Raw genomic sequence first — 273,925 nt, 5'->3', positions numbered from 1 at the left:
CTTGTGGGAGGAAGAAGGGGAAGTGAGAGAAGTCAGAGTCTCTGACAGGTGGTAAATAAGATGGTCAGTTCTGGAGCCTTTTCCTTAAACGGAAATTTTGGAATTCATGGTTTCACCTTCTAATCAGGTGCAAAAGGTACTTGATGAAGGTGTGAGGAAGTGGCTAATTTGATCTTATAGACTAGTGAGTTTTCCCAATGTTAATGTGGATATAGTGAATAATTGAGAGAAGACCCAAAGACCCTAAGAAGACCCAAATGCAGCCAGGTACAAAATGAACCATTGTAAAAGGAATTGACTTGTTTGCTATTTTTGAAGTAGAGGTAAATGAGGAATAATGAGGTTGAGTGATGTAGTGCCAAAAGTATAAGTTACAGCATACAAGTCCATCTACTCAAAAAAGTCTTTTCTTTCTGAATAGTTATCATGAACTTAATCTTCAAGACTGTTTAAGCATGCTTTTAAAGAATTTTTGACATAGGAATAACCACTTATCAACACTGCTGATCTCTTTGTAGTCATAGTCTTGTGTTTGAATATACTCTTTACAAAGGTATTGTAAATATTATACTAGTTCTGCTTTCCTTCGCTCTTTCAAGCTCACTACGATAAACATTATTTATTAAGCCCTTATTGGGTGTCAGATACTGTGCTAGATGCTAGTGATATAGTGATAAAAATGCAACAGTGACTGTTCTCTAGGAGTTGCTTCTTCCATTGGGGGAAACAACAGATAAGTAGATTCAAAACATGTAAGCAATGATGCCACTCCCACAGCTTCTAGAGGTTCCCAAAGTGGGCGATGCTGCCCCCTGGGGGGCAATGGAACAATAGGGGTGGTAGTAGCCTTGGGTGCAATTTGGGGGCATTGAATAAAAATAAGGGGACCAAGGAAGCATAAAGAAAGAAGAGAAGAGAGTTTTGAAAAGCCATTCATACATGTTTCATCTGTTGTGTAACAGAGTTAAAGTTGTAGTGATTATATTATTTTCCAAATAAATACACAAAATACAAGTTATAACTAGTCAGTGGTCAAGTCCACCAACAGGTCTTAACAAGTAAGTGTTGGCAGGCAAGCTTGGTCCCTGTATTGTGGGAAGTTCAGCATGCATTGGCAGGAATATGTGGTGTGTAATGGCTTCTTTACGATATGATACTATATGGTTATGTAATGCAATATTGTATCATCAAAATTTCAATACAGGAAAACCCCACAAATTTATAATAAATTATTAAATTTAAGACGTATCATTAAAAAATATATATTAAATTTTTTGAAATGATGCAAGTAAAAAAAAACCTGTTAAAGGGTTAAACAAAGTAGATTGCCAGGGGGACACTAAGTAATTATTTTTAAAAGAGGCCAAATTTTAAAAGTAGGCCAAATAAGTTTGGGAACCTCTGGTTTAAATATTCACTTATGTCTGCATTACCAAATCTATGTCCGTAGTCTGTTCTGTTTTTTAGAGTATTTAATTGATGCTTTTAAAAACTGCTGTCATTTTCCAGTAACATCCCTAAAGTAGAACCCTCTCTTTTAACAGTTAAGCAAAACAATACATTGATCTGATGCAATATGATGGTATATTTATCATTCTACATAGTCTACCACCTCTCCACAGTGAGGTATGTATCTCATCATCATCGTACTTCTGTAGACAATCTTGGTCAGTGTACTGATTGCAGTTCTGATTTTTTTGGGGGGGAGGAGTTATTATTTTCCTTTACCTATCGTGGTCATTGTGTATCTTGTGCTCTTGGCTTTGTCTTACTTAGTTCTCCAGCAATTCTTACGTATCTTCTCAAGTTTCCCTGAATACTAAAGATTTACATTGTTTCATATAGTGCAATAATATATTAACACATCCATATACCACAATTTGTTCAGCCATTTCCAGTCAATGGGAATCTAGCTTTTTTTTTCTTCCAATTTCTTGATACTGCAAAAAGTGCTATTATAAATACTTTGGCAAATATGGGACCTTTCCCTGTCTTTGACACCCTTGTTTTCCAAAATGGTTGTACAACTTTATGGTTTGAACAGCAGTGTATTATTGAATCCACTTTCTGAAAGCTTCTTCAACATTGATAATTTCTGGATTTTATTATATTTTCCAATTTGAAAAAGTCCTGATCTTTCTTTTGAGATTCATACTCACTTTTGAGTACATAGAAGACAATTCTACCTGGATGTCTAGCCAGCACTTCAAGTTCAAGTCTAAATGTGAACACACCACATTTGTTCATCTTTTTTACTTGCTTTTCAATTGCATCACCATTCCTTCATTCACTCATGTTTATAGGCTCAGAGCTGGGTGTGCTCTGTATATTACTGTCCACCTTATAGGTACTCAGCAAATATTTAGTCTTCATCATCTTGGAAAAGCCTTGACTTAACCCTGCTATCCCTTCTCTCCTTCACTGCAGTTCTATTTTTTCCTTTCAAAAATGTATTCTCCCAAAGAGCAACTAATATAACTGCCTTTATTCCCTTATCAGCTTCTTGCAATTAGACTTCTGAGGGCTCCAATATTTTCTTAGTCCATCTCAGTGGTCTTTTCTCATTCCTCGTTCTTTTTCTTTTATTTGCTATACCTCAATCACTTCCATTAATAAAAAATACAAAACACAAAAAGATCTATCACAAAAAGATAGATCTAAATAATTGGAGAAATGTTAGTTGCTCATGAGCAGGCTGAGCCTATATAATAAAAATGACAATACTACCAAAATTAATTTACTTATTCAGTTGCCATGACAATCAAACTACCAAAGAATTAATTTATAGAGCTAGAGAAAATAATGCAATTCATCTGGAAGGACAAAAGGTTAAGAACGTGAAGAGAATCAATGGGAAGGAAGAGAGCCTAGCAGTACCAGATTTCAAACTATGCTACAAAGCCATAATCATCAAAACAATTTGTAAGTGGGTAAGAAATAGAGAAGTTGATGAGTGGGACAGATTAGGTATATAAAATACAGAAGTAAATGAGCACAGTAACCTAGTATTTGATAAATTTCCCCCCTTCCCCTGCCCCCCAGCAACTGGGGCAAGAACTCACTATTTGATGAAAACTTTTGGGAAAACTGGAAAATGATCTGACAGAAACTAGGCATAGACCAACACCATATACCAAGATGAGTTTGAAATGGGTACCTGATTAAACATAAAGGGTGATATAAAGGCAAATTAGTGGAGCAGAGAAGAATCACCTGTCAGATCTATGGATGGTGAAGAGTTTATGACTGAACAAGAAATAGAGAGGTTCACTGGAGATAAAATGGATAATTTTGATTATATAAAATTAAAAAGTTTTTGCGCGAACAAAACTAATGAGCCTAAGATTAGAAGAAAAGCAGAGAATTGAGGAAAATTTTTGTTGCAAGTTTCTCTGATAAAAGTCTCATTTCTAAAATATATAGGCAACTGAGTTTAAACTATTAAAAAAAAGCCCTCCCCAAAGTAATAAATGGTCAAAGAATATGAAGAAACAGCAGAAGAAATCAAAGCTATCAAGGGCCATATGAGAAAATTCTCAAAACCACTATAATTAGAAAAATGCAAATTAAAACAACTGAGTACTAGCTTACATTCATCATTTGGATTAAGGTGACAAAAAAAAGGAAAAAAAAGAGGAAAACAGGTACACCAATACAATACTGGCAGAGTTGTGAATTAGTCCAACCACTCTGGAAAGCAATTTGGAACTACTCCCAAAAAGCTATTAAATTGTACATTGACCCAGCAGTGGGGACCCACCTCCAGTTGTCCTGATCTATATCTTCCCACTGGACCCAGATGGCTCCTGAGGAGAAAGTGAAGCTAGTGACCTTGTCCAGCCTTCCTTCACTTAAATCTAATTCACTTGCAAGTCATGACATCATCTTCCTGATGTCATGGTCCTCTTAGAGAATGAAGGACAAACAATAACAATGACCCTGCAGTACCACTATACTAGGTCTATATTTCAAAGAGATCAAAGAAAGAAGAAAAGGACCTATATATACAAAGATATTTATAGTTCTTTTTGTGGTGACAAAGAATTGGAAATTGACACAATAATTGGGGAATCAATTGGGTAATAGCTGATCAAGTTATGGTATATGAATGTGATCAAATACTAATATGTTAAGAAATGATGAAGAGGATGATTTCAGAAAAACTCGGGAAGATCTGAATTAACTGATGCAAAATAAAGTGAGCAGAACCAGGTTAATGACCAGAACAAGAGATAACAACAGAAATATCATAAAGATAATCAACTTTGAAAGACTTAGTGATTCAGATTAGTACAGTGACTCACTACAATGCCAAAGGATTCATGATGAAACATGCTATCTACTTGTAGAGAGAGAACTGATGGATTTAGCCTATAGATTGAAATATCTTGAAAATTAATCTATCACTGTCATTATTTTTTTTCACACAGACATTGAACATACTTAACCCCCCCAATAAAGCTTACATATGTAGCTGTAATCATCTAGCCAAACAAGTGTCCACATTATACATGTCTGAAAATTTAAGTATCTTTCTCTATTTTAAGTTTATCATTTCTCTGTTAGGAGGTGAGCAATGCTTTTCATCTTCATTCTTTTGGACTTGTGTCTTATGTTGTATCGGTCAACACTTTTAAGTCTTTGAAAGTTGTTTTCTCTATAATGTTGTCATTGTATAAATTGTTCTATTTCTGCTCACTTCACTCTGCATCAGTTCATAGAGGACTTACCATTTTATTCTGAAATTATCCATTTAATTATTTCTGATGACACAATAATATGCTATTACATTAATGTACCACAATTTATTTAGCCATTCTCCAATAAGAGGATGTTCTCTTGGTTCGCAATTTTTGGCTATTACAAAAAGATATATTATAAATATTTTTGTACATATAGATCCTTTTCCTCTTTCTGTATAAGACTAATAGCAGTATAACTGGATCAAAGTATGAACAGTTTGGCAGCTTTCTGATCATATCTCCAAATTTATTTCCAGATTGGCTAGGCCAATTCATGGTTCCACCAATACAACACTAATGGATCTGTTTTTCCATAATCTCTCTAGAATTTGTCATTTTCCTCTTTTGTTATCTTTGCCAATCTAATAGTTGTAAAGTAAAATATCAAAGTTTGCATTTTTCTGATTATTAATGATTCAGAGTATTATTTCATGATTGCTGATAGCTCAGATTTCATCCTTTGAAAACTGCATTTTCATATTCTTTGACCATTTATCAATAGGATAATGGCTCTTAGTTTTAGAAATCTGATTCAGTTTCATATAGATCTTAGATATGTGATCTTTACTAGAGCAATTTTTTGCCAAAATTTTCTCCCCCAGTGAACTATTTCCTTTCTAATTTTTATTATATTGTTGGCAAAAATTTTAAGTTTATATAATCAGAATTGTCCTTTTATTTCTTCTGTGATCCTCTCTGTCACATGTTTAATTACAAACTCCTTCCCTATCTACATATCTAAAAGGTAATTTCTTTGTTGCTCCTTTAATTTGTTTATGAGATGAATGATCTTTTACATCTAGGTCATGTATCCCTTTGAAACTTGCTTTGGTACAGTGTGAGGTGTTGCTCTAAACCTAATCTCTGTCAGGCTGCTGTCCAGGTTTTTACAGAAGTTTCTGTTAAATAGTGAGTCCTTCCTCCAGTAAAAAGGATTTGGGAGTTTATCAAACACTGTGCTGCTGTTTGTTTGCTTTTATATGTTATATATTTAATCTGTTCTACTGATTGACATCTCTCTCTTTTAAATCAGTACCAAATCATTTTAATTATTTCTGTTTATTGTGTGACTTAATATCTAGTACTGACAGACTGCCCCCTCCTTCCCACCTTTTTTTTATTATTACCCTTGAGATTGTTGACCTTTTGTTCCTCCTTATGAGAAATACATATTTTTCTCCAGCTCTATAAAATGTTCTTTGGAGAGTTTGGTGTAGCACTGAAGAAATAAATTAGTTTAAGTAATATTATCATTTTTATTATATTGGCTCATCCTACCCATGAACAGTTAATGTTTTTCCAATGGTTTAGGTCTGTATTTCTGCAAAGAGTTTTATTATTAAATTCATACAGTCTCTGGGTGAATCTTGTTATATATATATTGCCATATATTGTGGTTGAGGGAACAAGATCCTGGAAGAGGAAGAAAAGGACTTAGGTAGAAGATAATTATCCTGGAAATGAGGAGGCAAGCAGAAACAATAATATAGGTAGTAGTGTGTTATGAGAGAACTAGTCAGTATAATGAATTTCTGAATTAGTTTATACTTTTGTTTATAAAACTGTTTACTTTATCAAGTAATATCTTTGTTTATATTCTTAATTATAACTGAGTAATAATTTTGAGGGCCTTTTGGATAAACTTCAAACATCAATTCTCTTGTGTATTTAGGAAAGCTGATTGGGTAAAAGATTCCAGGACAAATATCTATTAAAAAAACTATAGCCTCAGAATGTTTGAGATTGTCTCCATATCTGACCTTTCATGCTAGGATTTTCTTGACATAATAACGTAATTGTGGTATAGAATTTATTTTGCTAGATTTATTGTAGCAGTAATAGTATGCAATAAGTTGGTATGAAATCATCCCTTTGCCCCTGTAGCATGTATACTCTGACTTTAATCTTTCAGGGTATATTTTGCTTAGTTCTCTCAAATTCTTGGAAGGGTTAGGGGTTGTCTTTTTTTTTGTTATTAGCCTAACACACCTGCCCCTCAAGCCATTGTGTTGCCATCATTTTTAGGGGTCCTGTAACTAGCATCCTAATTCCACCTAAACAACTAGCACTGGGTAGCTTTTACAAAGGAATATTTACTTCAAAGATATAGCAGTAATAGATATGTGAACATTTTCCCTAACACCTCTCCCTGATCTGCCTTAGTCTAGAGGTATAGATTTAAAATTTAGCCTACTTTCTACATAGTATGAATTACACCGTGTTCACATACAGATGTGGCATACTGCTGGATGAACCTGTACCTCTGTTATCACTCGGCTGGAGTCCCAAAGGTCACTTCCTTGTTCCTTGGGGCATTGATGCTACATTGGCTGTAAAACCCATCTGGGACCTTGACTCCCAGATTCTTGTGGCTCACTTTACTAACCTTTTGAAACTTCTAAGGATGGGATGGTCTCTTGTAGGATACTCTGAGCTAAGAAGTCACCAAATGAAGCAAAAAAAAATGAGGCAAAGGAAGATATAGCTGAAACTTCCAGGCCTTTTTTGAAAGCTTCCACAAACAAATCAAAGAGCTCCTCCTCAGTACATGGTTAGTTACCCAGAACTAGTTATATAATGTCCATCAATGCTCCACGATTGCGCTAAGCTACTTCTCGTCATGATTATTCCAGAAGCCGGTTTCACAGGTTCACCATGTGGAGAAACACTGTCCCAGGTGTCTCTGAGCATGTGTCAGATATACATTAAACTTTAATGAATTTGTGCATCCTACATTGTGAAGAATATAGAATTTTCTATATTCACAGAATCACAATGTTTTAAAGTTAGATTGGGACCTTAATATTCATCTAGCCTAGCCCTTAACCAAAAATGAATCCCTACTATGATATAACTGACACGTCAGTCATCTAGTATCTGTTTGAAGACCTCCTGTGAAATTCACAATTTCCTGAGGCAGCACATCCCACTTTCGTATAACTCTAATTGTTAGGAAGTTGCTTTATTTTACTTCCTGACGTGAAACCTAAATTTACCTTTTTTGCACCTTTTACTCATTGCCCTTAGTCATATACTCTAGGGCTGAATAGAAAGTTTAATGCCTCTTCCATATGACTGCCCTTTAAATATTTGAAGACTACGTCCTTGAAAGTAGAGATTGTTTTTTACTCTAAACTTGTATACCCAAGCCTAGTACATAGTGCCTGGTACATAGTAGGTAATTGATTGGTAAATTTATTAGCTTCTATATGTATTATTATTATCATCAAAATATTATTATTCCATGGGTTTAACTCTATGCAAATGATTCCCAGATTTACATATTCAACCTTATCCTCTCTCTTGAGCTTCAGTCCTGCATTACCAACCACTTTTTGGAAACTTTGAATGGGATGTCTCTTAGACATTGCATACTAACATATATCAAAAAGAGAACTTATTATCTTTCCCCCCAAACCCTCCCCTTTTCTGAACTTCCTTACTATTTTTTTTTGTAAATAGTATTTTATTTTTTCCAATTACATGTAAAGATAGTTTTCAATATTCATTTTTTGTAAGATTTTGAGTTCCAAATTTTTCTCCTTCTCCCTCCTTCCCCTCACCACTCCCCAAGATGGCAAGCAATCTGATATAGGTTATACATGTGTAATAATGTTAAACATATTGCCACATTAGTCATGTTGTAAAAGAAGAGTAATAACAAAAAGGAAAAACCATGAGAAAGAAAAACAAACAAAAAGTTAAAATAATATGCTTCGATCTGCATTCAGACTCCATAGCTCTTGCTCTGGATATGGATAGCATTTTCCATCATGAGTCTTTTAGAATTGTCTTGAATCATTGTATTGCTGAGAAGAGCTAAGTCATTTGTAGTTGATCATTGCATAATGTTACTGTTACTGTGTGCAATGTTCTCCTGGTTTTGCTCACTTCGTTAACATCAGTTCATGTAAGTCTTTCCAGGTTTTTTTGAACTCTGCCTGCTCATCATTTCTTTCTTTGTTTTCTTTTTTTTGCCAGTTATCAAGTAACTTAATCAGTTTCAGAGTGAAGAAGGTACTTTTAGCTGAAGTAAAAGCACAGGTTATATACTTTTTAAAATAATTAATTTTTAGTTTTCGACGTTCGCTTCCATAAGATTTTGAACTTTAAATTTTCTCCTCCTCCTACTCCTCCCTCTCCAAGATGGCATGCAATCTGATATAGGTTTTACTTATATGTTCATATTAAACATATTTTCACATTAGACATGATGTAAAGAAGAATTAGAACTAATGGGAGGAACCATGAGAAAGAAGAAAGAAAACAAAATAACAAAAGAAAAGGAGAGCATGCTTCTGTCTGCATTCAGACTCCAAAGTTCTTCCTCTGGATGTGGATAGCATTTTCTATTGTAAGTCTTGGAGTTGTCTTAGATCCTTGCATGGCTGAGAAGAGCTAAGTCAGTCATCGCACAATGTGGCTGTTACTGGGTACAATGTTCTCCTGGTTCTGCTCATTTCACTCACCATCAGTTTATATGTCTTTCCAGGTTTTTCTGAAGCCCACCTGCTCATCATTTCTTATAGCACAATAGTATTCCATTACATTCCTATACCACAATTTGTTCAGCCATTCCCCAGTTCATGAACATCTCCTCAATTTCTAATTCTTTGCCACCACAAAAAGAGCTGCTGTAAAAATTTTTGTACATGCAGGTCCTTTTCTCTTTTTAATGATCTCTTTGGGATACATACCTGGTAGTGGTATTGGATCAAAGGGTATGCACAGTTTGATTGCCCTTTGGGCGTAGTTCCAAATTGCTCTCCAAAATGGTTGGATCAGTTCACAACTCCAACAACGATGCATTAGTGTCCCAATTTTCGCACATCTTCTCCAACAGTTATTATTTTCCTTTTCTATCACATTAGCCAATCTGATAGGTATGAGGTGGTACCTCAGTTATTTTAATTTGCATTTCTCTAATCAATAGTGATTTAGAGCATTTTTTCATATGACTATAGATAGCTTTAATTTCTTCATCTGAAAACTGCCTGTTCATATCCTTTGATCATTTATCAATTGGGGAATGACTTATATTCTTATGAATTTTACCCAGTTCTCTATATATTTGAGAAATAAGGCCTTTATCAGAAATACTGGCTGTAAAGATTGTTTCCCAGCTTTCTGCTTTCATACTAATCTCAGTTGCATTGGTTTTATTGGTGCAAACCCTTTTTAATTTAATGTAATCAAAAGTATCCATTTTGCATTTCATAATGTTCTGTATCTCTTGTTTGATCCTTATTACTGTTGAAGGCACGACCTTCCAATCTCCCAAGTCTGCAACCTCAGTTTCATTCCCAACTTATCACTCACCCTTGGCTTACACCTGGCTGTCACCAGTCTTCTTGACTTTTGTCTTGCCACTGGACTTCCATGCCATTTAGAGTGAGGCTGATAATTTGCACAATTCCACCTCAGTTAAATTGAATTCATGCACAAGTCAAGACATCACTTATATGTCCTTGAATGAAGGACAAACAGTAAACAATATATAGTCAGGAAGTTGCCTTATCTTTTCGTTCTACCTTTACAACATTTCTCCAATGTGTCACTTTCTCTTCACTCACACAGGTACCACCATAATTCAGTCCCTCATCATCTCTCAATTGGATTATTATGATAGCCTTCTCTCCTCTCATTCCAATCCATTCTCCACAGAGTTGCCAAAATGATTTTTTCTAATATAATGACAGCATTACCCTCCCACACCCCCACACCTTCTCAATATTACTTCTAGGAGCAAATATAAACTCTGTTTGGCATTTAAAATCCTTCATAACCTGAGCCCAAACTACCTTTCCTGGCTTGTTACATGCAGTTCTCCCTTTCCCTAACCCATTCCACAGTACAGTTAATCTGTCCTTCTTACTGTTCTTCATATACAGCACATCCTTTCCTATTTCCACACCTTTGTACTGGTCATGTCTCATTCCTGGAATGCCGTTTTTTTCTACCTTTTCCTCTTGGAGCTCCAAGTTTCTTTCAAGACTCAACACAAGCATCACCTTATACATAAAGCCTCCCCAGCTGCTAGCACCTTCCCTCCCGCAATCATCTTCTATCTATTTTGTGCATACCTACAGAAATACACATTGTTGATCCTATCCCCTCCAGGCAAACTCCATGAGGGCAGTGGCTGTATCCCTTTGATCCTTGCAGTTTTAGTTCCTAGAACAGTTCCTGACACATACTGCTTAATAAACGTTTATTGTTTGAGTCATATTGACAAATATTTTATCAATTTTCTATTTTGGGGGATGAGGTTCAGTTTATTGACAAACCTTAATCATGTGGTTTGGGTTCAATTCTTCCTGTAAGTTCATAGAAATAGCCTTCCCAAGATTCAAAATAGTCCCTAAAATGGCTACTTCAGAATAAAACTGAGCCTTAAAAAATCCAACATGCAAAAATTAAAATGAATATCAACAATAAATTAGGGATTGGTTGTGATTATTGAAACTATTTGCTTTTTTAAAAAGGAAGTTTTCTTTAATGCATTTAAAATAGAATTTTATTTAAACGCCATGCTCCACAAACACCTGTTGCATAAATTAAGAAGATGTCACTTGCATTATAAACTAAAAGCGTTATTTCATAGTGCTTTTCTGCCCTCCAGTGGTTATTTAAAAAAAAAAACCTATGGCAATATATAATCCATGGAATAGGTTCGTGTTCTTTTTTGGTATTCTCATATCAAAGCGATAGCACTTTATATTGAGAATAGAAATATTTGAGGAATTCAAACTAATTCGTAAACATATAATTAGCCACAAATAATAAATATCATCCTTATAAGAGGCCTAAAGAACATAGCAAGAAACGCTCAGAGAGAGCCTTGTCATCACATGTTGTAGGACGAACTTTACAGGTCTTTGAGAAACCAGTAGGTGGAGTGATTTCCAAAGTTAAGAACTCTACAAAAACAATCCCCAAAGTAGAAACAAGGCCTTAGATGTGGAAGGGTAGAAGTCATCTATTCCAATCTCCCATTCATAAAACATTACCAGTAAATCATTGACAGATGGTCGGCCAGTTCTGATTGAATACCTCCAGGGATGGGAACTTATTGCTTTATGAGCCAGCTTATTCCATAGTTGGAAAGTTCCTATATTTAACTGAAATCTGCCATTCTGTAACCTATTGGTATTAGTTCTATCTTCTAAAATAATGTAGAATAAGTCAACCTACTCTTCCACATAACAGCAGAACCTTCAAGGATGTGAAAAGATTTGACAAGCCATCATCTCTTCCCTTTGTTTTCCCTTCCTAAAGTTGAATATACATAGTTTCTTTAATAATTCTGCATATGATATACATACCCCTCACCATTCTTGTCACTCCTATTTGTGCATGCTTCAGTTTATCAGTGTCCCTCTCAAATTGTCCCAGAAGAATATATGACATTCTAGATATAGTCTGGCCAGACTGGAATATAGTGCGGACTATTGCTATTCATGATTTGGACCATTTCTATATTAAGACTTTTTTATTTTTTGGAAAGGGGACAGAGTCAAGGGAGAAAATTCAATAAAGGGGGATGGGTTGGGAAGGAGCAAAATATAGTTAGTCTTTCACAACATGAGTATTGTGGAAGGGTTATACATAACGATACACATGTGGCCTATGTTGAATTGCTTGACTTCGTAGGGAGGGTGGGTGGGAAGGGAAGAGGGGAGAGAATTTGGAACTCAAAGTTTTAAAAACAGATGTTCAAAAACAAAAAAAAAAGTTTTTGCATGCAACTAGAAAATAAGATACACAGGCAATGGGGCGTAGAAATTTATCTTGCCCTACAAGAAAGGAAGGGAAAAGGGGATGGGAGGGGAGTGGGGTAACAGAAGGGAGGGGTGACTGGGGAACAGGGCAACCAGAATATATATCATCTTGGAGTTGGGGGGAGGGTAGAAATGGGGAGAAAATTTGTAATTCAAACTCTTGTGAAAATCAATGCTGAAAACTAAATATGTTAAATAAATAAATTTTTAAAAAAGCTAAAATAAAAAGCAACCTAATTTTGAATTAATAGTCATTTCATACAGTTAGCTCAAATTGTATTTGTGGTCAACTAAAAGCTTAGAGTCTTCGTAGGGACCATTGGTAAATCAGGTCTCCCTTGTTTTGTAGTTATGCAGTTGTTTGTTCTTGTTGGTTATGGTGGTAGCTTATTTTTTAAAAGCCTATTTGAAGAACTTTGCATTTATCTCTAGCAAATTATCAAGTTTCATGTTTTTTTTGTTTCAGCCTACATTCCGGCCTTATAAGATTATGTTGATGTTTGATTCTAACATGCGGTGTATTCATTCATTATCCATCCCAGCTTTCAATCAACTACAGACTAGACAGGCATGACTTCCATGTCCTTACTGAATTCACTGACAAAAATTTTGAACAGGACAGAGGTAAAGAAAATGTACCATGGCTTAGCTCAAAAGTATCTCTCTGCTAACTAGACCATTATTCAATTCTCTTTTAGGTATCATCACTTAGCCACCTAAAAATCTACCTGTGTCTTATAATTCGACTTGCATTTGTCTATCTCATCTGTAAGGATATCTTTTCTCCATATTTTTATTATTTATTTAATATTTTTAGTTTTCAACATTGATTTCCACAAGATTTTGAGTTACAAATTTCCTCCCCATTTCTACTCCCCCCACCACTCCAAGATGGTATATATGCTGATTGCCCCTTTCCCCAGTCTGCCTCCCTTCTGTCACCCCCTCCCTTTATTCCCTTTCCCCTTACTTGCCTGTAGGGCAAGAGATTTCTATACCCCATTACCTGTATATCTTATTTCCCAATTGCATGTAAAAAACAACTTTTTTATTTGAGCATTTGTTTTTAGAACTTTGAGTTCCAAATTCTCTCCCTTCTTCCCTCCCCACCCACCCTCCTTGAGAAGGTAAGCAATTTAACATAGGCCACACATGTATCATTATGTAAAACACTTCCATAATAGTCATGTTATGAAAGACTAACTATATTTCCCTCCATCCTATCCTGTCCCCCTTTATTCACTTTTCACTATCTCCTCCCCCAATCTGCCTTCCCTTCTAACATTCCCCCTATCTTGTCCCCTTCCCCCCTACTTTCCTGTAGGGTAAGATACCCAATTGAATGTGTATGTTATTCCCTCCTTAGGTCAAATCTGATGAGAGCAAGATTCACTCATTCCCTTTCACCTGTCCCTTCTTCCCTTCTATTATAACTGCTTTTTCTTGCCACTTTTATTTGAGATAATTTACCCCATTCTATCTCTCCCTTTCTCCTTCTCCCAATATATTCCTCTCTTACACCTTTATTTTATTTTATTTTTTTTAAGTATCATCCCTTCATATTCAACTCACCCTATGCCCTCTGTCTATATATATGTATATTCCCCTCAACTACCCTAATACAGAGAAAGGTCTTGTGAGTTACAAATATCATCTTTCCATGTAGGAATGTAAACAAAACAGTTCAACTTTAGTAAGTCCCTTATGATTTCTCTTTCCTGTTTACCTTTTCATGCTTCTCTTGGTTCTTGTATTTGAAAGTTGGATTTTCTATTCAGCTCTGCTCTTTTCATCAAAAATGCTTGAAAATCCTCTATTTTATTGAAAATCCATATTTTACCTTGGAATATTATACTCAGTTTTGCTGGGTAGTTGATTCTTGGTTTTAATCCTAGCTCCTTTGACCTCTGGAACATCATATTCCAAGCCCTTTGATCCCTTATTGTAGAAGCTGCTAGATCTTGTATTATCCTAACTGTGTTTCTACAATACTTGAATTCTTTCTATCTGGATGCTTGCAATATTTTCTCCTTTACCTGGAAACTCTGGAATTTGGCTATAATATTCCTAGGAGGTCTTGGAACATTATATTTCAAAGAGCAAAATAGCTGAGGTTGTATCCCAGAATAACTTACATAGATAACAAAGTTGAGTATAATCCTGAATGAAAAAAATGTATTTAATGAACTGAAAGACTTTCAGGTATTTGTAACAAAAAGACCAGAACTCAATGAAAAATTCAATTTAAAAGATCCAGAAGAAATATGAAGAAAACATTAAAGACTAGTTATAAGGTACTCATTAAGGTCAAACTGTTTACTTGTATATGTGAAAATATTATCGTTATTCTTAAAACTTAAATTCTCATAAGAGTAAGGTTCCAGCACCACCAGCCCTCCACTTCCACTTGCTTCTTTTGTATCTATTCTTCCTTTGATGCCTCATTTGTATGAGATAATTGGTCCTTTTTACCTCTTCCTACCCAGCACTCTTTACCACCTTGGAACTGTGACTAGACTCTCCACTCCTTTGCGGCCACAAGCTCTGGCGTGTCAGTGCTCCTCCTTGCCCTGACCCTGAGACCCAGGACTGCAACACAGATCCAAGCATGGGCAATGCAACAGAGTTTTGCCCCCGGTGCCAGCAAAGGGACCCCTGTAATCTCCTTCTGACCAGTTGTCTGACCCCCCTTACTATCTGTGGGCTGGGAAGTCTGGAACCACCACTGTTGCCACTGATTCAGCCACCAGCAGCAGCCTGTGTTGGACTTCTCTCCACTCTCACTGTGGTGCAACAGACCTTTCCTGCTGACCTTCTAAATTGTATTTGACTGGAAAATTGTTTCACTCCATCCTTTTATGGGTTCTGTCACTCTAGAATTTGTCTTGAGGCATTATTTAAACATATTTGGAAGGGCTTGGGGGAGAGCTCATGCAAGTCCCTGCCTTTACTTGGTTATCTTGGCTCCACTTGCAGAATAAAAAACTACCCTTCCCTCTCTGAATCACTGTTCCTTTCTTTTGTGTGATTTGACGGAATATATATTTGCTGCTTCTTGTGCATCTGGCAAGGATGGGAGGGTAGTAGTGGTGGTGGTGGTGGTGGCAGCGGCGTTTCAAGCTGGGCTGTTGCTGTGGACTGAATGAGTAGGTATTTCTGTTGCTGAACCCCGATTACAAGGCTGCAGATTTGTTTGTGTTTATTGAGCAAATAGCATGGAGTGGGTTGGCCATAGGGACCCTGAATGGGAACTCCAAGTGCTAAAATTCTGTTATATCATGAAACTTTTACTTTGTGCATGGATTCTGTTTTGTTTTGCTTTTAATCTTGGGTATTCAGCAGTAATTACTTTTTAGCATAATTCCTTTTTATGAGGTTTTGAGGTTGCTGAGGTTTGGGGAAAGTAACCATATCTTGCCAGTTACATAGTGAAATTCTTTCAAAAGGTTGAACTCCAAAAGGTTTATCCCATGCTTATGTCAAAATCGTACAAAATTCCTTGCGCGATATAATGACACGAATACCTTTTTATGATCCTCAGATTAATAAGAATAAGCAAGGCATAAAATAGAGAGAACTATGTCACTATCATGGAAGATTATGCCCACCATAGATACTAAATAGAAGAGGAATTCTCTGTAGGTGGTAACATCTTCCAGATGTTGCTGTTTTAAAATTATGTTTTGCCACATCTGTGTTCTGGCCACGTATCTTCACTATGTGTGTATCCCTTCATGGGTATACTATAGCTACATGTTCACTGTGCTAACAAATGTTTCACACACAGGTCCAATCAAGGTGTGTGTGTATATTTGTGAGAAGGCATGCTCCATTTTTTATGGGGGAAAACATTTCATTGCTACTCTCCTTACCATTCTATTTCGTTGTAAAGTACTGTTTCTTTAAGGTACAGACCTTGCATGTAGAGGTTTAATGATGAAAGAGGAAGAGAAAAGTATTTTTGTGTAAAGAAAAGAATCAAATTAACTGTCAAACTATATAAAATATTGTACCATTCATGGACAAACAATTTGATGTCTTAAAGGAGTAGGAAAAGAATAGATTTAATAAAAACTGTTAAAAGTATGTCTGTAAAAATTAGTTTTAAGATGGAATTTGAGCAATTTGGGACAGAAAATGAATTGAGGTACACACACACACACACACATATATATGTATATATATATGTATATATATGTATATATATGTATATATATGTATATATATATATGTATAGGCTTAAATCACCTATTCACTGCCTCATTTACCATGATTCTAATTCAATGAAATCTCAACATCTCTTCAAATACAGCAAAACAGATGCCGCAACTGTATGTGAATAGTTTAATGGCTTGGATAGGCTGTGAAATTATTTTCATTTATTAAAAATGATGAAATGTGATTATGAAAAAACAATTTCAAGATCAAGGACTGAAATGGAAGAATGTTTTGAGAACTGAAAGCTGTTGGGCTTTATGATCTTTCTGCTCATTTGCATACAACTGTTTTAAGACTTCACAAGGTAAAACTCAAAAAATCATAACTATTTTGAAAGTAAAAAAGGTTAAATAAAGACTTAATTTCCATGGAATAAATTTAGTGAGTTTTTATTTCATAAGCAAACAATGAGCACTGAGTACCGGGTGCTCTGATTTAAGCTACTGAGGAGTATTGGAGGCTGAGGCTGGTGTGGTAAAGAATGGGCCAGAGAGGAAAACTCAGTAGGGGGTTAAAAAAGCAGCTTTTGGGGGGCTTTCTGGGAAGGGGGGAAAGCAGCAAGAGAAGTCAGCTGATAAGAAGGTTTCAGCTGCTAGTTCCTGACTGACTTAATAAAGATTTATGCTCATTAGAAGCTAGCTACTAATTGCTATTGCCCTCCAGAGCCCCATAGACCTAGACCTTATAGGATGTGTGTCTGTTGCCCTTTGCTCCTCTCTGTGGCTTGATGGGAAAAAGCAGTAAGGGAGAAAGAGGTTTTGTGGCTATGTTTCTGTATTTGAAGAGATGCTGAGATTTAATTGGATGAAGCAGAATCATGGTGAATGAAGAAGTGGATAGGTTTGCTTGCTTTTCTCAAAGAGTTAACCTGGTCCTGTTGCTATGAATGCTGTTTGCTGCATTTAATTGGATGATTCAACATTCTGTTGAGTGAATAGATGTCTGGGCTTCTAGTGCCCAGAAATAGCCAGTTTGATGAGCTTTTCATTTCTAAAGGCAACTGTTCACCAGATGAAGAGGTACCATTTTTCTGATGCCCCTTTAAGGGTAATTTTAAATTGAAAGAACATGTAAATGCCATATTGACTTGAGAATGGAAGATTTGCCAAGCTGGAGAGCATTGAGGACTGCAGATGCTTAATTAGTGGAGAAGTGACTTTGTATGGTGCAGATGTTCCTGAAAGGATCAATGACATCAAAGTCTGAAGTTCAAATTTGTGAGTTGCCTGATGCATTTGGGTTTTTCTCCTTCACATACTTTCCTGCCAGCTTTCCAATGTGCCTAATCTCCCATGCAATTACTGAGGGCACTTTTGGGAGAATGGGACCCAGGCTGATATGTGGAATATGTTTGTTATCCCTACATTTACTTTGATATATGAGTACATGTTACGTTATTATTTCTTTTGCCTATTGCTAAGTCAAGTTTAAGATTTTAAAAGTGTCATGTTTGTCTATGGCTACTTTGTGTAAATGGAAGTATATTAGTGAGAGTTTAAGAGCTATAGTAATTAGTGGGGGAGTATATTCTCCCCCAACAAGGTTACTCTTAGGACGGTGAGAAAATGTGAATGTAATTGCTTAGTGATGATCCTTCTTGGGCAACCTAGAGCTCCTAGTGTGAGGGCAGGTTGGAGTGAGCTAGTCAATGGTGAGGGGTGGAGGAGAAGGAGAGGGAGAGGGAGAGGGAGAAGGAGAAGGAGAAGGGGAGGGGGAGAGACACAGAGACAGAGAGAGAAGAGGGAGTTTACATGGCCATTTGAGAGGCAGTAGGGAGGGGTGCAGATATCCCATATACCTATGACATCATTAAACGTATTTCATTTGAATTAAAGATATCCTCTCTCTGACTAGTAAAAGTAAATATACTACTAGGGACTTGTAAGTTGTGGTTTTGAGTGGATGGAGACCCACAGAATACCTTGAACTTGAAATAGTCTCATCTAGCAGAGCCTCAGTGAATGTCAATTAGTGACTTCAGTTTCTCTCTACATAATGAAACCAGTTTAGGAAAAATTTTAAAGTCATTAAACCATATAGTTGATTAACCTAACACCTCAAGGTAAATAGACTTTGTTAGCTTATAGCAAAATCCAGTTTATTTTTAAGATTAGTTGTTATTTGGCTTTTTGTTTCATCTTAGAGCACTTATGAAATATAGGAAAAAAGACCATGTTAGTATTAATTAGTGATGTCTTGTTTGGCAATATATTCAAATCATCTAATTGAGTCATAGGATAAAAATTTAAGTTCCTTAGCCTGGAATTTGACACCCTACACATGACTCCCATTTACCTTTTCAGCCTTATTTTGTTTTACATTCTTTGTTGAATCCTACTTTTAGCATCCAACTAGTTTACTAGCTCTTCCCTGATCTGTACCCATATTCTCTTGACTTTCCTACATTTGTTCAGGTATGGAACATCTTCCTTCTACATCTCTACCTACTGAAATAATTTTTTTTGTCAAGACTCAGTTGCTACCACAAGGCTTTTAAAAAAACTGCATCAGCTTAAAATGACCACTTACATTTCAAATTTTCTCATAGTACTTTATCTGAATCAATTTCTTGCTCTTTCACTCTACAGTATGGAGTGGAAAGAGTGCTGGATTTGAAGCCAAGAAATGTAAGTTTGAGTCCCACCTTAGACTTTTACTAACTATGTGACCCCAAACATATCATTTAATCTCTAAGTTTCCTTATCTGTAAAATAGGGATGATAGTTTATGTAATACCTAACTTCACAAGGTTGTTATGGGTAAATCTTAAAGCTCTACCCAAATGTGAGCTGCTAATGCCTTATAAGAGGAGGTCTGGCACAGTGCATTGGAATCAGGAAAGCTGGCTTAAAGTACTGCCATTGCCTCATGCTGTGTGGCACTGGACACTTACACCCTCAGTGCCCACAATAATTGTTTAAAGTTGCAGAGAAGGGGACTAGAGACATTGGTAGAAATTCCTCACTGGAAGCTTTCTATACCAATGAAGTCACATGTTCGAAAAAAAAAATACAAAACCCCCACCAACAACAAACCTTTATGTCACACTGATTTGTGTACATTCATAACCGCCTTATTATACTTGAAGATCCTTGAAGGCTTTTCTACATTTGTATGGCAAACATCCTTCAACAGGCCTTGCAGATTCTTTAATGGATCTGTGATCTCATCATATGGACACTCCCTCCCAGGTGCAGCTTGCAGGAGGCTTTTAATATATGTTGAATTAAGTCATCAATCCTGGCTACTTGTTATGTCATTTGGAGAGAAACTTTCTAATTCTAAGCTTTAAATGGCACTTATCAAGTCACCCTGGCTGTTAATTTTTTGAGTCTGTGGCCAGAGATTCTTTTCCTGTGCTTTTGTCTGACAGGGCAGAACACTTTGTACCTCCTGCATGCATAAACTCTTGTCTGCACTTTCTTTTATCAAAGAGTAGCATTGCTTAGCTTACTTTTATTCAAAGAATAAAGTTGTACTTCTGTTAATTTAATCTTCTTGCTGGGCAGCTGGGTGGCACAGTGTATAAAGTGCTGGGCCTAGAGTCAGGAAGAACTGAGTTCGAATTTGACCTCAGACACTTAATAGCTATGTGACCTCTGTTTGCCTCCAGTTTCCTCTTCCCCATAAAATGGGGATAATAACAGCACTTGCTTCCCAGGGTTGTTGTGGGGTTCAAATCAAATAATTGTAAAGCACTTAGCACAGTGCCTGGCACATCATAAGAGCTAAATAAATGTTAATTATTATTAGCTATTCTAATCAATAAATGAAGTCCAAGAATCATAGTTGTAAAAGTTGGAAGGACTATCAGAAGCCACCCCATATGTGAATAAGAAGCCCTTCAACATAACTGACAAGTGGACTGTAAGTTTCTGCTAAAAAAATAAAAACCTTCAAAGAAGTAAGCCCATTCCATTTGGGTTAGTTCTAATTATTAGAAAGTTTTTCCTAATGTAGAGTCTAAATTTGCCTCTTATAACTTATGGCCATTGCTCCTCATTCAGTCTTCTGGATGAAGGAGAACAGGTCTAATTTCCCTTTTCCTCTCTTCAAATGATTGAAGATAGTTATCTTGTCCCATCCTGCTCCCATCCCATGGATCTTCCCTTCCCCAGGATAAACACATCCAAGTTGGATTGTATTGCGTGACTTTGAGAGCCTTCACAATCCTGCTTATCTTTCTCTGCCTTCTGGCTTATCACTGCCCTTCCTAAAATGTGGCCCCCAGACCCATACATAAGACTCCACATGTGGTATAACCAGGTATAAATACAACAGGACAATTATTTTCCTAGACATTTTGCCTCTCTTAATGTAGCCTATGATTCAATTAACTTCTTTGGCTGCCATATCACATTCTTTACTCACATGGAGTTTACAGTACAGTAACACCCCCAGATCTTTTTCAGGCAAAGTATTTTTTTTAATTTATTTTATTTTCAATTCATGGAACAAAACAGGTCTTTCCACAGCACAGTACAATAAAAAAGATGATTGCACATGAAACTGCAAATCTACCATGTACAACTTCCTATTCCCTCCAATTTCTTTTTTTTCCCATCTTTTTCTTCCATCCCATCCTTCACCCTAGAGATGGTTATCATTAGACACCAATAGGTGTATACACACATATGTATATGTATATATCTATATATGTTCACATGTATATATGTAAAAGTATCCTATACATGCTTCTATTTATCAGTTCTTTCTCTGGATGTATATAGTGTCTTTCTTCATATGTCCTTTATTTTTAATTTGTGTATTTGTAATAATCAAAATGACTTAATTGGACAAGAGGAATCAGGCAAAGTGTTATCTAACCATTCCTTTCCTTTCTTTTATTTGTGAAAGTTTATATTTTTGATCCAACTGTAATATTAAATTTATCTTTATTGAATTTTTTTTCTCTTTGGTCTAATGTTCTAGCTTGGGGCCAGCAAACTACAGAACTCTCTGAAAACAGCCTATTCATGTCCTTTGACGCTGTATCAATTGGGGAATGCCTCTTTTTCTTATATATTTGATTCAGTTCCCTACATATGTCAGAAACGAGACCTTTATCAGAGAAACTTGGTACAAAGATTCCCCTCCCCATTTCCTGTCTCAATTTATTTTAAAATTTATCATTTTTATTTAATATTTTAGTTTTCAACATTGATTTCCACAAAATTTTGAGTTACAAATTTTATCCCCATTTCTAGCCTCCCCCCATTCCAAGATGGCATATATTCTGATTGCCTCATTCCCCAGTCAGCCCTCCCTTCTTTCACCCCACTCCCCCCCCATCCCCTTTCCCCTTACTTTCTTGTAGGCAGGATAGATTTCTATGCCCCATTCCCTATATATCTTGTTATCCAGCTGCATGCAAAAAAGAACTTTTTTTTGTAAGCATCGGCTTTTAAAACTTTGAGTTCCCAATTCTCTCCCCTCTTCCCTTCCCACCCACCCTCCTTGAGAAGGCAAGCAATTCAACATAGATCACACATGTATCATTAGGCAAAACACCTCCACAATGCTCATGTTATGAAAGGCTAACTATATTTCCTTCCATCCTATCCTGTCCCCCTTTATTCAATTTTCTCCTTTGACCCTGTCCCTTTCCAAAGTGTTTACTTTTGACTGCTTCCTCCCCCAATCTGCCCTCCCTTCTAACATTCCCCCCTCTCTCATCTCATCTCCTTTCCCCCTACTTTCCTGTAGGGTAAGATACCCAATTGAATGTGTATGTTATTCTCTCCTTAAGTCAAATCCGATGAGAGCAAGATTCACTCATTCCCTTTCACCTGCCCCCTCTTCCCTTTCATTATAACTGCTTTTTCTTGCCACTTTTATGTGAGATAATTTACCCCATTCTATCTCTCCCTTTCTCCCTCTCTCAATATATTCCTCTCTCACCCCTTAAATTTATTTCATTTTTTAGATATCATTCCTTCATATTCAACTCATCCTGTGCCCTCTGTCTATATTCCCTTCAACTCCCCTAATACTGAGAAAGGTCTTGTGAATTAATATTTCCATGTAAGAATGTAAACATAACAGTTCAACTTTAGTAAGTCCCTTATGAATTCTCTTTCTTGTTTACCTTTTCATACTTCTCTTGATTCTTGTGTTTGAAAGTAAAATTTTCTATTCAGCGCTGGTCTTTTCATTGAGAAAGCTTGAAAGTCCTCTATTTCATTGAAAATCCATATTTTGCCTTGGAGCATTATGCTCAGTTTTGCTGGGTAGGTGAATCTTGGTTTTAATCCTAGCTCCTTTGACCTCTGGAATATCATATTCCAAGCCCTTTCATCCCTTAATGTAGAAGCTGCCAGATTTTGGGTTATTCTGATTGTGTTTCCACAATATTCAAATTGTTTCTTTCTGGCTGCTTGCAGTATTTTCTCCTTGATCTGGAACCTCTGGAATTTGGTGACAATATTCCTCAGAGTTTTCTTTTTGGGATCTTTTTCAAGAGGTGATTGGTGGATTCTTTCAATTTCTGTTTTACCCTCTGGTTCCAGAATATCAGGGCAGTTTTCCTTGATAATTTCTTGAAAGATGATGTCTAGGCTCTTTTTTTGATCATGTCTTTCATGTAGTCCAATAATTTTTAAATTATCTCTCCTGGATCTGTTCTCTAGGTCAGTGGTTTTTCCAATGAGATATTTCACATTGTCTTCCATTTCTTCATTCCTTTGGTTCTGTTTTATAATTTCTTGATTTCTCCTAAAGTCACTAGCTTCCACTTGCTCCAATCTAATTTTTTAGGTGGTACTTTCTTCAGTGGTCTTTTGGACCTCCTTTTCCATTTGGCTAATTCTGCCTTTCAAGGCATTTTTTCTCCTCATTGGCTTTTTGGAGCTCTTTTGCCATTTGGGTTAGTCTATTTTTAAGGTGTTATTTTCTGCAGTATTTTTTTGGGTCTCCTTTAGCAAGTCATTGACTTGTTTTTCGTGGTTTTCTCGCATCACTCTCATTTCTCTTCCCAATTTTTCCTCTACTTATCTTACTTGCTTTTGCAAATCCTTTTTGAGCTCTTCCATGGCCTGAGGCCAATTCATATTTTTCTTGGAGGCTTTTGATGTAGGCTCTTTGACTTTGTTGACTTCTTCTGGCTCTATGTTGTGCTCTTCTTTGTCACCAGAAAAGGAATCTAGAGTTTGAGTTTGAGTCTGAGTTTGTTTTTGCTGCTTGTTCATGTTCCCAGCCAGCTACTTGACCCTGGAGCTTTTTATCAGGATATTACTGCTTGTAGAGTAGAGAGTGGTTTGTCCCAAGCTTTAGGGTCCAAACACTGCTGTTTTCAGAGCTACTTCTACTCCACTGTCACCCCAGGCTCTGTCATGGTAGTGCTCCTCTTCCCCCAAGAACCACCAACCAGAACTGCAATACAGATCCAAGCAGGGTACAGCAAGACAATCTGCCTTTGTGCCCACAAAGTGCTCCTTGCACTCCCACTCTAATCCGCTGCTAGATTCCTCCCACTGTGTGAGCCAGGGACTCAGGAAGCAGCTGCCGCTGGAGCTCTGGAGGCAGCCTCAGGAGCTTCCTGCTGCTGCCACTGCCACTGCAGCACCACCTCCACCACCCCCAGGGCTGGTGACTGGCCTGCTCTGAACTCAATCCTGTGGTTTCCCACTAACCTGCTCTTTGACGTTTGTGGGTTGAGAAGTCTGGTAACTACCACAGCTCACTGATTCATGTCCCCAAGGCCTGTTCTGGCTGCCTGACTCAGGGTCTGGTCTGTCCTGGGCTGCGCTCTGCTCCCAGAACCATGCAATAGACCCTTTCCGGTGACCATCCAGGCTCTCCTGGGCTGGAGACCTGTTTCCCTCTGCTATTTCATGTGTTCCCCAGCTCTAGAATTTGTTCAGGGTCATTTTTTACAGGTGTTTGGACAGATTTGGGGAAGAGCTTAAGCAAGTCCCTGCATTCCAGCCGCCATCTTGGCTCCACCTTCCCTCCTCTTTTAATTTTAGCTGCATTACTTTTGTTTGTGAAAAATACTTTTAATTTTATTTAATGAAAATTGTCCATTTTACCTTCTTTGGACTCCTATATTACTTGTTTGTTCATGAAATCTTTCCCTATCCACAGATCTGACAGGTAATTTCTTCCATGTTCTACTAATTTATTTATGATGTCACCCCTTATGTCTAAATCAGGAACACATTTGGAGCTTGCAGTGTGAGATGTTTGTGTGTAGCTAGTTTTGCTAGACTGCTTTCTATTTTTTTTCATCTACAGTAAGTTCTTGCCCAAAATAGCTAGAATCTTTGAGACTATCAAATACTAGACTAATGCGCCTGTTTACGTACTTAATATATCCCACAGAATAACCTTTCTGTTTCTTACCCAGTGCCAGATAGTTTTGGTCAATAAATCTTTATAGGACAGTTTGAGATCTGGTATTGTTAGGACCCCTTCTTCCCCCCCTTTTCATTAATTGCCTTGATGTTTTTTGCTTTTTTGTTCCTTGAGATGAACTTTGTTATAATTTTTCTAGTTTTATAATGTAATCCTTTGGTATGGTACTGAATGAGTGAACATGTTGTGGGATATAAATTAAACCCACATAAATCATTGGCATTTCTTTTTTTTTTTTTTAAAGGTGTTTTATTTATTTTTAGTTTACCACACACGGTTCTACATAGTTTTGAGTTCCAGTTTTTTCTCCCCTCCCTCCCCCCTCCCTCCCCAAGACAGCATGAAGTCTCATATAACTGTCATGTATAACTTCGCATTGAATTAATGTATGCTCTAGTCAAGTCGTGGAGAAGAATTTTGACCAATGGAATGAATCATGAGAAAGAAGAAACAGAACCAAAAAAAAAAAAACAAAACAAACAAGAAAAAAAAAACCCCAAAAACAAAAACAAAAGAGAAGCAGAAAAGGCGAGCATGTAGTGTGCCTCAGTCTGTATTCAAACTTCGCAGTTCTTTCTCTGAATGAAGATAGCATTCTCCATCGTGAGTCCCCTGGAATTGTCCTTGCCCCTTTAGGTTGCTGAAAGAAGCGCAGTATGTCAGGGTTGGTCCTCACGGAATCCACATATCTGTGGCTGTGCACAGCGTTCTCCTGGCTCTGCTCCGCTCACTCAGCATTATGTCGTGTAGGTTTTTCCAGGTTGTTATGAAGTCTGCATCATCCCCATTTCTTATGGCACAATAGTATTCCATCACCTTCATATACCACAGCTTGTTCAGCCATTCCCCAATTGATGGGCATCCCTTTGCTTTCCAATTCTTGGCTACCACAAAGAGAGCTGCTATAAATATTCTTGTACATATGGGTCCTTTTCCCGCTTGCATGATTTCTTTGGGATACAACCCTAGAAGTGGTATTACTGGGTCAAAGGGTATGAACATTTCTATAGCCCTTTGGGCATAGTTCCACACCGCCCTCCAAAATGGCTGGATCAGCTCACAACTCCACCAGCAATGCAACAATGTTCCAATTTCCCCACATCCTTTCCAGCATTATCATTCTCCTGATTTGTTATTTTAGCCAATCTGACAGGAGAGATGTGGTATCTAAGAGTTGTTTTGATTTGCATTTCTCTAATCAGCAGCGATCCAGAGCATTTTTTCATATGCCTGTAGATAGCTTTAATTTCTTCCTCTGAAAACTGCCTGTTCATATCCTTTGACCATTTCTCAATTGGGGAATGGCTTGTATTCCTATATATTTGGCTTAGCTCCCTGTATATTTTAGAGATGAGGCCTTTATCAGAGATACTAGTTGCAAAGATTTTCTCCCAATTTTCTGCTTCCCTCCTAATTCTTGTTGCATTGGCTTTTTTTGTACAAAAACATTTCAATTTGACATAATCAAAATTATCCATTTTGCATTTTGTAATGCTCTCTATCTCTTGTTGGGTCATGAATTCTTTACTTTTCCACAAATCTGATAAGTAAACTATTCCTTGCTTTCCCAAATTATTTAGAGTATCAACTTTTACTCCTAAATCATGAACCCATTTTGGTATATGGTGTAAGATATTGGTCTATGCCCAGTTTTTGCCCTACCATTTTCCAATTTTCCCAACAGTTTTTGTGAAATAGTGAATTATTAGCCCAGAAACTGGCTTCTTTGGGTTTATCAAAGAGTAGATTGCTAAACTTGTTGATTTCACCTACTTGTGTACCTATCCTATTCCACTGATCCACACCCCTGTTTCTTAACCAGTACCAGGCAGTTTTGATGACTGCTGCTGTGTAGTACAGTTTAATATCTGGTGTGGCTAAACCACCATCTCTAGCATGTCTTTTCATTAATATCCTAGATACTCTAGACCTCTTGTTTTTCCAAATGAATTTTGTTATTATTTTGTCCAGCTCGGTAAAAAAATTTTTTGGTAGTTCGATTGGTATGGCACTGAATAGATAGATTAATTTAGGTAGAATTGTCATTTTTATTATATTAGCTCGGCCTAACCATGAGCAACTGATATTTCTCCATTTATTTAGATCTGATTTTATTCGCGTGAAAAGTGTTTCATAGTTATGTTCATATAGGCCCTGGGTTTGTCTTGGCAAATAGACTCCCAAATATTTTATAGTGCCTTCAGTAACTTTGAATGGAATTTCTCTTTCTATCTCTTGCTGTTGGGCTTTGTCAGTAATGTATAGGAATGCTGAGGATTTATGTGGGTTTATTTTATATCCTGCAACTTTGCTAAAGTTGTTTATTATTTCAAGTAGTTTTTTACTTGATTCTCTAGGATTCTCTAGATAAATCATCATATCATCTGCAAACAGTGATAATTTAGTTTCTTCTTTTCCTATTCTAATTCCTTCAATTTCTTTTTCTTCTCTTATTGCTACAGCTAATGTTTCTAGAACCAAATTGAATAATAGGGGTGATAATGGACATCCTTGTTTCACCCCTGATCTTATTGGGAATGCATCTAGTTTATCCCCATTACAAATAATGCTTGTTGATGGTTTTAGGTAGATGCTATTTATAATTTTGAGGAAGGTTCCCCTTATTCCTATGCTTTCTAGTGTTTTTAATAGGAATGGGTGTTGTACTTTGTCAAAGGCTTTTTCTGCGTCTATTGAGATGATCATATGGTTTCTGCTAGTTTTGTTGTTGATATGGTCAATTATGCTAATAGTTTTCCTAATATTGAACCAGCCTTGCATTCCTGGAATAAATCCTACCTGGTCATGGTGTATTATTCTCGTAATGAGTTGCTGCAATCTTTTTGCTAATATTTTATTTAAAATTTTTGCATCAATATTCATTAGAGAAATTGGTCTATAATTTTCTTTCTCTGTTTTAACTCTACCTGGTTTGGGTATTAGTACCATATTTGTGTCATAAAAAGAATTTGGTAGGACTCCTTCTTCACCTATTTTCCCAAATAGTCTACAAAGTATTGGAATTAGTTGTTCTTTAAATGTTTGATAGAATTCACATGTAAAACCATCTGGCCCTGGAGATTTTTTCCTAGGGAGTTCGTTGATGGCCTGCTCAATTTCTTTTTCTGATATGGGGTCATTAAGAAATTTCACTTCCTTCTCTGTTAGTCTGGGCAGTTTATGTTTTTGTAGATATTCATCCATATCTCTAAGGTTGTCAAATTTATGGGCATACAGTTGGGCAAAATAATTCCTAATTATTGTTTTGATTTCCTCTTCATTAGAGGTGACCTCACCCTTTTCATTTTTGATACTGGTAATTTGATTTTCTTCTTTCTTTTTTTTAATCAAATTGGCCAAAGGTTTGTCAATTTTATTGGTTTTTTCATAAAACCAGCTCTTTGTTTTATTTATTAATTCAATAGTTTTCTTGGTTTCAATTTTATTAATCTCTCCTTTGATTTTCAGTATTTCTAATTTGTTATTTAATTGGGGGTTTTCAATTTGCTCTTTTTCTAGCTTTTTCAGCTGTCTGCCCAGATCATTGATCTCCTCTTTCGCTATTTTATTCATGTAGGCATTTAGAGATATAAAACTTCCCCTAAGAACTGCTTTTGCTGCATCCCATAAGTTTTGGTATGTTGTTTCATTATTGTCATTCTCTTGAATGAAATTATTAATTGTTTCTCTGATTTGATCTTTGGCCCACTCACTCTTTAGAATTAAATTATTTAGTTTCCAATTAGTTTTTAGCTTATTTTTCCATGGTACTTTATTAAAAATGATTCTTATTGCATCATGATCTGAAAAGGATGCATTGACTACTTCTGCTTTTCTGCACTGGATTGTGAGGTTTTTATGCCCTAGTACATGGTCAATTTTTGAGTATGTGCCATGTACTTTTGAGAAGAAAGTATATTCCTTTTTATCCCCGTTCAGTTTTCTCCAGAGGTCTATCATATGTGCCTTTTCTAAAATTCTGTTTACCTCCTTAACTTTTTTCTTATTTATTTTGAGGTTAGATTTATCAAGTTCAGAAAGGGGGAGGTTGAGGTCTCCCAATATTATAGTTTTGCTGTCTATTTCTTCCTGTAACTCCCTTAACCTCTCCTCTAAGAATTTGTATGCCTTACCACTTGGTGCATATATGTTAAGCAATGATATTGCTTCATTGTTTATGGTGCCTTTTAGCAGGATATAATGTCCTTCCTTATCTCTTTTAATTAGATCTATCTTTACTTTTGCTTTGTCTGAGATTAGGATTGCTACACCTGCTTTTTTTACTTTAGCTGAGGCACAATATATTTTACTCCAGCCTTTTACCTTAACCCTATGTGTATCCCCCTGTTTCAGATGCGTTTCTTGTAAACAGCATATTGTAGGATTATGGTTTTTAATCCATTCTGCTATGTGCTTCTGTTTTGTGAGAATGTTCATCCCCTGCACGTTCAGGGTTATGATTTCTATCTGTGTCTTTTTCTCCATCCTAATTCCCCCTGTTTATGCTTTTATTTCTCCCTTTCTCCTTCTCCTCCCCAACAAAGTTTTGCTTTTGACCGCCGCTTTCCTCAGTTAACCCTCCCTCTTTATTCCCTTCCCTTATCTTACCGTTACCCACTTGCTACTTCTCCTCTTCCTTCTGCCCTCCCCCCTCCCTTTTTCCCCCCTTTCCCTCCCACTTCCCGTAGGACAAGTTAGATTTCTAAACTTATTAGAGTATGTTATTCCCTTCTTGAACTAGATCAGATGACAGTAAAGCTCAAATACTGCTCTTCTCCCTCCCTTCTTTCCCTCTACTATAATATGTTTTTTTGCCACTTCCTTTGGTGTAATTTACCCTTTTCTACAACCTCCTTACCACTTCCCTCATAGCCCTCCCTTTATATCTCTTATTTATATTTTATATCTTTACATCAGTTAATTTATACAGGCATTCACAACCTATGTATATCCCTTTCATTTGTCACAATAGTTGTACCATTCACAAGAATGACTTATATATGTATATGTATATATATACATATATATATATATATACATAAAAAACATACATAAGATGATATAATCCCACATAAAGATGTAAACAACCTAAGCTTATTGGTTAATGAAGTTTGTGGGGTTTTTCCCCCTGGTTACCTTTTTATGTCTCTCTTGAGGTTTGTATTTGGAGATCAAATTTTCCATTGAGTTCTGGCCTTTTCATCAGGAAGGTCTGGAATTCCCCTATTTCATTGAATGTCCATCGCCTTGCCTGGAAAATTATGCTTAGTTTTGCTGGGTAGTTGATCCTTGGTTGTAGTCCCAGCTCCTTTGCCCTTCGGAATATCATATTCCAATTTCTCCTGTCTTTTAATGTGGAAGCTGAGAGATCCTGCGTGATCCTGACTGTAGTTCCACGATATTTGAATTGCTTCTTTTTGGCTGCTTGCAGTATTTTCTCCTTGAGTTTATAGCTCCGAAATTTGGCTATAATGTTTCTTGGTGTTTTCAGTTTGGGATCTCTTTCAGGGGGTGATCGGTGAATTCTTTCAATGACTATTTTGCCCTCTGGTTCTAGGACCTCTGGGCAGTTGTCTTCGATAATTTCTTCGAAGATACTGTCAAGGCTCCTTTTTTCATCGTGGATTTCCGGTAGACTAATAACTCTCAAATTGTCTCTCCTGGATCTATTCTCCAGGTCAGTAGTTTTGCCAATCAGATATTTCACATTTTTTTCTATTTTTTCATTCTTTACGTTTTGTTTTATTACTTCTTGATGCCTCATAGATTCATTAGCTTCTACTTGCTCAAGTCTAATTTTAAATGAGTTAGTGTTTACATTTTGCTTTTGAGCCTCCATTTTCAATTGGTTGATTTCACCTCTCAGGGTGTCCTTTTCTCTCTCTAGATTCTGAATCTCCATAGCCATTTCGCCAATCTTATTCTTTAGGGACTTTTCCATTTTTTCCATGTTTTCTTTTACCTCCCTAATTTGGTTTTTAAAATCCTCTTTTAGCTCTTCCAGCAGTGCTTTTTGGGCTGGAGACCAGATCATATTAGCTTTTGAGGTATCTGATGTATCTACCGTGTCATTGCTATCTTCTTCTATGTCGATATTTTGATCCTGCCTGTCTCCATAAAAAGAATCTATTGTCCTCGGTTTTTTTGTGTTCTTCTTCATGTTGGTTTGCCTTTTGCTGGCTTTACAACGAATTTCTATCTCTGGATCTCAGGGCTTTCTGTCCCAGCTTTCTTATTCTGGGGGTTGTGAGTCTAGAATTATAACCTTCAGTTTCCTGAGGTGTGGGGGAGGGGTCTGGCTCCCTGGCGTCTCACTCCCTGTGGGTGCTCTCCAGCACTTGCTTTTCAGCAATGGTCTCAGCTGTTTGTTGTTTGAGCTGATGACTGGTGCTTCCCCTGGGGGAGCAAGGTTACGTCTGGGCTCCTGGCTTGGCCCCCTGCCGACTCTTCCCCTCTGGGACTAATGAGCTTCTAGTATTTGTCCTGTGAAGCCCCGCTACTCTCTCCTCTGTTTCAGTTCTCTTTTTTTTTTTCCCGAGGAATTCTCTGGGTGAGGGGGGGGAGGGGTTAGAGCCGGTTACCTGGCCATTGAGTCTTCCGGAAGTTCAAGAAGCCGAGTTCCTGGGTTTTGCAAGCGTCAGGGCTGGGTGTTTTCGCGGCTGGTGGCATTGCGCTGCCTCTCGTCGCTCCCAGATACTGCCGTCCTGTGTTGGGAGTCCTGGGGATCTCTGCCGGTTCCGGGCGCCCAGCTTTCTCCCAGCCCATCTCCCACGTGGATTTCCCGGCCAGCCGCTTCCGCCTTGGTCTGGAGCAGCTCCGCACCGGGCACTCTCTGAGCCTGCAGGTTCGTTCCTCCGGCCTTTCAAACTCTCCCGGCTCGGAAATTTGCCCCACGCAGACTGCTCGCGGTTTCTGACTCTCTCAAATCTGCTCAAATTCACCTTTTTATGGGAATCTGACAGACCTTGTGAGAGAGCTCCGGTAAGAGGCTGCCTTCATGCGGCCATCTTGGCTCCGCCCCCAATCATTGGCATTTCTGGATATTACTAACAAAAGCCAGAAGGAAGAGATTGAAAAGAGAAAATCCATTTAATATAACTACAGACTATATAAAATACTTGGGAATCTACCTTCCAGCACACATACAAGAACTATATGAAGGCAATTACAAAACACTTCAGCAAGTAAAGACATCTAAATAATTGGAGAAATATTAATTGCTTATGGGTAGGCCATTTTCCCCCCACTGCAGCTGAAGCATAATAGATTCTGCTCCAGTTCCTTATTTTTATCTCTGTGCATTTTCTGATTCAAGTAGGTTTATTATAAACAACATATTGTTGGATTCTTGTTTCTAATCCATTCTTCTATCCTTGGATTAGGGAGGAACTTGACCCACTAGCAGATGAATGCAATAATCTAAGCCTGAGGTGATGAGAGCCTGTGGTACAGAGGTCGCTGCTCCAGAGGAGAGAAGGAGGCGTATTTGAGGGATGTTGCCAAGGTAAAATTGACAAACCTTGGCAACAGATTGGAATTTTTATTTGTATATGTTTTGGGGTTGTTCTCTTCTGGGTTTGTGCGTTTAGGCTCTTTATGGTGGTTTTCTTTTTCTTTTTTTTTTCCTTTCTCTGCCCATTATTCCAAACTATTCCCTGACTTTAGACTTTATGTTAAGGCCACACTCTGTGCATGGGGGGTGGGGGAGGAGGGTGGAATGTCTATCATAAGCTTTTGTTTTCTTGGGTTCTTCTGCTGCTTTCTGGGGTATTGAGTGCTATTCTTGACAGGATTCAAAGATCTTGGATAGTTCAGGCTGGGATCTTATTGTTCCCAAAATAGATGAGATCTCATTGCCCTTTTAGTCTGAACTCAGCAAGTTCTTGTCTCAGTTTTAGGTTGGAGCAACACACCTGGGGCTTTTTCCTGGTTGGAAGTTCCAGTAGAGTGCTTCTGGACTCTGGTGCTATCAGCCAGCAGGAAACTCTGCAAGTTCAGAGTAACAGGGACTACTCCCCTTTGGTCTTGGATTCCTGCCTGTTCATTCAACTGCAGATTTCAGACTGGGCTGGAGGCTAGATCTGAGTCCCCATTCTGCTTTTATGGGTGAAGCCACATAGCTACTGTTTGCTTTTGAACCTCCTCCTCACTAGGTACGTAGCCTTGGGCCCAAGACTCTTGTTCTTTGACATTCCAAGGTGCAGGAATCTAAAAGAAATTGTAAAGGATTCTATGGAAGAGAAAGATTCACCCGAATTTCAAGGCATTGCTTCAATGGCAACACCATATTTAATTCCCTTCTAAGGGAGCTGATGAGCTAGCTGACTGCTTTATGTATATTTATGTATATGGGCTATGGTGAGACCTTTGCATCTTATATATTTTCTGTGGGGTGAAAATGAAAGAAAAGCTGTCCTATAGATTATTTGCATTTGACACATTGAATGTTTATATAGGAACTGGGGACTCTATTACCCACATTTGGGAAAAATTCAACATGAACTTTACCATGAGTATAATTGGAGATGTTCCTGGAACAACTCCAGGTGGAGTGGGTGATAATATAAAGACAATAAATTGTGTAGGTCAGCCCAAAAGGTCCTACTTCATTTATGTGAATCCAGTCTTCGGGGGCCCTGGGCCACAGATCACAGTTATTTCTGAATGTATTTTATCCTCTCATTAGAATGTAAGTTTACTGACAGCAGTGACACTTTTCTCATGTATTTATGTCCTAAGCATCTAGTATGATACATTTTCAGGGAGGAAGGATTCAGAAGACATGGGTTCAGATCTCACCTACCCAGCAAGCCAATTACTTAGTTTCTTTATCTGTAAAATAAGGAAGGGGAGGTTATGGATTGATGACCTCTGAAGTCTCTTCCAACTCTAAATCTCTGATCTTGTTCTGAATAAATTCTTTTTGACTGATTTTTTATCAATCATTCTGAGCCAGGTTTATAATCTATTTCCCCAAACTTCTTGTCTCTTTACTTTTATTTCCAGGTGGTCAGTAATATGCATCTTCAAATCATAGAATCTTGTTAGCTTGCACTTCATCCTCTCTTGTGTCAACCCTCCAACACAACTGCTCCCTCTTCTTCCCTCTCAACTGCTAGGGACAATATGCCTGAAATACTAGAACAGATTTTTATTTCCAGTTTATCCCTACACTACTATCAGGTGCTGTTTGTAATTACAATGCATTTAAAAATAATCCATTTTATTTTAGTTTGGTGGCATCAGGCTATTTCTTTCATTTGGCTATTTCACTCCATTTAAAAAAAATAAGTTCTTATTCATATCACTTGCTTTTTTACATCTCTATAATTTCTATGGTATCCCTCCTCCCATTCTCAGAGAGCCATCTCATATAGCAAATAATATTTTTTAAAAGGAGGAAAAAAATCATCATAACTGATCAATGCTTTTTAAAAGTCTGAAAATATGTCCAATATATTATACTTGTGGATCTCTCACCTATGGAAAGGAGTGGGGTAGGGTGCCTTATCATATTTCTTCTTTTGAGTCATATTTCCCTTACTTTTAAATCAGAGTTCAAAATATTTCACAAGGTAAGTTGTAATTAAAATCCAAGAAAACTGGGTAAAAATATTTTGTGAACCAAAGTAATCAAGTTAACTATGTTTTTAATACAGAAAATATGTGTCGGGGGAGGGTGGCAGGGCTCTTCTCTCACATTATCCTTCACCTCTCCTCCCCACCTCTCCTTTCCCAAGTCTATAATTTCTAGAATCCTTTAGAAAATTCAAAACCAATTTTTTTTTCAAGAACTGAATATTGGGGGCAGGGTGGAGCCAAGATGGCAGCTTGAAAACAGGGGATCTCCCCAAATCCCTCCAAACACCTGTAAAAAATGTCTCTAAACAAATTCTAGAGCTACAAAACCCATGAAATTACAGAGGGAAACAAGTCTCCAGTCCAAGACAGCCTGAATAGTTGCTGGGAAGGGTCTATCTCACCGTGTTGGAAGCACAGTGCAGCCCAGCATGGGCTGTGCCAGGACAGACCAAGCACAGAGCAGACCAGGTGAAGCAGGCCTCAGGGTCCTGAATCATTGAACTGTGGCAGTTACCAGACTTTTCAACCCACAAACGCCAAAGTCAATGGAGCAGGGCAGTGGAAAACTGCTAGTTCTGGGTGAGGGAAGTGCAGGGTTTGGCAACAGCCCCAGGGTGCTGTGGAGGTAGCTGTAGCTATGGCAGTAGCAGCAGCAGCAACAGCAGATGCAGAGGGCATAGGGTAAGTTGAATATTAAGGGATGATACCTTAAAAAAATAAAATTAAGGTATAAGAGAGGAATACATGGGGAGGAGAAAGGGAGAGATAGAATGGGGTAAATTATCTCAAATAAAAGTGGCAGGAAAAAGCAGTTGTAATGGAAGGGAAGAGGGGGCAGATGAAAGGGAATGAGTGAATCTTACTCTCATCAGATTTGACCTATGGAGGGAATAACATACACACTCAATTGGGTATCTTACCTACAGGATAGTGGGGGGAAGGGGGCAAGAGACGGGAATGTTAGAAGGGAGGGCAGATTGGGGGAGGAGGTAATCAAAACAAACACTTTTGGAAAGGGACAGGTTCAAGGGAGAAAAGCGAATAAAGAGGGACAGGATAGGATGAAGGGAAATATAGTTAGTCTTTCACAACATGACTATTATGGAAGTATTTTGCATGACAACACATGTGTGATCTATGTTGAACTGCTTGCCTTCTCAAGGAGGGTGGGTGGGGAGGGAAGAAGGGAGAGAATTTGGAACTCCCAGTTCTAAAAGCAAATGTTTTAAAAAAAGTTTTTACATGCAACTGGGAAATAAGATATGCAAGCAAAGGGCTATAGAAATCTATCTTGCCATACAAGAAAGTAAGGGGAAAGGGAACAAAGGGTTGGGGACGGAGTGGGATGACAGAAGGGAAGGCAGACTGGGGAAAGGGGCAATCAGAATTTATGCCATCTTAGGGTGTGGGGGAGGGTAGAAATGGGGAGAAAATTTGTAACTCAAAATCTTATTTTTATTTGTTTTGGAGGAGGGAAGGCAGGGCAATTGGGGTTAAGTGACTTGCCCAAGGTCACACAGCTAGTAAATGTGTCAAGTGTCTGAGGCCAGATTTGAACTCAGGTCCTCCTGACTGCAGGGCTGGTGCTCTACTCACTGTGCCACCTAGCTGCCCCTGTAACTCAAAATCTTGGGGAAATCAATGTTGAAAACTAAAAATATTAAATAGAACTGAATATTGACATTGGGTCTCTGCAGCACAAAAGACCTGTTAGTAATCACTATTCCTACTCGTATGTAGTTTTCACCCTCCTCAACATGTTTCAGTCTTTATTAGGAATGCATTTTCTATAGATGCTTCCCACCTCTCCTGAGTCAAGCAACTTCTGCTATTAAGTGATTTTTATGAGTCCCAAATCCTCCCTCTGCTTTTCTTTTGCCAACATCTAGTCACATTACCTGTTCAGTCTCTTTAGGGCAGTCTATTTAGCTCTACATTTAATTATTATTATGATTATTATTATTTTTGCAGGAGGGAAGGCAGGGCAATTGGGGTTAAGTGACTTGCCCAAGGTCACACAGCTAGTGTGTCAAGTGTTTGAGGCCGGATTTGAACTCAGGTCCTCCTGACTTCAGAGTCAGTGCCCTACTCACTGTGCTACCTAACTGCCCCTTCTACATTTAATTATTGAAAAATACATTCAAGGAAAACTTGAACAGAGCTTTAAAAATTGAATGAAAAAGTTAGTAACTAGTGCAGCTTCCAAGGCTATGTCCACATAAAATATGTGATTGTCACCGATTTGCCGGGTATCAGAAGACTTTTCTCTCTCTTCTCTTTCTTAGCTATTCCCTTAGCTTACACTCCAATTTCCTCATCTATAAAATGGGGATAATTAGAGTTCCTAACTCTTAGCGTTATTGTGAAGATAAAATGAGACACTAACTCTGAAAAACTTTGCAAATCTTGAAGTATCATATAAAGGCTATTATTATTATTATAATTATTGTTATTTTTATTGTTAGCCTGCAGAAACATACGGAGGCAGGAGGGGCATAGTATCAAATTTGAGAAGAAAGAGCTAGATTTAATTAGCAGGAGAGAATTCTGCTGATACCTGGCAAATAAATGACTGTCACATATGTCCATGACCACATATTAATAAACAAGGGTGGTTTTAAAATTTTAATATGATTTCTGAAGCTCTGTTCAAATTTCCTCCTCTGATTGCATTTTTTACATTCTAAGTATAGAGATTTTTCATGTGTATTTTTTGATGCTACTGAGATTAAGGCCATTGGCTCAGCAATCTGTAATCTGTAGTGAGAGACAGAATCTGTGGATGAGATAGGTTTGGCTTATTTTTAAAAAATTCTTTTAAAGCATTCATGTCCCCAATATATGATAAGGTATTGTAGATAGATTTCTGATTGACTTGCTCAAGGTCACACGGGTACTCATTCTGGTAGGATTCTTTCCACTGTAACACATTGCCTCTTCATTTATTTGATTAGATTAACCCAGCCTTGAAAAACATTTTGTGGAAAAATTATCTTTACAGTTTAAGAAGAACTATAATTTGATGGTTATCTTAGTTGGTATGAAGACAGTATTAGTCAAGTCAAGGTCATGGGTTTTCTTATTGTGTGAACAGGTCAAGCTTTGCTTTCATCTGTGTCCATAAATTATATCCCTAAATCCTGCCACCTGTTTACGTATTTGTGTGGTCACAAGGGGACCTGGGTAAGAGTTGGTACATATAATGGTGCTAATCTATCATCATAACCAGAAGACGTGAAAGTGCATGACTTATTAATGATCAGTTGGTATTGCTATATTTGCACATGTAAGAAACACATAGAATTTAAGAGTTGGAGGGTCCTTAGAGACAATCTAGTCCAATTCTTATGTTTGTTGGTGAAGAAGTTGAACCCCAGAGAGAGCCAGTAAGTTGCCCAAGGTCATATGGCTAATTACATAGGATTAGAACACGGGGCTTTTGGCTCATAGGACAGTGTTCTTTCTATGACTTCGTAATATCTTCAATAAATTCTATAAAATTTAATTTATTAATAGGCTTTCACTTCAGGGTTTAAAGGTTTGATTTCTTCTTCACCACTACATGATGAACTCTCTAGAAATTAACTCTACCCTCATACAAAGTCTTTGACTTTTTGAGAGAGAATTCTTCTTGTAGAATATTTGGTATATTCTTTTTAGCCCAAGGGTAGTTGGCTTGCCATTTGGCAGAAGCAGCCTGGCAAATGTAGGCCAGATTATTGATGTAATTATCCCAAATTTTAACAGATGATGGAATATTGTGCTATTTCTATGTATACTCACTTTAGATTGTTAAAGGGAACACCACTTACTGAACATCCACAGACTATCTTTCCATTAAAATGTTTCCTTTTCTTTTTTCAAATCAGATAACTGGCCATTAGATTTGTCTATGAAGTCAAGGTAAAATGATAATTGAAAAATTATTTGGTGAATTTGGCCAGTGTACTTTGGCTCATTTTGGTACCCAGAGCCCATTTCCCCCCTCAGTATCATTTTTTTTGGCACAGGAGGGCAAGTTATCAAGGTAATAGCTGCAGTCCTTCACTTGTCTGTCTAGAGATCACACAATTTTGGGATTTTCAACATTGTTTCATTTTCCTCTTTGTATCCTCCAGTGCCTAGCACACAGTAGGAACTTAAAAAGAACTTATTAATTGATACATTGAGAAAAAACCCTCCTGTACAATGAGCATACTTTAGTATTTCAGGATGTAGATGAGTATGGGTGGCTATAAAGTAAAGAAAGTAAAGAAATTCCTTTAACAAGCCATATGCTGGTTTTGCTGCTTTACAATTACAACTAATGACAATAAAATATGCTTATACAATACTCTGAAAAGTTCTTTCTTTGTAACAACCATGTGGAATAGGTTGTACAAGCATCTGAGGGGTTAAGTGATTTGTCGATTTTGGAATAGCAAGGCAGGATTTGAATCTGGGTTTTCTGACTACAAGTCAGGCACTCTAGCCATTTCCCCATGCTGCCACACATGAAGTACATTAGTAGCTAATATACTTTCACAGGTTCATAAGACACCATAAAGTTTCAGTATGCTTTCTCACAGCTAGAAGACCATCTAGCCTCTGGTTCTAAAACTTTTCTACACGGCTTTAAAACTGCAGCAAAACTCTTGGAGCTGGAGATGATACAAAGCAGCTCCACATGGGTTAGACTTCCAGAATATTCACAAGCAGTATTTATGGTTCATTATTTGTGATCTGTGATGGTCTTTGTATAATTAGCATTTGGTAGAAAGGGAATCAAGCCTTCAGATATAGCTTGGGGCATGCCCCAGTTAGGGGCTATAGAGACCATTTCCCCTAGAATAGAAATATTTGGGGAGGGTACAGATATAAATTGTAGCCCAGTGTCCTGTCTCACAGAAGAACAGAGTGGGCTAAAGTTGTAACCCCAACTTATGTCTCCTTTTCCCATGCAGAGGGGTGCACAAGAGTTCAGAATATTTAGTTGGCCCCCCATCCCACCCCCTTCAAGCTGCCTTTTGAAAAACTCATGTGGACATACACATAATGTGACATGGACAAAATACATACCTATACACATTTGCACACACTTTACAATACAAATTAGAATATTGACAGAAATCCAGATGTAGTCATCAGTTCACTAGTTCATTAGTTCTGGTTACCTTTCCACTTGTAGCATGAATGCATATACCATAATAGGCAAAAATAGGAAAATGGAGAATTAAAAGACAAATGGTCAATCAAGTTGTTTTACCAGATGTCATCCATTCATACTGGCAAGCAAAGAATTATAAGTGTCAGCGCTTTAAAAATCTTTCATAATAAACATGCTTGGTGAAAAATACTTATGGATTTGTGAAGTAATTATTCTCTCAATGTCTAAAACAGTGCTGTAGGATGTTAGTGCAGTACTAAATTAAAAATGTTACCCAAATCTGTTATTTTATTTGAAACATGCTTCTGTCTTATATGTATATTTGTTATAAATGTTTAAAAAGACACCTGACAGGTGTCTACACCTGCTGTCAGTCCTGTATACTCCTTAATAAATCAATCCACAAAATATTTGAGTGCCTGCTATGTACATAGCACTGGGTCAGGCATTGTTTGAGTGTGTGGAGGACAGGAGAGCAAGGTAAGGTGCTGCTGGAGACATAGAGAAGAGTAAGATATGACCACTGTCTTCCAGGAGTCCATGATATCACTGGGAGAGATCATAGCACTTGCCCAAAGATACATATTCAGTGTTTGACTAAATGTCACATATGTGGCCCTAAGACAGTAAATTTTTTAGCAGGGAAAAATTGCTTGGAGTTCATTGGGAAAGGGTTCATGGAGGAAGTAGGAAATGAGTTGGAACTAGGATAATTTAGAATTGAATCTGATGCAGAGGAAGTGGGGCATTCGAAGTGAAAGGATTATGGGTTTAGGTCTGGAAAGGACCTTAATATATCTTAGTTCAACACCCTTATTTCAAAGATGAATCTGAAGCTCAAGGAGGATGAACAACTTGTCCACAGTAACTAGTGGAGCCAGAATTTAAACTGGAATCCTGACTTCAAATACACTACATTTTCCACTCACCATACCTTTTGGTCTCCAATATGACCAAAAGCACAGAATTATGTGCCTCACTGGAACAAGGGTTTGAGGTGGGCAGTAGTGAAAAATAAAATTGGAAAGGTAGTTTCATTCAGCTTCTGGAGGGCTTTGAATTCCAGGCTTAGGAATTTGGACTTTGTTGTGTAGGTAATGAGGATCCACTGATGATCCTCATCATTAGAAGAGTAACATGATTAAGGCAGTATTTAAGGGATATGAGTCTTTGAAAAAATTATTTATCTTTATTTTTAGTTTTCAACACTCCCTTTTATAAGACTTTGAGTTCTAAATTTTCCTCTCTCCCTCTCTTCACCTCGCCTCAAGATAGTATGGAATCTGATATAGGCTATACATGTATGATCACATTAAACATATTTTAAGGGATGTTAATCTTGCAGCAGCATCAAGGACAGGGCATGGGAGAGAGATTAGAGATAGGAAGAGGAATTAGGAAGTTGTTATAATAAACAAGAAATAAAGATTGGATGGAATGGGAGAGTGTGAAAGATATTATGAAGAAAGTATTGATAGGACTTGGTGACTAGCTTAGTATAGGAGACAAAGGAGATATATAGATTAAAGCAAATTCTTGAACACTTTGAAGAATGATGGTGCTATTTACAGAATCAAATAAGTTAAAGGAGATCTGATTAGTTGGGGAGCGGAGAAAAGATGAGTTCAGTTTTTGACATATTGAATGTAAGATGAAGGTGAGACATCCAGGTAGAAGTGTCTTATGGGTAACTTAGTGGAAGTCCTGGGGGTGGTAGTTGAAGCTCTGAGAGAGGATGAGTTCTCATATCGAGGAAAAAGGCCAGGTTTGGAATAGGGGTAGAGAAGAAAGAGGTGCCAGAGAATAAGCCAGAGAGGGAGGAAGAGAACCAGCATAATGTAATGTCACTGCTGGCCAATGCAGTTTTAAGTACAAGGGAATGGTTTTATTGAAGAAATGATATCCCCGGAATCTTGAAAGTCAAAGAAGTACACCTTTACTTTTAGTTTCAGAATGTGTTATATTTAGGATTATGTTTATTTGGCCATTTAAACTATTTGAGATAATTTACTATATTGTAGCAATAGTAATACATGATTTAGGAAGAAAGGAAGAAGGGTTACCAAATCTGTAACATTTCCCTGTGGCACCTGCTTCATTTTACAACATATGGCTAAAATGTTTCTAATGACCCTGTTTGGAAGTTAAATACCATATAGTAAAAAAAGAACCCCCCAAAATAACCCAACCCTAAAAAGTAGCTGAAGACACATAGGCTTAGTATAATGGTTATGGTGACATATTCCAAATGACCTGTGCATATGATCTTGGAAGGAAAGACCTCAGGAAAGTTAAAACCAGTTCTGAAGTTTATGATGCATTTCAAATAGACTGTTCACCAATTTAAAGTTATTTCTTTGTGGAGCATGTCCATTTTTAGAATATTTTGGGCTCATGTCAGGCCAGTTATTTCTACCTGCATGGTCTTTCTCCCATCTGGTTCCTCTTTCTCACTCCCATTAAACTCAGGGTCTCATCTTTTCTCAAATAGACCATTGTAACACCTTCCTAACTGTTTTTTCATATCTCCAGGCTATTTATTTTCTTTAAAAAGATATTCAACATTCTTTTAAAAAAAATTTGAGTTGCAAATTATCTCCCTACTTCCATCCCCTCCCCTACACATTGAGAGAAGGAAAGCTATATGCTTTCAATTATATATATGAAGTCATACAAAACATTTTCATATCAGCCATGTTGCCAAAAAAAGCAAGAAAAATAAAATAAGTGAAAAATGTATGCTTTCATCTGCAGAGTTCAAGAATTCACTCTCTGGAGGTGGGGAATATTTTTTCTTGCGAGTCCTTTGGAATTCTCTTGGATCATTGTATTGATTAGTGTAGCTAAGTCTTTCACAGTTGATCATTACAATATTGCTGTCACTGTGTACAATATTCTGTTTCTGCTCACTTAACTTTGCATCAGTTCATAGTCTTCCTAGATTTTTCTGAAACTATCTTGCTTGTCATTTCTTAAAGTACAATAGTATTCCATCACAATCATATAGTAGGACTTGTTCAGCCATTCCCTAATTGATGGGCATCCCCATAATTTCCAATTCTTTGCACCAAGAAAAAGGAGCTACTATAAATATTTTTGTACATATAGATCCTTTTCTTTTTTTCTTTGATCTCTTTGGCAGAGGGTATGCACAGTTTTATAGACCTTTCAGCATAGTTCCAAATTGTTCTCCAGAATGGTTGGACCAGTTGACAACTCTACCAACAGTGCACCTATTTTGCCACATCCCCTCTAGGATTTGTCATTTTCTCTGTCATGTTAGCCAATATGACAGGTATGAGGTGGTACCACAGAGTTATTTTAATCTGCATTTCTCTAATCTCCAATCCCCTGATTTAGAGCATTTTTCATATGATTATTGATAGCTTTGATTTCTTCCAAAAACTACCTGTTCATATCCTTTAACCTTTTGTCAGTTGGGAAATGGCTCTGAAATTTGATTTGTTTGATTATATAATTGAGAAATGAGGCCTTTATCAGAGAAACTTGCTGTAACAACACCCCCCCCCCCATTTCCTGCTTTCCTTCTAATTTTGGCTACATTGATTTTATTTGTGCAAAATCTTTTTAATTTCAAGATGGCTCAGTGGAGCGAGCACTGGCCCTAGAGTCAGGAAGACCTAAATTTAAATCTAGGCTCAGCCATGCACTACCTGTGTGACCTTGGGCAAGTCATTTAACTTCTGTTTGCCTTAATTCACTGAAGAAGGAAATGGCAAACTATTCCAGTAACATTGCCAAGAAAACATCACACAGGGTCACAAAGAGTTGTGCACATTTGAACAACAATAAAACAAAATATCCATTTTACTTCCCATGATCCTATCTCTTATTTGATCATAAACTCTTCCCTTATCCACAGATCTGACAGGTAAATTTTTTCGTGATCTCCTAATTTGCTTATGTCATCCTTTATGTCAAAATCATGCAACCATTTTGACTTTACCTTGGTATACAGTGGGAGATATTGGTCTACACCTACTTTCTGTCAAACTTCTTGTCAGTTTTCCCAGCAATTTTTGTCAAATAGCGAATTCTTACCCCACATGCCTAAATCTTTGAGTTTATCAAATACTAAATTACTATGGTCATTTACTATTATATACTGTGTACTTAATCTAGTCCACTGATTTTGTACACTCTATTTCTTAGCCAGTACTGATTTGTCAGTCTATCCGCCATGCTGTGGCCTAAGCAATCCTCCCAATATGCTTCTATGATTAGGTGACTCTACTTAAAAATCTTCAATGATTCCCTATTGCCTACTGAATTAAATGCAAAATCCTTACTCTGACATTCAAGGCCCTTCACCAACTTGTTCAAACCTACTTATTTCTTCTGTGCTTGTAATAGATGCCTCACCTATCTGTCTTTGACTTCCATATGAAATTTACCTCTCTTTTCAAATTTCTTGCATCACTTTGCCTGAATGATTCTTCTGAATCGTTCCAACTCCCTCTTGTATATTTGTGTGTTTTTTTTATGTATTTGTGTTTTTGACCTGCATTTCCTCCTTTTGCTTGAAAGCTCCTTGAAATCAGGGCCTATAGCTATCTTTCTATGTAGCACTAGACAGTCTTAATATTTCTTAATACTGAACTGTACTGAATTTTGGGCAGATATTTTTGGTATTTTGGGTTGTTATTATTTTATATGCTGTAGCATATGTATTTTACCATTATTGCTGTTATGATGATTAATGGGCCCTGAGTTCAAGTCCTAACTCCATTATTTACTAGTTGTGCGATCTTTGGTGAATTTCTTACATTCTCTGTGCCTAAGTGTCTTCATTTGTAAAATGGGGGTTATACAGTTATCCCTTCCACACTGTGGTGTTTAGGGGTGTGGTACCCCTGCGATCTGGAAAATCTGTGTAAACATTTTTGGCCTTCCCTTCATATCACGGAATAAGTCTGATTTTTTTCTTTTTCTTTTACAGGGTGTTTATAGCTCTCTCTATATGGATATATTATGCATTTCTGAGTTTCTAAACTTTTTCTGTGTTGTCTGCTGGCCTTCGCATGTCATCTGTGGCATCTGCAAAACTCCCCCAAAATTCTCATTTAATTTCTTATGCTGACCCCCAATATATTGAAACTGTGATGGGGGAAGTCATGATGTGGAAGGGATAACTGTGATTGCATTGCCTCTGTTATACAGGGTCTTTGAAATGGTAAAATGAAGATATATATATATATATATATATATATATATATATATATATAGACACACACACACACACACATATATAGTTTTTTTTTCTGTAAACCACTAAGAATAATGATACATATCTTATGGAGATTAACATTTGTTAGCATATATATCAAATTGGCTTTGTGGCAAAGAAACAATGAATTATAAAAAGCGATTGTAGAAGTAAATTGTGGTTGACACTCTAACTAAAGTGTCTTGGATTTCAAATGCAGATGGCCTAATATATCTGTTTCAAAGAAACAAGCCAACTATTCTCCAGGAGTGCTGGATAGGATGCTCTACAAAAATACTCCCATTCAACCAGACAGACTCACAGCTGTTTCTATCAAATCCAACTACATCAGGAAGGTGTTCAAGAAAAAGAGAAATTATGGAGGGGAAAAACTTTCAACATTCAGAATTATTCTCTGTATTTAAACAATTATAGTCTCATTTTATTTCAGAATACCCTTGAAAAATGATCTTACTATAAAGCCACAACATTATACATATAGACAAAACCTTGTTAGCAAAACCTTGTTACATGAGCACTGGTTGTTATAGTATTGTAGCGATATCTAAGATATTTAAAAAACTGGAAACAATATACCCTGAAGGCTGCAATATATGTATGTATATATGAATTCATATATATACATATATGTGGATTATCATTACTACTTCTGCAAGCATGTCACTAAGATTTCATCATCACAAAGTATTATTACATGTGATCCAAAAAGTAGGCAGATTTTTCAGTGTTATAAATTGAAAATACACAAATGCATACCAGGTCTATCTCAGTGCTGAAAAAAAAACATGGTCTACAAGTACTACAAAACTGAGTCAGGGGCCCAAACCAGAATCAATTCCTTAGGCTTTGATAGGTAATTAATAAAGAAGAAATCTATGGCTTGTTATGTGCATTTCAAAGGCTGGTTTGTAAGTTTTATAAGCAGAAAAGTAGTACAATATGCAAAACAAATTGAGTCAAAAGTCTATTTAGGTATGAAATGACCTTAAAGTGGAAGTCATTTACAAGGCATCTGATGCTTAATAGGTACCAAATTAAAAACAATTTTTTTTCTTGATCTCTAGAGCAAGAGTGTGAGGTATTATGTGTAAAATAAACTACCTTCCCCCACCAAATAATAAGACAGAAGGCACACAAATTAAAACTCTTCTGGTGATGGGGTAGAATTTTAAATAAATCAGTGTATTTTCTAGGAGAAAAAAACCCAGAATTTTACTTTCAATTTTCAGTAACTTAAGGAGGTCCCAGAAACTATAAATTGGCATCCAAAGGTGGGCTTTCCCTAAATATTTAATAAAAAGTGTGATAAAATACTGGCAGATACATTTCTACTGGCAAATATGTTTTTGCTGAAATGCATAATCTAGATGATAAAATTTAATGGATAAAGTTACAAAAAAAATCACACTTTCCTGGGCACATTTTCACTGCATTATACATGATTTGGCTAAAAGGTAAAAATCAGCATCGTACATTCTTCAAGACTGTTATTAATATTTTTCAATTAGTATTAAAATAAGAATGGAATGCAACAGAATATGATCGTACAATATATATCATGCAATATTCTGACTTATCAGTCATTATGCCATAGCCAATGATATGAGGGGAGTGTATGTTTTTCTTTAAGTCTTTTATGTTTACATGGCATTTTTTAGGATCAAAACTATAAATGAATGCAGATTGTGAGGCAGTTTCAAAGATTTCAGAATGCCTAATAAAGCGTGCTGGAAATATCTCTGTTCCTAGAGTACACAGCGATTGCTTGAAGGCCCAAACTACAGCAGTCTTGGTTGCTGCTACTTCTAGTCCTTTGATGCTGCTATTCTTTATTCAGATGACCTGTGGGTATTAAGGTCATGGGGTTCTGTGTGTCCAAAGGAGATTATCCCATAATTTCTGCAGGTTCAGTGACCAACTTGGATCCATCCCATGCTGTCTTGAACTGTTCAGGAACAGGAAATTCTTTCTGGTAGAGGGATAACAAGAATGCTGGCTAAATAAATGAAGGTTGTCTTATGCATGCAAACAGTTGGCAAACATGATGGTTAAAGAGTTTATATCTAAGGCAAGCCTTTTCAATACCACACTGGGACAAAATCTGTTTTTTCTGAGTCACATCATTAGTTATCTCTTATACGAATGTTCCTCATCTACCCTTTGGCCTGGGAATAAAATGTATTGAGGCAAACAAGGTAAATCAGTTTCCCACCTCCCTGTTGACACTCCTTTTTCCCCCTTCCACCCCAATCTGGGGTAAAGACACCAATACATTAAAAAAACAAACAAAACCAAACAGAATAGAAAATGGGAGGAAAGAAGTTTTGCTGTTTTTTTCCACAGACACCTCTTGGGCACTTCATCTAGGGGTTTCAATTAAGGGAAATAGACATCTGTCTTTGGCTCTGGAGCTCTGGCATCCCTCACTTATCATTTAGGAATCACTGATAATGTTGTAGGTGACCTGGAGCACGTGTGTCTTTCTAAAATAGATATTTTGGTGAATCATAAAACTATATTTAGCTGAAGGCAAGTAAGATTTCTTTTCATTTTTTCTTTTTTTTTTTTGAGTAGGGAAGGCAGGGCAATTGGTATTAAGTGACTTGCCCAAGGTCACACAGCTAGTAAGTGTGTCAAGTGTCTGAGCCCGGATTTGAACTCAGGTCCTCCTCATTCCAGGACCAGTGCTCTACTCACCACACCACCTAGCTGCCCCACAAGTCAGATTTCTAATCAGGCCCCTTCTTTTGAGTATGCATATACGCATATCTTTTTACAGCAAGTACTTGTTGAATGGCAGCATCACTTGCAGTAGAGCCAACAGAAAGTCTCTGAAGGGGCAACTCAAAGAAGCCACATCTTTAATATTCTAGAAGAGTAGTTGGACCAGATGGCTTCTGAGGTTCTGTCTGGCTCTTAATCAATGATCCTCAGCAAATTTTTGGTTCTTCTTGTTGAAGTCGGCACAGAAAATGAGGTTCAGTTTTTTCCATCAAGTCACACTTCTTTGTTACTGTGTGAATTACCAATATCCTCTAGGTGATCTCAGTTTTCCTTTGGAAGGAGTCATTGCTCTTTGAAACAACTGTCCCTAATAAATGAGAGATGTACCCAGTTCAAAGTACATGGGGCTGAGATGGAGGGGGGATAGAAAATAAGATGTGAAATCTCATGAGAAGTCTTAACCAACAGAAGAATGCACAGAATGCAAACTGGCTTGACAAGCAAGTCAATGTGAATTTTTCCACTTAGGTCAAATCACATTTTGCTTTTGTTTTTGAAAGCTGCAGCTCAAGTATGTGTAGGAAGGACACAGAAAGGAAGTGATGGTTTCTAAGGGGAATGTGAGACTCGGTATTGTTCTCTGACACTTGTAGGAGCAGTGCTGGCCATGCTTTTGTCCTCACTGGGAATTCCCTTATGCTTTAGGGAGACTGGTTGTGGCAGTAGTGACTAGACCAAGTAAATTAGCTTGTGTTCTGGCTCCTCATCAGCTGAAAAACTGACTAGCAGACCATGATTTACTGGAAGATTTTCTTCCACAGAATGTCATGCTAAGAACCCCAATTAATTTATCTTTTCCCATATAATAACAGTTCATATTTATATAATTCTTTAAGGTTTAAGGATAATATTTGTAAAACATTTTGCAAGCCATAAAGTGCCATTTTTTGGAGGGGGGAAGGCAGGGCAATTGGGGTTAAATGACTTGCCCAAGGTCACACAGCTAGTAATTGTGTTAAGTATTTGAGGTCATATTTGAACTCAGGTCCTCCTGACTCCAGGGCTGGTGCTCTACTCACTGCGCCATCTAGCTGCCCCAAAAGTGCCATTTTTATTATAATTTAGGCAATTTAGATACATATTTTGGACTTACTGTAGCCTATTACCAACTATGACTTGTGTGAAATAATGAATAAATGATATCAAATTGGAACAGTGTGGTCAAAGATGGAGATAGATGAGCCAAGTAGCAAGAATGAAGGGTCGGAGCTAGATAGCTTGAGTGTCTCACTGAAGCTCACATAGTGTTTAAAAATCTACGAGAGGGCCTCTAACATGTTGGGTAGACCCCACATGAAGAATTAATGGGAAGACATAGAAAAGTCACACAAGAAAAAAAAGTATGGATGAGTTGTGGTCAGTCCTACTGGAAGCAGTACCTACGTCAGAGACATGGTTGATTCATGGAAGTACTGGAATGTAAGCTCAGAGGTGAATAAATGTTTAAGCAAAAGTATGGATGTTAATCGTAGGGACTAAAGAAGGATCTTAGCAGTCTGTATACTCACGTAATCACCATCCTGTGGAATAAGTATGTTCATTTCAGATGACTTGGCACTCACAATTGCACAGTCTAAAGCTTCTTCACTGAGGTATATGTGGCAGCCTTCTGTCTTATTAATTGAAATTGTTGGCACTCTCCCCATAACCTGAATTTAAAACAAATGAATAAACCTGTAGTGCTATGGTAATACATATTACAAATGTGAACAAATTCCAACGTAAAATTCAACAGGCCTTAAGCAAACCTCATGAATATTTTGGCAAGGGCAAAAGGATATAGTTCGGTGGTGGGTTCCTGGGGTCAAAGGTAGGACTGCCATTTTGGGAAAAGGGGATTATAAGAAAGAATTTTCAAAACTTAGGATCCCCTTCCTTAAAATGGAGATGGAAGTCCTCATAATATGGAAGCCACTGTATTCAGAGGTGGCTTAACGCTTATCTCTTAGTAGGATTACAATGTTCACGAACAAATGAATACATAATGAATGTGTTTTCATAGATTTAAAAATTTTCCCCCATTTATCTTTGTCAAGTTTGAATGAACATAGATATTAAGTATTGTCATACTGCAAAATATTAATAGTAAATAAATGATCCTTGAACTTGATAGCTGACAGATTAATAATTTTCTGAACCTACCAAAAAATAAAGGAGAAGCAGGATGATTCTTGTTAGCAAAGTCTTATGTTAGATGAAGACATTTACACCATCCATCTGTCTTAGGAGGTTAATGTGACAATTACATGAGATAGTATACATTTAGGTACTTTGAAGGTAATGAAACTCTCTCTAAATGTTGGGCCTTATTTTCAGAAAGCTGGGTCAGGGAAGAAGGGCAGGAGTAAACCATTCATAGAACAGCCTCCAAAGTACACAGCAGGAGAATAGATGCTGTGTATTGTTTGCAAATATTCAAGTGCCACCAAAAAATTCTGCTTAGTTTTAAGTTTCTTTCAAATAGCCAGGTTTTAGAAATCTCTGAGGTGTTCTGTAGTAGAATCAAATGTTTTCTGTCCTACTATATTACAGCTCCATAATTTTCCTTCTTGAAATGGTAATTAAAGTGATAAGAACTTCTCCTCTTTCATCCTAAAAACAATGTTGAGTTGCCAATTGCTAAACTCATGTAGATGGCACTACTGATGTCAAGAATTCTCTTGGGGAAACTCAGTCCATATCTCAGTACAAAAAAAAGAAAGAAAAAGGCGAGGTTGTTTAGGGTCATAGAAATGGCGGGGCTTTCCATGATAAATAAAAAGGGAAATCCAGAACTGGAGAGCACTAACATTTCAGTAATTTTTGTCTTAATTTCTTTAGTTTAACAGCAGCAAAGAAGATCAACATGCACAACGCTAGCCAGAATTTTTCATATACCAAGACGATGGATGAAGAAATAAGAATGAGCACCAAACGAATAACTTATGGGGGCAACTTTCTGTTTCAACACCACTTTAAGTTTAATTTCACAATACAGTAGCAGTCTAATGTACCAAGTTTATAATTCTGACACTCTAAGATGGGCTCTCCCCCATGAATCCGGGCAGGCTGTACACAGTGAAAAACAGTTTTAGTTACAAAGAAGAAATCATTTTAGTTTTATCCCTCTTTTATATTCTGAGGTGTATCCAAGTTTATGATTATATCTCTTTGGTGTTATTAGTTCATGTTTACAAAGCATTGATTGCCTTTTTGATTGAGTCTTTAAGGTGATTAAACAAGCATAGGCATTTCAGCAAACAGAGATGTGTTTTAAAGCTTCCCCCCTTCAAGTGACACGTATACAGTAGGAATGGTTTTCCCATGCAGAAATTTAAAGAAAGAACTCATCATTACTGATGGACCAAACTCACATTAGCACAACCCTGTCTACCTCCTAGGGAGACAACACAGAAAAGTGGTAATTCTCTTACTGTTTCATTGATTTTTGTTTCTTTTTTGTTGGGACTGTGAGGGAGCCTAAAATAGATTTACTTATTCCTCTCACTATAGGGTATAATTTTTCTGTAATTGTTTCCATGGTTTTCTAAAATAATCATATGAAGCTGGGTGTGGTAGAGCATGCCTACAATCTTTGCTACTGGGGAGGCTGAGGCTGGTGGATCTCTTGAGCTCAGGAGCTCTGAACTGCAGTAGGAGCAAAAGATAAGACTATACTAAGTGTGTCTGGCACAAAGAAAGGCGTTCCCAGAAGGCCACTCGAATGCCTAAGGGGGAACGAACCAGCCCAGGTTGGAAACCGAGCACGTCAAAGCTGCCAATCAGCAGTCTGATCAGGCACTTGACTGACAGCTGCACTTCCAGCCATGGTACCACAGATTTCTCCCTTACCTACTGATGTTTGAGTGTGAGCCACAGCTGCCTGTTACTTTACTTTGGAAGCTCTTGAGATGGAGAAAATATATAAACTAACTACCAATATGTCACTTGGCTGAAAGATCACTTGAATACCATGTAAACCAGAAGAAGTTTGAGAGAGGCCAACTTTAGTTTAATGTTCAAGTCCACTCTTACGAACTCCATTCAGGGTAGAGAGTCCTGTTGAGAAATCTTGGTAATCTCCCAGTCTAAAAAATAGTGCCAGAGAATGGTGGAGGCCCTACAGAGATACAGTTAACCTCAAGGAGTCAGATTCCGGTAACCAGGAACACAGGAGCAATGGAGAGATAAAGAAGGGAACTTAAGAAGGGCTCATCCAACAGGTGCAGAAGACAGCTGGTGCCAGACAATGGGTCATATGGAAAGAATGTGGCTCAAGATTTATCTTAAGAGGAAGCTGAGGGTTGGGGAAGCTTGTCCAACCTGCCTTAGCCAGAAAGGGACTTCTATCTCTATGGGTGAAGGGGCTGATTCTGGAGTCTACCCCTTTTCTGAAACTCCAGTTGTGGAGGCCTCAAGGAAATTAAGTCTGACTCATTAGGGTCAGGTGAAGGCCAAATGGCACAGTGGACAGAGTGCTGGGCCTGGAGTCAGGAAGATCTGAGTTTAAATCCAGCTGCAGACACTTACTAACTGTGTGACCTTGGGCAAATCACTTAACCCTGTGTGCCTCAGTTTCCTCATCTATAAAATGAGTTGGAGAAGGAAATGGCAAACCACTCCAGTATCTTTACCAAGAGAACCCCCAATGGGATCATAAAGAGTAGGACATGACTGAAAATGACTGAACTCATTAAGGTCAATCTAGGCCAGGGGTGGGGAACCTGTGGCCTCAATGATATATGTGGCCTTCTAGGTCCTTGGGTGCGGCCTTTTGGCTGAGTCCAAGTTTTACAGAACAAATCTTTTTATTAAAGGGATTGGTTCTGTGAAGTTTGGATTCAGTCAAAGGGATGCACTTGAGGACCTAGAGGGCCACATGTGGCCTTGAGGCCATAGGTTCCCCACCTCTGATCCAGGTCATCTGTGGTTCCAGAATTGGGAATATAGGCCAATTGGGAGTGTAGAAGTGAAAGTTTTTAAAAATTAATTATGTTACTATAAAAGTACCAGGACTATCCATATGCTGTTCCTAGGGTAAAGGGAGAGTAAGTTGCACATATATATAGCAAGACAACATCCACTGATGGAATGTATCTAATGTGGGCTAGGTATGAATGAAGCTTTAACATGTGATGCAATATATTTATTTGTGACCTTTATGTGACCATATATTTATTTATGACCTTTATATTGGGTTAACTTCATGCAACTTTAATTTGGATGTGATGTACTATATATCTGCATAGGACTCTGCACCTAGTATAACTGATAATGCATATTAACATATATCATATCACATCATAATATGCATATTAAAGGACATTTTGTGCTATGTGCATGCAGTTAACCTTATGTATCTAGTGTGATTTACAGAGATTGCACTTTTTTTTAAACCGGGAGATGAGAAAGTAATTCAGGGTCAGACGATGACAACTCTATATTTTCTAGAATTCTGTGTAGCAGATCCAAGTCTGTCTGCCCAGGCCTCCTTTTCTCAGCAGTCTGGTGCCTAGGAATAGGAAACATTTCATCATGGGGGAAGAGATGAAAATCCTGAGAAGGGGAAGAAGGTGAAATCACTCAGGAGGACTTTGTAAGGAGAAAGAAAATAGATGCAGTGTCTGGAGAGTCCTGAGTTGCCAAAGGTGGAGAATATAACTGGAGTGGGGCTACAGATTGATTTCTGGTTTCAGGCAGACTGGTGGCTACAAAGATGTGAGGCAGTAGAAATGTACAGACTGGTAATGGCTGAAGTTGGGGCAGACTAAAAGTCAATAACTATAAGTGACAGGGCTTATGGCAGTGAAGGCCTTTCACTGTCTTCTCAATTTTTCAGGCAGAAAATAAATCACTTGGCTATGCTGGGGAAGAGAGAAGTGGAAATGCACTCATTTGGGAACTAGATGTTCCAATTAAAACCTACTTTTCCTTTCCTTTCTTCTTCTCTTCCCTCCCTCCTTCCTTCGTTCCTTCCCTTTCTCCCTATGGTTTACCTAGGTTTCTATTTGTACCATAATAACTGAATACCTCTACAGCTATGAAGTAGCAGGTGTCTTGACTCTAAATTCAGGGCACTTTCCTGCTGTCATTCACTGTGCCTCCTCTTAGGAAGTTACTATGGTATTATGCAAGGAGAGAATGTGTGCATTTCTGTTTTGTGCTGAAGCTTACCTGAATTTGAATATCCTTAGAATTGATTACTTCCACAATGCCCACAACATTATCAAACACAAGGCCAAACTTCTTGCAATTGTCTAGGAAAAAACAAACTCCATAAAATACATGGAATTGCTTTTGCATGAAATGAATTATCACAGTAACTCTAAAACCATAGGTCTACCCTACCAATTGTAATGGAATTTATTTTTCCTTTAATTTGCAGTGTTGATTTGTTACATTTGAAAATGTAAGCCACTTGCTTCAACTCGGTATCTGAAATCACAAGGTCATTGCTATTCTCTTGATATTCCTAAGAGCAAAACAGACACAAACATTACATGCATTAATATATAGATGAGCAAGTCCCATTGATTGTTGAAATGTATACAGAGTTTTGCATTTTTGTATTTCTTCTGTGTCTTTTCTCTTTCAGAAACTCTTCCATAGGGACGGAGATAGTTTTTAAATTTTCACCCTGTGGATGGGGAATGTTGCCATCATTGGTTGGTCATCTAGAGTTACCTTCTGGGGTTCTTCACCTCTCTGCAGAAGAATTGAGAGTATCCCCCATGCTGGCTTGAGTCTGATGAGCATACAAAGACATAGATCATGGGCTGGCTGTTTTCTTTGTACCCTCTTGCTGATGAGCTGGAGTGGGCAAAGAAGCTAATGGGTGAGCAGTAAATCCTGTGACACCTGCCCAGTTGGGTGGAAGTATGGATGTTAAACACAGCCTCTAAAGGTTAACTCATTTGGAAATGTGGTATAGGGAAAATCTCTAGGGAAGCCCATGGCCTTAGTAGAACCATCACCTCTCATCTATATTCATCTCATCCACTAAATATGTATAGTAAAGCAAAACAAATTTTCTCAAAAAATATGTCTTATCTGTACCCTGAAACCAACACCTAGCTCTCTTGGGAGGGAGATAGAATGTTTCATCATTGGTTCTCTAGAATCGTGGATGATCATTGCATTCATCAGGGTTCTTACAGCTTAAAAGTTGTTTGTTTTTTTCACAATGTTTTGTTATTCTACAAATTATTCTCCAGATTCTGTTAATTTCATTATCTGTTTGTAAAAGTCTTCAAAATTGTTCATTTTTGTAATATCGATATTATAATATAGATTCTGCAATTTCTTTATGGAGAAATCCTTGAAAGTTGTGGATGCTATAGAGGGATGTGATCACATTAAGCCTGCGTCAACGTAACAGGTAATAAGCATGGTAAGGGAGAACAAAACGTGTTGGATACAGTGATTGAAAATGGTTTGGTACCTTGTCTTCTTGGTCTCAATCTGTGTGGACTGGATAACTATTAATACAGCTATACTTACCACTCTCCATTTCTTTCCTTCCAGCTCTAACACGGGAGGATGGTTCTGCTGCAAAGGAGATTGGGGAGAGATGGGACTTGGAGTGTGGTTTTTAGTAGGAGAATGAGTCTGTCCTCCTTGAGCCCTCAGCTTGGGATTCTTATGTGTCTTCTGATCATCGGACACATGTCGGAGTCCTAGAAAAACAAACTCATCAACAGGTATCCTAATACTTTGTGTGAAGAGAAACTATCTTCCTCTACTTTGAAGGACTACAGGAAGCCATGATTTGAGCAGAAGTGACATAATTTTATAATGTTGCTCTAAACATATCTTAGGGCCACTTGCAAACTCCATGGGCCTGGGTAGCATTTAGTTATTGCTGATTTGTTTCATTCATGTCCAATGCTTCATGACCTCATTTCGGGTTTTCTTGGCAAGGGTATTGTAATCGTTTGCTACTTCCTTCTCCTGTTCATTTTACAGATGAGGAACTGAGGCAGAGTTAAGTGACTGCCCAGGGTCACATAATATACACTTACACATAGTAAGTGTATGAGGCCAGATTTGAACTCACGAAGATGAGTTTTCCTGATTCCAAGCCCAGTGCTCTGTCCATTGTGCCCCTTAGGTGCCCGTAGCGTCTAAAGGTCTACATAATAGCCTAACTGGTAACACCACCAATTGAAACACTTTTACCTTGGGTATCTAAAACTGATGGGTAGAATTTCATGTTTTCTAGGTACACATCACTGAATGAAATAGAAAACAATGGCATGGCTAATACTTGTATTTATATAAAGGTAAAACATCTCCCACCTTACTAATTTAGAGTGTGCCATTAAAAGTCTAACCAGAATAATAAATCCAACTTCATTTCACAGATGAGTAATCTGAAGTCTGGAGAGGTGAAGGGTTTTTCAAGAAGGGCCAGGACTAGAACATTTATCTGTTGACTAGTATGTTCTTTCCCCTATACACACTATTATCTGTGCAAAACAAAAATGTATTGTCATGTACTTTTCAGCATTTAGCAATTGTTACTGAAAATTGAACAGCATACATTAATCCCTTTAATGTACTTTTTGATCCAGCAAGACCAGCCTTCGTGCTGTTCTTCACACAGAATACTCCATCTCCCTCCTCTGTATCTTGGCACAATTTGTTCCTCATCCCTGGAATTCATTTCTTTCATTAACCATGCCTTACCTGAACATAGTGAGATGGGATTCATGTTCTAATTCTTCAACTATTGTGTGAGCTCCATGATAGCAATCAGACTACATTTATAAATCCCCCTGGTAATATTTAGCTGATGTCTGGATTGCAGAGGCAGAAGCCAAAGCACGAGAGGGTTATGTAATATGTTAATAACTGGCAAATTTTGAATTTGGAGTCCCTGAAGTCTGATCCTGACTCTACTGAATTACTTTACCTATAGGAGGAGAATATGTTTTTTCATCCTAATAGTATTTGCATGTGTGTATGGCATGAGAATAGAATGATTCACTTATTCCAACCAGGGATCAGACTAAGCACTGATGAACTGTTGGAAGACTTGTACACCTGGTGTTAATAGATAGGATTGACGATCTTATTGTTATTGCTCTCTAACCTTTAGTAATTGCCTCCCCCTGGTTAAGCTGAGCAAACAGAGCTGAGCGTGATGGTGAGGACTCTTCTTTTCTGCTTTCATTATCGAAGATTGGAGGTGGTCCTGGAGGTGGAGGAGGAGGAGGAGGTGGGGGGACACCCTGCCCACTGGAGAGAATAGACAGTGCTGATGAAGGGGATGCTATTGGACCCTGTAGAAAAGAAAGAAAAAAGAGGATTTAAAAACACTTTTTTGCTTTAAGATTTGTAATCTTAGGCAGCTAGATTTTTGCCAGGAAAGGACTCTCAAGAACTGTTGGCACTGGAAAGATTGCAGTTCATTAAGGAATTCTCAGGGATGTAAATTAAATCTGTGCAGAAGGTGTGTGAATGTGTGTGTGTAAGATGGGACCTGGGCTTTCAGTCTTAACTGATTGGCCCTATCCACAGATTCGTATTATAGTTAAGAGGCTAGTAAAACCATAAAGACTAGTGTGGGTTCACAGGCTTAGATTTGAAGGAAACTGGGCTTTGTCTAGTTTAGAATCATAATAAAATTATATACACACAAACATACACGCACACATATGTATATGTATGCATACATATACATAATATATATTATATATAGCCTAAGAGTGTGATATTTTTCAGGATATTGTTGCTTGTTATTATATTTGAGTGAGAATTGCTGAGGAAAATACATAATGGCTCTTAGATACTTTTGAAGCTTTTTGTAAGATTGAAGAAACCAATATTCCTTTTCTAGATCAATTTTTCCATATATGGATGTAAGATAATGTATTCCCATGCTAGGTGCTTCATAAAGGCCAAACAAGATTAAAGATGTAGATAATTGAAGAGTGTATGCCAGAATTGATTTTGTAATAGATCAGCTTAAAGAGCTGACCATTACTAAAACAAAAAAGAAACGTACTAGTTGAGTTCTTGCCTTCTTCCCATATTGCAACACAATTTTTCAACACTAAATTCCAAGGTATTAAAATAGAATAGTATGGTGAATTATGAGAGACGGCAATGGGTCCATATTTTCTATGTGTTTTATTTCTAAATAAATATGGCAAATGGTGTTTTAGATATTAGAGATCAGTGATGAAGATTTGGGAAAAGATTGAAAATCTTTGTATAAAAAATAATTCAGTAGGCAATGTAGTACCAAAATTTCTCTGAGGACATAAGAAACCTGCCAATTTTACATCTATTTCAAAAAGGCATTATAAGGGACAAGAATCAAAAGAACAAGACTTTAAAAAAAAATCTCACCAGAGTAAGAGGCCAAATAGTGTGCAGTGAAATAGCACACTAGTCATCAGAGATTAAAAACTTAATTTAATTAAAAAGAGACTGCCAGAAGGTTTAGAAAACTTTTGTTGGACAGGAATCCAGTTCAGTTTAAATGCTTGATATAAAAAAATACTTTGCATTAAAAAAAACACCTTCGACAAAAATCTAAACACCGCTGGATAAATCTACTGAATTATATTAACTCATAATTTATTCAGTAGCATGAAGAATCAAAATTGATATGTCTGAATGTGCAGTACCTAATTTCACTGGGGACAAACCCCACAGTTTCCACAATGTTTACTCAAATCCTATTTGCCCACAGGTTAGGCCACAAAATTATATTTTTTTGTGGCTTAATAGAGTCAGAATATTTTGGATTAACTCTTTATCTCTAGATTTATAAACCATGTGACCCTGGACAAGTCATTAAAATTTCTAAGCCTTGGCTTTTCCCTACATAAAATGAAGACACCACCTGTGTACCAACCTCATAGAGTTGTTGTGAGGCTCACGTGAAATAATGTATTTAAAGCAACTTGTAGACTTCAAAGCACTATGTATATATGTCAGCCATTTTTAGTATGTCAGTACTTTCAGGGATAGATAACCAAATAAGTGAAGGGGCTTTAGGCCTCTTCAGAAGTTTAGCAAAAAGCTGAAATTTGAAAAGAAATTTTTTTCTTGTTATTTGTTTCTGTTACTTCCATTCAGGAAAAGGATCGGAATGATACCCGAACCATTTTTGTGCAATATAGAACCATAGATCTGGACTCAAATGAAGCCTCAGAGGTCATCTATTCCAATTTTTAGCTAACATCTGACAGGTGGTTCATTCAGTCCATATCATTTTTGTACAGCTCTCTGATACAAGTGAGGACCAGATGCTTGAAAAGAAGAGGTAAAGAGGGAACTCTAATATAGTGCTAGAAAATAGATCCATTTTCTTCTGGGTTTTAAAATCTTCCTTTTATGATACCAGGAAAGAGTGTGAACATTTTATTTGAAGCATAAAGTGCTGATATTCCTTTTATTTATCTAACAAAGTGTCAGTGCTGTGCTCATGGATGCTTTCAACTCTGAAGTGTTTGTTACTTTTGTTCATGTACATTGTGACTCATAGAATAAGTAAAGCAACAGAAATTTGCTGCTAGAAACACTGCTACTTTATACTCTTATTTTGTGGAAAGGGGAGACGATACGGGCATCTGAAGTCACAGTGGTTCTATCACTCTCAGAATTCAGAGCTGCCCCCAAAGAGCCATTAGAGAACAGTGAAACCAACAAGCTGCATATTCAAATTCTTGTAACTATGATACATTTGGATGGCTGACCCAGGAATACTAAACAAAGAATTCACTACACCAAAGAAATAAATGTTGAAAACCAAAGCCAACAAAAATAAGGGAACCCAGAGGAAAAGTTGAAACTGTGTCTTTAACTTACCTTTGTATGCAGTATCAACACCATGGAAAACATAATACGATGTCCTTGTTTCCAAGGTTACTTTTGCAATTAACATTCAGGGATTCTAATGCATAAAGTACACTTGAAACTGAACTGATTAAGCATCCTCTTAACTGGATCATGTTAGGGTACACCCTAACACTGGGTTATCTTTTCCTTTCTGTCCCCTTCTCTCCTATTAGTGGTTGAGAGATGACATCACCAGACACTAAAGCTTTCTACATTATCATTAAGGTAGGAGGCTATTTAATGTCATTCCCATTAACTGGAATCATGGCAGCAGTCTGAGGACCCCCTCTATGGCCTGAGCTGTTCCGATTTTGCCACCCTGAAGCCTGCCTTGTAAGGGTATCTGACAGCAAGGCCTGCCTGACTCCACAATGTATCAAATGAAGGAATTCACCATTCACTAGAAAATGATGTCGAAGATACCATGTACACAGCTTACATTTAGAGATAAGAGATGACTGACTTTTCTTATTGTCTCCAGCCATTAGAAAGATCCAAAGACATAGTGAAGCACATTGATTTGTGCCACTCCTTAGCCTGGGACTTCAATTGTTTATGTAGAAGACTTCAGGGAGCCAGATGCAATAAAATGTTTCTTCCAAGGAGACTTGAATCTATCACTCCAGTGCTGAGCCTTGGGACAGCAAAAGTACCAGGGGCCCTGTGCTTCCAGAATTAAGACACTGGGATGTAAAATGTCTTCCAGACATGCCTCATCTCTTAACACCTTGGGATTAGCCTATCCTCCTTGGGGGAGTAGAACATTAGTTATTTACTGATCTAGATGACCATAGAGAACTTGCTGCCTGTGTCCCCACGTCCCCTCTGATGGCGGTGGAGGAGCCAGAAAAGCTGACATCACCACCCCATACTCACTCTTTGTTCAGTCATTACAGGATCCTGGCCAGTGGGGGACCTCTATCCTCCATGCCATGAACTCCCAGCTCCCTTTCCCCCATTCTTGCAGTTCAGATCTTTTGTGGCAAAACTCCTTCCCTATCCTAATTTTCCCTGCCTTCTCATCACTATCCTCCTCTGTCCTACTTCTGAACTTTAAAATCCATAATATTCCATATTGTCCTATGTCATCCCATTCTATGATGACCCCTACTATTGCTTTTTTGAGTTATGTTTTACTTTTTGGAATCTGATCATTTTCTCCCTTTCCTACCTACTTCTCCCCACTACTGAAAAAAAGAAAAGCAAAACTACACAAACACACACACAGACACACACATACACACACACATAGAAGCAAAATATTGTAAATACAATTCCCAAATTCAACATTTACCATGAAGCTTTTTTCTATATAAGGCACTGAATTAGTCTCAAAGGATACAATGAAGAAAAAAGACTCCAAGATCCTGCGGATACATGTACACACACACACACACGCGCGCGCGCGCACGCACACACAAATGATGCAAGGTAGAATGTGATGGGATGGTCCAAAATGCTCAAGATTTTTGAGGAGGGAAGAGTATACTTTCAATTGAGGTTGAAGAAGATCATAAAAGGCTACACAGAAATGCTACCTAAATTGGCCCCTGAAAGAATGTAATTTTAAAAGCAGACATATACAAAGATTATTTTCTAAGAACGGGACTTGAACAAATGCATGGAGAAAAGAATCAATCCAGGAACGAAAACTAACCCATTAGATCCTCACCTATGCCCGCTGAAATCCTTCTCTCCCTTCAAGTTTCCATCTAGGTGTCATTTCCTTCATGAAGACAAGATAGCCTACTAGTGGTCTTCAAGTATTTTAAGGACTGTCCTGCAGAAAGGGGATTAGACTAGCTCTGTTTGATCGCAGAGGGTAGAACCAGGGGTGAACCAGGGGTGATGGAGGGAAGTTTCAAGGAAGCCCATTTCAAGGAAGCTCTTCTTAATGCCAGGAAAGAAAACATTTCTAACCATCACAAAAAGTGAAATGGATTGTCTCAGAGTTTCACCCTCCTTGGTGGTCAAGAAGAAGTTAGACGATCACTTACTGATAATATTTTATAGTAGGGATTCCATTCATGTACTAGTTAGACTACGTAGCCATTGACATTCCCTGCAATTTTCCAATTCTGTGGCTTAAATGCCCACCCTGTCACTTGCTGCCTGAGTAGCTTTGGGCAAATTACTTTCCCTTAATTACTTCATACTCAGTTTCCTCATTGGGAAAATGATTAGGTTGGGCCAGACAGCCTCTAATGTTCCTCCCAGTTCTAAACCTGTGATTCGGTGAAGGGCTATGCATGGTTCTCAGCAGAGGCATTTTGGGCAAACTCTAAATGATGGATGTTATTCAATAAAATATATCATTTTGTGCAAATTAACTGGATAATTCAGGTTCATCAAAAACTATGTCTTTGATGATTATTGTTTTTTTGTCATCTTATCTGGAAAATTAATTCAATCTTAGTTCTATATCACAGCATCATAAATCTCAAAACTAGAAGAAACTGAGAGAATATCTCAGGGTGTCCCCTGCCTTCAAAGGGCTATCCTGACCCCCATTTAATATGTGAGGCCATGAGGCACAGAAAGTCACCCAGCTAACAAGCAGTGAGCTGGAAAGAGATAAACTAGGTAGCATGTTCACCATCACAATGGTCTTTCCACCTGTCCACATTGCTACTTCCCAAGAAGGAGACTGAAAAGCCAGGAAAAGAAGGATAGATTGTCAGTGGAGAAAGCCCAGGGGATAATGACTAGAACCAGCTTACTTACTCAAAACCACTGAGTAAACAACAACTCTCTCACAAAAGTTGGCCTGTACTACTTTCCTTGGAATCATGTATTGGGAATCACTCAATTATCCTATTCTTCTAGTCTATAGTCGATGGAGAGTTTTGAAATGCCAAAAACTTGTCAACAATGGCTCCAGCTTTCTGAATAGGAAAACCAGTACCTTCATGATTTTAATTAAATTCTAGAGGCCAGAGTTCATTACAAAAACAAACAAAAAACCCAAACCATAGCCTCAAAACTTGCCTTGCGAACGACTCAAGATTAACTCTGAACTGATGTTAAATGCAGAGTTATTCAGCAAAGACTATTTGATAGTTATGAGACTTGCAGAGATTGCAAATCCTCTTTTTCTCTAGGTTGATTTCAGCTGTTTCCCTTGAGAACAGCTGCTTTCCCCATCTTGACACATGAGGTGTGACTACAAAGGATTGGGACAGGCTCTTGTGCAGCATGTGGAAGCTGTCATTTCATATATACAAGCATTTGTTGTCATCAAATGTGTTACTTGCCAGTGTTCTGATCAAATCATGCATTTATAATTTTTTTCGGGGGGGAATTGAGGGGGATGGGAAAAAGAATGCACTTAGAGGAGCTCCTGCCTTTGAAACATTTCTCACTGGCAAGACAAAGTTAAGAACTTAGGGGATTATTCTCATAATTCAGGACAAAAACCCTGCTTGTGTCCTAGTTACTTGGACAGTTAAGGAAAAACTGAGCTTTGTGTCTAATATATCTGTACAAATTGCCTTTATTTTCCATCTTGTCATATCACTGAAGGCTTGTGGCAATAGGTAATTCAGTTTTGCTGAATCTTGACAGGATATAAAATAAAAAGTTCAATTATTTAACTGGATAATTAAGCCAAAGAAATTTGCTGCAGAGGAAGACATGGAGTTCTTTTTTTGGGGAATGGTCTGAGGCGGGGTAGGGAACCTGTGGCCTCGAGGCCTTAATAAAAGGATTTGTTCAGTACAATTTGGACTCAGTCAAAAGGCTGCACCCGAGGACCTAGAAGGCCACATATGTCCCTAAGGCTGCAGGTTCCCCACCCCTGGGAGCTATTTGTATTAGCTGTCTTTAAGCACCTAGATATTTCTGAGCCATTCAATTTCATAGATTTCCAGATATTTAACTCTAGAATAATATAACAATACAGGCAACAGAGTTTCTAAGTTAATAATCCTTTCCAAGTTCCCACTTCCATACAATCTCAAAACGGATGATGTAATCAATAATCTTAAAGAATAGGAAAGTCAATTGCATTTGGGTGACATATGTTTTGTTTGGAAGCAGGGGCCTTAAGGTCCTCTTACCCAATTTCAGGATTCAGTGATTTTGGCTCTACCTCTATGAAACAAGAATTCGCTAACATATTCTTAATTTTCTTGTTGTTTAATTTTCAGCTGTAGGATGGCCAGCCTCTACAGCTGTCCCATCTATAAGGACACCATGCTTCTCCCTGAAACAAAGGCTGATATTCCTATGATGCTGTCTATATGCTTAGAAGTCAGAGTACTATAGTCTCTGAAGAATTAACCTTGTGGGTCCCCTAAAGGGCAGAGGGGAAGCACATAATCAATCAAGAATTGCACAGGAAGAGAGGTATAAAGGATGGTATAAAAAGATGGCCTAGATATATAATGAGAGCAATAAACAGTTCATTTACTCTATTTGTATCCATGGATTTCAAGACATCTGAAGGAAGGCCTCCAGTACATTGAAGACTTAGGGAAGATATGGGCAAAAGTTGCAGATGATGGAAAGGAATGAGTGGGTTACAAAATGCTTGGTCATAGGGAGTACCGACATGAGATCACAGATCTGTAAAAGCATTGAAGTATCCCTAGGGTTTTGAACATGGTAGGGTCTTAAATGTTAGTTGAATTGAATTACTAGTTCCCAGGAAGTAACAAAGTCATTTAAGATAAGTCAGAGTAGAATCCAAGTGTACAAGGCATCATGTTAGCAGTTCCTGGCTCAAGATGTGGAGGTTTATAATCTGCTTAACTTTTAACCCCTTGCAGAAGGGGAGGTGGGTCAGGGTACTGGGTCCAATGCTTATGTCTTGTGCTTATCACTTTATTCATCATTTACAGATGTCCCACTGATAGCCAATCAAGAGATTTTAGAGCTAGAAAGTTTCCTTTAGTATGAGCAATATTCTAATGAAATCATCTGTGGGTGGATAGAGGTCCTATATTAAGATCAAGATGTAGGGTGTATTTTAATCTGGAAGGGTCATCTATTTTAACCTCTTCCTTTTACAGAGAACTGAAGTCAGGAGAGGGCAAGCTACTCCACCCACCCCACCCCCACCCCACATGTGTGTGTAAGTGTATATACATGTGTACATATAAAACAGCAGGTGCAAATAGGCATACATGTACATATGAACACATATGTGACTATATGCAAGTAGATTTTATTTAAGCATACACATAAACACATCGCTATTTGTGTACATGTATACATTAAGGAATATATGTATACACATAATATACATACATGTGTACAGGTATTATATATGCACACATGTGGGTGTATATCTATGTATATATGTGAAATGCTAAAATATTGGACTATGAAGGAATAGGCCATATCTTATCTAAACTTGCATATCTCCCCCACCACACAGCAAAGTAGTGGATAGACCATTGGGCCTGGAGTCAGGAAGACCTGAGTTCAAATCTGTCCTCAGACACTTATTAGCTGTGTGACTCTGGGCTAGTCATTTAACCTGTTTGCCTTAATCCACTGGAGAAGGAAATGGCAAACCCCTCCAGTACCTTTGCCAAGAAAATCCCATGCTATGAAGAGTCAGACACAACTGAATGACTGAACAACAATTCTTAGACACAATTATATTATATCTACACACGTGTATATATATATGCATATATACATGATACACACATATACACATAACACACATATGTCAGGATTTAAACTCATGTCTTCTGACTCTAAATCTAGTGCTCTTTCTACTGCAGCAAGCCAATACCATTATTACACAAATGAAGAAACTGAGGTCCATACAAGCTATCAACTTGCCCAAATTTATAGAATTAGGGAGAGGGAGAGCCAAGGATTTGAACCCAGGGACTTTGCCTCCAAATTCAGCACCTATTCTACTATACCACAGGGCTTCCCACAAAAAAATCGCATTTCCACTTATTGGTTAATTGTTAAGTGTCCAATTCTTCGCGATCCCATTTGGAGTTTTCTTGGCAAAGATACTGGAGTGGTTTGCCATTTCCTTCTCCAGCTCATTTTACAGATGAGGAAACTGGGACAAACGGAATTAAATGACTTGCTCAGGGTCACACAGCTAGCAAATATCTGAGGCCAGATTTGAACTCAGGAAGAATCTTCCTGACTCCAGGACTCACACTCTAGCCACTGTACCACCTAATTATTCTATTGGTTAACTGCTTCCTTCCAAAACTTGTAATCTCTCAGATACAACCTTTATCTCAAGGAAGGGATGAAACGTAGCAAAGGGAGATATTGAGGTGCGCTGTAAAGAGGACTGGTTTGGCAGTCAGGTGATAGCACAAACTTACATATTCCAACTCATATATTACTGTAAACTGAGCAAACAATTATGACAATTGTTTTTATGTTACCCTGTAAGGGCCTGGCTTCTGAAGAAGTGTCACATGTCATCCACGAATTGGTTAAGGAAGCCTAGAGAATATGAAGCTTCAAGTCAAATGCTTAGCCTGCAAAGCACTTTGGGATCCTTTTCAATGAAAGGTGCTAAGTGCATGATGTATTAATAATACATAAAATGCTATGTTAATGCTGTTTTAATGCAATAGCAGTAATTCAGACCTTTCAAATTTAGACTCTAAGACAACATAACTAAATATGTGCATGAAGTGCCAAACAGAATACTATTGATTTTTTTTTACTGTTTACTTAACTATCTATAGCATAGTGCATTTCTGATGAAGCTAAATATATTAGAAACAAATTAAATATAAATATAAAATCCAGGTAAATATATTAAAGCCATGAAGGCATTTTTTTGATTTGATACTGATCAATTCAAAATCAAAATTTTCAAAATTCAATTCAATTGAACATTTATTCAGTGCCAACTTTATTCTGAGCACTTTGCTATGTGCTGGGGGAGATATACAAATGTGGATTAGATAGAGACTATTCCTTAAGGGGGGTTATAGTCTAATATTTCATTAATTCATGTACATACATATAAGCACTCTCACGTTGATATGGGAACTCCCTCCATTGGTGTCAAGAGCTGCCTATGTATGCCTTCTCACCCTGGCTAATTCTTGGCCCTGTTTTTCCATGAGTCATTCAAAGAGTATCTGCCTAACATTCTGGAGTAAATGGGGACACACTGAAGAAGGAAATAGCAAACCACTCCAGTATCTTTGCCAAGAAAACCCCATGGCCTTGAATGCCTGAACAACACACAAACACACATACATACACATGCATATACACACACCTAAAAGAAGGACTCTAGATATGTAATATAATGTAATATAATATATGATATGATATATGATAGTACTCATATAATACAATTCTATGTCAATACAACATACAATTAAACAACATATTATACAATCATTATAAAATTTGCAAGGATTGTGTTATATAATATACGTATATACCATAATATATAATTATATTAATAGAAGATATAATTATACACACAGGCATATGCATATATGCATTTAAGCTATTAGATAATATAAATGACATATACTATAACACACATGTAATGTACAATTATATATTACACTCATATATAATGGTATACACATGTATATATGTGTATCTGTGTGCATGCATGCATGTACATGCACGTGCTTATGCCAATGGAACTCGGGCTGTTTTTCTGTTATCCCTTGCTCTTGCCACACAAATAGCTTGGCTCCTTTTCTGATCATACATTTTCTTTATTTCTTGAGAACAGGTTGTTGCCTACTTGAACCCACTGCACATGCATCTTCTCATTGCCCTTCGGCTCACCCACAGTTTTGATTTCTTGAAGAGAGCAGTTTGCAGGATTCCCAGCAATTGGTGGGAAGCAATGTTAGAAGAACAATAGTACTGAATAGATCGATCTCTTCAGCAGTTTAGGATTGTTGAAAGCACTGCCCTCTTTTTCCAAATGCAATCTAACTTGCTCTCTTCCTGCTCTTTGATTCTGGGCCCAACTCATTGTCCATCTGTGTTATCTGCCTCAGATATATGTACCAATCTGCTAAATCAACGGACTAACCATTTAGCAGATCAGATCATAGTTTTCCTCATAGTCTAGTAAAGAAAAACAGAACAAGGACCCACCATCCTACTCCAACACCTCACACTGGTGTATAAATGATGGTGGATTGCTGAAGGCTAAATATATGACACACTCTGGCAGGCCCTATGATGCTGGCAAAATTTCAGATAGAGTACATACGAACAGAGTGCTTCTACTTTCTGAGACTCAGCCTGGCAAAACTCACCACTAAGGGGCCTCCAAGGGATGCTTCTTGCTGGCTGAAGCAACTCACAAACCTACCTACTAAAGTCAGGATGGCTTGTGGGAAAAGCAGCCAATGAAATTGTTTAAAGAACTGAAGTGAAGGCCACAGCTTCTAGGCCATACAAAGGATGGACTACTTTCCAAATGTTATAACTTCAAGTTCAAATTATTTTTGAGATTTACTAGCTTATGAAAGGGAAACAAACCCCAGTGTCAAGCTCAGGTCAACCTCTGAAGTCTCATTTAATTATATTCCATTCATTAAAGAAAAATGAAAATGAAAGTACCATGCATGGTAGGGGAGATTTGTACCAAGTAGGCACCACTTTGCATTTTGTTTTAAGTCTAATAAGCCAGGCCAACTTTTATAAGGATTATTTATATTTAATTAAATGAATTGAACAATTCCCCACTTGGTATTTTACTTTGTGTTGATCCACTTCCTCATATTACCCCCCCATTATTATCAAACTGTTAATGAATAATTATTGCCTAATAAAAATCCCATTATTTTAAAGCTTCTTAAAAATATAAAAGCCCAGGTTTTCCAGAGTACCACTAACAGCTAAATTTCTCAGAGAAAAGCTTTTGTGGCAGAACCCATTGCTAAAAATTTTGGGTCATCTTTACAACTAAAAAGGCACATTTCATAGACTTAAGTCTTCAAAAATGAAACAATTCCTAATTCATTCTAGAAGAAAAAAAACCTTCCTTCCTTTTCTCCCTAACTCCCACAACTTATGAATGAGAACAAAGCAAGGATATCCAGGCATCTCTTGGACAGTTAGAGACAGGCAATATTAAAAAGAAAAGGATTAAAATAAGAAATTTCAGATAGGAATCCATTGGGGAAAACCACATACGAATAAGAGATGTCTCTTTTTCTTTCCTCCAGCTATTTATAACCAGATTTATAAGGCTAATACAAACCCAGGATGCAACATTTTTTTCCTCTTAAATACATGTATACACAAATATCTGCGCATTTATAAAACATAGTCCAAGAGATTCAAAATAATGATCTTTAAAAAACAGATGCATCAAGTCACAGAGCTTTTGTTAAGGTGTTTCTCTTGTAAAAGTAGCTTAGTGGTAGCCTATTAACTACAACATTTTAAACCACCTGTCTCTAAGTGTTCATGGTTGCTACTAGTAGATAAGCTACAAGATGAAACAGCTGAAATGCAGGAATGTTGCTTTTTTGAGTAAAAAAAAAATCTCCCTCCTCTTCTTATGTTTCTTGGATACATGATCTATTTAGCTCCTAATTTCTAAATCATTTTAAAAAGACACTGGATCCACTTATCATTTGTTTCAGATTAAATGGTCTGTTCCCCTCTCTAGTCAGGGGTGGCAACACTTAACCACCAAATTAAGTATTTTAAAGTACTTTTATAAAGAGTAAAAGTTAAGTCAGTCATTTAATATTCTGACTTTTGATGTGTCACAATTGCACAAATATACAATTTATCACATATGGAAAGATTTTTTTGTAAGTGATCAATTTTGCAAAACAAAAAATAACTCCACATGACTCTGCAATATAGCATATAAATTTGAGAGTAATGAATATCATGAAAAATAGGCCAAAAGGAAAGAAGAAAGAGAACAGTCTAGAACACAGCTAAAGCCCTAACCTAAAAACCAGGCATTACCCATAGCAGTAAAGAGCAATTAGCAGTTTCACAAACTATAGTTCTGTTTACATTTTAGTTGTCATGGCACATTTGTTTTTGCTTTAAGTTAAGAGGTTCTGTGTGAACAAATTAAAATACCTTTTAATTTCCCCTAATATTTTTAAATTCTATATGCTTATATTTCACAAGGAAAGTCCCTGAGTTCACTTTCATGTGCTGATAATGGTAATCATGGTAAATGTCTTATAAATGCAATTATTCATGACAAGTATAAAACAAACCTTAATTCAGGAATATGCTATTGATTCTTTGGTGTGGATACATACTTTATCTAGTTAAGTCATATTTAATTATTCATAATAGAGAAATATATTACTTTGAGAGAACCTTTCAATGACAAGAAGTCTAACTTCGGGTAGAAAACTTCTAGTGGAAAATTTTTTTGCAATGGAGGTTAAGTGACTTGCCCAGGGTCACACAGCTATTAAGTTTCTGAGGCCCAATTTAAACTCAGGTGCTTCTGACTTCTGGGCCAGCGCTCTATCCACTATACTACCTAGCTGCCTTTCCCATGAAAATTCTAAGATTATTGAGCTGTTAGCATTGTGAATTGATTTGTTTTAGCATTTTAAATATATAATTTTTCTCGACAGCTATTACTAAAGTTATCCACTGTCTCTATTAAAATTGAACATTTTCATTGTAAAAATTATATAATTTATTCTTTATAAAGGATAACATGCAATACCTAGACAGTCAAAATAAAGATGGTTACACAAATATATTGGAAATTTAGGACCAAGATGACTTTTTCCCCTCAAAGGCAAATTATCATTTATCCCTCCAAATAAGAAAAAAAACCATTTAAACCCAAAGAAATTATCATTTTGCCAAAGTTCTTAGTAGTTCTAACTATTCCTTTCAACCCTCCCCTTGATTCCATACATGCCTCTTAAATACATCTGATGAGGGTATCTGAGTCAAGCCAGCTGATGAGAAAAAAATAGAAAAAGGAAAAAAAATCAACCCAGGGTGGCCACGATAGCATTTAACTTGGGAATGGCACATATGGCCTCTCCAAGGGTGTTGTGATTCTACTGCTTACCAACTGAATGTTCTCAAACGTGTTACTTCACTTTTTTGCCTTAGTTTCCTCAGCTCTAAAATGAGGAGATTGGACTCAATGATCTCTGAGGTGTCTTCTAACTCTAAAAACTATGATTTTTTGGTAAATAAGCAAAATACTATTTCAGAATACTTACAGGATTAATTTCAATGGAGACTTTTGGTTTTGACAATTTATGCAATTCTGATAAAAGCAGCCAAGGTATAGAGTCTGGGGGCAGATATCAAACACACCCAACTATACTTGAATTATCCAGATTTTTTTTGCCTGAATCATCCTGCTACTGCCTTAATTACTTGCTTTGTTTAACCAGCAGTGCCCTTGGGCCCCAAACCATTCTTTTCTCATGGTATCCCAGCACTAGCAGCCTGAAAATATAATTTCTAGAGAAAAAGGAAAGAATATACTACATTTTCCATGAGAAAATTTTCCAGGGTTAAAGATAGCAAGTAGACACATTGGAGGAACAAACTATAGAGAACTGAGAACACAGCCAACAGTTATATAAGAAGCAAGAGTGACTTCTGGCGGAACATAGCTGGAAATGTTCCCCAGTTCTCCACTTCATTTTGCCAGAGAGACCTGGTCTGAGCTGCCACAGGATTCAAGACTTTTGGGGTTTTAAGACCTCAGTGGAAATTCATTCAGATTTCAAATCATCCAAACTAAGGGCAGAGACCAGAGGCTATTCTAAAAAACAACTTACACCTGGGTTTGGATTATCTTTTAGGTGCTTTTTTCCTAAATGTATTTTATTTATCTTCTTGTTCTCTTAGGCAAAAATGAGTTTAAACCACATGAGTTCGCATCAACTGAAGAAAGGTGCAAAATGTGGGGTTTTATTGGAAGCTGCAAATTAGTCATGTGGACATAATCAAGAGTTAACTGTAGTCGAATGGACCATCTATTGTAAAATCCTTGCAGAATCATAGCATCTTACTTTATCAGTTGTGTTATTATTATGTCATTTTCAGTTGTGTCCAACTCTTCATGGCCTCATTTGGAGTCTTCTTGGCAAAGATACTGGAGTGGTTTGCCATTTTCTTCTCCAACTCATTTTACAGATGAGGAAACTGAGGCAGAATTAAGTAATTTGCCTAGGGTCATAGAGCTATTAAGTGTCCGAGGCTGGATTTCAGCTCAGGAAGATGAGTTTTCCTGACTCCAGGCCTGGTACTCCCTCCACTGTGTCACCTAGCTGCCTCCTATCAGCTGCATGATGGCACCCCTGTGTAACGGGTAATGGGCAATATGTGATGGGCCTGGGAGCTATGTAGAGAGATTCTTGCGCAGAATGCTCAGATAGTGAGTGCTCTGCCTCTTCCAGGCATAAGAGTAACTAGAAATTTTCATTCCTGGCCTCTCCCTGTTCAGCCAACAACTGGTACCACCCCCGCACTCTTGATCTTCTTGGGTGGAGAGGACAGCTGAGTTCCAGTGGGATAAAGTATTTTATCTTTAAAAACCTCAACTGAGGCACTCACTTGGTGATACTTTAAGTGAATCATGAATCAGAATTAACCAGCTTGTATTCTTGGGCAAATGCCTGGTAGTAAATGAAGGAATCTTGACCATTAGAACAGATAGATTTGTGCGGTTTTTTTTAAAAGTTACTTCTGTACTGTCTAGTTAGAAAAGATTTAAGTATTTTCCATAATCTTTATAAATCTAAACAAATGAGCCCAAGAGCTAAAAGTGTTAAAATCTAAAAGAAAACTGAAGCATTTCTAAACATGAAAAGTTTGTTTTGTGTAACTCTTTCATAGTTAGTACACTCAACTGTGAAATATTCCTAACAGGGAGGCACATATTCTGATCTCTAATGGCTCTGAGACCCTACTGATATGGCTACTCTTTCTAATGGTACATTTCACAATCCATCTCTGCTTGTCTGTGGACCTCTGTAAATTTACCTGGTCTACCCCTTGCTGAAGGCCTTCCTCTTATTCTCTGGACACTGCATGGCTACCAGTGGAAAGTGTGTATTGTCCATCTGTTAGTCTATTCTTGCTATGTAACCAGCCCATCTTTTTTTCAGTGGTACAAATTCTTCTTTTTTTTTTTTGGTACAAATTCTTCTAATGGTAGCATTTACTCACTCCTACATGCATCTCTCAGTTGCCTTTTGTTGTGATGCTTAACTTCAGTTCACAGATAAGTAATGTTAAGAAATGGTTTATATCTTCACTCTCACTACATTTTTTCCCAGAGTTGTTGACAAGTGGCAAAATGGATTGGTCAGTTTCATTTCAATTTTCAGAGAAGAATAATGATGGGTCAAATCTAATAAGATGAAATCTAATAGGGATAAAAAGCCCTACTACACAAGTACAAATTAGGGGAGGCATAGCTAGCCAACTGTAAGAAAAAAGCAGCTGGATGGTACAGTGGATTTCAGTGTTGTAGTTTTCCTATCTTTCTGCCTCCTTCATCTGATTTCTCTTTTTCTTCTGATCCCTCCTTGTGGGCTTTCCCCAAATTCTGTCCTGAGCTGACCCTTTTCTTCTCTATACTCTTTCTATTGTTCATCATGCTCACTTAAAAACCACTTCTATGTAGAAGACTCCCAAATTTGTATTACTAAACCAGGGATGTGCTGGAGTCAGCTCTAATAGCTGAGAGAGGATTATTAAATTTTCAGTGAATATTTACACCTCAGAAGGTTGCAAATCAGGGTCTGATTTATTGTTTTGTTGATTTTCTAAGCTCAAGAAAGTATTAATAATGCATATTATATTTAAAAGTACGTGTGTAATACATTTCCTTCCCCCACCCCACCCAAGCTGGATTATTTCCCAGCAGACCCTTGTTTTGTCCTTCAAATACTGCTTGAGCTCAGCAGGAGTGCAGTAGAAGGCTCAGGCAACGAAGATTTAGTGACCCTGGGCTAATAATAGAAATAATAACTGGCATTTATATGGCCACATTAAAGCTCTGCAAAGTGCTATATGTGATCTCATTTGATTTTCCCAATACCTCTCCCTGACCTCTCTCTCCAGGTCTGGTCCCACCGAAGTCAACAGACCTGGGTTCAACTTCCCCCTTTGACATTACTTGCGTGACTTTGGGAAAGTCACCAAATGTCCCTTGTTTCCTCATCCATGAAATTGGTGGGGGGGGGGATGGCTTCTGAGGTCCCTGCTGACATTGAATCTACGATCTTAAGATGCTTTCCTTTATAACTGTTGCCACCCTAGTTCATGTTTTAATGACCTCTCTCACGTAATGCTTCAATAATTTATTAAGTTATCTCTGTGTCTTCTTTCCTTCCTTCCTCTATTGATCTTTGGGTTTTTTTGGGGAGGCAGGGCAATTGGGGTTAAGTGAGACTTGCCCAAGGTCACACAGCTAGTACATGTGTCAACTGTCTGAGGCTGGATTTGAACTCAGGTCCTCCTGACTCCAGAGCCAGTGCACTGTACCACCTAGCTGCCCCCTTCCTCAACTGATCTTGCATAGCATAGCTGTTACTTTTCTCTTTTGATTGTGTCATCATCTACCCTTGTTCAAAACCCTTAAATAAATACCCATTGTTCTCTGAGGTTACAGTGTCTGACACATTTTTTTCCTTCCTCCACAGCACTTTGAACAGAGTAGTTGATTAATTATTTGTGAAATGAATGAATGAATGAAGAAATGAATGATGACTCTATCACTTCTCTGGTCCAATCTACACATACCACTGGATTGCCAGCCTTCATTTTTAAGGTTCTACCTATTATCACTTCCTACGTGGCTGTGGTTATCTCTGCTTCTGGTACTTGGTGATGAATTGTTGATATTCACAGCGCCACTCTGAACTAGCCACAGCCATGTGGATTCTCCCTCCCCTCCCCCCATTATATTATTCTCCTTTCACATAAAAGAGTGAAAGCAACAGGTCACCTGTGGAGCCTTCTATGTTAAGGATTTACTCTCAAAGGCTGAGCTAGTTTAATAAAATAATTAAGAAGGCTGGCTGCAGATATAGCCAGAAATACCTGAGAACCAGACCCCAGTCATGACAGTGAGGAAAGAGCCTCACCTTTTCAAACTGTCCAATCTGCTAAGGGAGGGGCTTTCCTACCTACTCTATCTGCTCTTCCTCCTGTCTTCTAGCTTGTTTGCCAAAGGTAAATCATAAGACTGGCACCAATTCTAAATGAGACTTTTAAAACTAAAGTTTTGGTTTCTTTGCTACCACATGAGCATCTCAGGAAAAACAGTGGGAAGAGACCAAACATCTGAAAACTTTCAAAGCATAAATACTTAATGATATGCTACCGAGTATCCATTATTTATAGGTGGTAAGGATATGGATACCCATTGGCTAAATCTTAATTTAGGTAAAAGCAGGTTTTTTTTTATCTGTTCCACTTTGTTGGTGGCGAATTGGCTTTTACATTAAGCAATACATTAACAAGAAAAGGAATGGCAACTTCAGGAAAGCAGTGTTCAGACAGGACACTATAAAAGAAGGATGACATTGTGTTTGGTCATGGGAGGGAAGGTCATATATTCTCATTCCTACCCTAGTTTGTATTTGTTTTTCCGAAAATGGTCAATAATCAGCAAATGTGGCCAGATTTTGCATTCTCCATGTTATCGATATCTGTCTTGCTCACGGTGTTTCCCATGCGATGTGGGTATGCAAAACTCCTGCTTTGATGCTTAACTGTTGTATGTGGGTAACCTTGGATTCTCAAAGACTGTGCTAGGGAGAGGAAGCTCTAGAAGGATCTGCCATTCTGGAAAGCCTTTGGATGATTTCCTATTGACAGTCTATGTCTTTTTTCTGAGGGCCAGCTTAGTTAATTATGGAGGAATCTTTTTTACTGGAAGGCTGGACACTAGATGATAAATTCTTTGGCCTGTGAAAACCCATTAATGTTTCCCATAAAGCTGTGCTCGACACATAGTAAGTGCTTGCTACATGATTCCATTCATTTATTAGACACTAATATATGTGTGGATCTGTATTGAATGCATGTAAATTATGGTAAAGGACCTAAATATTCACAGAATAAAATAATTCAGCAAGAAGAGTAAACAGAAAAAACCAGAAATACTGATTAAGTTTGATAACACAAAGCTAAGGAAGTATTTGTTTCCTTTCTTATTCACTAGTCTTCTCTTGATCTTTCTTAGACAAAAACCATGCAGAGTGAAGCGAAATAAAGATATAGGCAATGATTTGGATAATTTGTCGAAGAAACATGAATTTCTCAAGAAACCACAGGTGTGAAGACTTGACCTTTACCTTTCTGCTCTATTCACTTCATTGGACAGCATTGCCCAAGGACATTTATTATTCAGGGTATTCCTAAAGTCTGGACACATAGGCAAAAATGCACATTTTCAAGAAGTGAAATGAATGAAATTTTCAACAACATTTTATTTAATTGGAATATTAACAAATAACATTTGTGATGTAAAGGTTGATGCGCTTTGCAAGATTCACGTGAACTCGATGAAATAACTCCACATTGCCATCAATTTTAGCACATTCACTCTTTATGTGTCCAATCAAGTGTGTTACATTTGTGATCTTCATTGAGTACACCTTCTCCTTTAGCAAACTCCAGAAAAAGAAGTTGCTGAACAACACAGAGTCTTTGGTGAAACGGTTAATGAGATGTTAATGAGATTTCCTACGTGTCCAGACTCTAGGGACACCCTGTATAGTACACATTCGATTAGCTAGAGGCAACAATAAACTCTGGTGTCCCTATTACCTATGTGCCAAGAGACCATCCTAAACAACTCAGCAAAAATTCCTTCAGAACATAACTTTGAAGAATGTCATATAAACCTAACATGAAGGATTGCCCAGTGACCAAGTTTAAACACAAACTATAAGCAGCATTTGGTATAGAGTGGGCTCAAGAGAACTCATTAGAGCATATCCATTCAGCAGTTGCTTTCATGCTGCAAAGAGAGGCTGCTGAAGTGAGAAAGACTGTCACCACGGTAAATCTAAACATCTACAAGGAATTCTTGGTGGAGTTCTCCACAGCTGTTCATTCTGTTATGCCCACATTGGTGCACACTTGTGGATACATGCACATACACTCTCTCTTCCTCCCCCTCCACGTTGTTCTAAGAGAGATCACTCAAAAAATCTTACGTTTCAGCAGTGACAACTGAAAGAAACAACAGTTGTCTGGTACAGCTGTAGACTGAACGCAAAGGTCAAGAAGTGGTAACAAGCAAATGTGGCTCCAACTGTGAGCACAGAACAGAGGACAGTTATTTTTCAGGAGAATGTTCCTTGGGAAACTTGAATTCTCAGAGAGTATGCTGTCAATTACTTTAAAAAAGACGCCATCACACACAAGTCCGCTTCCTCTTACCTGTGCAATCCAGTTTAAGGAAAAAGAAGAAAAACAAAAGCAAATTACAGTGGAAAGCACTGGGGATGTTAATTTGAGGTTTGCTATCTTTGCGATGCTCATATGAAACAATAAAACCCTGACTGTAAGTTACTTCTAGATCAAATGGAATTTTAAAAAATCTCCCAATTGCAATTTGATCAACTAATTCCTCCTAATGTTCTTTCTTATTTCTCATGAACACACACCTATGACAGCTGTAAAAAGCCCCTTCGGCCCTGCTTTGCCAGGACTCTGTGATTCATGCTATAACTCTTTGTAATTCACTTTTTTGCTGTGTCCTAAACAGTGTAAGTGAGGAGAAATCTATTTGATTATTTATGAGAGCAGACTGTGTTATTTATTCTCTCACTCTCTAGAGCCCTATCATGGTTTCACATTTTTTAAACCATGCATGAAAATGTATTTTTGGAATTTGGGTTAGAAACAAAAAAATTGCAGAGAGAATTCTTTGGAAAAAGGTGTGAAAATAATACACAAAAATGTAGGGTTTAGAGATGGAAGAGACTTTGTGTAAATATCCAACTAAACCAGGTATAACTAATAAGTTTCCTAAGAATACGTCAAAAAGACCCACAAACACTCTACTGTCTACACACAAAATCTCTAGCACTTTGTATAGGTTCTGGCAGATCCTGGGGAAGAAAGGTGCGAATATCAGCAAAACATGTTTTTATGACCATGCCATCAAGCTTTTTGTACACAAAGTGTTCTTTCCATAAAAATACTCTTACTCAGTGTTGGGGCAGAACTATCACCTTTTCCTTTATGAACTGAAATAGACTCAACTCCTTGTAAAAAAAAGATCAATAATTTGAATGGAATATTCTTATAATTATACATATTGGCCCAAAGTTTCTTATACTAAGTACTTATGTTACATAGTCTCTTTGTGCCTGGCTAACAGAAAGTTTGAATGTATACATTAAAATCAAGGAAAGACTAAATATTTTCCTTTAACGAATCATTTACTTTTCACTTTTCTCCTTGAAATTCCATAGCACAGAGGAGGCAGAGCCAAGATGGCAAAGTGGCAAGAAGTAGTATGGTGAGTTCCCTTCATAAAAATGACTCCAAACAGATTTAGAAAATGGGTCAGACCAAATCTTGATGGGGAAATTCAGAAAGTGTCACAGTGAATCATCTGTCAAGCCTAGCTTGGCATAAGGAAAGAGACAGGAAGGTCTGCGGACACTGGGGACTGGTGGGGATGGGAGCTTGCTGCATGGAGTCCTCCAGTACACCAGTTTAAGGGGAGGTCTCAGACCCCTACCAGGGCACCATCAGACCCACAATGAAGCACTGAGAAGGAGACAGGTGCCAACTGGAGGCTTTGTGAGTACCCAATTCTGGGTCACAGATCCAGGACTGACTGAAAAGGGGACCTGGGTATGGGGGTGGTGTTCCCAAGAAGAGAGACACTGGACATTTCTGATGAAAAGAGCAGAGCTGCAAAGAAACTATGAAGTTCAAATACAGGAGTGAGGAGAAACATGAAAAGGTAAATATGAATAAAGATAAAGAATTAAATAAGGAAAATGCACTCATATTCAAATATGAGGTGATATATGTGTCCCCTCTGAACCATATCATCATCAACAGTCATAGAGGAAGATCAATTAGACAAGACCTTGGAATGTTTCTATTATGTCTTGATGATCTTAAGAATGGAAAGAGAGGGGGAGAGGAATACACTGGAATCAAGGGGAAAGGAAGGTTAGGGTAAATTATTTCACATAATCATGTTATATTTACAAACAATACAAAAGGAGGGTGGGAGTAGGGGGAGAGCTCACACTTGAACCTCACTTTCATTTGAATTGGTCAAAAAAAGGGAAAATAGACAAACACACATGCATAGTTGAGTATGGAAATATATTTCACTCGACAAGAAAATAGGAGGGAAAGGGGAGAGGAGGGGAGGGAGAATTAGAAGGAGGATAGATTAAGGGAGGGATTAGACCTAAGCAAACAAATTATAAGGATGTATAAAAATATTTATAGTTCTCTTCGAGTTGCAGAGAATGGGACTCTGAGGGGGTGCTCCCGTAATTTAGGGAATCAAAGCACAAGTTATGATGAATAAATGTAATGGGATACAATTGTGCTGAATGAACTATCAGTGCAATGACCAACCCGATTCCAGAGGACTAATCATGTAACATGTGACACACTACTAACAGACAGGTGAAGGATTCAGAGTGCAGAATGAGACAAATGTCTTTTTGGATGTGGCCAATATAGCAAGCTGTTTTGATTGAATCTATGTGTCTGTAATGGGTTTAGTTCTTCCTCCATTCTCAACTGGAGCAGGAGATAGGAGGGTGAGAAAGTCGATTTTGTCTGATTAAAACAAATTACATATACACATATTCATACATACATATATGCATGTGCACAAACATATATGTTAAAATTTACAGCACTTCTATTTAATACTACTCATTTCATCTAAGAATTTCAATACAAATGAATTTATCTTTATTTTCAGCTTACTACAATGGTATGTAAGAGCAATTCCACTTTATGGTCTGAGAAATTCAGGCTCAGAGTTTGCTGACATTATCATACAATGAGACAGTAATTAATCCAAGGAATCTTGATTGTCAATTCATTCATCTCTAACCAGAATCTGTTACTGGTCACTTTACTGTTGCAAAGACCTAGTTGTTTCTTTTTTTATAGCAAACAAATCTTTAAAGATAGTGATATAAAATCAGCCTTAGGTAGACAACTTGCTTATAGGCAATACTTAAAAAGAGACGGTAATAATTATCATCATACACTCTTATACTGAAACACATACACACACATACCTACAACCTTTCTTATCAAAGTTTTTATTGTGAGGTTCCCTTCTTGTAAATTGTGAGAACATAACAGAAGGAAAAGTTATACGTGCTGTGAACCATTTTTTCTGTGTGACATCACACCAACACTCTCCAATAATGAAGTTATTACAAAGAAGAAATATGGTAGAGGAAGTTCTATAAAACTCAACAAATTAGTATTCTAACTCCAAATTAAAGTGGCGGTTAGGTGCATGTTGGCCTTATATCAGCCTCTGATTGCTATCTCCATTTCTCTGTTGTCTCTCACTATTCCCAAGTACCAGAACTGGTCACTGATGCTCTTCCCATTATGGGTTTCCCAAATGGATCTTTGGTTCTTTCCTTGGTGTCATGCTGGTTGGTGAGATCATCAGGCACCTGACTACACTGTCTTCCTACTTCCTGTCTTCCCACAGCTTCTGTTCCTCTTTCTCTTCCCTACTTGGTACCTCTTGTTCTGGGAAGAGTAGCCAAATCAATATTTCCATTGGTTTGGGAAAAGGCGCATCATTCAGTGGCCCTAGGGTTCCATTCACCATCCCCATGACTTCACCCTTCCTGGTTACCTCTCCCCTATCTGTGCTGTCTCCTCCTATCACAAGGTAAGCTCCGTGAAGGCAGGGATATTCTCTTTCTGTCTCTGTCTGTCTCTGTTTCTCTCTTGTTATTTGTATCCTCAGAACTTTGAAAGAGTGTGTGGCACACAGTACTTAATAAATGCTTTTTTCATTCACTTATTCATTCAGCAAGGGGGAATCCTCTAGCTGATTAAAAGGGAACATATGAGTGGGAGGTCATGACTTATTTTCTAGAGAAGATTCTGATTTAAGAAGTACCTAAAACCTGGCCTAACTTTCTTGGACTCATGGGTGAAGAGTCATGGGTGCTACACAGAACGTAATGGAACACTTACAGTTTTACTCCAAGAAAGGCCTGTGGTGTGGTGTTCCTTGATGTATGCTTGAAGCTCAGTCCAGATATTCAGGTATGACTTCACCCAATCCACATGGCGTAAGTCACTTAATCAGTGAGAGAAAGGCAGAATCATGTAAGACAGTGGTGATTTTTTAATACTACATTTATACTTTTTAATCCAAAAGACCTGAACCAATTGCTGTTTCTATTTCTTCTCCCCCACTTCCCAAGAGGGGGAAAAACACATGAGGAAATCATCGGCATATTCCAGACTTTTGATGTCTCTCTATACCAGGGGTGGGGAACCTGCAGTCTTGAGGTCATATGTGGCTCTCTAGGTCCTCAAGTGTGGCCCTTTGACTGAATCCAAACTTCACAGAACAAATCCCCTCAACAAAAAGATTTGTTGTGTAAAACTTGGACCCATTCAAAAGGCTGCATCCAATGACATGGAAGGCCATTTGTGGCTTCGAGGTTGCAGGTTCCCCTCTCCTGGTCTACACCAACCAAGCTGATGTGATAACTATGCAGCTATGACTTCATCTTGCTTGAGAGGCACCTCCTGAAGGATTTTTATTTGGCTGTTTATTTCTTTTTTTTCCAAGGTAACAAATGCTGTGTTTATTAGTTCTTTAAATTTATAGAGTATTCTAATATATTAACTCACAATGAATTAAATAAAGCCAGTTACAGAATACAGTAACATTGGTCACCCAAAATAAGGAGGGATTTTTTTTTAAACAACTGGGAGAAAAATGCTCTTATAAGGGCAGTACTGACATCACCAATTTTAATATCCCTTTAAGTGCCTCTGTGGAACTCTGGAATGCCCATTGTGGTAAAACCCTGTGGAAAAAATACTGACTCCCTAAATCTGAACACATTCTTCACTGTCCAATTCAGCTGGTGAACTGGGAGTGTGAAGATGGTCATAACCACTGCGCCATCCTTTCTTCTGGCCGAAGCTCGAGGTGATCTCACATCCACAGCCAGCCCAGCTGTGGCCTTTACTTCCTTCTCTGAAGTTGGCTGTTTATTTCTAAAGTGTCAACAGTATGCACAATGTTTTATAACCATTAAAATGTAAACAAGCTAAGTCTAGCTCTTCAGACTTTCTACTTTTGAGAAAATATTTCATCCAAATAAATCCAGGCAGGTAAAAAGAAGAAGCAAAAGAAATCTCAAATTAAGTGGGATAAATTAAGCAATTTGGAAACTTCCTCCATTTCTCCAAATAAGGGAAAGCTTTTGTGTATTCATGGATCTCATATAAGACTTAGTTTTAACTTAGGATCTGTTTTTTTTTTTAAATTTTAAAACTTTCTCAATGAATACACACAAGTGTGTATATGTGTATATGCACATGCAGGTACCATACTGCTTCTAAAAGCTGCCCCAACAATATAGACTGTATTCTTTTAATGAGAGCTCTTTAAAAGGATAAAATGCAAAGGTATAAATAAATAATTACAATTTCATGCGGTGATTCTTTTTTGAAAAAAAAATAAGTACATAAAACTGCTCAATAAAAATATATTTACTGTGTAAATAAGTGACTAGACAATTGAAAAGCAGAGGAGGTGTGGGGTGAAGCTGCTCTGGAGCCTTAGCAGGACAGCCTCATACAGAGAAGTTTGTAGAATACATTCAAGCAGAGGAAAAAATAGAATAGTGGGGACCCCTTTGTGACTTCCATGTGACTTCTGCCTCTTATCCAAAGTGAGCTAGAGGACAAAAGTGGCATGATTATAGGTCACATTCTGACTTTGTATAAGCCAAATTTGGGAGAAAAAATGAGGCATATATTGAACAAATACCATATATATGTGAGGTATAGTATGTGTGTGTATGTATATATAATTGTATACATTAAGTATATTCATTAAGTATATTTTTGCAATGATGATAATAGAAACTGACATTGAGGTAGCACTTTTAAAGTTTGCAAAGTGCTTGATATACATAATCTCATTTGGGTTTCAAAGCAGTTCTCTGGGGTAGATATAAGTATTGTTGTTCTCACTTTGCAACTCAAGAGTTGAAGCTTCCTAAGGTTAACCTGCCAGTGGTGACATAGTTATTGTGTTAGAAGAAGGATGTGAACCTAGGTTTTCCTGACTTCAAGTCCATGTAAACCTGGGTGGGCAAAACCAATTTTTTTCACCATGATAAGCTTGTCTTACTTTAACTTGATGGGCCAGTCCATCAGTGCTCAGGTTCTAATTTATAAAGTGTCAGAAAGGGGTACTTACAAAGTTAGATGCCATGTATTAACCTGTATTTAAAAATGATTTTTATTTTTTCTTTTTCTGAACTTGACAAGCACCATGAGCATTCTCATGTACAAAGAACACCATGAGGATTATACATGAAACTGTGAATATCATGTTCAGCTTGCTTTATTAAAAAGTATATAATAAATTCAACATGCTTATTTCCAAGTTATCCACCTCATCTGTCTCCCCCTGAAGTTCTTTTTGTTCTTTTTGGTGGATTTTTAAAAGGCTTCCATGACCCGCTAAAGCAAGGGTGCTTAACCTAGGGTCCACAAACTTGTTTTTAATCTACATTTTGATAACTATTTCAATATAATTGGTCTCCTTTGCCATCATATGTCTTTTGTTTTATGGATTTTAAAACATCATTCTGACAAGGGGTCCTTAGACTTATTTACTAGGCTGCCAAAGGTTGCAAAAAATGTTAAGAAGCCTTGGGCTAGAGGTATTTATTGGAGGATAAACAGAATCAGCCACAATTACCATGGAAAAATCTGCACCAAGGACAAAAGATAGTGATGAAGCCAAATCAACAAGCTTAGTCTAGTCCCTCACTGAGGGGAGGTATCCGTCAGTCAATACACTTGTTTGATAACAAGTAGACACAGAGAGCCTGCTGTACACAGCCCTTTAATGAAGATGCTAGAGGAGGACAGTCAGAGGTCATCAGCCTGTCTTTCAATTCTGGTGCTTTTTTTAAAAGGTAGAAACTGCTCAGTGACTACAGTATCCAACAAGATGCAGTTGTGAAAATTTTCTGTAGGCCCTGAATGAAACTGCAAGTAGCAGAAGAGTGAAGCAAGCTTGGGTCCGTCTGCAATACAGAGAAAGAAATGATATTGTCTGAATACAGACTGAAGGATGCTATTTTTCACTTTCTTTCTTTTTTTTCTTTTATTCACCTTCTTGTACAAAATGACTAATATGGAAATGTTTTACATGATTGCACATGTAAACCTATATCTGATTGCTTACTCTCTCAAGGAGGTAGGAGAGGAGGGCAGGAGGGAGGGATGGAATTTTGGAACTCAAAACTAAAAAAAAGTTAAAGATTGTTTTAACATGTAATTGTGGCAAAATAAAATATATATTAAAAAAAGGAAAGTAGGTGATCATTCACAGTGCTGGGATATAGGGTATCCTGCATCCCTGGGGTGGTCTGTCCCTGGCAATGATGGGAGAGTTTATGGCCAGGGTTCTGCCTTAACTGCAAGCAAAGTGAATGGGTTCTTCTGGCAGCTATTCCACAGGGCTTTTAATAGATTTGCCCTTGATGTTGCCAGAAATATGCTTTCCAGCCAAATTCTGACATTTATGGACCAGTCCCAGATTCTTTTTGTGGTACCAGAATGCTAACTCTGACAGAAGAGGAAACCTCAACTCCTCAGCAGTGCAGCTGAGATGCCAACTGGTAAGTGGTGCTGCTACTTCCCTTCCCCCTCCCCCACCAAATACAGAGGAAAGGAGTAATTCTCAGGAGGTGAGGCAGGAAAAGAGGAGGACCAGCTAATGGGAAAGTAGAACATTTCTAAGTTGGGATGTAGGAAAACTAAGGAAGGCTGAGTGATGCCAAGTGTTTTCTTTATGTTCATGTAGGATAAGCTTAGTGGCCCCCTGAATCAATGCTAAACATGGTTTAAGTAACTTGACTCACTCTGTGTGTGTGCACGTGTGTGTGTGTGTGCGTGTGTACACCAATAGATATTTTTTTGACCTCCAGCACTCACTAATATGAGGTGACCTTTCAGCAATTATTGCTTTCATGTTTTAAAAAGGAAAATGACTTACAGTCCCACTGCCATCAAGTAATTCATGGTATAATGTCCTATGGCATCTAAGACATGAGAGACAATTTGGGTTCAGTCTGTCTGGGTAAATGAACATACCCCCAACTCTCTGGATAAGTAGTTATGTTACCAGGACAGAAAGGGGAGCATGACAGACCTTGGGGAATAGTTGTTCCTGTGCCACAAAGAACCATCTCTACTGAGAACAATGAAGATGCCAGCCAGGTCCTTTTTGTTGAGTCATCCAAGCATGACTACCAGAGCTCAGGATGAGCTTGACATTGGTACATACAGATCATGATGTTTAATCAAAATGTGTCTACTCTCTGTGACAGCAATGATGGTTTCACTGTTGACGATGAAATTTCAGCCAAAATTTTAAATAAGTAAAGACGAACAATATAAAAAGTGTACTATAAAGTGTACGATACATTCATATATTATTTATAATTCCTATTTGTTTCATTTGCCACTTAAAATAGTAATTTATTTAATTATACAATGTGCTTGTTTCCTCTTATTCTCACTTTTAGAGTTATGCTGGTAAGGTGAAATGGGATCTTATTAATTCAGTTCCTCAAATTCATTTTCACTTGAAATATATAGATTTGAGACAAAAATTATAGTGCCATCCCCTGCCCCCAAGAGAAGCTTCATGACCCCATTTGGGGTTTTCTTGACAAAGATACTAGAATGTTTGCCATTTCCTTCTTCAGCTCATTTTACAGATGAGGAACTGAGGCAAACAAGGGACTTCTCCAGGGTCACACAACTAGTAAGTATCTGAGGATGGATTTGAACTCAGGTCTTTCTGATTCCAGGCCCAGCATTCTATCCATTGTGACACTCAGCTGCTTTTAATAGTTGAGAGTAATGATATAGATTATAATGTTTACCTAGATTTCAGCCAAGCACTTAACAAACCTTTCTATTCTATAAGACAAAAAAAGATTTGGACTAGAAGACTCTATAATTAGTTTGATTCTGGTGTCATCTTGGAGAGAGGTGGTAAAGTATTCCAGAACTTTGACTCTGGCCCTCTTGCCTATTTTTATTGATGACTTGGAGGAAGGCACAGATAGTGGCTCATCGGATTTTCAGATGGGGCCAACATGAGAGGGATCCCTAACAGGCTAGATGACAGGCAGGATCCAAAAATATCTTGACGGACTAGAACAATGGGTTGAATTTAATAAGATGGCATTTCATGTGGATACATGTAATGAATATGTAAATGAATAAATGCAAGGTACTTGTTCAACACAAATTAAAATCAGTTGCATCAGATACATGACGGAAAAGAACACTGTGAGACAATAGCTCCTGGGGAGAACATGAAAACATTTTTTGGTGGATTTTGAGCTCAATATAAGTTCATAGTAAGTATGATATGGCAGCCTCCAAAATTTCTGAGAACACTTCTCAGATGCTGTGATTCTTCACCTTAATTATCTCTAACCAGTATCTCCCTCCCATATGCCCTTTTCTTCTTTACATGGCTTCATTTTCTGATTTCTCCTTTCCTGACTTTTACAAATTATTGACATTTACAAACTGATGTTACTAAAGGAAATACAAAATAGTGTATATACTGGAAAGAGTAAAGACTGCCACATTTGCAACATGGGTCTGAGACCAGCTATAAGTCAATCAAAATGCTCTGGGTCTTGGTTTCCTCGTCTGTAAAATGTAGATGATAATACTTGAATTACTGACCCTCTTGTAACTGTTGTGGCAAAAGCCCTTTGTAAAACTTAGGACACTTGTAGAACTCTGACTTATTTTTAGATTATAGCAAAAATGGAGAAAATACACAATGTACACCAACTGGTGAAGTTGTTCATCACAAGACTAATAAAGTAGTGATACTTTAAATCTTTGGATATTTGTTTCACTTCTCATTTTGTTTTGTCTCTATATACATAAACTGAATTTCAGAGATTTTTGAAAGAAATAATGGACTCTGCTAAACAACAGTAGCATAACTACTTCTAAATGATCAACTCCAAAGTAAAAACAATAAAAATAAGGCAACATACCTGTGCTTGTAGTCCTTTAAGACCCTGTTAGTATAAAATGTAGCAGCATCATTCATCTCCTTGACATAAGGACCTGGTTTGGGGGACTAAGAGAACAGCACCATCACCCCAGCATAGAAGAAAAAAAAATAACAAACCAAGAAAACGGTTCAGAGAAAAAAAGACAAGCAGTGGAGGTGGTGATACTTTAAAGTTATTAAGCAAAGAATGAGTGCATTAAGGGTAGGGAGGGTGATTTCACAGATTGCATAGAACACGTTAAGCAGAGTAAGAATTTAGTGTAGGCAGAAAAGAAAGAGGTAAAAGCCTCCGCTAATGCATCAAACTAAAGATGAAGAAACAGGAAGATGGAGTTTATATCTTTTTACATGTATAAATATTAGTTGTGTCTTCAGCTACCGAAAGGGTGCCAAGATGAGGAATCCCCAAATTATGGTGTAGACTTACCACTGCTATCCACCCTAGTGCAGGGATGCTTTCACTCACAGCTGAAAGATGATTAAACATTTGACTCCCCCGATTTCTCTCTCTGAAGGTTTGTATTTCCTGAATCTTTTCCGATATTGGTTTGAGAAGTGCAGCCACATCATTCTGCAAATAGCCAAATATGAAATATTGTTATTGAAGACAGAACAGAAACAAAGATGCTCTAACCATGTTAGCTTAATCAGAAGCTGCCAAGATTTTTTCATTTGTCTGGTGGTCTGAAGTAAACATATGTGAAGTTTCCAGAACAGAATGAGTTGGGTTTTTCCCCCGTTACAACTTCCAAACAATCATCTTTTAAACTTTCAAAAATTCACATCTTTTCCAGGTTAATAGTATTATCTTCTAATATATAAAAATATAACAGCATCAAAACTCTTCGATGTAGTCAAGGTCCATAATGCATATAGTGAAATGAAACACCAAGAAAGAGTTAAGTAATAATCTCATTTGAGGATCCTGTGAAGTAAACTGCTTCTACTTTGCAGATGAGGAAACCAAACCTTGGCCATAAAGAAATGACTTGTCCTCAGATCACATAGGTTTGGTCAGGCCAGAACTGACTAGAACCCAGATTTTTTTTATACCACATCAACTTACTTTCCATCATAACCTTCCAGAATAACTTTAACTATCCTGAAAACAGTAACTCAAAACTAAAACTGTTTTTCTTCTAGGTGGAATGATCAGGCTTGTCTTTCAAAACAATCCAAACTCATTCATACCTGCCAAACTTTAAAGTTCCTGGATGCTGTGCAAACTTGGCCCATAATTATTAGACATGGTGACTTCTGCTGAACCAATCACTTGACATGCCAACCAAGTGGAAACATATTACTGTAACAGTCACTATAGAAATGCTATATTATTTTAAAATTTCTCTCTTGCATTCTCTCCTCTGCCTCCTTCTAAATATTGAAGAGTAAATAAAATGGCTCCTTACTACCCAATCGTTTCTCCTTTGTGATGTGCCATTTGGTAACCTTTGAAACCTTGATATGAGCAACTGAAGAGATGCGGGCTGCATGTAATTAAAACCTATTTACTGAAAGTAAAGTCCTTTGCTTAAAATCGGCTTGCTTTCCAGTCATTCTCATCAAGCTCTTGGAGACTCAGTTTTAAAAATTATCACCTCTACTCGAACTCTTCTGGTGGGGATAGAAAGGAAGAAAAGGGGAAGGCAGTTGTCTTCTGCAGCTTGGTTGTAGAATTGTTTCAGTCATATTTGATTACTGTAGAAGGTGGGACTTTTTCTGAGCTTTGCCCCTACCCCCATCTTAATGTTGGGGCCTTCATTCTGCCAATTATCTTCAATTTATCCTGTATGTATCTTGTTTGTACACAGGTTTTTTGCATGTTGCCTCCCACATTATACTGTGAGTTCCTTGAGGGCAGGGACTGTCTTTTGCCTTTTCTCTTAGCATAGCACTGGTACATAGTTAGTGTTTAATAAATGCTAGCTGAATGACTAATGAGAAAATATGTTTAACAGGAATATACATGTAGGGCCTATATCGGATTACATGCCGTCTTGGGGGGAGGGAGAGGTAGAAAATTTAAAACTTATGGAAGTGAATGTTGAAAACTAAAAGTAGATGAGTTAACTTATTAAAAAATGCTAGTTGGCTGACAGACAGGAGAGACCCATATAGTGAATTAAGAACTCTAATAAGTTTGACAGCTTCCATTTTCATAGGATTTTAAGGTGATATGTAAGGAAGGGGAATTTGAAGTGATGTTTCTTGGATAGCTATGAACTTTGGCAGCTTCTGCAGCTGAAGATGGGGGCAGCTGGGTGGCACAGTGGACAGAACACCACGCCTAGAATTGGGAGGACCTAAGCTCAAATCTAGCTTCAGACACTTACTAGATGTATGAACCTGGGCAAGTCACTTCACCCTGTTTGCCTCAGTTTCCTCATCTGTAAAATGAGCTGGAGAAGGACATGACACTCTAGTATCTATTGCCAAGAAAACTCCAAACAGGGTCACGAAGATTTAGACATGACTGAAATGACTGAACAACAAGCTACAAATCAAACCTGGACAGCCTTCCTGGAATCAGTGTTTAAAAAGCAAACATTTCCTTCTATTGAAAGCAGGCAATGCACGATCAGGAGTCTCTTACAGTACTCTCCCAAAAAGGCACCAAATTTTGGTCTGTGGCTGCCACATTAGAGACCCCAGCTGCAACAATCTGCAAAGCCATTAGTCTTAATGGGGGACCCTTTGAGAAAAGCCAGGAGAGCTGAATTGTTGCTGATTGCTGGCCTATCGCCCTCAGAGAAAAACAACCAGGGCCTATGTATTTATAATGTTAGATAGATTTATTAAGTCGATTCTTGTTTATCTCTGACTTCTCAAGAACAAAGCATAAAGTTTGAGAAGACAAAGTCTTTGGGAAGATATTTTATATCAGTTATCTGACCAAGACATCATAAAGATTGGGAAAGTCTGCTCCTGCCTCAGTTTGGCAATAGTGTGCAGAAAATCAAAAATGTCTTTTTTCCCCTTTTCCTGAATTAAACGTGTAAGGCTGGAAGTACTGAGGGCCACAGCTATGAGCCTGTTCTAATAAACAGCAAAGCTTTTATTCTGTGCCAACAGTTTTCTCCTACAATTTAAAGTACGTTTACATTTTACAGCTCATCTTGAACTTTTGCAGTGGGGATTCAAAACAGGGAGAGAATGTTGTTAGCTTTATGGTCTGTTTCCAGGAAGGTTTCACAGAGGGCTAATAGGGAAGAATGTTTTTGATAAAGAGATACTTTTAGCTACTTCAGTGTTGAGCACATAGTAGGTACTCAATAAATATTTGTTGAAGTGAATTGAAATAGAATTTTTCCCTAAGAAGAAAGGAGAGCCAGTCACTTAATAGGTTTCAAGGATTTCTTTATTTAGAGTTTTAGTGGCATCTTTCCTTATTTGGTTAACAGCCCAAGCACTCATTGGTTAGGCATATCTGGAATGATCCCACTCTGCAGTCATTCTTTAATGTTTCTTCAGGCTTCCTTTACTCATTTCCCTAAGGCAAAATCATGTTTTACAAAGCTAAAACTGGTCCTAAGGATGGGAGGGAAGGAACTCTCTAGGCTTCTATAGTCCAGAGATTTCAAGGAACCATGTATTTATAGATTCCAATTGCAATCAATCAATCAATAAGTATTAAGTGCCTACTATGTACCAGACATTGTATTAGGTTCTGGGGATGCAAAATAAAAAATGTAACCACTGCTGCTTGCAGAGAGCTAACATTCTATTGAGAAGAGGGCATCCTGAACACATATAAATATATTGTTGCATCATTTCAGTCGTGCCCAACTCTTCATGATGCCATTTGGGGTTTTCTTGGCAAAGATACTAGAGTGGTTTGCCATTTCCTTCTCCAGCTCTTTTTATGGATGAGGAAACTGAGGCAAATAGGGTTAAGAGACTTACCCAGGGTCACACAGCTAGTAAGTGTCTGAGGCCAGATTTGAACTCAGGAAGAGGAGTCTTCCTGACTCCAGGCCCACTGCTCTATCCACTGCACCACCCAGCTGCCCTTATAAGTATATGCAAAATAGGGATAATATTAATACAGGATAATTTTGCAGCTAGGAAAAATCAAGAAAGGCTTCCTGAAAGAGGTGGCACTTGAGCTGAGTTTTGAAGGAAAGCAAACCAGATTCTCACAGGATGAGGTGAGGAGGGAGAGCAGTCCATGTATGGAGGATAGGTAGCACACGAGCACCAAGGTGAAAGATGAAATGTCAACTATAAGGAATAGCAAGAAGTCCACTTTGGTTGGGCCACAGAGGAAAGGAAGGGGAGTAATATGTAACAAGGTGGGAAAAGTAAGTTAGGATCAGTTTGTGAAGGGTTTTAAAAGCCAACCCAGAGGACTTTTTATTTGATCCTAAAAGTAATAGGGTGCCACTGCAGTTTACTAAAGAGGGAAATCACATGGTCAGACCGGCATTTTCAGAAAATCATTATAGCAGCTGTGTAGGCTGGATTAAATTGGGGAGAGATGAGACAAAGAGATTAATTAGGAGGTTGCTGCAATGGTCCAGGCGAAAAAGGACAAGGGCCTGAACTAGTGTGGTGGCTGTGTGAGTACAGAGAAGGAGATGTTTTTGAGAGATGTTGCAGATCTAGAAATGGCAAGATTAGGCAACTGACTGAATCTGTGGGGTGAGGGAGAGTGAGGGATTGAGGCTAACACGAAGGCTGTAAACATGTGTGACTGGAAGGATGGTGTTGTCTCCATCAGAAATAGGGAAGTATGGAAGAACAAAGAGTTTTAAAGGAAAGATAATGATTTCTATTTTGGACTTCAGGCACTTAAAATGCTTAATGGGTCAGAAATGAGCTATCCACTTCATTTCCTATCCAACATCAACTTTAAAAAAATGTTTCTGAGAGATATATTAGCCCCACAGTACATCACTATTTCAAAGAGTATTCTAAGACTTACGGGTCTATGTGACCTTAACTTCTGCTTTAGAGCTGAAAGATTGATATGTATTATCATTGTCATCTCAACTTAGTCCTATGAATAACTGAATTGTTTTATAGAAAGAACTAAAGCTGAAGACTGACCTTATCCAGCTACAGCCAGTTTACCTGGCAGATTGTAGTGGAAATCACGCCGTGCTCTTAGTGAGGAACAGCTCAAAATTCTGCAAATACAAACTGTGGTATATAAATATGATGGAATACTACTGTGATGTAAGAAATAAGGAAAGAGATAATTTCAGAGAATTAAAAGGACCTGTATGAACTGATGCAGAGTGAAATAGGAAGATCCAGAAAAACAATTTATACTATCACACTGATATGACAAAAATGATTTTGAAGACTTTTAAAAACTGATGAACTAAATAAACGGAACTAGAGAACAATCTACTCAATAATAACCATACTATAAAGATACTATGAACATTGTAAGAATTCTGATCCATGCAATGATCATACATGATTTCAGAGTGCCAACGATGAAGCACACTATTTACTTCTTGTCAAAGAGGTGGTGGATTTAGGGCAAAGAACGAAGGATAGATTTTTTTGAACCTATCAATGAGGGAATTTGTTTTGCTATATTTGCTAGAAGGAATTTGTTTTCCTTTTACAATGGAATAGGTGAGGTAATAAAATAGATTTCTGTTATATTAAAAAAATTTCAAAAGGAGAGATCTTTTCCAACAAAAAAAGATCTCACAGATATAATAGACATATGAATATGTTCTAACCAAATCCTCATTTAATGTTTTAAAAAAACAAACTTCTGTGACACTCACTATTGTCCAGTCTTCAAGACTAGTCCAGTTCATATCCTTGCTGAACCCCAAAGGCTTTGTCTGCTTCCCCTTGCACTGGTATCTCTCACAACCAGTGTTCTAGTTCCTATTTCCTCCCTCAAGCTCCTCTGTATTTAAGGCTTTTTCAAGTACTCTGCTCAATTCAGCCCTATATCCCAAAGCTGGAGTTTGAGAGATAGCATTTGTCCCATTGAGGCACCTGCCAAAGACCACTTTTTTCTCCCTTTCCTCCCACACCATGACAGCATACCACATTTATAACATTGTTTCCATGGAATTAAGTGTCCCTTGTAATATTTTGCCTAAAGTTGTGCTTTGTTTAACCAATTAATGAGGTCAAGAGGAGTATGCTTTCGTGTCAATGACAAGTGTTGCCATAGATTAAAAATAATGTCTATTAATTCTGGCAGAAGAAATCCTCACTTGGTTGTATAGCAGATGCAGATAGAAAACAGATTAATCTCTAGTGATATTTAAAAGAAGAACAACATTTTTGTAGTAATTGATATTAAGATAGTTTAGAAGTGGTGGAATATGTGCTCCAAACTTATATAAAAAAGAACAGTTCAAAGAGATGAATCCATGGAGCTTAGTTTTTTAAAAAAAAACCCTTAAATATGTGTTTAGGCACATGCCATGAAAAATGACCTGTCACTGGTGCACAGGGGCTCAGTTATTTAAGAATAATTTAAGAATCCCGGCATAGATGCTGCAAGTGTGTTGCAATTATGACTTCAGTCATAATTTATTTGCTTTTCAACTAAATGCAACTGCTGTGCAAGAAATACCAAATTAATCTCTTGCCATATTTTTCTAGCCTTTGAAAAGAATGGGAGGGGTGGGTGAAGTGGGGCGGAGAAGAAAAGGTCATAGAGGATGAAAAGGGAGACTGAGTAAGAAAATGGTGAATAAAAATAAGATGGAGGGAAATTAAAAAAGTTTATAACTTTGAATGTGAGTGGGATGTTTATAACAACTTTCTTTGTGGTGACAAAGAACTGGGAATTGTGGGAATCCATATCAATCGGGGAATGGCTGAAGAAGTCGTGGTGTATGGCTGTGATGGAATATTACTGTGCTATAAGAAATGATGAGCTCAATGATCTTAGAAAGGCATAGAAAGACTTGCATGAAATGATGAAGAGCAAAGTGAGCAGAACCAAGAGAACACTGTGTACAGTAATAGCAATAATGTTTTAAGAAAGACTTTGAGCAACTAAGTTATTTTGACTATTATAAACAAATTAAAAATAAAGGACATATGAAGAAAGATACTATCTGCATCCACAGAAAGAACTGATAAATAGAAGTATGTATGGAATAATTCTACATATATATATATATATATATATATATATATATATACACACACACACACACACACACATACGCATGTATATATACACACCTATTTGTGCCTAATGGTAGCCATCTCTAGGGCAGGGGGGAGGGAAGAAAAAAGGAAAAAAGAAATTTATGTGATAACTTTGTTGAATATCTGGGAGGAATAGCAAGTTACACATGGTCGATTTGCAGTTTCATGTGCAATCATCTTTTTATTAGACTGTCATGGAAATGATTGTTTTGTTCCATGAATTGAAAATAAAATAAATTAAAAAAAGAAAATAACCTTGACAACGTTCATGGTTGGTGCTAGTTTTCAGCAAACTAGCGATGTGCAATCACATTTCTCTGGTGTATACAGTTGTTTGCACGTCGTCTCTCTCACCAGATGATGAGCTCCTTGAGATCAGGGGCCGATTTTTGCCCTTCTTTTTAACTTCATCACTTAACATAATACTGGCCACATAATGGGCATTTTTAACTTAAAAATGCTTGCATTGGCCATCATGCTTAAGAGCTGTGGGGGTTTTACTCAAAGATCAAAAACATTTAAAGATGCTAACACATACACATATAGCCTCTTCTTATTCCCGACCACTAGAAAGGTGGAATTCTGTCATTCTGGAATGACTCAGAGGTTGTTCCATGTATGAACCATGGCAACAGTACATTTATGTGTTTGTGTGTCATAGGCTCTCCCATTAACATCTGAGTCAAGAACATCTGAGAAATGAAAGATGTATGGAATACCAATCCTCTAGCACTCCACTCCTTCCCTATTATGACCATGCTCAGTCTAAGACTGACTGCTCAATTGTTACTTGTCATTCATTAACTCAAGCCCTCATGGACCGAATAGAAATAGGTCTCTCCTATTCTTTCCAGATCTGGAATGTTGCTTTAGTCATTCAAAACTCTAGGTCACAATTAAGCAAATAATTTAATTAAATTCAATAGAAGCATGGTAAAATCAAAAGCATTACACACATGTATCAGAGAAAGTACCATCCATTCACTTCCCACTTCCAACTCTTCCAGGCATTAAACCCCTCGGGTTGGAGTCTGGTTCCTCCTTGTTCAGTCTCTCAGCCACAGCATAGGAGTGGGAGGTGTGATGTTTAAACTCACAAGTTGCATGACAGGTAATGAGGATGATTCCTGGAATGTTCAGGGTTCTCTTGTTTTCAGTTTCATTGATGCCTCCAGAGTCCCCTGGCTGCACTATGCATTACTCTGGATCAGCAGGGCAGCAGTGAAATAAATAGCCTTTCTGTTATTCTGGCTTTAACTGTGTCCCTGGTCTCATAGTAGCTGCCAGGGTATGGAAAAAAGAGTTCCTCCTAAGTCCATCTCAGCCAGGGGGAAGCTGCAGGAGGTACAGTTTTTGCAGCAATACTGACTGTCATTTTTCTTTGTTTTTTTCTTCAACCTCCTTGCATGTGGCCTGCATCTTCTGCCACAGACTCCCTTCATTCAAGTCCATTCATCTAATTTGATTCCAGGCAGAGGCACCATCACTAATCAACTGATACTCCTGCCGCCCTCCTATCTCAAGCCTCAGTAGCACAGGTGAGACTTGGCACCAGTAAACGCCCTTCTCTAACCGTGTATGCTCAGGCAAATACTTTCTAAATTAGATGCTTGTTTCCATGAGCAAATGTATCCTTTAAGGATATTCTTACATCCCAAACATTTGTTTCAGGTACATATGTCTATGTTACTGGGAAAGAGGCCTAAAACAGAAAAGTTTGTTACAACTAGCAGGAAAATAAATTTCTGTTTGTGGACAACTGGAAGAAGCAATATTTTTGTAGCTACTTCCTCTTGGCAGCTGTCTGTCAATGCACTCATTCCAAATTCTCCTTATTGGTCAGAAAACTCTTGTGAAATTTCCAAAGCTGCCTAATGAAAACCCTCACAAAAACATTTGCCAAAAATTGCACAGAGTCAAATCAAATCAACATGTAATTAGTGCCTACTATGTGCAGTGAACTGATAAAATGTACTTTGACAAATATTTTGGAAAATATTTGAAAAAAATATTCCCAGAAAGCTTCATTTATCATTTCATGGTTTTTTAGGGTTCCTAATTAAAACCTACCCTTTTATTGAATCCTGGAGGCTACTTTTGTGCTCTTAAAATTTAACCTCATACAGTAAAATCTTGGACCATCTAGAACCCTTACATAAATCAATCATTCTGAATGACCAAGTTTTCCAAATAATGAAGGATTAGGCCTTCAAGTGCTAGAACTTTTAAACTACTTTTGATGGAAATCTTTCTAAAATGTACCATGCAGCTCCTCATTGTCTTAAAGTACATAGAACATTATCTCACTGTTTCTTGAGCTAGTTCATCCAACCTACACACTACTGACAAATTGAAACATGGCTAGTTTTCCTATTTCTTTTTAAAATTTCATTTTCTTTTTTTTAATGAACAAAAAAAACTATTTTCTTTCCCTCCCACCTCCCCATCTATTGGGAAAAACAAAATGAAAAAATAAAACACTTGTAACAAATACCCATAGTCAAGCAAAGCAAATTCCTGCATTGGCTGAATCCCAAAAATATGAGTCTCAGTTTGCATCCTGATGAGCAATCACAAGGCTGATGCAACCTTCGGCCAAATCAATCAGGGGTTTGTAAGCTTTTTTGTGTCATAGATGCCTTTGGTAGTAATCTGCTGAAATCTAGAGATCCCTTCTTAGAATGTTTTTAAATGCATAAATACAGAGAATTACAAAGAAAACCATTTACACCGAAATACAATTATCAAAATACATACTTAAAAAAGCAAGTTAATGGCTATCAGGTTAACTGTACATGCTGCTTTCCATAGATCTAGAATTGGTTTGGCCAACAGATAAGTGGTCAAAGGATATGAATAGTTATCAAAAGAAGAGTTGCAAACTATTAATAACCACATGAAATAATGCTCCAAATCACTAATAATAAGAGAAATATAAATCAAAGCACCCCTAAAGTTTCACTTCATTCTCAGAAAGTTGGCAAAAGATGACAAAAGATGGCAATAGTCAATTTTGCAGCCATTGTTAGAAATACAGGCCTGCAAATGCATTGTTGGTGGACCTGGGAATTAGTACAACAATTGTGGAAAGCAATTTCAAATTATGCAATGAAAGTGCCTCAAATATCCATAACTAGAGATTCTATTGTGAAGCATACACTCCTAGGAGATCAGTGATGGAAAGAAAGGTTCTATATATACCAAAATATTTATAGCAACATATTTGTGGCATCAAAGAACTGGAAATTAAATAAATGCCCACTTAGTGGGGGATGGCTGAAAAATTCGTGGTAAGTGAATGTCATAGAATATTACTATGCTGTAAGAAATGACAAACATGATGAATACAGAGAAGCATGGAAAGATTTATATCAACTGATGCAAAGTGAAATAAGCAGGAAAACAGTATACACAAAACATAAATAGGTTATGAACTGAGGTATCAGACTCTAAATCTACTGCTTCCTTTAATGCAACTATGTAGCAACATTCTTAAGAATATCTTCTATAACTGCATTTTATAGTCCACTATACACTTACTTGCAAAGAGAGGTTATTCTAAAAATGTCGAATGAATGCGTAAAACTGTAGACTACAGGTTAAATCAATGAGTTAGAACTGGGTGGGGAAAAAAAGATTAGAGGATAAAAATATGGTAAAAAATGTTTTCAGATAACTACCCAGATTCCTTAATGCAAGCTTTGCAATTGACTAGAAATTTATTTAATTAAAAAAACCAGATTTTTGATGTGACCTTTCAATGAAGGTAAAGGACTACAGGACCAAACAGCAAAAAATTTCTTCACCCATTCATGTATTAGCTTGTCATCTTTAAAGTAGCAGGTCGATGAGTGACATCATTGAAAATGATAAGATAATAAAATGTTTTATTTACCCAAGGAGGAGGAAGGGAGGTGATCTTATCAGGTACTAAGGTTTTAATTATCATCTCAACATTAAGGCTCTTCATTCTATATATCCAGCCTTAGTCTCTCTCCTGAAATCTAGTTCCACACTACCAACCCTTGGTTGGAAATCTGGATGTTCTATAAGCCTTCCAGATGCACCATGTCGTAAATGGAAATCAATATATTTCCTTCTCTCTAAAGCTATCCCTTCCTCCCAAGTTCCCCCTTTCTGTGGAGGGTGCTATCATTCTTCTTTCTAATCACCTGTCACAAACCCTGGAGTCATCTTTAACTTTACCTTCTCCCTCACCTCCCATATTCCATTCATTGTCAATTTTTGTCATCCCAACCTTCACAACATCTTTGACAATGGTTGCTTATCTCTACTCACAAAGCTTCTTTCCTAGTTAAGGCTCTTATTGCCTCTCACTTCCACCCTTGCCATAACTTCCTAATTGTCCTGCCTGTTCCTGTTTACAATCTGCACCCCACACAGTTGCCAAATTGATCGTTGTAAAACAAAGATGTCACTTGGCAGCTCAAATGTCTTGAATTGACTCCATGATCTCTTGAGATAAAACACAAGCTCCTCAGTTTTGCTTTCAAAGTCATCCACAATCTGCCTCCCACTAACCTTTCTCTTCACATTTCACATTACCCTCCTTGACCTACTTGCTCTTCTAGTTAAGGTGGCTTCCTAGTTATTCCCTATACCTAATAATCCATCTCCCATCACCATGATTTTGCACAAATGGTTCCCTAGGTTTGGCTTCACAATTATAGGGAACCCAGCTGGCGCAGTGGATTAGAGTTCTGGACCTGGAGTCAGGAAGATCTGAGTTCAAATCCTGCCTCAGATACTTAATATCTGTGTGACCCTGTGCAAGTCATTTTGTCTCTTTTGGTCTCAGTTTCCTCATTTGTAAAATGGAAATAACAATAATGACTACTTCACAAGCTTGTGGTGAGGATCAAATGACATAACATATGTAAAGCACTTTGCAAATATTAAAGTGCTACATAATGCTAGATATTATTTATTTTGAAAAGTGATTTTAACTCAACAACCCTCTGAGGTAGGTAGTGCAAGCAGCATTATTCCCATTGTACGGATAAGTAAATCAAGTCTCCTAGATGTTGAATGATTTGGCCATGATCCTATAGCTAATAAGTATATAAGATGGAATTAAAATCTCATTCTCCTGACTTCAGATAATTTGTTCACAGAAGATTCTGTATTTTAAATTCTATACAACCACCAAAGGAGACATTGTTTAATTTTTAAATTCAATTGAATTTAATTAATTTAATTTTTTTTACATTGTTGGTACAGTGGATAAAGTGACGGGCCTGGTGTCGGGAAGACTCATCTTCCTGAGTTCAAATCTGGCCTCAGACACTTATTAGGTGTGTGACCCTGGGCAAGTCACCTAACCTAGTTTGCTTCAGTTTCCTCATCTGCAGAATGAGCTAGAGAAATGGCAAACCACTCTAGTATCTTTGCTAAGAAAACCCCCAATGGGGTCATGAAGAGTCAGATATGACTGATCAGCAACAATCCCTAGAATTTTGCACAGCATCTGGCATATGGCAGGCACTTAGTCTGCTATGTAGCATTTAACTGAGTGGACCGTATCCTCCTTGCTGATGAAACTAACTTACCAATGATATAGTGATATAAAAAGTATTGAACTTGGAGTCAGTAAATGTGGGTTTGATACCTGGCTCAAACAGCTGTGTGAATTTAGGCAAGTCAATTAGCCTCTCTGAATCTCAGTTTCTTCTTAAGTAATACAAGGATAAAGCTACTTACAATGTCTTGTAAGAACCAAATATGATAATGTATGTGAAAGCTCTTTGTAACTGTAAGTCACTATATAATTTCAGTATTATATAGCAAAGTGCTAGATTGGAGGTTAGGCATCTCTTATCTATGATACTTAGTAGATGTGTGACCATGAGCAAATGTCTGTTCAAGGTTCAAGTGCAGCTTATGATATGTAAAGGCTGTGTGACTTTGGGCAAGTCAATCAACTCTTCAGAACTCTATGCAACTCTAAGATGATGTAAGTTGCAGAGAAGGTTCTTACCCGTCTTGGTAGAGGGTGTTTCCTCACTCTGAAGTTACCTATACCAATGAAATCACAAGTCCACTATCCATCCTTTTTCTATGCTGCTTAAATGATGCTGATTACACTTTCTGGAAGACTGATATATCTGTGGCAGGTCTGAGTCTTAGAAATGAAAAGACAGGTGTATTCTTTGTTACTTTTATTTCTGTTTTTCAGGTGAGGGGGAAAATCCCAAACCTGTTGGTAGATTTTTTTCCTCTTTTCCTTTCTTTGATTTTCTGCTCTATGTCTGTCCAGACTTTCCAGTCAACTTATCCTAGTTCTGCAGCCTGCCTTCTTTCTTTTCCCAGTTGTCAGAGGCTGACAATTAAATTCTTTAAAGGCAAAAACTTGAGAAAAAGGATATTTGGCTGAGTGAAATTCTATTTGATCCTTCTCAATCTGTCACAAGTCAGTAGTTAATCATTACAGAACATGGCACATTAATAAGGGAAAAACAGGAAGTAGAAGGAGATGCAAAGCATGACCATCTATTTATGCCATTATTTCCAAATGGCTACCCAGAATGCAGCTAGTCATAGGCACAAGTCATTTTTAATTCCAGACACTCCTGGCCTTGGCTCTTAACACAGGACATTCTGCATGATGCTGATTAGCATTAGAGAACAAAGTCTACCAGCTGCAAAATCAAGTACCAGCTTGACCACTAGTGTCCTGCCAAATTTCTCTCTCTCTCCTGCATATCTTCTCTTACTTCCAGATTTTTCTCACTTCCGCCCCTAGAATTGCTTTATTTCTCCCAATGTTTTCATATGGGGTGATCCCTAAATAACACACAGTGCTTGTTTCTGCCCCCTTCTCTTTCACTGGCCAGCATGACCAAAAACCTTAATTAGCTGTACATTTATACAAAGGAAAAAAAAATTACAAGCTTTGTAAGGTGCTGATTCTACAGTGAATTCCTGATATTGAATTACATCTACTTACATCTTATAATACATAAAACATGAAATAAAATTCTGAAACATGAAATGGAATTCTGATATCAAATTCACTTACACCTCATAATAGAGGTACAAAATATGAGGTGAAACTCTTCCAAAAGAAAGCTCAAACAGCTCACTCAAAAAGAAATAACACCTTTCTTTTCTTCTACTGCTAAAAAAGCTCCAATTGAATAAATACACAGGAATTCCTATGGGACTTGAACAACTGCCTTGAGCATTCCTGAGTGAACACCAGTTGGAAACTCCAAGGCAGTAAGTTACTTCAAGCTATTTAATTCAATTTAATCCAACAAACATTTATTCAACTTCAGTGTGCAGAGCACTGTGCTAAGGCTTTTGGGAGGAGGGAAGAGGACAGGAGGATAAAACATAACATACCATTGTCTTGCTGTTATGGAAACTTCAGTTTAATAGGGGATACGACAAATACTCAAATGGATCTCTGATGTTATCAATATGGATGTTCTCTTCAATATGCACATATCCACAAATCCATCCATCCATCCATCCATCCCTTATGACTTGTTGCCAAGATATGGTGGTATGACACATACATAAATAATTAGAATACCAAATATCATATAATAAATACATGAGAGGTACTCTTTGTACCTATTTCCTATGGAAGGTCTGAGAGGGTGAAGATTTAATATCAGCTGAAATGAGCAGAGATGTTTCCATGGCAAAAGTAGTGTTTAAGTTGTACTGTGAAGAATAGAGGCATAGTTGCTGAAAATATAGCACTGTTGAGTTGGGTAAAAAGTAAAGTCTATAATTAGTTATGGAACCCAGTTAGTAAGAAAATTGAGAATAGGATCCTAAGGGAATACATTCCTAGGAATGTTCTTGAAATCCAGGTTTGCCTGGGATTGGGGAGAGGTGGCCCCTGTTGAGTCCATGCCCTTGGAACAAGTACTAGGTAATTTGTTCCTGTATATTCAGTTCTTACAGTGAACAACGTAACAGGGGGTAGTTATAGAAACAATGCTATCAATGAGATTTCCTAGGTGACATTACAGTGGATTTTCATGATATTACAGCAGGATTTTGGGGAAGGGGTAAGGCTGAAATACCTTGCCTGAAGGAGCTAATTGTTGGGCAGATCTGTAAATAAGCTCCTAAGAGGGAAAGGGAAGGAAAAAATCATCAAATACCTACTATGCATCAGGCACTGTGCTAAGTACTTTACAAATATTATCTTGTGTGATCCTCACAACTCTGTAAATTAGGTAAAGTTCTGTAAATAATAAATAACCCCACAGAGAGCTTTGAATACCATAAGGTAGTCTGGAGGTTTCATTAGACTGCAAAGAGGCAAAAGCTGTGAACCAAGCAGTAATCCACAGAGAGACCTTGGAAAAGAAATCTAATTTTCATGTGTAAGCATGGGGTTTGATCAATCAAATATAACATTCCCACCTAAAGTAAGTGACAAGATGCTATACTCCCTATACCTTGGCCTGGTGAGAACACTTCTCAATTGAATCAACCAACCACAGACTTTAGTATGGAAGAAAAATTTCTTGGTCAGTTTAAATATCCTTGAAAGCTGCTGGATGAACTAGAGTGATGTCACACAAGAACCATGTGTAACATTGGTTGTTGACTGAGGAAACCTGGTCACCCTATGTGGGTCTTCTGTAAAACAGCAAGCCAGTTGCAGAACCTAGGGATTTGAAAATCTAGCAGCAGAGTGGTGGTAGCAGCCAAGCCCCTGAGAAGAAATCACTTGGGGCAGGATAGCTTCAGTCTCCTCCCCTCTCCTCCACAACCTTGGCCAGAGGATATCCTTAGGAGCTTTGAAGGGTGCAGAGGATTTGGGCTTTCCTGTTCACACCCTAGTAGCATTCCAGAAATATCTAAAGGTAATTTTGAAGACTCCATCCAAAGGACCTTCAGGATTGCCCTTTGCAGACATGCTCTCTAAGTCTACATCCAAAGTCTGACTTTATTTAAACCCATTTCCCTCAAAATGTCTTTTCAGCCTCTAGAGATGACAACTAACTCAGTCTCTCATGAAAAGAAATTCTCTTTGTCCTTTATCTCTGAACCTCACAGTCTCTCACCAACCATGATAGTTAACTCTCTTCAGATGACAGTTATCTCTCTTCAAGATTCTACTGTCTCTCTAAGATAGTCACAGCATTCAAAAACTGTGAAAGAGGCAATTTAAGTTAGGATTATATATGCATACATATAAACATCTGTATCCTGTCTATCTATCTAGTCTCCCTTTATATAATGTAAGCTCTTTGAGGCCAGAGAGTGTTTCATGCCTGTTTTTGTGTCTCCAGTATATAGCACAGTGTCCAACACATAGCAGGTGCTTAATAAATGCTTGCTAGATTAACTAAGCCTGGCTGAGCTTGATGTCAGGCAGTGGCTGGGGATACCCCTGGAGGGTGTTCTATTTAACTTGAGTTGTTGTGAAGAAAAAATGATGAAATTTTGGAATAGGGAAAAGGTGTGGGAAAAGTGTGAGTGTCACTCATCTTTATTATGTTGGTGTGGTTAGCTTTAAAAAAATTTCCCTCTTAGAAGGAAATGCCCCTGGGAGGAATCCTGCCTTAATCAGAGATCAGTTTTCTTCTTAATTATCAGTTAAACAGGGATTGATTGTCAGTAAGAGCCAGAAAAGGACCCAGGTTAGGTGTCTGGGGAGGCTGACGGGTGAGTACACCCAGGGGAAGTGGGGGCTCCAGGAGGAAGGAAAGGGGAACTGATAAGGAAGTGGGGGGTACCAAATCAAAAATTTCCTACTTAAAACCTTTTCTTCCTAGCTCTGCCATTTAGAATCCTCTCAAATCCCACTTTTGGCCCAGGCACCGAAGATTTACAGCCCCTACTATCAATGGCTCAGTGGCAATGGTCCTGAAATACTTAAGCACTGACTGTATTAAACTAAAATGGATGAAATCCAGCTGACCACTCTGAGATCTTGGCAAATATTGTAATTGAACATCTGTGGGTTTCAGGCTCTCCATTTGTAAAAACCTAGTATAATATTACTCCCTACCATTCCTACAGTGATATGGGCATTAATTAACAGGTGTTAAAAGCATTTTAAGATCCTTGATTTAAAAGGTCCATTATTGGAGCTAGCAAAATTCACCTTTATGAAAGGAATCTTGTTTACTCCTCTACTTAACTAACTCAAATTCTCTCCTCTCATCTGCCCTCCCTGCTGCCCTACCACTGCAAACCAAAAATACAACCATGTACTGTAAATTTTATTCCAGGATGCTTACTATTAGTGGGGTATAAGAATGCTACAAGAGAACATTTTATTCTCTTAGATTTGAATTTCATTAAAATATTCTTCATACAAAAGCAATGTAGAATAATTTTCAAAGACAGAACTGGGAAAACCATCCTCTGGTAAAAAGTACCCTCAGGACAGAAGAACAAGAACCACTGTTTGGGTTCCTGGATTATATATACACGATTCACTTTTTCTTTGGTAATTAAAAAACCAAGAAGTTCAGCTTTCCATAGGCAGCTGCTTGATGTTCTTTTCCAAACCATTTTCATTGTAGGATTTCCTTACTTGACACAACTATTCCATAGTGCTCAAAAAGCTGTTACCTATAGAAATGTATATTCCCTTGGATGCCACATAGAAATTTATTGTATTTGATTTAGTTTGTACATACACGGTGCCTCCTAATTGAAATTACCTTGCTGTCCCTCATACACACACACACACACACACACACACACACACACAAACACATTCAGTCCTTTATGCATCCTATTTGATTTTTCAACTTATAAAATACTATGTAAACAAATTAAGAAAGACATATAAAGCTAAGAAGCTAATACTATCAGGTAAAGCAATGTAATCTCTACCGTGTTGGTTAAAGTCAGGCTAACAGATGCATTTTGGGGTTGAAATTAAAATTGTGTGCTGTATCATGTTACTCCAGTAATGCCTCCAGATGCACAGTGCATATTTGACAAAGGGGCTCTCCTGTGGTCACATAAGCCAGGTAGCAGGATCAACCAAGACATGAATATAAATAGAAGCTTGTTCATGATCAGGTTCAACCTGGAGGGGGTGTATGCATCAGCCACCAAATTCAGTGGTAAAAACCTAAGGTCTCAAGTTGTCTCACTATGAGATTCTGGCAACCCGCTCCAGCTTTAAGTCCCTACTGAGGCAGGGAAATAGCTATCTTCTGATATTTAAAGGTCATAGTGACCAGGATGCTACTAGGGCTGCTTATGACAGTGTGGATATCCACCCTTCTCAGGCTTTACAGACACTTGTTGGTGCCACTTATTTGAGAATTAATCATTTGTAATATCTCTGACACTACTGCGCTATCGTGGTTATTTTCATTTCAGGAAGAGGCCCCCAACTCCAATCCCAGTTCCTCTTTTGCTAAATAGTTGTATGACCTTGAGTTACTCTCTGATCCTCAGTTTCCTTATCTGTAAAATGGCAGGGCAGTCCTCCAAATTTTTAAAGTTCCTTTCAATTCTAAAAGATTCTATGGGTATTGTCTCATTTTCTTAATCAGATGATTAACTCTTGGAGGACCAACATGACTTTTTATACTTTTTCTTCTTCAGAGTACCTAGTAGAGGATTTTGGGCAATGTGGTATAATGGATAGAGAACTGGCCTTGAAGTCAGGAAGGCCTTAGTTCAAGACACACTTTTGACACATGTGGGGTGACCCTGGGCAAATGCTTCATCTCTCAGTGCTCTAGGTAATTCTCTAAGACTATAAGTTACAGAGAAGGTGTTAATCTGAATTGGCAGACAGAGTATGCTTCCTCCCCCAGAGTTCCTTGTACTAATATAATCACATTTCTAGTCTTTACCCCTCATCAAAAGTGATCACTAGATATTTGTGGATTTGATGCAGTTTTAAAATATCGATCAAGCATCTTATTTTACTAGAATTAATGACTCAGGGAAATTATCTGAGAATAATGTCAATGGAAATAGAGAGAGAGAGAGAGAGAGAGAGAGAGAGAGAGAGAGAGAGAGAGTCGGAGGGAGAGGGAGGGAGGGAGGGGGGGGGAGAGAGAGAGAGAGAGAGAGAGAGAGAATATGTGTGTGTGTGTTTGTGTGTGTGTGTGTGTGTGTGTGTAATCTTAAGCTAGGGCTTTCTGAGTTTCAATTTATTTCCAAGGATATAAGTATAGTTCTTTATCAGTTTAGTTCTAATTAAGTTAAGGAAAATCTGGTTGGTTGGTTGTTGTCCTTTGTTCTTCAAGAGGACCAAGATGGCATCATTATATTAGAGTCAAGGTACAGTGTGTCTAACTGTGGCTTACAAGCTTGGAAGGCTCTATCTACCACAGTTTTGGCACAAATAGTCTATATAAACATTTGGAGTGGAGACGGCTCTAAATCTGTGCATTTCATGTTTCTTTTGAGCTACTGCAGTTCTGCTTTGCTCATAGAGCACAATACCTTCTTTGATGTAAGCACGCCATGTTGGGGAGTCCTTTGCCAGTGTCTCCCATGTCACACAATCAATTCCAAGGTTCTTCAGAGAGACCTTGAGAATGTTCTTGCATCACTTCTTCTGACCTCCATGTGTGAATTCTCCATAAAATAGTCTTTTAGGCCAGCCCATCATAACTACACTCTTTGCAGTAGAGTTTGAATGCTTGGCAGTTTAGCCTGAAAAAGGACCTCAGTGTCTGGTACCTTATCTTGCCAGGTGATCTTCAGAATCTCCCTAAGACAATTCAAATGGAAGTGACTGAATCAGTTTCCTGGCATGATGCTGGTATACTGTCCAGGTTTCACAGGCATCCAACAATGAAGTCAGCACAATGGCTCTGTATACCTTAATTGGGTAGTCAGTCTAATACCTCTTCTCTCCCCCACTTTCCTTTAGAGCCTCTCAAACACTGAGCTGGCTCTGGCATGTGTGCATTAACCTCATCATCTATGGTACAGCCCTGGAAAGGATACTGCTAAGGTAAGTGAACTTATCCACAGAATTCAATATTTCTCCATTTGCTGTAACTGATGGTTCCATGTATGGATGGTGTGGTGCTGGCTGGTGAAGAATTTGTGTTTTTTTAAAAATATTTATTTATTTTCAGTTTTCAACATTTATTTTCATAAGTTTTAAATTTTCTGCCCCTCCCTTCCCCCTCCCTCCCCAAGACAACATGCAATCCGATGTGTGCTCCACACATATGTTCCTATTAAGCACATTTTCACATTAGTCATGTTGTATAGATGAATTATAATGAATAGGAGAAACCATGAGAAAGAAAACAAAACAAAACAAAAGAGAAAAGAATCTGCTTCACTCTGCATTCTTTTTTTTAATTAAGATTTTTTATTTTTAGTTTACAACAATAAGTTCCATATGATTTTGATTTCCAGATTTTCTCCCCCACCTTCCTCCCCAAGATGGCATGGAATCCGATATATCTTCTACATATACCTTCACATTGAACTTATTTACACAATAGTCAAGTTGTAAAGAAGAATTATGACCAATGGAATGAATCAGGAAAAAGAAGAAACAAAACCAAAAAATGAAACAAAAACAAGAGAAAAAAAAAAAAACAAAAGAAACAATAGGAGAGCAAACAGTGTGCCTCAATCTGCATTCAGATTCCATAGTTCTTTCTCTGGATAGCTCTTTCCATCATGAGTCCTTTGGAGTTGTCTTTGAACCTTGTATTGCTGAGAAGAGCCAAGTCTATCAGGATTAGTCATCACAGAATCCATATCCACACAATCTGTGGTTGTGTATGATGTTCTCCCGGCTCTGCTCTACTCACTCAGCATTATATTGTGTAGGTTTTTCCAGGTTATTATGAAGTCCGTATCTTCCCCATTTCTTATAGCACAATAGTATCCCATTATATTCATATACCACAACTTGTTCAGCCATTCCCCAATTGAAGGGCATCCCCTTGATTTCCAATTCTTTGCTACTACAAAAAGAGCCACTATAAAAATTTTTGTACGTATGGGTCCTTTTCCCACTTTTCACTCTGCATTCTGACTCCATAGTTCTTTCTCCAGATGTGGATGGTGTTTTCCGTCATGAGTGCTTGTGGAAAAGTTTCAGGTCCTTGAATTGCTGAGAAAGACTAAGTCTATCAAAATCAGTTCTCATACAGTATGGGTGTTACTGTGTACAATGTTCTCCTGGTTCTGCTCACTTCACTCAGCATCCATTCATATAAGTCCTTCCAGGTTTTTCTGAAGTCTGCTGGCTCATCATTTCTGGAGTTTGTGGTTTTTTTTTTGGAGGGGGGAAGGCAAGGCAATTGGGGTTAAGTGACTTGCCCAAGGTCACACAGCTAGTGTGTCAAGTATCTGAGGCCAGATTTGAACTCAGGGCCTCCTGACTCCATGGCTGGTGCTCTAATTACTGTGCCACCTAGCTGCCCCCGAATTTGTGTTTTCTTGGTGTTAACTGTTAGGCCAAAATCTCAGCTTCAGAGACTATGAGTGCACAGTCAATTTCCCACATATTCATACTCCCTTTTAAGTGTGGCCCAGGATAAGGCAGGGAAGAACAAACAGGCTGAAATGGAGTACCCATGGTCTTAGAGAGCTGACTAGACCTCTAAGAGGTTAAATGATTTACCCAGGGTCACACAGCAGGAATCCTTTCTCTTTTTCTGTCCCTCAATCTCCCTCTGTCCCCTTCTGACAAATCTGTTATCGATGCAGTGTATAAAAATTAGAATGGAAATCATGGGCAGAAAACTGGCCAACAGAAAGGATTTGGGTGATCTATAGCTTAGAGTTTTAAAAATTACTTGTGTCAGCAGAACAGCAACAGGTCTTTCTGGCAATAAAGAGAATTGGGCAGGTCACAGAGGCCTAAGAAAATCTCAGAAAATATTACTCTTTAAAAAAGCATATAATTATCTCAACTCTTTAATAAATCTAACTTCACACACTGTAAAATAACCAAGTAAACATTCCACCCATTAAAAAGAAGACACAGGATATTACAGAACAATAAACAGCCTGTTATTTAAATTTGTAGTGATGCACACTTGGGAGGTCTGCATTGGTAAGCCATTGGCTAAGGAATGAGACAGTATTACAGGACGGAAATAAAATGAAAGGATGGAAGTCCTTAAATTAATATATATCAGAAAAAATAAATTAAGTCACAGAGAGGCAGAGAGGGTTCATCACCAGCATACTGGTCCTGCCACTTCCAATCATTCACTGTGTAACACTAGACAAGTAACTGTGCATTGCTGTTTTTTGGTTTCTCTATCTGAAAAACGCTAATAGTAATAAATGTCTTCTTATCTTTTTTTCAAAGGCAGACTGTTAAGGATAATTCAAATAAAAGAAAATGTTCTCTTAAGAGAATGTGAAAATTCTTTGAGTCCTTTAAAATTAAAGTGCTCTGTAAGTGAAAGGTCCTGTTAAGCATGATTCTAGCTTCCAGAGTTAGGGAATGTTCTTACACCAAGAACACAGAAAAGAAGTGTAGGGAGGGGGGTCAGAGGAGTTTCTGATTAACTTGATAAGTCATCATCATACTTAAGGGTGACAAGCCTTGGTTTGATTATATCTAACTATCAGTCAATTGTTTTTGTTGTCAGTCTCTACAGAACTTTGGAATTGACTGCAAGACATGGGAGACCCCTGGGCAAAGGACTGCTCAGCCTGGCGAGCCCTCATCAAAGGTGCTGTGCTCTATGAGCAAAGCAGAATTACAGTAATTCAAAAGAAATAGGAGATGTGGAAATTTTGAGACATCTCCACCCCAAATGCTCATATTTGTGTCCAACCTGAGCATGCTGAGTTCCTATCGGTCTGATCAGCCACATTTGGACACACTGTAACTGATCCTCTTTGAGAACAAAGGACAAAAATCAATATTGTTATTCAGTCATGTCTGACTCTACATGGACAAAGTGCATGGGGTTTTCTTGGCAAAGATACTGCCATTTCCTTCTCCAGTGTGTCCCCATTTTGCAGATGAGGAACTGAGGCAAAAAGGAGTTAACTGACTTGTCCAAGTTCATACAACGTTTGAGGCTGAATCTGAACTCAGATCTTCCTGACTCCAGGCCTGGTGCTCTATCCCCTGTATCACTTAGTTGACATTAGTCAGTTAGCATGCATTAATTAAGCACCTACTAAGTATCAGGTACTGTGGATACCAAGATATAAATGAAACAGTTCCTGCCCTCAAGGAACTTACCTTCAATAGGGGAAGACAATATGTACAGCAAAAGTTTATGTGGTCAACTCACACTTGCAGGTGGATTTCCCTGAAGGATGATTACCCCAGGTTCAAGGTCTGTACTCATAAAACAATAGCTCCTGAGCCCCCATCAGTATGTTTATAATTCAGTAGTCAGCCAGAGGATACATTTAGCTCAAAGCAAAGGTATTTATTGGAATGACATAGTAATAAAATTCCATAAACCTGGGGCATAATCTCCCATAAACATACCTGGAATTAACAGGGAGAGTGGATACATATAGTAGCAACAAGTAGAATGGCCCATGGATAGCATGTCAAGGCAGATGAAAGGAGGACCAACTCACACCTCTCGAGGCTTCAGAGCTACCTGATATTTTAATGTTGCTCCTGATGACTTTGGTCTCACAGTCTCTTACCACACACTACTCCCCCAGTCATCTGTAGTATCAACTGTTTCTAGAATTTGGTTCAACTGAAATCTTTAGCCTGGGTATTGCTATGTTCTTTCAGAAAAAGCAAGAACCCTTACCTTAGCCTAGGAGCATAAGATGTTCTTAGTTTTATAAGGCTTTCCTTCTGCTGAACAAGAGACTGAAGAGTAGGGATATCTCAGCAAGCTAAAAGCCTTAAGCTTAGCTTTTTCTTTTGATGACCCTTCCTGGTATAGGATTCCTGTGGTCAGAGATTTCACCCAAGCTTATAGTAACCATCCATTTCCTAAATGTTCACATTTGCAGGTAAAGCATCAGACAACGACCATTTTCTCACTAATCACCAAATAGCTCTAGGGTTCAGCATTCACTAGTATTGAAACTCAAAATCTCCCCTTTTTGTCCATGTGAGTATGTGGAGAAAATGTAAAGAAACAATCTGTGTCCACTGGGTAAGTTCATCATCTCTGCTAATGGCTCAAAACATCCTTGGTCTTTTCATATTCAAATGGAATACTAAAAAATCTGAAAGGGCTTTTCCTACCCCTTAAAAGCTGCAAATTCAGCCACTAAAATCTGAAAAGGGAACATGCTTACACATATATGAAATGGATGCAGAATAAATACACAGTAATTTGGGGAAAGCAGCAGAAAAGACCTTAATGAGCTGAGCTTTGGAGGAAGCCAGGGATTCTAAAAGGCAGAGGTGAAGAGGGGGTACATTCTCGGCATGGAGGACATATTGCCCGTGCAAAAACACAAAGATGAGAGATGAACTATCATGTAGAAGGGACAGCAAGCAAAGAGTGGTTTGGAAAGGGGTAATATATAAGTTTGGAAAGGTAGATTGGCTGAAGGGCTGTAAATGCCAAATTGAGGAGTCTGAACTTGATCCTGGAGGTAATAGGGAGCCACTGGAGTTAATTAAGGAGGGCAGTAATGTTGTCTGACCTATGAATTAGCAAGATCACTTTGATAGCTAGATGGAGAAGGGATCAGAGATGCCAGAGTCATAAGGCAGATAAACTAATGAGGAGCTATAGGAATAATCCACGTGAGATGTAATAAAGACCTGAAGTATGGTGGGGATTACATGACCTATGTGACCATTCCCTTTCAGTCTCCTTTGCCACATCTTTATCTAGTTCATGACTGCTGTGAATATCCCACCTATCTCTGTCCTGGACCCTCTATACAATTTCAACTTGGTGATCTCATCAGCTTCCATGGGCTTAATTATTATCTCTGTTTATTATTCTTTGTAAAAAATCTACTTATCTAACTCTAGCCTCTGTGACCTCCAGTTTCATATCTTCAACTGCTATTGGAGATATCAAAATGGATATCCCATCGACATTCTAAATCCAACAGTTCAAAACTGAACTCATTGTCTTTCCCCATTATTCCTAACTTCCCTATTATTGTTGAGGGTATTACCATCCTCCCAGTCACCCAGGCTGCCAACCAAGGTGTCATTCTTGACTCTTACTCTCATTGTCTGATATCCAATCTATTGCCAAGGTTTCCATATCTGACATTTGTAACTTGTCTTGAATGCCTCCCTTTCTCTCCTTTGACACTGCCATAGTTATGATGCCTCACCATTTCACACCTGGACTATTTCAGTGGCTTGCTGGTTGGTCTGCCTGCCTGGCATATTTCTTCTCATTCCAAACCATCTTCCACTCAGCTGTCAAAGTGATCTCCCTAAGTATAGCCTGGCTGTGTCATACTCTTTCCCCCCTACCACCACTCAATAAACTCTGGTGGATCCCTATCACTTCCATAATCAAATATAAAATCCTCTGGGTTTCAAAGTCCTTCATAACCCAGTAACCTCCACCTGCCCCCACTTCCAATAGTCTTACACTTTAAACCTCCTCCATCTAATGATCCTGGCCTCCTTACTGTTCATTGAACAAGACACTCTATCTCCGGATTTGGGGCATTTTCACTTCCCATCTTTTGCACCTGGAATGTTCTCTCCCTCCTCACCTCTACCTCCTGTCTTCCTTCAAGTCCTGGCTAAAATTCTACCTTGTATAGGAAGCCTTTCTTGAGTCCCCTTAATTCTAGTGCCATCCCTCTGTTGATGATCTTCAATAGATTCTGTATATATCTTTTTTGTACATAGTTGCTTGCATGTTGTTTTCCCCATTAGACTGTGAACTCCTTGAAAGCAGGGACTGTCTTTTACCTTTCTTTGTAGTCCTAGTGCTTAGTACAGTATCTGGCACATGGTAGGTGCTGACTGAGTGGAGAGTAGAGACAGATGTGAAAGAAGATATGAATAGCGATTTTGAAAGGTTTGAAGGTGCTCATTTTACCTATTCTGAAATGGGGATGCATTAGCTGCTTTGCATTGTGGTTTGGGAAGTCTTCACTGAAGGCTAGACCCTTTTTGTCTTTTTTTTCCTAAGTTTTTCCCTTTTCATAGCACATACCAGAGATCAGAAGAGCTAAGAGCAAATGATAATGGAAAGTGTGTAGGTATGGGGGGGAGCTATCCACTCCTGAACATTGCTGCCTTAGGGCAGAAGCACAGAAGAGTAACAATGGCTTTCATTCATGTGGCCAGATAAGAAAAGTTCTAAGAACCCAAGATCCTGGCTCTAATAAAATGATTTGTTCTGTGAAACTTGGACTCAGCCAAAAGGCAGTATCTAAGGATCTAGAAGATCACATGTGTTCTCGAGGCTGCTGGTTACCCACTCCTGACAGCAGCAGTTTAAGTGTGGCCTCTGTAGCAAACTCAAGCTTGAGAGTTTGGGAATCCAGACTTTTATTTTTATTTTTTGTTTTTGTGAGACAATTTGGGTTCAGTGACTTGCCTAGGGTCACCCAGCTAGTAAGTGTCTGAGGCCGCATTTGAACTCAGATCCTCCTGACTCCATGGCAGGTGTTCTATCCACTGTGCCACCTACCTGCCCTGGGAATCCAGAATTTTTAGCAAAAGAAGGGAAGTTCTTTGGCAGACATAGAGTCTTACAGAGAAGAGGACTGTGATTGTGGTTTCTACAGCTAGAAGAAAACAAGAGTCTAACCCCGCAATATGGGGGAAGTAAGTAACAGACCTTGATTTTTTTCTTTTAATATAATCATGAATTATTCAGACAATGCAAATCAGATGGGACGGGAGTTGTCTCTCTAGCAGTCCCAAGTGAGCTTCCTTAACAAGGAGGTCCAAGCCCTCAGGGTACTGCTACTGTTCTTTGAAGGGGACCAATGACAGCGGGTGACTTGCAAGTGAATTAGATTTAAGTCAGCCTCACTCTTTCCTCCAGGGTCACCTGAGTTTACTGGCAAGATATAGGTCAGGATGACTAGAGATGACCCCAGATGCAGTGGGAGACATTGGCCTTTTTAAGATAAGATCTTTTCCAGGTCTCAGTTTGTCTGCAGCAACACTCATTCAGTGATTTAAGGCTAAGTAAGAAATGAGGCAAAAGATGGCCTAATTTGCCTACTCAAAAAAAAAAAACTAACAAAAACCAAACTGGGAGGGAAAGACCTTCAGGATTTCTGGCCAGAACAGAAAGAACTGCTATTTGCACTCACTCTCAGCCATCAAAACCCAAACAATGACCAAGGGAGGCTACTATGAGACTAAATGCCTAAAGTCTCTCTGGGGGTGAAAGCTAGACCTCACTTCTTGGAATGTCAGGATGGAATTGCCTTTCTAGCAACTCTAGGTTCACTTCCTTTCAGAGGGAAGTCCAAAGCCTTGGGTGGTGCAATGAATCTGGAGACTATAGTGCCCTGGAGCAAGGTCAGGCTCACTGGAGACAAAGGGAAATCATATTCCTGGTTTATAGACTATTGTGAATCTTTTACGTGTTTTCTGCATTTTCTGTTGGGTGAATCAAAACTTGTCTTATACCTGATACACACACACATGCATATAAACACATACGTATTCACACATATATAATTTTTAAAAAATCTTGAATGCTTATACCGGAACTATGGACCTTTTAAGCCAAATCTGTAGAGACCTAGTCATGAGCTATATTCTGAGATATCCCAGAGGCATCTCTGGCTGAGGTGTGTGTGAAAATAAACCAAAGAAATATGTTTGGGAGGGGATAGAGAGGGAGATTCTGCCCCAAAGATTGGACCTGGAGTGCTTAACCCCCAGAGCTTGTGGTACTTGGCCATGGGTGACATAAAGAAGCACTTTCAAGTCCTCTCTAATATTCACTGGAAAGACCCAGGCAGATGTGCTATTAAGGCAAAAAAATGTAGAGTTTGGAGTCAGAGAACCTGAGGTCAAATCCCAGCTCTGGTACTTACTACCTATATGAACTTGGGCAAATTATGTAACTGCTCTTAACCTTAGCCCCAAATTCCTCATATAGAAAATGAAAGTGTTATTTGGATTGGATAACTTCTCAGGTCCCTTCCAACTTTAAATCTATGACTATTTGCTCACTTTTTCAGATGAAAGACAAAAAAGCAGTGAATCACAGGAAATTTGGGAAAGGGTCTTACTGGTCCTGAAGCTATGACCTGATGAACTGTGAGTAAATTCTCATCTTAATCCCTCCTAGGTAGTGAGATCAGTGGTTCTCAACTAATAGGCCACAGAGTTATTGCAAGGGGTGAGCAAAGCCACATGTATTATCATTTGGATGTTGATCTAACTAAAATATATAGTGAGATAGCATAATAAGTAAGCTAATATAATTATCTATGGGTTGAATAATGACTCATGAATAACCATTTTTTCAAATTCATGTAAATGCTGCTTTGATGAATAAAATGCAAAAGCTTTTGGGAGTGTTCCTGAAATTAATAATAGCTGGTATTTCTAGAGTATGTTAAGGTTTGCAAACACTTTGCATATATTATCTCATTTTATCTGTGTGACAATCCTAGGAGCTAGATGCTATTATCCCCATTTTATAGATGAGGAAACTGAGGCAAAGAGGGGTTAAGTGACTTGAACTCAGGTTTTCCTGACATCCTTCCCTTCATTATACCACCTAATCTTCTGTCATCATGTATTTGCAATCTTTTTTTTTTTAAATATGGACCTAGGGGCAGCTATGTGGATAGAACACTCGTCCTGGAGTCAGGAGGATCTGAATGCAAATCTGGCCTCAAACACTTAGTAACTGTAGGACCCTGAACAAGTCACTTAACTCTGATTGCCCCCCAAAATAAATAATTAAATACTGAACTACAATAAATCAATTAAATTTACTTTGCAATTATTTCCACTTAAATGAAATTCATCCCACAAAATATCAAAACAACATACATTTCCAAAGGGGTGTAGCCATGCTCACTTCACCCTGGCTTCACTCACTCTCAGGGCATTCTCTTCAGTTTCTTACCAGCAGCCTTGCCCCTCCAACGTTGCTTCCTGACCCCAGGTGCTCTTCATATGTTGTCTTCCCTCACACTGTAGGCTTCTTGAAGGTAGGGACTATCTTGCTCTCAGCACTTAGCACAATACTTGGCACATAGATGTGCTTAATAAATGCCACCCCCCCTTTCACTTCCTCTACTTGAGAAGGTTGGGAGCCACTAAGTTTGATGCTTATTCACTATCTCAACCCATGACAACTACAATATTAGGGAGATCCAAAGGCACTGAGTAGCATAATAATTCTTAATGTATGGTATGTGGCCCTCTAGGAATCCCCAAGACTGTTTCACAGGGTTGGCGAGGTCAAAACTATTTTTACAGTAATATGAACACATTATTTGCTCAATACCCCTCTCTTTTCCTAATACACATCTCCATGAAGTCAGATTTTTCTCATGTACTTGAACTAAAACAATGTATCACAACAGATTGAATTGCAGAAGGAGATATGAGAATACAATTGTTTTCTATTAAGCTAGACATCAAAGAAATTTGCAAAAATATGCAAAGCAATGCCATTCTTGTCACATTTTTGCTTTGTAAAATAGTTTTTTTAACGAAAATATGTCATTTATGTTAACATATGATTTGCTACTAATTTTAAATGAATTAATAAATATTTTTAAAATTAAATTTTAATTTCTAATTGGGGAATATTGATAGATATAACTGACTTAAACAAAAGCTCTTTGGAGTCTTGATTTATAAGACTGTAAAGGGGTCCTCAGATGAAAAATTTGAGAACAGCTGGAGTAGGGGAAGGAAGAGAAGGGAATATGCATTTACATAGAGTCTACTATGTGTCACTTACTAGCTGTGTGACCCTGGGCAAATCACTTACCTCTGTTTATTTCAGTTTCCTCATCTGTGACATAAGCTGGTGAAGGCAATGGCAAACCCCTCTAGTATCTTTACCAAGAAAACCCCAAATGGGGTCACAAAAAGTCAGAAATGACCAAACAAACTACCATTGCCATGTGCCTGGGCAATGTGCAAAGCACTTTTTACAAATGTAATCTAATTTGAACCTTACAACAACTCTGATAGATGCTATTATAATCCTCATTTTACAGATGAGGAAACTGAGGCAAGCAGATGTTAAGTGACTTTCCCAGGGTCACATGGCTATTAAGTGTCTGAAGCCAGATTTAAACTTGGGTCTTACTGATTCCAGACCTAGCACTCTATCTATTGTGCTATCTAGTTGCCACTAGTAGTGAGAAAATGAGTCAACAGAAATTAAAGAGGTAGGATGCCATGTTAAAATAGAACTATTTCCTCCTTCACTTATTCAATACTATGATCTGTATTTCATTTCTTCCAACCTTTACCAATTTAGTCACTAGTATGAGAGAAGGCTTCATCCAAATGGTGTAAAAATGCCTTGAAGGTCATATCCATTAAGTCTGCCTCTCTCCTCCAGCCATGATCTAGACAATATGAAAATGAGACCTGTTAAAAACCTTAGCTTAAAAGGCCAAGGACCCAGATGGCTCTGGAGGAGAAAGTGAGGCTGCTGACCTTGCAAGCCTTCCCTCACTCAAATCCAATTCACTTTCACACCACGGCATCATGTCCCCGATGTCATGGTCCTCTTCCAGAATTAAGGACAAATAGCAGCAGCAGCAGGATAGTATAATTGTATCCATCACTCTTGTCCCAGGTCCCCTTAAGCTGCCCTCTCCCCTCCTCTGTCAAGTTTTACCCTGTGGTTATTTGGGGGTGGGTGAGCGATGAGAACAAGGAAAGGGATGAAAAAGCAAAGAAAAGAAGATGAAGAAAGAAAAAAAAAGATTCAAGATACTCCTGCTCTTTAAACTCTACATCTTTAGTGAGGCCTTCAAATACTGAGACACTCAGTATTTCCAAAACAACAACCTCGATTCTTGAGTGCCAAAATGCACTAATTTCAGTGTCTCTTCTTATAATAGAGGAATTTTTCTAGAGAAAAAGGCATCATTTCAAATTTCCCTGGGTATTTCGGACAAGAGGTACAAGCCACTAAATCATATCAAAAAAGGCTTTCTAAATTCTAAGAAGCCATGTAAAATTATTATTAACTAAATGACTATTATAGATAGTATATTGGTTTTAGAGAGTTTAGATAAATCATATAAAAGAGCTTAATTTTGAGAATATGCTGTGAATACTCCATAGCACAAGGCCTTGGGCATAATATGTATGATATATTTATACTTAATTCTAGGGTGGGCGGTATTCAATGGTATTCAATGATCATAGAAGTTTATAGTCATCAAATCTTTTTATAGCATATTGTTAGCATATCTATAATTTATTGGACACAAATTCCTTTGTCAGGAGTCCAACCCCCACTTATATCACTATTCCTATGGGAATATACTATCCATCTTATGATAATTCACAAGGGATATCTGTACACATTTCATTTGGGATGTAAGACAAGAAAATGTAAGATTTCCATTGGCTAAGCCATTAAAACTTGACTGGACGGTGTTGTGTTGGCTAATATTCTATAGAGAAGCATGTTTAGACCCGTAACAGTGAAATCTTTCAGTCCACTAATTTCTGTGGTTGTAATTTCACAATCACCACCTTCAGTAGACTAATGTTGGGCATTGAAAGCATATTAGTTATCCTGATTTGATACTCAAATCTTTTTTTTGAATCATGTGTAGAATCTGCACAGAGAAGAATACACTTAATTGGAACATTTTCTTAACTGCATTTGAATATCAGGCCAGCTGGATAACCACAGTCCATGTGAATTTAATCAGCACATTTCCTCCAGAACTTCTATTTTATTATTATTGAGCACTCAAGCTACATCTGTCACCAAAATCTGGCTGTGATAATCTCTCATCACTGCTTTCTCACATATGAAGTTGTCATCTATAATACCTTCAAAAGGGGCATTTTTAATGGCATGAAAGATAGTATAATTCAGTTGGAGGTCCTTAATAACATTTCATCAATTTGTCATTCATATGACCTTTCTCATTCCAAATTCATATGACTAATTCCAGGTGTATTATAAACAATACTGATTGTTGTTGTTGTTGTTCAGCTGTATAAATCAAGTCTGACTTTTCGTGACCCCATTTAGGGTTTTCTTGGCAAAGATACTGGAGTGGTTTGCCATTTCCTTCCCCAGTTCATTTTACAGATGAGAAAACTGAGGTAAACAGGGTTAACTGACTTGCCCAGGGTCACATATCTAGTATCTGAAGACATATTTGAACTCAGATCTTCCTTACTCCAGGCCCAGCACTCTATCCACTTCACCACCTAGCTGCCCTTAATATTGATTACATAGTATCAATCATATATTGCTCTCTACTAACTAGCTGTGTGACCAAATCAAACAGTTAATGCTTCTGACATCAAACCACCCTAGTTCAGGCCCTCATCAGCCTTTCACCTGGAAACAACAATTTCCTAATTTTCCACCCTGTAGCTAATCTGATAATAACAGCAACATTTTATAGGTACATTTTATACATATGTATCTTATATGACACAGCTGATAATCGCAACATTTTATAGGTACATTTTATACATGTGTATCTTATGTGACACAGCTGATAATAAATTGCACCATTTTATACGTATGTATCTTATATGACACAGCTGATAATTGCAACATTTCATAGGAACATTTTATACGTGTGTATCTTACGTGACACAGCTAATAACTGCAACATTTTATAGGTATGTTTTATCCATGTGTATCTCACTTGAGCCTTGCAACTACCAGGTGGTAGGCACCTGAGCGATTATGTCCATTTTAGAGGTGAAGAAACTGAGTTTTAGCAAGGTTAAGTCATCTGGCCACCTCTGGTAATCCCTGGAGGTCACATTTAGATCCAGGGATAACGCTTCCTTTCAAGTCACTGAGTAAACTCACAGAATCCTAAAGGGAAGTTGGAGCGCGGTACAGAACAAACTGTGCATTAAAATGCTGAGAGATTTGAGGAAAGGTAAAAGGTCACTGGCAACTCTGGTTAGTCTGCTAAGACCTCCCGGAGGAAATGAGTGATGGAATGAACCACAAGGATAGGGAAAGGGAATTCTGTGATCAAAGGCATTAAGTGGAGTTTATTCAAGAACTAGACTCTATCATCAATCAGAAGGAATGAGGACAAATATTTTCAGGCTCTTTCTTCCCAGAGCAGTTCCTAAGAGGAGACCTAAAACAGAAAATCAACTGAGTGGAAGCAGAGCCTAAACCGGGCTAGGTCATGTCAGGCGAACAGATTTAACAAAGAGCTGAACAAGGGCAAACTTCTCTTTTAAGTCACTCTCTTTCCAGGCCTCTTCAGTAGCTCCTCTCTTTCCAGGGCTGCAACCATGATCAAACCAATTCTATCATTGCTTCTGGAAGCGGTCTGCCAATCTACTTACTCTCCCTCCCAGGGACTTCGAATTTGTGTGTTGTTTCCCCCATTAGAATGTAAGCTCCCTGGGGGCAGGGGTGATCTTTGCTTTTGTATTTCTGTCCCCAGTGCTCAGAACAGCACATAGCACATAGTAAAGGCATATAGTAAGATGCAGTGAATAGAGCACTGGGCCTGGAGTCTGGAAGACTCATCATCCTGAGTGCAAATCCCACCTTAGACATTTACTAGCTGTGTGACCTTGAGCAAGTCACTTAACCGTTTGCCTCAGTTTCCTCATTGGTAAAATGAGCTGGAGAAGGAAGTAGCAAACCACTCCAGTATCTACACCAAGAAAATCCCAAATGCAGTCAAGAAGAGTTGGATATGACTGAAATGACTCAACAACAACAAAAAGTGCTAAATAAATGCTTTTAATTTCCTAGCTTCTTTCTAGATTTTTGAATACCAACCCATACAGCAACCTTCAGTTTATGTATAGGAAAAGAAAAAAAAATTATCATTCTCTGTGTATGATACTATTCATCAAGCATTAACAACATAAGGTGAGGAAGGAAGACAATCCAAGAAAAACTTAAAAAAACCCCCAAAAAACAAATATGAGTTCTTTCAAATTGATTTGCCAACAAATCTGATTCTTTCAGATTCAAACTGGGGGAGAAGGAGAATCTAGAAAACACATAAAGTCAGGCTTTTGACCCTTCTGCCCAGGGTTCATTATTTTCAAAATAGAGTATTTTCAAATACCTAGAAAGTGCAGGGTATTTAAATTAGAGAATAGAACGGAGTTCGGCCTCTCCCACAGAAAATGATACATAATTTATCCCAGATCATTTTACATTTGATGCAGCTGAAACTGAGCATTTAGAAAGCACTTCCTTCTTTCAGTAAGGGACTTATGTTTTAGGGCTCTGCATGCACAGGAAAGACTGTATCTAGCAGCCTCGAGCTGCTACACATAAACACTAATATCAAATGATCATTTTGCCATGTGATCCTTCCCCTGCTCACACAAATATAGAACATGACCATAAAAAGTAACAGACCATGGGCTCGGCTAAGTAATTTATTACAGCTGATGCAGGACTGAGATGCCAGCTGGAATTACCTTGTCTGCTCCTGCTATTTTTGCTTATACAGCTTATACAGATCACAAAGCTGATGTTCCGCAAACAACCTCCAAACTGAAATAGCCCCAAAACTGTTAACAAGTAGCACATCTGAATCCCACCAAAGCCAAGACATGTTTGGCTTCTAAAGGACAATTGGTTATAATGGCTCACTGACTTAAGATATTAAACTTTGCCGTCTACAAATTTTTGTTCATGTCATAAAAGTTTCCAAATCTTCCAACTGTTTATATTAAATTTATTGCAGTTCATAACCAAGTATTTAGGTTCACTGTAGCAAATGATAAATAGTGGATAATTAAAAAAATTTAAAGCCCATACAAGTAACCCCAACATTTGACCAAATGGAGAAAGGAAAAATCCTTAGCTCAAGATGCATTTCTGTCCTTTGACACAGTGTCTGTTATCAAGGTGCTCTGGAACCCTGACAAAAATATTTAGTATGAAACAATGCAGAAGACAAGAAATAATATCCTTTATTAACCTTTTGCCCCTGGGTTAACCCCCAAAGTCCTTTATACTATATTAAATAACCACCACACTTCCTCTTAGCAATCATTCATAACCCAATTCATGTCTTGCACAAAGGGGGATGAGCTAATGTGGCTTATCCGGTTTTTTTTCCCCAAAAGGCCACCATGAGTGATATCCCAATAGGACAGGAACTTAAAAAATCCTCTTTGCTTCCACCCTGCTGTCTCTGAATGTCTGCAAAGCCACCACACTCCAATCATAACTCACAAGCTCATTCACAGTTTCCCTTTACGGAAGCAAACAGTCTAGACAGATGAATGACAGAATAGCTCCCCTTTCTCTCACACTCATAGATAGGCTGTCAACTCCATTGGCTCTTTTTTTTCCTCCTCTCTGCATTTTGATAAACTAATAATTGGCTTTCCTGTTGGGATTCAACCTTGAATTGGTAGCTTTGGTCTAGAAATACAAGCAGACCTCAATGACATCACAGGGATTGCCACTTCCTTTTCTATACCCTTCAGAGCTAGGATCTACATTGTAGTTCAGAGAACAATCTTCCCACAAGTTACTCGGGACATATACGAATACTAATGCTTATTTTCTTTTCATTGACAAGATGACATGAAAGTGAAGGCTATTTCCCCATCTCATATCTAACATTCACATTTACAATGGGAAATGTTCGTCAGAAAAACACTAAAGAAAATTCCATTCTATGTGTTTTGTTAAGCATTCATACCCTGTTTAGCTTGTATACTCTATATATTATTAGACACATACCTCTACCTGCATATATAAGTGTGTGTGTGTGTGTATGTGTACACATACAAATATATTCTGCTACTAACTGCTACTTTATCTACACAGGCCTCAGTTTGCTCATCTGTAAAATAGGAGGGTTAGACTACTAGATGATTGCTAACTTCCCTTCAAGTGCTAACATTCTATGATGCTATTATTTGAGCATTTGCAGTCAAATGTTACTGTAATTAATCTGCAAAGTAATTTCTACAACAGTATCAAATTCCTACCTATTAGAGATGAAAAAAGTAGAGATAAATAACTTGTAAGAGAACACTAAGCAAAAGAGTAAATGATTCAGGAGGGAAAACACTGAGAAATGGACAGTCTTCATTAAAAAGTAAAATTTAATTCAATTTTTTGGTAAAAGATGAAATATCTGACTTTTAATTGCTTCTATAGCTACTTGTACCTCCTGGGTTAAAAAGAAAAAAGGCCTTTCCTAGAAACTACTTTTTAAAAACTACCCACAAAAACCTCTTTACCATATGCATGACATTAATGGACTATGTATTCAATAAAATACTTTTTGCCATCTCCTTGGTTTGGTTCAGCCCTTGGTTCAGCCCTTTTGCCCATAACGCTAGAAGAAGTTTTAGAGTAGGATTTTTGAGCAGACATTTCACTTTGTTTTAAGGACCCAATTCCCTTAGTGTCTAATTACCACCAATTTAAGGACTGTATACCTTCTCTGCTCCCCACCCCCCACCCCCACCCAACCCTTACCCCAAATCTTATGCCTTTCAATATCTTTGAAGGAACTGTGAACCTCAATTTCATTGGTAGTTTTCTCAGAAATGGCTGAAGAAACACTTTGGAGTTAGTTTTGCTCTTAAGTCTGACTTTTTTTTTTATGACTTCTAGATTCACCTCCACTGCAGGCCTGGTCAAGGCTCACCTTGTTAGAGTTTTTTTTTAATGAAGGACAGAAACCTGGGTTATCTGACCCACACTCTGGGCAGGAATCGGGTGAAGCTTGCTCTAAACCCATTAACTAAAATAATGAGGTGGGATGTGTTCTAGGGTAGCGAAGGACAGTCACTGAGTCGGACATCACTAGGATCTTCATTTCTGCCACTGCTCTTCTGCATTTACATTACCTACTACTTTGGTCACATCTCCTAAAATTTCTAAAGTGGTTCCACACTCAGCTCAGTATTAAGGTGCAGGCCAGGTTCACTGAGCTTATAGGTCTGGGAAGAAGGGAATCCAGTTTTAGTGAAAAGAAGAAGCAGCTAGGTGGCCCAGGGGATAGAGTGCTGGGCTTGGAGTTGGGAAGATCTGAGTTCGAATGTGACCTCTGACATTAGCCATGTGACCCTGGGCAAGTCACTTAACCTCTGTTTGCCTCAGTTTCCTCATTTGTAAAATGGAGATAATAAGAGCAGTTACCTCCCAGGGATGTTGGGAGGATCGGATTAGATATTTATAAAGTGCTTAGGACAGTTCCTGGCACTATGTAATTGCCAGATATTCTTATTAGAAAAGTTCTTAAACAAAAGTCAGTCAATCAACAAGTATTTATTATGCTCACTGGTTGAGGCTCAGTACTAAAGAGAGGCAAAAACACGGACCCTGTTCTCAACAACCCACATTTTAATGGGGGAGACAACATGCAAATATAAGATGGGGCATAAATGTAAGGAAGGTGGTCTTGGACAGGAGACACAGTTTGGAGGGGGAGGTGGGGGAAACCTGGGAAAGGCTTCCTACAGTAAGATTGGAACTGAGTCTTGAAGGAAACCAAGGGAGCTAAGAATGGGAGGTGAGGAGGGAGGGCTTACCAGGTATAATGGACAGCCAATGCAAAAGCATGGAGTCAGGAGACAGAATGACGTGCACGAGGAATAGAAAATAAGCTAGTATGGTTAGAGAGTAGAGAGTGTGTGCAGGGGAAGAACGTCTTAATAAGACAGGAAAGGTAGGAAGAGGCCAGATTGTGAAGAGTTCTAAATGAAAAAATAAAACAAAACAGGGCATAATATTTAATCCTAGAGGTAATAGGGATCCACCAGAATTTATTGAGTGTGAAAAGGGGAGTTAAATGGTCAGACCTGTGACTTAGGAAAATCACTTTGGAGTGAGGAGAGATTTGGGTTGAAGAAGGAAGACCAATGAATGGGCTATTGTGATAGTCCAGGCAGGAGGTGATGAGGGCTTTAGTAGGATGATGGCTTTTTAGTGAAAAGAGTGGGACATGTACAAGAAATGTTGTGAAAGTAGGAACAATATTGTTGAAGGACAATCCTCGACAACAATTTCGATATGTGGAGTAGGTGTGAGTGAGGGAATTGAGCATGACATTGAAGTGGCAGCTTGGGTGCCTGAGGGGATGGTGGTGCCCTTAATAGTAATAGAAGAGAATGGGAGATAGGAGAAAGAGTGCTGGACATGGAATTAGAGGGGCTAGGTTCAAATTCCAGCTCTTTGTGACACTGTGCAAGTGAGTTCCTCTTTCTGGGTCTAAGTTTTCTCATTTTTAAAAATGAGAGGGCTGGGTTAGACCAATGGTTCTCAAATTATGGCATGGAGTCTCCTGGGTGTCCCTAATACTCTTTCAGGGAGTCTGAAAGGTCAAAACTATTTTCATAATAATACCAAGATGTTTAATTTCCAATATGGTAAATATCAATAGAGACAATCCACATGAACAAAAGCTCTTTGGGGTCTGATATTTTTAAGAGCATCAAGGGGTCCCCAGAACAAAGAAAAATTGAGGCCCTTTAGACTAGATGATCTCAAAGATCTCTTCCAGCTCTAAATCTATGCTCTGACCTTAGGACTAGGTTCTCCTTGGTCTGTCTACTCCATTCCCCATTCATCATTTAATGCTAAAACCCTTACACTTTCCATTGAATGACTCCTCCCCACCCCCCAGCCATGCGAAGTATCATTAAATTTTAGTAGGAAACCTTATTTAAACTTTGAGTTTCCATAAATTAACATGGCTTTGACTTCCTCTTAATAAACCCCAAAGCTGATAAGATTTGTTAGACACCACAGATTGCATATTCTGGGCCCACTAACAATCCTGATATATTAATGCTCGTAAATAGACTATTAGTACATTATGGCTCCAGGGATTATTAATTTAGTTTATGTGAGCTGTCTCACTAAACTAAAAAAATAAATGGATGGAACAATGAGTCAATACTGTTATTGATTCATTTTTTTTGGACTGGACTTGTGATTTCTTTGGTCTAAGAAGCTTCCCTCAAAGTACTTTCTCTACCCATAGAGACTGACAGTTTCATTGCAATTTATACGCTCAGACAGTAAGTGACTTGCCCAGGGTCACAAAGCCAGTATATGCTGGGGGGGTGGGGTTACTTGAACCTTGGACATGCTGACTCAGACACCAGCCCCCTATTTCCTACCCCAGGCTGTTTCACATATTAATCAATTACAAATATTTACTGAGTGTTTATTATGCGTGGACAACTGTACTCAGCACTGTAACATGCCCACTAGGGCAATGATGAAAAACAAACAATCTGCTTGATGATCCTGCTATGAGCACAGGATGGCACTGGCTCCTTTCCAGATGCAGGCCAGAGGAAGTAGCAAGCAGAGGAAGGTGGCCACGGGGAAGCTTCCCCTCCTCTCTATTCAGTGAGTACAGTCAGCAGCTTCCTAGCCTGGAAGACGTGAGTCAAAGCGCTTTAAAAAAAACAAAACCAGAACCAAAAATAAAACCCAAGGTATTCTATTTGCTTCAAATTATTTTTAGGGGTTTAAAAAATACTGGCTTAATTTTTTTCAAAATGCAAGTGCATGTACATATACGCACATTAGTATTAGTGTTTGCACTAGATGCAGCCTTTCTAATTTGAGTGGCATAAGAAATGGTGGTGAAACTATAGAAAGGGATGGGGAAGAGAATGTTTGCTGTTGTTACAGGCCAGCAGCTGCAGTTACACCACCTGTCTCAGGCTGCCCATATGTTCCTGCAAATTGACAGGGGCTAGCTCTTGTGAGGCCTTCAGTGGGAGACCTCCCAGGAGCAAACGGCCCACTGGTGACTCGGCAGGGTGATAGTCTTCCTTGGGCACTGCCCCAGACCAACATTCCAGAGGCTCTGTGCTGCTAGAGGCAATGTTTTCAGCTCAGAGACAAGGGAAAATCAGATTATTGTAGTCATCTCCTGCTTCCTCCCTCCTTCCCATCTGCTGTCTCCCGTCCCTCTGCCACAATCTTCCTAATGCACAGATCTGGCCACACAAGTCTCCTGTTCAGAAATCTTCAGGGGTTGCCCATTGCCTACCTTGGGCAATTGGAGAGGTTACTCTTTGGCCTTAGACACTGTAGCTGTTCAATGAGAAGGTCAAACTCATCCTAGGAATACCATACTATAGTCTGACGCCAGTCTCCTCTAGAAAGTATTGGGATATTTGTCTTTCATTCTAAAAGGTTTCCCTGTTTCCAGATTCCTCTCCCTCACCTCAACTCATCATCCACAGGGCTACAAAAATAGGTATCCTAAGGTATAAACCTGACCTTGCTCAAAAAACACCGGTGACTCCCTACGGCCTATATGATAATACACAAACGCCTCAGTCTGGAATTTAAGTTTCCCCACAACTTGGCTCCAATCTACTTTTCAGTCTTATGTAATATTACCCTCTTTCTCTCCTTTGTTGCAACCTGGGATAAATGGCCCAAGTCCAGTGGGGTGCTGGGGCCAGAGAGAACCTGCTTTGGAGAGTCAACTGTTAAATTTTCAGTGTGATCTTTTACACCTCAAAAACCAGCAAATGCTGATTTATACAAATCAGGGCTTAATTTATTGTTTTGTTGATTGTCTAGATTTAAGTAAGTGATGGAGAAAATGTTAATGTAGATTAAACTTAAAAGTGTGTCAAGCAGTACTCCCTCCCTCCACTCAAGAGAACTGGCTGTTAACATTTTCCAGCACACCCAGGATATAGGGATATGAAATGTAGGTGCTCAACAAACGCTTGTTGATTAACTGATTGAGAATTTAGGTTTAGAGACTGGTGGAATTCTTGTCAAGGAAACTTTTTTAAAACTAGAATAACTGAGTGTGCTGGGGGCACTGCTATGCTCTCAGGTAGCAGGAAGGCTGAGGCTGAGGTTGGCTGAAGGATCTCTTGAGCTTGGGAGTCCTGAGTTGCAGCAGGCTAAGCCAATTGTGCACTGGACATTAATATGGTAAGGAGAGGGCCACTAGGCTGCCTAAGGGGAGGAAGTGAATCGGCTCATCAGAAATGGAGCAGGTCAAAGCTCCTAAGCTGATCAGAGTGAGACCAAGCCTATGAGTAGCCCCTGTACTTCTGGCCTGGGTGAGATAGCAAGTCTTCAAAAACAGACAAGCAAATAAAAAGAGAATATTTTATCTCTTTGGGTTCAGGGGTGTTTTATAAGGTGCCAATCTCAGTGATCAACCACCACTTAAACACTTCTGAGAATAGGGAACTTACTGCTCCTGGAGGCAGCCCTTTCCAATTTCAGACAGATTTAATTATTAGTAAATTGGTCTTTATATTCCACCGAAAGCTGCTTCTTTGCAAATTCCTCCCAATGCTCCTGCTCTCTGACTTGGACCAAGTAAAACAAATCTAAACTACCTTAGTTCCACAAATACCTGAAGTTAAAAGAACTATGGATATATAAGGGCAGGTGGGTGGCACGGTGGATAAAGTACTTGCCCTGGAGTCAGGAGGAACTCAGTTCAAATCCAGCTTCATACACTTACTGTGTGACCCTGGGCAAATCACTTAACCCTGTTTGCCTCAGTTTCCTCATCTGTGAAATGAGCTGGAGAAGGAAATGGCAAACCAGTCCATTATCTTTACTAAGAAACACCCAAATGGAATCACAGAGTTACATATGACCGAAAAATGACGGAACCTAAAAAAATTAAAAAAAAAAGAAAAATGACGGAACCTTGATATTTAGCTTAGAGAAAAGACAGACTTCCGGGGAACAAAAAAAACTATCTTCAAGCATTTGAAAGGCTGTGGAAAAAGGATTCACTTGTTCTGCATGGGCAAACTAGGAACAATGGGTCAAAGTTGTAGAGGCAGAATTCACCTCAATATGTAAGCTTCTTACCAGATCTATCTAGCAGTAGAATGGTCTGCCTCTGAGAGTGGCCTGTTCTTTACAACTGGAATTCTTTAGTCACAGGCTGGATATCTGTTTATCAGGGATACTGTTATACAGGGCATAGAGAATTCAGATACAGGTTGAAATAGAGGACCTTTGTATTCTATGCCCCCTCTACAATCTTGTGATTTGAAGACATATGACATAATCAAATCAATCCCCTTTCCCATTCTTTTTACTTTAAATTCAAAGAAGTCAAAGCAATTGGTAATTAGATATCTAATATGTATTAAGGCATGGTGCTGATTCTAGATGGGTTACATTTATGATGCAGCAGCATTTTTATGTAATATATATGTATATAGTGGTGTCTCCTGGAAAGCAACACAAATATTGATTTTTCCCATTTTGCAGAACATAAGATAATAATATATCAATTTTAAATAACGACAGAGGGTTGTAATTATTGGGATCTTTGATTTTATGGCATGCTGGGGGAAGCAGCTATGTTTTATTTGATGTTAAATCCTTTCACAGGACCAATGCCATATCTCCCACCTGCCAGTGATTCGTGCTTAGAGAATATTGTTTTTGATGATATAAAGAAAACTAGAAAAGTTTTCAGCCAATGCCAAAAAAAAAGAAAACTAGGCAGCCTACATCCTTGATACTGGGAGAGGAAGACAGCGTGTGCCCTTTGACCAAATCCATTCCCTTCCTCTTCTGCCCCTCCCCTCCCCCCATGATTGTGTTTATGACTGAAGTAGAGAGAACCAAGAATTGCATTTGTTGTGATCCCAAACAACTTTGCCCAGTCAAACTTATACTATCTCTTGCCATAACTCATTTTGTAGCATTTTAAAAGAAATGTACACACACTAGATCATTCAGAGTCCTTCCCATTCTCCCTCTACCCCACATTGTGAATTGAAGAGGGAATATTTGTGTGTGAGGATGAGGTGGGTGGAGGTGGCCATACATCTCTTCTTCTCCTGAGATATTAAGACTGTATTCTTACTTCACTCGAAGAAAGGGCAGAATGAGGCTTAAATATAAAATATCAAAATAGCACATGAGATCATAGATATAGAGCTAAAATGGATCTTAGAAGTCATACAGTATAATCCCTTCATTTCACTAATGAGCAAACTGAGGGCTCAAGAGATTAAGTGACTTGTCCAAGATCACACAGATGGTTAATGGCACAGCCAGGATTTGGCCTGGGGTTATATGATTCTGAGTCAGGGCTCTTTCTAATGCACTGCAATGTCTCCAACACACTACACAGCCTCCTGTTCCAACAGCTTTGATTACCCCTTTTGCAAAGGACCAAATGCATTCTCTGGATGCAGATGGGGCAAGAACTTATGTCTTACCTCTCTGACACTCAACTTTGAGGGACCAATGGGAAAAAGATCTTTCCCATATACCTTCCTTAAGAGAGATGAGAAAACCAAGGAAGGAAACACAGACAATTTCTGGATAGCTAATGGCTCTGCTTTGGTTGAGAACTATGTTTAAGCTCCTAGCTTACAAAAAGTTTGTCATTAAAGAGAAATACAAGTTCATGGTCAATGATATCATTCAGAAAAATAACTCGATCTCAAAGACAAGGAAAACTTAGGAGAGAAAGCCATGTACTGCCTCTGTAGGAAGTCCAAAAAGTTTTCATTCTGCAATGGGGCACACACAAAGCACAATAAAGAAATCAGGAATCACATCAATAAAAAAGACTGTAAGCGGTAGAAGCACAGGCCGATTTGTCATGATTTTGCTGATTGCTTAAAAAGGAAGTTCCCATCCATCACAGGCCATACATTGGAGCTTGGCGCTAGTAAGAGAGCCACTGAATAGTGACGCTCTGTTCCACTGATTAAGAACATGCTGGGTAATTTCACCTACTCAGGGCACGTCTGTGAGGTAGGTCAGCTTGCTCTTTCCTTTACTAGTGCTGTGTGATTCATGCTTTCAAAGGTGAAAATTCCATAAATCTCAAGTGAAGTTCTATTTTCTGCTATTCCCAGACAAATTTTACAACCTCAGGAGCTTTAAGCATAAACAAAGGGATTGGCTAAATGTTTTTAGCAATAAAAATACTTATAATGTTCAGATGTTTATATGATCAATAAAATTTATCTATCTCCAGGGATTTCTCCCTTTTCTCCAGGGTCTTATACAGTCTTCCAGATGCCCTACCCCATGATTGGAACCTTGTCAGAAAGCAAACAAACTTGGGGCTCATGAATAGGTGACCTCCAACATTCTTATGGATTTTACTTTCACCCCAGGCATGCACGTAAATTTCTAGTATTACCACACCACTGCCCCTGGGCTTGGACTCCTCCTGGAAAGAAAACAAACTTGGGATTGCTAGAAAGGCAAGCCCCTTCTCAGACCTGTATTCAGCAGTAGGATTCAGCCAGTTCACGCTGGTTTGGTAGAACCGGTACCTAATTTTAGGTTTAGTTCTGTGGTTGTTAGTGGGGGTGGGGCCTGCTCCCGCCACATGGAAGATAATTTGCAAACAACAAAACACAATCGTTATGATTTTATGGATGAGGAAACTGAGGCCTGGGAAATTGATGTGATTAGCCAAGGCCATACACAAAGCTAATGGGAGCACCAGATCTAGACCCTGCTTTACAGTTCCCATGATGGAAGGCATTGTGGTAGACTGAAGAAAGCGCTGGGCTCAGAATGTAAAAGACCTGGAGTCAAGAACTGCTGATACCACTTACTACCTGTGTGAACTTGGGCCATTCACTTAACCTCTATGGACTTCACTTTCTTTCTCCATAAAATGAAGAGGCTGGCCTAGATTGTCTCTAAAAATGCTTGCAGGATGCCATCTATGATTCTATAACCTTGGGGCAGTTAGGTAGGTTAGAAACACCCGAGTTCAAATATGGCCTCAGATACCTGTTAGTTGTATGACTCAGGACAAGTCATTTAACCTCTGTTTGCCTTAGTTTATTCAGCTGTAAAATGGGGATAATTATAGGATCTACCTCTCAGGGTTGTTGTAAAGATGAGATAATAATTGTAAGGTAGCTTAACATAGTGCCCGGCACATAGTAGGTGCTGCATAAATGTTAGCTATTATTATTACCTCATGAGGGATCTAAAGCATCAAATGAAATAATGTAGTAAAATGCTTTGCCAATTTAAAGTACTTCATAAATGTCACTCCTTCTCCCATCATATCATGTTATCTCTTAAATTTGCTGTGGTTACTAAAATACAGATGTAATTGTGTGCATGCTGCATTTTATTTTTTATAATCATGGACACAAATGTTAATGCAACTTGTGCATTCAGATTGTGAAGATGGTTGAATTGATTAGCTCAGCTATGCTTTGATAGGGATGAGTAGGAACATATAGACACAGCCCAAGGCTTGACCTGCGATATGTATTTCAGAGACAACAGCTCAGGTGATTTTCTGTTACCGTTCTCCAACATGCATGCCTGTTGTTATAGATACACAGTGCGGACCACAGTGTCATGGAAGTTCAATAGATCTTACCTCTTGGGGCTGTTGGTATTGAGATGCTAACAAGAGGAAAGCTCTTTGTGCTTGGAAGGCGCTGTGCACCATCTCTGCCTGGAGAAGGAAAAGAAGAGTGACCGGTGAGATCACAGAATCAGAGGAGAAAGGAGCATCAGAAGCCACACTGACGAGCCCATAGCTGACTAAGAGTTTCCTTGTATAACCCCGTCCCCCACCAGGGGTCATCAACCTTTCATCTAAAGTTCTCCAGTAAGAGAGAACCCTCTAGTTTCCAGGACATCCAAACCACCGTTGGACAGACCTAATAATAACAAACACACAGAGTAGGGCCAAACAGATTCTAAAACTGGCTGAGGTCAAAATATGGGTCTCATTCTGCATGTCTCACAGGTTGGTTGAGAAACTCAAATTATTTAATATATGTAAAGTGCTTGGTTCACTAGTTTGGGGGTATATTGGATCTCATGAATATACAGCTCAAAGTCAATCCTGAACTGCATGATTGCTAAACTGCTGAGTTCTGGTTTACTTTTCCACTGCTTCTGAAGGACGGGTTTTATTTTCCTAAACCAATCTCACCTTGAAGGACATGACTACATAATACAGCTTTCTGGTAGAGAAATATACTAAATAGTTTGTAAGTGTTGTGCCCCGCTCTGCCCACCCCACCATGATCCTCTCTGAATTTGAATTCACATTCATGGATTTGGTTGACAGAAGTGGCTACTATCCTCAGGATATAGGGGCATACCCTGAGGTATCACGCTTCTAAAACTACCACTAATGGTAACTCTGTGGATGGCTACTCCTCCTACTGTAGCTCATGAGTTCCTATTAGTCTGTCTCCCATTAACCATCAGTCAGTAGACTTAATTAACTTTTTAGCTGTTATTACTAAGATGGTACAAATAAGAACAATTGGTACAAAATATTCTCCCCCCCCCCCCCAAACCCGAGGAGTATTCTCTCACAAATATACACAGCTTCAATGGGAACAGTGGGTTTAAATGTAGTGTACAATGGCAGTGAGGTACACGTACAGGATACACATTTTGCAAACGATAACTTACAACTCCTAGTACTAAAAGACCTGGAAGTCCTTTCTCTCTTCGTAGAGCTTCATGAGTGTTTCTCTTCCCTCTTGTGTCTAATTTCTTGCCTTTTTGCATTCCCATGTGTCTTTGGGTGTGCATATCTGCTTCCAACTGGATGCACTGTCTCCTACTCATTTAGTAAATCTGATATAGCCAATTTGATGGAGAGAAGAGAACATCCCCTCCCCACCTGGTTGCTCTCTGGTACAGGAGAAAGGATTTTATCTCCAGAAAATGCCTCAACTCCTCAACTGCTAAATGGCTTCTGCCCTTCACCTTACCAGAGAGTAACAATGTGGGGAAGGGACTTTCATACACACACACATACTCTCATATTCCTATACATATACACACATTCTGCCCAAGGGGGATGACTGATTCTTTTAGATAATCACAAGATGTTTCCTGTATGGTGTTAGCTGCCTTTATCCAATGGTCAAGGACCTGTAATACTTTCAGACTGATTAAAGATCTATTCACATCCTGTTGCAGGGCTGTAAGAAAATTCCTTAACATTTACTTATTATTTTATGATTACTTTCTGGACCCTCCTGATCACAGAAATTGAAAAGTAAGTGTGTGTGTGTGTGTGTGTGTGTGTGTGTGTGTGTGTGGTGTGTGTGTGAATTCCCTACCTTATATAAATGGATGGAAAAACTCCAAGGAAACCTAAACGCTGAAATCTAAAGTTCTTTTTAGCAATGATCCCTTGGTCAAGTTACCCAAAAGGTACTGCATGAAGGACTGAAACAGTTGTTCTGGGAATAATAATTTGGGATCTTCTGATTTGTGTAGTTAAAATTTTAGTTCAGAAATGGCGTTAACAATCTTTTGTACTTGTCCCAAGATTTATGTACAAGTCATGTTCATTTATGCTTTAAAGTTTACAATCTAGTTACCTCATAATAACCCTGTGAAGTAGGTAGTATAGTTCTTACCCTCCCTATTTTAAATATGAGGAAAGTAAGACTCAGAGAGGTCAAGTCAGAATGCAGACTCAAATTTAAGTGTCCTTTCTCCATGACCAGCACTTCCTCTATGTTATGTTGAGTTTTAGGTCCTTTCAAATTGATTAAGGACCTATTTGTATCTTCTTGCTGGGTTGTAGGAAAATTCCTTGATATTCACTTAACATTTTGTGATTACTTTCTGGACCCTCCTTTTCCCTGATAACAACCTTCAATCAATTCAGGGTTAAGCAATTATCTGGTGATTTTCATCAATGTAGAGGGACAACTTTATATGCTTGCTCTTCTTTAGACTGCTTTTTTTCCTAATAGCAGGACTTTTTTGTGGGGGTGGGGAGGAGGTGAAGGTGTTGAGGGGACTAATTATCTAGCTAATGATGATAAAAATTTTTACTTTGTCCATGACAAAATAGCCTATATGAGGTTTCCTTTGCATGATTCTCACACTAGAATCCTGGAATTCTGCGCCTGATTGGCACAGTAGAGAACACAGTCTAACAAATTATTCTAAAGTCAAGCAATTCTCAACAGAGTTCCTAAGTCATATTTCAAATTACTTCTATTCAATCTCCTAGAAGACTCTAATGGAAACTTTATCCTTTTTTCTCTTCATTGATTGTTTCATCTGCGGTCCATCTCTTTAGAGCCCACTGAGGCACCTAATCAGGTAACATCCTATTTACAGGCAATTTCAGTGAACCTACTGAGTCAGATAATGAGGGAGGGTTCACTCAGCTAGTTTGAAACACTTTGAAAGGAAATGCCAAACATGCAGGCTTTTCAATAAATAAAAATAATTGAGGGGGCTTGCTAAGCTTGGTCATCAAGACACCCATGTGAGAGAGAGAGAGAGTGAGTGAGTGAGTGAGTGTGTGTGTGTGTGTGTGTGTGTGTGTGTGTGTGTAGGAGGGAAACACCTGGTGAATAGACAGTTTTGTACATGTAATATGAAATCCACCAAAAATCACTTTAACAGCTAGGCATCCTGGGTGGTATAATTTCTGCTGTTCCTTGGTCCTGGAGTGAGGAGGTAAGGAGGAAACAAGTAAAAATGAAAAAATGATTTCTTTCAAGTTAATCTCTGTAGAATACAGTTTCTAAGATAGAAGCTTATCCGAGCTTTGAATATTCACCGAAGCTTTGCACTGTTTAGTCAAAAAAGCTAAAGAGGTAAAGTATGATGTGGTCAGGGAAATGAGTAAGGCCCAACAAGTATATAAATAATTACAATATCGGCTAACATTTATAAAGTGCTTTTAGGTTTGTTTTACATACATATACCTCATTTGATTTGTTCTTTATGACAACCCTGAAAAGTAGGTGCTATTATTATTCCTATATATACTTACATTATTATTCATAATATTCCCATATTATTCCCATATACCCCCAGGAAACTGAGGCTGAGAAAAGTTAAGTGACTTGCCAAGTAAATGTTTGAGCTAGGATTAGAATTCAGGTGTTTATGAGTCCAAGTCCTGAGCTCTATCTACTGAGCCACTAGATATCTCAAAAATCAATCCTTAGCCAATTAATGAAAATTTATTAGGCACTTATTATTTGCTAGGAACTGTGCTAAGCTCGGGGGGGGGGTAAAGAAAAGCAAAACAATTCGTGCCCTCAAGGAGCTTACAGTCTAACAGCAGAGACAATATGGAAATAAATAAGTACATACAGATAGATACATACAAAATGGGGAAGAGGGGAAGGCTCTAGTAGCTGAACACAAGGAAAAAGTGTCCTGCAGAAGGTGGCATTTGAACTGAGTCAGGAAGGAAGGCAGGAAAACTGCCTCCTGAGTGGGAGGTTAGCTGCATTCCAGCCATGTAGGACAGCCATAGGAAGTGGAGTATTGGGTGGAAGTCAGTACGGCCACATTGCAAAATGTATAGAGGGGAGTAAATTTCAAGAAGACTTGAGAGGTGTGAAGGGGCCGGGTGGTAAAGAGCTTTAAATGCCAAACAGAGCATTTGATATTTGATCTTGGAAGTAACAGAAAGTTGTCAAACCCATGCTTTAGGAAAATCACTTTGGCTGTATGGAAGATGGATTGAATAGGAAGAAACTCCAGGCAGGGAGAAAATCTAGATGAGAGATGAGGGCCTGTCCAAGGATGGTGGCTATGTGAACAGAGAGAAGGGGACATAGATGGGAAATGTTGTGAAGGTGGAAACAAGATTTGGGATGTGATTAGATATATGGTGTGAATGAGAAGGATGACACCAAGGCTGTGGACCTGGGTGACGGGAAGGATACAGGTGCCCTAGAGAATAACAGAGAAATTTGGAAGAGGGATCGGGTTTTGCAAAAAGATAATGAGTTCTGATTTGCTTGTCCTGAGTTTGAGATACCCATGGGATACCAGTTAAATGAAAAAAGACCTGAGATAAGACTTTGAGGTGTGAAATGAAAACCCTAAATATCTAATGCTTCTGGAGCTCTTTTCACATCAAAAGCCTCTGGGTAGATAAGAGTTCTTGTTCAGAGATATCAAACAACCCAGCCCACTTCTGAGTGCACCCAAAGAAGATTAAAATGTAAAATATTTAACAAGATAAGTAAAAATATAATAATGTATAGATAATATTACATTTTAAAAGTAAGTCAATATATGGTCCACAGTGATTCTTACGCATGGATTGGTGCCTCCTCCTCTTTCTACTTGAATGTGCCATCACTGTTCTATAGAGAACCATTCCAACAACAGTATAAGAGAATCGATCAAGTATTTATTAAACATCTACTTTGTGTTAATCCTCCCCTTAACATCTGGATAAGCTTCCCAGGGCCAGCTTTACCAATAAGTAGAGTGGAAGCCCACCTATGTGTTGTGATCTGAGGAAATCAGAAAAACTTCCTCCATCTTCAACCCCTAAACACCTCTTCCACAGGTCTGCCAAGGTATAGAACAAAACCATTAGAAAATGATTCTTTAGGTCTATAAGCATTTTTGGTTTTAAAGAGCATCCAAAACCTCTGATTGAATGACATGTTAGCCCTTTATTAGTGTACAGCTTGGGAGAGAGGATTGGCACAGGAATTAGTTGACTGCTGAGAGCTTGATTTGAGTCTGAGGGGAAAAAATAGGCAGAAAAGATTTGGAGGTGCCAAAGGCACAACTAGCAATTTTGTGAAGGCTCATACTGAAAGCTGCCTTATAGTGGCTTTCAGGTGTCTAGTTCAGTGCCTTTGAACAAAGAAGGCACTTAATAAATGTTGAATTCAATTGTATGGAAGGATGCACAGGTCCAATTGGTGGGAAAATAAGCAGTTTTCCTTCCCCATAATATTGACAGAGGATGTTTCTCTTCTCCAATTCTGATTTACATCCCATTGGGATATGTATTTGGTCCTGGGCTCTTTAATGATTTTACCTACAATTTGGATAAAGACAGAGATGGCATACTTATAGAATTTGCAGATGACATGACACTGGAAAGAAGAGTGAACATACCAGATGAAAGAGTCAGGATTCCAAAAAGATCTTCATAGGAAGAACTCTGGAACAGATCTACTATGATGAAACTTAACATGGGTAAATGTAAAGTCTTACATTTGGGTTAAAAAATCACTTTCCTAGGCATAAAATATGGTAGCATGGCTAGATATCAGTATCTGAAAAAGACAAGTGGGCTTTAATGGGTTGAAAGCTCATTATGAGTCAACAGTGTCATATGGCAGACAAAAAAGTTAATATTACCTTGAGGTGCATGGTGTCCTAGACTATGAAGGTAAGGATACTGTTAGACTCTGTCTGGGTCAAACCATATCTGAAGTGATGCCATCTCATTTGGGTGCCACATTTTAGGAAGGATATTGGTAAGCTGGAGTAGCTAGAGGAGAGCATCCAAGATGGTGAAAGACCTAGAGATTATACAATATAAGGATGGGATAAAGGAACTGGAGACATTTAACTTGGAGAAGAGAAGACCTGATTAAAAGGAGGGTTAATGGTGGCTGTCTTCAAGTATCTCAAGGACTGTAACATTAAAGAGAGCTGAACTTGTTATATTTGGCCCCAGAGGACACAACTGGAACAATTGGCGGAAGTTGTAGAGAGGCACATTTAGGCCTGATGGAAGGAAAGTCCTAACAACTGAAGTTGTCCAAAAGTGACCCGGCTTTCCTCAAGTGGTAGTGAGTTCTTCCTTTTTGGAAACCTTCAAGCAAAGGCTGGATGACTACTTTATTGAATAATAATAATTGGACTTTATGGTTTCTGAGGGCCCTTCTACTCTGAGATTCTGTAATTCTGTGATACTCATTGGGTGTTTTCATCAGAATATACACCGGATAAAAATTATCTAGCATTAGCCTGGATAGATTTATTTAGGAGGTGGACTAGTTGAAATAGTCTTACTCACTTTTATATAATAAGTTGAAGCTTACAAAGTATTTTCCTTGCAGCAACTACATGAGTTGGATAGTGCCAATGGCATTATCAAACCCATTTTAAAGATAAAGAACCGAGGCTTAAAGAGTGAATATGACTTGCCGATGGTATTGGGCTACTAGATATGGCTTCAGGAGACAAATCAGTTTGTGTTCCATGTTCTATTGACAGAGAAAAAGAAAACTCCTCTTCTGACAACTTACTGAACCTTTTGAAAATGCATCTTAATAACTAATAAATTTCTTCTTTCATTTATCCATCAGGCAAAAAGTATTTGTTGAGTAGCTAGCTTATAAGGTACATATATGAGCTTACTATATATATATGTATATATATATATACATATATGTGTACATATGTATACATACACATACATATCCACGGAAAAATCAGTGAAAATTAAGCTGTGAGGACAATTTAAAAATAACACAATATGTAATAAAGTGCCAATTCTGTAGGTCAGCTCATTATGAACAAAGCACTGATAATGGATGGTTGAGCTCATCAGTCTATGAGGGAAAATAAAGATTTCTTGTACTTTTCGATAAAGAGAAAATAGAGCTAGAGAAACCAATTCTGATTCTTTTTGAATAAGCAGGTTTTATCTGTGGACTTCAAAGGGTATTCCTTGGAACTCTTTCCTCTCTGCTCTCCACGACCTAACATGTTTTCTCTCAGTGTGTGACAGGAGCGTTTTCACAAAGCTTGCAACTCTCTGGGACAGTTGAGTTTCTGATGTACTGAATATACTCCTAATAAAATTGCACCTAAATTTAGAGTCTGACCAGGGGAAGGAAGCAATAATGTCACACACACTGCTGGCAAACTGCATTAAACCACAAACACTGTTAATTCAAAGACGCCACTCTGCTCAAATACCAACCATATCATATAAGACGGCTAATTTCAGGTTCTGCCTTAACAACTAAACGATGCATCAAAAGGGCAATAATTTTTATTGGGTAATTTGTTCTAAACTAGAACCTCTTGTGCCCTTACACAGTTTCCTGTAGTTTTAAAAATAATGCTGTCTGCCTTGGCAGACAAGAGAGGTGTGTTTATTTAACAGAGTTAAGCAGTTCTGCAGATTGGCAAATGAAGAAAGAGGAGGTGTGCTGGGAATGTGGATGCTAAACTACAAGGAACTGATAATACATGAGGGCCATCCATTATTATTAGAGTTGTTGTCTAGGCAACTGCCAGATCACATGAGGACATCTGATGCACAGTACTGACAATATAAAACATACATTTCAACGGCTATTTGTTGTTTCAATACTTGCAGATTTTTCAAATGTATTTTTTTTCTGAGCTTGAGGAAAAAGTAACCCACAATTTTTTTAAAAAAGTAATTCCTAAACCCAAAGAGGGAATAAAATATATCAATGTTTTAAAAATGAAATGCCTTTTGAGGAAAGGGATAATGAATTATGGAATGCAATTTTACTATCATTTCTTTGCTTTTCTAACAGAAGTAAAAGTATTTCCAGAGTCTTGTAACAAATTTTTATATTCTAGCCATGCCTAGTGCTAGTAAAACATTCTTATCTTCACTCGCCTCCCCCTCACTTCCAACCACATAAATTCATTAGCTAGATCCCTCTACGTCCCCCAAGAAAATAGAAACCTGCCATCTGAAGACCCTACATGACTATTGGTATCTATATGTCTATTGGAATCTGCCCTTATCTCTACACTCCATAGAAGCCAGGTTATTCCATTTACAAAATTCCTAACATGGCTCACCTGCTCCCATGTAGTCACCACACTCTCTGGTCAGTTCTGATCCCAGTAGTACTCATAGAAGATTCTCATTCTGAGACAGAGAATGTCTCAGTTTCGACAGTCCCTTTTCCTTAGTGTCTTGCTGCTTTTCTAGTGCCTTGACCCTGACATAGTGATGTCCTTCTGGTCCTCTTTGAGAACAAAGAACAATAACCATAGTACTTCTCTAGTTTTTGATCCACAAATTCATTTTAAATTCCACCTCATATGTAGTCCCCAACTACAACATATTTCCTTAACATCTGTACCAATGGAGGGGCATGGGAGAGTGGTATAGATCAGTAGAAACTCTAGAAACAGGGCCACTAAACCATATATAAGAATCCCTGCAAGTTGTATATTGACTTAAAAACTATATATTAACATTTTCTATGTTCTATTTTATTTTTAATTATTTTTATTTAAATATTTCCCAATTACATTTTAATCTGTTTCTAAGTAATGCAGACTAGCTAAATGGCCTCATTTTTGACACCTCTGATGTAGATAATCCACAAATTATCACAAATCAATCAAGTGATAAATATTTATTAAGTACCTACTATGTGCAACCATTATTCTGAGTGCTGGGGATACAAAACTTTGCAAAAGACAGTGTCAGACCATGAAGGAGCTTACAATCTAATGGGGGAGACAGTATGCAAAAATATATAGACAAAGCAAACTATATACAGGATAAATAGGAAATAATTAGTAGAGGGAAGGCATGAGAATTAAGAAGAAATGGGGAAAGCTTTCAGTAAAAGATGGGACTTAAAGGAATCCAGGGAAGTCAGTGGGTGGAGCTGAGGAGGGAAAGTATTCCAGGCATTAGGGACAGACAGAGAAAACACCTGGACCTTGGAGATGGAGTGTCTCATTCATGGAAGAGCCAAATGTTGCTAGTGCAAAAATATTTGGCTTTGGGATGCATTATTGTTTTTCCTTTTATGTTCCTGGATCTAATGTTCTAAGAATTCACAATAGTTGAAAGGAACTAATGAAGTTAGATAGATACTCGCTGCTCTCTGTACACAACATTCCATCTCCTACCTCCATGCCTTTGTACCAGCTCCCACCCTTACCTACCCCCACCCCACCAATTGCCATGTACTTCCCCCTCACCTCTGCCTCTTAGAATTCACAGCTCCCTTCAAATCTCACCTCAGTTGTCACCTCCTACATGAGCCCTGTTTTGACTCCCTCCTAGCTTCTTCCTACCAATTACTAGATATTTACTGCTTATATATTTTGTACTTACTTTTATGCATCTCTGTTGTTTCCATTGATAGAATGCAAGCTCCTTGAGGACAGGGATTGTTGTATTTGTATCCCCAGCACTTAGCATGTGCCTGGCACATAGTGGTGCTTAATAAATGCTTGTTGATTTATTGATTGTGACAATTTGACTTGTGAAAAGTTGTTTAGTTGTATGATTTTCCCATCCTATGTCATTCCTGTTTTGTGCCCCATTTGATGCAGCGAATACAAATTATTACCTCTCAGACCAAAGTAAAGTAAAGTACCATAGAATCACACAACCAAGATATATAGTACCTTGAGGTCTGCACCATAAGAAATGATAAAAGAACAATTTCAGAGAAACCTGGAAAGAATTGTATGGACTGATGCAAAGTAAAGTGAGCAGAACCAGGAAAACAATATATACAATAACAACAGTATAAAGAAAAACAAATGTGAAGGAATTTAAAACTCTTAATTAAATCATTAGTCATGATTGTAGAGTAGAGGTATCAAACTAACACAACCCTACCAATTAAAATGTATTGGGAAATATTTAACAAAATTTTTAAAACTACAATAGAACATAGATGATGTTAATATGTGGTTTTCTAATTTAATACCCAGCCTGTAGAGATCCTTATTTTTTGGTTTAGTGGCTCCTATTTTTATTTGAATTTGACATTGACATTGACATTACCCATGCCTGAGTAAGAATCCTTCTCTTACATAATGCCTGAGAGGAGGTTATCAAGGCTCCAGCAAGGAGCAGTCTATTACCTCCAGACACTGCCCAGACCACTTTTGAGCAATCCAGATTTTTTTAAATGAAGTTTTCCTTTACACACTGCCCAGTGCTACTCTACCATTACAGTCTTATCTCATACTGTACGAAACCAAACAGTTTCACACTCTGTCCCCAAACACACCCTGTGCCACAGACCTCCCCGCTGTCATCTCTAACCATGCTGCTAAATCCAGTGGCCTTTTCTCAGTTCTTCCTTCTCCTTGACCTCTCCACACCTTCTGATACTTAACCATCCCTTCTTCCTCCACAAGCTCTATTCCTTTGCAAAGAACTTTACACACATATAGTAATTATTAAACTCTATAGGTCTTATTTTGTATTTGCTATCCTTCCTAGGTCGTAGCAAACAAACATATAGTTTATCTTAACAAAATGCTTAGTTAACCAGAAAAGACGACAATATAAATAAGAGCTTGAAAGAAACTTGGCAAGAGCAAATTGTATTGCCAATAATCTTATTGTGGATAAATAAGAGTTAACTATCTTTGTTGCTTAACTTCTTACTGATATTTTAAATAGTGTTTAGCAGGTGGAAAAAAGGACCAAAAAAAGCGTAAGTTTATATCCTGAAGAGCTCTATTTACCTTCTGTGACCTGGTCCCCCACCCAACTTTCCCTCTGCTCTAGGCAACACAATCCCAACTTTTGTTCTTGTCAGGGTAAGGAATAGAAAAGGGGCACTAGAAAGCAGAATCATTTTTTAGATAGGTTGCTATCTTCATTTTTGCCTTTAAGTATATTTCTTGGGGGATCAAGGTAGTAAAGGGTGTTTATTAAATTAACATTAAGAACCTATCCACTACAAGTCTCCAAAGCAAACATCAAATCTATTTCTCATAATTACTTGCATTTAATTAAGTTGCCAGGCTAGCTCACTAAAGCTGGTTTTTACGAATATTTATAGCTAAAATACTAAAAATCTGTAATAAAAGGTAGAAAACAATACTTGTGACATTAGCTATCACAACAGAAAAACTAGAAAACTCAATAAGAAATAGTTAAATGCGAATATTTAGCAAAACAGGTTTAATTAGGATACAAATCTACACATACTCCTGCAAAGCCTGAAGGAATGACTTTATCTGAAAAGGGATTTTGAATTAATAATGTATACATTTGTCTATTTAACATGCAAGGGATTTGAGGAATTTAAAAGAGACATTATTTTCCAGAAAATGAATCTAGCAAAGAAATAAATACAGGAATGCTACTTTCCTGTCAGTCCCTGATTAAAACATTTCCCTCCACTACTCCGTCTCCCCACTCCATTTTCTGACCTGTACTAATATTAGTACAAGTACTGGACTGCTGAACAAAGCTTAGCACCTTAATTTCTTGAATTTCAAAATTCTGTAAGTAAGGACCTGAAGTGTTCCCTATATTCTCCTTCCTTTCTCCTCTCCCCAACAATATAACCGAATTTATTTAAACCTTGAGGGACTTAATGCACTGTACTCACTTTCTGGCAAGAGTTATTCCTACTAATTGGCTTGCCCAAGGCCTCTCAAGTTAGTAATAGAAAAGGGAATGAAATTCAATTCTTTGAGCCTTTCAATTGATTTATTGACCTTTAAGACATCAAATTGTTATTTTGAAAAGGTATTCAAATTATAATATGTATATTTGTATCTCAATTCGATTATAAGACTTCTAAATCGGGGGTCATGTTTTATCTTGTGTACCAGGTAGCACAGCATAATGGAAGGAACACTGGATTTGTAGTCAGAGGTCTTGGGTTTCCTATAATTGGTATTATTTGATACTATTAGATGCTTACATAGTGATTTAAAGCTTGCAAAGAGCTTTGCATACAGGGTGTAAAGATTTTAGGGCCAACGCAATATATTTTCATTTGAACCTTACAACAACCCCTGTGAAGTAGGTCCTATCAGTCATTTAATGAACATTTATCAAGCACCTAATGTGCACTAGAAACTGTGCTATGCATTGCAGGTTTTATTTTACAGCTAAAGTAACTGAGACTCAGAGATATTAAGCAGCTTGCCTTGGTCACCTAGGTAGCTTACTAGTATCAGATACAGGATCTGAACCCAGCTCTGCCTGACTCCAAGTGCCTTCTTACTGTTTTGGAGAAGACAGAAATCATATCCACAAACCCTCTCTCCTTTCTATCTATCTCTACCCCAAATCAAAGTGAGAAAAAGACAAACAAAACTTTTTTTTTTAGAAATATACATAGCCAAGCAAAACAAATTCCAACACTGACCATCTCCAAAAATGCATGTCTCATTCTGTGAATCATCACCTTTCTGTCTGAGGTGGGTAGCATGCTTCACCTTCAATACTCAAGAACAGTTGTGTCAACTCAAATACAAATAAGGAGCAGCTAAACCATACATAACAACCCCAGCAGGCTGCATATTGAGTTAGAAAACCACATATAGGCCCATGGCAGCTTTTGGTTGTTTCTAAGGAAAAGGGTAATGATGATTATAGTTTAACATTATAGTCTATTGTATTTTTAAATTTTTTGTTAAATATTTCCCAATTTCATTTTAATTGGAATAGTTGCACTGGTGTGATACCTCTGCTCTACAATTATAGTTAGTCATTTAAGGAACCAACATTTTATAGTCTTTCAAATTTGTTTTTCTTAGACTTACACGAACTGATGCTGAGTGAAGTGAGCAGAACCAGAACATTGTACACAGTAACAGTAGCACTGTGCAATGACTGACTTTGATAGACTTAGCTCTTCTCAGCAATGCAAGGATGTAATTCAACTCCAAAAGACTCATGATGGAAAATGCTATCCACATCCAGAAAAAGAACTACGGAGTCTGAATGCAGACCAAAGCATACTATTTGCTCTTTTTTCTTCTTTCTCATGGTTTTTCCCTTTTGTTCTGATTCTTCTTTTACAATATGACTAATGTAGAAATATGTTTAATATGATCGTACATGTATAGCCTATATCAGATTGCTTGCTGTCTTGGAGGGGGGAAGAGGAGGGAAGGAGAAAAAAATTTGCAACTCAAAATCTTATAAAAGTGGATGTTGAAAACTATACGTAATTGAAAAAACTAAAATACTATTAAGTGCAAGTTTGTTTTCTTTACTTTGATGTTGCTATTGTACATATTAGTTCTGTTCACTTCACTTTGCATCAGTCCATCACAATCTTCTCAGGTTTCTCTGAAATTGTTCCTTTCATAATTTCTTATGGTGCAGACCTCAAGGTACTATAGAAATGTGAGCTATTATTATGTATTTGTCAGAAGGCCAGACTATCTGCATCCAGAGAAAGAAATGATAAATAGAAGTATATACAGAATGATTTTATATATGCAGAGGTGTGTGTGTGTGTGTGCGTGTGTGTGTGCGTGTGTGTGTGTGTGTGTATGTGTGTGTAATGGTAGCCATCTCTATGGTGGGAGGAAAAAAAAGAAATTTATATGATAAATTTATTATATATTTAAAAGGAATAGCAAATTGTATATAATAGACTTGTAGTTTCATGTGCAATCACTTTTTATTATTCTACTATGTTATGGAAATACTTATTTTATTCATAAATTCAAAAAAGGTCAATAAATATTTTGGTTCATATTTTGCCTTTGTTTCTGTCTTTGACTTCCTTGTGGTTTAAGAACTCTAAATATTTTGGTTCATTTTGCTGTTCTCTCTATATTGTGCTTTAAACCACAAGGAAGTCAAGAGTGTCTTTCACTTCCTTATAGTTTAAGACTAATAATGAGATATTTGGATCAAAGGTAAGGACATTTCCAATGTTTCTTTCCCTCTCTTCCAATTCCCATAAATAATGCTATTTTTTCATTTTATTTATAAACTAAACATTTAACTCTAATCATGGTTAATAAGCTTAAGAGTGGCAATCATAATATCTCTGTAGCAAGAAAAAGGAAAGATAGGTTTAGAAATGAAATCACTTCATGTTTATTACTAGTCTAGAAAATTGTAGTTTCTCAGTTTCCACAAGTCCAATGACCTTTATCTCCACAACATTTTTTGCAGCCTTTAAATTTTGTCATAATTCAGAGTTGCTCCATCTTTGAAATTTTCTACTGTGAAATTCACTTCTTTGACCATCACATTCTATCTCTCTACCTCTCCCAACCCTATAGAATCTGCCTTATCTTCATTATTACCTCTAGTTCTTTTACCTCTCCCTAACTTCCCTCTTTACCACTCCTTTTCTGGCATTACTTTCTCCCTTCTGCAACAGTTGATAAACATCTTTCCATATTTCTCTGAATTTTTCATAGTTATTTATTACAACACTATGCCACTAGACTCATATACCTGGTTTCAATAGACATGCTGCTGCTCTAGAATCCTTTACCCTCTTAACTTTCTGCCCAGCCTTAACTTGCAATCCCTAAATCTAGGCCACTTCTACTGTCCACTTTCTTCTCCCTCTACCTTCCAGGCTGCAGAGAATTGCTGTAAAATATTACAAGACCATATTGATTGGGTCCACTAAAAAATTTATGCCATCTAACCTTACAACTGTTAGACCATCCTTTTACTGATCTCTAGTTTACTTCCTATTTCATGCTTGACTATTCCAAATTGTTTCTAACCTACTTGATCCACAAATCTTACCTCTGTGTCAGGGATTATAACCTTTTAAGTGAGCACAAAATCCTTAGGTTAAAAAAATGGCCAGAAGTATCAAGAAACAATTATCTGTGGGAATAAGCATCCATCTTATCATGAGTCAATTTCCCCTTGGTATTTACCTGTTTAAATCCTTGCTCTTCTTACTGTTAAGGTCATAAACAGATATGACTTAGCCTAAGAAATATGCAGAATATGGCAATCTAGATACACCAAAATGAAGAAACAGAAGGAAAAGTACTTGGGATATGGGGGTGTGAGATGATGAACCACTATGATGACAACAACTTAACCGTATTAAAGATGCTTTTCCATGACTTCTCTTTCTCTTATTTCATCCTTCACATTGCCACTAAGGAATGGCACCAGTTTCATACACACTAGTGGGTTCCTTTGTCTCTTGGTCTTTTCCTTAAATAAGCTTGTTAATTCCTTACTCCTCTTCAAGCATGGTCTTAAGGGTACAGATGAACTGTTTAGAGCAGTAGTTATACAAGTCACCATTAGTTTTTTGACATGCCTTGCTATTATGGAATCTGTCCTGATCACTCTCAGCAAATGACTTTTCTCATTTTAGAATTGGAAATTGCAGGCCATATAAATTAATCTCTTTCAAATTGCCTGTCATACTTCAAAGCTTCTCCAATGGTGTCAAATAGAAACATATTCATGGGCCAGATATTGACTTAGAAAAACTCTAACATTATCTCTATTATATTACATTTTTATTTATTTTGTTAAATATTCCCCAATTATATTTCAATCTGTTTCAGGTTCAACTCAGAAGTTTTGTGGGCATCATACCATACTGTCTCCCTCACCTTCAGTTTGGAAGTGCCTAAACTAAAATTTTAACCCACCCCACACATTCTTCCTTTGTTGTTTTAGCAAATAAAGTTTTCCCCCTCTTATTCAAACTTAAATTTTCAACCTGAGCTTCTGCTTCCATTTCTTCCCATCTTTTTCAGGGGTATAATTGGTTGATAATTCTCAGAACCATAACTAGGGTGGGTGACCCATGGTGCCAATGTGATCCAAAGAGTATACCTCCTCTCCATAGCAATTCTCCAGCCTGCTATCTTGTGCCATAACTGTCCCTCCCTCTCACAGCGACACTCCTCCTGTTCCATAATCCACCCCTGGAAGCTACCCCCCCCACATTCTCTCCCAAGACCTGTCTTCCCTCATTACTAAGCCCCTGTCTCTTGCCTGCCACCTCTTCCCATGCCCTGATCAGTAGTTCTGAGACATTTTGCTACTTAAAGCATCACCTTGATTTTCAATACCATGGTTTTTTTTTTTCAAAATGCCTTTTAAAAATCCATTTTTGAAGGCAAAAGGATTTAATTTGAAAATATATTTGACTCATAAATGGCTCATAAGCAAACTATCCAAAAATCTACCTCCTTTCTCAGGCTACTTCTTTTTAACTATATCATAAAAGGAAAAGATATTTGACTTACAAACACATGCTATACATTTCCTAGATGGTTACTACTTATTTAAATAGAATTTAAAGTTTTCAGCATCCAACACATTTTTCAAGGCTATAGCAAAACAAAACAAAACAAAAAAACCCAAACAATCTCCCCCCCAAATAAGTGCACAAGTTTGAGGAAGAATTTTCCATATCTAATAATATGCAATGTAAATGAGAATGCCTATCTTTGAATATGATGTTTAAATTGCATTTTACATCTACATGCACCTTCCTGGCCTGGAGACATAGTTACTTCAACTCTCTTTCCCCATGCCTCTGTATTAGCTGTCTTTAATGCCTGAAATGCTCTCTCTTCCCCTCTTTACTTCTTCAAATTTTTGAATTCCTCCAAGACCTAACTCATGGCACCATCTATATGAAGTTTTTCCTGTTCATTATAGCTGCTAATGCCTTCCTCTCCAAGTTTAACTTAGTTTTGTATGTAACCTGAGCTCCAAAGCAAGCCTGGGGCATTTTGTGTGTTGTTGTGGATACAGAGGAAGATTTAATTCCTAAGCGATTGAGAGAATGGAGAATACACACTGGTCATCTGCCTATGAAAAGAATACACTGTGGCGGTTCCAGAACATCTCTGGAGAGAAACACATGTTGTTACAGAGACTTTCAGGAGACACAGATGGAGAAAGAATAAGCAGACACTCAGGGAGGGAAGCTCATTCCTCCACAAGGAGAAGCTTGCATCCCTAGACTGTTACAATAGACCTCCGTAAGTGAGGTCAGGCCCTCTCTCTTCATTTGCTCTGAAATCTCATCTTACTCCTAGCTAAAGAGCTCATTAATTCTTGTCTATTCTTTGGCATATTCTAATCTGTATAACTTCTCTGATTTCAGTAGGCTATTTGTTTAAATAAACAAGTTAACTCATTATCTGTTATTTGTGATGGTCTTTTGTGTAACTAGCATTTGGTGGGAAGGAGCTGAGCTAGTGAGTATAAGCTTAGGGCTACCCTCCTCATTAAGAGTGACCATGAGGACTGTGTCAAAAGAGGCACACACCAGTGAACTGTTAGTGAAGCTGTAAGTTTTCCTGTCTATTTTGGAAATCAATTTGAATCAAACCCCAGAAAGTTACAAAATCATACATACCTTTTGACCCAGCTATACTACTTCTAGGTCAGCATCCCACAGAAATTAAAGAAAGAGGAAGGGGATCTATCTATACAAAAATACTTACAGCACCTCTTTTCAAGGTAGATAAAAATGGGAAACTGAGGTGGTGTACTGGCTAAACAAGGGATATTATTGTGCCATAAGAAATGGTGAAGTGGACAATTTTGGAGGAAATTCAGTAGACCTTTATGAACTGATGAAGACTGAAGTGAGCAGATCAAAGAGAATCATTTTTATAATGGTAATAAAAAAACCCCAACAAAACTTTGAAAGACTAGACACTCTAAAGAATACAGTGATAAGCCACAAGCCCAAAAGAATGAATATGAAGAATTCTATTTACCTCCTGATAGAGAAGCGATGAACTTAAAATGTAGAAAAGACATGTATTTTTGGACATGGCCAATGTAGGAGTTTGTTATGCTGGACTATGCAGCAATGTATTGAGAGGTTTTTTGAGGTTTTAAAAAATTGGCTCAACAAAGGGTGGGAGGGAAGGTTAATTAAAAATAGTGGTGGCTCAAAAAAAATAAACTACTGAAAAAGGTTTAAAAACAGCTAGGCAAACAGCTTCTATTGAGTCCCATTTGTCCTCTAGACTACCAATATTTGAAGGGCAGAGAGATATAATCTTATCCTGATACCCTATTTGAAGATAGAGAAGATGACGTGTGTGTGTGTGTGTGTGTATGTATGTATACACCTATATATGTGCAAATTGTTTCCTCTATTAAAATGTAAGTTCCTTGAGGATAGAAACTGTTTTACTTTTGGTTTTGTGTGCCCAATGCCTAGAACCACGCCTGGCACTTGGCAGGCAGTCAGTAAATGCTTACTGATTATTCATTGTCTTAGTCCTTTCAGATGTCTGTATTTTGGGCCCTCCTGGTTTAGAGTGAATGTCAATAGTAACTGTTTCTCTTTGGAACTGCAACCCTGAGGGTCTTCACCTCCCAGCCTGATTTTTTTTTCTTTTTTTCCAATTAAAGGGGCCATCCCTTGACTCACTTCTTAAAGAGGCCTATTCACTGAATGGGCGTTACCTCACTCTAAGTGAGAATCTGAAAAGGCCTTAGCCTAAAAGCGCCCAGGGTCTCCCATTGCATCCTGGGCCATTTCAATCATCCTGATGAATATCTGGTCACTAGGTCCAGTTGGCTCTGGAGGAGAAAGTGACGCTGGTGACCTTGCACAGCCCTCCCTTACTCAAACCAAAGTCAACTGCAAGTCATGTCATCATTTCCTTGATGCCATGGTCCTTTTTGAAAACGAAGGACAAACAACAATATGTAGTCGGCACTGAATGATGTAGATTAGGATTAAAGAGAGAATGGAGAAAATCCAACCTACCTAAAATGAAACAGAAACATAAAATAACCATTTTCATTCGAGGGGGTTTGAATGTACAGACCGTGAAGAGTATCTGTCAGCCAATTAATTGGGTTATCTTTGTTATACGAAGAAGGAGGAGGAGGAAGAGGAGGAGGAGCAGGAGGAGGAGTGCCATGTAGTATATTTAAACTCTGGGTGATAACCATAATCTCTGAAATCAACTTACCATAAAAAAATGTGCTGCTTACCCCTCCACAAACTTCTGAAATGGGTATAGATATGATCTACCTCTACAAACAGCAATATCATGAGCCTCACAGAACTGAATTGTTCCCTGTTTGTCACGAGAGGACAATTCTCATCTTTTTTATTTCAAAGTCAGAGGAGATCCTGAGAAGGGCCCTGGACCTCTTAATACTTTTGTCTTTTAGTCAGGTTTACACCAGTCTGCATGCAAAAGGAAAATCAAAGAAGACTTCACATTTGACAAGGGTTATCTGGTGGCAAGGTGTGATGTCATAGAAGACTGGACTTGGAGTCAAAAGTTCTGGGTTGGAATCCTGAGGCTGACACTAGCTATGTGACTGTGGGCAAATCACTTAAAATTCTCTGTGCCTCAGTTTCCCAACATATAAAATAAGTAGGCTGGCAGAGATGATCTTTTAGGTGTCTTCTAGCCCTATATTCTGTTACTAAATGATCTCTCTTTGTGGCCTGACAGAACAAAGAGAAATAAGGGCACAGAGAGTTTAAGGCACTCCCTCAGTCTCACAGCAACATAACTTGAGCCTCCTGAGTTCAAGATACTCTGCTACTTAATTACAAATATCATCTAAACACAAATAGTCCCTAAGAGATTCAGCAATTCTGAGAATTGCCTTGTATTTGAATTACTCAACCAGAGGATTCAATTTCCCTTAAAGAACTGGCTAGTGACTGCAGAACAGCAGCAGAAGCCAAATCTATTGGAAGGCTATTTCCTATCCTGTTTAATCTGGCACATAATGGCAAAAAGGAATTAAGTTAGAGAAGGGAAAGCCTGGGGTGTTCAGAAAGACATCATGCAGCTTTAAAATGATTAAATTTAATAGCAAGGTTTATAGGAAATATAATAGAAACAATCTGCACATGGCACTTTTAAAAGCAAAATGATGTTTTCTACAATTGATAGGGCAGCTGGTAGCACAGTGGATAGGACACTGGGCCTGTAATTAAGAAGACTCCTTCTGGAGTTCAAACCTGGCCTCGGTCACTTACTAGTTGGGTGACCTTGGACAAATCACTTAACCCTGTTTGCCTCAGTTTTCTCATCTGTAAAATGAGCTGGAAAAGGAAATGGTAAACCACTCCAGTATCTTTGTGGAGAAAACCCCAAATAGAGTCATAGAGAGTTGGACAAGACTGAAATGACTAAACAACATAACTGATAAGGCCTTCAACTGTTTTAAGACTCAATTTATTGCTATTATTAATTTATTATTCATTATTATTTATTTTATTACTTATTTTATATTTATTATTTATTTTACTCAATTTATTATTATCAATATTAATTACAATGATAATAATAGATAATAATAATATATAATTAAACAGCATTCTAAGCTTTTGCAAAGTGCTTCACATATGATCTCGTTTGACAGTTCTTTTTTTTGGTTTGTTTGGTTTTTTTTGGAGGGGGGAAGGCAGGGCAATTGGGGTCAGGTGACTTGAACAAGGTCACACAGCTAGTAAGTGTGTCAAGGGTCTGAGGCCACATTTGAACTCAGGTCCTCCTGACTACAGGGCTGGTGCTCCACTCACTGCGCCACCTAGCTGCCCCCCCAAAAAAGAATGAGATTTGGGACCATCTAGATCCATTTCTTTGTTTTGTTCCTTAAACCTTGAATTTAAACTTTTTTTGGAGGGGGAAGGCAGGACAACTGGGGTTAAGTGACTTGCCCAAGGTCACACAGCTAGTAAGTGTGTCAAATGTCTGAGGTTAGATTTGAACTCAGGTAGGTGAGGTAGGTGCTACTGCTAGCCCCATTTTATAGATGAGGAAGTGGAGGTAGAAGAAGATTAAATGACTTGCCCAGCAAAACATGGCGAGGAAGTATATGAGAAAGCACCTGAACTTGAGTCTTCCTGACTCTAAGTTAAGCGGGTTATCTGCTGTGTGTCACCTGCCTCATCTGCAGTAGCTATTTTTCCTTAGTAACAGGAGAGAAAATAAAAATACTTTGTATATATAACTGTGTAATATAGTTGTCCTATTTTTTAATACATCTGTCTTTAAAGGACATTCGAATATTGTTCCATAATGTCTATAACTTATGCTTCTAAAGTAAAAAAAAATGTACAAAGCCTTTTTGAAAACCCTCTAAAATTCCTAGTCAAATCAGGTATGAGGTTGCTATATAATTTTGGGCAAATCACTTCATGAACCTTGGATTTCTCACTTCCAAAAAGGGGTTGGGAGAGAAGAAGTATTGGAAAACATTAGATGATCTTGTTCAGTTCCTTCAGTCACGTGTAACTCTTTATGACTCCATTTTCAGGTTTTCTTGGCAAAGATACTAGAGTGGTTTGCCATTTCCTCCTGCAGCTCATTTTAGAGATAAAGAAACCGAGGCAAACAGGGTTAAGTGACAGTTACTAAGTGTCTGAGGCTGAATTTGAACTCAGGAAGATGAGTCTTCCTGATTCCAAGCCCAGTGCTCTATCCTCTGTGCCACTTAGCTGCAGATGATCTTAACTTTTCTTCTAAAGTTCTATGTGACTAGAATTACCTTTTCATTACTAAAATACTCATTTCTCAACAATAACGTCCCCATTGCCATAAATTGAATTCAGCATCCTAGAAAAGAGCAAGTTCAGTGTAGTAATTTGTTAGATCCTTTTCTTTCACTTTGCAATAATCTTTGATAGTCAACTCAACTAAAGAAAAAGGAGGGGAGGGGATAGGGAAGTATTGGGTTCTACCTCGATCCCAGTTTTGCCACTCACTAGTCATATAAGCCTTGACCTTTTGTCCACTTAACGTTTTGGGGCCTTATGTTCCTCATTTTAAAATGAGGGGATGGATTGCATGATGGGTATGTTACTTTTCTGCAGCAGTGTAAACAGAGTGGAATTGTACTTAGGAGGCCAGGATCTGAATCTTTCCTCGGATGCTCATTAGCCGTGTGATCAAAGGCAGGCCACTCAACCTCTTAAGAATCCCAATTTCTACCTTGAAAATGGCAGTAATGATACTCAGAATACCTATTTTATAATGTTGTTGTGAGGAAAGAGCTTTGCAAATCTTAAACCATTACTACCAAAATGAGTTATATTGTCCCAACTCTGAACATGACTATTTTGCATGGTTCTCTGAGAGAAATGATTCTGAAATCAAAGGCTGAATTCTATAAGTATGCTTTATTCAAGTCAGTATTTGCAACACTGTCACATGAACACAGTGAAAGAACAGTTTTCTTGTGCTGTGGATTAATTACCAAGAAAACATTTGTTGAAATGGGTTCTGTAGGATATGGCTTCAATCAACCTTTCCAGTCTCATCCAGCAATACTCTCCTTCATGTAATCCACATTCAAAACAACCTGGGCTACTCTCTGTGCCTATTCTTGTCTTGTTCAATCCTATGCACCTGTGCATTTCTTCATTCCACCCATCATGTCCAGAATGGACTATTCCATCTTTTCCCCTTCTGATCTTTACCTGATGAAGGCCTTCCCTTCAAGTATGATTCAGATACCTTCTCTTTGAAACCTTTTCTCTAACTCCAGCTACAAGTGATCTCTCCCACATTTATCACAGAATTTTGTCTCCTTAATTGTCAAGCTCCTTTGTATTTTAGCAATCTGAGGATGTGTCTTTCCCCCATCAGACTGTAAGCTTCTCGAGGGTAAGGACTGTGTGATACCTATATTTGAATCCTCAGAGCCCTGAGCAATGTCTTGTAAGCTGTGTTCATACTTAACACGTTTTTGTTGAAGTGAATTAAACTATTTCAATAAAATTAATAGTAGGAAACCGAAAGTGAAGCTAAAGTAAAAAATTAAGTGAATTGCAGATGATGTAGGGGAATACCAACTGGTCCTTTGAGGAGCTGCACAGCTGATGATGGAATCCAAACCTAAACCTGTGTTTCCAATTTATTTGCAGACACAGTGTAGACCATATTATAGAGCCCTTAGAATTAAAAGGTTTAAGGTTATCTTCCTGATACAGGCACTTTACTGTAAGGACAAGATTATTCTTGTTCCACCTCATAGCTAAGTAAATGAACCCAACACTTTTTTAAAAATTATACTGTTATTCATTCTGGGTAAAGAAATGCCTGAAAAATACAATCTAGTAGTAACAGAAATAGCTTTCCTCTGCCTTAAATTATAGAGACATCTGAAAAATGCTGCTTTTCAGTATTCTTCAGTTATTTCTTTTTCATGATCTCAAAAAAGAAACTCTTTGCTACTTAGTCCATCAAACTGAGAATGCTTTCCACAACGGTGACCACTCTGTAGTGAAAGCTTTATTTCTTTCAACTGACACTAAACACTTATCCTTCAGTACTGATTCAATCAGTAGGGGTTCTTAACCTAGAATCCATGAAATTTAAAAAAAAACCTTTGATAAATGGATTTCAATATAATTGACTTCCTTTGAATTTTATGCATTTTAATTTATATATTTAAAAACATTCTGAGAAGAGGCTTTATCAACCTGTCAAAGGGGTCCATCACACAACAAATTGATTAAGAATCCTTGAACCAGTGAGTCCTAGCATGACAGAGACTATTCATTCTACTCCTCTCATTATGCATATGAGAAGACTGAAGCCAAAGGTTGTACATCTTGTAGATGGAAGAATTGGGATTACTTGCTGCATATTGCCTGTCCTCTGTTAAGCATGTTAGAGAGAAAGATACACTCTCTGTACAACCAGTCTGTTTAAACAGTAGGGGTTCTTAACCAGACTTTTCTCCAATGAACAACACTTCTTAGGCCACATCATTGTTATTCCATCCAAATTGGGAATGCTTCCCTTTTATTAGAAAGTAAAATAATTTGCCCATTATGTGATTCTTTCAATAGCCTGAATAATTTGCCCATCATGTGATTCTTTCTCTAGCCTGAACTGGTGCAGATTAGTGGGCAGGCATGAGATTTAACAAGATACATAGTCTAAAGTTAATCAAAATTTATTTCAAAATATGTACCCATATCTATACGTGTTAAAATATTTATAGGAACACTTTCTGTGGTAGTAGAGAACTGGGAACAAATTAGGTGCCTATTGATTGGGGAATAGCCAAATAATTGTGGTACAAGAACATAATGAAATAATACTGTATTCTAAGAAAAGATGATTATGATAAATATAGAGAAGCATTGAAAGCTTACATGAACTGGTAAAACAAATGAATCAAGAATAACCAGAAAAACAACATAAAAACTGACTACAACAATATTAAATGAAAAGAACAATAATGAGGGATAGCTAGGTTGTACAGTGGATAGAGCACTGACCCTGGAGTCAGGAGTACCTAAATTCAAATTTGGTCTCAGACACTTACTAGCTGTGTGACACTGGGCAAGTTACTTTACCCCAACTGCCTCCAAAAAAAGAAAAGAACGATAATAAAGCAATGAAAACTGAAATACCAAAGGCCATCTAGGTCTGGTCTGGAATGAGAATCACATGACTAGAACTTGTGGTTTGTCCTTTGTTTTTGAAGAGGACCATGACATCAGGGAGATAATGTCATGACTTGCAAATGAATTTTGAGGGATGGCTGTGCAAAGTCACCAGCCTCACTCTCTCCTCTGGAGCCGTCTGGGTCCAGTGACCAAATATAGATCAGGACAACTGGAGATGGCCCACAATATAGTGGGAGACCTCAGCCTTTTTAAGCTAAGGTTTTTTCCAAGTTCTCACTTTGACTGAGGTAATGTCCATTCAGTGATTAGGGCTATTTAAGAAGTGAGACAAGGGATGGCCCCTATAATAAAAAAAAAATCAGACTGGGAGGGGAAGACCCTCAGTGTTTACCAATATCTAACTAACCAGTAGCATTTTGGGAGCCTTCATGTCATTGAGACCCTTAAGAGTAAGGCACGGCTGAAGGCAATTAAGAAAAATACAGCTGTTGGAGCCTTCTTAGATTCCTAGAGAGCTATCTAGAGCTGGGGAAATGGACCAGTATGGCAAAGGGCACACTGGTTTGGGTTGCAGAGATGGTTAATGAGGAGGGGAGGCTAAGGGAAGTTGAACAGGGAGTTCTTTATACAACTTGGTGACCCTAAAGGGCAATGAACCTTTTGGGGGAGTATTTGATATGCATCTCTTCCTTAGAGAGTTTGGGCCTGACGACTGGCACCATGTTAGGGGGGAAAAAGGACAATTTTTGATTAGGTTTCTGAGACTGAGGGTATCCCAAGATGATTTGGGGGAAGTCTACTGATTAATATACTTCTTTTAGACCTCTTTTCACTTAGCTATTACAAATCTCTCTAGTTCTGGAGTCAGATGACCAGCTCGGATGGTTTCTACTTGTATGACATTGACAGGAATCACTTTACTTCTCTGGGACTTGGTTTCCTCATGTACAAAATGAGCGGGTTGGATGTCCTTAATTCTCTGGCACACGAAAGCAGAAGGCCAGCCTGATGTGGCCCTCGGGTCATAGGCAATAAACACATATTAAATGCCTCCCATGTGCCAGGCACTGTGCTAAGTCCAGGGAAAACAAATGTAAAAACAAAAACAATAACAAAAAACAAAACAAACCCACAGTTCTTGTCCTCAAGGAGCTCACAACCTAATGTTGATGAGGCTTCAATTTTATGAATATTTTTTAAAAAATTTTCACAAAGTGTGGCTCTCCAAAGGGGAAGTGAGGAGCATTATACTGGGAAATGCAAGTGATATAAAAACAACAAAAAAATCACCTTAAATTTGAAAAAAAAAACTTCTTACCTATAATTCTATACTTAGACAAAGTGCAATGTCTTGTTAATTTTACAATTCTTTTCAGCAGTGTAGTCAATCAAACTAGATACTTTAGGTCAACCAATTTGGCAGTTTGAACAGTCTGGTTACGTATCTCTATTATTCGAATGAACCACCTAATTGGTAAAGCTCCCGTTTACAACTTTTATATCTCATATTATCCAGTTTCAAAAAAATTCATTTCCTCAGTAGAATACCATGCAAATTGCCAGATCAAGTTTTATAGCTAGTATTGAATTTATGATGAATGAAGTTTTACATTTATAGGTTTCCTTCACTAGGGAAGCTGGTATTGAAATACTTTTGTGACTAAATATCACACTGAGATTGCCTCATGAAAAAAACACAACTAGATTGTACTAGTAAGAGACACCACATTGAAGTTATCGTATCTTTCTTTCTCTGATGATTCTCATTAGCTATTAGGGACACATGGACCTCAGAACCAACTTTGAGACTTGACCTTATTCTTCATAGTAGTCTGGACCTACACCTCACTGACAGCCACTGTTGGCAACAAGTTGGGATTCCTAACTCATTTCTGTCACTCATAGACACACAAATCAGTGAAACCTCACTAGGGATCCTCATTCTTTCAGGGATTAGGAAAATGAAGTACTTCTCTTCTGATCCATTGTCAGTGCTGAACCAGAGAAAAAGACACAATTACAGGAACAGTAGGACTGGACCAACTACTAGATACTGAGGACACATCGGGGTGGTGTGTCACACACAAAGTTACAGGCTCAAGTCACGTCACTTGAATACTGAGTTTTTTATTTCTGTTTTACAAAATGAGAATGGTATTTTTACTTTCTACCTAGAATTTAGCTACCATTTTTATATAGTGCCTACAATGTGCCAAGCACTGTGGAAAGTGCTTTATAATTATCTCATTTGATCTTCTCAACAACTCTGGGATGTAGGTGTTATTATTATCCCCATTTTACAGTTGAGGAAACTGAGTCAAACAGAGGTTAAGTGACTTGACCAGCTAGTAAGTGTTTGAGGCTGGATTTTAACTCATGTTTTCCCGATTCCAGGTCCAGCACTCTACTCTCAGTGCCACATCCACTGCCTGCTGATGTAAGAAAAGTATATGGAAAACTGTATAGCACTGTATAAATGTGGATTTTCATTGTTATTGTTACAATTATTGTTACCTATGAAAAGAGATCACTCTGTTGTAACTCCCTGGCAAAGCTAGAAAAGTCAAAGTCGCCCACAGGGAATTTCCATGTGCTGAATCATACAGCACAAGGTAAAATGATCCCTGGATTTAGAGCCAGAGAACCCAGTTCTTCTCACTACTTATTGCGTGTGACTTTGACCCTCAGTGCCTTGACCTTCAATGCCTTGATCCTTAGTTTCATCATCTATAAATTGGGAAAATAATATATATGCAACTGTCTCATGAGGCTGGTGTAAGGGTCAAATGAGATAATGCATGGAAAGTGCTCTGTATAAATGTGAAGTTCCCTCTGCTTCCAGAAAGCAGCAACAACAGTTCATCAGTCAATCAAACAAGAAGTATTTATTAAGCAACTACTATTTGCCAGACACTATGCTAGGTTCTGGAAATAGAAGAATGAAGAAGGAAGTGTTCTCTACTTTCATTAGACTTACAGTCTAATGGGGGGGGGCAGGAAGAAGTACATATACAAACATACTGTATGTAATAAATATAAACATAATTCAGTACAATGTAATTTGGGAAGGAAGGCATCAGCAGTTGGGGGGGGATGAGAAAAAGTTAAATCTGTGGCTATGGCTATAGTTGTGAGGTAATGAGGTTACTTGCAATCATTGTAGCTGCAACCTAGAATTTCAGGACCTTTTTGCATCAGATCATGCAAGTGTTCCCATGCTTCTCTGAAAGCACGGTAATGTTTCATTACATTTATGTACCACAATTTGTTTAGCCATTCTCCAATCAGTGAGCATCTATTTGGTTTCTAGTTGTTTTTTTTTAAAGTGCTACTGTAGATATTTTGTTGTGTACAGAAGCTTTCTTTTTATAATTAATTTAATTTATAATTAATTTAATTATTAATCTATTTTATGAATTAAATGGGGCATATGCTTAAAAATGGGATCTTTGGGTTAAAGGACATGGACCAGTGATGTCAAACTCAAATGGAAATGGATATCTGCTGGTACATTTTGACATAGAAAACCTCAAATTGTCATTATCTATGTTGTATTTTTATTTATTTTGTTAAATGTTTTTCGATTGCACTTTAATCTGGTTCAATCCACTTGGTAATTTTGCTGACTCTGATTTTGACACCTCTGTTTTAGATATTTTAAGTCATTTTGACAGCATAATTCTGAATGGCTTTCCAGAATAGCTGACCAATTCACAAGTTCATTAAAAGTACATCAGTGCTACCTGTCTTTCCATAACCCCTCTAATATTGTTATTTTTTGTCATCTTTACCAAGTTGGAGGATATAAAATAAAACTTCAGAGTTGCTTTGATTTGTATTCATCTTATTGTGAGTTACAGAAATCTTTCCTATAGTTGTTAATAATCTGCAATTATTTATTAAAGAACTGTTTGTTCATATCTTTTGACCACTCTTTTACGGAGCATATGGTCCATAAGGTTTTCTTGGCAAAGATCCTGGAGTAATTTGCCATTTCCTTCTTCAATGGATTAAAGCAGAGGTAAAATGACTTGCCTAAGGTCATGCAGGTATCTGATTTGAACTCAGATGTTCCTGACTCCTGGACCAGAGCTCTAGCCACTGCCCCTGTTCTTACCCTACTTGTATTAATTTTGCTGTGCAAAAACTTTTCAATTTCATATTGTCAAATTATTCATTCATCTTTTGTGATCACCTCAAAACACTTTTTAAATCATGTCATTCCTCTTCTCAAAAGCCTGCAAAGGTTCACTTTCACCTACGGAATAAAGTCCAAACTGCTTAACTGACATTCAAGGCCCCTCTACAATGAAATCCCAACATACTGTTTCAGCCTCATCACCTGTTATTTCTCTATAGGAACTCTATTATTTAGCCAAACTGGTTTAATCTGTGGTTCTCTGTATAGCCTACGCCTTTTGGGTATTAGCACATATCATTCTTTCTATCTAGAATGCCCTTCCACCATGAAAATCCATTTCATCTCCCAAGTCCTAGGTCAAATGCCACTTCCTCTATGAAGCCTTCCCCTAATACTACATCCATAAAGAAATTCAAGCAACATTATACCAAGTAAATTGCAGACAAGCTGCTGATTTGCATTACTGGAGAGTTTCCTTTGTGGTTGATATAGGTCCTGACCAAAAAAAATATATTATTGAAAACTTTTCTCCTATCCCCTTCCCCCAGACCTCATTAGAAAACGTTGCTCTTTTTTCTGTACTTGCTGTATTATTTTAGCATTATAGATATTTATGTGTCACATCCCCATACAAAGCATAACCTCCATGAAGGTATGGACCAGGTTCTTTCTAAACTATTTTTCTTGCCCAGTGCTTTGAATTAAGTAGGTGTTTAACGCTGTTCAGTCATTTTTTAGTTGTTTCACAGTCATAACTGACTCTCTGCAACCCCATTTGGTTGCAGATACCAGAGTGCTTTGTCATTTAATTTTCTAGTTCATTTTACAGATGAGGAAACTGAGACAAACCGGGTTAAGTGACTTGCCCAGGGTCACACAGCTCCCGTGTGTCTGAGGCCAAATTAGAACTCAGAAGATGAGTCTTCCTGACTCCAGGCCAAGCGCTCTATCCATTTTGCCACCCAGCTGCCCAGGCGTTTAATAAGGTTGGCTAAACTGAATTTCTGTCCAATGTTACTAAGAGAGCAGACAGTGGGAAAAACACCTGATTTGGAGTTACAGGGCTTCAGTTCAAATTTCGCATCTGATGTTTACTCCCTAAAGTCCATTAACCGCTATGGTGTTCAGGTTCCTTATATGTAAAATTAGAAGCTATAACAGATGTTCTTTAAAGTACATTTTATTTTCAAATCTAAGATCTCATGACATCTCATTTCCATATAATGCATACCTCCTTTTGGCAATACAACAAAACATGACAGACCAGGTCTTGTGATCCAGCCTCTCCCCCACCCCCTGCAATATATTATACTCATTTCCGCAACGAATGAAGCAGTTAGGTTGTGTAGTGGGTAGGATACCAGGCTTGGAGTCAGGGAGACCTGAGTTCAAATCGAGCCTCACACATTTACTAGCTTTGTCATCTGGGCAAATCACTTAACCTTTCTTCCTCTGTAATACGGAGATAATAAAAGTACCTACTTCCCAGGACTGTTGTGAGGATAAAATGAGATAATAATGAGATAATAAAATGAGTCGCCTCAATTTCCTCATCTGCAAAATGAGCTGGAGAAGGAAATGACAAACCACTTCAATATCTTTGGCAAGAAAACCCCATATAGAGTCACTGAAGCAACCGAAAAACAACAAGAAATTGTAAAGCTCTTAGCACAGCTCCTGGCACATAGTAAGCACTATATAAATATTATCCATGATTAATGAATCATGGAATTGCAGAGTTAAAAGGGGTAGTAGTTTAATTGCTCAGGCCAGTGATGTCCCCTCAGTTAATGTCAGAAATAAGACTAGTCCCCAATTTTCCTTAATTCCTTCAATCCACTGCTCTTTCCATTATACCAGGGACACGTGAACTACTTTGGCAGACTCTAGTCACTTATTCACTAAAACTGTCAAATTTCTCATGACTACATTATTTATATTTTATATAACAGGTTGACAAAAAAAATTGAACATGTTCCATCACTTCTCTAGCCTCAGTCAACAAAGCGAGAACTAAATAAAATTTAGGTTTTCATGGTTTTGAAAATATTTCATTATGATTATTAGCACTCATAGCAATAATAATAATTATTATTAATAAGTAAATTATAGGAACTTTGAGGGAGGATGGAAATCATTTGGTTATATGACCAATATCTAGAAATATTACCTTCAGAACCAATGTCAATATATTATCATTAAGGTTTTTGTTGCTGGAAATAATAATAAAATAGGATTAACAGGAATATTCTTCTCCTTTCTCAGTGAGAAAGGGAAATGAATATTAAAAATCATTTAAAAATAGCTTACACTGTGAATCTTACCAAGTTTCCAAAAGTGCTTAATAACCGAGTTGGGGAGGGCTATCTTGTTCCCAGTTGGTTTTGTAATAGCACGATCATTCAGCTATTTTCATATGACTCAATAACTGGTTAGTTTAATAAAAGAAAAAAAGTCACGTCAGGATAAAACATATGTCAGGCCAATGGAGTGGTGTCCTGTAGATAAAACTCAATCAAGTGACTGAGTTTTTACTCTTCTGGCTTCATACAGACAGTTTAAATGGCTCCTCCTTTTGATACTGAGGATTGTTGTTACCCTAAAAGAACAATTATTAAATTTAACATTTTTCTTTCTTTTTTCTCCCTTAAGTGAAGGACAAGCTGTGTTCATGCCCTTCTTGGACTGAATGGTGAAGAGTTTCTCTCAGGTTAAAGAGTAATCTAAATACACCATTTGGTTCATGTTCCATACAAGTAGAACTTACAAGATCTAATCTCTTCTAAACCTGCTATTTTCTTCAGTTTATTAGAGCCTTCTAATTGTAGTTATTAGTTCTCCCTTTTATGTGGTCTTCTCTGTCAATAGACTATTGAGCATACAGTAAATTAAGCCCAAATCATAGGGCCAAACATATTGTGGCAGACGTTAAATAATAGACTTGCTTCCCCCTCCCTTGTTTTTTTTTGTAGTACACACGAAGCAGTTTTTAAGAGTTAGGGACAGGATTCAACATGATGCACATTTGTGTCACTTATTTAATATAATATAAAAACCTGCTGGCCTCTCATATTACCAGCCTGCTCAATCAGGTATGTCAGCTCTTTCTAGGCAACAGGTGTGTTCTTGAAACAAAGTTCAACCCCCATTCTTGGCTTATGGGAAAGGCAGCAGCTGCAAGCTTAATGCTCATGACACATGGCCTATAAGACACAGAAAAAATAAACTACTCGTTCAGAGTGTTAGCAATACACAGATGGGCTATGGCAGCCTGGATTTTCTGCTATGGACTCACAGCCTAAACCTTTAAGAGAAAGGTTTTGTATTTTTTTTCAGAGTTAACAGTGAGAAATGTAAATTTGTTTTTGAATCTATTCCATACAAGCATGATCATACTTTAAAATATCCCCTTATTTGCAACATCATATACAAAGATGATTATGAAATTCTAACACATTGATGTTTGGAAGGAAGAAAGTATTGATCATTAAGGTCATCCACAGAGTGACTGAACTCACTACAAATATCTTATATATACTTTACATGTAAGATACAATAAAGGGCCTCAACACTCTCCAGTAAGAATTTTTATCCAAACTTTTCATGGCTTACCATTACTATTCTTAAATCCACTTCTTCTGGCATTGATGAGAAATTGCTGATATAAGGTATTACAGAGTACTGGGTAACTATGAAGCATAATGTGTACTTTAATATTAAAATAATGATACAAGAATTACTTGAAACAGCTACAAACAACAAAAACAATACAACACTAACAAGTGTTAAGAGAGTTCTAAGCTTAGAATCTCAGTTCTAAGCTTAGAGCTCAGCTTAGGATCTCTTTATCTGGCAAGGTTGAGATCAATTTGATTCGATAAATATTTATTGAATGCTGACATCCCATTTTTTGTGTTAATCTATCAGATACAACCATGTCACAGAAAGTGAGCATTGTGATGATGATTTTTTTAACCTATAAGAATCCCTTATAAACACAAAACCATCAATGGACAAAATGTAATGCTTACATTGCATTATGTTATTATTGGAGTTTCATGGAGAACATGGATCTGACACTGATCCTTCCTTCTATTCCAATTGCTCCCCCAGCTAGAACATTTTTACTAATAAAATGGGAACAGTGATAACAATTCTAGCCTCTCTCAGGTACAAATGCACCCTCTTTAAATGTGTGTGAAGGATTATAGAGATACTTATTGAAAAGACTATAGTCACAGAGGTAACCTGAGAGCCCCTGAAAGGTTAAATTGGAAATCATAGAAATAATTGAGGAACTTAGAATTGGACGGAACTGTGGAAGCCAACCACCTATTCTAATCCCTTTATTTTACAGATGGGAAAACTTGGACCCAGAGAGGTGATGTAGTTTATCCAAAGTTCACAGTGGTAGTAAGTAGGAGAGTCATCTTTCAAAGTTAGGTCCTCTGACTCCAGATGAAGGACATACAATTAAAGGAGGTACAATTAGGGAAGGATGTACAATTAGAGAGAGTTCTTTCCATTTTAAAACCAGGAGAAGTCTCTTTTCAATATGGGTGCTGATAACATACTTGCATATGTACTTGCTGGGTTCACTTCAAATTCTTTAGTTCAAAGCAACTTCAGTCAGTAAGCTTATGCACAATTGGCCAGAACTGTTAACTTGAAGCATTAATGCTGAGAGCCAGAAAGGACTTAAGATATTAGCTCATCTCCCCACCCCACCGCCCATCCCTACATGCCTTTTTTGCAATTACAGATGAGGAAAAAGAGAACTAGAAAGGTCACACAACTCATTAGAAGCATAATTAGGACTAGAATCCCGATTTCCTGACTCTAGGTCTAAAGCCCTCTCCACTTCACCTCACTACCCCAAAGTAGAAGAGAAGAAATAATGATTAGAAAAACTTTTGCTTCCTTCTCCGCCTTTCCCCCTCCAACCTACTAATCTTTTAGCTGCTGTGGCACCCTTAGGCAAACCTATGTGCATTTATTCTTTTTTAGATTTACAAATGAAGGAGAGTCAGAAAAAAAAATGCCAAGGATACAAGATAGGTGAATTGTGTGGTTTTTTTTTTAACTTACTCTCTCCAAGCCAAAGTTTTACTTGAGAATCAGGTTTCTAGTTGCATTTAATACTACTGTTAGTGCCAGGCCTGACTGGTTGCTGGAAAATCTAGAGGTAGACAGATGTCTAAGCTACAATCCTTATGAGCACCTTAAGCAGAGAAAACAAAGGCAAAAGAAAAATGAAGGCTCTGGTGAGAGACATTTATTTCTGTATTCATTTTCTTCCTGGATCAGATTTGCAGCAACTGCAATCACATGCCAACCAGCCAGCAGACCATTTAAAAATCTGTAAAAGCTGGAAACATGCAACAAAGAACAATAACACAGTAACCCTCTTGATAGGGCAGGATAAACACCAGGGTCACTGAAAACCTGTCATCTGAATCAAAAGCTTTTAAACAGTCTCTGAGCTAGGGATTCTAAGCTTGGAGATCCTTGAAGTTTGTGAATATGTCTTGTAAAATACTTTGATAACAACATTTCAAGGTAAATGATTTCCTTTGTAACCCTATGTAATTTATTTTATGCATTTAAAAACATCATTCTGGAGTCCAGAGGCATCACCAGACTGTCAAAGGGGTCCATGAGAAAGACAAGGTCTAAGGTCTAAGTTTAAGACCACATTATGAGATGGTCTAGAAGCTACAAGATAGCTTGATTTGAGTCAGCACTGGCTTACTGCTATACTCCCTGGGGAACAGACGAATAGTAGGGCAGTGGGGAGAGGACAGGACAGCTGATTTAGCTGTCTCTTAGCTTGAACAACACATAGTCCTTTCAGGCTTAGAAGCCAGATAAGGTAAGAAGATCAGTAAAATTATTTCCATTTTATAGATAACGAAACAGACACAAAAAAGTGAAATTATCACCAACTAGTAATTGTCAGAGCCAGGATGTGAATCTGGGCATTCTGATTCCAAGTCTAAAGCACATTCCAATAATACATATTGCTATCCTCCTCTTCTTCCTCCTCCTACCACAACTATCATGACTATCACCACCACCATCATTACTAGCTCATTTATAGAACTCTTTACATATATTTTTTATTTGATCCTTACAACAACCCTGAGGGTAGGTACTAGTATCTTCCGTTTTTCAGATTGGAAAACTGAGGCTCCAGGAGGCACAAAATTAACAAAGGAAGGATTCAAACCCAGGTCTTCCTCATTCTAAGTCCAGAGCTCTATCCACTCGACCATGCTTCTGGGAGCCAAGGCTAGCACACCAAAAGGAGTTCACTGCTCACCAAGCAGTGGCAGTGGTTACCCAAGTCATTCCCCCAGTATTAAGCAAGAAAAGCCAAGAATACTCACGTGAGCCTCCACATCCCCAGCCAGGATCTTACTGTTCCTCAGAAACTCAGCAACCATACCATTCATCAACTTATCAAAAGCTTCCACCGAGGGTGCAACACCTTTGAGAGAAGGGCACTTTATTAGTCCCTGGTTAGCTCAGGGAAACAGCTGTTACTATCCTTCCTTAGATAACAGAGCTTAACTCATCTTGTTCAGGCAATCATTCATTTACTCCCTCAGTATTTATTGAGCACACACAAGATACATGACTATATCAGGCAGTACAGCTTAGGTGACCCATAATACAATTATTTGTTTTCCTACTTTTCATTTTCCTCAGTGACATTTGTAACTTAGCTGCCATAATAAAGCCTTGCAAATACTCATTGCTAGGTCTCTCACTTAAGGGAAGCAAGTATCACAGAAAACATAGAATCATTAGATTTTAAGAAGTAACAATCAGTAATAATCAGTCTATTGACTTGCTTATTTTGTGCACCATGGGTGGGTGTGTATGTGTATACTTTGAAAAATGCTTACATGCTAGCAAATATATCATATATAATGTCATGATGGCTCAACGGGCAATGATCCTAATCCTCACGTGAGCATAATTGTGAATCTGAATGACATAAAGGGTTGGCTTTTTTTCAGCCACTAATCACAAGGGATTTTGGGGCTTTTTCATCTGGGATGTTTCTAAGTCCCTTTTGAAACCCATAACACTAAACCCATAACACTAAAAAAACTCAGCTTGACAACCATCTCACGAACAATCACTATTCTATTAAAAAAATGCATTTCTTTAAGACTACATTAGTTTGCCCCTGAGGGAAATGATACCTGTTTCTGAGGTCCTACTTGTTTGGTTTTTTATTTAACTTAGAAACCTCAAATAGAGTTCTGCTCTCCTGTACAAAGCCTGAGAACTCTTATTCTGGGTGGTTCAGTGTCTTGTTCATGTTCATACAGCTAATAAACCAAGGAACTAAGATCTGAACTCCAATTTTCTGACTCCAAAATCCGGGTTCTTTCCATTATCTAATAGTGACTTCCTAAGAACAGTCCATAGCCTTTCCAGGTTCAGGAATGGATTAGAGATTCCTAACCCGGGGTCCACTGCCTTCCACCCCTAAAGGATTCATGGATAGGTTTCAGCGGGATGATGAATTTATATGGGAAAATTATATTTACAATTATTAAAAATATTATTTTGAAGTCCATAGGTTTCACCAGACTGCCAAAGGGGTCTATTACATAAAAAGGTTAAGAATCCCTTGATGAGATGACCTCTATGGTCCTTTCAGACCTAACAATCCATGATTATATAATACTCCTACCTATTAGCATCAGCCCCAAATTTATTATCAAATCTTTAGCAACTATGAAATAAATCTATGATGCCTTTGTGAGAAGGCTGCCCAGTAGGGCTACAGTATACATACTCATTAGGTTTGGAATGGGGGAGGGGAAGTTGCATTAATTTTGTTGAGTTTCCCACATAAAAGAAGGTACAATGAGAACTTGTTTTCTAAATAATTATTACTGTAATCATTTCGAAAATTGTTTTTAGCTATAATACAGTATAATTAAATTACATGTGTACATTAAAAATTAATTAGGCAAATTTTTAAAGTAAAGGAAATATTCTAAATTGTACTAGGCATATTATTTCTCCACTGAAGTCCTACTCTGAAAAATCTCTGTGGTTCAGAGGTGGCCCTAGATTCTTAGAGCCTCTGCTAATGGGGAAAAGACTGGTAGGAAAGTCTTTCAGTATGTGTTGGCAATGGATTGTGAATGGTTGCTGAGAGAAGAGAAGAGGTGTACAATAGTTGCTGTGGGGAATAAGATAAAGAATTATTAAGAGTAAACTAGAAGAACTGTATTCAGAACTGGGTGGATAGCTGGATCAAAGAGCTGTCATTCATGGTTTCATGTCAACTTGGAAAGAGGTCTCTAGTGGAGTGCCCCAGGGATTTGTACATGTACTGATTGGCATTTATATCAGTGACTTAGGTAAAGACATGGATAAAATCCTTATCAAATTTTCTGAAGACACAAAACTAGGAGAGATATCAAACACAAAGATGGATAACAGGATCATAATTTACAGTTGAAAGGTACCTTAGAGTCCAGTTCTTTCATTTTACAGTCAACTGAAGCCCAGAGAAGGTAATTTGTCCAAGGTTAACATAAGGAGTAAGTGGCATAACTATGATTTAAACCCAAGATGGCAGTCAGGAACCAAAAAAATTTTCTACAATCTGGGACATTGAGCTAAATCTATTAAGGTGAAATTTAATGGGGATAAATATAAAGTTAATACAACACTTGGTTTTAAAGAAGTGACTTTGCAAGGACAAGAAGGAGGAGGCATGGTTAGATAGCATTTTGAAAAAGATCTGGGGGTTTTAGGTAATCATAAGTTCAATACAAGTCAACAATGTGATGTAGCAGCCAAAAAATTAATGAGATCTTGGGCTGCATTAAGAGAGATATCACTTTTCCAGGAATATGGAGGTCATAGTTCTACTGTAGTCTGCCATAGTCTTTTAAGACTATATCTGAAGTACTGTGTGCAGTTCTGGGTGCTTTGGTTTAGGAAAGGACATCGATGAGCTGGAAAGCAACCAGAGGAAGGCAATCAGGATGGTGAAGAGCCTCCTGAGTCTATGTCATATGAAGACTCTAAGTATAACCTGGGGGAGATAATACTCTAAGTGGGGGTGGGGGCACATGATAGCTGTTGTCAAGTAAATACATGAAGGGTTATTATGTGGAAGAGTCATTAGGCTTTTTTATTTTGCCACAGAAAGCATAACTAAGATTAACAGAAATTGCAAAGAGACAAATTTAGGCTAGATTTAAGGAAAATCTTTCCCACCCCAACACTATTAAGGTTATTTAAGCGGGATATGTTGCCTCAAGTGGTAGTGAGTTCTCCCTCAGTGGAAGTTTTCAAGTAAAAGTTGGATGATAACTTGTCAGACAGTTGCGTTGGTGTTCTTTCTAGGGACTAGATGGGTACTGAGGTAACTGACAATTATAAAATCATGTGTTTCTGTGATTACTGAGCAGCATCAAGAGCCCATATGAGGCAATGTCCCAAAAATGTCTAGTAGGTGAAGTCTACTTGATCTCATGACCTTTCTAATGACTATAAGAAATTTTGGAGAAGAAGCAAAAAATATCAGATAGGGGAGGTTTCCAAGGGATAAAGATTTTCAGGTTGGGAATTTTGAATGATCACAGTACCAAGGGATTTTTAAAAAAACAAATTTTCATTGATATCTTTTGTTATCCCCAAATTTCCACCAATATTCCTTTCTACTCCTAGATGGCCATCCTATGCAACAAATAATATTTTTAAAAGAAAAAGAGAAACAAGAAAAAAGCCAGTAAAATTGATCAATACAACAAAAAAGTATCTGAAAATATATGTAATGTTCTAGACCTATGTCTTCTTTGGGTCCATGTTTGTTCTTTGAAATTTTGTAACATTCACTTTTGATTGCTTTGTGGTTGTTCTTTCATTTACATTGTATTAGTTATTTTGTAGATCGTATTCCTGGCTATGCTAACTATCTTAGTTCATATAACTCTTTCCATTCTTCTCTGTATTCATCACATTGACCTTCCTATTCAGCATAATAATATTCCATCACATTCATGTAGCACAATTTGTTTAGCCATTCCCCAGTTCTTTGTTACTTCGCAAGGTTCTGCTATAAATATTCTGAATATATATGGAACATTCTTTTTATCACTAATCTTCTTGGAGAATAATAGCTAATATTTATATGGTGCTGGGCCTGGTAAAACATTCTAATTTTACAATTATTATCTCATCTGGTCCTCAAAACAACCATGGGAGGTAGATGCTATTATCTCCATTTTATAATGAGGAAACTGAGGCAAACGGACCTCTTCCTGTCTCCAAACTCATCATTCTATCTACTGTGCCACTTAGCTGCCCCTAGTATATGAATAGTAGTAGAATCTTTGGGTCAAAAAGTATGGATATTTTGATAACTTTTTGATAACATAATTCCAAATGTGGCAAGGGTTTCAAGAGCATTAACATTAAAGTGGCAAACCATAGGTTTAAGGCTGGGTATGGAGTCGAACGAAGCCAAAATATCTCTGTGTCTCTCTTCTCTGTCCTTCCCCCACCCTCTCTCTTCTCCAGATGTAGAGATACACAGAGACAGAAAGACAGAGATAGAGAGAGGTGAAGACAGACAAAAAGAGAGATGTACAGGCAGAGATACAGAGACAGAAAAAGCTAAAGATGAGAGAAAATACTGAAGGTCACAATAAGGACAAAGACACTGTGAGTGAGAAAGTGGGAGAAGAAGAAGGATAGCAGGTTATGGCTGGAAAACAGTACACTTTAAAACTTCTATATGTTGGAAGTGGCACAATTCTGAGATGCTGAGATCTAAGGTATGAACATGCTGGGGTGCAGATGCAATGGAGTAGAGGAGGTTGTTGGAATAGAGGAGGTTGTTGGGGTTAAGGAGGTCAAGGAACTCTTTGGTAAAGATATCAGAGTAATTATTAAAATATGGAATTTTAATTCAATTAAAATATTGAATTTTGATATTTAAAATTTAATATTTCAATTAAAATACTGAATACTGAGGAAGATGTTGGGGAGATGGAGTACCAGATACTAAATACATAAAGTAATTGTTGCCTAATTGTCCTTAAGAAACCTGCTTTGATGGATAGATGAGAATGATTTAGTATATAAATTATACATGATGTGATTGCAGCAGTTTGTTCTCTTGGGCAATCAGTCTAAACATCTACCCTAATATCTTGTTTAGTAAATCCCCTTTTTATGGAGAGTGAAAAAATTCAGTTACGCTCAGTCCCTGTCTGAGTAAGTGTGGTCCAAATTAATGAAGTTTTATCTTATTCAATGGCCTTTCAGAATCATCTTGCATTTGGACTTTAGTTTTTTTCTCCTTTTTGGTATTCTCAGTCACTTGCAGTCAGCTATCTTTAGAGAAATGTCTTGTAGACCTGAGATCTATAGCAGAATAATAAAACATGTTGAGTATGACACAATATGAAAATATTTTCTTACAAGTGCAGATTAATGAATCTCATGTACCAACTGTGTAGCTAACAAAAAGACACTTAAAATGAAACCATAGATATGTCTCAGTTGATGCAGAGAAAGCTTATGGGATCCTTAAACAACGTTCCCTTTCAATTCCCTCAAAGACATTTCTATTTTCATTCTGTTCAGAATGAAAAAAAAATGAGCCTGCACATTTGTGCTCACACAGTAATTTTTGTCTCCGGGCATGTAATACAAGGCACAGAGCTAAGTAAGCCTGAAATTCTAGAAGCACTAACATAAATCTTGCCCTGTGAAAGCTTTTTCTGACCCCCAAAGCTTTTCTCAATCCAAAGTAGCCTGAAATATTTCCAAGTGGGTATGACATGGAAGAAATTTAAAATGTGACAAGGAATGATTGCAAAAAAAAAAGAATTGGTAATGACTTAGAGAATCTGAAAAAAACTTCACCATATTACTAGACATAATAAAATTTTTAAAAAGAAATATGTACTTTTAAAAATTTTAATGTTTTTAATGAACAAAAAATCTATTTTCTCTCTCTTTTTCCTCTTCTTCTATTGAAAGAAATAAAAACAAAACTCGTGTAAACAGATATACATAGTCAAGGAAAATAAATTCCATCTTTGGTCATGTATAAAAAAATACTGGTCTCATTCTGTAACCTAAGTCCATCACCTCTCTGTCAGGGAAGTGTGTAGCAGGGCTCATTAGTGGTCCTCTGGAATCATTGTATTGATGAGGGTTTTTAAGTCTTTCGAGATTGTTCTTTTTAACAACATGATTGTTTTTTAATAAATTATTCTCCTGCTTCTGCTTGTTTTATTCTGCATCAGTTCATACAAGTCTTCCTCATGTTTCTCTGAAACCATCCTTTTCATCATTTCTTGTGAACCAAAGAAGTATTTCACTACATTCATATAGCATAATTTTTTCAGCCATTCCTCAGGTGATGGGCATCCCCTTATTTCCAGTTCTTTGCAACTAAAAAGGAGCTGATTAAAATTTTTTTTGTACATACAGGTCCTTCTCTTTCTCTCACCTTTTTAAAGGGGCCTAGGGCCCTGAAATCTTAATAGCATTTTCGCTCATATAGTATTACAACTTCACAGGATCAATTAAAAGTAATGCTGAACTGTGCTTTATAGGTAGTCTAGTCTAAGTTATGCAGAAAGAATGAGAAATCTATCTTGTCTTCATTTATCCTTCATTTAACCTGAAGGGCTTGTAAAAAAAGGGAAAAGTAAGATGAAGTCTGTGCTTATTTTGAAGGCTGTATGAGGTATTTACTTTTTAAACACCCTGAGGCTTGCAGTCCCTCAGCTTAATGATTTGTTTTCTTTAAATTTCAGATGTAGAAAACTATGTTTCTTTAGGTTCTGACTCTGACAGCTTTTCTTTCTTTCAAAAAAATTTCTCAGAAGTCATATATAGTGCCATACAGAATATGTATATATGTATGTAAAAACATAAAACATAAAAACACATGCACTAAAACAGAAAAAAATACCTCAGTAAAGTCTAGAAAATTACCCATGCCCTAGTATCGACACTTCCTTCAGTGGTCGAAAAACCTTTTTGTTTTCTTTGCTATAGAAATTACTTCCATGCTTTCTGTTCAATTGTTTTATGATAAAAGGGGAGGAATAAATTGTAAGGGTAAGGTAGATTGCTCAGTTCTCAAATGAGGTAGCAAAGAGATCCATTTATACTACAGAATATAAGTTCAATGATACCCCTTGGTCCTACCTCCATTGACTCCATTCACTGCTCCACATTCCCCATGAGGTCCAGTTGATGCTGAAAACAACGATTCTAGGCGGATTACAGCCTTCTCCAGCCTTTCCAGCAATCCCTGTGTTTCTGCCATTCTGAAAATAAAATTAACAAAAATGGATGCAATATCAATCTTGATGAAGAATAGGAACTTAGTTTTAGGATATAGATGGTAAGAAAAACAACCAGAACTTAGACAACTTTGCCAATAGCTTCGAAAGGATTTTCATACATTAAGAAAATGTGCAGTTTAGAGCACAAAAGTCTGAACTGGGGGAAAATGTGGTGTATCTAGTCCATTTTTCATCCACCTAGCCCAAATGAGTCATATTACTTCACCAAATACCTGCTTTTACTGATTTTCCATTATAAACTAATTTCTATTTACAGACCATGTGGCAGCCAACCACCTACAGCATTTCTGAGTATTATTTATAGAATTAAGAGGCATCGGGTTGACTGCCAAACAAAGAATTGATGTTGGTATCTGAGAGGTCCAAGGTAAGAGGTAAAAGGCAAAAGGTGTTCTGAAATTAAAGACCTCCATAGTTTTAAAAAATTACATCTCTGCAATTAAAAAAATTATTAGCAACTTATTTATGTATGGTCAGTCACCAAGAGTCTCAGCTGTGGCCACACAAAATTTGTTTCAGAGAGACCAGAGGTCAAATCCTCCCTCAAATATTTACTAAATGTATGTCCCTGGGAAGGTCATTTAACCTTTCTCAGCCTTAGTTTTCTCCTCTGTAAAATGGGGGCAGTAATGATATCTACCTCCCACAGCCACCACAAGGATAAAACACAATGATTCGTAAGCACTTTGCAAACCTTAAAGCATTATGCAAATGGCAATTGTTGCTACTGCTACTACTACTGTGGTTATTAATTCCCACACTGACCTCAAAAGCATAGATATTTAAAGCTGGGAGGGAAATGGGAACTCACCTAGTCCAATCCCTTTGTTTTACAGATGAGGGAAACTAGGCCTAGAGAAGCTAAGAGACTAGCCACTGCCACATAGGTAGTGAGTGAGTGTGAGAGCTGGAACTCCACCCCGGGTCTTTTCTTTCTTCGTCAACTGACTCCATCATGTACAGTGACACTCTTTTGTGGCTGCTCAAGCAGAAATTTGCTTCAAGTTTTCTTCCTTAATTTGCACTAACTAATCTAGTAACATCATATATTTCTCTCTCCAGTAAGGTCAGAAAAGGAATTTTTAAAAAAAAATGACCTAGTCTTAGGATCTATTCTACTAAAAGATGACCTGCCTCAGTTTCTTTCTGTCTGAACATGTTTAGTCCCACCTCTTGACAAGTCCATTAAATTGCTCTAGGATGGCTGTGTCAAACTCAAATAAAAATGAATCCTTTCTGGCCACATACTGACTTAGAAAACCACAAACTAAAATTATGTCTTATTGTATTTTTACTTATTTTGTTAAACATTTCCCAATTACATTTTAATCTGGTTTCGGTAGCACTCTGGAGTTTTGTAGAATGACTGCTAGTTTGAGACCTCTTCCTAGGCAACTCTAAGACTACAAGTTGCAGCAGAGAGGGTGCTGATCTCTATTAGTGGGCAGGTCCCTCGTCTGCAATTTTTCCACACCAATGAATCACAGGTCTAGTCCCTATTCCTATCTCCTATCCCAGAAAATGTTCAGTTCAATAAGACAGGAATTATTTCCATTTCTTTCAAGTGTAGCTTCTCATTACAGATAAAAGATATGACCCCATTCGAGCAATTTATGAAAAAAGTACAATGATCTTGTCTAAACCACTACTCCAAAGTGGATAAGATCAAAAGATTATTTTCAATACAGCTAATAATCATAGTCCTACATGTAATAGAAAATGCTGTCCATCAGACTGTGGCAAAGCAGACCAGTCACAGTTACATCCAATTTGGTCACTGTCACATAAACAAAACCTGTGTTCAACTCTTATTTCTAAATAGTCAAGACATCCAGCTCAGAAGCAGTGTCACAAATACTTTGTCTTGCTAATTGATAAGGAGTGCATTCATGTTGCTTCCAATAAATCATTCTGTTAAGTGTAAGTCCTCAAGAGACACCAAAGCAGCTGGTAACCCTCAAGTTTAATAAACTACATTAAACCAAGCAGCCAATAGCAACTGGAGCTAATATAATAATTGTACTTACAGGACCCATTAGTTGTGGAACATTTAGAATGTAAATAGAAGCAAATGTCTCCAGGGACTGATCTTTTTTTTTAATATATTATTAGACTGTATACATTCTTCCTCCTACTTGATTATTTTAAAATAACTGGTAAATAATGAGTTCTTTGGTTTAAAATACCAACAATGGTAATTTCTTTTTTTCTTTTTTACAATGCTGTAGGTTTTTAAACAAAAACTGTTTTTTAATTAGGATGGGATAGAAGAATTAGAGAATGCCCAATATCCCTATAAACTGGTTATGTAGCTCACCAAGAATTTTAAGGAAAAAAAGACATTAAATACTCATCTAAAAACATCTTAAATACTCTCGAAATTTAAAGAGTGGATCCTCCCTTTAAAGGTGGGGACCTCCAAATGTTGGTCCTAACAATTATTTCAATAAGGAAGCCTTGGGGAATCAAATAGGTCAGTGGAATTAGGTCACCACCCAGAAGACATTAAAAACAGCCCTATATCAACCAAAGCCTGGAGTGAACATAGAAACTTCCTTTCATAAACAGTATAATGCAAAGGTATCAAATACATTGTCCACAGGCCACATGCAGTCCACAACATTACTGAGTATTGCAACATGACCAGATTAAAAAGCAACTGGGAAATATTTGACAGCATAAATAAAAATATGGTAAAACAAAGAAAATAGGAATATGTGGTTTTCTAAGTGAAAATATGGCCTTCAGGGATCTTTATGTATGGTTTAGTGATCTCTGTTTCTATTTGAGTTTGATACCATGGGTATAAAGCCTCATTCTGAACCAAATGAGGCATTCCTGTGCTGCACAGAGACTTTGCTATTCTGAAAGGTAGTCTGTCCCATGGAGTCAAAATTTCATATGCAATAGGATGTAAAATTTTTTTATTTCTTCCAGGAACTAAGTCACACATGAATTGCTCTCCACTTTTTATTACATTGGTCTTACATTTCCATTTAATTCAACTGCTATGGCCACAATTTATCATTGCACTTTTAAAAGCAAGGTTACACTTATGAAACACACATACAACTTTGTTCCTTCTTGACCAAGAGCCAGATGGTAATCAGATATGAATGGTGGATATCACTATCTATTTTGAAAAGTCCTCTACTCTGCAAATGTGGTAGTGAGGCTTTCAAAATATGGGCCAGTGCAGATTGCATTGCTGAAATTAGAATCTTATCCCAAGAGCACTCAGAATTAGAAAGTTCCTTCGTCTATTCTTTCCCTTTACACGTCAGAGCTTTTGCTTCTGTCTCATTTGGAAAAAATATTTTTTAAAAAGGAAGATAATTGAATCCTTTACGTAAACTCTATGAAAGGGAAATGGGTATCTGTGGGCAGGTGAAGACCACTGGAGAAATGACGAAAGCTCCCCTAATCTTTTAATAGTTGGCCATCTGTTTGCAGTTGCCTGAACTCCATTGCTTAACCTGCCAAATGCTGCAAAAAGCTAGCCCATGACAAGGGAAAAAATACAACCTTTAATTTTTATAGGAAGAATACCTCCCCCTACCCTCCACTGCCCCACCCCCTCCAGCCAACAACCACAAAATATCGGCCACCCACAGAAGCTCAGACTGCCAGCTGTTTAGGGAACACTTGTTTCATCTCATGCTTAGGACTGCTTGGTATGTTGGAACCCTAGACAGCCACACTGTTATGCCCTCACTATCTTTAATAGGAACTCTCTGTGTAAAAAACACAATAGGTTCTATAAACAACAGTAGGATGGGGGAACAGACAAGTTATCCAAGTGAGGACTATAATCCTCTGAAATTTGAGGGACCTCTGGAAACTCAGACGTTTCTATAATTCACAATGAGGAATATGAATGGCAGTTGTGCGGCTGCATCTTTCTGTGAGGTGAAAAATGTTCAGTCCATTCTACAGCAGGGTTGGAGATGCACTTCAGTTTAGATTTAGAGTACTGCAGAGCAGCTGTACCCATAGGAAGCCAAAAATATATTCCACAGAGAGACATTCATACAGATGGGAGGATATACTAATCCTACAGAAAGGCGTATCTCTGTATGCTCAGTGTGATCCTGACTGGATTCAACATCTGCTTTCTTTCTGTAGCTATCAGATCCCAGTAGCATAGATTTAGAGTTGGAAAATTATTTAGGCCATCCTCTCTCATTTTATATAAGAGGAAGTGATGCCTAGAAAGGTCAAGTGGCCTTTCCAAAATCACACAGGTCATAACTAGCACAGCTGGGATGAGAATCAAGATACCCTGCTGTTTCTCACTCCCTAATTCTCTTCCCCTACATATTCATGCCCCGCATTTTCATTGCCACAAGGAATGAGAGGAAAACAGCATTGAGTCTAGTATCAGTTCATAGAAATCTTCCCAATTTCTCGGAATTGGTAATATTTGCTATTTCTTACTATACAATGCTATTTCATCACATTCATATAATATAGTCTCATATAGTATAGTTCATCTCTCAACTGATGGTCACTCACCTTGTTTTCAGTTCTTTGCTACTACAGAGAGTGTTGCTATTGAGTATTTTGGTATATAGTAGACTCTTCCCCCCCCACCCCCCATCTTGGATTTCCTTGCAATATATACACACTAATGCAATTGGGGGTGGGGGGTGGGGAAGCAATGAGTATGAACACTTGTCATTTTTCTTGCAAAGTTCCAAATTGATATCGAGAATGGTTAAACTGATTCATAATTCTACTAAACAGTACATTGGTGTGCATAATCCCACTAGCTGACTGTTCCCTGTTTTGATTCATTTTTGCCAATTTGCAAGTTGTGAAATGAAATCCCATTTTAATTTCCTTGCACAGATTCTATTTACAATTTTTGTTTAAACATTCATCAATGAAATTGGTCTGTAGTTCTCATTTACTATTTGATCTCTCCCCGGCTGGAGTATCAGGACCATATTTGGCTCATAAAAAGACTTTGGTAGAATGTCTTTTTGTCTCTGTTTGAGAACAGTTTTCAAAACACAGTTCTTAAGAAAAGTTACTTCTTTTGTTTTCTTGTCCAAAGGTTGTCTTTTTCTTTTTCTATGGCCCAGATCAATTTTTTTCTTCTGAAATCTAATGCTTCCCTAATATTATACAAGTCTTGGATAACTAACTCTGTATTTTCTGCTCTGTCTTGGTTTCTGACCACATACCCTTTCCGTATGCATAAGTGAAATCTCTTGCTGCTGCAGCAAAGTCCTCTGATTATAGCTCTCTTCTACCTCCATCTGGGACATGAATATAATCCTTTATATCGCAAATTCCCTCAAGATACATGGAAAAAGATAAAACTATTTACCCTGAAATTGCATGTTTGATTCTACTCTATCCTCATTATCTAGAGACTCAAACATATGATTAGTCATGATAATCACTTAGCTTTAAACATAATATATTACTGTTAATGACCATTATTAAAATATGTCCTCCAAACCCTTTGTCTGCTTGGGGCCACAGGGAGTTGTGGGTTCAAGGATCATGGAGGAGAGAAGAGACAGACAGAGACAGAGAGACAGAGACACACAGAGACAGAGGCACAAAGAGAGAGAAGAGAGACAGAGAGATACAGAGAGAAAAGGGGAGAGAGAGAGTGAGCAAGTATAAGTAGGGCACACACAGGCAATGCACTCATAGCCAGATAGAAAGCTAAGCAACAAGTGAAAACAGAATTAAGGTAGTGGCATCCAGGCAAGGTGGTTGAAAATGCAGTTGATATAGGAAGAGAAGAGATGACAGTGTCAGAAACAAGGGCCAAAGTAGCTTTCTCCCTCAGTTTGAGGAGCTTGATTAGACTTGTTGTTCAAGCAAAAAACCAGTCTCAGAGTAAGGTCTCCTGGAAGCCTATAGAAAGACATGAATGGGGAAACCTAGTGTGAGTGAGAACTGAAAGCAGAGTGCTGGGCAATTCTCAACACCTGTATATGTAACCTGGCTTCCAACAGAGTTTCGAGTGTTTTGCAGGCTTCTGTATTTGCAGAAGTGACTCTTAATTGTTGGAAAGAATGTTGAGATGACACCTAGCGCTTGTGTAAAGGGGTAGAGTTGGTATCACAGCTTCTTGGGAGATTCCAGAGCCTCTTCAGGAGAGATGGTGAAGGGAAAAAGACTTTGGAGGTTGCAGACCCACAGGAGAAGCAGGCTGCTTGATATGCTCCTGACTTCCAGCTTACCTTCCCAGAGACTTTGCAGGAAGATCTTCCCCTTGGACAAGATGGTGCCCTCTCTCTTCGTTTGAGCTAAAGTCTCATCTCACTTTTGGCTAAAGAATTCATTCACTCTTCTATGTATGTTTTTTGTTTTGTTCTGGTATATTCTAATCTATATACTTTCTCTAATTTGCTTGGATAAATGGGTTTAATCACCATTCATCATTTCTAAAAGTATTTTATGTAACCAGTGAAGAAGCTAAGGGGGCAAGTATAAGCTAAAGGCTATGTTCGTCCTTGAAAGTACTAGATAAGTAGTATTCCTTCTCAATCCACCAAATCATATCCCTAGACCAGAGATATTTAAGGTAGGTTGGACACCAATTAATATAGAGGCAGTATACTGTAGTGAACAGAATGCTAACTGTGTGAAATTGGCCCACCTCTCTGTGAGACTCCTAACTCTTTAGTTCTTAATTACTACAACATTTTTACCCGCATCCATAGTGGGAGTTTTCACACCTATATTTTCCTACAATGTGGGAATTCCAGATCTTTTCTCTAGTCCCATAAATGTGGAAAAGAGAAAGATAGCAACTCTAACTTGTCTCTCATCAATTACATGCTTTTATTAATACTATCCACACACAGTGCCTACATTTCTTCTCCTCTTACTCTCTGTTAAACTTTTTAAAACCTCATCATTAAATTGAAACTACTCTCTCTGAAAGTTTAGAATCATCTCTTAGTTGCCAAATCAAATGGCCTTTTCCAATTTTGATCTTCCTTGACTTCTGTGCAGCATTTTTTTAGGGGGTGAAGCAATCGTGGTTAAGTGACTTGCCCAGGGTCACACAGTTAGTAAGTAGCAAGTATCTGAGGCCAGATTTGAACTCAGGTCCTCCTGACTCCAGGGCTGGTGTTCTAACCGCTATACCACTTAGCTCCCTCATCTCTGTAACATTTAACACTGCTGATCATCCTCTCTTCCTGGATACTTTCTCCTCTCTAGGTTGTTGTGACTCTGTTCTCTCCTGGTTCTCCTCCCATATATCTGCCTGCTCCTTCTCAGTCTCATTTTCTGGTTATTCACCCATATTGTGTCCATTACCAGTGGGTAATGTCCCCATAGAACCTAGGCCCCCTTATCTTTTTGTTCTGTAGTGTCTTACATGCTGATCTCATCAGCTCCTGTTAGTTAAAAGATCATTTCTATGCAGATGATTCTCAGATTTATATATCTAGCCCTAATCTATCTCCTGAGCTTCAGTCATACTGCTCTAACAACCTCTTGGACATCTCAAACTGGATGTCCCAGAGGCATTTCAATAAGTCCAAGTCAGAACTCATTATCTTTTCCCCAAACCCTCTTCCATATGGCATCATCATGTACCCAGTCATCTAGGCTAGTGGTGTCAAACCCAAATACATTATCCCTTCTACCTCATGCAAGTTAGGGGTATGGCACCCTGCTATCTGGAAAATCCACCTAAAATGTTTTAGCCCTCCCTTCATGCCAGAGAAGAAGTCTGAATTATTATGGTATTAAAAGATAAAATATCTTCTTCATATTATATAGTACCATACATATGTATGCATTTCTGAGTTTCCAAACTTTTTCTGTAGGTCAGTATGTGAAAGAAAAGTAACTGAATATATGGATAATGAAATATTTGGCATATTAGTCAATAAACTTTTATTAAGCATTTACTATATTCTATATAGAATAAATAATAAATAAAACACTTAATAAAAATTTATTGACAAATACTCCAAATATTTCTGAAAAATATAGTAAATGCTTAATAAAAGTTTATTGACTAATATACCAAATATTTCTGACCTACTATAATAAAAGTCACAAAATTCCTTAATAAATTGAAAATGGTATTAAGTATTATTTGAAAATGAAAATTCTTGGAGAGTCACAGGGAGATTTAAACAGTTTTTTTGGGTTAGTCCAGCCTCAAAAGAACTTGGAGAGGTGATTATTTAGCTTAGCCTGTCCCACTGCTTTAAAATCTGGCTGTACTTAAAAGAATCTCAGATAGAGAGATGCCTTTTTTCTTCTAATTCTTCAAAGAAGGGGATCCCCAAAGTCCATTAATAATGCTTTGTGGTACCTCACAGCAGGTATTTTTTTAATCTCTAAGACCTTCCTTCATTGTGTCCTCCCTGAATACAGGGAATACCTGCATACTATATGCATACCCTATACCTTGGGAAATTGAACAATTTGACCAATATAAATAGCTAACCATGTATAATTTAAGTCAAAACACTGTTTTTTTTAACCTTCCATTTTATTTGAACCAGCTGTCCTTTTTCTAAAAAAATGCTCCCCTCCACCCCCCAGAAATGCATGCAAAGATGTTTGTTTTACTGGCTTCTTGGTAACAGCTATTACAAAACTTAAATTTCAAGTACTGGATTTTTTAAAAAATCACTTCAGCCCTAAGCATTCCCTTGTTTTCTCAGCTTCTCACAAACAATTCCTCTAATTCTTCCCTTCCCACTCTGAAAAGGGCAACAAATAATCCTTGTGGAATCAGGCACAGGAGAAAATTCCCCTTTCTCAGTCAGATTTATGTTTGAAGGAGAACTGCTCATTTGGAGTCAGGGTCCCTGTGGCCTTTAGCTAACACAGCTTTTCACGTGGGTTTTTTAATGCTTAGGAAACTGAGAACAGAGAGCTAAGAGACAAAATTCAGAACTTCCTCTCAAAACGTAGAACTACTGGCCTCTACATCACATGTAATGTCTATTCGATTTTATACTTAACTATATACTGCTTAGGATTCTGCAGTTTTTTTGTGTGAACATTTATTATTTCTCCAGTATGACTATAATAATAATAGTTGACAGTTATGTAGCACTTTAATTGCAAAATGACAAGACAACATTGTTCCTCAGGGTTGCCAATCTTCCCTCTCCTAAAACCCCTAAGGCCTTCTTTTGCTCTTCTTAAAACAATCATGTTCTCCTGAAAAGTGAACTATTGCACTCAGCAATACTTGTATCTTTTATAGCTCCTTTCCCTGTATGATTTCAATTTTTTTAAAAAATACATCATATTTCCAAGTCACCCCAGTACCTTGGAAACAGTTTCTAATTATTCCACAAAGTCGTAAAACATTCTGGGGAGGGAGGCCAACTATTACAATACAACAATGTATCTTAGGAAGTTAGAAGACTCATAAACAGAGAGATTAAGTTACTTTGGTAAAGAGACAGTTAGTTACAAAATGTGCACTTAAAATCACCATCTCTTGCTTTCCTGCGTTTTTACAAGGGGTTCTCCATATATGGAATGTACTCCCTTTCTTCCTCAGCTTTGTAGACTCCCCAGCTTCCTCCAAAGTTTCCTTTTCGGATTCCATCCAGTTGTTTGCATCTTCTACTCTCTCCCTCTAGGAATCCTGTGCATTTATTTACTTGTGTACACACCCTAAATAGAATAAGAGTTCCAGGTGGGCAGAGACTATTTCACTTACACTCCTTTCCCCTACATATTTAGCATAGTGACTTGCCTAATAAATATTTGTTGAATTGAATTTGACTGGGTTGAATTCCTTACTCCTCATTTCAAGTTCTCTTTTACCAGGGATGCCTAAATAAAACTAGGGTGAGGCTTAGTCCCCAAGGGTCAGTAACAACTACCAGAGATTCAAGGGAAACCAAACAGATGAAGCAAGACTGAGAGAAGAGAAATGGAAGATATCCTAGACTCAGGAAGAAAGATAAAACATCTGATTTCTTTGACAAAATAAGGAACTAATTATGAAATTCCTGCACATGTTTTTGTAACAAAGATTCAAAGGATATGCATAGACTATGTGGTTTTTTTAATCTCTGTAGTCTCTAGCCATAGTGTGACAGACAGGTACCCCATCTAGAGTCTAATCCAAAGGCTTCTACAACCTGCCACTGAGTACCCATTTGTGAGGGTGCTCTTGGCTCTCAAGCTTCTCTGGGGACCAAGATTAAATACTCAAACACTTAAACTATTAATATAAGCATCCTAATGTCAAGCAATTGAACAGAAGAGGTAAAAAGACCTTTCCATTAACTTGAACCCATATTAGTCAAATAAGGCAGTTTAAAACTTAATTCTAAAAGTTTAATGTTATATATTAGACATATATAAACTAATTTAAATGTGTGGGTATTCTTAATGTGTTATAATGAGTTGACACACTATTGGAGAAACCAGTAGCTTCACTACTGAAACATAAATATATCGTTATTTTCACTACGTACTGACATTCTCACTATAAGTAAAAACAGAGGACAAAGTGAAGTTCCTACATTCTCCTAGCAGAGCAGAAAAAGAAACTGTCAGTGAGTCTAAAAGCAATGGGAAATAGCATTTAATGGGACATTTGGTTATCTCATTTTCTAGGTACATGTGATGAATATAAACAAACAGACCACCATGAAGATGACTGAAACTTATTTTTCAGCATCTGCTGTAGAAGATAAAGAAATAAAAGCAATTCTATTAAGTGCTAGGTGGAGCAGTGGATAGAGTGATGCCACCATAGTCCAGAGGAACAGAGTTCAAATCCCAACTTAGACTTAATAGTTCTGTGACCGTGGGCAAGTCATTTAATTCTGTTTGCCTCAGTTCCTCATATGTTAAATGAGCTGCAGAAGGAAATGGCAAACCACTCCAGTATCTTTGCCAAGAAAACCCCAAATGGGTTCACAAAGAGTTGGACATGATTGAACATGTTGAACATTAGGTCCTTGTTAAGATTCTCCAAAGTGCGTCACCATATAACTTCATATTCAGTGACTTCAAGCCAAAAGTAGAGATAAGAGAAGCATCATTTGACCTTTTTAGATCTTAGTTTCCTTATCTGTACAATAAAGGGTATCCCCTTCAGCTCTAGACCTATGATCATATGAGTCTTTGGGGGAAAAACTGTACAAAAATATGGCTCAGGAGCAATAAAGGAGAGGTCAAATATTTGTAGACTACTCAGAAACCTTATACTTGTAAATGATAAATATTTTTTTTCAAGAATAGAGTTGGAAAATATTGGTAATATACACTGAATAAAATTTTTTAAAATAAAATGGACTACCCATAGGTTGAAAACAAGTGGTTACCAAATGTAGCAATCATTTCAGCATCAACTGAGAGTGTGGTTAGATTATCTATTGATTAGAGCAAGGTGAAAGCAAATACCAAATTCAAATAAAGGATAAGGATGAAAAGAAGAAGACAAAGGATATGATTATAGTATCTGTAATCTGGACTATTTATGCAAGTTGTTGATTATGAAAAATGGGAAGTTATCAATTTTATTATCATTTCTTAAAGAAGTTTAATAGATGCAAAACAATTGCCAAAATGAGGATACAAAAGAGATTAGAAACTACTTCAGATCAATATGATACCCAAGGTAAACACTAATATAGAGTTTTAAGTTCATTTGCAAAACATGAAAGAAGATAAGAGAAGATTGAGAACAGTATTATTTCATATAACAGCAAAATGCAGTTGAGCAGAAAACCAATCTGCAGAGAATTTTGGAATGACATTCATCTCAATCACTTTGAGGTATTTTGCAGATGAATTTGGAAGGAAAACACTGAATATTTATGAAATGGAATGAATCTGTCAGATTTGTACAATATTCTAATATCAGTTTTGAAAATGCAACCACTCTATTCAGGTTTTGCCCTCTGTTGCACTAGGTAAAGTGGCAATAGCAGTTAAGGAGACAAAATTGGGAAGAGAAGGTGTATGTGACCAAGTACACAGAGAGAAAGGCACTTAGGTATTGATTTTGAAAATGTTTCCAAAATCATATGATTTAAAAAATATATATTTTATTGATATATTTTTGATTACCAGAATTTGATTTTTTTGTTTGTAATTTTAAAAATAAAAGATGAAACAGAATTAGAGTTAGAAACAATGAACTGATGAAAAGACATCAGCAAGTACTATTCATATGCCTACTTTCTCATCTTTATAAAAATCTTTGTAAGAATGATTTATGTACATATCAAGGATATGATAAAAATGTGGTAAGAGAACAAGAAAATTCTTGTTGACAATTTTCTATAGCAGACCACAAACTATAGTATCACGAATGATTGACACCTATACAGAACAGAAAGGGGTTTTTTCTCTATTATTTAGAGCGGAGTAATGTGTAGGACTAAAGGCTTTCTTCAAACAAGGGATCTCTCATGTATTTGTTAAAACTATACGAGTTTATGTGACAGGATAAAACTAGGAGACACATGCTCACCTAAGCTCATGAAAGGTATCTTCTATGGAGTTTAGAGAACTTTTATATATACACAATGAGGTTTTTCAAAGCCTTCTCAATGAAATCCATAATCAATCACAAGGAAAAACAAAGTGGATGAAAATGCATATTTCCCAGATTATTACATGCAGTTGAATGGGCAGTGCATTAGATGGGAAAAAAATTGAGGTTGTTTCCCCTCCCCCCCAATATATTCATGTTGGAGTCTCATAATTATTTATTGGGAAGAAATTGGGTTGATCACATTTTGGGTTTTAAGCAGCGCTATCAATGACAAAATATCCCATATCTTTGATATCAATGTTATCATGGTAATATCATATGATTATCGGAATCATGGAACACAATAATCACAATTACCAGGAATCCGAAGGGTACTGGAAGACCATGGACAGTGTATATAGGCTGCAGCATACTACCATTATTGACTTGCATTCAAGAAGTAGTGTAAAGGACATCATTAAGAAGATACATGCCTGGAAAAGGAGGTAGGTGGCTCATGTAGTGAGAAGGAGAGAACACACAGGCAGCTTATATGATACACTGATTCCCTCGAGATAAGAACCAGTGAACGACCTTCAGTGCTTTATGCAGTTCTAAGTGAAAAATTTATAAAAATATATGGATAAGAAAAATACAGGATGGGAAGATATGGAGGTGTGGAAAGATCTGCATTGTGTACCAATGGAAGGAGTACCCACATTGATCCACCTACGGGGATGGCCAATGTCACTGGACTGTGGTGGTGAGTAACGTACAAGAAGACTGGAAAGACTGAAGGGGGGTAGATTATGAAGGGCTTGTATTTGATCCTGGTGGCAACAGGGACCCACTGGAGTTTAATGAATAGGGGAGTGGGCAGCATGGTCAGAATACACTTTAGGAAAATCAGTTTGCCAGCTGAATGGAAGATGGATTGGAGTGGAGAGAGACTCGAGGTGGGAAGACTCAATAGCAGGCTACGGCAATAATCCACAAGTGAGGTGATGAGGGCCTGTACTAGAGTGGTGGCAGTGTCAGAGGACAGACAGGCATATTTGAGACGTGAGAAACCTAGTCCATCACTAGGGCCTCGTTTAAAGTCTTTCCATGTAAGCAGGCTATCCTCAAGCTTTTTTGCCATTAACACAACCTTTAAAAACCTGTGGTTATCTCCATGAGACAAGGAAGTATCAGGGTGGCACTTTTGTGACAGAATAACAAAAATAAGATTAAGAGTTCACATTTACAAAATACTTTACAATTCACAAAACTGGCTGCTCACAATAGTCTTGTGGACTGGGTAGGACAAGCATTGCTGTCTCCATTTTACAGGGAAGAAACTGAAGCCTTGAGAAGTTGCATGATTAGTCCAGTCATATAGTAAGAAAATGGCAAAGTCAGATCTCAAATCCAGGGCTTCTGATTCCAAATCCAGAGTTATCTCCACTTTACATCCTTGAATCTCAATACCATTTGACAATAGATAAATACAGGTAGATTGAATGAATGCTTGATACACCATCATTCTTTCTAGAATTATAGTGAACTGAATAACCCCACCCATAGACCAGATCTTGAAGGCCTCTTGACATAGGTCAACCTCCACCCCCCAATACCGAAGTCAAAAGCTTCCTTGGTTGCACGCAGCACATAAAGGGTTATCATTTCACAAAGAGCACGTTATTACTCTCGGTATTACTCTCAATGTTATTGGAAATTATTTTATTAGAACTTGTCATTTCAGTGTTAAGTATGCCATATATCTTGTCTTTGGGGAAATAAAGTATGCTGAACTTTCTTCGAATCTCTAGATTTAGTGACAAAGCATCCTCTTACCTCATCATACCAATTAAATAAAAATGTAATAATTGTTTCAGCAAATATACGTCCCCCCCAAGGTTCAATTCTTAATTGTATTGCAAGTTTTGCTTCTGGAGCTTTTAAACAAGTGTAAATATGATCACCTGACCAAAAAGAGCTCAGGTGGTGCAGACAGGTCATATGTCCCCCTCTTTTTAGATTCCTTATGTTTCCTTTCATGTCTCTAGACTCCCTCTTTCACCTTTGTAATTTGTCCTGTTTCATTAACACTATTTTTTTTAAATAATGAACTGAAAGATTTTATGTCCCCTTTACCTCTAAAGGATAAATATATAGTGTTCCTATATGCTGTGTTCACATTCTTCCAAGGGATGGAGAAAAGATAGTAAAGATGATCAGAATGGGAAGAAAAATCTCTGAATTATTTAGGATGTATCTATACAAGAAAAAGAGAGGCGATGTAGTGGGTAGAAGGCCAGCCTTGAAGCTAGGAGCAGCTAGGTATACAAATAATATATTAAATGTATAATTTACACATACATACACATATACCTATTTGTGTCTGAATGGTAGATATTTCCAGGGTTGGGGAGAGGGAAGGAAAAAAAGAAATTTACATGATTTATTATATTATACAATTTGTTATATACTTAAAAGGAATGTCGAGTTGTACATAATAGATGGCAGTTTGATGCGCAACCATCTTTTTTTTAAATCATACTATATTATGGAAAGGCTCATTTTATTCTATAAATGAAAAAGAAAATTAAAAAAAGAAAAAGAATAAATCTGGCCTCCGGCCCATATTGGTTGTGTGATTCTGGGCAGGTCACTTAATTTCTCAGCTGCCTTCTCAACGAAGCTCTTTAGGTTGAGTTGCGAAGAAGCATTTTTAAGATAAGCAGCAAAGATATGAACCTGCATTGGCAGAGGGAGCTTCTTCACTTGAGATTTCCCAAAGAAACCACAGGTCCAGGGGAGTCAGACAGAGATTCAGTCCCAAATCTACCACTTGCTATTGAACTCTCCTACCTTCGAAGAGTGATTGGCCCATAGTAAGCATTTAATAAAGACTAAATGATTTCATTGATCTTTTGGTTTCACTCCTGCGTACCTCACTGAGCAATTACTACAAGGCTCAAGTACTTGTGCTGGAGTGAAAAGGGAACTGGATTTGGTTCCAAAATGCTATTTACCAGTTGTGTAACTGAAAAACAAAAGCTTCTTGAGGACAAAGAGAATTTTTCATTTTGTCTTTATATCCCCTGGTCTCTTGCACATAGTAGGCATTTAATACAGTTTGCTGGATTGATCTAGATTTTGCTTCAGTTTCCTCAGCTTTAAAATGGGGCTGATATGTTATGACTTCATATTTGTTTACTATCTTTCAAAGCACTTCATGTATGTGTCACTCTTATTACATGTAAATTGTTGACATGGTAGATTAAAAAATAGGCCCTGAGGCCAGGAGATCCGAATTTGAGCCTCGGCTAGGAGCTTATGACTTTTTTTAATAATACCTGCACTACCTGCTTCAAAAAGTTGTTTTAAGCAAATTATTTTGTGAGCCCTAAAGTGCTATAAATACGATAGCTATTAGTGTTAAAGTACACTGAATATAACAAAGCATGTAATCATAAATTAATTAATAAGTATAATAAAGATGTCATTTATGAGTTCCTGTAACCAAGTAGTCTGAAGTTTTGAAAAAACCTTTGTTCATATGCCAAGCACACATGTGTGCATAAGGAGAACCATCCTGGTGAATGTACTGCCCTCATAACTCTTGGTTGGGGAGGTCCATTTTAGCCAAATCTCTGAGGCAATCACTAATGAAACTAATATGGAAGAGCTGAGAAGTAAGTGCAAATGAATATTTCCATTCTTTCTACCATCCAAAAGCTGCCCTATGATAACAGTTTCTGTGATTGGCCAGACAAGAAGCCTAGCAGAAAAGCATTTTTAACAAATATTTACAGTATTTTTTTTTTTTGCTTTTTGGCAGGGCAATTGTGGTTAAGTGACTTGCCCAAGGTCACACAGCTAGTACATGTGTCAAGTGTCTCAGGCCACATTTGAACTCAGGTCCTCCTGACTCCAGGACCAATGCTCTACTCACTTATTTACAGTATTAATCTGAGATTCACAGATTGGCAAAATCTTTATGGTTCTTGTTACCTTAATGTGTCAACGTGATTTCTGGGGCTTAAGACTCCCTTAGTGAAAAATGTAAATTTGTTCTCTTTAAAAGCAAGTGAACAATTCTTGAATGTCCTCTGAGGCATAGCACAGTGTTACTGGAATTGAACTTAAAAATACATGAGTCAGGCTGATTGATGATGGATTATGCCTTTCAAGGTGGAAACATTCAAACGATAATTAGATGGCTTCTGGACAGCAGAATAGAAGAGAAATTAGGTGGGAGGGGTGAAAGAAAGCTGTTAGGATGAATGTATACAAGCAAAAGGAAGCAGAAAACTTACAGTCATTGAAGAAAAAAACAACCCTTTCTACTGAGCTTTCTTCAATAGCAAAGGGTTCTGATCGAATGTACTTATAAGAGGCAGTGAACAGAGCACTGGGGCTGGCATAAGCAGATTTGGCTTTGCCACCTGTTAGCCATATGCCTATGATCTAAGCCTCAGTTTCCTAATTTGTAAAATGGAGATAGAATTCTTATATTACCTGCCTCATGGGTTGCTGAAGATCAAATGAGCTAATGCATATGACATCACTTTTTAAGTTGTACAGGGCACGTGTATGGGTTTTTATGCAACTGGGTGTGTATGTGTATGAGTGTTCAAATAAAAAGGACTAACTTTTATTGATTCTTCACAAAGAGGAAAACTAAGAATAAGTATGTCAAAACAGAAATATCTAAAAGGGAAATTGTACAGTCCAACATCTATCAATCCCATTCTGTTTGAGAGGTGACTAATAAGACTGCGAGTTCTTACATCTCTACCTAAATACAAGAGAACAAACATCTGTTATGGCAGAAACATGGCAGATAAATGTCAGGGTGTATAAAGGTAGTATAGCATCATGGCAAGTGTACACGGCTTAGAATTAGGAAGGACTTAGGGCTTGTATTGTCATATTTAATAGCTATGTGACCTTGGGCAAGTCACTTAACTGAACTGAACCTCAAGTTCCTCGTCTATAAAATGGGGAAGATAATTGCACTTACCCCTCCTGTCTCTTGCATTCCTTCAAGGGAGCCTGAAACCTTTTTATTTGGGCATGGGAAAGTATGTTTCTTAAAAGTTTGCTTACTTTTTATCATTCTATATGTTTACTTAGTCTTTATCATCAGTTGTAAGCACAAGTACTTTCTAGACTGGGCACACTTATTAGGAATAGAGTTAAGAGAAGCTGATTGAGAGGGACCATCCCAGGAAAGGAGAGAGAAATGTAAAATTAAGGTGCTTTGCCAGAGCAATGTCTCTGGTTGGGGGCTCTGAAAAAAAGTAAAGAATTATAGGTTCTTCTGTTACCATTTTTCCAGAGCTGAATGGGAATGTCTGTACCAAGAAATCCATCTAAGCAATGAGTCAGTAACAGGGTGGGGCTGAGTAAGACTGGCTGATAAACTGCTCACCAGAGCACACCATCACTGCAACATGGGGAAAGGGCTTTGCCATATTGAAGTCCTATAGAAATGTATCAGTATTATCTGCTTATTCCTTTCAAGTCACAATGTACTAACTACAGCTGATCCTTACATACTAATTAGAGCAGGGAGACTGCTTGTCAACACATTTTTGGCCATTAATTTCTGTTGATAAATGCATTTGAAGGTAATACATATCTTTTCTTTTTTTCATATTTGAGATTGTTCCTCCCTGGTAAATCTGAACTAGTGAGGAATTACTACAAAATTCACTTAGAAATGTTAGTCAATTCTATTTTCATTATAAAAAACTAGTATCTGTTTTGTACATATAGCATAATCTCTCTTTTTGCCTCATTTCAAAAGATTTTTAATGTTGCTTCATCCAATCAGAAAAAGGGAAGAATATACATTTTCATAAATGCAGTTCTTTAAAAGGAATAGCAAGTCACACATAATAGATTTGCTGTTTCACATACAATCATCTTTTTAAAAAATTACACTGTTATAAAAATGATTTTTATTCCATAAATTAAATAAAAATTTAAAAAAACGCAGTTCTTGGGTTCCTGTTCTTTCAAATCAAAAGGCCAGGACTGATAAAGTATGTCAGAAATGAAACATGTAGTTTCTATGGCCAAGTTAATGACTGAGGCCCTATAAGAGGGATCAGTTTTCTCCATACTATCCTAATGTACGTATTGGTTTCATATTGTTTTATTATAGTTAATTTTCCAGCTAGACTCTAAACTCCACAAGGACAGGGACTGTCTCCTATCTAAACTTGTATCTCTCTTTGCACCAATCACAATGTATTAGGCACATACTATGGGTGTTTAATGTTTCTTAAATGAATGGCTGCTTGTTCATATTAGGTCATCAAACCTTTCAGAAGGAGGAGGCCAAATTGCTGACCTTTGCTTTCCAGATCAGCTATTAGACATGAGGATAAGGCATTATCTAGATTAGGTAAAGGCATTCCACTAATTAGAAATTTACTTAGGCTCAGGAGTCCCTCTTTTAAAATATAAATATTCTCTGGAACAATTAAGTTCATTATTAATAACTTACTACGAACTTCCAACAGTATTGGTTGCCATTATTGGGTACGGGAATAGTGGAAAGATTAGTTTACAGGATGATAGTAAGCAGTCCCAGCTCTGCCACTTGGTAACACTGTAAGCTTGGGAAAGTCACCTCAGTTTTGAATCTGTAAAATAGGGATAAAAATAGTTATCCTACTTATTTCAAAGGGTAGTTCTGAGAATAACAAATGAAATAATGTACTTTAAGTGATATAAAATGTCAGATATTACCACTTTAATTAGAGAACTCAGTTTAATACTTGGTTAAAACAGCCTCATTGTGAAAATGTGACTTTTGACAGGGCTATATTCTCTTTAAGGGCAGCTAGGTTGCTCAATGGATAGAGTGCCCAGCCTGGAGTCAAGAAGACTCATCTTCCTGAGTTCAAATCTGGCCTCAGACACTAACTAGCTGTGTGACCCTGGGCAAGTCACTTAACCCTGTTTGCCTCATCTGTAAAATGAGCTGGAGATGGCAAACTACTCCAGTGTCTTTTGCCCAGAAAACCCCAAATGGATTCATGAAGAATTGGAAATGACTGAAACATACAATATTTTCTTAAGTTATTCTCTTTTCTGTCTTGTATATTTCATCTCCCCTTATCATTTGGTTCCTTCTTAGTTGCTTACAAACACTCACAGATCTTCTCATCCAGAAAGAACCCTCACTTGACCCTGACTTTCCTTTAAACTATAATCCTATATTTCTCCTTTTCACTGCCAAATTCCTAGAAAAACTCAAAAACATTCATTGCCTCCATCTCCTCATCTCCTACTCATCCCTTGAAATCTGGATTCAGGCTTTATCACTAAAGTGAAATTGTTCTCTCTGAGGTTACCAACCATTACTTAACTGCTAAATCTAGCGGTCTTTTCTCAGTCTTCTTTCATCCTACTTGATTTTTTAGAATAACATTTTTGGTCACCCTTCCCCTTCTCTATCACCTAGCTCCTATCTTCTATTGCCTCTTCCCCTCCCTTGGCTTCTGTGACACAGTTTTCTTCATTGTCCCTTCCTCTGTCTATCCATGCTTTTTCAGTATTGATCACCACCTGTCTCCTGCCCCTTAAGTGTAAATGCACTCCAAGACTCTATTCCGGCTCTTTCATTTCTCTTGGGTGAATTCATCGGCTACCCTAGGTTCAATTATCATCACTATATAGATGACCTCCATCCAGCCCTAATCTATCTCCTGATCTCCAGTTCTCCATTGCTAACTTCCTGTTGGGCACCTGTGTCTCAATGTCTCATCAGTATTTGAAACTAAAATGTAACTCATTATTTCTTCCCCACACCAAACCCCAGGCTTCCTCCAAACTCAGGTTTGTAACTACAATCATCTTCGAATCTTCCATTAAATTCAACCATCATACTCATCAGTTGTCAAGTGTTAACAACTTTTACAACATCTCAGCACCCATCCTTTACTATACAGTCTCAAGATTCTATCCTGGTATAGACCCCTATCACCTCTTGCCTACACTTTTGCAATAGTCTTCGACTTCCAGTCTCCCCTCTTCTTAATCCATTTTCCATTCAGCTGCCAAAATAACTTTCCTGAGCACAGATCTGGTCATACAATTTCCCTGTTTTAAAATCCTTACTGGCTCACCATTTCCCCTAGAAGAAAATACAAACTCTTCACCCTAACATTTAAAGTTCCAATCTAATTGGTCATATAGCTATTTCCCCAATGTGTCATTCAACCACCTATCTCTGTACTCTTGGCCAATCTATCCTAAATGCTTGAATTATCCTTTCTCCTCACACCTCTGAAAATCATTTGCTTCCTTTAAGACTTGGCTTACGTGCTATTTCCTATGCAAAGTTTTTCTTGAATTTCCAGACATGAATTCTTGCTGCCTTTTCAAAATGTTAAGTAATTATTTAACATATATCACTGTGCCCTCTCTCCCAACACAATAAATTAATTCGGTAAGCATTTGTTAAGAACCGACTTTATTCAAAGCCCTGTGATGTAAGCTGATCAACAGGACCATTTTTTTGGTCTGGGTTTTTTGTTCTTACATCTAGCTTCAGGATAGTATTTATTAATTACCTACTATGTTCCAGGTACTGTGCTAAATACCTTGCAAATATTATCTTATTTGATCTTCACAATAACCCTAGGTGCTATTTTTATCTCCATCTTACAGCTGAGGATGCTGAGGCTGACAGAGATTAAATGACTTGCCTAGGGTCATATATCTAGTAAGTATCTGAGCCTAGATTAGAACTCAAGGCTTCCTGATTCCAGAGGCAGGTCTCTATCCACTGTGCAAATAATATGAAGGGGGCTGAAAAAGTTAAGGTAGGAGGGTACTAGACAGCCACCTACCTTGTAATCTTACTTATGGTTTAGCAAGACCTGCTGATATGCCACCATATATCATCTTGCCTCCATGTATGATGTATAGGTGTTCATATAATAAAAGAATGCTATGCTTCTAAGAACGTATTGTAATATGGTATCACTCCCCCTGTAACATACATTTTCTGAGGTGGATCTCCCATTGAAACTCTGAAAGACCCCAAGGCTTCATAGAGCATGCAATAGTGTGGCAACACAGGATTGGGGAATTTCCTCTATTCCAGGCCACAGGATTAGAAATGTACATTATTTGTAGGACATGAAATATATCAAAATGTTTATGGGATTCTATTAACAAGGCATTGAATGTCTGCATGTCCAAGCCTTTCAGCAATGTCTTATGTGACAGTCTCAAAGTGAAATGATACACTGAATCTTATAAATAGGCAAAAACTTCTTTTCTTGATAAAGAAGGAAGAAAGGAAGCAAGGAGTGGAAAGCAAGCCAACCACCTGAGCTGATATTTTGAGGCTTCTCATGCTCACAGACCTTCAGGGATTTCATTTTTATTTCCTTTTTGAAAGATCCAACCCAACAGAGGCAATGATTTTGTTAATCTGCACACCTGTATAACCACGCAGGCCAAAAACACATCTGGGGAAGTTTTCAATTTTTCTGAGTGTAGCTGAAGAGAAACAGGACCTGATTTTAGAAAACTGTGAACTTCACAAGGAACTTTGCCAAAGGGTGCAGAATACTTACTATGCCACCCTAACCCCTAAAGAAAACAGGAAAGAATCTGGGATCAGTAATTTATATCTGTAGCAAAAGTTCCCTCTCTCAAACAAAAGAGGCTCCTGTCTCTGCTCTCCTACCCATGGGCACAAGCTCCCAGACAACATTCCCAGCACTTAGTGGGGAAGGTGTATCCTGTTATTGCTAGCATTCCCTGGGACTTAAAACATCCTCTTGCAGTCTAACTCTCTCTTTTCTCCCCTATCAGAGCACTGGATGGCTTCCTCTGGTCCTACTTAACTCTTTCTCTCCCTTGGTCTTAATTCACCTAGGTGCTTGGGATCCAGAGCCTGACCTCTATTTCCTCTTCTGATCTCTGTGCTATTGCCTCTAATTTTTCCCCTCCTCCCCATCTTGTTCCCATTTTGCCACCTTTGGATATCATTTGTAACCCAAAGCTCATGGTCTTAAAGCCTTTAGTCCTCTGGAACTCCTGGGGAAGAGGACAAAGGGTATGAGATAGATAGCAGCTGGGAGTGCTGTCCAAGGGGACTTTAAGTCAGCCCACAGAACTTCCTTTATCTGGGGGGGGGGGGGGGGGGAAAGAGGGATGAGATCATTGGGAAGTCCAGGCTAGAACCTACTTATGTCTTTTAATGTACTGTAATGAAATGAAACTGTATCAGTTCAAACTGTTGAAAATGATGCTGACATGAGAATGCTAGTAAAATGAGAAGAGAAAAACAAAAAAAAATTGCTTTGGTTATATACAAATAATATTAATTAAAGTAATATATGAGCTATTTATTCTATATCTAATTACTATCAAGTAGGGCAATAATAATTATGAATATCATTAAATAGATTATCTCTACTTCTTAAAATTTTGGTTATAACATTAATCTTTATGTATAATTTAATCTATCTGTGACTTAATTCATGCGGAAATTCCCATATACTCATTTTGATTGAGTCTAGTTCATGCTCTCCCAATATGCCAGAGGTTTCCTCTCAGTTTTTTTCTTACATTTAATGGGCACCATTGCATCTCTCAGGTGGTCCATTTTTTATCCATCACTGCCCTACATGATTAGGCCCATCCTTTTTTCGGATCATATACTTCTTTTGTGATAATCTATATGACAATTTTCTCGTAAATCACCTCTGGAAATATGTTCCACCTACTTGTGCCCACCATACATCCCCCTAGTCACCTACAGCTTAGGTGAATTTTGATTCTTTGGAGACTGTGGTATTCATTCCCTTCCCACTTATTTATTTATTTATTCATCTATTCATTTATTTGTTTATCTATTTATTTATTTGATATTTTTAGTTTTCAGCATTGATTTTTGCAAGATTTTGAATTACAAATTTTTCCCATTTCTGCCCTCCCCCCACTCCAAGATGGCATATATTCTGATTGCCCCGTTCCCCAGTCAGCCCTCCCTTCTGTCACCCCACTGCCCCCCATCCCCTTTACCCTTACTTTCTTGTAGGGCAAGATAGAGTTCTATGCCCCATTGCCTGTATATCTTATTTCCTAGTTGCATGCAAAAGCTTTTTTTTTGAATACCTGCTTTCAAAACTTTGAGTTCCAAATTCTCTCCCCTCTTCCCTCCCCACCAACCCTCCCTAAGAAAGCAAGCAATTCAACATAGGCCATATGTGTATCATTATGTAAAACCCTTCCACAATACTCGTGTACCAATTCTAGAACTGCAGAACCCACAAAACAGCAGAGGGAAGCAGGGCTCCAGCCCAGGACAGCCTGGATGGTCTCTGGGTGAGGTAAAATACTGCAAGTAGCCAAAAAGAGTTTGAGTATTGTGGAAACAGAATCAGAATAACCCAAGATCTAGCAGCTTCTACATTAAGAGATCGAACGGCTTGGAATATGATATTCCGGAGGTCAATGGAGCTAGAATTAAAACCTAGAATCACCTACCCAGCAAAACTGAGTATCATGCTCCAAGGCAAAATATGGATTTTCAATAAAATAGAGGACTTTCAAGCTTTCTCAGTGAGAAGACGGGAACTGAACAGAAAATTTGACTTTCAAACACAAGAATCAAGAGAAGCATTAAAAGGTAATCAAGAAAAAGAACAAGAAAACGAAATTGCAAGGGAGTTACTAAAGTTGAACTGTTTTGTTGACATTCCTACATGGAAAGATGATGTGTATGATTCATGAGACCTCAGTATTAGGGTAGCCGAAGGGAATATGCATACATATATATATATATATGAATATGATTATGTATATATATACACATATATATATGTGTGAATGTGTATGTATATATTTATGTATGTGTATACATATATAAAGAGAGAGAGAGCAGACACGGTGAGTTGAAGATGAAGGGAAGATATCTAAAAGAAATAAAATCAAATTAAGGGATGAGAGAGGAATATATTGAGAGAGGGAGATAGGGAGAGATAGAATGGGGTGGATTATCTCGCATAAAGGTGGCAAGAGGAAGCAGTTCTGCGGGAGGAGGGGAGAGGGCAGGTGAGGAGGGAATGAGTGAATCTTGCTCTCATCAAATTTGGCCTGAGGAGGGAATACCATACATACTCAATTGGGTATCTTACCCCACAGGAAAGAAGAGGGAAGAAGATAAAAAAGGGGGGGAATGATGGAGGGGAGGGCAGATGGGGGTGGAGGTAATCAAAAACAAACACTTTTGAAAGGGGACAGGGTCAAGGGAGAAAATTCAATAAAGGGGGATGGGCTGGGAAGGAGCAAAATATAGTTAGTCTTTCATAACATGAGTATTGTGGAAGGGTTATACATAATGATACACATGTGGCCTATGTTGAATTACTTGACTTCTTAGGGAGGGTGGGTGGGAAGGGAAGAGGGGAGAGAATTTGGAACTCAAAGTTTTAAAAACAGATGTTCAAAAACAACAAAAAAAAGTTTTTGCATGCAACTAGAAAATAAGATACACAGGCAATGGGGCATAGAAATTTATCTTGCCCTACAAGAAAGGAAGGGAAAAGGGGATGGGAGGGGAGTGGGGTGACAGAAGGAAGGGCTGACTGGAGAACAGGGCAACCGGAATATACGCCATCTTGGAGTGGCAGGGAGGGTAGAAATGAGGAGAAAATTTGTAATTCAAACTCTTGTGAAAATCAATGCTGAAAACTAAATATGTTAAATAAATAAATTTAAAATTAAAAAAAGGAAAAAAAAACAATACTCATGTTGTGAAAGACTAACTATATTTTGCTCCTTCCTATCCTATCCTTCTTTGTTTAGTTTTCTCCCTTGATCCTGTCCCTTTTCAAAAGTGTTTGTTTTTGATTTCCTCCTCCTCCTATCTGCCCTCCCTTCTATCATCCCCTCTTTTTATCTCCTTCCTCCTCCTTTCCTGTGGGGTAAGATACCCAATCAGGTCAAATCCGTTGATAGCATGATTCACTCATTCCCCCTCACCTGCCCCCTCTTCCCTTCCTACAGAACTGCTTTTTCTTGCCACTTTTATGCAAGATAATTTACCCCATTTTATCTCTCCCTTTCTCCCTCTCTCAATATATTCCTCTCCCATCCCTTAATTTGATTTTATTTTTTAAGGTATCATCCCTTCATATCCAACTCACCCTGTGCCCTCTGTCTCTCTCTATATATTCCCTTCAGCTACCCTAATTCTGAGGTCTCATGAATTATACATATCATCTTTCCATGTAGGAACGTAAACTAAACAGTCCAACTTTGGTAAGTCCCTTATGATTTCTCTTTCTTGTTTACCTTTTCATACTTCTCTTGATTCTTGTGTTTGAAAGTCAAATTTTCTATTCAGCTCTGGTCTTTTCACTGAGAAAGCTTGAAGGTCCTCTATTTTATTGAAAGTCAATATTTTGCCATGGAGCATGGGTAGGTAGAGACTGTGGTATTCTAATTTTTATAATCACATAGCATGTCTGGAAGAACATGTGTATTAAAGATGTCTCTGCTTCTCTTCCAGCACTGAATGATTTCCCGAATGTCATCTTTCATTCACGTATGCTCAACATTAATAGTGTGTTGCATGTATGGTATAATGGTTAACAGATATGATTATCCATTCACAACTTTAAAAAATTAAAGGAAGAATTGAATATAGACAGAGGAGCTGCAGGATCTATCCCTCTTTTGAGAATAACCAGGCTAGTCTTAACTAAGAAATCTAAATGCAAATGAGATTGATTTAGCAAACATATCAGAATTTATACATCCAAATGAGTGCTGTCAATGAAAGTGGTCACTTGGGAAGGCTCATTACAACAAAGTTATTATTGCTCAAAATGGTACTGGACTTCTTGAAGTATCATATTCACAGTCAATTTCCAAGTCCCATAAGAAAACTAGTTAAATAGTTTTTTAATAGTTTTTTTAATAGTTAAACATCACTTTCTATTTTTCAAAAAATTGTTATTCCATAGCTTCAGCTCTGTCTTAATAGTTGGTTGCAGTTACAGCCTTTCTTTTTGCCTTGCAAGCACAATCTTTGTTAACTAATGAAACATGGTTATCCACTCACAACTTTAAAAAATTAAAGGGGGGGGCAGCCAGATGAGGCAGTGAATAGAGCACCAGCCCTGGAGTCAGGAGGACCTGAATTCAAATCTAACCTCAGACACTTGATACTTATTAGCTGTGTGACCTTGGGCAAGTCACTTAACCACAATTGCCCTGCCTTCCCTCCTCCAAAAAAAAATTAAAGGGAACATGAATCTCATTCATGAGACTTGGTTCTAAGTAACTTTTTGCAATTTTGAAAAATAATGGTTTAGAGGGCTTAGATTCAGGAGGACTGGGTTCAAATATCATCTAATACCTTTACTATCTGTGTGACCACAGGCAGATCACTTAAATTCATTAAAACTCAGTTTCTTAATCTATAAAATTAGGATAATGACAGTTGTACAAATGTGAAAAAAGTCCTTTGTAAATCTTAAATCGCTATAAAAATGTGAGTTACTAGTCTTAAGAAAACTAAATCAATTCTCAAAGGACAAAGATTTTTCACTGCTGAAGATATTCAAAAGTCTCAGAAGGCAAAGTTGAGAGATTTCAAAAATGCTCTGGGCAATTAGCAGCTTTACTGAGTAGTCTTGCTATGTGAAGCTTGAAGACAACCCTCATCTGGATATACAAGAGAACTCAGTGTACTATAAAGTATGCTTGCAGGGCATAAAAAATAAAAAAAATTTAAAACCTTCTACATCATATATTTGGCCTCATTAAAACTAAGACTTGGTTACAATAAACATTAAATACCTAATTGGCGATGATTTCACTTGGATTCTTAACATTTAGAAGGATTGTTGTGGGATTATTTAGATAGCTCTATCTCTTTAAAGAGTAGTCTAAGAAAATTTAAATTTTTCCTACTGCATTCCCTTATTGCAGAGGTAAAAATCAGTCAATTGAAATAAGGGATGCTTTAAAATTGGGATGGTTCTTTTTCAAATTTCCTATTGTAACAGCTAAACCTTCAAAAGCCTCAAGAAAGACCTTAATTGTAGGCAGGCATTTTTAAAACGCTTTTCTTGTTCATTCTCTTTTCTTTCCTTCTCTTTAACTACCTCAGAAATATCAAAGGATGTCTTGCATGGGCAAAAAAGTCACTAAAAGGTAGCTGGGTCTGGAAGCCTGATATGGTAGCATCTTAATTGTCTGTCTATAAACCTGGGGCTTTAAGCAAAGCAGAACAAACAAACAAAAAAACCCATTCAGCCCTCTGATTGGTCAGTTCCTCCCAGACCCTCCATTTTAGTGAAACTACCCTAGCTAGTCACATCTTTATTCCAGGGTCAGCGTTCCAGTCCTCACTCTCCAGGACATCCTCTACCATGCCACCAACTGAGCAGCTTCTCTTTCCTCACCCCTTTCAGCTTTCTTTTATGTGTTATCTTCCACCATTTGAATTTAAGGGCAGGAACTGTCTTTTTGCCTAGCGTAGTGCTTGGTACTGAATAAGGACTTAATAATTCATGTTGACTTGACTTTGATTCCCTAAATTTGTTGCCCGGAGACCTGAGTTTGAATGATCCCTCAGGAACTTACTAGCTGTGTGATCCTAGGCAAGTCATTTCACCCCTGTCTGCTTCAGTTTCCTTACCGGTAAAATCCCAAGATTGCTGGGATGATAAAATGAGATGAATTTGTAAAATGCTTTGCAAATCTTAGAATGCTACATAAATGCTAGCTATTATTATTATCATCAGGAGCTTAAAAATTCTTTTGCAGAACTTTCAATGAGTAGGTCAAGGCAAATAATAGGCAAAATATATGGCACAGAGGAAAAAACATGACTTGGAGTAAAACGATCTAGATTTGAGTCCTGACTTTTTCACTCTGTGGAAGCTGCATGACTTCAGGTAAATCACAACATCTCTGAACCATATCTATTTCCTCATCTATACACTGTTGATAATAATACTTGTACTACCTTCCTACAAGGTTGCTACAAAGATCAGATGCAATAATGAATATATAAGATGCTTTGTTAACCTTAAAGTGCCATATAAATGTCAGCTATTATTATTTGTATATCTCTACACTTTACAAACCACTTAGACATATATGTTCTATAAAGACTATATACACTTATTCTGCTTGGCCCTAGGGACAGAATAAGGAACAGTAGATAGAAGGTGCAAAAATTCCAATTCAGGCTTATGTTAGATCTGAGTAGAAGAATGGGCTTCCTCGAGAGGTAGTGGAACCCCATCACTGGAGGTCTTTATGCAAAGTTTGGATGGCTGGTTATTGGATGTTCTAGGGGTAGGGGGAATCATTTGGATATGGGTGGAAAAAGATGGCCCCTGAGGTCCCTTCCAACTTGCACATTTTACTGTTCTGCGAGATCTCATTTGATCATTAGGGTTGATTGGATGTTATTTTCATCTCAAATGAGGAAACTTGTCCAGGGTCACATGGCTATTAAAAGGCACTGAATCCAAGCCCAGGTACACTGTTCTGCTAAGTACTGCTCTACTTTACAGAAATGACTATGCAATCAATGAAAAACCGGTATCAGCAGCTGTCAAATGAACTAAGATTTCCGATAAAAAATCCATCACAGGCAAAACATTCTTCATATTTTGGTAGTCTCTGATACTTTTAGTTATAGAGACTGATCACAAGGCTTTTCTTAATCATTTTCCACTGGTGAGAAAAATGTATGACTTCTTAGTGGGCTTACTAATGAAAAAGGTGAAACCAAGATGGAAGTCCAGTCCCATGGACACAGAAGGTCATCCCCAATAGGGCTCCTTCTTAGGAGCTAATTCCACAGTGTTCCTACCCCTTTAAGAACATGTTGAAATATATTGAATAAACTGTGAAAGTTTAAACCATCCCTGCCAGGGAAAGCACTGAAAGTAGAAGGCAAACTCCATATTCCATCCAAAAGAGCCAGTCAGAATACCTGCGATGTCTGATTGGGTATACAATAGGAACATTTTAGTTGTAGCTAAGTAATCACTTGTGAACATCATTTAATTAAACATTTTTTAAATGTTTTGCATTAATGGTTAGAGTTGTGCTCAAGTGTTTTTTAAACCAAGTTGTAAAGATCAAATGAAATATATTAGACCCTAGTGGGAATAAAGAAGAAGGGGTTATTAATGTCTATGCTACAAAGAAATAATGCTAAGAGCTAAATAATCCTATTCAAATCTGGCCTCAGACACTTATGAACTGTGTGACCCTGGGCAGTTACTTGACATCTGTTTGTCTCAGTTCCCTCATCTGCAAAATGGAGATAATAATAGCACCGACCTCCCAGGGTTGTTGTGAGGATCAAATGAGAACATATTTGCAAAATGCTTAGCACAGTGCCTGGCACATAGTAAGTGCTTTATAAATATTAGCTGTTATTATTTAAAATGAACATAACAAGATGACCACATCTGCATCTGACTCCCTTCTCATTACTAACCACCACAGCTACCACCTTTACTCAGCCTCTCATCATTTCTCACTTGTAGCATTTTATAATAGCCTCTTAATTGGTACTCCTGCTCCAAGCTTCTCCCTAATCCAACTATTCTCCACACAAGTACTAAAATTATTTTCCTTAACTATATATTTAGATACACACATATATGACCTACTCTACTCAATAAACTCCAGTGTCTCCTTACTACCTCCATGATAAATACAAATCCCTCCATTTGCCTTTTAAAGATCTCAACATAGTCCAACCTATCTTTCCAGCCTTATTATCTGCTGCTTCCTTTTCTGTACTCTCTGGTACAGCCGAACTGGCCTTCTCTCTGTGCCTTTGCAATGGCCGATATACCTGGAACACAATCTCACCTTGCCTCTGCCTCACAGAATTCTTTCTTCCTTCAAGAGACAGATTAAGCACCACCTTGCCCACCAAACCATTCCAGATTTCCCAAAATGCTAGTGCCTTCCCTCTCTAATATTTATTTATTTGCTATTTATTCTATAAGTAAATTATGTATATATTCTATACATGTTTATGGTTTTTCTCCTTACTAGTTGTACACTCCTCAAGGTCAGGTAATGTTTAACCTTTGTTCCTATGTCCCTAATGCCAGGCACGGAATAGGTATATAATAAATGCTTGTTGATTAATTCCTTAGAATGCAAATGGAATGGCCACCATAGGTCTTGAGTCTGATATCTTATTTTTGCTTTAATGGGGATGAATTAACTGAGAAACATGCCATAAATATTCAAATCAATAAGAAAGTACGACAGTTTGGTTTTGGCTATTAAAATTCTAATTAAAATCCATACGGCCTTAAACCAGCTTATACAACTTTTTAATATATTTAACTTAATGGCCCAGGTATACTTGACTGAGGTACTGGGAGAATCCTACTTTTAAAACTTAATGGTCCAATCCAACGGTCAGTAATATTTGACAATAATGCTACCATATACCCCTAATGATTTCACTCTGGTCAGTGAATTGAACACAGTCAATCAAAGCCAGGTCACTTTCCTCTGATTTCTCACAGCAAATTTTCCTTTCCTTCTGCTCTTTTAAAACTATCAATACGAAACGACGAAGTCTATTTAAGTGGGTTGGTTTGGTTTCAGAGTGGGTGGGGGATTATCCTTTCTTGATATTACTTTAAAAGGATGGAAGAGATCTACAAGTCAACTGCACATCCCCATCCCTACTAGGATCTAACAACCAAAAGAACATACATCTTCCAAGTAGATTCTTAACATGAACCAAGATGGGATTAAAAAGAAAAGAATTATAAATTAGCCTTCTCCCCCAACTTGAAGACCTTTATATAACCACAAAAGACAGGGTGATTTGTTTCATTCATATAGGGAAATGACAAACAATTCTGGTCAACTACTGATTCATAATCCCTATAATTATACCACCAAATACACTCCATTTTGTGGAGGTAACAGGGCTCATTTCTCTTTGGAGGTTTGGTTCTAATGATAGTTCACGTTTTAAAACAATTTATTGGTGATATTTATCTATTAATACTAGTGTCTGTACGTAGCTACTATGACATCCAATAAGAAGAAAGGGCCACATAAGGCAGTGCCTATGGTATAAGAGGTTGCTCCATTAACATCAGCATCTCTGTATCAAGAACACCCAGTGATCCAGGGGTGTGCTGTTGTTTCGTATCCTTCAATGTGGCATCCTTCAATGCCACAAACGCTCTCCCTTCTTCAATTTTTGTAAAGTGAGTCATCTCAAGTCCTGTTTGGATGATAAGCCAACCCCGGGGTCTTATCCCCTCTCTCAGAAGGTGCGTGCTGTTACTCTTCTGGCCCTCAGATTTATTCAGAGGATTTTGTCTTTTCTTATCAAACTCCAAGCACTGCATGTGAGAACCCCCGTAAAGTTAAAAGTTAAAAGATAAGCCAAGAAAGCCAGTAGGCCCCAAAACGCAACGCATCTCTTACCCCAGCCCCTAGGTGCTCTCCGCCTCCTGCCCTTCAAGAACTCGCCTAGCGCGAGTGCGTGTGCGTGCGTGTGTGTGTTAGGGGTGGGCGGGAAGGGCACGGACATGCGGGGAAGCAAAGAGGAGGTGACCCAGATAAGAAAGCCGACGTTATGGGATGTACCCCAGGGCGCCCACTTCCTCGCCACCCTCCCCCGCCCCCGCCTCCACCAACCTAGCCCGCAAATCTATGCCCTGTGCGCATCATCGCTCGGACCCAAGGCTGACCTGACCACACAACCAACGCCCATTGTCCCCCCGCACCATCCTGCTCTATTTGTTCACCTTCTCTGCACCCCTCCTCCGAAAATGTCTTCTAACCACGAAGGGCCCCTCCGCACGCGAACACACACACATCCACGCGCACCCATACAATCGCACACATAAACACACGTGCACACACGCGTGCGCATACACAAGGCTCTAGTCCAGGCTGAGGTCCTTTTATTCACCTTACAACCCTCCCTCGCAGCCCCTTCCCCAACCCCACCCTTTCGAATGAACTTCCAAAGAGGGCGGTTCGCGGGCATTCCGGCCACCGCCCACGCTGCTACCCCTACCCCTATCTCCCTTCCCTTCCCTCTCCCCGTTCCCCATCCCCCTCCTTTTCCAAGCCTGGCTGGTGCTTAAATTACCTGTTTTGATGACCTGGAGTCTTTTCCTCTGCAATGAAAATGCGCGATCGGGTGCTCAATTCCCCCCTCCTCCTGTTTCCCTCCTCCCTCTTCCCCTCCTCCCGCTGGCCGCTCCTCCTCCAGCTCCTACTCCCTCCTCCCCGCCCCCTTCCCCCCCTAATAAGCGTCGGTGTCAGTCACTCAGCTCACAGCGAGAGTCGCCGCCAGCTTCCGGGAGCTCCAAATACAGACAAGTTGGAGAAAGGCAGGAGGAGGGAGGAGGAGGGACAGAGGGACAGAGAAAAGAGCCAAAGCTGGGGATGGGGGGTGGGGAGCGGGGCGTGAGGGTGGAGTGGATGGAAAGGAGGGAGGGGGATTGGAGTAGGATGGAGGGGGTACCCCAAAAGAAAACGAAACAAAGCCCAGACCATCAGCCTGCACTGCCAAGCGGTCTAGTCTATGCAAGGACAGTAATTCTACTTACTGCCTCAGTTGTGAATAGGCAATGTTGCAAAGATGTCCTTGGAAAGATTCAGAAGTCTCTCAGCTAAAGGTTAAGAGGCAAAGGAGGCGGAGCCACCAAAGATGGGTGGGGAGGAGGAGTCTGTCTTCGGCTTTGCTGTGGAGACAAGGGACAATAACAGTGTTTTCCCCCTATTTTGGAGAAGGCTGAATGTTCTTGGGAACGCTTTCTAGGTTTATTATTTCAGGCCTGCTTACTGAACGTCACTCAGGACACTTAGTCTTGCATGTACCTCTGCACAATCTGTACCCTATTCATTGCCTCTGCATCTTCACCATAAGGGATTCTTGGCTTCTTTATCCAACTCTCTCCAGATGTTCTGCTCTCTCTCCCATTGCCTTTTATTTACCTTTTTATCCATACTTCTGTGTATATTAGAATGTAGGCTCTTTAGGACCAGGGACTTTCATTTTTGTCTTATCTCCTATCACAGCTCCTTGTTTAGCATGACCTTAGTAAATGCGTGTTGATTGAAGAACTGTTTGGTGATCACCTAATTTGTGCAAAACACTGTGCAATAATTTGTAGCAGATAGAAAGACAAAGCAACATCCATACCTTCATGAAACTTACTGTTTATCAAGGGAAATATGAGGTGTACATTCAATAACTGTAATAAATATGTAATAACTGTAGTTCTTCAAAATTCAACAAATATTTATTAAGCACCTACTGTGATAAACAAGGCACTGTACTAAGCACTGGGAATACCAAGACCGAAAGGGCATCCTGATATCAATGAATTAGAAGATAACGGGCCTCTAAAGCCCTTTCCAGCTCTGGATCTCTGATCCTAAAATAGTAGCTAGCATTTAAGCAGTTTTAAGGTTTGCATAGCATTTTACATAATATCTCATTTCATCCTCACAACAATCCTATGAAGTAGGTAGGTATTTTTGGTATTTTATGGGTGAGGAAACTTAGGCTAGAAAGGTTTGGTGACTTTAGATCTTATACAAATAACTTTAATTCAAAGGAGAGTAAGATTAGCACCAAGGAGAGGTACTTGAGAAATTTGCAGAGAGATAAATCACTTTTACTATGACAGGGCAAAAAATTTGTCATGGGGGAAAGTAAATCTGAGTTGGACCTTGAAGGAAGAAAGCAATGTCCATTTTATTCTTGGAGGATGGCATGGGCAAATGTATGCAGTTGAGAAAGATCATGACACTGGACTGAGAGTAGTCTCATTTGGTTGGACCTTAAAATAATTGGGGGTGGGGCAGCTAAGTGGAGAAGTGGAAAGAGTACAGGACCTGGAGTCAGTAAGATTCATCTTCCTGAATTCAAATGTGGCCTCAGACACTTACTAAGTGTGTGACCCTAGGCAAGTCACTTAACTCTGTTTGCCTCAGTTTCCTCATCTGTAAAGTGAGCTGGAGAAGGAAATGTCAAGCCATTCCAGCATTTTTTTTTGCCAAGAAAACCCCAAATGGGGTCATGAAGAGTCAGACATGACTGAAATGACTGAATAAAATAAGGGGAGGCCAGCCAGTGTAGGTACTTCCTTCACTAATGCACATTACGACTCAATTTGTGCCTTAGTAGATAGATTCATGAGTTATTATGGCCAAAAACACCTAGTGGTACTTTGACTGTTTATATCTTGAGCCTTTTTTATCTTGATCATCAGACCATAGGCACGTTGTCAATCACCAGCCTGTACAAGGACCTGCCAAAGTTTGAGATCAGTTAGTATAGAGTTCCAGATACTAGGGTCACCTCTGAAAGATGGCAAGTCTTTGGAGTTGGATTTTATGGTAAGAAGATTAGGTAACTAAGGAGGAATAAAAATTCTCAATGAGCTGAGTCTTGTAAAGAATAACAAAGACAACAAAAAGGGGGTTTTAAAAGCTGTGTTGGGGCCAAGAGAATAACTGAAGGGGAAAGAACCACTGCTAAAGCTGGATAGGGGAAAGGACAGGAATAATCATACTATGGTAACTACTATGTGCAAGTTACCGTGCTAAGCACTTTACAAATATGATCTAATTTGATAAGATAATAATTCATGATAAAGAAGAGGCATATTACTCAACTCATAAGTTGCTTCTATTTTCTCTATCAAGGAGAATGATATTCAGCTTGAGAAGAACAAAAAGTGTTAATGAGGAATTGAAAGCCAAGATACATGAGACATAAGGTGAAGATGAGCAAGCTTGCATCTTAGCTGCCCTTAATGAATTCAAGTTGCCAGATCTGGAGGAACTGAAATAACTCAGGGTATTGAAATAAATCCAGAGTTTCTGTTGATAATTTTTTTTTTAAATTGTAAAACAGGAGGTCTGCCACAAAATTGGAGATAGGCAAATATGGTCCTGATTTTCCCAGAACAGGAAAATGCATGATTCCTGGTGAAACTATAGAACATGTTATTAGGAATAAATTTTGCGAGTACTTAGAAAAGGAAATGATCATTGAATCAGCATGGGCAAAACAAGAACAAGTCATATTGGCCTAATCTCACCTCTTTTTTTTTAAACATGGTTACTAGACTAGTAGATTAGGGAAATGCTATAGACGTAGTATACCTGGATTTTAGCAAGATATTTAATAAGGTTTCTCATGATACTGTAAACTCTAACTTGATTTTGCTATTACCAAATAGCTATTGACCTATATCTCTCCTCTTCTTTATGGCCTAATGTTCCTTGAAAAAAGCCATCTATACTTGGTGCCTCCTCTTCTCCCCCTATCATTTTCTTCTAAACATCCTCTGACCTCATCATTCAACTAAAACTGTCCAAAGTAACTGATGATCTCTTAAGTCTTTAATCTAAAGGTCCCTTCTCATTCTTCATCTTCCTTGACTCTTCAGCAGTATTTGATATTGTTGATCAACTTTTTCCTCCTGTATTCTTTCTCCATTCTAGTTTTCTGTGGCACTATTCTCTTCTGACTTTCTGTAACCAGAATGGACTTTGTTTTCTTTGAATGACTCAGCTTACCTCATTGAGCTTCCCTGGACATTGGGGCTTGCTCTTCCGGGGCAGGAAGCCCAGCGACCATGCCAGGAATCAGAGAACTTCCTGTGTGATAAGCCATGGGGCTGGCTGAGGGGAGGTGTGTTAACCTGGTCTACACTAGGGGGAGGGGCCAAGTCAAGAACCAATCGGCCCTGGTCATTCAGGCGGTGCTTGATGATGTCAAAAACTCTATAAGAGGGGAGAGGACAGCTTGAAGATCTCCTTTTCCTTTTCTGGTTGGAGCCAGAGATGTCTACAGCCGAAGCTGAGCTGCCGGTAGCAGAGCTGACTGGAGGCCAGTGGGTAATCTTCTTACCGTAGAGGGGAAGCATGTATGTGGTTTTGCCTTATACTATCTCACTTCTCTGTGGCCTCCTGGTTACCCTTGTGAGGCGGACTTATTGGGCCTGGAAGCTTTTGATGAAAATATCAAAATGGGGACGCTGGTTTGTGGGCTTGTTACTGTGGAGTGTAAATACATGCTTTAGTTCTCCTGCCTTCTTCCTAGAGAATTCCTTATATCCTGCGGTTCCGGACCTTTTAGGCACATATGAGATTCTCTTTGAAATCATAAATTCTGCCTTCCTAATATACTTTCCTCTTCATCTAACTTCTCAGTTTCCTTTGCTGGTTCTCTATTCATGCCACACCTACTTACTGTCCCGGGTCCTCTTCTCTTTTCACTCTATACTTTATTACTTGATGATCTCGTCAGGTCCTATCACCCCAAGATCTATCTATCTATCTATCCATCCATCTATCTATCTATCATCCCTAACTCCCCTTTGAACCTCAGTCACATATTACCAACAGCCTTTTGGAGATCTCAAAGTGAATGGCTCCTAAGCAACTCAAATGTCATATATCCAAAAGAGAAAGCATATCTCTTCATCCAAACTGATCTTCTTCTAAACTTCCCCATTACCATTGGGGATACCACCATCCTCTCAGCAGCCCAAGCCTTCAATCTTAGTGTTATCTTGAACCTCTCACTGTCAGTAACTTCACATAATCCAATCCAATCCAATGTAATTCTCATCAATTCTACCTTCACAGTCTCTTTTTTATGTCCCCTTCTCTCTGTTCACACAATCACCACCCTAGTTCAGTCCCTATCACCTTTTTCATGGACTATTACAATAGCCTTCTAACTGGTCTCCTCATCTCCTAACTCTCCATACTCCAAATTCACCCTGTACTTAGCTGCCAACATGATTTTCTACATATAGTACTGTAAAATAAATTCCACAGTAGATAAATGGTCTAAGTATGCAAATAGGCAGTTTACAAAGCAAGAAATCCAAGCTATCAACAATCACATGAAAAAATGCTCCAAATCACTATTAATTAGAGAAATAAAAATTAAAGCTTCTTTGAGGTTCTACCTCACATCTCGCAGACAGGCAAAGATGACAAGAGGAAAATAACAAATATTAGAGGGACTTTGAGGAAACAGGTACACTAGTGCATAGAGCTGTGAATTGGTCTAGCCGTTCTGGAAAGCAATTCGGAATTATGCCCAGAAAGTTACCAAACTCTGCACACCCTTCCTAGCTATAAAACTACTAGTCATATACCCCTGCCCCCAAACCAAACGCAAGAAGAACTATAAATACAGAAATATTTATAGTAGCATCGTAATGAAAAATTGGAAACTAAGGGAGACACTTCCTATTTTGGAATGGCTCAATAAATTATGGCATATGAATGGGATGGAATGTTGTTATGACATAACAAATGATGGAATAGATGATTTCAGAGGAAATTAGGAAGACTTTTATGAACTGACGCAGAGTGAAGTAGAACTAGGAGAACGATTTCTATAAAGCTAGTACCATTATAGAGAAAAATAACTTTGAAAGACTTTAGAACTCTGATTAACGAAATGATAAACCACAAGTCCAAAAGAATGAAGCTGAAATATACCACTCCCTGACAGAGAGGTGATAGACTTAAAATGTAGAAGGGGATATACATTTTTGGATGTGGACAAGGTAGCAATTAGATATTGAGGGATTTTGTTTTTCTTAAAAATGTGCTTAATGGGGAGGGGTAGAAGGTATAAATTAAATTTTTTAAAGTGTTACATAAAAATATTATATATATATATACATACATATACGCACACACACATCTATACACACACACACACAATACAGCAGAAATCTGACCTTTTTACTCTATTATTTAGTCAGTTCAGGTGGCTCTCCGTTGCATCTAGGATCCAAAATAAAGTTGACTGTTATTTAAAGCTCTTTATAATGGATAAACTTTCTACCTTACCAGTCTTTTTTATGTTTTACTCTCTTCCACACACTCCACACTCCAACTATGCTAGTCTATTTGCTGTTTCTTGGACATAACAACCCATCTCTGTGTCCTAGCTGCCTCCCACACCTGGGATGCTTTGACCCCTCACCTGTGTCTTTCAGTTTCCCTCACTTGCTTCAAGACCCAGCTTCTGCAGAGGGCCTTTCTTAGTCCCCTCAGCTACCCATACTTTTCCCTACTCAGATTGCCTGTCATTTATTCTGTATATATCTTGTATACCTAATTATTTGCAAGGTATTTTTGTCATTATAATGCAAGCTCTTTGAAGTAAGGGATTATTTTTGCCTTTCTTTGTATTCCTAGTGCTTTGTAAAGTGCTTAGAATATAGTAAGCCCATATAAATAAAAGTTTGTTGAGTGACTAGATAGAAAGATGTGAGATGTACGATAGATAATGGTGTGGCTTCAGAACTGATTGAAAGACTGGGCTCCATGAAAGAAGTCTCTAGTGGAATGCTACAGAAATCTATGTGTTTTATCAATGATTTGAATGAAGGCATAGGGGAATAGGGGGCATACTTATTTTTTTTTGCAGCTACATGAAGTTGGTGAATAACATCAACATATTGGATGACAGGACAGGGATCCAAAAAAAAAAGATTTCAGTGGGCCAGAATGAAGGACAAATTTAATTATAGAGATAAATATAAAGTCCTACAATTGGAATGATATATAATTAGGCAGCAATTCATATGGAAAAAAGGGAACTGCAAGCTCATTATGAAACAACAGTGAAACATGGCACCCTCAAAAGATAACACATAGCAACATAGTGTCCAGGAAGAGGGAGATTAACATCTCATTCTATACTTGGAAGAGCATTATCTGCACTTTTGGAAAGCACAATGGTAAGTCCGCTCATTTCCAAAGAAGGCCAACCAAGATGTTGGGCGGTGGGGTGGGGTGGGGTGGGGTGGGGTGGGATGGAGGGACTTGAAATCATGTTGTACAAAGATGGATTGGCTCAGACTAGAGAAATAATATGAAAGTGGAAGAACAAGATTCTTTCAAGTAGCTGAAGATTGTCATTTGAAAGATGAATTAGTAGATAACATCTCAATATAATTCCAACCATAGGATTATATTAACCTATGATTTTATATAATAAATGACTATATAGAATAAGTTATGATAAGAACACAAGTGAAGTACAGATTGTTTTTGCAAGGTCCAAGGAAGCAGAGGTCTTTTCAACTGAGAAAGTTTTATGGAAAAGGTGGTATTTAAGTTCGGATGTTGAAAGATTTGTAAAGATTTCATTATATAGATGGTTTGGGGGGTGTAGGGGAAGGAATTGTAGGCATAGGTAATGGCATGTAGGTAGGTAAGAAAGTGCTAGATATATATAAGGGACTCGTTGATGTTTACTTTGATTTGAGTGTTGAGCACATAGAGATAAGATGCCTAGGGCAGTGCCAGGTTGCAGAGAGTCTTGGAAGCCAAGATAAACACTTTGGACTTTTATTCAGTTGACAATAGGAAGCCAATGAAGGGTTTTGAGTAGTAATGCTCAATGTGTTACCCTGATGGCATGTCTGATACCAACATTTTTTGATGTGCAAACCTCTTGGACAGAAGTTAACCATAAATTTCAGAAAATTTAGGAATGGAATCATTTGAATATAGTAAGTATTGCTTGGAAAATTATTTGTGGCCCCTTTTCTCCATGGAAGGAAAAGAGAATTATAGCAGCATAAATGAAGGAATTCCAGAAACTGCATGAATTCCAGGAAGATTCCTATCAACATGAGTCGGAGTGGGGCAGGATAGAATGGGGAGTCTATCAGTGGGGACCAAAAATGGGAGAAACAATAACAACTTAAGGTTCCAGTTATAAAGCACATTGTGAATATGATCTCATTCTATTCTCACCTGGTGAGGTAGGTATGACAAGTATTATTATCCGTTTTTTACAGAAAAAGAAAAAAAGCTCTGAAGCTCAGAGAAGTAAAATAAGAAAACATATCATACAACTAAAATAGCTCTAACTTTATCAATTCAATCTGGTGGTGACATATTAGGGAAAAAAAGGAAAATATGTTAACAAGGACTATCACCAGTTCTTTCGGAAGTTTGACTCATGTAAAAGTGATCATCAAAATTAGGAAATTTAAAATAGCCTAGAAACTACCTCAGTCAGCAAAAACTTGGTCTTCTTGCCTATGAGAAAGAAATGCCAGTCCAGGGCATCATTGGCTTGTAATAGAAACTTATTTGTAAGACTTTCTGGAAAACAATGGTGGAATACTATTTTCACTATCGCTTTGTAAAATGATTTTGTAGAAAGATGAGTTTGTTGGCATGAGGCCCAGTTAAGGTAGATCCCCCTGATAGCATTATAAATGTAACTGCAAAAATTATAACAAATAGATGAAAAATGAAACAGACCTTGTCAGTATATCTATGAGAAATTATTTTCTTCATTGATGATAGTGAACCTAATTACTCTGTCTTGGTTCTAAGGTCCTGATTCCTGACATGCTCACCAAAGGGCTTGGTCATTATCCTGGATGAAATTTAACAGGGAATCCAAATTGAAGAGGCCCTCCTTTTAAATGATGAGACTCTTCAGTTGTTCCTGTTTATGGATAGTATTCTGATTGCATCAGCTTCTTAAAGTTCAAGTATCTTGGTCAGACAGTACAAATGGACAATGAACTGGGCACAAAATTTAGAAGGATAAAAATGCTAGGCTGGATGTGGGAAGTTGTGCCATGGTTGTATTAATTAACCATCCCAAGCTGCTCCCAGAAATAGAAATCCACCACTATTCTTCCAGCGATGCTATATTTCTATGAACCATGGAACAATGTTTAGAGAATCAAAATGATGGATGACCCAAAGGGCCATGGAGAGAATGATCAATCAAATGACGAGAACTTATTTAGCACTAAGTGCCAGACATTGGGGATACAAAAACCAAAATGAAAACATTCCCTTCTCTCAAAGAGTTTACGTTATGCTATTGAGATGAGGGAACAAGGTACTACTCTATCAAGTTTCCAGCCTGATCTTCTGCCTTGGGCAAAGGAGAAAATACCATTTCTTTTGTTCCTAAAACTTGCTCTCTCTCCTCAACTTCTGTGAGACTGACAGGACTCCATCATGAAGCCAAATTCGATGGACATTGAAAATCTATCTAAAAATTTTCCTTACTGATTAAGAAAATTTCCCCTGGTCATACCCTTCATATTATAGTGATTCTGAACCTGTAGGTGTGTAGGTTATCATTCAAACCCTATTCCCTCACTGCCCAATCCTTATTCCTGTCCCCTTCAATCCATCCTGTCCCCAGTGTCCTACCCCAAAGCTAGCTGCCCCTTTCACTGTGTTCTTTGGAATGTCTGTTCCATAGGCAATAAACCTGTTTTCATATTTTATCTTTTCTTTTCCCAACCCTTTTGGTTCACTGTGACCTGGCTCCTTGCTGATAGCACAGCCTCCTTGACTACTTTTTTTCACCACTAGCTACACTTTCACTCATTCCCCTAACTCACAAGTTTTGGTGGGGGAGTTGGAATACTTGCTGCCCACTGTCATTTCCAGGTTATCTCCCTACCACCATCACTCAGAAACCTTTCCTCCTTTGGGGTTCACTCATTCTATATCTACCTCTCATTCTGGTAGCTATTGTCTACTGACCTCCAGGATGCCTCTCTCTTTCCTCAATAAATTCATACTAGGGGACTTCAACCTACATATTGACATTTTGTAAAGCACCTTCACTTCCCCGTTCCTCAACTTACTCATTCACTATGACCTTATTCCTCCACCCCACCTCAGCCTCATACAAAGATGGGCATACCCTTGATCTTGTCATCATCCACAAATACACCACTTATCTCTTCATCAATTCTGACATTCCCTTATCTGATCAAAATTTATCTGACATTCCTTATCTGATCACAATTCATTGGTATTCAACCTCTCTCTCTCTGCCTTCCAAAACTAAACTCTGCTTTGTGCACACCATGACCTTCAATCCCTTGGCTCCTAAGTTCTCTGCTATTATCCCCACACTGGTGAGAGAAATAACTATTTCTTTCTTATATTAATAACCAATTATTGAATCAGCACTAAGGTTTTTTTCCCCTTCCTATTTCCTCATTCAGAAATTAGCTCCCATAGTTTATCTAGCCAGCCTTTGAAAGGCAGGGTTGATGATAAGATGAAATATTGTGCAAGATGCACCCAACTGGAGAAACTTAGATCTGATCAAAAGGTAAAGAAATTCTAGTCTGGGGAAGTGGTGAATTCAGTCACATTGTGTTTTAGTCAGGTCTGAGTGGAAGTGGAATCCCTCTTTTTTCTAGATTGCCCTAGACAGGAGGTGATCTGGGCAGAGATAAGTCTCTTTGTCCAAGACTGAGTGATCAGTCATGCCCCTTAGTCTCTCATTAGAATAAGCCCAACTCTCCTTATACTATTAATTCTCTCATTAATTGTTAACCAATCAGAATTGTTTGCCACCTGTGGAGGACACTCACTCTTCCAAGGATATATAAGTATTGAGAGGCTTCCATGAAGGGTCTTTGGTTTATGAGAGACAGACAAATGACCATCCTTTTACTTTGACTAAAAATATTATTATGTATTTTAACCAAAGCATATAATCAACTTCCTTCCTTCCTTTCTCCCTCCCTCCCTTCCTTCCTTCCTTTCTTCCTTCTTTCCTTCCTTCCTTCCTTCTTTCCTTCTCTTGTCTCTTCCTTCCTTCATCTCTCTTTCTTTCTCTCTTTCTTTCTTTGTCTTTCTCCCTACTTTAGCTCAGAATTCCTGAACTCAAGGAATCTACCAAGTCAGCTCAGCAGCAGGAATGGATACAGGACTGTGTCACCACTGCTGGCATGTTTCATTGTTATCTTTAAAAAGGCTGCATACATGTCCTAGGGCATAAGATAACCTGTAAATAATAGTTGTGTTAGTAATTAATTATACCATTAATTTAATCCATGAAACTATCTTAGCAGGTAAATTTCTTTTTTAGGTTTTTTTGTTGAAAGTTACACAATATAGAAACCTGTCAGTGAGCATAATAACATTTTGACAAGAACTTTCTTTCTCTATATTTTAGACTTTCATCCTATACAAACATGCTAAAACAACAAGCCAAAGTGAATTGTCTCTGATTTCAACTCAGCAGAAAGTTTTCAATATAAATCAATTCCTCTTTTTTTTTATGTGGTTTTGCTTAATGGATGGTATCATATGTTAATTTCCTATTCATGTTTGGATATTTTAGTTGTGTTTTTGCCAGAGCGTGGGGGATAGCAAGAAGCCAGTTTGGCTGAACAGCAGACTGCAGAAAGGAGAGTAATAAATAATAGGACTGGAAAACTGGATTAAGGCAAAGTTGTGAAGGGCTTTAAATGCCAAACAGAAATGTTTATATTTGATCATAGAGTCAAAAGGGAAGCACAAGATTTACTGAGTTTGTGTGTGCGAGGATGATGTGACCAGATCTACTTTTAGGGAAATCATTTTGGAAGGTGTGTATAGGATAGCTTGGAGTGGGGAGGGACTTAAAGTAGGGAGACCAATTAGAAGTTCATTCCAGTAGGGCAGGAAGAGTTCAGATGAGGGCCTGAACTGGGGTGGTGGCCATGTGAAGATAAGGGGACAGATTCAAGAATGCTGTGGAGACAGACACAGCATGCTTAGGCAACTGGCTGGATATGTGGGAAGGGTGAAAGTGAAAGGTCAAAGATGACATAGAGGTTTCTAATCATTGTGAATGGAAGGATGATAGTGCCCTTGAAAGGGAATTTTAGAAGGGGGGTGCATTAGGGGCAGTGATAACATAATGCAATCTGTACAGATTGCAACACACCCATGCTTGCATATCTCTGGTACCTCACTCTGTCCCACCCAAAATGAAAAGGTGGGAGGATGTTTTATTCACTAGTAACTTTCAGAGTGTAGAGCCTGCCTTCTGACCAGTGCCTGTGAAGCTGATAGGTGATTTTGGTGGCACGGGGGAGGTATACTGAGAGAAGGGCATTTTAACAATGGCACTGGCATACCTGCTGTTATGTGCCCTGCTTGGATTATGTTATATAACTCCTCTGAGGTGCCAATCCCAAAGGAGAAGGGAACTAACACACAGGAAGAAAGGGGCATAATGGGGATGTGTTAGGTGATAATATGTGAAGGGTTGGGTGTGATTGTGTTGGAGATAAATCTCACCATTGACTATTGTCAGGTCCGAGGTATCATCAGACAAATGGTTGGCTAAGTGGAAGAGGAATAGAGGTTAATAGTGTTGAAGAAATTGAAGTATGGGGGTGAAGGTATTAAAAATCATTAGTGGGCTCTCCAGCTGTCTGTGCGGTGCTCGGTTCTTCTTCGGAAGCTAAGGCTGCGTTGGGGTGACCCCTCACTTCAGCCGGCGACTAGCACCACTACAAACAAACCACTACAAACCTCGTCCATCCGCTGAAATGGCCGTCTCCGAGCTCGCTTGCATCTACTCCGCCCTCATCCTTCACTACGATGAGGTTACGGTCACGGAGGATAAAATCAATGCCCTCATTAAAGCAGCAGGTGTAAATGTTGAACCATTCTGGCCTGGATTATTTGCAAAGGCCCTGTCCAGTGTAAACATTGCAAGCCTCATCTGCAATGTAGGAGTTGGTGGACCTGCCCCAGCAGCTGGTGGTGCTGCCCCTGCTGGAGGGGCTGCTCCTGCTAGCACAGCTGCCCCAGCTGAGGAGAAGAAGAAAGAGGAAGCAAAAAAGGAAGAATCCGAGGAGTCCGATGATGACATGGGCTTTGGTCTGTTTGACTAGATAATTTTTTGTAACATTAAATAAAAAGCTTGACTCAACTAAGAAAAAAATCATTAGTGGTCATTTGAAGGTTCCTGGCTGAAGGCACAGCTAGTGTGGTTCAGTGGAAAGAGCACTAGATTTAGAACCAAAGAATCTGAATTTGAATCCTATCTTTGCCACTTGCTGCCTTTGTGATTCTAGGCAATTTACTTAACCCCTCTGGACTTTAGTCTCCTCCTCTATACAATAAGGGAATTGGATTAATGGATTTCTAAGGTCTTTTCCAGCTCTAAATTTATGATCCTATGACAGTGAAGAGAAAAACCAAACCAAGTGCAACAGTTGTGAAGAAAGATTGGAAAGTGTTCTGAAGGTCAGGAGACAATGACAACACATGGGCTTACGAAAATATGTGGTATAAATGGATTGTGTGTGGAGTTCAAAATAGAGCTTACTGAATGATGGGAAGGAAACAACTGTTTGGAAGTGGTAATGGGACACAATGAATATGTAAATCATTCATGAGTTGAGGGAGTGAGAATAAACAGTGAATTCCACTGGAAAGACTATTAAAAGAATAAAGTTCATCAATAAAGCCAAGTTTTAGTTAAATGAAGAATTGGTAGGGTAGAATGTAAGCTTCTGGAGGACTATTTTTCTTTTTGTCTTTGTGTTCCTAGAACCAAGCAAAATTTCTTGCTCACAATATGCACTTAATTTGTGCTTATCGGAATGGATTGAATTGGATTGTTTAAAAATGGAGGCTATTAGGGAGTTTGCTTACCAATAGGACCAGTTCTGTGGGGGCAAAGTAAAATATTCATATTGGCAACTTCCCTCCTTCAGGCCCTAAGCACTTATTGATGGTTTCTTCTGAACTTCTGGTGGGTAGGAAGAGGGTGAAGATAGAAATCCTGCAACTTGCTTTCCCACAGTGAATTAGAAATTGAGACAAACCTAAAGGTATATTATTGATTTTTTAAAATTTATCACAATGCAAAATTAACAAAAGCAATTTTATTAGTAGTTACTAGAAGATTAGATCTAGGCAGACAAGAAGAACAGCAACAATTGTGTGTTATTTAGAATCAGTACAGGAAAAAAAAAATCCCACTCCTACTGAGCAAACTTAGCAGGGAAGGGTAAATCTGACAGAAGTAAAAGAAATTCAAAATAATCACACTCTAAGGTTGTTCTACAAAAAAAGGAAGGGTTGGGTTAGAATTTCTCAAATTCATATAATATAAAAAAAATGAAAACCAGATAATTAAGGCTAATTAATTAGCTTGTCCTTTCTTGTCTCCTCATATCATTTTTTTTCTTCCTGGAATATACTTACCCCACATCTTAACCTATCAAAATCATATGTATATTCTAAAGCCCATTCAAATACAACCTTTTTAAAGGATTAAACTTCCTTAAACAAAGTATATATACATATATGTACATATATATGATATATATACATACACACATGTATGTATATATCTATATATTTCTTTTTGTAGTAAGAGAGCTAAGGTGGTAACCTTCAATTAGGAATGACTGAACAAATTATAGCATATAAATGCAATGGAATGCTATTGTATGATTAGAAATGATGAAAGGAACAGTTTCAGAGAAACCCAGGAAGATTTGTATGAAGTGATACAGAATGAAATGACCAAGAAAACAATTTTTACAATAAGAACATTTACTAGAGTCTAGTGACTAGACAAACAATATTCAAACTCATCAATGAATTCTCATCAATGCAATGACCAGTCATGATGCTGCTCATCTACTAATGGGGTGGTGATGGACTCAAGATGGCTAATGAGATATATATTTTGGGATATGGACAATGTGGAAATTTGTTTTCCTTGACTATGCTTATTTGTTTTAAAAAAAGGTTTTTTCCACTTTTCTTGTCTTTTTCCCAATAGGAAGTGTGATGGAAGGGAGAGGAAAATAATGCTTGTAATTAAAAAAATTATAAATTACAAAAAGGCTACCTCCTAGGTCTTCCCTAAACATATTTCATCATCTCCTGAACTCCAATCATACTCTGTTTGCATCTTTCCTTGGCAATCTACTTTGAATTATAATTATTTGTATAGATCTTGAATCCACAATTAGATTCTAAGCTATTTGAGGATAGGTACTGTCTTAACCAGCTTTGTATTCCTCACAGCTTCCATAAAAGTACTGTGTACATTGTTGGCACTCAATATGTGTTTGTTTGAATGAATGAGTTAATTAATATATAGGCCAAGTTGCTGGACTTCAAAGTGATGTGATTTGATGAGAAAACTCTTCCCCAAATGTAATCAATCTATTGTCCAATCTTGTCATTTTATCTTCATAGTATTTCTCATATGTCTCTTCTTCACTCATACAGCCAATATCATTTTATAAGTCTTCATTGTCCCTGACCTGGACTACTATAATATTTGGTTTTCTTGTCTCTCCACACTCCAGTCCATTCTCTTCTTAGCTTCCATAGCTATAGTACTAAAATTCAGGTTTAACCATGTCACCTCTCTACTCAATAAACCCCAGTGACTCCCTAATAACCTCAGGATAAAATATAAAATGCTCAATTGGGTATTTTACGCTCTTCAAAACCTGACCCCTTTCTACCTTTCTAGTCTTCTTACATGTGACTTCTCTTCATGCCCTCTATGATCTAGCTACACTGATCTCCTTACTCTTCCCTCATCTCTCAATTCTATGCATTTTCACTGGTTTTCTTCCATGCTTGGAATACTCTTCTTCACCTCTGACTCCTGGCTTTCCTAGCCTCCAGGATTCAACTCAAATTCTATTTTCTGCAGGAAAACTTGTCTGATCTCTGCCTTCTCCAGTCTTTTCCTTCTAAGATTACCTTCCACTTGCATAAGTCATGCATGTGCCTAGTTATTTGTATGTTGCCTCTTTCATTAGAATGGGAGCTCCTTGATAGTAGGGATCATGTATCTCCTTTCTCCAAAGGGCTCAGAATAGTGCCTAGAACATAAGAAATACTTGATAAATAAATACCCATTGATGGACTCCTGCTTCAAAACATTTTCTTTACTCAGACGCCATAGTACCTGTAGTTTCCTTGTCAGTAGTTCTTTCATTTGTGCTTCCACTGGATTCTTCTCCCACCTGTTTGACTGTTCCTTCTTAGTTGCTTTTACTGGCTCATGATCTATGTTCCCCTCTCTAACTGTGGATGTAACATCTAAGGCTCTGTTCTGGGACTTCTCTTCTTCTTTCTCTACATTTTCTATCTTGGTGGCTTCCTCAATCCCCATTGATTCAAAGACCATTTCCATGCAGATGACTGTCATATCTTTATATACAGCCCTAATCTCTCTCCTGAATTCCAGTCCTGTATCAGCAACTCCCTACTGCCCATCTGTGACTATGTGGCACAAAAGAGTGTTGGATTTGGAGTCAGGAAGACCTGAGTTCAAAACCTGCCTTAGACACTTATTGTGTTCCTGGGCAAGTCTCTTAACCTCTTCTAGCCTCAGTTTCTTCATGTGTAAAAATGGGATAATAAAAAGGGGGTAGTAATAGCACCTGACTCATAGGATTCTTGTGAGGGTCAACTGACAAAATGCAACGTGCTTTGCAAATCTCAGAATGCTATATAAATACCAACTTTTATTATTATTAGCTATTAGAAATTTTGAACCGGATGCCTTATAGGCATCTAAAACTTAATATGCCCCAAACAGAATTCATTACCTTCCCTCTATCCCTCCCTGTCCAAATATACCCTCTTTCAACTTTGCTATTGTAGATGGCAACATCATCTATCCTTCTTGTCACCCAGGCTCCAAATCTCAGAGTTATATTCAACTTTTGAGTCTCCAACCATCATATCCTATCTTGTCAAGTCTTGTTTATTCTACCTCCACCATATTTCTCATGACTGCCTGCTTTTACTCATTCTAGTTCAGGCCCTTATCACCTCTAGTCTGTACTACCAAAGTACCTTCCTAACTTGTCTCCCTGCTTTAAGTCTCCCCTCTAATCTGTCATTCATTCAAGTGCTAAAATGATATTCCTAAAGAATAGGTATGATCATGTCATTCTTCTGCAATGTAAGCTCTACTGACTTTACCGGTCTACGACTGAATAAAAATGAATATCCTTGCTGCTTAAAACTCTTCACAAACTAGTTCCAACCTACCTTTCCAAGCTTATTAGATATCATCTCCTTTCATATACAGGGCAGGTAGGTGGGAAAGTGGATAGAGCACTGTGCCTGGAGTTAGGAAGACCTGAGTTAAAATCCAGTCTCAAACACTTACTAGCTGTGTGACCTTTGGTAAGTCATTTAACACTGTTTGCCTCAGTTTCTTCATCTGTAAAATAAACTGGGGAAGGAAATGGCAAACTATTCCAGTATCTCTGCCAAGAAAACCCCAAATGGGAGCACAAAGAGTCAGACATGACTGAAATGACTCAATACAACAAATCTTTCATATACTCTCTGTTTCTATCAAACTAACTTTCTTGCTATTTCTTACAAATGCCATTCCATCTCCTATTACCTGTTACTTCCTGGAATGTTTTCTCTCCTCCCTTCTAACTCCTAGAATCCCTAGCTTCCTTTCAAAACTCAGCTCAAGTGTCATTAACTACCTGAGGCTTTTCCTGATCTCCCTAGCTGCTAATACCACCCTCTAAAGTTACCTTATGTTTACCTTACATATTTTGCATTTACTTATAGGTGTACATGTTTCCCTTAATGGTGTACATGTTGCAATCATTTGGCTAGCAGCTGTTGTGAGGGTGAAAGACCAACACAAGCCCAACAAAAAAGGACACCACCAGCACAGGTTCTTTTGATCTGCTTTACTAAGGAAAGTAATGTTAGGTGGTTAACAATCTTATTTCAATCCAACATACAAATATCATTCACTTAGATCAGGGTGAAAAGCCATCACCCTGAACTTCAGAGCAAATACAAACACATTAAAAATATCAACAGACAGACCTTGTCTGATTCAAATCTCAATTCATAGTTACCAGGGTTTAACAAAGTCCCAACATCTGGGTTTATAAGCTGGAGGGCTCTTAACTACAGCTTCCCAGAGTCTCCATATCAACACACCTCCAAGAGTGAGAGCCTCCAGTAAATAGCTCTGTTCTCTCTTTTTATACACTCTTTAGCCATCATCAAACATCATCTGAGTGACCAGAACTCAGGCTCCTACTATTGGCTCTGGTTTTTTTTAAATTTATTTATTTAATTTATTTAATATATTTAGTTTTCAGCATTGATTTTCACAAGAGTTTGAATTATGAATTTTCTCCCCATTTCTACCCTCCCACCCACTCCAAGATGGCATATATTCTGGTTGCCCCATTCCCTAGTCAGCCCTCCCTTCTGTCACCCCACTCCCTTCCCATCCCCTTTTCCCTTCCTTTCTTGTAAGGCAAGATACATTTCTACACCCCATTTTCTGTGTATCTTATTTCCTAGTTGCATGCAAAAACTTTTTTTTTGTTTTTGAACAAATGTTTTTAAAATTTTGAGTTCCAAATTCTCTCCCCTCTTCCCTCCCCACCCACCCTCCCTAAGAAGGCAAGCAATTCAACATAGGCCACATGCGTATCATTATGTAAAACCCTTCCACAATACTCATGTTGTGAAAGACTAACTGTATTTTGCTCCTTCCTAACCTATTCCCCTTTATTCAGTTTTCTCCCTTGACCCTGTCCCTTTTCAAAAGTGTTTGTTTTTGATTACCTCCTCCCCCATCTGCCCTCCCTTCTATCATCCCTCCTTTTTTATCTTCTTCCTTCTTCTTTCCTGTGGGGTAAGATACCCAATTGAGTGTGTATGGTATTCCCTCCTCAGGTCAAATCCAATGAGAGCAAGATTCACTCATTCCCCCTCACCTGTCCCCTCTTCCCTTCCTACAAAACTGCTTTTTCTTGTCACTTTTATGCAAGATAATTTAGCCCATTCTATCTCTCCCTTTCTCCCTCTCTCAATATATTCCTCTCTCATCCCTTAATTTGATTTTATTTTTTTAGATATCATCCCTTCATATTAAACTCACCCTGTGCCCTCTGTCTATATATCTATATATCTATAACTATATATATACACACACATACATATATACATACACACATACACACACACACATATGCATATTCCCTTCAGCTACCCCAATACTGAGGTCTCATGAATCATACACATCATCTTTCCATGTAGGAATGTAAACAAAACAGTTCAACTTTAGTAAGTCCCTTGTGATTTCTCTTTCTTCTTTACCTTTTCATGCTTCTCTTGATTCTTGTGTTTGAGAGTCAAATTTTCTATTTAGCGCTGGTCTTTTGACTGAGAAAGCTTGAAAGTCCTCTATTTTATTGAAAATCCATATTTTGCCCTGAAGCATGATAGTCAGTTTTGCTGGGTATGTGATTCTTGGTTTTAATCCTAGTTCCATTGACCTCCAGAATATCGTATTCCAAGCCTTTTGATCCCTTAATGTAGAAGCTACTAGATCTTGGATTATTCTGATTGTGTTCCCACAATACTCAAATTGTTTCTTTCTGTCTGCTTGCAGTATTTTCTCCTTGATCTGGGAGCTCTGGAATTTGGTGTCAATATTCCTAGGAGTTTTCTTTTTGGGATCTTTTTGAGGAGGCCATCCATAGATTCTTTCAATTTATATTTTACCCTCTGGTTCTAGAATGTGAGGGCAGTTCTCCTTGATAATTTCTTGAAAGATGATATCTAGGCTCTTTTTTTGATCATGGCTTTCAGGTAGTCCAATAATTTTTAAATTGTCTCTCCTGGATCTATTTTCCAGCTCAGTGGTTTTTCCAATGAGATATTTCACGTTGTCTTCCATTTTTTCATTCCTTTGGTTCTGTTTTATAATATCTTGATTTCTCATAAAGTCACTAGCTTCCACTTGCTCCAATCTAAATTTTAAGGTAGTATTTTCTTCAGTGGTCTTTTGGACCTCCTTTTCCATTTGGCTAATTCTGTCTTTCAAGTCATTCTTCTCCTCATTGGCTTTTTGGAGCTCTTTTGCCATTTGAGTGAGTCTATTTTTTAAGGTGTTGTTTCCTTCAATATTTTTTTCAGTATTTTTTTGGGTCTCCTTTAACAAGTCATTGACTTGTTTTTCATGGTTTTCTTGCATCCTTCTCATTTCTCTTCCCAATTTTTCCTCTACTTCTCTAACTTGCTTTTCCAAATCCTTTTTGAGCTCTTCCATGGCCTGAGACCAGTTCGTGTTTTTCTTGGAAGCTTTTGTTGGATGCTCCTTGACTTTGTTGACTTCTTCTGGCTGTATGTTTTGGTCTTCTTTGTCACCAAAGAAAGATTCCAATGTCTGAGACTGAATCTGAATCCATTTTCATTGCCTGGCCATGTTCCCAGCCAACTTACTTGACCCTTGAGTTTTTCATCAGGGTATGACTGCTTGTAGAGTAAAGAGTACTTTGTTCCAAGCTTGAGGGGATGTGCTGTTGTTTTCAGAGCTATTTCTATACAGCCAGCTCTGCCACACCAGCACTCCTCCTCCCCCAAGAACCACCAACCTGGACCTGACTCAGATTTAAGCAGGCTCCACACTCCTGCTCTGATCTGCCACTTATTTCCTCCCACCAGGTGGGCCTGGGGCAAGAAGCAACTACAGCTGTAGTTCTGTAGCTGCACAACCCCGCTGCCCCTGGGGGTGGTGGCTGAACTGTGAACTCCTTTCACTCTGTCCCCTGCAGCTTTTCCCATTAACCTTCTCAGTTGTGTTTGGTGTTTGTGGGTTGAGATGTCTGCTAACTGCCACAGCTCACTGATTCAGGGCGCTAGGGTCTGTTCCGCCTGGCTCCTGGTCTGGTTGGTCCTGCTGCTGCCCACGCTGGGCTCCACTCCCCTCTGCTCCCAGCTTCATGTGTGATAGACCTCACCCAGCAACCATCCAGGCTGTCCTGAGCGGGAGCCCTGCTTCCCTCTGTTATTTTGTGGGTTCTGCAGTTCTGGAATTTGTTCAGAGCCATTTTTATAGGTTTTTGGAGGGACCTGGCAGGCAGCTCACGCAAGTACCTGCTTTCCAGCCACCATCTTTATTGGCTCTGGTCTTAGCAACTCCCCTTAGGACCCTGAGGGCTTCACACCCACATAGGTTTAGCACCTAGTAGGTACGGGTTTGGGCCTGGGGCTTTGCACCTAGTAAGGCTCAATTAAAGACACTATGTCTATCATTCTAAAATAGTAAACAAAAGTCCCAACTTAATTGATATTACAAGAACATAAGCTTCTTGAGGGCAAGAATTCTTTCCATTTTGTCTTTGTATCTCTGGTGCCTAGCACTCTGCCTAGTACGTAGGAGATGCTTCTTAAATGTTAACTGATAGACTTGAGTTAAATAGTGCTATTTCCCCGTTGTCTTTTTTTAATGCAAAAACTCCTTAGAAGGAAAACACACTGAATCACTAACACCTTACTGTGTTTTTCTTAGAACTGGTACTGAGTGGCAGGGAGAAGAGACAGATTTGTGGTCAACCAATCTAGTTGGTTGGCAAAACTGGTACAAGATCAGAAACAATAGCTAATACCTCTTCTAGAAGGGTGAGTTGTACCAGCTAAGGCTTCCTATAAAGGAAACCACCTTATAATGTGTCAGAGCTTTCTGGGAAGCTATTAAATATATGAGCAGCAGGTATATTAGTTGGGCCTGATATAAGGAAAAAAATTCTTAAAGATTAGAGCTGTCAAAGAATAGAATATATATTTATACATTTGTTTACATGTATACACACATATGCGTTCATATATGTGTATATACCTATATTTCTCAGTAAGAGGATGGCCTGGGAAATTTGCTATAGTACAAAATGGGCAATAAATATAATAGATGAAGCCATCCCCACACCATTCTTCACATTGTATGTAGCATCCACCTGAATGACTTGCCATTTGCCCCCCCCACCCACAGCCCCATGTCTCCTTACCAGGAACAATGCCTTTCAGACCTGACCTTTAGAGATCATACCTTACCTACTTAAGGCTAATCTGCTATGACTGGTGAATGAGTTCAAATTCCACTAATCTGCTATATCTAGCCAGCCTTAAAGCATGCTTCACATTATATCCTGCAATTCTCACTGTGTATCTTGCCACTGGGCATATTTGCCATTCAGTCAGTATACAAACATGCATGCCCTCTTCTCCTTCCCCTCTGATTTCCATCTCCAGTAATCAAATGAATGCTACTATTACTTCTGGGAAGTGCATGACGATCAATGGCTTCACTCATCATTCTTGTGAATATTCATTCCAATAATCTCTGTCCTGGCCATCATTCTTCTATACTTTCTGTCTCCCCAAGTTAGAATGCAAACTCTTTGAGGGCAGACACCGATAAATTTTGTATTTATATTCCTAGTGCCTAGCTCAGTACCTGGAATATAACAAAGCATTTAATGAATGCTTTTTCATTCATTCAAATTAATATACAAAGTAAAATAATCTGTCGACCTATGATCATCTGGCAATCCAAGGCAGTAAATGTAAAATTCCAGAATAATAGATATTTTTCCAGTTAGTCATGTTTATATCCAGAGACCTAAAGCAAATGGAAATCTAAATCTATCTATTTCAGCACAATATTAATCAACAAATTATAAAATATTGATGCCAACTAATTGGTTAGGTCTTGGCTAGGCCTCTTGTCTGGAAAATAGTACTATATTAGACTATTATGTATTAGTGTTTAAGAATTATTCAACCTTACCTTGCATTCTGTAATTGTTTAAAAAAATGAGATTGATTTAAATTCTATTCCTCCTCAGAATTCATATTTTGTAGACATAACATAATTGCTTTTCACAAAATATGAGTGATAGAGGCATGAATTATTAGGTATCCTATCTACCTCACAGGGATGTTGTGAAGGTCAATGAATATTCTACCCATTTATTTCTCTTCCTATTTGGGAAGATGTTGGTAAGACACCGTCTGGGTACAAGGGATTAAACTTTTAATCCTTTCTAGATTTTTCTCATTGATCTTTTCAGAGGCCAGCATAGGAATCTGTCTGTAGAGCAAGTGCACAACCAGCTTAAGTAAAGAGGACCAACAGTCTTGCAATCGATAATAGCAAAGGAGCTCAATCAATGATTTCCTCTGTGCCTTGCTCTTATCTACAGCCCTCTTTAAGGTTTTGGTAACAATAGAATTTCAAATCAATCTTACTGTTATTTGTGTTATTATTTACAAGTATTACAGAACACCTATGTCATATTTGTGAATCCAAGGATGTCCTAAGCTGCCCAGCTAGGGTCACTGACCAATAGCTTTGTGCCTGAGTGGAGGAACCCACCATATATAAATCTGTGGCAGGATATGGAGCACATCCTTCTGCAAGTTTATGGTAGCTGTCCAGTGAGTCCATCATTGAGCTTAGATTTGAATAAGACTTGACTTTTGGAGAACTGTGAACATGTGAATGAAATTTTTGGTTCTCTTTTCTCATTTTCCCAACTTCACTCTCACGCCGGCATAATCTGTGAGATGACAGAGCTGAGAATAGTGTCTGATCAGCCCTTGTGTGGTATGGGGTGAGAAAACTGTGTGAATAAGCAGCTTTTTCTGCTGTGTAAATCAGATGTTCCAAATTTTATAGCTGTATTAACAAAATTCTCTCAGAATTTCCATTTGACTCCAGGAATGTTGATTTAGAGAAATGCTAAAATTAATGAATAGCTGAGATGATAACAACAAACACTGGATTAAGAGTGGGTAGACTTGAATCCTCATTTTACTAATAATTACCTTTGCACAATAACTACCTTAAACAAGTCAATCAATTTCTCTGGGCCTCAGTTTCCTCATCTATGAAATGGGGGAGAAGGATGGACTAAATGGTCTCTAATGCCCCTTCTAGATCTAACAGTTGATGACTCCATAGAAGTAGAAAGGAAGGGGCACATAACCAAATCAAATATTAAAGACTGCCACAAGCTAGTCCTGATAATGTCAGAGATGCTAAAGCCCACAATAAGTTAAATGGGGGTAGAGGAGCGAGGGGGAGTGGTAAGGCCAATTTAGAGGACTTATTTTATACATAGATTATCTTCAGAATAAGATGAACAAGAAAGGGATCTACCCACTTTGGTAGATGGGTAATGTTAACAGATGACAGAGAGAAAAATCCAATTCTATCTTCTGTCTTACTCCAGTTTTCTCTATTAAGGAAATTTGTCTTTAAACTGGAAAGTATAGGAAAATATGGATCGCAGGTTAGTGAAGCTCAATATTGGCAAGGAAACAGTAAAAGAAAATATGTGTGAGATTTAGCTAGTCATTTTATTTTTATGTGCCTCAGTTTCCTCATCTGCAAAATGGAAGATTCTTTTGGGGAGTATTATTTTTTTAAATCTCTTTTATTTTGCTCCTGTTTATATATATGAATACTTGTACTTTTCAAGAGAAGGTTCAATGAAGTTTATTTTTTTGTATGTGAAAAAGAGGGGAGAAATTAGATGATTTCTAAGTTCCCTTTACCTCTAAATCCTACGATCCTTTGAGTTGCTTTAAATGTATTCAAATCACCTTACTCAGATGAATTACATGTTGCAGTACTAAGAAACTCAGATGTGATCATAGAGCACAGTCATTAATATTTGAGATATCATGGAGAATGAGAAAAGTTCCTGATGAGTTTGTTGTACGTATCTCACAAAATTCTAGAATGGATTACATGGTCCCTTCCAGCTTGAAATCTGTGATCTTATGATTAGTAATCAGATAGTAGACATAGATTTGAAAATTACTTTAATTTACAAATTTTTATACATACTTGGAAATTATCACATGTGTGCATAATATTTATAATGTGTCCTTATCTGTGTACATGCTCTTTTTCCCAAATAGAATGTAAGTTGCTTGCAACAAAGAAGAATTTTATTTTTGCCTTTCTAATCCCCAGGGCCCTATACAATCCATAGCATTTACTTAATTAATGCTTGTTGAATGAATGAGTGAGCAAACCAATAGCAAGTCCTGATAAAATGCTTCGTTTCATTTTTTTGCATGGGGATTCTAATAGCTAACATTTTACAGTACTTTAAGATTTGCAAAGTGCTTTATGTACACACATATCAATTGTCTCATTTGATCCTCACAACACTGTGTGGTGGATGGTATTATTATCCTGCTTGTTTTAAAGATAAGGAAACTGAGGCTAAGAGATGTTAAATGACTTGCCTGGGGTCACATAGGTAGTAAGCATCCAATATGTTGTCTACTTTGTCACCTAGCTGCCTTATACTAGATTGGTGGACTAGGTGAATGCTTTAGATGTGTTTTATCTGGATTTTAGCAGGACATTTGAAAAAGTTTCTAATGCTATTATGGTGAAATGTAGGGTGGATGATAGTAGTTAAATACATTCAGAACTCATTGAGCAGTCATTATCTAAAGAACTGAGTTAATGGTTTGCTGTAAACCAGAAGGAAGGTTTCTAATGGAATGCTGTATGACTCTGTCAAATACTATACTTTGTCCTATTCAACATTCTTTCACTTACTTGTATAAAGACAAAGGAGACATATTTATTAAATTTATGAATGACACAATGCTAGGGAAGGAAGTTAATTTGTTAGGAAAGAGAATTAAGATCTAAAAAGTGTTGATAATTAGTTGAAACAATCACAATGAAATATAATAGGAATAAATGTAAACCCTGCACTTACGTTGAAAAAAATCATTTGAACTAGTACAGGGTGTGGGGAATTGGTTTGCTAGGAGTTGATTCGAAAAAGATCTGGAGGATTTATTGGACTACGAGTTCAATATAATTCACCGGATGCCATGGAAGCTAAAGAAGTTAAAGGTCTTAGTCTGCATTAATAGAAGCTTAGTGTCTAGAACAATAAAGGGGAACTTCTCTCTGTACTATGCCCTGGTTAGACCAATATGGAATATAGAATTGATGAGCATGTCCCGTGGAGAGTACCCAGCATAGTTAAAGGAGTTGAAATCAGGCCATATAAATATTGGTTGAAGGAAGTGGAGAAGACATCAGTGGGCATGATGACTGTTTTCCAGTATTTGATGGACTGTCATTTGGAAGATATATTTGTTTTCCTTTGCCCTAGAGGGAAGAATTTGGACAAATGAATGAAATTTAATTGGCAGTATAATTCAACCATGTATATATGTATATTATATATAATGAGGAATTTCCTAGCTATTGAAAGTGTCCAAAAATAGAATGGATTGCCTCAGGAAGTAGTGAGTTCATTACTGGAAGTTTGCAAGAGAACGTTGAACGACATGTAGGGAATGTTCTAGAAAGGAGTCATGGTTTAGATGGTCTAAAACAGGCCTGCACAACCTGTAGCCCACTGGCCTCTTAAGGGCCCTTGGGCCACTTGCATCATGCCAAAGTATTTTGGGTGGTCCTCGAAAAATGTAGAGGAAAACATTCTTTGTAAGTAGAGGAAATCCTTTGGAAGGCTGCAGGTTGCTCTAAAAGTTCTCTGCCAACTCTAAGATGCTATGATTCTACATACAGATCTAGTCATCATTCACATGCAAGGGATGTTAAAACTATGAAAGCTGATAAGATTGCTAATGTAGACTGTGTAGCCAGAGAAGAGGTTTAATTGATATTTATGCGGGCAAGTGGAGAAAGAAGAACCATTGAAGAAAACAGAGAAGAGGCAGCCATAGAGATAGGAGAATCAAGTTATTATAATGCTACAGAACACAGAGGAGAGAGTTCCGAGAAACAATGGGTGGTCAATATTTGCCCCAAACTGTAGAGTTCAAGGAGTGTGATGACAGGGAAAAGCCACTGGATTTCGTGCTTCAAGAAACTCCAAGTCATTGGTGACTTTTAAGAAGTTTTTAAGTAGGCTCACGCCCACCCCCTCTCCCAGACAGCCTCGCGACCCTCCCTCCCACCAGCTCTCACTGTTCCCTTTTTTGGCCTTCCGGGAGGAAGAGACTTTCGGCTCTCCCGGAAGCCCAAGACCAGACCGTGCTCCACATCTTCCACTTTGGAAAGATGGCCTCAAGAGTGCAAGTAACTGATGAAGTGTGCAAGTAGCTGATGAAGTATGCCACATTTTCTACGATATGAAGTTTCGGAAATGTTCCGCACCAGAAGAAATCAAGAAAAGAAAAAAGGCAGTTATCTTTTGTCTCAGCGCTTACAAAAAATGCATCATTGTGGAAGAAGGCAGAGATATTAGTGGGAGAGGTTGGTGTAACCATCGCTGATCCTTTCAAGCATTTTGTGCGAACGCTTCCTGAAAAGGATTGTCGCTATGCTTTATGTGATGAAAGAATTGATGTTTTTTCCTATGGGCACCAGAACTAGCACCTCTCAAAAGTAAAATGATCTATGCAAGCTCCAAGGATGCAATCAAAAAGAAATTTCCAGGCATGAAACGGGAATGTGAAGCAAATGGACCAGGAGATCTCAACCGGGCTTGTATTGCTGAGAAACTAGGAGAGTCCTTAATTGTAGCTTTTGAAGGATGTCCTGTGTAGATGATCATTCAGTGTTGAAACGCTTCCATGTTTAATGTATCTTCTTGCTAAATACGTAAAACAAATATACTTAGGCCAGGGTTTCACTGAGGGGGAGCTGTCTTGTTCAATATTTATTATATAAACCTGTATTATATTATAAATATTGTAGATATTTTATAAACCTGTACAAAATAACCCTAAATAAATCTAAAGTCTAAAGTTTTAAAAAAAGTTTTAAGTAGAATGCAGACCTTTTAAGTAGACCTTTAAACAGTTTTAGTAGAATGTTGGTTGTTGTAGAAGCCAAATTATCAGTCAATCGAGCATATTTCAAGTAACTGTTGAGAAAGTAGCAGTAGTGATTATAGACTACTCTTTCCACAAACTTGGTATTTAAAGGAAGGGGAAAAATGGAACCACGGCTTGAGGGGCTAGCAGGTGTCCGTAATATCCATAAGACTGTGGCATTTTCATGTTGACTGTTCTCTCTCTACACTCCTTCTACCAACCTATTATCAGTTCAGACTGTAGGATCATCTGTGGCTTGGTCCAAGTAGGGAAGAGATATTAGGGATGATAGTTTGGCCAGTGGCACCAGTAGGCTCAACAGATGGGGCAGCTATGGCTTCAAGAAAAGCAATGAGGTTAGCAAGAAAGGAAACAAGGATTTCAGATCAAATGGGCTGTATAGCCAAGAATACACCAAAAGAAATCTTAATTTCAATATGCATCTCTATTCTGATCCATTGGTGAGTGAGCAGCAGAGCCAGGAATACTCCATCTCCTTAATTATATTCTTGTGCTCAAAGCATAATTTTGCTAGAATCACACTATTATTTTAGAAAGGAAAAGATGACATTAAAATAAGAAATAAGTTATTGGGTCATAAGATTGATACACTGATGAGAATACTATATACTATACCTGGATAGTCAGAAAGATGCAATGGAAAGAATACTAGATTCTGAGCCAGAGGACCTGAGATCAATTCCTGGTTCATCTACTTACTAACCTGGGTAAGTAATTTCACCTTTCTTAGCTTCCTCTTCTGTAAAATTCTATTAACTAAATCATCAAATGAAGGGTAAAGGAGATGATTGCTGCCACAAGGATCAAATGAGACTACATATATCTATATCTATCTCTATCTCCCTGTCTCTCTGTCTCTGTCTCTGTCTCTCTGTCTGTCTCTCTTTCTCTCTCTCTGTCTCTGTCTCTCTGTCTGTCTCTCTCTCTCTCTCTCTGTCTCTCTCTCTCTGTCTGTCTCTCTACCTGCCTATCTATCTATCCATGCATCTATCTATCTATCTATCAACTTTGTCACCTTAAGATATAGTATAGGGGATAGAGACCTGGGTTGGGCTATTCTTTCTATTATGTTATACTCTATATACTCAGTTTATTTATATTCTCTCATGTGATCTTCCTGATAACCCAGTGAGGCAGATACTACAAGTATCATTTTCTCTCCTTCTCCATAAAGCTATTTAAGAAGATTATCAAAGTCACATAGTACAGTGGCAGGACCAGGCATGTTTATTTCAAAACCATTATACCACAGTGACCTTGAGGATATCTTCATAGATAGGTAATGTCTTTTTGAGATATTTAGAGTCATATTTTGGGAAATTCTAATGTGAATTTTTATGACTAAATAGTAAAACTCTGAAAAATGGGATCTTTTAATTGACACACTGGTTGATGCATATTCCTCTTCAGGCTAAATTGGGGATTTTCTCTATTATTCCCCAGAAACCTTTTCACTTTGGAAGCTCACTCCAGTTCTAGAATTCACAGATTCATTCTAACTGCTCTGTTTCTACAGCCCCTCTCTTTGATTGGATGGCTCCTCCCTGAACCTCCATTTAAGGACAGTGCCCAGGATAGCCAAATCTTATTCCTCCCCAGGCTGCCCTCTGGACTTTCTTTACCATGAGGTCACAGTAGTCTTCCTCCTCCCCCCTTTCAATATCCTTTCATGAGCCGTCTTTCCCAATTAGAAGTCAAGCTTCTTGAGGCCTTTCTTTCTGCTTATATCTGTATTCTAAGCACTTAGCAGAGTGTCTGGAACATAGTAAATGCTTTATAAATGCTTGTTGATTGATCTTGTTGAAGTGATTTGATAGTTAAATGAAAAATGAGTCATGAATAATTTTGAACTCTATATTACACAAAATGTCTCTAAAATATTTTTCTTCCAATGCTATTTGTTTTTCAATTTCTACAAATGTATCCAAAAATATTTTGTAAGTGAAACACAACTCAACATATGAAAAAAAAAGGGGCAGCTAGGTGGCGCAGTGAGTAGAGCACCGGCCCTGGAGTCAGGAGGACCTGAGTTCAAATCCGGCCTCAGACACTTGACACATGTGCTAGCTGTGTGACCTTGGGCAAGTCACTTAACCCCAATTGCCCTGCCAAAAAGCAAAAAAAAAAAAAAACATATGAAAAAAAAACTTCCTTTTAATTAAGGCTAACCCAAAATAAAATGTCTGCTTTGGAGGAAAGTGAGCTTCTATCATTAGAGATCTTAAGGTAGAGGCTGAATGGCCACTTATGAGGGATGGTGTAAATGAGATTCATGATTCTGGCAGTAATTGGCTTTTGTGACTTCTGATGCCTATTTAACTCTAAGATTCTATAACTATATCATTAAATACAAGTAAATTAATAATGTTTAACTCTAAGAGAGAACTTATGTGACTTAGGCCTAATATTACTACCTCTTTATAGTTATTTTTTTCTGTACAACATGATTAATTTTTACAAAATTATTGTTCATTGCTGAGAAATATGAATATTCTTTAATGTTCCTATTCAGAGAACACCATAAGTCTTCCAACACTCTGTCCAGATGTCACCTACAATTATGGTGTTATGAACTTTATGAGGTAAAATGGGTTTTAGTCCATGGAGATGCACGTACATTCATTTATGAGGTAACACATACATGCAATATTAATTAAATTCTTTCTGTTTCCCTTCTGATTCAGGTGACCAAGATAGTCAAGCAACAGTGTCAATTAAAACAATATTTTCATTGAATACTTTACTTCTCCATCAAATAATATTCATTGAATTCCCAGTGCCAAGATGGTGGAGTAAGGAAGGAACTCTCTGAAGCCCTCCCAAATTCCTCTCCAAACAACTAGAAAACCACTTCAGAATTGGTCTGGGAGCAGAGAAGCAGCTTACCAGCCAGGCAGGAAAGGTCTGTCTCACTGGGGTGGGAGGGGAGCAAGGTCCAAAAGCAGGCTCCAAGCCTGGGACAATCCATCAGAGAGGCCCTACCCTCCTGCAAACCAGCAGTCCCCTAGGTAAGTGAGCAGTCTGTGCAGAGCAGCAGTGCCCCACCCCAGTGACCCAAGCACAAGCCACCAGCAAGGCCTTGACCCCATTTTTGACCAGCAATGAAGCCCTACCCTTGGGCTGGCTAAAAGTGAGACCCCACCCCTGAGGCCTACCAGCAGAGAGAACCTGTTTCCATAGCAACCCAGCAGCAGAGCCCCACCCCTGGAGCAGGCCAGCAAGCAGCTAAACCTCATACCCAAGGGATGCCAACAGGGAGGCCCCACCCCACAGTACAAACCAGAATGGAAGCCTACCCTCCAGAGAAAGCAAGCAGCTAAGCCATGAAGCCCAATGAAAGTTAGGAGTAAGATCCAGAGCTCCAGCACAAAAACCTTGGGACAGTGCAGGACCAGAGCCCATCTCTCACATAAAAACACCAAATCACAAAAAAGGCAGAAAAAAATGAGCAAAAAACAATAAAAAAAAGCTTGACTACAGAAAGATACTGTGGTGATAGGGAAGATCAAGGCATAAACTAATAAGAAGATAATAGTGTCAAAATGGCTACATATGAGGCAAAGAAAACTGTAATTTTGTCTCAGGCTGAAAAAGAATTCCTGGAAGAGCATAAAAAGGATTTTAAAAGTAGAGAAGTAGAAGAAAAATTGGGAAAAGCAATGAGAGTAATGCAAGAGAAACATGAAAATAGAGTCAATAGCATGGGAAAAGATATATAAAAATTTACCAAGGAAAATAACTCCCTAAAAAATAGAATTGGCCAAATGGAAAAGGAAGTACAAAAGCTCACTGAAGAAAATAATTTCTTAAAAATGCAAATTAAACACATGGAAACTAATGACTCCATGAGACATCAAGATACAATAAAAAAAATCGATTAATAAATCACTTAATCTCTAAATGCCCCAAGTAACTCTATAAAGCACAAATTATAAAGGCATATGTGGGATTTTATATATATATACATATATATATATATATATGTGTGTGTGTGTGTATACATATAATTAAAAATGTATCTGATATTTCATCTTAAAATATATTTTATAATTATAAAAATGTAGCCATTTATATATTATGTATTCATTATATATTTATGTTTAAATATATTTAATAAACAAATTTATTATCACAGATATTTAAATATTAAATATTTAAAATATCATTTTAAAAAATATGTAGGTGAAATTGCCACCATCTCCATCATCACCTCCCCTTAGCCCCTGGTGGATATAGCCCACAATCTTTTGCCCAAGAACCCCAGAAAGAGCAGCATCCCAGACAACCAGCCTTGCTTCCAATTTGTACCCTCTCTAAGCCATCATCAAGGGGAACAATTGCTATGGAAAAAGAGCCCATTGTTCATAGCACCATCGCCATGACCACCACCACCACCAATTACTTATAAACTGCTGCCAATGGTCAGTTAAACACCAAAGCCCAGAAATAATAGATCCTCTGAGTGCCTTATAGCCATCATACAAGGGAGTAACCTTTGTGGAGATGCAACCTGATAATTAAATCTCTTTTGAGACTGGATCTTTCTCTTTCACCAAAACTGGAAGTGCAGTGACCCAATCCCACTGCAGAATGGTGCAGAAACTTTGACCAGCTTAGTTTCCAACACAGATCAGGTATTTATTCAGTAGCTATCTTTTTTTTTTCTTTTGAGACTCATTCTTCCAATCTTACCTAGACTGGAAGTTCAATGGCCTGACCCTGCTGCCAACTGGCACAGAAGCTTTGACTTGTTCAATTTCCTGCACTGGTTGGGTCATCCATCCTTAGGCAGCTTGACAGCCTTCCATGTAGGTACCAAACTAAATGAAACTTTAGCCCTGCTACAACTTAGAACTCCCAAGCTCAAGTGACTCACCAGCCTCAGCTCCCTTGGAAGCAGGGCTTATAGCCTTGCCCCACCATGCCTAGCCCATCCATAGGAGCTAAAAATCCAAGAAAGATAAAGCTCCCAATATATAGTAAAGTGTCATAAAATTATTGGCAATTTTCAATTATCAATGAGTTTTGCATTCTGCATAATTTTCTTGATGGAGAAAAGGTTTTTGAAAATGATATATAAAATGATATAGAAAAATACATTAAAACGTAACAATAACTATAAGTATACTATCTTTCATGTCTCTTTTTTGTTTAATCTTTTTTTTTTTGCAGGGGGGAAAGGCAGGGCAATCGGGGTTAAGTGACTTGCCCAAGATTACACAGCTAGTAAATGTGTCAAGTGTCAGAGGTCAAATTTGAACTCAGGTCCTCCTGACTCCAGGGCTGGTGCTCTACTCACTGCACCACCTAGCTGCCCCAACCTTTCATGTTTCTTGAAGTCACTAGGTTGGTTACTATAAAACCTACTGTCTTTTCCCCTTTTGACTCCTGGAAGGGGTGTCTTCGGCCTAGGGGAACATTTGCAGGTTGTATAGGAGCCAACAAAGCAGCTGATTTTCTCCCAGATCGTTTTGCTTAAGTACTAAAAAAAAAATTCTCGGGCAACTAGGTGGAATTATTCAAATTGCCCAAGGCATCTACTGAGGAGAAATCAGTTTATTCTCCAAGTCCTCTGGGATACATTTCTTCTAGGGACATTATTCATTCTGAGAGGAGAGGATAGGGACAGACCCTAGCTCTGGCTGTACCAGAATCCCCCACCTTTGTTTGGTCTGCTTCTTTCTGCTCCCAGGCCCAAGTATTTCACTAACAACTACAAGATTAATAAAATGTGAAATAACCTAAGCCATTCATATAACTTTAGAATTGGGAGGGACCTTAAAGATTACCTAGCCCAACTTCCTTACCCTACAGCTTACTCAGAGAAAGATTATTTGTGCAGGATAGGGACCAGGATCTGGGTCTAAAGCATCAGTTCTCAAAATATAGTGTGTAAACCCCTGGGCTTTCCCAAGACCTTTCCAGGTGCTTCATGAGATCAAAATTATTTTCCTAATAATATATGGCATTATTCACCTATTAAAATATTCCTCCCTTTGCTGACTATATTTCTGAGGCTGGATTTTCTTTATATACTTTAACCAAAACAACATGTCACAACAGATTAAATACAGAAGCAGATATGAGAATCTAGTTATCTTCTATTAAGCCAGAAATTAAAGAATTTGGGGAAAATATAAACAATGATACCCTTCTCACTAATTGTTTTGGGAAAAATATAGTTATTTTTCATAAAATATATTATTAGTGTTAACATGTAATAGGTTTATTATTGTTATTTTAAAATGTATCAGTTTTAATTTCTAATATGGTAAATATTGATCATTATAATCCACATCTCTTTGGGGTCCTCAGTAAGTTTTAAGAGTGTAATGGAGTACTGAGATCAAAAAGTCTGAGAAACCTTGGTCTAAAGTATAAATATGTGTAGCTCCTTTTAAATACTTTCTCTCACTTGAAATAAATATCAAATTAATACGGTAGAATTCTGGGACAGCTTTGCTCATTGTATTGAGTTTTAGACAGAATATGTCTTCAAAAACTGTAAACCAGAAATTCATCTGCTTTGAGAAAGCACCATACACATGACAAACTAATACCTGAGAAGACAAACAAGGACAACTGTTTGGGACAACTGGAGGGAACAAACAATTGCTCTCTTCTTACCATTTATAGGTGAGGAAGCATGTCAAGGAAGGAAGGATAAAAGGAAGAAAATGGCTACACTGGACAGTTCCTTTTTTGTTTTTGTAAAAGCATATCCAGACTACTTTTATGTCTCCACCACTTAGTGATAGTGTCATGGGAGATTTCCTTCTTGTCTCTCTACTCCTTTGAAAGTTTTGTTGTCATTGTTTGTTCTTCATTTTTGAAGATCAATATCATCATGAGGGTGATATCTTGACTTCAGCGTTAATTGGATTTTAGTGAAGCAGAGTTGGGCAAAATCATCAGCCTCAATTTCTCTTCCAGAGTCATCAAAGGTCCAGTGACAGAACAAAAGTGTCTGCACTGAAGGTAGTGCAGAGGACAAAGTTTTGGGTTAGTTGGCCTGCCTTTGAATAATGGTTCTGCTATTTATTATTATTGACATGGGCTGACACATGCTACTGTTTAACCTTTCTGGTCCTGTTTCCTCATTGATAAATTGAGAAGTTTAGACCAGATGACCTCTCCCATTCCTTTCAGTTCTCCATCTATATAATGCTATAATGTTTGTAATACCTGTGTGACCTTGAACAAGTTACAGCCTCAATTTTACCATCTGTAAAATGGAAGGAGTTGGACTAGGAGATATCTAAGGTCTCTTGCTGTCAGTCTTTCTTTTTGCACATATGTGGATTCTCAGAGCTCAGTCCAATGCCTGGTATATAATAAGTGCTTAATAAAATGTTTGTTTCCTCCTTCCTTCATTCTTCCAGTTCCCAATCCTATGAACAGCTACATTTTGAATTTCTGTTACTTCTTGTTCATCCACCAAAGCAAAGGAATTAAGGTGTAACCACAGCAACAAGAAGAAGCTAAAAAATGAAAAAAAAATTGGAAAAAGAATAATGTGATTTATCTTTGATGGGATTAAAAAAAAGGCACAGCTAAATTACTGAAAAAGTCTCACTTGGAAGTCCCTGTGAAGGTGAAATTCCTGGCCTCAGAAGCCAGTAGGCTTAATATGAAAAGCTTCCTTTTAATAGCGTTTTAGATACACTGTCTCATCTGATCCTCACATAAGCCCTAAGAGGTAGTAAGCTTCAGAATTACTCTCTTCATGTTATAGCTGAGAAAATGAGGATTCAGAAATGTGATGTTATTTGCCAAAAGTAACACAACTACAAGAAGCAGAAAGGCGTATTAACCTACCTCTTCTGGCTCAGATATAGGGTCATAGGAGTTAGCGATCACATAATCAAACCTCCAAATTTTACAGCTGAAGAAACTGAGGCTTGACAGGCAAAATGATTTGTCTAAGTTAATCAGCAAGCATTTACTTTGTGTTGGGCACTGTGCCAAGTCCCTGCTCTCAAGGAGCTCATGTTCCAAATGAGGAAGGCAACATGCAAAAGACTGTGTATGGGCAAGAAACATCCTGAATAAACTGGATAAAAATCTCAGAAGGAAGTCACTAATATTGAGGGGAAATAGGAAAAACCTGACATTTGAAGGAAGCCAGAAGGTAGGGATGAGAAGGGAGAAAGCATTTCCAGCATGAGGGACGGTCAACGAAAGGGCAAAGAGTTTGGAGATAGAATGTTTTGTGCTGGGAGTAGGGAGGAGGCCAGTGTCTCAGAATGGAACAGTACAGTACATGGGTAAGAGTATAGAGTAGGAAGACTGAAAATGAAAAAAAGAAGGTCAAGTTGTGAAGGACTTTAAAAGCCAAATAGAGGATTTCATGTTTGATTCTGGAGATAATAGGGAGCCACTGGATTTTATTGAATGGGGAGTAACCTGGTCAGACCTATAGTTTAGGAAGATCATTTTGGCAGCTGAGTGAAGTGTGGATTGCAGGGCAGGGGTGGGGGGATGGGGGGGACGGGGACCTGCGGCAGGGAGACTAACCAGCATACAATTGCAAAATCCAGGTTTGAAATAATGAGGGCCTACATCATGGTGGTAGCACTTTCAGAAGAAAGAAGTGGACGAATTTGGAAATATGTTGCAAAGGTGCAATAGACAGTACAGAGAATTCTCCCTAGTAAGTGGACCATTCTGCAGACGTCTACAAAGACGTCTAAAAAGAAATTTTTATGTAAGGGAGAGAGGGAGGAAGGACACCTCAATGCTGAGAAGGCACAGGAAGAGGGGGCGATGGGGCTGGCGAACTGAGAGGGAGAACACGTGGAGGGGCAAACAGATAAGGACCAGATATGGACACAGAAGAAGAACAGTGACGAGCAGGGTTGGGGACTGACACTTGGTACAAAGAGGTGGCAGATTGAATGGGGTGGGGGAACAGAGGTGGCGTGGGTCTCTCCCCATGTCAGTTCTGCTTTCACTGGGAGGGTTTTTTGGGGGGGAGGGGTGGGAGGCGAGAGCTCCAAGTCAAGGTAGGAACAGAGAGAACACAGTACTGTACTGTAAAGTTAACATAGGTGTTCTTTTGAAATGAGGATGTCTTTCAGAATTATTTACATACGATCGAATTTGATACTTAACAATAGAACTGTCTGTACTTGGTAACAGATTGGATGTGGCGGGGCAGGGAGGTGAGTGATAATGAGGGCTTGAGAATGACATCCAGGTTGTGAGCCTGACTGATTTGGGAGGATGGTGGTACCCTCAACGACAAAAAGGGAAGCTCAGAAGAGCTTGGTTTTGGGGTGAAAGCTTAATGGGCTCAGTTTTGGACATGTTGAATTTAAGATGTCCTATGTATAGGACATCCAACTTGAGATGTATGGGGTTATGCGATGCATCCTGGGAAGTCTTAGAGGCAAAGAACAGAGTTGATCAGGGGAGATCGGGAAAGGTCTCATGTATGAAATGACATGAGTTAAGCCTCAGAGGAAGCTAGAGGCAGTGGCAAAGGCATGGGGGCAGAAGATGGAAAATTATATTCAGGGACTTGCAAATAGGCCAGTTTGACTGGATCATAGAGTACATGAGAGGCCAGTATTCTTTTCATTAAATATGGTTTTGGCTCTCATCCTAATGCTTAATGTTATCTCTAGCAGGACTGGGATATGGTATGTGAATGTGATAATGGCTCTTCAAGTGGTTCTATAGACAGCATACTTGTGTTATTCTGAACTAACCAAACTATTTCTAGGTTGTGAGAGGTTGGGAGGGAGGAGAAATATGCAAGGGTGTCACTCCAGCAAATTTACCAATCAATTGTTATATTCAGCCAGATTAGACTAGCAAAGACTAGAAGAACTCTGGACCAAACCCAGCTAAAACCCCTTTAGTAGTTCAGGACTAGGATTAGAATGCAATGAGGCATTCATGGACTACAAAATGCAATAAAAATGATAAGATTGAAAATGATACATTAATTTAGATGTATCAACAATATCACTATTAAGTATCAAATAATATTAAGGATTATCAAATAATATCATTATTAAAAATGAAAACTAAATTCAAATAAAATACTACTCATCTCAGCCTCTGTATCCAGCAGGACAATCAACAATGATAGGTCAGACAGGCTTCCCTTCGGGGGGAATGGGAATTCCTTTAAATCCTTTAGAACAGCAATTTCTCATGGTCTGAGCCTCAGAAAGCAAAGAAACCAAACCAATACAGGCATATTGCATTTTATTGCACTTCATGGATATTGCTTTTTTTAAAAAAATAAATTGAAGTTTTATGGCAATCCTGCATCAAGTAAGTCTCTTGGTGCTATTTTTCCAATATTATGTGCTCACATCATATCTCTGTCACACTTTGGTAATTCTTATAATATTTCAAACTTTATTGTTATTATTGTATGTTACAGTAATCTGTGAAGTTCCTATTGTAATTGTTTTGGGGCACCACCAATGGGACCTATGTAAGAAAATGAACATAATTGATAAATGTTGTATGTGTGTTCTGTTCTCTTCAGTTTATTTTTTGGTATTTTTTTGGGTCTCCTTTAGCAAGTCATTGACTTGTTTTTCATGGTTTTCTCACATCCTTCTCATTTCTCTTCCCAATTTTTCCTCTACTTCTCTAACTTGCTTTTCCAAATCCTTTTTGAGCTCTTCCATGGCCTGAGACCAGTTCATGTTTTTCTTGGAGGCTTTTGTTGGAGGCTCTTTGACTTTGTTGACTTCTTCTGGCTGTATGTTTTGGTCTTCTTTGTCACCAAAGAAAGATTCCAAAGTCTGAGACTGAATCTGGGTGTGTTTTCGCTGCCTGGCCATGTTCCCAGCCAACTTACTTGACCCTTGAGTTTTTCAGTGGGCTATTACTGCTTGTAGAGTAAAGAGTACTTTGTTCCAAGCTTGGGGGGATGCGCTGTTGATTTCAGAGCTATTACAGCCAGCTCTGCCACACCAGCACTCCTCTATCCCCAAGAACCCCCAACCAGGACTGGACTCAGATCTTCAGCAGCTCTGCACTCCTGCTCTGATGCGCCACTTAATTCCTCCCACCAGGTGGGTCTGGGGCAAGAAGCAACTGCCTGTAGTTCTGTAGCTGCCCCACCTCTGCTGCCCCCGGGGTTGTGGCTGAACCACAAACTCTATCCTCCTGTCCCCAGCAGCTTTTCCCACTAACCTTCTCTGTTGTCTTTGGTGTTTGTGGGTCGAGGAGTCTGGCAACTGCCGCAGCACACTGATTCAGGGTGCCAGGGCCTGCTCTGCCTGGCTGCTGGTCTGGTTAGTCCGCGTGGCCCACACTGGGCTCTGCTCTGCTCTGCTCCACTCCCAGCTCTATGCGCGAAAAACCTCACTCAGCAACCATCCAGGCTGTCCTGGGCTGGAGCCCTGCTTCCCTGTGCTATTTTGTGGGTTCTGCAGTTCTAGAATTGGTTCAGAGCCATTTTTATAGGTTTTTCAAGGGACTTGATGGGGAGCTCATGCTAGTCCCTGCTTTCCAGCTGCCATCTTGGCCCATCCATCTGTATTCTGATTGCTCTCTCCCTGTCCTTGGGCTTCCCTATTCCCTGAGATACAACATTTAAATTAGGCTAATTAATAACCCTACAATGGCCGCTTAGTGTTCAAGTGAAAGGAAAAGTCAATCAATGCACCAAACTTCACTGTCGTCTTATTTTAAGAAATTGGCACAGCCACCTACCCCAGCCTTCAGCAACCACCACCCTGATTAGCCAGCAGCCACCAACATCAAGGCAAGACACCACCAAAAAGATTACAGCTTGAAGTTTCAGATGATGGTTTGCATTTCTTTTAGCCATAAAATATTTTAATTAAGGTATGCATATTTTTAGGCATAATACTATCACCTACTTAATATATTACAGTATGGTATAAACTAACTTTTATACGTACTGGGAAACCTAATAAATTCACGTGATAGCTTTATTGCAATATTCTCTTTATGGCAGTGGTCTGGAACCGAACTCGCAATATCTCTGAGGTATGCCCGCCATTCAAATCTTAGAACTCCAAGGCCAATGAAATTCTGATCTCTGCCTCCCTGCTCCTGAAAGGGAAACCAACATAACCAACACAAAACAGGTGCTGTTTCTGTCCCAAGAAGGCTCCATTTCTGCTTAAAGTTGGGTATCTGAGGGAGGGGCTAATGGGCAACGTCCTCAGCCATTTATAGCTCACTTGATGGACCATCTGCTTTATTAATTCCTTAGAATTAATAGAGCGAAAAGCACAGTTTTTGATCATAGATGGCCTGAATTTTAAATAATAATATAAAATGTAGACTTGTGATTTCATCTATATAGTGAACTTTTGGTACAGAAAACTCCCTCCACACATGCAGATCAACAACTTATCAGCAACGTTTAGTCTTAGAGTGTTGTCAGTGGGCTTGGGAAAGTTAAATGTCTCCACCATTTGGTCACAGCTAGTATGAGTTAGTGGTAGCACTTGAACACAGAAATCTTCCTGACTTCAAGGCTTCCCCACTATCTACTATGCTAAGTATCCTATATAAAATCCTAGCTCTGAAACAAAAGTTTATAAATATTATCCAATCAAAAGCATTAATACTATAAGGAAATAGCCCAAAAGCCACCTAGAGGTTACTCAAGTTTCCTGGAGTCAGCAGAGCACATCTTAAGAAGCACTGTTCAAGAACATTAATTAATGAAAAAATGAATAAGTAAATACTTGTGTAACTCCCACCCTTGTCTCTATTTCATTTGGCTGGCTGGGGAAACTCTGTTTAGGTTTTTGTCATTGAGTCATTTTTCAGTCATGTTCAACTTTCTGTGGCCCCATTTGGGGTTTTCCTGGCAAAGATACTGGAGTGCCATGTCCTTCTCCAGCTCATTTTACAGATGATGAAACTGAGGCAAACTTGCCCAGGGTCTCGCAGCTAGGAAGTGTCTAAGTCCAGATTTGAGCTCTGAAAGATAAGTCTTCCTGACTCCAGGCTCAGCACTCTATCTACTGTGCCACCTAGCTGCTCCTAATTAAGTTTGCACCTTATTAAATGTAGGCAGCTAGGTGGCACAATGAATAGAATTCTGGGCCTGGTGTTAGGAAGACCTGAGTTCAGTCTAGCATCAGACACTTCCTAGATATATGGTCCTGGGCAAGTCACTTAACTTCTGTCTGCCTCAGTTTCCTCAGCTGTAAAATGGGAATAATAATAGCACCTACCTCCCCAGGATGTTGTGAGGATCAAATAAGGTAATATTTGTAAAGGGCTTAGCACATAGTAGGTTCTTAATAAATGCTTATTTCCTTCCCCATCCTCCTCTTGAATGTAGCAACATTGCTCCTTCATCAGAGGAAAAGGAGGGCTGATTCATGTGGCCTGAGGCATTTTAGACCTGGGTTAGCTCCTGAGGTCACCCTGACACCTGAAAGGCACAGACTCTCTAAGCTCCTGCAACCTGTGTCTCTTAAGAAGTTGGAAGTGTTCCTAAGACACTCTGCAGAGCCAGGAATCATTAAGGGTTTTTGTCACTTTGACAGTAAGATTAGTTACTAGTTATAGAGCATTATAAAAGTGATTGTCATTTATAATTTTTAATAAATTTCTCAAAAATATGTTTTTAAAATGAATCATTTGCATTTATGCATTTGATTTATTTGTATCCATTCTTTTTAGTCCCTAGGATTTCTTAATCAGTTGAATAAGCATTTTTTAAATCACCCACTATGTGTCAGGCACTGTGGTAAGTGCAGAGGAACAAGGTGCTAAGTATACTTTTGTCTACCCTGAAAAAGGGGCAAATCCCAAATCAGATTACTTACTAGCTGCGTGACCCTGGGCAAGTCACTTAACCATGTCTGTTTCAGTTTCCTCATCTATAAAATGAGCTGGAGAAAGAAATGGCAAACCACTGCAGTATCTTTGCCAAGAAAACCCCAAGTGGGGTCACAGAGAGTTAGACATGACTGAAAAAATGACTGAAGAAAAACACTGAAAAGGCAAGACATCTCTAAAGTCTAGGCTAGAGATTCCCATCTGTTGGTGTGTAACACTCTAAGTATACTGTTGCCTCAAAATGTAACAGAGAAATCTCAAAATAGAATTAACTGTAAGTAAAAAGAAAGGTAATATGCGCCTTTTGGCCCTTTTCAGGGGCTGTATCAGGTCAAGGAAACAATGGTATTTAAAACTCCAGAGAGAATGCAAATGATTGGTGTAGGCATAGTAACAATAGCTTATACTCATTAAAGGCATTTTGGTTATCTAGTGCTTTACATATATAACCTTATTTGATCCTTGTCAAACTGCTGTGAGGAACATTGAGCAAATGTTGTGTAGGTAGGTAAACTAAGCCTGGAATATTAAGGATGACAGGATTTGGAGCTGGAAGGTACTTTCTTAAGGATTACAAATTATATTTTATTGTTATAATATGTTATAACAATTCATGTGCATTATATCATATTGTATTATTAGAATATTATGTGTAATACAGTTTTATAACATCATAATTATTAAATTAATCCTTTGGTGACTAAGCTTTTTTTGTGCTATAGACTCTTTAGGCAGGCTAGCAAAGCCTATTTGACTCTAACTCAGGGTAATTTCTTTTTTAAAAATTCATAATTGAATGAAATATTAAATTTCAGTTAGAATTTAATGAAAATAAAGATGTAATTTGTTTTCCATCCAAGGTCACAGGGTCCCTGAAATTTCTCTGTGTGGATACACAGACCCTTGGGGATCAATGGACCCCAGGTTAAGAACCCCCAAACTTGTCCAGCCCCTTCATTTTACCAGTAAAGGAAATGGAGGCCTCTGAGAACTGGAATGATTTGGCCAAGATCTCCAAATAAGTCATTAGAGGAGGCAGAACTGGAGACCATTGCATTTTGTCCTCCTATACTTGCCTTAAATGTCTATTTCACATTTCTGACATAGTCCTAGCCTTTCAGTCCAAATTAACTTTCATCAAGAACAGAATAAAGCCTTTTGTCTCCCTTCTCCTCCCCTCTTCTCCCTCCCTTCTCCCTCTCCTGTGATTTTTCTTATGACTCTCCCAAAGAAGCCCAGCCTTCAAAATGCCTTCCCCTTGAGAAATGTAGATAAAAATGTGGTCTTAAAAAGGTTAAATTCCCTCTTCAAGAGCTCATATCTTAATGCACATTGAAGGGGGTGGGATGGGATGGGGATGGAAGAGTGGGGAGGGAGCATTGGAACTAAGGGAAGGTCAGAAGTGGAGGCTGAATGAAGCACAGGTTGGCCAACTAGTAGTTGCAGAAAGATCTGCCTGAAAGATTAGTTGGGCTTTTCCACTCTGGGGTGTGTCAAACTGACACTGAGTTCTAAAACACAAGAGCTTTCAGCATTTCTGGAAACACAACTGTAAATTCTTCTAGTTCCCTGGAAGAAGTTTTCTGTCATCAGATCACCGAGTCACTTTATACATTACAAACACAATGTGGTATGTATATGTGACTAATAATGCAACATAAAAACACACATATACACATGTAATGTGATGTGTATACACAGGTGCAATGTAAAGACATATACTATGTGCAACATGTATGTACATGTGTGCAGCCATAACATATACAAATATGTGAAACATACATACATTTGTATATATGGCTAATGTATACAATGTATGTAACATATGTACACATATGTCTATATTTACAAAGACAGTTTTTTCTCTCACTTTCCATCCCCCTAATGCAGCAGCTGCATTTTATAAGTCACCTTTTCTATCTTCAAGTCTAACAAAGCTCAAATTTTCCTCCCCATCTTTCTCTTCCTTATCTCCCCCATCTCCAGTTCTAGTCTTAACAGCCATAATAACAAGCAGAGGCTTTTGTTCTTGCTAATTGGTTCACAATATCCCCTCTTGATTTCTCAGCTCAGGGTGTCATTCTTCCATACTGATAGGCTATTGGTCATTGCTCTCCAGGGAATTCATCTCATGCTTCTAAAAGTGTGCAAATGTTTGTGCCATTACTAATACAGCAGAGAAGCTGTCAGCTCAACCCTGACTGAGTTCTGACTGGCCAAAGGCCAAAAATAAAATTAGAGCACTGAACTAATTAATGTTATACTTGCTAAATGGAACTGGAATAATTTTTTATATTTACTAATTGGGGATGGAAAGAGAGGCTTTTTTTCCTTCCAAGTTTAGAATCCATTGCGTTGAAAGAGCTCTCCATTTTACACCAAATTCAAATCCCTTTGAGATTCAAATTGTACTACTGTTGGCAGCACTCAGCTTCCTCCTTAAATTAAAAAAGGGGGGTGGGGGTGGAGAGTGGGGAATACCAGGGCAACAACTGCCTTTGCATCCAGGAAAGAGAATTGAATGCATTTTGGCTTTTGAGCTTTCCAGAGAAACTGTCCACTCTCCTGGCTGAAGAGGAAATCCAGCAATTACAGTCCTGATGCAAAAGAGCTCTTCAGAAACTAGAGCCCTTAAGAAGTGGGGGCATTATAAGGCCTGATAGCCTATAGCTAAACTTTATCTCCAATGATATATCCCTTCCCGAAACCGTGTAAAGTTGCAATTGCGTCTTTCTCAACTTTCTGCTAGGCTCCAAGTCAAGGCTATTTTGGGCGGCCAGCTCATTCCATCAGCCTGTCAGGGTAAAGTGGCTTCAAGTATGCAGAGACCATTATCACAGGAAGGTGTGGCCTCTTGCTCTTCAAAAATCTTTGCTGAGGTTCTCGTCCGTGGAAGTAAGAGCGTAGTTAACTGGTGTGCCTCTTTTCACCCCTTGTGTCACTCTCTTCAAATTCCTTCTTCCCAATTTTCTTATTTTTCTAAAGTGACCCAGTTAAAGGGGCTGTCAAACATGGTCTTTCATAATAAGAACTACCATAGTTATATCTATATCTACCTATTTATCATTTTAAGGTTTGCAAAGCATTTTGCTATATCATCTCATTTTATCCTCCCACCAGTCCTAGGAGATAGATTCTATTGTTTTGCAGGTGAGGAAACTGAGGCAGATAGAATTGAAATCACTTGACCAGAGACTGGATTTGAACTTGAATCTTCCTGACTACAGGTCTAGTTCTCTATGCCCTAAATTCCCATTCTTGTAGCACCATAAAGTCTACAAAGTATTTTACTCAAAACAGTCCCATAATGTAAGAGTATAAATATCATTCTCCTCATTTTGCAGAGAAGGAAACTATACTGTACACTGGACAGGCCACATCTGAGTACTGTGTACAGGGCTATCACTGAGGAATGTTCTAAAGAGGGCAACCAGGATAGTGAGAGGTTTAGAGGACACATCCTCTGAGGATTGGTTGGCTGCTTAGTCTGGAGGAAGAAAGTGTTAAGGGGTCGTGAGAGCTATCTTTGGGAAGTATGAGGGCTGTTGCATGAAGCAGGAATTCAACATGGTGTGTTTAACCCCAGAGGGAAGAGTTAGAAGCAAAGCAATGGGTTTAAGATATAGAATGTTAGAGTTTTACTCAACATAAAGAAAAAACAATCTTTCTAACCATTAAAATTGTCCAAAAGTAAATTGGGACTCCTCAAAAAGTGTGGCGGGAATGGGGAAGAGATTCTCACCATTGGAAGTCTTCAATCAAGGCCTTGGGGCAGCTAAGTGGTACAGTGGATAAAGCACCAGCTCTGGAGTCAGGAGGACCTGAGTCCAAATCCAGCCTCAGATACTTACTAGCTGTGTGACCCTGGGAAAGTCACTTAACCATGTTTGCCTCAGTTTCCTCATCTGTAAAATGAGCTGGAAAAAGAAATGCCAAACTACTCCACCATCTTTGCCAGGAATATCCCAAATGGAGTTATGGAGAATTGGACATGACTGAAACAACTCATTGTCCTTAATCAAAGGCTGGATAAACTTGAGTAGATTGTATAGTAGAGACAATTCCTGTGCAGGTATAGATTGGATGAGGTAGTCTCTGTGAGACTTGATAACGAATTTAAATGACTTGCCCAAGGTTACATATCTAATGTGTGTCAGAACCTAGATTATTTCAGGTCTTCTTACTACAAGACCAGAACCCATTCTACTCTGTCTCACACTCCTGAAGTGGATGTAAGAATAAGAATCATTAGCAAAAGGTAGAGCTTCCATGAAAGATATCATGCCCTACAAGAATCAAGCCTAGCTGAACTACCTGTTAAGTGGAGACTCCATGTCCTGCAGGTGCCGACCCAGCTGAGCAGCAATGATACTGATACTCATCCATCTCCGATGCTATGCTCCCACCCCCACCACCAGCAGACTTCATGAGGACTCCACAAAAAGAGAAAATAATTTCTAGAATCAAGAGTTGGCAGTTCCCCCTTTGCCATGAGAATTCTCCATGTGTGTGTCTTACTGCTTTAAATTTGGGCTCACTCACCTCAGGGACTTTGTGTGATCAAGGGGAGAGTACAACCCTAGTTTTGGGGTAATGTTTTGTACCAACGGTCCTTGTTATACATTTTTAGTAAATACCTTTTCTAAAAGCTACCAGTTGATATCAACCAGTTGATCGTAAATAGGAAGCACACTAGTGGGAGCTTGTGATCGATGGTACTAAAACCCCCAGACCTTTAGGCTTACTCCCATGACCCTGAGAAGAGTATTAGTTAACCACTCTCTGAGGATGCCAAACCTCATACTCCAGTGTAAGTTGAGAAAGCTCGATATCACTTAGCTAGCAGCAGAGCCTGGAGGAAATGGGACACATGATAGTTAAATTTTGACTAGGGAAAGTCTGGATCTGCCCACAGAGGGAAATCTTGAATACAGAACTGTAAAGAGATAAAGGGGAGTCAAATGACAACCTGAAACTATGGAAAACCTGAATGGGGGAAGGGGGAACCAAAATGGTAAAAGAGGTTACTAGATGGAGGATCATGTTCAGGGAAGATATTCTTCAACTGAGCAAACATTTACTAAATATTTACAATTTGCAAGACACTATGTTAGTGCCTGGGGAGACAAAGATAGAAATAAAATATTCCCTGCTTAGAGGAGTTAACATTATTCTGGGGGGAGTACAACATGTACACACATAATTAGATAAAAATTATCCATAAAGTAACACAAAATAACTTCAAGAGGGAGAGTGCTAATAACTGATAAGGGGGCAGATTAGGAAAGATCTCACATGGACTGAAAAAACCCAACGATTCTCTGAGTAGAGGTGAGAAACCAGTGCATTCCAGATATAGGTGGCTCCTTGTGTCATTAATAGGATTACAAAGGATATTTAATGAGCCCTCGAAAAAATCAATTTCATGGGACACCTAGGTTAGAGGAGAAGAATGCCAGAAATACTCTTGTCCTGAGCATACATTTCAATGTCCCTGGTGCTGAAGTGGAACATTTAGGACATGAGAAACCTATCCTCATCTGTTGCTCTGTTGCCAGAGCAGTCTATTTCTTAGATTCTCTGGTATTCCTTGGAAGTACCAGAGATAATCATTTGTAGATGTTGATCTTCCAGGAAATAAGTAAATTGATTGATCCCAAAGCAGTAGAGGGAATGAAAATCATTTACTCTGGTAGCCTAAACTATATCACTGACAAACTATTCCACTGTCAATAAGAAAATTGCATAATAGTAGGTCCAAAAGGACTTTAAACTCCATTCTTCCTTCCCTTCATTTTACTACTGGTATCATAGATGCAAGGGTGAGCCCAATGTTTTTTCAGGCTTTTCTCTGTGTGTGTGTGTGTGTGTGTGTGTGTGTGTGTGAGAGAGAGAGAGAGAGAGAGAGAGAGAGAGAGAGAGAGAGAGAGAGAGAGAGACCTCCTTACACAATAAACTCTAGTGGCTCCCTTTTACCTCAGGTTCAAATAAAAAATGCTCTGTTTGGCATTCAAAGCCCTTTCTCATAGCTCCCTCCAACCTTTCCAGTCTTCTTGCACTTTACTCCCCAACATATACTCTTTGATCCAGTGACACTGGTCTCCTGGCTGTTCCATGAACACTACATTTCATCTCTTAGCTTTGGGCATTTTCTCTGGCCATCCCTTATGCCTGGAACTCTTTCGGTCCTCTGCTCCATTTATGGATGTTCCTGTTTTCTTTTAAATATCAACTAAAATCTCTTCTTTTACTGGAAGACTTTCCCAACCCCCTCCCTCTTAATTCTAGTGCTTTGCCCCTACTAATTATTTTGAACATGCTTTGAATATATTTGTTTGTATGTTGTCTCCTCCATTAGATTATAAGGTCCTAGAGGGCAAGGACTTGCTTTTGGTTCTTTTTGTGTATCTTGTGCTTGGCACATCCAGGGGCTTAATAAATGTTTATTGATTGATGTGTACATGTATAATATCTACAGTTAACACAAAATTCAGCATTTTTTCCATTGTTCCACATTAATGCCAAAAGGACTTGAATGAACTGGATCATGGCCTTGATTCTCCACTTAGTTTGTGGGTAAAGACAAGGCCTCAGAAGCATCACATGTATTTTCAGAAGGCAGTAAATAGGACATCATCAGAGGATAGAGATACTGCTAAAGCATTTGAAAATGAAGATGGAGAAAGTTGAAATCAGAGCTCTTGTTTGGTATATAATTATTTCCTTTAATTAGCTAAGTTTCATCATGAAACACATGGGTGATCTGAGATATATCCTTTTATGAGCTTGGAAGTAATTCAGTATTTAATGACAGAGCATAGATGGTTCTGTCTGATAATTAAAGGTTAGTAAGCTTCCTGTGGGTAACTACATGTTGTTTATTTTGTGCTGCATAGTGCCTAACATAATGCTTAGGCACACGACAGATATGGCTAATGCTTGTTGATTGACTAAGATAACCCCATAAAGAAGTTTTGAGAATCATAGGGCCCTGTCACTAATTGTCTCTTCATCTTAACCAACCTTACCACTTCCAACTTCTTGAGGCTAGGAGAAGAAAAAGACCTATCTTTAGCATTCAGAATTATCTCAAGGCAGATATCCATGAAAACTGAACTTTTCTTGGGCACACTGATTTCTTCTTGTTTTCTTTGATTTTCTGTTTAATCTTCTTTAGACACATGATTAATTTCTTGGCTATGTCATAGTTGCTTAGTCTATAGCCATATGGTTGTCTCTGGAGGCGATATTTGATAACTTCTAAGGCATAAATTAATGGAAGATTGTTAATCATCTCTTGTTTATACTGTATGTAATTTACTTTGTATATATTTGTTTTCATGTTGTCTTCCCCATTAGATTTTAATCTCCTTGAAAGGCAGGGGCTGTCTTTTTCCTCTTTTTATATCCCCAGAGCTTGGCGTGGTACCTGGCAAATTTGTTGTTGTTCAGTTATTCAGTTACATCCAACTCTTTGTGAGCCCAAGGACCATGTCACATCTGGAAAATAGTAGGTGCTTAATAAATGTTTATTGATTGAAGTAGGAGAACAATGCCAATTGGTGGTACTCCTGTGCTAATAGTAGAGACTCACAATTTCCCCAGGGATAGTAAGCTTTTCCGTGATTATCCCTGAAATTAAAAGTGTTAGACTACACTATATTTCCAGTCACTCATAGTATATATTGTTTCCACCAATGGACTGGGAAGACAGAGACTATTGTGCTTTCATATTTGTATCCCCAGCACCTAGCCCAGTGTCTGGCACACAGTGAATGTCTAATAAATGATTGCTAAATTGAATCAAATTATGGAAGCAACCTATAGCAAGGATGTTGGAGGAAGACTTTTCTTTGCCTAAAATGACAAGTTGCTTAAAGGAGAAGAATTAGGTTCAATGAAATTTAAATTTTCAGATAAATACATGTATATATGAAAATTTATAAATGTCTCTGTGTGTAAATCTCATTTTTCTATGTAATCTTGTAGAAAGAGTGAGTTTGTGACTATACATATTCTTTGACCTAGAACTCTTACTACTGTGTCATGTACGGTCACTCCTCAACATTCATTCATTTAACTTTCCCAGTTTCAAGCATTTGTGTGATTTTATGTAACCTCATTTTCACTTTTTTGTTGGCCACCATGCACACGTGCAGCAGAGAAAAAAATGATAGGTGTCATGGCACAAGGTTATGGAGTGGCTAGAATCCTACTAGGCGCTTCATGGGTCTTGTTTACCCTACCATTATAAAGATGTCATTGCATATTTTCATTGCCTTCCTCTAAAACTCAAGTTTTGTGTTGGAATTATGCCCCCAAAGCATAGTACAAGTCTTTTGGGCTCTAAGCCCAAGGTTGCAAAGTCAGTGATGTGGCTTAGTGAGAAAATAATGGTGTTAGATAAACTATGGACTAGACTGTTTGCAGCCACTGTCAGCTAGCTGGCCAGAGACATCGAGGCTGCCCATCCCATCATTAATTGCAGCATTAATGTTAAACATCAACTTGCCTCCACTTTGCTCCCATACTCCAAGACTCTTCAGGAGCTCAAATGGTGCATGAAGCAGATGCTGGCAATCATATGTCCTCTTCTATCTCCAATCCCATCCACTAGCTGTGAAAGACAGGGTGTTGAGGTGATGTTGAGATCTCACCAGTCTTGGCATCTTCCAACATAGCAGCAACTAAAGTCCCAGCAACCTCTCCCTTGGTTTTCAGAGGGTGGCCAAGGTAGAGAGGTTTATAGCAATATAGTATACAGTTCAACACTCTCACACTGCCATCTGATGCATTGGAGGGTGAGATTTGGGTTAAAAATATTTTAGTTATAAGAATTTTATTTGCTGTAAAATATTTATGATACTGTAGATTTAATGTTTTATGAAAAGTGAATATTGTCTGAAATCAATGAATTTTTTTGAGATGTTAGCATATTTTGGTATTATATTGGTATTATAAAACCATTCCAGACACAACTCTTTACATGTCACAGAATTCTAGGGAATTATTGTACTAGTGTGAAAAAATGTTTTCATGTTAACAATTTTATTTTGTGTACTGCATTTTATGGGTCATTTCATGGTTACTGTGTTAGGAAAAGGCATATTATCAGAATTAATGTTTTGTTATAATTATATGCAGAAAAGTATATTTTCAGCAATATCTAGTGAAAGATTACAGTTTTTGGTGGTTGTGCAAACCTACTCTCATATTTCCCATGGGCTCAGTATATCAACATTCATATTTTGACTTTTGTGGTTTTCTAGGAATATAACTTACCCCAGAAAAAGTTGAAGATTGACTGGACCTCTAGAAAAAAGATCCAAAATATTAGTAGCAGCCCTTGTAGCAAAGTCCTGGAAACAAAATGGGTGCCCATTGATTGGAGGATGGTTGAGAACAATAATCATATAGGGATTTGATAAAATAATATTGTACCATACAAAATGATGAACTTGAGAAAGTCAGAGAAACATGTTTCCACTTGTACAAGCCAAAATGACAATATAAAAACCTTTTCTTTGTCCTTATTCTTCTTGATCTGTGACCTTAGACACCACTGATCATTGTCTTCTCACTCCTTTCCTCTCTAGATTTTCATGATACTTCACTTTCTTGGTTCATCTCCTTCCTGTCTGATTTCTCCTTCTTGGTTACCTTTGCTGGATTTTCATCCAGATCATAACCATTAATAACCAAGGCTCTATCCTGAGACTTCTCTCCTCCCACTGTACTATCTCACTTGGTGTTCTTGACTCTCATGGGTAGAATTGTCACTCTATGTAAATTATTTCTAGATTTATGTATCCATCCCTAATCTTGTTCCTGAGCTCCAGTCCCATACTACTAACTGCCTTTTGGACATCTCAAACTGGATTATCTCAAAGGTATTTCAAACTCAATATGTCCAAATCAGGACTCATCTTTTCCCCCAAACCCTTCCTCTTTTCCTCTTCCCCATCTTGCTATCCTGTACTATGCTCACTCTACATATTCAGTCTGTTGGCAAATCTTGTCATTTCTACATTCATGATATCACTTAATTCTTGTATAACATCTATTAATAACTTCTATTAATTCTTTTCTTTTTACTCACACAGCTGCCACCCTGATTCAGGCTCTCATCACCTGACACCTGGACTATTTCAACAGCCTTCTGCTTGGTTTCCCTGACTCATGCCTCTCACCACTCCAATCTGTCTTCCACTCAGCTGCCAAAGTGATATTCCTAAAATCAAGATCTGACCATGTTTCCCTCCTCTTCCCCCATCCCAACCCCTGCCTACTCAGTTAAATCCAGTAGCTCCCTATTACTTCTAGGATCAAATATAAAACTTTATTTTGTCCATTCCCAACCTTGCCCCTTCCTGCCTTTCCAGTTTTCTTATTTCTTATTTCCAACATTATTGGCCTTCTTGCTGTTCTTTGCATATGACACTCCATTTCTCAACTCTGTATCTTTTCATGTGCTCTCCCCCATGACTGGAATGATTTCTTTCCTCACCTCTGCCCCCTGGCTTCATTGCCATAATTTCAAGACTTAACTCAAATCCCACTTTCTGCAGGATCCTTGTCTCGGTTTCTTTACCTCTCCCTCTCACCTCATCCCTACCCCAGTACCTTCCTTCTGAGATTAACTTCCATCTGCTTATCTTTTATGACCATGGTTGTTACATGCTGGTTCTCCCATTTGAATGTGAGCTCCTTGAAGTAAAGGACCATTTTTTTGCTCCCCGTCCCTGCTGTTTTTGTATCCTCAAAGCTTAGCACAGTGCCTGACATATAGTATGTGGTTAATAAATACTTTTTGACTGACAATATTCATAAACTACAACAATTTAAATAAAGAGATTACCAAAAGGAAGTTAAATTCTGAGTATTAGAAAAGTCACTGAAGGTTCTAGAGAAAATATACCTTTCTCCCCATGGCAGAGAGTGGGTAGGACAGAGTATTGTTTATATTGTCAGATACAGTCATTGTATTGGGTGCTTTTGTTTGATTTTTTTTTTATTTGAAGGAAAAGAGGATTCAATCTGGGGGCTAGATTATTGAGAAGACTATGATATGAAGGGCATTAATAAAACCCTTTTAAAAAGCAAGTTTGTTAGAAACTGATGCACCATTAGGAGCATTTCATCATATTTAAACATCTCTCCTTAACAGAAATAAGCATATCTCTCTCCATTTTTATATGGAAATATACATTTATATAGTGATTGTCAACTCTGTGTTTGGATACATAGATTATGTAATCACCAGGCACTGCCCACTCCTACCTACCTCAAATGGAAGGTACACAATTTACATCTATATAAGTGAATAATGAATTCATAGACAAGGTGATTATTAATTTATGGTGATTATTATTACATAGATATAATAAATAGATACAGAGACAGATATAATCAGTGGACCATTGGCAAACAAGCACATTAGACAAACGAGATTAAAGCAAGTATCTAGTAAAGGTCAGTATTATCCAGACTGATGTGTAAATGAAAATTTCCAATCTACCTCTCAAGATTATGCCATATAGAATATATCTCCTTTCCTCCCCTTAGAACAAGGAAGGGAGATGTTTTGCTGAGCTTGGTGGAGTCTTCTACCTTTGTCACAGAAGGATGAAAGGTTTCAGATTTTATAAAACATGTTAGCTCTTTCTGACAAAGGCAATGTAAATGCAAAATCAGAAGCAGAGTGGTATAAAAATGCATGTTTATGTGTGCATATGGGAGAATATTTTTAATCTAATTACTTAATTTTGAAATGTGTTGTCCTAGTAACCACTATGCCAAGATGCCTCACACTTGCAACATAATTCATAGTTCTATAAAGTCACAAAGACCAAACCTTTAAAATGTTGGCATTAATGAAAGACTGAATTTAATTCTGGATGCAGTCATTTCTTTTAGTCATTTTAGGGCAGATAAGTACTGCAATGACTCTTTATTTTGTTCTATTAACGTCTCACTATTTCTTAAAAAGTCTACCAGTATTTTAGGTTTGTAAGTAATATCTTTTCTCTTATCCACCTTTGAAATGTGTTCATTTTCAAAGGTGCAAGAATCATGCTTAATTGCTTGAGGCCTATCTTGAACCTCAGTGCCAAAATGAGAATAATAGTTTGCAGGGTGAGCAGCAGCTGTGCAGACATAATGCCATTAGCAAAATCCTTACATTCATAAGACATTTCATTTCCCTTGAAAATAGTTAAGGTCTGAGTAGAGGATAATGAGACAGGGCCCATGAGCTATACAAATAAGCCCATCTCAGGAGAATTTTTTTAACTGGTTGTAGACAGGTCTACTTGAAACTCTGGTATTATATTGGCCTGAAATAAGAAAGCATAAAGTGTCCCTTCTATGTTTTATGAAGATACTGTTTTGCTCTTAAATATTATTTCTTTCTTTTAAGGAGTATCATTTTTAAGAAGTATCTTTATTTTATGCTTTGAACGAATTGTCTCCCTTTTTCTTGTCATGTATTTCTTATTGATTTTCCATACTCCTGTAGTTACTTTTTTTTTAAAACTAATCTTACTGAGTGACAGCTTCATGTCAAACCCTGTATGGTAGAACAGAGCAAACATGTTCTATGTCTTTATGGAGTTCAGTCTAGAGGGTTAAACAAGTGAAAAATGAAACAACAGAAATGAAAAATATCAACACAATGGTCAGTTATTTAATACTGATTTATGTAAATACTATGCTATCTATAATTTTAAGAGGAAGTATTATTAATATTTGCCCTTCATTTCTTTCAGACTTTAGAGGAGGTTAGAGAGAACTTCTGAGTGGAGGCACTGGGAAATTCTTAATGTGTGAAGTGGCTTTTGAGTTGTGACTTGAAAAGTAGGTAGGTAGATTTCCACATGTGAAGCTGCATGATACTGAGTGGCAGCATGGAGAACATTATCACGGGAGGGAATTGGCATGAGAAAAAGCATGGACTGAAAAGAGAGATGCCTATAGGATATATGAATAAATGAATCAACAAACAACAACAATGTGCTTGGGATTGTTCTAGGTCTTAGAGGAGGTTAGGGTGACATAAGGTTAAGCTAAGTGGATGATGAGATGTGTCTGGTTGTTTTGTTCAATTTCCTCTGTTACAAATGATAGTTCTGTAGGGAAGGGATTTATTTGGCACTGGCAGTGACATTTAAAAATGACAAAAAGGCATCAAAAACATTTTAAAATTTTTGAAGGCATTATCCAGTAATTGATTATTGTGTGAAAGGGTATCCTGAAAACAAAGAAATGCCAGGTAAAATTGCTGGTTTTCCGTTCTTTGTCTACCTGTCTTTTCTGGTATGTCTTTAACATGATAGACGGCTGGCCTAAGAGCCATGGTGACCTGAGTTTGAGTCCTGCTTCTCATGTATAATTGCTGTGTGACTTTGGATGAGTCAGTGTTCTAGGCAGCTCTCTAAGAGCAGGAGTTGCAGAGAAAGTGCTAATCAGCATTGGAAGGAGTTTCCTCATCCAGGAATTCTCAGTGAATGAATGAGTGAAAGAAAAAGAATTTATTAAGGGCTTACTATGTGTTAAGTACTTGGGATGCAAATAGAAAAAAAAATGAATGTTCCAAGGACCTTACACTCTAATCAGGGGGAGATAACACAAAAAAGAAAGTTCTACTTCAGAGCAGATAGATAGTTCAGAATAGATAGAAAAGTTGAGGAATCGTGAGGCTTTAGTGGCAGTGTTGGTAGTAATGCCCAGAGATCTTTAGGTTATATTAGAAAGGTCAGATGACAGTGCCCGCATCTGCAAGGTATAGAAACAGGGCAAGGCCTAGAGAATGCAGTGACAGGGCAAATAGAAAGGCCTAGTGGTCCTCCATCTCATTAGAAAAAAATTGAGTTGGTGACTCCTATCTCATGCAAGTGATCTGAGTGGTCAAACATCCCAAAGAGGGTCTGTCTGGCCTGGGCTACACAAAGAGAGCAAGGGAAAGTATTTGGGAATGATTTTTATTTCCTACTGGTGCTAGATCTTCTCTATTCCAATGAAATCACAGGTTTAGTCCTCTAACACCATCTTCCTCATCATGTCAACTGAGAGTATTTCACAGCACCTGGAACTGATAGGTGCTTAATAAATATTGATTAAATTCAATTCAGAAAGCATTTATTAAATGCCCACTAAAGCACTGTACTAGGCACTAGATAAATAAAGATGAAGACAAAACAATCCCTGTTCTCAAGGAGAACTTTATTAGGGGATCTAATATATATACAGATAAGTCTGTAAGAGAATTTACAGTGGGAAGGGAAACCATGGAAGCCTTCTTGGAGGAAGTAGAACCAGAACTGAGCATTGAATGAAGATAGAGATTCTGAGAAGCAAAGCTGAGGAGGGTACGCATTCTAGAACTGGAGACTATACAGGAGACGAGAGGTAGAATGTTGAGTTTAAGGAAAAGTTAATAGTTTGATGGAATATAAAGTGAGGATGAAGGTGAATTATGTGTAATAATGTGGGAATGGTAGATTGATGCTAGACTATGGAGTCACTAGAGTTTTTTTGAGTAGAGGAGTCACATGGTTAGATATGTACCTGAGGAAGAATATTTTGGTAGATACATGTCAAGAATTGATTAGAGACAGGAAAGATTGGAAGCAGGGAAATAATAACAGTCACCACAACGAACATTTATGTAGTGCTTCCCATATGCCAGGAACTGTGCTAATTTACATAATTTAGGAAGGTATTAAAATAGTCCAGGGAAGAGGATATTAGGGCTTTAACTATCCTAGTGGTCAGTGGAAAAGGTGTTTGAAGAGAGAGTCAATGAGACTTGGCAAGCGATTGGACATGTGGGCTGAGGAAGAGAAAAGAGCAAGAATGACTGTGAAGTTATGAATCGAGGTGAGTGGGATGATGGTGGTGCTCTCATGAGAGCTAGGCACGTTTGGAAGGTTTAGTGGGAATGATGTATATGTTGAATAGGAATTGAGGTCATTTTCTGAAAGAGAGTGGTTGTGGATCATATAGGCATCTGAAGGAAGAAGGAATGTTGGAAATAACCCCTTCAGGAATCATGATAGAGAGATGATTGGGGAAGGATAAAAGAATTGCTGTGCTACAAGGAAGGCTGAGGTATCATCAGACAACCAGAATTTCTAGGGAATCTCTGCAACATACTTGAGTGACATTCTCTTCCAGAATTCATCAGTAAAGGAATAGGAACAGAAAGGCTACAAATGTGGGATTATTCAAGGTTCAGAAGCAGTAAGCCAAGCTTGAGGTTAGGAATCTGGTTGGATGGCCAGATAGTGGTCTCAACAGAAATAAGGATGTTAGTAAGAAATATGAGTTCAGTTTAGATATGCCGAGTGGGAGATCATTTGGTGAGAAGGGGATTGGAGGTGGTATATGGATCTGGGGGAGAGAGAAGGTTTGAAATAGTTGCTGTAGATCTTGTGATAAAGAATTGATAAAGGAAGAATAAAAGGGCTACTGACTAGCAGTGAAGGATCAAATGAGATAAGAAAACCTGAATTTTTAAGGAATCTCTGGAACAGATCAGAATGGCTTCTGTCTTCACCATTCAGTAGTAAGGGAAGTGAGTAGGCGTAGAGAGGCTAAAGTTGACCTGATGGTCAGGGATGAGGATAGACAAAAGTATCAGCAGGACAAGGCAATGATATCTATGATGGAGAGAACCTTTTTTCTTTCTTTGGAAATAATATTTTATTTTTCCAATTATATGTAAAGATAGTTTTCAACATTTATTTTTTTATAAGATTTCGATTTAAAAATTTTCTTCCCTCTCATCCCCCTTCTTCAAGATAGCAGGCAATCTGATGCAGGTTATACAGGTGCAATCACATAAACTTATTTCCACATTAATCATGTCATGAAAGAAAAACCAGAACAAAAGGAAAAACCCATAAAAACAAAAAAGCGAAAATAGTATGCTTTGATCTGCATTCAGACTCCATAGTTCTTTCTCTGGATGTAGATAACATTTTCCATCATGAGCCTTTTGGAATTGTCTTGGATCATTGATTGCTGAGAAGAGCTAATTCGATCACAGTTGATCATTGCATAATGTTGCTGTGTACAATGTTCTGGTTCTGCTCATGTCACTCAGCATCAGTTCATGTAAGTCTTTCCAGATTTTTCTAAAGTCTGCCTGATCATTATTTCTTATAGCACAATAATATTCCATTACATTCATAAACCACAACTTCTTCAGCCATTCCCCAATTGGAATTCTTTGCCACCACAAAAAGAGCTGCTATGAGTATTTTTGTACATGTAGGTCTCTTCCCCTGTTTTATGATCTCTTTGGGATACAGGCCTAGTAGAGATATTGCTGGATCAAAGGGTATGCACAATTTGATTGCCCTTTGGGCATAGTTCCAAATTATTCTCCAGAATGGGTGGATTAGTTCACAGATCCACCAACAATGCATTACTGTTCCAATTTTCCCAAATCTTTTCCAACATTTATCATTTTCCTTTTCTGTCATATTAGCCAATCTGATAGGTGTGAGGTGGTACCTCAGAATTGTCTTAATTTGCATTTCTCTAACCAATAGTGACTTAGGGCTTTTTTTTCTATATGGCTATAGATAGCTTTAATTTCTTCATTTGAAAACTGCCAGTTCATATCTTTTGACCATTTATCAATTGGGGAATGACTTATATTCTTATGAATTTTACTCAGTTCTCTGTATATTTGAGAAATAAGGCCTTTATCAGAAACACTGGCTGTAAAGATTGTTTCCCAGCTTTCTGCTTTCCTTCTACTCCTGGTTGCATGGTTTTGTTTATGCAAAACCTTTTTAATTTAATGGAATAAAAATTATCCATTTTGCATGTCATAATGTTCTCTATCTCTTTTTTTTGTCATAAATTCTTCCCTTCCCCACAGATCTGACAGGTAAACTATTCCTTGCTCTACTAATTTGTTTGTGGTATCACCCTTTATGTCTGAATTGTTTACCCATTTTGACTTTAGCTTGGTATATGGTATGAGATGTTGGTCTATGCCTAGTTTCTGCCATACTATTTTCCAGTTTTCCCAGCAGTTTTTGTCAAATAGTGAGTTCTTATCCCAGAAGCTAGAGTCTTTCTATTTATCAAACAGTAGATTACTATAATCATTTGCTACTGTGTTTTGTGCACCTAACCTATTCTACTGATCCACCACTGTATTTCTTAACCAGTAGCAAATAGTTTTGATGATTGATACTTTATTATATAGTTTTAGATCTGATATGGCTTGGCTACCTTCCTTTGCATTTTCTTCATTAATTCCCTTGATATTCTTGAGCTTTTCTTCTTCCACGTGAATTCTGTTATTATTTTTTCTAGCTCTATAAAATAATTTTTGGTAGTTTGATTGGTATGGCACTGAATAGGTCAATTAATTTAGATGGAATTGACATTTATATGATATTAGCTCAGCATTACCATGGGCAATAGATATTTTTCTAATTGTTTAGATCTGACTTTATGTTGAAAAGTGTTTTCTAATTGTGTTCATATAGTTCCTGGGTTTGTTTATCTCTCTTTAAACCCTGTCCCTTCTCGTCAGTGTTTTGTTTCTGACCACTAGCTCCCCCAATTTGCCCTCCCTTCTATTAGCCCCCCTCCCTTTTCCTTCCCCTCCTACTTCTCTATTGGCTAAGAGAGATTTCTCTGCCCAACTATATGTTATTCGCTCTTTGAGCCAAATATGATGACAGTAAGGTTCAAACAGTGCTCACCCCCTCCCTTTTTTCCCCTCTACTGTAATAGGTCTTTCTTGCCTCTTCGTGTGATATAATTTACTCCATTCTGCCCGCCTTTCCTCTTCTCCCAGAATAATCCTTTTTTACCCATTAATTTTTTTTATCATCACATCAAAGTCAACTTATACCCATACCCTCTAAGTGTACTTCTAACTGCCCTAATAGAGATACAGTTCATAAGAGTTACAAGTTTCATCTTCCCATGTAGGGATGTAAACAGTTTAATCTTATTGAATACCATGTTTTTTCCTTCCCTTTTTACCTTTTCATGCTTCTCTTGAGTTTTGTATTTGAAGATCAAATATTCTGTTCATTTCTGGTCTTTTCATCAGGAAAGTTTGAAAGTTCCTTATTTCATTGAATATCTACCTTTTTCCCTGAAAGATTGTGCTCAATTTTGCTGGGCAGTTGATTCTTGGTGGTAACCCAAGTTCTTTTGCCTTCTGGAATATCATATTCCCAGCCCTCCGATCCTTTAATGTAGAAGCTGCTAAGTTCTATGTAATCCTGACTATGGCTCCTGGATATTTGAATTGTTTTTTTTTCTGACTGCTTGCAATATTTTCTCCTTGGCTTAATTATTTTGGAATTTGGCTACAGTATTTTCGAGTTGTCATTTGGGGATCTCTTTCAGGAGGTGATCAGAGGATTCTTTCAATGACTGTTTCATCTTCTGGTTCTAGGACATCAAGGCAGTTTTCCTTGAAAGATGCTATCCAGGCTCTTTTTTTAATTATGGCTTTCAGGTAGTCCAATAATTCTCACATTATTTCTCTTGGATCTATTTTCCAGGTAAGTTGTTTTTCTAATGAGGTAGTTTACATTTTCTTCCATTTTTTCATTCTTTTGATTGATTTTGTTTGACTGATTCTTGATGTCTTATAGAGTCATTAGCTTCTACTTGCCCAGTTATAATTTTTAAGGAATTATTTTCTTCAATGAGCTTTTGTACCTCTTTTCCATTTGGCCAATTCTATTTTTTTAAGGAGTTGTATTCTTCAGTCAATTTTTGTGCTTCCTTTTCCAAGTTGTTGACTCTTTTTATAATTCTCTTGCATAACTCCTTTCTTTCCCCATTTTTTCTTGTTTAATTTTTAAAATCCTTTTTGGACTCTTCCAAGAGGACTTTTTGAGATTGAGACCAATTCATATTCCCCTTTGAGGCTTCACATGTAGACAATATGACATTTTAGTCCTCTTCTGAGTTTGTGTTTTGATCTCCCCTGTTGCCATAGTAGCTTCTATGGTCAGGGCTCTTTTTTGCTCTGCAACTTGTGTATGGGGGGGGGCACTGTCTCATGCTCTTGTACTGTGAACCTGGGGTCTGATCACTGGCTGTCTGTGCCATCTGGGGCTGGCAGCTCGTCCACTGCTCTAGGGTGGCCTGGCCTAGTGGCGCCTGTTGTGCTCTGGGTTCTGGGGCTGGCAATTTTGCCTGCTCCTCTAGGGCTGCAGGCCTCACAGCTGGCCTGCTGAGCCAGAACTGTAGGGCTTTGGTTGCTGATCTGTGTGGTGGCCTGTCTAGCCACTGCCTGCACTGGGTTAGGCTCCCCTTTTGCCTAAGTGAGGCAGACCTTTCCTGAAGTCTTTCTAGGTTATCTTGGTTTGGAAAATTGTTTCATTCCAGTTTTTTAGTGGATTCTGTCACTCCAGAATTCTTTTAGAGGCTTGGTTTAATGATGTTTCCAAGGGAAACTGGGGAGAGCTCAGGCAACTTCCTGGCTTCTCTCCACCATGTTGGCTCTGCCCTTGATGGAGAAAACCCTAAAGGAGAGACTTCTTAAGGGAGAAGGAAGGGTCTGGGAGTGGCAGTGAAGAATATCCATCCTCTACCAATATTTTGGGGGAAATTAAATGATCTGGAAAGGGCAGCTAGTATGACAGCAGTTAGAGTGCAAGATGAAGAGATCTTTAAAACAAGAGCTGGGTTTGTAGAAGGGAAAGCTGAGGAAGATAGGGACCGGGGAAGGGCTGAGCTAGACTTCTTGAGCTGAATTGAATCACTCAGCTCTCCTATTTGCTCCTGATGCTGATTTTTTTTGAAGAAATTGAATGTTTCTACGAGCTGTCATTTTCAGATAACGTACTACTGACACATCCATGATGACACATTCACGAGATGCTTTCTGCAAACTGTCTCTAGTGAACAATCTAATAAATCACTGTTAAATTACAGTTAATGTAAGGTCACACAAAACATTAGTCATAAAATGTAAAGTAAAAATTCAGAACTATTGGGGCTTTTATTAAAACTAGGTAGAGATTTTCAACAGAATTCCCACATTCATTACCTGCCAGCCTAAACATTTGGACACTAACACAACATCCCCATACAAAAGCTTGAGGCCTGGAATGACTAATAATTCTTCTGCTTAAACTTTAAGTATTCCAGTCCAGGCTGAATTCCATTAGGATCCTTAGGAACTTGTCTGGCTAAGATCACAAAATAGTATGGTGAATACGTCTTCCAAAATTGCTAATCATCTCAACTATCTGGCAACATAGCATGGAAAGTTCAGAGTGCTGTGTCACTGGGAACCTATTCTATTACTTTGGAACTAGGGCATTGATGGCTAACTTGGTCTTTTCCGAACAACAGCATTTCTTATTAATAAGGTTCTCCACATAGCCATAGATAATTGATGGCTTTCAGTGGTTTTACAGGGCTGCATGTCATCCTAGACAAATAGGGCACACAGGCAGTCCTAGCTTACGAATGCACAGGCGTCCCCTAATACCAGACCATAAGGGCATTGACCCAGGGCAGTGGCATTACAGCTGTTCCAGTTTCTGCAAATAGCAGAGAAGTGCTTTCCCTAGCCCAGTGAATTTCAGAAGTATCAGTGTGGGGAAGCTCAGAAACACTGTCTTTAACCTGGTTTAGAGCTCACTAGTTCACACACTCTAGATGACTTATTAAGTAAGGCAACTTTGGGCTCAGACCCTGATAGTAGCTTCTGATTGCTTTCTCCCCTCACCCAGGTCACCCTGCTTTAATTTTATTTTCATATGTTCTTTCTTCCCTTAGGTTTGACATTTTAATGAACTCCCTCACTATGAGACTATAAGATAGCAATGGATTACAAAAGGAGAATGTGTGTTTTTTCTCTAACCAGACATACTGGTAGGCATTTGAAAGACAATATCCTTTCTAGGTTGTCTTAGGTATAGTATGGAATGCATCATAACTAAAATAATAGAACCAAAGAATGAACGTTCTGATGCTGCCTTTTGTGATCATTGGTAGTTAATAATTAATATTGGTATTGCTCAAGGTCACACAGTGAGTGTGTGGCAGATTAAGATTCAGGTGTCCAATAATTTTTTTCAGTTTACCATGCTGTTTTCTTTAGATATCTCATTCACCCCTTTGATCAAATGAGTCCCTTACTGCTCTGTAGACACTGATTCTCTCTGTATATGCAAAGTTCTAATACACTCCCAATGATATGAATTCAAATGCAGATCCTGATCTCTGACACAACAATCCTGCAATTTAGAGAAAACCTCTCTCTCTGTCTCTGTCTCTCTCTCTCTCTCCCTCCCTCTCTCTCTCCCTCCCTCTCTGTCCTCTCTGTCTCTCTCTCCACACACACACACACACACACACACACACACACATACATAAATGCACACCTGTATGTATACACACATATACACATATATGTATACATATACACACATACAAGCATATGTATCTCATAATTTAACAGTAGCTATGGCTACTTATGTTTCTTGGGACTATTACTGTCCCAATGTCAAGCAATGTGGCTAGTAAATGTTGTCATTGTTAGTCTTTTGTTTTCAAAGAGCACCAACGACACCATGGGTGATATCTTGACTTGTGCATGAATTGGATTTAAGTAAGGCAGAATTGTGCAGTCATCAGCCTCACCCTCTCTTCCAGCATCATGGAAGTTCAGTAGCAGGACAAAAGTCAAGATGACTTGCAGTGTCCTGGGATGTGGTAGATGATGTTGGTGTGTTAGATGTCTGACCAAACTCTAAGTACTCTACAGCATCTGCTTCAGCCCCATTCACGACCATTGGAGCAAATTGTTCCCATCTGCCCATTATGCCAGGGGAAGTCTTTACAAGATTGGGGTAGACATTCTCCTGATTTGGTTTGAGGCTTCTTGGTTACCCTCAACCTCGTGTAGTCCATTTTCTGAGAGAGTATTACCAGAGTGTGGCCCCTGTACATGCTATAGCTTCTTGCAGCCTTGGGTGAGAGTTGGGTGACAGGTGGATGCCAAAGGTAGATGAGCAGCCCTGAAAAGGGCTTGGCAAGCTCTCACACCAGAGGTGCTGGTCCTCCCTGAACACCCCATACACCCCAGCTAGTAGATGCAGATCGGGCTCTAGAGTCCAAATGACCTAGGTTCGAGTCTTGCCTCTGATAATGTGACTGTGGGCAAATCATTTGTCCTCTCAGGGGCTAAGCAAATCTCTATGATTATAAATTGCAGAGCAGTTGCTGATCTGCTTTGATAGAAGGAGTTTCCTCTCTGGGAGCTCTTTATCCAGATGAAATCACAGGTCTGTACCAACCCACCCCACCCCAAAAAAACCCAAACCCCAAATAATAAAAAAAGTTTCCCCAAAACAGTTAAACTGGGAGATTAAAGCAATGGTCAGGAGAAAGAGGAAGATAGTCCATGATTATGCCCAGATTAAATATTAGAATGCCAGGGGGCAGAGCCAAGATGGCGGCTGGAAAGCAGGGACTAGCGTGAGTTCCCTGCCGAGTCCCTCCAAAAACCTATAAAAAATGGCTTTGAACCAATTCTAGAACTGCAAAATCCACACAATAGCTGAGGGAAGCAGGGCTCTAGCCCAGGACAGCCTGGATGGTGTCTGGGTAAGGTCTATCCCGCACGAAACTGGGAGTGGAGCTGAGCGGAGTGGAGCAGAGCCCAGCATGGGTGACATGGACCAACCAGACCAGCAGCCGGGCCGAGCGTGCCCTAGCGCCCTGAATCAGTGAGCTGCAGCAGTTACCAGACTTCTGAACCCACAAACACCAAAAACAACAGAGAAGGTTAGTGGGAAAAGCTGCAGGAGTGGAAGGAGTTTGCAGATCGGCCACCGCCCCAGGAGCAGCAGAGGTGGGGCAGCTGCAGAACTACAGCTGCAGTTGCTTCTGGCCGCAGGCCCATCTGGTGGGAGGAATTAAGTGGCGGATCAGAGCAGGAGTGAAGAGCCGGCTGAAGATCTGAGTCCAGTCCAGGTTGGGGGTTCTTGGGGAAGGAGGATTACTGGTGTGGCAGAGCTGGCACATCTCCCCAAGCTTGGAACATAGTTCTCTTAACTCTACAAGCAGTCATACCCTGCTGAAAAACTCAAGGGTCAAGTAAGTTGGCTGGGAATATGGCCAGGCAGTGAAAACACACCCAGATTCAGTCTCAGACTTTGGAAGCTTTCTTTGGTGACAAAGAAGACCAAAACGTACAGCCAGAAGAAGTCAACAAAGTCAAAGAGCCTCCAACAAAAGCCTCCAAGAAAAACATGAACTGGTCTCAGGTCATGGAAGAGCTCAAAAAGGATTTGGAAAAGCAAGTTAGAGAAGTAGAGGAAAAATTGGGAAGAGAAATGAGAAGGATGTGAGAAAACCATGAAAACAAGTCAAAGGCTTGCTAAAGGAGACCCAAAAAAATACTGAAAAATACACTGAAGAAAACAACACCTTAAAAAATAGACTCACTCAAATGGCAAAAGAGCTCCAAAAAGCCAATGAGGAGAAGAATGCCTTGAAAGGCAGAATTAGCCAAATGGAAAAGGAGGTCCAAAAGACCACTGAAGAAAATACTACCTTAAAAATTAGACTGGAGGTTGGGCGGAGCCAAGATGGCAGCTGGTAAGCAGGGACCAGAACTGAATAGAAAATTTGACTTTCGAACACAAGAATCAAGAGAAGCATGAAAAAGTAATCAAGAAACAGAAGTTGCAAGGGACTTACTAAAGTTGAACTGTTTTGTTTACATTCCTACATGGAAAGATGATGTGTATGATTCATGAGACCTCAGTATTAGGGTAGTTGAAGGGAATATGCATATATATATGTTTATGTATATATATAAGTGAATGTGTATGTATGTATATATCTATGTGTATATGTATGTATGTGTATGTATGTATATATATATGTGTTTTTATATGTGTGTGTGTGTATATATATATATATATATATATATGTAAAAGAGAGGGAGTAGACACAGGGTGAGTTGAAGATGAAGGGAAGATATCTAAAAGAAATAAAATGAAATTAAGGGATGAGAGAGCAACATACTGAGAGAGGGAGATAGGGAAAGATAGAATGGGGTGGATTATCTCGCATAAAGGTGGCAAGAGGAAGCAGCCCTGTGGGAGGAGGGGAGAGGGCAGGTGAGGGGGGAATGAGTGAACCTTGCTCTCATTAGATTTGGCCTGAGGAGGGAATACCATACATACTCAGTTGGGTATCTTACCCCACAGGAGGAAGATAAAAAAAATAAAAGTGGGGGGATGATGGAGGGGAGGGCAGATGGGGGTGGAGGTAATCAAAACAAACACTTTGGAAAGGGGACAGGGTCAAGGGAGTAAATTCAATAAAGGGGGATGTGCTGGGAAGGAGCAAAATGTAGTTAGCCTTTCACAACATGAGTATTGTGGAAGGGTTATACATAATGATACACGTGTGGCCTAGGTTGAATTGCTCGACTTCTTAGGGAGGGTGGGTGGGAAGGGAAGAGGGGAGAGAATTTGGAACTCAAAGTTTTAAAAACAGATGTTCAAAAACAAAAAAAAAGTTTTTGCATGCAACTAAAAAATAAGATACACAGGCAGTGGGGCGTAGAAATTTATCTTGCCCTACAAGAAAGGAAGGGAAAAGGGGATGAGAGGGGAGGGGAGTGATAGAGGGGACGGCTGACTGGGGAACAGGGCAACCAGAATATATGCCATCTTGGAGTGGGGGGGAGGGTAGAAATGGGGAGAAAATTTGTAATCCAAACTGTTGTGAAAATCAATGCTGAAAACCAAATATGTTAAATGAATAAATTTAAATTAAAAAAAATTAGACTGGAGCAAGTGGAAGCTAGCGACTTGATGAGAAATCAAGATATTATAAAACAGAACCAAAGGAATGAAAAAATGGAAGACAATGTGAAATATCTCATTGGAAAAACCACTGACCTGGAAAATAGATCCAGGAGAGATAATTTAAAAATTATTGGAGTACCTGAAAGCCATGATCAAAAAAAGAGCTTAGATGTCATCTTTCAAGAAATTATCAAGGAGAACTGCCCTGATATTCTAGAACCACAGGGCAAAATAGAAATTGAAAGAATCCACTGATCGCCTCCTCAAATAGATCCCCAAAAGACATCTCCTAGGAATATTGTTGCCAAATTCCAGAGCTCCCAGATCAAGGAGAAAATACTGCAAGCAGCCAGAAAGAAACCATTTGAGTATTGTGGAAACACAATCAGAATAACCCAAGATCTAGCACCTTCCACATTAAGGGACCAAAGGACTTGGAATATGATATTCCGGAGGTCAATGGAGCTTGAATTAAAAGCAAGAATAACCTATCCAGCAAAACTGAGTATCATGCTCCAAGGCAAAATATGGATTTTCAATAAAATCAAGGACTTTCAAGCTTTTTCAGTGAAAAGACCAGAGCTGAATAGAAAATTTGACTTTCAAACACAAGAATCAAGAGAAGCATGAAAAGGTAATCAAGAAAAAGAACAAGAAAAAGAAATCGCAAGGGACTTACTAAAGTTGAACTGTTTTGTTTACATTCCTACACAGAAAGATGATGTGTTTGATTCATGAGACCTCAGTATTAGGGTAGCTGAAGGGAATATGCATATATATATATGTATATATATGTATATGTACATATATATGTATATGTACATATATATGTATATGTGTGTGTATGTATATATGCATGTGTATATATATATATACATATATATATATATATATATATATATATATATATACAG

The 273,925-nt window shown here is 38.2% G+C and overlaps 2 protein-coding genes and 1 pseudogene across 3 annotated transcripts; 2 read left to right on the top strand and 1 right to left on the bottom strand.

The window, feature by feature from the left end:
• Positions 1-45,462: 45,462 nt before the first annotated feature.
• CAP2 (cyclase associated actin cytoskeleton regulatory protein 2) lies at positions 45,463-207,544 on the bottom strand. 2 transcript variants are annotated; one of them, XM_036740974.1, is made up of 13 exons: positions 207,471-207,544; positions 174,241-174,362; positions 167,415-167,515; positions 132,440-132,517; positions 87,375-87,518; positions 86,928-87,013; positions 80,824-80,929; positions 56,930-57,119; positions 55,336-55,511; positions 54,184-54,307; positions 54,010-54,092; positions 49,365-49,505; positions 45,463-47,041 (listed from the first exon to the last, which is right to left on the bottom strand). In XM_036740974.1, exons 2-13 carry the CDS (start codon positions 174,359-174,361, stop codon positions 46,958-46,960), a joined length of 1,434 nt encoding a protein of 477 aa, XP_036596869.1. In that variant the 5' UTR covers position 174,362; positions 207,471-207,544; the 3' UTR covers positions 45,463-46,957. The 2 variants fall into 2 exon arrangements, with proteins under 2 accessions (XP_036596869.1, XP_036596868.1); XM_036740973.1 differs by lacking the exon at positions 207,471-207,544 and adding an exon at positions 207,008-207,175.
• Positions 207,545-219,233: 11,689 nt separating this feature from the next.
• Positions 219,234-219,631, top strand: LOC118833625 (60S acidic ribosomal protein P1-like). The gene has a single exon (XM_036741002.1). The coding sequence runs from the start codon at positions 219,246-219,248 to the stop codon at positions 219,591-219,593; it is 348 nt and encodes a 115-aa protein (XP_036596897.1). The 5' UTR covers positions 219,234-219,245; the 3' UTR covers positions 219,594-219,631.
• A 14,003-nt stretch (positions 219,632-233,634) lies between these two features.
• Positions 233,635-234,092, top strand: LOC118834194 (annotated as a pseudogene).
• Positions 234,093-273,925: the final 39,833 nt, after the last annotated feature.

This window comes from Trichosurus vulpecula, chromosome 1, assembly GCF_011100635.1.
Source record: "Trichosurus vulpecula isolate mTriVul1 chromosome 1, mTriVul1.pri, whole genome shotgun sequence".
Classification (NCBI taxonomy): Eukaryota; Metazoa; Chordata; class Mammalia; order Diprotodontia; family Phalangeridae; genus Trichosurus; species Trichosurus vulpecula.
The sequence above is the reverse complement of the archived record's forward strand: the minus strand, read 5'-3'. Positions and strand labels throughout refer to the sequence as shown.

What these genes read in the sequence shown, in the direction of transcription:
- LOC118833625 (XM_036741002.1), top strand. Translation starts at nt 219,246, where the DNA reads ATGGCCGTCTCCGAGCTCGCTTGCATCTACTCCGCCCTCATCCTTCAC.
- CAP2 (XM_036740974.1), bottom strand. Translation starts at nt 174,361, where the DNA reads ATGGCAGAAACACAGGGATTGCTGGAAAGGCTGGAGAAGGCTGTAATC. An exon ending in GCCTTTCTTGGAGTAAAACT is followed by an intron (nt 57,120 to 80,823) that starts GTAAGTGTTCCA and finishes TCTTTTCTACAG; the next exon opens with GGTCCAATAGCATCCCCTTC. An exon ending in TTCCACAGGATGGTGATTAC is followed by an intron (nt 47,042 to 49,364) that starts GTGAGTATACAG and finishes TCCCTCTACCAG; the next exon opens with AAAGAATTTCCTGTTCCTGA.